The 271,735-nt window shown below is 43.5% G+C and overlaps 6 protein-coding genes and 1 long non-coding RNA gene across 10 annotated transcripts; 3 read left to right on the top strand and 4 right to left on the bottom strand.

The window, feature by feature from the left end:
• The first annotated feature begins 51,868 nt into the window (after window positions 1-51,868).
• On the top strand, window positions 51,869-124,850 carry AMMECR1 (AMMECR nuclear protein 1). Its single transcript, XM_062006998.1, has 7 exons — window positions 51,869-51,873; window positions 54,015-54,833; window positions 85,287-85,397; window positions 108,788-108,902; window positions 116,557-116,647; window positions 118,276-118,372; window positions 120,403-124,850. The coding sequence occupies exons 1-7, from the start codon at window positions 51,869-51,871 to the stop codon at window positions 120,515-120,517; spliced, it is 1,353 nt and encodes a 450-aa protein (XP_061862982.1). The 3' UTR covers window positions 120,518-124,850.
• Window positions 124,851-126,927: 2,077 nt separating this feature from the next.
• Window positions 126,928-160,881, bottom strand: TMEM164 (transmembrane protein 164). Of its 2 annotated transcripts, none has more exons than XM_062006867.1 (7): window positions 160,827-160,881; window positions 159,746-160,338; window positions 146,967-147,016; window positions 145,460-145,526; window positions 139,859-139,937; window positions 133,480-133,580; window positions 126,928-133,085 (listed from the first exon to the last, which is right to left on the bottom strand). In XM_062006867.1, the coding sequence occupies exons 2-7, from the start codon at window positions 160,205-160,207 to the stop codon at window positions 132,879-132,881; spliced, it is 966 nt and encodes a 321-aa protein (XP_061862851.1). In that variant the 5' UTR covers window positions 160,208-160,338; window positions 160,827-160,881; the 3' UTR covers window positions 126,928-132,878. The 2 variants fall into 2 exon arrangements, with proteins under 2 accessions (XP_061862851.1, XP_061862850.1); XM_062006866.1 differs by lacking the exon at window positions 160,827-160,881 and adding an exon at window positions 160,607-160,809.
• A 4,227-nt stretch (window positions 160,882-165,108) lies between these two features.
• LOC104551895 (sodium/hydrogen exchanger 2) lies at window positions 165,109-183,593 on the bottom strand. The gene is given in 12 exon segments (XM_062006997.1): window positions 165,109-165,245; window positions 167,273-167,347; window positions 168,879-169,011; window positions 170,272-170,386; window positions 171,615-171,779; window positions 172,922-172,992; window positions 174,841-174,930; window positions 178,395-178,591; window positions 180,176-180,393; window positions 181,494-181,744; window positions 182,521-182,984; window positions 183,320-183,593. Coding segments are annotated over 12 exon segments (2,190 nt in total).
• A 6,316-nt stretch (window positions 183,594-189,909) lies between these two features.
• On the bottom strand, window positions 189,910-195,900 carry LOC104550339 (TLR adapter interacting with SLC15A4 on the lysosome). 3 transcript variants are annotated; one of them, XM_062006690.1, is made up of 3 exons: window positions 192,992-193,063; window positions 192,791-192,872; window positions 189,910-191,988 (listed from the first exon to the last, which is right to left on the bottom strand). In XM_062006690.1, exon 3 carries the CDS (start codon window positions 191,939-191,941, stop codon window positions 190,991-190,993), a length of 951 nt encoding a protein of 316 aa, XP_061862674.1. In that variant the 5' UTR covers window positions 191,942-191,988; window positions 192,791-192,872; window positions 192,992-193,063; the 3' UTR covers window positions 189,910-190,990. The 3 variants fall into 3 exon arrangements, with proteins under 3 accessions (XP_061862674.1, XP_061862675.1, XP_010205634.1); XM_062006691.1 differs by lacking the exons at window positions 192,791-192,872; window positions 192,992-193,063 and adding an exon at window positions 195,840-195,900; XM_010207332.2 differs by lacking the exons at window positions 192,791-192,872; window positions 192,992-193,063 and adding an exon at window positions 194,103-194,158.
• A 2,823-nt stretch (window positions 195,901-198,723) lies between these two features.
• On the bottom strand, window positions 198,724-234,570 carry SH3BGRL (SH3 domain binding glutamate rich protein like). The gene is made up of 4 exons (XM_062006748.1): window positions 234,323-234,570; window positions 207,853-208,038; window positions 205,023-205,103; window positions 198,724-201,462 (listed from the first exon to the last, which is right to left on the bottom strand). The coding sequence occupies exons 1-4, from the start codon at window positions 234,365-234,367 to the stop codon at window positions 201,430-201,432; spliced, it is 345 nt and encodes a 114-aa protein (XP_061862732.1). The 5' UTR covers window positions 234,368-234,570; the 3' UTR covers window positions 198,724-201,429.
• Window positions 234,528-239,762, top strand: LOC133626600 (uncharacterized). The gene is made up of 3 exons (XR_009819660.1): window positions 234,528-234,667; window positions 235,132-235,232; window positions 237,830-239,762. It is a non-coding gene; the product is annotated as an uncharacterized LOC133626600 (long non-coding RNA).
• A 5,016-nt stretch (window positions 239,763-244,778) lies between these two features.
• On the top strand, window positions 244,779-253,880 carry HMGN5 (high mobility group nucleosome binding domain 5). The gene is made up of 6 exons (XM_062007058.1): window positions 244,779-245,045; window positions 246,350-246,379; window positions 246,886-246,915; window positions 247,834-247,884; window positions 251,823-251,966; window positions 253,175-253,880. Exons 1-6 carry the CDS (start codon window positions 245,031-245,033, stop codon window positions 253,220-253,222), a joined length of 318 nt encoding a protein of 105 aa, XP_061863042.1. The 5' UTR covers window positions 244,779-245,030; the 3' UTR covers window positions 253,223-253,880.
• The last annotated feature ends 17,855 nt before the right edge of the window (window positions 253,881-271,735 follow it).

The raw sequence follows: 271,735 nt of genomic DNA, 5'->3' as shown, positions 1-271,735 counted from the left end.
TTGTTTGGAGTGAGCTGTCTGTGTTATCTGTGTGATGTTCACTAGCAGGAGATGTCTATCTTAATGAGCTTTTGGCCAGGAACTGCACTAGCAGTTTCTAACTTTTGTCCAGTTCACAGGACTCCTGATGCAGGGTGCACTGGATGTGTTAGAATTGTAAATGAGCCCCAGCAACTGCACATTGCATAAGGATTCCACAATAACAATTAAGCAATGGTTTCTGCTGTTGTGGGCCTTCCCTGCCAGATAATTGACCACGACAGGAGCTATACAGAGAACCCACGCTGAAGGTGAGGACATATAACAGAAGTGAAGGTTCATTATTTTGCAATGAAAGGGAAGTTAGCACTAGTGGGAATTGGGTTTTAAAGGACCAAAGAGTTAAAGCTTCCACATTCTGGAGGCATTTACCATTAATTTCCCCTTTGCTCGACAGAAGCCAAGTGCTTTGAAATACACTTTGTTTAAGTGGGCGCTGGGAATCAGATCAGTGGTAGCCATGTAAATACTCCAAACTTACCTACATATAAAGCAGAAGAGAGTCCAAGAATGCTAGAAAGTTGTGCAGAATATGTACCTTTATTTTAAAAGCTAAACATTCTGTCACTGTAAAAGCTTTCTATGTAAAATCTAGAAGCTCAAGAAGAAAACCAACCACCAACAAATTACAAGGAAGGATCTCTCTGGTACCCTGTAAGAGCTGAAGTCCAAGGACTTCATGATGCCACTTTCCTCTGTAGCTCCCCCTCATGATATCACGTTTCCCAACACACACACTATACTCTGAGAGAGATGACACACCACAGAAGCACCTGTCCTTGCTGCCTCTTGAGAGATACAGCTCATCTGTCCTACTGGGGAGAACCGGGACTGGAGGAAGAGACCCACAGGAGTCATTCCATACCATGGTGGCCATTGATGTAATTTCTATGTTGAGTCATTTTTCAAATCTTCATTTTCTCATTGAAAAAGGAACCTTCTTAACTTATTTCTTAACAAAATATGCCAAAATGTTGCTGACAAACCCAGCAAGAAAGAACTCAGAAAGTTCTACAAACCTATTCATTATTAACCTATTATCAGGAGATGCAGATTTACTGGGACAAGTGGGGGGTGTGCATAGGGAGGTCTATTGGACTTGCAGGAAGTCCACTGGAGTACGTGTTTCATCCACGTGACTGAGCAGAAAATGTAACACTTCATAATCTCCATGTCACCACCACAGCCAATTCCATCTCACATCCAGCATACATCACTGTGATATTCCTTCTGTTTGGTACAGCCTTTACTGCTAAAGCTGCGCTCCTGTTTTGCACTCAGTTGTCTGCTTGTTTCTCTGCCCAGCTGTCTCAGCCCTGTACCATTCACCCCAGCTTTCTTCCCTGCCCCTAACACTCTTGCTAACAGGCCTTCTCATTTTGCTTATGCTTATCAGTCCTCCTTTCCTTTCCTTTCCTTTCCTTTCCTTTCCTTTCCTTTCCTTTCCTTTCCTTTCCTTTCCTTTCCTTTCCTTTCCTTTCCTTTCCTTTCCTTTCCTTTCCTTTCCTTTCCTTTCCTTTCCTTTCCTTTCCTTTCCTTTCCTTTCCTTTCCTTTCCTTTCCTCTGCCCCTCAGACTGCAAGGCACATTCCTTTTCAAACATCTGATTTATGCAGTTGATCATATCAGTGAAAAGGCAGTGGTGAGAGATGATCATTTTGAATAAACTTGTGCCAAAAAGAAAAAGCATAGCTGAAGGGAGAAAGTGCAGTGTCATAGACACAGAGGGGAAGCACTAGTCCCATTAGCCCATCCTGCTATTCAGGAAAGTGCCTCTAGGTGACAGTTACATTTTTTAACACACTACATCATTAAAAAGGCAATAATAAATATGTATTTTTCAATTCACACTCATTAATAAAGTCAAAGCCATTCTAGAACTGACTATTCCCAGGACATTACTTGCCTCATCTACATTCTCGTCCAGTCCCTGAAGCTTTTCCCTTACCTCATCTGCATTTTTCTTCATTATTTTATCTTTCCACAAGTTCAATTAGTTTTGGCTACCAACTCAAAAATGCTACAGGCTACTGAAGAACAGTGGGAGTTTTTTTCTGTCATCTTATTGGCAAGGGCTGCTGTTAAAAAGTTAGCCTGAAGAATAAAGAGAGTAATAAAATAAGGCAAAACAAAGGCTAAAAGTCCTACAATGCACCTGGGGTTTTGGAGAGCTGGACGTTTGTGACTGGTCATTCTGCTCTCCTCAGACCACAGAATCACAGAGTCTTAAGGGTTGGAAGTGACCTCAAAAGATCATCCAGTTCAACCCCCCTGCCAGAGCAGGACCACCTAGAACCTTCTGAGGCATAGACATTCAGTTCTGAGAGGAAACAGTAAGAAGGCAGGAAACAAAGGAGCAGGGAAAGAAAACTTTTACAGCTGTACAGATGGCAGTCATGGAAAAGGGTCTATAATGAAAAGAAAGGGCAAAGAAACCACTACATGAGTCTTCTCCTGTGCTGAAAAATCATGGTTGATTGACTTGGCAAATTCTTGAGGAGTTTCCTGTGCAGCACTTCATTGTTTGTTTGCATGCAAGCCTTTCTGCTGTGGTCTTGGCTCCCATGTTTGGCATATTTCCTCTGTAGGGTGAACCTTATTCCCAGACATACTTCCTCCACCACAACCATTACAGTGGACTATGAAATATTCACATCCACATGCCTGGTCACAGCACAAAAATGATTCCCTTAAATTGTTCACAAATGTCAGTATATATGGCATGGTAATGGCATGATGCTCTTGGGTGAGTGGGCAGGTACCAGATATTTTCAAGTCCTACCTATAAGACCGAGACTGGGCTAAAGCCCAGATTCTACAGCTCAAGCTTCACTGTCATTGAGCAGATCATCCTCAGCGGGTGCTGAAATCTCAAAGTTCATTGTGGTCTCACCCCAAAAATGTAAATCTCAGAATTTACCTGGATCATCAGATTTCACTTTTTAGGGGTTTGAAAATACCTACAAAGCTCTGGAAACATCAGGACCTCACCAGAAACTGCACGGAGAAAGAGCTTCTCATACTGTCTATTTCTCTGGCCTGCAAATTCCAAAAACTGTGGCTAACTGAAGAGTTTTCTCCCTGAAGTTCTTTTTATGCAATTCACATTCATTTCTCAATCCTGCCATCTGAAAATATAGATATTAGATATGTTCTGATCTTCATTTGGAACCATTTGTAGAACTAATAACCTTTGATATGGGAGAAAAATAATCCCAGTTCTCTGTAGAATGGATTTGCCTCAATATGCAGAAAAAGTCAGCAAGAGGTTCCCAGGAAAAGAGGTATGGATGTGATGTAAGTGTGCCACTATGTTAAGGTCAAAAAGTTACCACTAGGAACTAGCTACACCCTAAGATCTTAACAAATTCTTGCTTTTCTTCTTCTTTGATCTAGCAGCAAACTCAAAACTGCTTAAAAAAATATCTCTCTGCCAGCAGTCTTTGAAAACGCTGCTGCAGGAGACCACACACAGGAACCCAGAGTGTGACAAATAGATTAGAAACGTATGTGGATAAGATAATCAATAATTAAACCCCTAGTAATTTCACTTTTATAATGGGGCAGCAAGAAAGAAGCAAATCAGGACTGCTTTCTGGCAGCAGGCAGTGTTAGCATTCTGGCAACATTTTCCATACACACAGTTCTACCAAAATAGAAACAACAACCATTAAAACAGTTTAAAAAAATAAACTTGCTTTCACTAGAGATAATAACACTTCTCCCCACCCTGAAAAAACATCCTTTTATTTGTCAAGTCAGGAAAAAAGGTCATGACAGTTTTCATAAAATTTGGAGCATTTTCAGCCAGCTCTAACAACAGTGACAAACGACAGCCGAGGGACTTGAAGCCAGCGTAGGAGGGAGTGAGAGCTGTGCACTGTGTAGGATTCATGCTTTCCTGTATTTCACTTCTGTATTATTTCTGTTTTATGTGTTTAGAAAAGAAATTATACGCATAACATGTCCAGGCCTGAATTTACGTCTATTTTCAGGCAAGTTAGACCTCTGTCTCTCCTGCCTGCCTTTCCATTTCTTTCTGATTAACTCCAGTTTATCTGAGTTAATTGGTGAAAAAGCCCCAGCTATAGTTTTCTAATAAGGAACAAAAAAATGTATGTCAAATATAACATTCATCCTGCCTCTCTCCATTAAGTGTCCTTTGCTGAATGTGCTGGTTTTGGCTGGGACAGAGTTCATTTCCTTCCTAGTAGCTGGTATAGGGCTGTGGTTTGGATTTGTGCTGGAAACAGTGTTGATAACACAGGGATGTTTTTGTTACTGCTGAGCAGAGTTTGCACAGCATCAAGGCCTTTTCTGCTCCTCGCCTCACTCCGCTGTTTTTACTTCAACCTGTGAGTTTTCTCACTTTTAGACTTACAATCCTCTCCTCCACTCCACTGTCTCTATATTTTACATGAAGAATGAACAAAGGATGAATGTGAAAGCACATAAGGAGAGGAAGTAGATCTGTCTGTCTCCAGTTTCCTACTGCCAAAGCTTCTCAACCCCTTTCTAAGCTAAAGATTCAGCACCCAGACTTATCACTACTTATCTGCCAAATTTTCTTAGAGTCTCTGATAGACTATTTGTGGCATCCAACTTGAACCAGGTACAAAAGTTCTAATTTTAAAAAGTTATATATCCATACAGACTGTAAAGCTGACTGCCACAAATCCCTCCTCCTTTGATCAGGATGGCTTACTAACTCTTAGACCATAACGATTCTATTCCAGGAATATAAAAAATTGTGAATCTTTACTTACACTAGAAATCCAACAGTGAAAACTATTTTAGAGTGAAAATATCTTGCCCTGGTTTTGTTTCTTGGCATGTATATTCCAGAGCTGAGGATTTCATCATGGTTGTCTTGGGGATCTAGGAAAATCAGCTCACTGTACCCCAGGCCACATCTATCATAAGCAAACATATAAGTAAATGGATAGATTTGGTACGCAGTCACTATATGCTATTTATCACCCTTATGTCATCGTGGTCAGTTCTAAGAGCATTTTACACCCCAGGTAATCTGCCTTTAACATTTCCTAGAGCAAACTCTAGCCTTTTCTGGTGCAACACAAGAGTAGCAGAAGATAGCTGCAGCAGAAGCATTGCCTGCCATCTGTATGCTCCAAGCAGCATTCTTTCTGGTAAAATGGGTACTTAGGGCTGTAAGATGTCCCCATGGTAGCTAACCGCCTCTTAGTTCTCTTCAGAGCTGTTCAGTTAGCTGCTCCCTGCATCAGTGAGATTCTACCAACAGTTTTCTCCTAAGTGAGCAGAAGACCTTCATGAAGGATGGTGAGATCCACTCATCCAAGCATTAACAAAGCATAGAAGCAGAGTGAGCCTGGACAGTGCTTACAGGAGTTTTGACCTACATTTCCAAACTGGGTTCCGAGTTTCTGCAGATTCAGGGTCACCTGGCAGAAACCTCAGAACACCTATTCTCTGAAAAGTAATCTTTCGCCAGTGTCTCAAATTAGACACTCAAAGAACAAATGAATCTGTAGCACTAATATTCAACTTCCTATTTTCACTGGTAGCAGCTTTTGCAGGGATAATTTAATTCTTCTGTTTCATGTAGCATTGAGGCTTGTAAACTCCTTTGAGGATCCCTACCAGGAATTCATCAACATGAAGGATATATACTGGGAAGATCATAATCAAGTCAATCAAGGGGAGAAATTCAAAAGCTTTGCCACTAAAGGAATCAAACATAAAAGCCTCCCTGGGGGGCAAGAGGTTTATGTACCATGCCTGGCCTATGTTAAGAAAATTAAAACTCGTTTCACAACATAAAAGAGCCAAAGTGTCAAGTCATTAAAACCAGTTTCCAGTACAGATGCCCTTTTCCAGACTGGTTTATGAGGGAAATACAGATTTATAATGCATTTAAAGGAACACAACTGACAAAAACATAACTAAGGGATATATACAAGGAAGACAGCATAGAACATAAATTAAACAAGGACAATTTAGATGCAATTTAGCAGCCGTCCACATTGCTCTCACTAAGGATACTTCTGTTTATATACCTGCCAAACTTCTTACTTATTTCAAAGGAAATGTTTGCAGAGCAGATATCTGTAAGGAAGCTGGCCTAATGTAAGAGTTGAGGTTTGCTCATGTTATTTGCCAGGGTTTATTCAGATAGACAGGTAGCAATGCATGGGGAATCCAGACTGCTGCTGGGGTATGTGTGTCAGCCAATGGCAAATGTACTCGAGCTCACTGCCTTTTAGGTCTGTCAGAACAGGCAATTCTCCTCTTCCCTCCCCATTCTCTGGAACTTTTGTTTTCAAAGTCTGCATATTTAAGGTGAAGTGTCTTAAATACACCATTCAGAGCAGGATGGAAAGAAATCCATTTCCTGAAGCAGTCTGTCAATGTAATGCCCAGAGAAAGAGAACAGGGTACAGATGGGTAGTTATGGGCCACGTGTACAAAAACAAGGGATCAATTTCATTTCACACAAGGATGATCTACTAGTTCCTTTACCAAAACTGCTATTCCCCTTTGAAACTGTGTCTTACAGAGGATTCACCAGAAATTAAATAGAAAATTTGGCTCTATAAATTTGAGGTGAACTTTGAAGTAAGATGATCTAATATCTGTTAGCTGTGTTTGGGGAAATGCAGCTACATAACAGGGGAAACATTTTGTTGCCTCCAAGAAGAGCCATAAAGAACCTGGTGGAGATTTTTCAAAGCTGCCTTAGGGGATGGATGTCTAATCTCCATTAAAATTAACAGAAACTGGCTCCTCAAACCCAGTCAATGGCTTTGAAGAATCAACTCCATGGGGGTAATATGTGTTATCAAAGGGTAGGGATGAGTTGTAGGGTTCACTGCATCACATGGGAGTTACTTGCTTGATTTGTTTGTTTCTTTCTTTGAATGAAAAGGAAGTGAGGGGGAGGAAGAAAACAACAATAATAATATTGTTGTTGTTATTATTATTGTTATTAAGACTAAGCTAAATTCCCAGACAGATTTGTTCACAACGGGCTTTAAACACTTTCAACACTGGGGAAGGTTTTATAATGGTAACTGGAATTCTCTGATTGAAGATGTAGATCTATTCTGGCATGATGATACAATTGAGCACATCATCATTGGCTCGAATGCAGTGATTTATTATTAAGCTTGCCAGTTTTCTCATTTTACTCTCTTTAGCTTAAAGAGAAGTTTTTAGCTATACAGAAATAAATTTTTTAATTAATGAAACTGTCAGGAAGGTAAATGATGAGAACTTTCAGCTGTCCAAATGACAGCCTTCTCCAGGCTGACCCTTTTTTGGAACATGAATAATCTTGAACACTTTGACAGAATTTCCCTCAGCTGGACTTAAAAAGCATTTTTAATTTAAGATTGGTCATTTCCTTAAATTATTACAAATGTTAATCATAAACTGCTTTTCTTACTAAGAATTGGTAGTATACAACAAAGCTTAGAGGTAACAACTTAAAAATTGATAAAAGGAAAATGTTTACCTTTGAACAAGAACCACTAGAACTCACAGACACAGGAGATAGTAGAGGAGAAGTTTAATTGGATAACTGAAAAATACACTGAGCTGAAATGAGAGCTCTGACAGTATTAAGTTTCTCTTTCAATTAAACAGCTCCTGCCTTCTCAGACAACTCACATTTGGTAGGAGTATTTCACTCAGCTTTTCTCCTGACCTCTGGCTTAAGGGTTTTATTTCTGAAGAGTAAAATGAGAGTGAGTCCATACTTAGGTGCCAAATTGGAATAGAATTCACCACAACAACATGAATAATGCTCAACATTACCAGAAGTAAATTAAGTCTAACTAAACAAGCCATGGCAAAGAGGGTAAACTCACACTGTAAGGTGGACTTTCACACAGAAGGCAGCTATAAACTGAGTGTGGCCTGCAAATCAATCAGCCCCCCGCCTCTACCTAATGAGACCCTTTCCTTTATTGCATTTTTATAGACTCATAAAACCAGCATAGGATGGATTATACAGGCTGTCTGTCTACCCTGTCCATCTGTCGCTATGCTATTGGTGTTCACCCCCATAGACCAGGATAATACCTCACTGGGGCTGGAACTTAAGGGAACACAGAGGTGACTGAAAGACTTCAAAAACAAAACCCAAAGCAACAAGAGAGGTACAACCTCCTCCCTGCTAAAATGTTGAATTCCAGCAATACCACTTTGTACAAAAAAGCTGTGAAATCAAAATGAGTCAACTGGAAAACTTCTCTACAAATGCAGCCCAACGCTTCCCCAGCCGCTGTGTGAGTACACGTCTGAACGTCAGCCCTAAGTCACGTCAAAAACAATTTCTCAGAACTCTAAAAGTAACATCATTAATTCAAAAAAACCCCAACTAGACTTATTTCAAAGGTCTAGAATAATGATTTCATTTAACATGCATTACACAAAAGACCTTTTTGGAGATCTTCCCACAGAATCAAAGCTTTCTTGTTCACGTAACTCCTTTTTGTGATTCTTTATTTTGTCAGTGTTGCTGTAAACAATGGGCTGCCCATAGCAGGGAGGGGAGAGGAGAGATTGTTTAAGGAAAAATAGTCATCCCTCCACAGAATTTTGTAGATACATTTACCAGCTGCATAAGTGTTCTGATAAACTGCCAAAAAGGGTCACTATAAAGCAACACTCCTTTAAAGTTTTAATCCCTATTAAAGGAAATTATCTGGACTCTCTCCAGAAACATTTTTAGGGGGAGAAAGGGGCAAAAGCTTCTACAGAAGATCAAATGTTGTTGATTATAAATTCATTACCAGCATAGCTGCTAACTTCAGTAAATTAACAAGGCACTTTTATTACTTCCAATCAAGCTCTTGTTAAAGATAACAAGTTCTTTTCATTCCTTGTGTTTGTGTAACAGTCGCTTTTCTGGAACTCATCAAAGCCTGTTGTGAATCCATGTCAAAGTCCCACTCTCTCTTTTAACAGCTTAAAAAAGAAATTAATGAAATCTTCTGATCACAGTGAAAATGCACCAAGCATGTGAAAATATTCCAAGGTAAAATATTTGTAATTATAGAGATATCTGGCTTAGTATCAGCAAAGAGGCTGATATTCCACAGCAGAAAAGTCCTAAAACGATGAGTTTTCCACACTTGTTTATTGTTTTGTTTGCAGAGATAAAGCTTAGCTACAGAGCTTCGTTATGAAATCTGATCGTGTAACAAAGCCGTGGTATAGTTTCACTTTAGAGAAGGTTTCCACTCAAATATTAATTGCTAAAAAGCCATTTTACATAATCACTTTAATAATGTGATTATGTAAAGAATCCTTTATCAAATAATCAAAAGTGGGAGGGAAGAATGTTTTTGCTTTGAAGCTTCTCACTAATAAGATATTTTACAGCAAGTTAAGGATTTTCTTAAAAAGCAACTACTTCAAAACCAAATACCTTGGTGACAGACTGTTGCACTGAGATCCTTTTCTTACATGCCATGATCTAAACACATATCTTTCATTCATTTAATTTGTCTGCTGTCCAAGTGTATCAGCAATGCAAAAGCCTTTCTGGAAAATGTGTAAGAAACTTCCAGTGCCCACTGAAATCAATGTCTAGACTGGATTAATCAAATAGGACAAGTTGTCATATAAAACTTAACATTACCCTTACAATAAAGTATGATAAAAGCATATACAACTGATGAGATTCACCACTTAATAAAAGGCAATTCAAAACATTTTGGCTGAGGCCTACCACTCTAACAGTACTAAAAGCAACTAAAATCTAATGGATAAGTACATGTCTTCAAAAATCCTTCTATGTACAGTAAGATATTTCCACAATTTGGATTTTTTCTACAGTAAATCAGTATCTTATTGTTTATTACTGAGATTGCTTGAAGCTCTTTTATCTAACAAGGTATTTAAGGAGGAGCTTTTACTGAAAGTGCAGTTCCTTTGTTTATTTCTTTTCTATGCCTGTTGGCCAAAATGAAATACTCATGCACAGAGAAGCTGAACATGAAGATGGTCATTTCTTCTCCTCCCAGTAGGACACAAGTTGTATCTGGGCAGCCTTCCATTGTCTGTTGTCCCAGCATAGAAGTGTTTGAAAATCCTCTGTAGAGACATGGTCCAAAAGTCAAGAGGTGAAGCTGAGAGAGCGACCACCTGCAGTCTTTTTATATCTGCATAATATCAAATACGTTCAACTTACAATGTTCTTGGATAGCTCTAGCATCCTGCAATCATCATGTAATGCACCCCAGCTCCATGAAGCAGTCTAAGGTTCATTGGCTCAGGTTAGATACAAATGGTCATCATTAATAAGACTAACATTATGTAATGAACTGTTAGAAGGCCTAGGAAGCAGCACGGTGGTTCAAAGCATAAGCACTCATTTGCTATAGGAGATTCTGTGCTGCCATGGATTTTCTGTGGATCCTCAAGCAAGTCACTTCATCTTTGTGACATCTCCTTTGTGCTGTGCAGAGTGAGAGGGAGAGAGCTCTTGTGTACTGCTGCTGGCATGAGGCTGGTTTGGGCCTTGCTCTTAGCCTAGCACTCTCAAATGTCTCAGAACATGAACAAAGCAGCTTTTTCCTTGGAGTCACACTGCTAACAGTAGTTACAGCATTGGCCTTGCTCTGTTTGCTCTTCTGTCTAGGCCTGTTCTGCAGAGTCTATTAGTGCCCACTCATGCAAAAACCAAGCTGTATTCTTGGACAGCAGCAAGTACTGCGGTAGTTCACCTTTGTACATGGGGAGAGAAAAGCCCTGGATGCAATGTGAGGGTTAGAGCTGAAAACAGGTGTCCCACATGTTTCATTGGACATGAAAAGCCTAGTTAAAGTTGAACTAACCATGTTGTACTGGCATTTCTGCAAGATGAAGGGCTCATTGCAGAATGAGGACACAGCATGCCACCCCGTTGCCAAAGCACTAGTTGTTCCTACAATTTAGAGGTTCTCTGTAGAATGTAGCAAGCCAAGGAGCGAAAAAAACCCCACACAACAGATAACTCACCTCAGAAAACACAAAGGAGCTGAAAAGAAGTTATCCAGAAAAGATGAGGGATTGATTCTGGAAGAGGAATCAAAGAGAAAGAAGTGGACTATGCTCACCAAAAAAGCTTCTCTTAAAGGACCATAAGAATAGATTGGCCCCGTGTGCGAGACACTACAAATCAGCTATGATCCTCTCTTCTTCCGTCTTTAAACCAATCTGCTAGTGGATAAGTTTGATGGTACAAGATCTGTAACACCAAGAAAATCCAATCAGCTTTCCCTTCAGCAGCAGTCAATGCTGACATTGGTGGTCTTTGGGTTGGGGATGGTTTCATTTTTTAAAGCAAGCAAAATGTCAGGAAAGCAGCAGTGCCACAGTTAGCACAGAAAAAATACAGCGAAGATTTTTCCCACAGCAGCAGTCCAAAAGAAATGCTAGCAACAGCTATGCAACTCTAAACAAAATACAACAGGAAGAGAATTGTTTCTGTATTAAAGATGTCAGAGCATACAAAGAGAGAACATTAAGTAATTAGTTATACAGTAAGATAGGTAATAACACCCATACCTATATTTCCTCCTTTAAACCATAGATTATTGGCTGATGCGGGACACCCAAGTATTTTACACCCTGTACAAGTCAGAAACAACAATTCCACTGTTATTTATTGTGTGTTGAAATTGGAATTTCAACAGCTAAAACTGAAAAATTACTAGTTATGGGAAGAAGTCTCCTTCTGGTACCAAGAGCAGTTACACATCATGAAATATAAGTGTTGCTTTTATTTTCTCCTTTCTTTGTTTGCTTTGTTTCTGTACTTGCCTTTCATCCCATCAAACTCATTGGCCAAATGAACCAGTTATCTGTTTTAAGAAGCACTTCATAATTAACCAAATGGAAAAAAACCTCATGTTGTTTCCAATTCCCTAAAACCCAAACCTTATCCACCCACTCCAACATCTGCAGATGGTAAGCACTGTGTGTCTCTTCATTACTATCAGTAAATGTTGGTTGTTAATATCTACATACAACAATCTTTTGATCTATACTGAAACTATATGGCGTAGTTCTGCACTCATTGTTCAGGCAAAACCAAGTTTTGAATCAAAGAGAGCTTAACTCAGTTAAAGGCTACAGGGAAAGAGCTCTTATTTTGCTCTTGGCACTAAGTGGTCTGGAAGAATTCCCTAAGAAGTAGCAATGTAGGAGAACATATGTCTTTGTATCCAGCAGCTGCAAAAAGATGTCTCAGGTCTGTGAGTGACTCCTGTTTCAGTAAAGCAAGTGGTGGCAATATTGAAGAAATTTGTTGTGGAGCCAACAGGTTTTAGTAGGAACAGTTTATGTTCTGCTACAGTTTGAGTGCCTCATACCATTTCAGAAGGGACATAATTAAGCAGTAATAAAACGTGAGAGTTATTAAGGACTGGCCATCTTGAGCATTTAAAATATAAACCTAAGGAATAAGCCAAATCTAAATACTGTTTCTAAGTGACCTTGGGCTTTTTTTTTTTATAAACAGATTTTAAGTCTCAGAGGTTTGTGTTTCCAAGCTTGTCTCACAAGAAGGGGCTCAAGAACTTATTTTGAAAACTCAGATGCTTGCAGAATCAAATTATTCCAGCAGCTGAGGCTTTGGGGGCAAAATACAATGCTAAAATTCATGACAAAATTGTTAGCTATTTCTGCATGGAGATCTAGAATTACCTTCCATGGCAGTTCAAGGCCAGAGAAAAGAAAAGCTGCTTTCTGAAATAAAGAACTCCTTTTCATAATGCTTTTCATTCAGTTGTGTGTGTTTCATATGACTGCAGGTTTCCGTTTGTATTTACAAGTGTCCTGACTACAGAGTCACGTTAATTCATCTCCACTCAGGTTATTTGCAGAATGGATAAGAAATGTGATTGCTTCTAAGTTACCTGGTTTAGAGACCGAGCTCCCTCCAGAAATGTTCTTTTAAGGAATATGGGGAATGCTGCTGTAACCATTCCAGACAGAAGAAATACAAGGAAATTTGGTTTTCTCTGACAGAAGAGCGGTGATCACGTTCATTCACTGAATGCTGAGCACAGTGCCTTTCATCAGTTAATGGTTGTTCCCAGAGTGTGCAGTTAAAATCTATCTGTTTGTTAGGAAAATAACACCCTACTCTTGCAAAAGTAAGATGCATCATGAACAAATAGAGGGGTCACTTTTGGTCCAAAGCCAGTCTGTGAATAAATGTTGGAGAGGAAATTTCATCTACAATTTGATAATATGCAATAAAGAGGCAAAACCTGAAGCAAGAACAACAGGAAGCTTTTGAAAGCTGAAAAATTGGGGAAAGTCTTGAAAATTACTTTCAATAGTCAAAACCCCACTACTAGCAACACTTCCAACCCTTACCATTCTGTGATCCTGTGATTCTATGACTATATCAGCTCTATCAATCTCTTCTTAGACAGAATAGCCTAGAAACACTGTTCCTAAAGATATTTTTTAGTGAGTTAATCCCTCTTTTTACAAATTGTAACCCAGCAAACAGATACAAGTCTTATCTTCAAAGCAGCAAGCTTGTGTAATGCTCAATTCCTGTATGTATTTGAAGAACTGGATAGCATTCTTCAATAAATATATTGGATTCTAAGCACACACAAACATATACACAGATGCACATGAAGGCACATGGGGGATATGTGTGAGGTAAAAGCAAATAGAAATATCCTCTGGTAAAGGTATCTTCCTGCTAACAAAACAGGAACACAATACCAGTCCAAAATGACTATTCTGTCTGCCGATGTCTGTAGTCCTTAGACACTGTTACACCTCAGGAAGTTGGTGTGTGGTTGCAAAACTTGTCAATGACTCACAGGGGACTACTGACAGGATTTATTTGGTATTTATCTCAAATGTTGTGTATAATATATATTTGCCATCAAGAAGTACATGAGAAGCAGCTGCTCTGGAGCATGCTGCCGGCCAGTTTCACTGTTTCTTTCTTTCATTAAGTTTTGTCAAAGTGGTGCCCAGTTTCCCATCTGAACTTCTCCATGGGCTATGGCATAAGCAAGGGGGGATCATGTTGATGCAAATAAAAAACTTCTCCATTTAAGACATTCGAAAAAGGTCCACCTGAATGTCCACAAACATATCCATCCGTCTATCTAGCCAGCCAGCCAGCCAGCCAGCCAGCCAGCCCTCTGCTATTCTGAATCAATCCACAAGCTTTGCATCAATCACATGAGTCAAGAATCATTTTTACAGTATGAAATTCACAGCCTGAAATGCAGGATATAAATAAAATCACAAGGATAAAGTAATTATACAAATCATTGCTATGCTATACATAGGGAGACACAGTATCACAGATAAAGACTTAGAACTTGTCCATTAAACTTTGACTCTTTAACATTTTGAACCTGAGCAGTGTTTTGGGGAACAGACCATACATAGGAAGATCAAACTTTTATTTGGTTAAAAAAAAATCTCACTAGTTTCCCCTTAAAACTATCATGTTGTCATTCGTTTCTACATGGTACATTGGTCAAGTGAGGGAAGAAGCCGTCGGGGCTAATGTTCTAAACTTTGCACCAGCTGAAGCAACACTTTTAAAGTCATATATAGAGAGATGAGATTGTTCAATACCTTCTCTTATATTCTGTGATTATCACAGATTACAAAGTACAATTAAATCCATATGTAAGCACCAAAACAAAAGTGTTCTGTCTTTCGAAACTGTCAGCCACTTGCATCATACTTTGACTTCAGTTTATTTTACAGGCACTCACTGCAAATAGAGCCTTTCTTCAGGTGTACCCAACTTCAGTCAGCCAGAGTGCCTTCACTTTGGAGTGCTCTTTAAAAGACAAATGTTGAAAAGGCATGTTCCTTCTTCCTTTCCAGTGAATGGATTCTTTGAGGAAATGGGAGTATTAACTGTGATACAGCTACCCTTTTTTCAAATTCTTTCAGAAAGAGATCACTGCTTCTGGGACCCACAGGCCCAGATATTATTCACAGACCACACACTGGGAGGAGATGCATTGACCTCAGGTCTGTTACATCACCATTAGTGTTACTCCACCCAGGATCTGAATAGTTCATTTGGATGAAGTTGCAGAAGTTATCAAGAGCAGGCTGTGTAATAAGCCACAAACGGGCTGATTCTGTTTTGAAAATCTAAACAGTGCTCAGAGTCGAAGACGCCAAATTTCCCTTTGTTTTTGGTGCTGTTTCTGATTCGTGTTACAGATTCCCCATCTCCCAGTCCCAATGAAACGAGGAAAAACTTTCATCTTACTTCTTTATCTCATTTATCTTTTACAGTAATCATACTGAAATCCCTTCAGGATGACACAGCCTCCTGAATTCTGCAAGCTGGACACAGGCTCAGCCTTACTTGAGTCTCCAGAGCCAGGCTGTAGGGTTCTCCTACTTCTTTTGTACAGCTGAAGCAACACAAAGGAAGTGAGAAATTACTGATTCCTTCCCTTCACACAAGGGATCATTTGGGTGGACAAATGACAGGGTAACCTGCTCTACACAACAAATGAATGGCCTTCCCAGAAGGGGCCTGTCAGGGTCGTAAGCAGCGAAACGGATTGGGAACATACGTGATAATGCAAAAAGTCTTTGAGCAGCGGAATGAAGGACTGCAGCCCAGCTTTGAATGTGTGCTACATTAGACTAAAAGCCAGACTCTCATGAAGATTGAGGAATCAGAAAGAGATCAGGCTTCCATGTCCTTCATCTGCAGATGTGCTGAGCATAAACCCAGCAAGACTGAGAACTGTGCTTTTGGTTTCTCATTTCTCAATCCACTTCTTTGATGCGTCCATAGGACAAAGGGTGGAAGTAGCAAAGAGGGTTAATGGCTTCACTACAGCTGACTGGTGTTAAAGCCAGGGCAGATGTGGGCTTTAATTAAAAAGCAGCTGTACATATATGAACCACAGCAATCTTAATGCAAAGAGTGACAGTGTGAAGACAGACTTCTTGCAAAAGCGCATACCTTTAACTGCATCTTTCCATGTTTTTAGGGGGAAGGGAGTTTCAGCATAATCTTATCCAGGAGCTCATAGGAGATAGAAGTAAAAAGTACATATATGTCTAAAAATCAGAAAAGAGCACTAAGAATGTAAACAGAAAAGAATAAAAATAATCACATAGATCAAGTTACTCATCACCAAAACAGAACAGTAAAGTTTTCCATTACCTTTCACAGAATAGAGCTCTCCTACTCTAAGCAGGGCTCCAGCTGTTCTCTTGGCTTTCCCTTGGGCATTGATTATGCTGGACATCCTGTGAGCCCCTCTAAAAATGGCAATAATATCTAGAATATCCCAGCCCTTTAGGAATTCAGGTACCCAATTTGCTAGAAATACCGCAGAGGAGGAAATTAGGAACATCGAGTTTACTCTGTTAATTTTTACCACAGTCTGCTGGGTAGAATGTGAAGGTTCCCTTGTTGGGAAGCAGCTGAGTGTGCAGGAAGCAGTGCTGCCAGACAAACCAGGAGCTACAGACTGCCTTCTCATCTGCAGACAGCAGTAAAATCCTGCAAGTTGCTCCCTGACTATGGTATAAAAAGGAGGTCACTGTCTTAGGCCCAGAAAGTCCATAAAATCTGAACTCCTTGTTCATCTTATGTTCTGACATACAGCTCTGATGTACCTCATGCCCAGGCAAAGTATTCTTCTTGTGATGTCAGAAGGCATGGATGTCTTTAAAGATAGTGGTATTGAGTTTGCATGGCAAGGTTTTGGTAGCAGGGGGTGCTACAGAGGTGAGACGAAGCCAAAAGCTTCCTCTGTGTCCAATAGTGCCAATGCCAGCTGTTTGCAAGACAGACCTGAGCCTATCAGTGATGGCGGTAGCCTCTCTGTGATAACATATGTAAGAAAGGGAAAAAACTACTGTGCCACAGTAGCTGGGAGAGATGAGTGAGAATATGTGAGAGCAACAACTCCACAGCCATCAAGGTCAGGGAAAAAGGACGAGAAGAGGTGCTGCAGGCATCAGAGCAGCAGCTTCCCTGCAGCCCATGGTGAGGCCCTGCCCAAGCAGCCATGGTGGAGCAGAGACCCACCTGCAGCCTGGGGAGAACCCCTACACCAGAGTGGGTGGATGCACCTGAAGGAGACTGACCCCATAGAGAGCCCAGGAAGGAGCAGGATCCTGGCACGACCTAGGAACCTCATGGAGAGAGGACCTCATGGTGGAGCAGGTTTGCTGGCAGGATTTGTGACCCTGTGGGTGACCAACACTGGAGCAGTCTGTTCCTGAAGGACTGGAGCCTGTGTGAATTCAACGCTGAGAGGACAAGATGCTAGCAGAGCTGAAAAATCTCTGGTCTTCCATAGATTTCTATGGTTGAATATATGAATGTGCACAGGGTGCATGTACATAAGGACAGTCAGTCACAAAGAAGAGGTAGGGGAAAATCTTGTGTGGGATCTACACAATGTCTAGGTAAAATCATTTTATTTCTATATCAGAGTCCATCACTTGAGTAACTCTGATACACATACACAGAGACAGCATGAACAGCCCAGAGTCTTGGATTCTGTTTAATGCCACCAGTGATTCACTGTCAAAGGAGAGATCACTTCTGGCCTTGTTGAGTAGGGAAGTCACTCAGGCATTGAAGCTGGCTGGATAACACAGATGCCAAAGCAATAACATAGAATGGGAATCAGAAGGGCAAGAAGAGAAATAACTAGTAATAACTCTAATATCAGCTCTTTTTCTTTTCCATTGTTGAGCTCTAATCAAGTGCCTGTATCCATATATAGGCACACTGAGAGGCCTGATTTCCAGAACCATTGAGTCTCCAGCAGTTTCTGTGGAAACAGCTATATAAAAATCTAACCTCTTACAGGGAACAAAGTATGCATTTGAATAGCTAAAGCTAGGCCACTGTTCTTAACAAGGACATCATGATATTTTGGTTTACATGTCAGAACAGCTGGGGATGGTACAAGGCCGATCAGCAAATTGAAGTGGGATTACAACATAAAGCCAGTATTAACTGTATAAGTAAAAGCCAAGGTTGGTAACCTTTTATGTGGAGACTGTATAGATTGAATATTGAAGGAGAGAAACTCCAGACAAACCTGACAGATTTTCTTTGCTGCAGCCAGCTGGGGAGGGGGAAGCAGAAGAAAATAGACATTCAAAGAAAGGAACAAAAAGGAGAGAAGGAAAACAGAAAGTTAAACATTCCTTTGATAGATTGATGGCTGAAATAATTCAGGATGATAACATTTTTACATTCCCAACAAACACTTGGGCCTGTTAGTTTCACCATGTTGTCCCTTGTCCTCATAACTGACACAAAGCAAAGTGCCAGAGTTGCAGAGATTATTTCCCCAGAAGGCTGTGAGGTGTAAACATTACGGTTCCACATTCTGATACCTTCCTTTACTGACCAATCCAAAGGGATAAAAAACATTACAGAGATTCTTTACAATGACTGGAGTGACAGTTTGGCAAAGGAAGACAATTAGAGCCTCCCCCGGCCTTGTGTATATTGAGCCATAGAAGCATTGTGGATTTATCGTTTTATCACAACCTTCAAGGAAAATTCTACACACAATTGTAACAGAGCAATCTGGAGTATGGGTGTGGTTTTCATAGACTTGGAATTCCTGATTGCTATTGTTACTGAGATTAACATGGAGCAGAAATCAGCCTTCAGGTTGAGTAGAAACCAAACCCATATAGGCAGATGAATCTGGGAATAGTGATCACTATAATTGTTCCAGTGCTTAATGACGGTTAAGATTTAGCTTCCATTTCATTTGTGAAGGTGTACCACGTTTCCTTCACTCCCCAAATATTCCAGTGATGGCTGCTGGCATCTGTATGCACAGAAAAGTAACTAGTAAAGTATTTAATATATTGCAACTTCTCCAATTCAACGAGAATTGGAGAAGAGCAGGAAATGGACACTTTGTGGGACCAATTGCCAGCACCAGATAGGATGCTGGCAGACCTTAGAGGCAATGCAGGAGTTACTGGCATAGAGTGAATAATTTGTGAGTGAGTTGCACTAACTCCAGATAAACTTTCTACTCCTATCTTCAACTAGAAAATAATGTGCTGCAGCCATTTCCTAGCACCCATGCCATGCTGCAGCTACTTCTTCTTGTTTCTTCCTCTATATAAAGCACATAGAAGTGGGGAGTGATGGGAAGGTCAGATTTGTTTTGGAAAAGTCCAAAAGCTCTTTCTGCAGCAGTTATTAGGAGGACTGTGAGAAGGCCCAGTGGCAATGATATATAGATAAACATCTGCATTCTTCACATACCACGGGCATTTTTGCTTCAAGTAGAACTTCACACTTCCAATGCTAAGCAGATTGTGTATGTGTCAATTAGACACCCAAATTCTCTCTCCCCATTTGGTGTCAGGTATCCATTTGATAATTTGCTTGTGCATTATGAAGAGCCATGACTGACTCAGTGATTCTTTAGATTTGTCAAAGCTCTGTTGCATGCTGAGCAAACACTTAGTCCCCTTATAATACTGTATGAGCTGACTCTTTAGTCAAAAAGTATTCCACTACCTTAGTATTGCAAAGAGCCTCAGCTCTTTTATGCACTGCCTACTTAAAAAATAAATAAAGGCTGACTTACATTCCTGAGCCCAGGATCCTGTTGCACTATGCAAATGTAAGTATTTAATTTGGCTTTCCCTGTTTATGTTAGTTTGTTTTAGTTGCTCTGTGTCTTACTCAACCTCAAGAATGCAGTATAATTGGACATATTCAGTACTGTGTGTCTTTGGCTGCTTTTTGCTTCCCAGAAGTAAAAAAAAAAGGTTTTTAAAAGAAGGTCTAAAAGTGTTTTTTGTTCTTTAGTTGTGAAACTAAAAACTGGACAAACAACAAAAAGACATGTCACACCGAGAGCCGGCAAACAAAGCCATGGAGGTAAAAAATGAACTGATTGCAGCATTGGTGAGAGAAAGCAAACCTGCTGCTCACTCCTGCAGAAACATGTTGCAGATTAGAACTGTATGGTACCCCCTCCAGAACCCTCTTGCCAGTGTAAGTTGGTTTACAGCCAGTACAAGGGTAAAGAGGAAGAAATCACATCATTGTGATGAGGTGACCTTCCATGGGAAAGTTTATTCTAGCCTGCAAGAACTGGGAGGCAGCAGAAACCCTCTGCAGGCCCCACCGTAGGAAATGGAAAGGCTGCTGGAGGAGGAGCCACAGGTGACAAGCGAGGCTCAGGTGGTTTTCTCAGCACCACAGTGCCTCATGCCCAAGCAGCAGGACTGACAGTTCTGGTCCCCATGGCTCCTTCACTGCCCACAGCTGATGCCAGTAGGGTTTGTTGGTTGGTTGCAAAAGGCTAGCAAATGAAAGCCTGAGATAAAAACCTACTTACTTTACACTGGTGTCTGATAAGATTTCATATGCTCAGTAGGAAGGCCATCCTGAGAGACCAGAGCCTGGCATCAAGTCTGAAGAGTGACTCTCTGGGGTTCTTAGGGTTTATCTACATGGAGCTTCTTGCAAAGTCAGACCCCAGTGATTTAGGCAGATTGCCTATGGTGACTATACACAAAAGCAGGTCTTTCAACTTAGTAGCTCAAGCAATTAAACTGTCAAAGGGTCAATACCTACTGAACTTTTTCTGACTTTCCATCCATCCATCTCATCATTTTATTAATTACATATTAATTCCTTAATTTAGCTTTTTTAGAAGAGTAACTTTTCCATTGACAGGCTGTGTTACACATCAGGCACACTGATAGCTCTTCAGTGCAAAGTGCATGGTCAGTGTCAGGGCTGGAATGTCAAGTCCAGCCCTTCCCAGACACAGGGAATGTGCCTGAGAGAGCCTAGCTGAGGGAACTTTAGGGCAGCCTTGTAGATGTTTTTTGCCTATTTCTATGAAATTGTGTTAAAGGAACAATCACCAAAAGAAACCTGAAAGCAGCACTACCCAGAGCAACTATAGTCAAATATTCAGATGTAGCTCCCAGTTTGGAAAGGTTCTTAGTTTTTAAATGCCTTATAAAGATATCCAACCCAGAATCACTAAATCAGTTGGCACATCTTAAAAGACTGAATTACTTATGCCTACTTCTGTGCCACAAAAATCTCTATCTGGCCATAGACAGCTCAATCATTTTACTGAAACTGCAGGAAATTCAGATCTTTACATTTTATAATTGCTTATAATTGCAAATTGCATTGTACAAGTATTTGAAACGCAAATTCATTTTAAGCATTGTTCTAGTGCTTGGTTGCTTATGACTTATTCCATATTCAATTTCAAAATGCATGTACAGCAGGCATTGCATTAGCAAAACAAAGAAGAGCCAAACAGGAGCAGCACAAAGCAGAGGCACACGTCCTTCTGAGACAGAATACAGAGCAGGACCCATAAGTAAGAACTAAATAACTCACCACCAATTTTATACCTTACTGTTGTCTGTTTCAGGGGCTGAAACAGAAAAACTTTGCAGATGTTGTACACTGTGGAATCAGGAAAATTAATTAATTGTACAAGATTTTCATGTAGTAAGTAAAATAAATGGGGAATCTTTTCTTAAAACCTCTTAATTTCTTCATGTCCATTAGCAGCTGCAAGAAGTGACCAAGGCAATTCTCTTAAGCATTTGACCAGCCAACAAGAAACAGGGGAAACAGAGATACATAAACACATCACCGAGACAGAAATCAAACTAGAAATAGCTGTTTGATTTAAATTCGGATCATAAAACTGAGAAGCTACTGATACCCTTGAGAAGTACCACGTCAAAACGCAGAGGTAGTAAGAGGCTTATGGACCTGAAGGTGCCAACTCTCATTGTTTATACGATGCTGCCCTCTAGCAACCGAAAACCAGTACACAGGATCCGTGAAGGCTTGTCTGAGAGCACAAGTTGTCTTTTCCTTTCAAAAAGTGTTTGTTGTTTGCCTCATCTGTGTTTAAACTGCATTTTAAAGCTCTTATTTGGCAAATTCTCTACACTACTTGTGTTTCTCCTGTCTGAGGAGAAACAGCAAAATTGGCTACTTACTTGCAATGGAAAGTTAAACATACTTGGAGACTGCTGCTGCTTTATAAAGATTTATATATACCTGACAAATCTTTGCCCTGTTACATCACTTGACTCCCTGATGCATTATTAGGGGATCTGGCTCCAGCCCTTTGCTTAACTCCGTGCAAACTGCACTATAAGAAAAACACCCTGGTGCCAGTGAACTCCAGTGGCTCTACCTGCTGCCAGAGACCAAGGTAATTTTTTCTAAGTACTCCATGTACAAGGCACATTCCAATCCAAGGCTGGAACTATAAAACCCAACTGTACTAGACCACACTCATGGGGTTGGACACATCCTAATCCATTCTGCATCTCCCATACATTCTCCCTGTAACCTGTGATGACTCTCTACTCAATCCACCTGGGAATTAAGATGCCAATAAAATTGATTGATACTCAAATTAAATAAATAAGTTTTAAGGATGGTTATAAAACAAATAGTTACAGTTTTGTTTCTTCTTTGGTCTGGTAAAACATGTTAAAGTCTCCAAGCCCTGTGTTGATGTTCAGGCCTAGGCTAGTAAGGCACTGGAGTCCATACTCATTTCTGAAGTATCCCTAACAGTACTGATGAGGTCAGGAGGAGTTAAAGACAGATATCTAGGCTTTTCTGAAAGCCTACCCTAAACAGAAGTTAAGATTCTGATCTTTAGTTGAAAGCTTGTGAAAAAGAGCTTCATTTAGAAAATCTTGTTTGAATTAAAACAAACCCAAACTGGCTCCAGAGCTAAACTGGAGAGAAATGTAATTAAATGTTCTGATTAAATGGTTTCCCTGATTACAAAAAATAAACAAACACAAGTTTTTTGTAAAATTAAAAAAAGCCATCTCAGGGAAAGCACCAGAAATGCTGACAAAGCACTGAAGGTAACCTGTCAGTCACCTGGGTTTAGGGAGCCTCTTCTGCTACCCATAAGACCAAACTGTTCTTTGAAATGATGCAGAATTGGAAGTCTTAGCAAAGTAAAGGTCAGATAATAGAAACATACTTTAAAATGCAAATAAATGTGTATTTTACAGAGCACACACCCTAAGGCCCTGTCAAAAGATCACTGCTGTCATGTGAATTCAGTTGAGCTGAGGAAGCACTGAGAAGACATCAGTAATGTGCCTTTGACTCCCTGCTTCTCCCCTTGCTATCACCCCAAGCTGAAATGAACTGCCACAGGCTACAGCACCCATAGGCTGGGTGACTCAGGATGGCCATACTGATCTACATGTCCTTCTTCCTCCCTTTCTTTTCAATGTTTTTTGTAGACAGCTCAAGTGGAGGGGGTATGACTACAAGAAACAGCACCTCTGCAGCAGAAAATCTCAGCTGGGAGGCTTTTCTATTGCCCAAATAGGAGACCAAACCTGATTATTAAATAGAAAACATCCAATAAACATATGTGGGGTGGAAGCATGGTAATGTATCTGCCTTAGGGATACCAGGACACTCAAATTTCTTTTTACAGTAAACTGCTACTTTGCATCTGCAGAGAATTTACATATTGAACTCAAAGCATTTCCACTAACCTTTCCCCCAAAAATTTAAACCTTGGGAGGGGTTTATAAGTGATGCTACTGAAAAGCATGATGCAGTAGTGGAAAAGTGTGTTACATGGAACAAATCAGGAGATTAAAACCTCCATCTCATCTGTCCAAACAAATATTCTTTTCCATTAATCATAACACAGGAATCCTGTACTACAGTCTTTGAGGCTGATCATGTGGAACTGCTTTTAAACATTATTTTGGTGTTTCTCTTTTTAACTAACCAATGGGACATTCTCAAAATACATTCTTAAAATCAAATTCTTTCCCTCACTTAATGTTAATAACAACATTTTTTGAAGCCTCCAGCTTCTTGCCCACACCCAATTTGCTGAAAGGTTATGCCACTGGGGATTCCTCCTGGATAACTTTTCAGAGATTATAAGAATTATCTAATAGCACAGTTACATCTCCAGGAGGATTCTACAGGCCCCATGCAAAAATCCTAATACCATGGTATTTTTCCTAAGAAAAGACCAAAGGATTAAACTGTTGAAGGAAAAGAATGATTTTATGAAGCCCTGCTGGACAGCCTATAGATAAACTGGTGTTGGAACAAGCAGGCTATCTTAACAGGAATGGATCTGTCTCACCCAGTCAAATCTCTGATGATCCAACTACTGCAAAACCTGACCTCTGGAAATCAAAAGGTTGCATACGTAAGGGGTGATAAGAAAGGCCTAGTACTGAAGGTACCTCAGAATAGTACTGTAGTATCCTACATATGAAATTATACTCACTCAAAAGAATGGTTACATCTACTCTTAATACAGTCCCACTGCAATGCAAACTTATCTTCAGGTACGTGCTTCAGTGCTTTCTCGTTTCAAGACATTAAGGAGCACAATGTTTCCTACAGATAGCACTATATAAACTGAGAAATACAAAACTTCAAGGGTATATGTAGCCACAGAAGATGTTGGACATCTTCACTCATAGGAGAAACACCGTGAGCTGACAAAAATACCACTGCCATGGAGAAATAAAGATCCGTGGCACAGAAAAGGTAGCAACAAGTCTCTGAGGTGAAGGAAAATTTTGGAATGATAGTCCATACCATGAAACCCTCCTGATGTTGCACTGTGTTCTGCTCTGTTCCTCTTCGTCGACCTCTCTTTTTTTTTATTGGCTTTGGACACTTCCAAATTTCCCCCATTTCAAAACGTACCACAAATCAGCTCTAGACTGAAAAAAAGCACATGCTTGGGCTCCAGCCTGCAACCTGACATATTCATCCCGTGAAGCTCCTGACAAGACATTTAACTTATCTAGTCCATTTCTTCCTTATTATAAAATCACTACCCTATCTCAAAGGACTACTGTGATATTATCTTGCTGTGCACGTGTTCCCAGGATATTTAGATAGTCTGACTGCGAGGAGCAAAGATATAAAAAGTTTGTTTAAACAAGAGGAACCTCTAAGTCATCTTAGAACAGAATCACTGCATTGGAGACAGATGATGATGACAGAGGGAAAGGCAATGCAGCAGCTGCAATAGCAAATTTTCCCCACAGCCAACAGATCAGACAGAATGACACTGATGGGCTTCAGGCTGCAGCTGACTTTTAATAGAATCTTTCCTGATTTCTACACTTCAGACTAAAATCAAATCCAACAATATAGCCCTAACACTTTTCCACAGGAGTCCATGCATTTAGAAACTGGGCTAATCAGTTCAAAGTACAAAATAAAGTATCTTTCCTTTTTGACACTGTGAAGCTCATCTCAAGAAAGGAGATACGAATTATCTCAGTCAACTTCTACAGTGGTCTGAAATCTATCAGTATAGAAGGGATTCTGTGGATTTACAGCTGTACAATGGAGAAGAACTGAGACAGTTTTGCTCACTCTTTTCTCCAACATTCAGAATAAAACTCTTGGTAATGGAGTTGTTAGTATCCAGGAGTCAGTTGCTTTGGGGTATTCTGGTTTATACTATTGTATATAGAAAACTGAAGAAATATATCAAGGCCAAATGGAATGCTTCATGGCCTGGGAATAATTGCAGGACTGGTAGTTGCTAATAGCAATTTCTTATCATATTCTCTCACTTTGCTAAGCCAAACCTGCAATGCTCAGGCCAAGCAGATGTAGAATGGATCAAATTAGTACCTTAGGGTGAGGAACACAATAAGATGTTTCATTATAAACTTAGGGAAACAGACTATATCCTTAACATCCTCTGCTCCCAGACATTGCTGATGCAATTGATAATTCTTTATGTCTCGTGTGAGGATCACCAGACAAAATCTCTGGAACTAGTCATTAATCAAACAAAGCATAGCATAGAGTTAACATTTTTGAAATGGTGCCAAAAGCAGATGGGGAAATTTGCAATGACAACTGAGGAGAAACTCAATGCCTAGAGGGAGGGCAGTGTTGTGGCTTTAATCTGGTTTGGGGTTTTTTATTTTCTTATTCACTGACACACAATCTTTACAGGGATCTCACAAATTCTTCCAGCCACTCCTCTGGAGAGCAGAAAATCAATTTTTCCTGTGGTTACACAGGATGAGATTTATCCATCACAAATTTACAACTAAAGAAGAAAACCTGGAATAGACTAGGGTGGGATGACCTACAATCAGAACACACTTGGCAAGGGAGATGGGGATTAAAATGGGTTTTAAACACAAAGGAGAAAGTCCCAGACAGTAGGTCAGAAAGGAAAAAAATGAGACAATAGAAGAGAAAAAATGTGCAAAGAGCTTCTGGAAGATAGTAGCAAGTGTCAATGTCTAACCAGCCTCTGCTAGAAGGGGAAAATAAATTGTAGTGAGCCCATGTGAATCAGTTGTGATTCTGTGACAGCCAGTACACTCAGCCAAAACTCGAGTCATATGATATGAAAGAAATTATTGACTTGAATAAAAGAACAACAAGAGCATTCAAACATTTAGCTCTCAAGAGTTTCATCATTTAGGGGTATCATAATATAAAACATCATGCTTAGTGGAAGATGTACTTTCTACATACACCTATTTGCTAGGCACACAAGCACCGATGTTTCACTATAAGAACAACGAAGGCCTGCTCAGGGCTTTGTTTCCATGCCAAACCACCCACCTGTTCTCTGCTCAGAATTCTGTCATGCTCTTTTCTTTTCACTTTTGCCCTATTTTATATTTAAGGTTTTTTAAAAAGATATGCAGTATCTCTCAGATGTAATTTATGATGTAGACTCCCAGTACTAATGAAATTCAACGCATAAAGAATGGAACAAAGAGAATGATTCAGGATACTAAATTTCCAATTGCTGGAGATGAAGCACCACTCCTGTGTTGCATTAGCAACCTCTTCATAACAAGGAGAGGCAAAAAGAGCATTTGAATTAATGACCTCATTTGTGGAGAAAAAAAAGACTCATTTTTTAATGCACAGTTCATCTGCTAACACACAGACACGAGCTTCTAATGATAGTCTTACGCTAATGTATCACTGGCAGTGTACCATATATGATGAATTACCTACTGACTGTCATCCCAACTGGGTTTAGGTTGTATTAATTTACATTAAAAGTGTCTACAAAGTCTTTTGTAGTACTGCTTGTTGCTTCAAGGACAGGAACAGAAGTTAACATTAGGAGTTTTAGGAGGTTAGTAATCAGACTTCTCGAGCTCACTGTGAAATTTATGAGAGATTATGTACTAACACTAGACATGTACGAGCACTTACTGCCTTTTGTCTGAGAGTGAATGCTGCAAGGTGAGTCAGAATTATTTAGGCCATAATTACTAATATTCTACATTTCCTTTTGGTCAGCAGAAGTACTTCACAAAGTGCCTGCTGGGGTATAAACACAAATAAAGTGACCAACCTGCTTCAGGGATTGTCTGCTCTCCGAGCACCTAGAACAGCACTTATGATCAGAACAGTTAGAACTGTAGATAGACCAAAAGGCCTGATCACGGGCAGTTTTTACCAAAGCATCTTCAAAAAACAAAGGTCATAGCTAGGCATTCTCAGCTGCCCTTGTACAAGTGCAACTTAAATACTTGTTCATGTTTACTGGACAAATGCTTAAGTCCTCAGCCTCACAGAATGTCCCTGTGACTGTGAAGCCACAGCAGCTAGTATATATTAAATACATCTAGGTACATGCAGCATCTTCAAGATAAAACGCTCTGATACACTTAAAGAAGAATAGCTTCATCATGTAAAGAAGACAGTTCTATTAGAATGATTAAGTGAGCACACACCACTATGGCTGAAGCACATTAAACATTTTGTTCTCCCTATGATGCCATTATTGTTTGGTACATCTTAAAAAATGATGTTAAAATGACTGCATATTCTGAAGTAAAGGGCAATATTCAGTTCTTCTCCCAGATGAACAATCGCTTCCCAAAGCAGCAGCTTCTCATAATCCAGCCCCATGTGGCTTAAATCTAACCCAGTTATAACACTGAAGCTTTTTCCCTTTTCAGTGTCACTACAAAGAAAGCTGAGGACTAGCTCCTTGTCCATGTTCTGTCCTAAGTAGGTTACTGAAGATTACTTTTGGCACTCCTTGGAAAACTTAACTGATGTGAAGCCAATGTACCCAGCTTTGTGCCAACTGCTTCTTGTTCTCTTCTAAATCAGGGAAATAACATCAAAAATAAGTGCCAGGAAGCAAGCTGAGGACTGGGGCTAAAAGTATGCTACGTGTTAGTGATCTGTGTAAGCACAAGGAATCCATAGGGGACACTTACAGACCATGATGACCTAGAGCAGTCCTTAAGCTACTGTAATTTGTCCTGGGCACAGTACAGAGATACTGATGCCTCCTCCAAGGCTGTGCCAAACACTCCAGAAGTTCTTGATATTTCACCCACAAGTCAATGTTTGCAGAAAATTTCCTGAACTGTTATGTTATGTTATGTTATGTTATGTTATGTTATGTTATGTTATGTTATGTTATGTTATGTTATGTTATGTTATCCTTCCCTCTTTCCTCAAAACTACCTGAAATCTCCTTCACCCTGGGGAACACCAATGGCTTAATGGGGATATTTAACATATACCCTAGGTAAGACAGAGCCTTCCAGAAGTTCGAACTGTGCAGTTTCCAAGACCTTTGCAAAACATCAACTTGCCTGACTGCTTTGAAATGTAGGAAATAGGGCACTGCTGTAAAATCTTGTCACTAAATCACAGATATTCTATTGAAAAGAACTTTCTTTTGGTCATATTTCCTCCTTCATCTGCTATTGCAGAACTTTTTTCCATGCTGAACTATTAAGGGTTAACTGGCATTGGGTGGAGGAGGGGGAAATCAGAGGTCAGCTCATGTTCTGATACCACTGAACTCACAAGTTACTCCTTAAGCATGTGGTTTCATCCTAGGTTCTTCCTGCCAGCAATTTCTCACTTTAATCATACACCCACAGCAACCCAGATCTTTAAATTCAGCAATTCTTTCTCAGGTTTCAGCAAGTCATTGGCAGCCTGAGCTATTTTTGGGATATTTTCTCTACTGCAGATGCAGCTCAGGAAAACGCAGGGAGCATGCTAAAGACCTGCAGCTATTTGCCTTGTACAATTTGCTCATTTCTCTTTATTTCTCTGTTTTCCTGCACTGATCACTTAAAGGACAATCTCTCTTGCAAACAAAATCCCCGGAGCCTGATTAGAGGGACTGAAGGCTCCCAGACACGGATTGCCTGCCAGCCACAGCACGGTAAGGACATGGACACTTTTGGCTAGCTTTGCATTGCAGCTTTTTAAGCTTTGCTGAACGTTTATTTGTGTCCATCGCTTCCAAATCAACACTGCTGGCATGGCAGGCAGTCTTCAGCTCCTGGTCTCCATTTTCATTCCCTAAAATCCTCAGCACTTGTAAGTAACACATTTATACTCACCGTCTCTTTGTGTGTGCTAGAAATCAATGACTGCCACTAATTTTGATCCGTTCCAGGGGTTGGGGTTTTTTTGTCCTTACATTTTAGCATCGTTTGGAGGTCTGTAATGTGTAATCCTGATTGGAAATGTGAATATTTCTGATGCCTGATCTTCCCTGTTTTAGGTATATTGTTAGTCTTACTATTTAGCTCAGCAAATTATTCAAATCAGGGAATGGTTTTACGTACGGTGATGAGAACATTATAAAAAAGACCTGCTGGTATTGCTTTACAGTTATATACATAGCTTTCTTGTCTTGTGTACTGACTCTGCTAGAATGCCTTGAAGCTGCCACATAGCAGTGTGCTAACACTACAAAGACATTCAAGGCATAAAACCAATGCAGTAGACTGAGCTGTACTAAAAATGAATAGGTTTTGTCATGCAGTTCTTTATATACATGCTTAAAAAAATGCACCAATTCAGCTCTGCAAGAACTGTAAGATTCCGGTTTTGAGGGACATACTATTTTGTTGAAATACTTGTAAAAATAGCTTAACCTCCTTGGGGATGTTTTACTTGTACTACTGCAGGAAGATGGACACAGTTCATGTCTAATGAAAGCACAAACGAAATTCTACACATCTCTGATGGCAGAGATTGGGAAAGGGATTCTTTTGGTCCTTTTCCTGTGCTTCAGACTTTTATAAAGACTGGAATTGCTTTATGCTTTATCCTTTCATGTTCAGTTATATCATGACTGCAAACAGAGAATTGCCTTGAATGTACATCATCCAAATATTTGTCTGCAACTCAGTGTTTGTTATCCTATTAGGTGAGGTTTTAGAAAGCCTGACTTTGCACTGGGAGTAAGGAGGCCTTCAGATACAATAAGCAATCAAAAGCTACCTGTCTCTGCTGCCAGAATGGCCAAAAACATACTGTACAATTATAACTCCATAACATTTCTTATCAAACTGCTTAGACATTACAGTCTGCAGCAGAAACAAAAGTTAGCACAACCTTTGAAATGGTATTTTAAGAACTTTGCAAACTTTACCTTTCACCTTTTCAATATGGGAGAATTTTCTGTTCATTTTCTAGCTTGGAAATGTTTCTTAAGTGATTTATAAAACCAATTGGAGGGATGGGAGAAACGCTGTCTGTGCATATGAATAGATCGAGGTCTTTACAGCTTCATTTTCATTATGGGAAAAGTTCTGATGCTGACACAGGAAGAATTTTTAAAATAAAGAAAGCAAGAAAGAAGAAGCAGCCATGCAGGAGATAATGAAATACGACTCAGAGCACTAGAAGCTCAAAGTGAAAACTTCAACTGGTATCAATAGATTTAGGATGAGGCTCTGAAAGTGTTATTTTTGCTTCTGAAAGCTTCTCATCAATTGTGAGGCAAGTTCTACAATACTATGTTGCTTCAAACATAAGATTCATCTCTGAGCTTGGATCTCTTCTCCCACTAGTAAATCTCTGCCTCAGTTTCACTGAAGTCACTGGTACTAAATTAGCTTAATGAGAAATATGAATCAATCCTTTAGTCCTTAGTTCCACCTTATACTTAATCCCCAATGTTAGCACTCAGCTGGCTGGAAGTCTGGAGACTCAACACATTTCCCAGAGACCACAGGAAGAAGCAATTATTATAGCTGGATGTGTTCTGCTAAAAGTCAGCAAAGCATTTGATTGTTTACTGTTAAGAGGTGAAATGACATGTCCTTAGACAAGTTACAAAGTGTGCATCTAAATCTAGATCCCATACTTTTATCTCCAAAAAAAAAGCTGCACCCTGCACAAACAAAATTTGGTTGCAGGAAGTTCTACTACCAGGACAGGTCTGTGCAGAACTGAGTGTTTGGGGAATTCAGTGAGATAAAATTCAATACAGTGTTCTCTCTGTACAAGTGGGTACACTGCAGAAAATGTCACACTACATTGTGCCACTGGGAAAAATTAATATTAGAAGACAACACATGTTATTTCACACTATGTGCAGAAAGGAAATAACCTAAATAATGCAAAAGCAGATGCCATCTAGGATACGTTAACCTCTGCTTATAAAAACCAATTGTTGCACACAGGAGGTCTCTGGAAGTTGGAAACCCCATATTTGTTAGAGGAGGAATCTAGACCACGGGATTTAGCAGCTCTCCAGACATTCCCAACTGAGGATATACTCATGCTAAGTTAAAACATTTTTGTGTGCATATGTGTATATACATTAAATCAGCCAAAAACAAAATACTAAAGATTGACTATATAAATGTACTAATTCATAATTCAGCAGTATCTGTGATGCCAGGCACTCCCTAACTCATACTTGATAATTCTTGCCTAGAGACAAGTATCTATAAAGGGCTAATAGCTCTCAATAAGAGCAATGGCTAAAGTGCAACCCAACTACACTCAGAACATGAGTCAAAACCACAATTATTCCTTCATTTGAACAACCACAGAAGTAGGTCCCTCCAAGTTTAATGACATCCTCAGACACACACTAAAGTTACAATAAATAAATTACTATGGATGAGCAGAGCCATGGCAATTGGCCAGTTATGTTCTCTTCACCCAATTTTTTATTTAAGTTTTAATCTTTTGAAGCTTAGTTTAAAATTCAGTTTAAAAAAAAATCTTTAATTGGTCTTGCATTACCCTGTAAATGGCTAAACTAAAAATGCCTATAGTCTCCATGGCTCCATTGACATGCAGAAACTTACTACCCGATTCCAACAACCTGATCATATGGCTGAGGTCTTCATTAAAATTGAAGGAACAGTTTTACTTATCCTGGCTGTCACTTTGCACCAGACTAATGCTGTTGAGGGACTGGGTTGAAAGACGAGTCATCAACAAAAAGTGAACTGTACAAGAATTCTTCAAAGACTGTGTGTGAATTTTAACAGTCTCATAGAGTGGGACTCTGCAACAAACAACTGACAAATCTTGCTGGTGCTGTGTTGGGAGGCAGCATCAATTTAGAGGAGGAATATCACAGAGTAACGGAAATGAAAGGAAATTTAGTAGAAATGTAAGGTTCTTCAGAGGCAGGAATCAGCAAATGAGGGAACAGCCTAGAGTGGCAAACTGCAAACTTGTATGTGAGGAGGTAAACACTAGCTTGGCTAGTCTCTGAGTGGCTCAGCTTTGTCTTCCCTGAAGGTGCTGACCCCTGGCAGCACCAGCAGTTCCCAGCCTTCTGCCATGTAGCAGCAGAAGCATGAAGATGCTCTGCAGCCCATTTCTCTCTGATCCTCCCACCTCCGTTTCCTCCTACATCATCTCACAGCAGGAGTAGGCCTTGGCCTGCTTTTGGCTCTCACCCCGACCTCAATTCAGTCTCTGATAACAGTTAGAAAAGTGCAGGGAGGTATTAAGGGCTCCCTGGGAATGACGAGTGAGGGGCTATAGGGCCTGGACAGCAGGGTGGGAGTGACGAGGAATGGAGATGTAACAGGACATCCTGGGAGCAAAGAGACAGGTAGACAAGCAAACTGATTCCCAATGTGACAGCTGAAAGACAAATCCATTTTACAGTACACCACCAAAGCCACTGGAGACAGCCTAGCACTGATGGCATCCTACAAATGTGGGTGAGTCCCTTTTTGGAGTATTATATAGTTCTTGTCACACACAATACAGAAAGATCAATACATGTCCTAAGAACAAGCCAGGAATATGAGTGCTACTGCTAAAGATATCATCAGGGAAATGAATTATTTAAGATAGATGACAATATTGGCCCCAGAACAGACATAAATCAAACAGGGCAACTAGAATTAGGAGAACACACTGAAGCAGTGAAATGGGAGCAAAAAGCATAGCTCTTTTTTTAAGGTGGTGCATGATCAATTACCAAAAACACTGTATGTTTTTGCAAGGTCCTGCAACGCTGTAATCGCTCCAGCACTGTTTGCTAGGTCCCTGTCATGTATGCAAATACAACCAAGACAAGAATCAGTTTCTGGATGTAATGCATGGATGAATACATAGGTGACAAAATTTACCTTAGCAAATATTACTCCTTTTGACATCTCTTATGTCTCTGTACAAAGACTAAGATAACCTTGGTGCAATATCAGCCTCTTTAAGACACACAAATGAAATTATGAGTTTGGGAAGAAAGAGCTTAGTTCTTGTTGATATTCTGAAGAATCTAGGAAATCTGTTCTGAGGCTGCATGGATTAAGGTACACTCAATGTATTTTAAGTGTAAACAAGTACCAGTTATTGTCATGTTAAGATTTTTCCTCTTTTGCTTAAAATCCAAGTTGACCTGGTAACCCAACAGGCTGTTGGCAGAATGGAAGGAAGGGAAGAATCAGAGCATGAGACCTTTACATTTTTCCTTAAAAGAAAATGCAATTTAATGCCACACAGATGAGACACAGAGACCATAGTATAGGTCTGGACTTATTTGTTTCTTTGACATGAAAACAACAGACTTCAAGCACTAAGGCTAAATTTTCTGTCAAAAACACACCAGAGTAAGTCAGTTTCTATACAGACTCTACAACTGCCATACAGATGGCAGTGTGTTTGACTGTGTATTTCAGGGATCTTTTCACAGGCAGTAGTATCAGATCTCATTGATATTTACAAATATCTCAATGGTGTGTGTCAGGAGGTTGGGGCAGCATTTTTTTCTATAGTAGCTAGCAACAGGATAAGGGGTGATGGGATGCAGCTGGAGCACAAAAAGTTCCATTTAAACATAAGAAAAAACTATTTCACTGTTGGGATGAGGGAGCCCTGGAACAGGCTGCCCAGGAAGGGTGTGGAAGCACCTTCCTTGGAAGCCTTCAAGACCTGGACATGTTCCTGTGTGACCTGATCTAGGTGGGAGCTGCTTCTGCAGGGGGGTTGGACTAGTTGATCTCTATAGGTCCCTTCCAATCCCTGCCATTCTATGATTCTATGATCAGTAAAGAGAAGGCTCTAAGTAGCTTTCAACAGAAATCGGCATTTTTATTGCAATTAACCTTTAGAAATAGTTGGCTGCTCTTTTCAAATTAACTTTTGAAAGATGTCCTTGCAAAATTGATGACTGAAATTCCATCCCTAAGCCTGAAGCCAGTCACTGCAAATTCCATAATATTCAAGCATTTAAATTATCTTGAGATTATAAGGCAGTGAGATCTCACAGCAGCAACAGGAATACAATATATCAAAGAGATCTGTTTGGAGATGACGTCTTGCACTACATAAAACAGCAGCTACAAGAAACAGTTCAACTGCAGTCACTGGGTAATTTTACCTTAACTGCACTGAAAAGAAAGAAATCCATTGGATGAAAAGACTAGATTTCTGTCATTTAAAATAACTAATTTGTTGCTAAAAAATAAGTAAAATTGTTGAAACACATAAGCTGGAACATAGATTCATAGAATGGTAGGGCTTGGAGTGGGCCTTTAGACATCATCTACATTCTGCTTATTATGCACTATCATTTCCTCTGCTATGTCCTTTTAATAACTAAAGTCACTAACTTTATGTGGAGCAGAGATTATAATATATCAATATAGCCATGGTTTATTAATGTAAATATATTTTAAAAGGATAAAACCTCTCATTTACCCCTAAAACTTTTATGCTGTGACTATGTCTTTCTTGATACTAGACACGGTATTCACCTGTCACTCCTCAAAATCTGAAGGTGTAAAAGGGTTGAAATGAATCATTTTTCTCTTTGCAAAGGCCAAACAGAGGGCCTCAGCTGTGAAAGACAGAAGAGGTTACTAGCACTGACAAGGCTTTCAGATAAGACATGGATTGAGTCATATTTATGCCTGATAATTTCACCATTTTAGAGTTAGATGGAAACAAATGATATTTCAGCCTTGCAGGGCATGCTGACATCACGTAACCCCCAAATTTAGTTCTTTCATGTAGTTTGTCTGTGCTGGTGTTATTAATAGGCACACTAAAACAGGAACTTTGCCCTGGCTCAGCTTTGACTCACTGAATGGCCTTGGGCATCACATAACCTCTGTCTCCAGTTCTCTATCTGCATAATGTGTTTGTCTATCCAGTGACTTTACAGAGTCATGGGGCAAATAAATGAGTCACTTGACAGAATTTTTAGATTGCAATGCACTCGTTTCCCCTAAAATCCCTGTGAACTTTTGTAATGTTGTTCCTGAATTTTAACACAAACTTGCCTTTTTCATGAAGGCAATCAAAGTGCCTGAACAGAAGGAAGAACTATTTAAAAAGTGACAAAGTAACACTCCTAGGATTAGTACCTCTAAGGGAAGGAATGGAACCACAGCCCCATAGCAAAGCTCATAGTCTCACAGCCCAAAATACCTTGATTTGGTGATGGTTTTTTAAAAGCTTTTCTCTGTCCAGGGGAAAGAGAAGAAAGAAAGAACCTTAATTTCTCATCATGCAAAGAAATAACAGATAATGTGGTTAGTAAAATCTGTACTGCAAAGTATGGTCTGGGCATACCAGATGGAAGAATCTGTCAAACAACCTCCATTATTAAACTGACAGTGAAAAGAGCTGTATTATTTTGGAATCTGAGCTGGCTCTGACTGCAAGACAGTCACATTTGACTGCACAGAGGACATAAATCCTCAGTGCAGCTGAGATGACTTGCCCAAAGGTAATTGAGTTAGTTATGCTAAGTCAATTTTTTTTCCCCATTGTCCATTGAAACTATTCAAATTTTCTAATCTTCTCTAGATTATAACTTCTGTGTTCCAAGTCTGACCCTTTTTGTCTTAAAGACAGAAAGACCCCTTCCTGTCAAAGTAGCCCCTGAGGGCACTTTTAAGACATTGATATGCAATACTCAAATGTTCATTCATTTGTAATGGGAGCCTAAAGTAGATGCAAAAATAAATCATAGAGTCATCTGACATTAGTTTAAAATGTAAAAATGGACAAAGCAAGCACATTCATTATCAAAAGTTGAACAGTTCAACACTGATTATTGCATCAGGGACTGCCAGGAGACAGTCTCCATGCTGCAGCTTTACAAAGCCCAGACACCAGGCTAACAGCTAATGCCTCATTAGATATAAGCAATTAAATCTTTCAAGGTGGTACTCTTGGATGCTCACTCATCCATCATTCTTTTTTTCTTATGACTTGATTTACTCTTTGCTTAAATCAGGGTCTGGACACAAAGTGAACAGACACTATATAAAGAAATAGTTATAATCCTGGGAAACATGTCTTGAGCAATGTTGCCTTAACTAACTGAGCAGTGAGTTCTTCCCCAAAGTTAGGCTCTCTCAGCTGTGCTAACCCAGAGCACAGGTCTCCAGACAGCACAACTCCCAGGGAATGGTAAATGCCATTACATTTCCAACTACATCACTAGAGAATGGTGACACAAAATAATTACCCAGATAGAGCTGCATGTAGATATGTATGAATGCATAACAGATGCCTGGTGTCGGAGCTACCTTGCCCACTCCACAAGCAAAAGGAATTCAGAACTCCAATCTAACTGACAGCTTGTGTCCTCATGGAATTTGGCAACAGGACAAGGGAAAAAAAACCTTGGAAGCTGATCTAATCACTACTAATGACATAACTATTAAAAGTGTAACTTTATGATATATCTAGTCTGACAATGCTATTTTTGGGTGACAGTTTAAATGAGGATGCAAAGAACCCAAGGTCTAATTCCTTCCCAGTGTAAACTGGCAGTATTCTCGTTGGCTTCAGTGAGAGATTTATTTGTTCAACCCAGCTCAAATTTTGGGTCAGCATGTTTCCAATATTTAGGACTGAGTTGTGCCAGCCTAAAAACTATTAACTCTTAAAGCCAAAGTGAGCATCTCCAGGGAGCTGAGGGAAAGGCATATTTTCATGTAAGTATGTGCATTTACACAGAACATTTAGATTTACTGTTAATGGAGTAACTTACCCATCAAATGAGAAAAGTGGGTTTTTAAACATGTAAATATACAATTAAAAAAGCCTCAGAGGCAGAGCAAGAGCCAGTCTAAAATATCCATGTGACTCCACATAACCAGAAAGCAAGACTTCAAAGCTGCTTACTGGTTGAGTAAAACAAAACCTGACACACAACTTCATGGCAATGGCTCGGACACCCACCTTTTAGGTACTTGTCAATAAGGTCCTCCCCTTAGTCTTCTAGGTTAAACAGCCCAACGTCTTGCAGCCTTTCCTGTTGTATAAGCAACAATAATAAATTAGAACATTAAATTGGAATGAAATGTTTCTACTTTTTTGTTTTGCAGGAAACAGGATTTTGTTTTCATTGTGATGCAATTGAGGGAGAGTTTGAAACCAGCAAAATTTCCTGAGGAAGGGAAAATATTGAGTTGTGCTATGTGAAATGTTTTATTCATGTTAGTGTGTGAACTGCAGTAAAACACAAAAAGATACTCCACCCTACTGTAGCCCAAATGGGAACAGCAATGTGCCTAGAGGATCAGGAGTAGCTCTCAGCCAAATCAAAAGTATTACAACAGAAGGTTCTTGATCCTGGAGAAGACGCTTCACCATAGGCTAAGCTGTCATTATAATTGCTGTGATGATTAAGCATATATTTAGATACTTTATTATCCAAGGGATTTTGCCATAGAGTAGTTCTATGAAAGGAAAAATGAAGACAGAACTGAGGCAGCCAAGTAGTCCATTATATCTTCTCAGAGGACAAAACAGTGAATCATTTATGATTAGTTCAATAAGCAAAACTTCTGGTTTTAGAGCTTAGATATCAATTTTTTTTAACATGGTTATTGATTTACTATTTAATGATGGTTGATTAAAGATGAGGTTGCTCAAGATCTGTACCCATTATCACTAAAGTGCTGAGGACTGGCAGATAGGTGCTGCTCGCTGACTTTGACATCTTGCATAAATATTGTGGCCATACGTCAATGACTGGGTCAGGTCAGGGTGTGTTGATCAAAAAACTCTGCAAATGCCCAACAGGTGAAATCCTGAGTCAGTATTTCAGCTGCTAAAACTTAAAAAGACATACAAGTTTTATAAAAGTGCACGACTTGAACAGTAGTTTCTGAACTGTGAGGTTTCTGTCAGTAACGATCACCGAAAAGCTGCATTCACTGTAAGTGCTGCTTCGCATAAAGAAAAGAGAGAAGCAAGCGCCTGGGCTGCAGCGACGGGTGGTACTGCAAGCTTCTGCCACTAGAGTGTGTCAAGGCATAGGGAAGGACTAAACCTCTTGGTACTCCCTACCTTTGAATCTTGAAACTTACTACCACAGCGCTGGACAAAAACAAGCAGCCCGAACGCACCATTCTTCTGATTTCCTGCTTGGCTCGGCTAGAACTTCAAAGTTTTACTACAGAGAAAAGGTAGTCCGCTTAGAAAAGGTGGTCCTTGGTTTGCTTATGCAGAGCACAGGGACTGTCACGTGAATAGTGAACCACACAGGCATCCAGAAGTAACGTTACACCGTGTCTGTTTTCAGTTCAATGCCAGTGAAATATCCCTTCCAGGATAAGACTTTGATGTGATACAATAACCCTGTTACTGTGTATTGAAAAGTGAGCACATCCAGTCAGTGTATGGAACTCTGTCCCTCCCTAGTCCCCTCTCTGCTGAATGTGTGGGGCTGAATAGTTACAGTAAAATTTGAGGGGGAAAAAGCCCCCCATATAGCTATGCAAAACCTGAGAATCTGCTGTTGTGCTGAGAATGGAGATGCTTTGCTGTATTTAAGAAATGCATTTGAAGAGAAACTATAAAAGTCTCTCTGATAGTAAAAAAACCAGGAACAGTTAAAATTAGAAAAGCGTGGGCACAAAACAGTGCCAGGATGCAACAGAATATGTTAAGTGTACACATTTGGAAACGCTACAAATCAGGTTCTGCCTCCATAATTCACTGAATCAAGACTTGGCCCTTTCTCCATCTGTAAAAACTGCACTGATACCACTCCCTCCCTCTCTCTCTTTTTGCTCATTTTTGTCTCTCCAGATTGCAAACTCTTATCAGCTGTTTTCATTACAGAGGATCCTCTTGCTGAAGATTTTAGCTGCTACAGCAACCCTATGAACTTTTCTTTTAAATACATTTTAAAGAAAACCAAAAAACCAACACCCAAACAGCTACCACATGAGAGATGGGAATCCTACACACAAATTTCTAGTCACACAGATGTTGAAGTGGTGTTCTGAATGGAGAAATGTAGCACTTGATTTCATTATCTACTTTACTTCCCTTAGGAAAGGTCTGTTAAGGCTTTCTTGGAAATTGTAGTAGCTTTCTGAGCCTCTTAAGGTCTGTGGTGGTGTAGTGACAATGATGAATGATCAAAACACCTTGTGAAATCCTTAAGGATCCTTCCAAGTCAGCCACATAGGGTCAATACAAATAATGGGAGAAGAACCCCCAGATCTGAAGATTTAGCCCTTGAGTTGTCCAGCTCAGCCTGAAAAAAGCAGCCCTGGAGTTCTCATCTCCTGCTCTGTAACTTTATGTGAAAAAATTAAATGGTCTATTTATTTGAAATGAACTGATGGCAGACAAGGGAACAAGGAACATGAGAGAGAAGAACAGAAACACAAAATATAAGGGAAAGATGTGTGACTCTAAGGTCTGTCTTACTCAATGTATACTGAGCTAATGCTCCGTTAGATGAGCATCCCACAGTCACATCAGAACTGAGAGATCCATCTTCTCATGTCTTGCACGTTGACACTTTCCTCCCAAAGAACAGGAGTACAGCACAGGCAGGTTATGCAGCAATGCTCAAGGTCTAACAGTGGTACAGCAAAACGGAGAAACAATATACTTACACAATTAGAGGAGGGTGAGCAAGTGTCCTTCTGCAAGTCACCTGCAAATTATCAGGACAGCCGCTCACAAAGATCTCACAAACACAGCTGATCAGGTGAAGTTTTCTCTACTTCAACAACCAAACCAAAAAGTCAGAAAGAAACAAGTAGATGCCTCAATTCACAGAGTATTATTTTTTCTTACAAAACAAAAGTCTAATCATTTTAATTAGGAGTAAACGTGAAATGTTACATTGTATTTAAACTGACGTGTTTCATGCCATTTTAAACAAACAAAATCCAAGTTTTGCTGGTTTTAGTGAGACTAATTTTGCAGTGGAAAATGGTATTTCAGTTATGAAAGATGAACATTTGCATGTTAAGAATGTTAAAATATTTCCTTTCAAAACTGAGAACATGTCTTCATATTTTTCCTATTCTTTCACTTAAAACTATTTGTCTGGTTCAAACTAACCTCAAAAATGGCCCCAGTCCTCTCAAATCTGTTATTCTAGGAATTTTTAAATCATCCAAAATTCTTGTCCAGCTCTACTCATAAATTCAAGCAACACTTTGGTCCTACAATCCTGGGGAAGGAAATACTCAAGAGCCTTTCTGAGATCCCTTTCCTGCCACGGTGTCCCTAGTTGATAGTGCTTGTAGCCTTGTGCAGCAGTAGCTCTGCCCTCACTGTGGCAGGGTCCCTCATTAAACCGTTTCTAGAATTAGAGTGTGAAGGCTAGGAAGTGAACTTGCTGCTTTTATAAAGAAGGAAGAACACCCAGGAGAAGGTATTTAAATTATGTCCTGAGGCAGAATGAAGTTGATTTATGTCAGGGATTATTTTTATCTCTCCAGTCAACTAGAAGTTATGCACAAAGTCTGCATAGGCACAGACATGAAGCACTGTTTTGTACCAGGCTCTGAGAGTGTTTGAAAAGAAAGGAAACTTCTCAGCAGGCGGAGCTCTGCCCTTCCGCAGCCCTCCGTGCAGCTCTTGGCTGGAAAGGTGTCCCAGGCTGACAACCCAGCAGCTGGCTCTCTGCTCAAGTAGGCTCCAGTTCTGCCCAGTTTGCTTGGCTCAGGCAGTACAAGCCAGATTTCATTTGCAGATTGCCAGAGGAAGGAGACTGTTGGTTTTGGCTCCTGCATCTGTCACTGCATACCTGTCCTGGCATAATGACGATGGAAAAATGGGATGGGGTGATGGCAGAATCCCAGGCCCCACTCTTCACTCACATACTGCCACTAAATGTCTCTAATCCATGCTGAGATCAGCATTGAAACATCAATACATAGGATGTTTCTACCTAATTTCTTCCATCCCTGAGACCTCAATCCAAAGCCCATGACCTTTCCATTGATTTAAAAGATCCTTAGATAAAGTCCTAACCAATTACCTCTGCAGAATAACAACTGGAAAACAAAACCAAAACCCCACAACTTTGCAAAAAGTTGTGGAAAAGGAAATGGCTATCTCCTGAAAATATTTTTCCTTGAAAAAAGGGAGTGTATTTACTGAGATTTTAACACTTAAAGCCATGTACTCAGTGCCTGGAAGAACACAATCCTATAGCATTAAAGCTCTGCATTTCACTTTCACGAGTAGTGAAGGAAAATCAGTAAAAAGCTGCTACAATAAGAAAAAAAACGGAACAAATGGTTCCAAGCAGCCTACTAAAATAAAGATATTACTTGGAATTTAATATTCTCTTGCAATGTTTGAAATAAAAACACCACACCACATTTAAAGTGCTTGTAAGCAAGAACAAAGTCATTATAAACGAACATAAAACTGCATTTTCCTGTAGTACAGGTGAACAAGCAGTGTTGTGCAAGCTCATAAATAAGAAACTGAAGTACATTTGTATGCTAATAAATGCTATGATGTATATAGCTGAAGTCTAATCATCTAGTGAATACAGTTCCTAAATTACAGAGAGTAAGGAACTAATTGGATTTTCTTCATCTTGTCTGTTGGCAACGAGGAGCATACTGTGTGTTCCCTAGAATTCAAGAAGGACACACTGGAAAATGGAGAAGATATCCAGAGGTGATCAAGTGGCTTGAGCTTCATGATGAGGAGCTTTTTATCTTTATTTCTACTTTTAAATTTTCTAAGTAAAAATACCACTTCTTTTAAGAGCTCTGTCCCATCCTTTGAAACAAATACAACTGAGAATCAGTGAGATAATTGACAATCAATGGAATATGTTATAAAGAAAAGATAACTATCAAAATAACAGCTAAAAGGGATGGTTCTTAGGGCAATTCATGTACTTTAATCTCTCTGAAATTTCAGTCAGCATATCTTCAGAAGAGCTAAGAGATGATTTTACGTTATTTAATACAAGTGTAGAAATGCAGTGGATATAATGTTTGCCTAATTAACTTATCTCAGAGTTCTTGGCATTTTGAATCAGAACAGCAAGAAGCATTGGGACGTAAGATAGGGTAAAGGAGAAACTAGAAAAACCCACTCTGTACATGTTTTGTGCAGAATACATGGTATATACATACTAAATACACAAGGTTTATTCCTTTCTTGGCATTAATTTTTGTGGCAATGTTACTTGGAAGTAGAACTATTATGACATATATTACAGATTTAACTTATACACATAGTGTTGTATCAACTAAAACACCGAAAGTTTTTTGACTCCTAAATTACACTTGGTCATCTTTTTTCCTGTTACGAGGGGAAATGTATCATTCCTATGAGATTATGATATCTAATAAGTGTAGATGAAATTTACATGGCAGCTCACATGAAAGGGAGCTGCCAATTTTTAATCTTCATTTTACATAAACAAAGCTGATAGTAGCAAACCTTCTGGTGAATAAATTATTAGCAATTAGCCTTAATTTGGGTAGCGGATACTATGGGAGAGTTTCAGTGGTACACAAATGCAATTTGAGAGAGGTTTGTTCTCTAACAGTAAAATAACAGGCTGAGGTCATTTTAAACAAATGTTTGAAATGCAGTGTATTATTAGTATTTCAATCACTGCCAATTGCCTTTACTTACTATAATTACTGTTTCATAAGATTTAGAACAAACGTGTTTTGCTATCTGCTGCAAGACAACCTATCACAAATTGAGGTGATTCAGATGGAGACTTGTCTTACAGTAAGCACATTCTGAAGCCAAGACTTTAAGCCTAATATGAATTATTCAAATCTCCTCACAAGCGTACTCATTTCTCTTAAAAAATAACGTAAATTTGGTATGAATTTTGCCCTTCTTTCTCAAATATGGCTGCTCCTCTGATTCTCTTAGTCAGGACTTGCTCATTCCAAGTACTATTTTCTTTCTACTATTTTTCTTTTCCTAATTTTACTGTTCAGGTGAGGGAGCCCTGGCACAGGCTGCCCAGAGGGGTTGTGGAGGCTCCTTCCTTGGAGGTCTTCAAGATCCACCTGGACATGTCCCTGTGTGACCTGATCTAGGTGACCCTGTTTCTGCAGGGGGGTTGGACTAGATGATCTCTAAAGGTCCCTTCCAACCCCCACCATTCTGTGATTCTGTGAATTTTCCAAAAGGAATCTCAGTGACTGCAGTTGTCTGAGTAACTAATGCACAGCTTTGTACAATCCTTGTGGAGTGGATTTCGTTTTTCCACAGAAGGGTGATGTAACAGGCCACCCTGGTTTACCAAGCAAATTAAAAGCAGACATTGGAATTATTTACTTGTAATCTAATGCACTGGAATTAAGAGGAAACTACCTGGTAATGTTTCTCATGATAATCTTTTGCATGCTGATGCTGGATGAGGACCAGCAGTGGCCTTGCTTGGGATGCTGATGTCCAGAGATGATGTGACATTGACTTTAGAGACTTATACAACATGTTTAAAGTAGCCTGTCTTTTGATTTTGTCATTTAAGTTCTGAATGATTATTGTAAGATACTGCCATCAGATTTTTCAAAAGTACATCCACTTTCCATCATCATCAGCTGGAGAGCTGTCATGGCATTTGTCTTCTTGTGCACTTGTCTATTATAACAATTTTGTCAAATATTGACAATCATAAATACACTGTAATGTTAAATCCTGGATAAACAAATAACTGTCTTTCTGACAGAAGTTAAATGCTTTCAAATGGAAACTTTCAAAGTTTGATAAGAAATGCATTCATAATCTATCAGCTTTGCAAAAACCAAACCTGAACAAACCTCCAAACTTTTAATTTATCTTCCAGGGGAATGAAACGTATTTGTAGGTAGTCAGCACAAATGGCTGTTATTCTCTCCTTGGGCTTAGAAACTGTGAATGTATGAATACAACAGTGTATACCACTCACTTCAGACACTGCAGACAGAACAGGTTTCCTGCATTGTCCTCATGGGGCCCATAAGAACTGAAACTATGCATTAAGGCAATAATTGTAATCAAACCACATACTTCGACCAGCAATCCACAGGATTCAGAAAGGAGTTAGTTTCCCTGGTGCACCATTAGTTACTCTGATACACAGTAAGTTTTTAACTGTTGGATTTAGGTTTGAGTATTTCCCACCTACTTCTGAAGCATCAGCTCAGCCTTAGTTGTTTGGACATACATCCAAACTCTACCCATCCAGATCAAGTCAGAAAGTAAAACAAATAGTGCCAACAGGCAGAATTCTGCATCTCTTTAGGTGTTGACATCACTTAGAACAATCTTAATTTGATCTACTTCTGATCCCTTTTCTGTTTATGTCCTTAGTGCAGGCAGTTAAAATAATAGGATTTTCCTTATCCGCCTTCTCCTCTGCAAGTCCTCTCTGTTGTTCTCTGAACTTTGTTCTTGGCGTCTCTTTCTTCCTTCTCTCTCTGGCAGAAAAGGCAACCTCTGGGACCCTTGTACTGTTAGTGTCACCACAGGGCAGAGGTTATGATTCATAGAAGAGCTGTCTCCTGCCAGGCTGTGAGCAGTATGCTAATGTGACAGCCTGGCAAGTGTTTGAGAATGTCACTTCAAGTAAAGTAACTGTCCTGAATGGTATTTGCCAGATATACAATCACATATCCATCAACAAAAAAGCCATATAAAATTCAACTCTAATATATATTTCCTATGAGTTGCCCATAGGCACTTATAACATGAGTACATGTCAGTAGCCATATGTGCTGTAATCCTCCTCTTTATACATATACTCAGCATAATCCTTTCATGCACCACGTATCTCATCTGTATCCTCTCCTTTGGAAGCAAGATTAATCTAAAAATTTCAGAATTAATTCAAATCCATTAAAGAGAATATGACTCTTCATTACCTTGGCTCCCAAGCAGTTAAAGAATGTGGTAACCGACCAAATCATCAGTCTGCCATTCAGTTTCAGCTATATGCTGTGCTACCATTTCATTGCAGGTTCTTCAAAGCCCTGCAGCTGAGCTACAGCCGGGAATTTCATGCAGAATTGTATCTTTTGGGGGAATGTGTTATTTTTAAATGCTTAATAATTATGAATTCATTTGCCATTCTTTTTATAAGCAGGGGATCATAATGAACTCATCTGTTATTCATGTGAATGTCAAATGTGTTCCCACAGGAGTTTTATTCTAATTCACTATTAGTTAGTGGACTCATAAAATAAAACGCTATCCATTTTTCACTCTGAACGTGTAACGCTTGGTAATTGTTCATCAAAGGGCAGATGGAATACTTTTCTTTGATAACTTTCAGTTCTGATTTAACCAGGTAAAGAACTAGGATAAAAGTAAAGGTTCTTTTCGAAACAGTGAGAAGTAGATTGGATAAGCTGTGAATCTTCTATTTAAAATGCCAGGAATGAGATGATGATGAGCTAGTCTTTTAAAGTGTGGATGTATTATACTATAAGCATACATGCTTCAACAACAGGCATTTAATGTGACAAGACAAACTGTACCCCAGTATAACAATGCCTGAAGACAGTTCAATTAAAGACACATTTTCGGTATTCATGAGGTGATCACAGCAATTTTCATGCTGCTGTTCAATTGCAACAGAAAACTTTGAGGTGAGATACTTACAGGTCGTGGCAGGATTTGAACTGATGACACTGTGCAGTGGGACTTCGACCTGGGAAAACAAACACAAACTAAGCAACAGGAAAACAGAGAATTCAGACTTTGATTGGGGTTAAATGCATAGGGTTTTAAAGGAAATTGTTTTCAAATTTCTTTAACTCCCTCATCTAAACTGAATGCCAGCTGTAAGGACTCACTCCATGTAATGATACCCCTGAAATACTTCAGCAACAGTTCCTTAGATCTGACACACTGTGCTAGGATTGTCCTCAAGTATGTCACAGTGACTCCTTCAATCTTGGAATGCTCTTTAGAAATACTAACCAAAATTGAATGAATTATTATAAAGATGCATTTTCAAGGGAGATGGCAATAAATCCAGAACCCCATTTGCAACTGAAAGCACTAGATTAATATTTTTACAGTTTGACTTTAAAATACACAAAGGAGTTCTTTTTACAGTCGAAATAACAGAAGGATATGATTTTAGTGTTAAGATTAATCTCAATGACTTTTTTTGTGCAGGGAAATGGGCATTTCCTCAAACAAGTGTACAGAGCTTCAGTCAAAATATGTTACCTCTATGCTCTGGCAGTTAGTAGGTTATTAAAATGTTAACCATGAAGAAACCACTGAGAAAAAGAAGCATGCAAACCAAAGCTCAGATGCCCGTCTTGATGACCACAGATATTTCTGGTTATAACATCACATTTTACAATGGCTAGCAGAGAAACATATTAAGCAACAGTATTTTCTGAATGCTGTGATTGCTTTTATAGTTGAAGAAATACTATTTATTTTACTCTTTATTCATTTCAATAGTGATCATGTTAAAACCAAAAAGTTTGTCTTTAATTACTGTAATGCCAGATAGGAGAGACTGAGTTCTCTAGGTAATGTGAAGATAGGAATATCAGAAGTAGTGAATGAAAGGAAGAGTGCACAAAAGGGCTGACACTACTATGCCAAGAACTGAGTGAAACTTTGTTGAAGCTTGAATGCTTACCAGCTGCTTTTGATATAAAATGAATGTAACATATTTATTTTATACACTAAATAACTGTGACAAAAATGATCACCACCAGCAGGCTGTCACAAAGCTGTTCCCTTGAGTGAGGACACAAATGTAGGGAATAAGAAAAATGAGAAGACACACAGTTTTGTTTAATGGAATTTGTGTATGCACGGATGTGTCTCTACATGGATTGTGCTTTCCTTGAAAGCAGGGGGATCTCAGGAGACCTTAGGAACAGACAAATCATTCATCAATTTACATGGGAACCTACAGGTTTAAAAGGCCTGATTTTGAACTCATCATTCTGCAATGGTGACATCCTGTTGACTTTATTGGAGTAATTTGATTTATACATGTCTGAAAGGAGACTTCACTTTCATAATAGGAAATGTGTTAGAAAATATTATATCAAAGAGCAGAGATTCTGCAGAAAGGAAGCAATAAAAATAATAAGTAACTAGGGTGAGGTACCAAATGTTTCCAAACCCCACAGTTCAATTTTATTTGGCAGCTTGCAAGATTTGGGTTTCAGGCTTGCTAGTCTCCTCTAAAGCCTCAAGGATAAAAGAAAGAGTATGGATGTGGTGCACATGAGCTGTTTGGCTTGTGCTACACTCCCGTCCCCTCAACAAGAAAAGCAGCATCTGCAGGACTGCATATGTGTAAACAGATAGGGGTGAGGGTGAGAGGTGACTCCAAAGTGCCTTACTGGGGTTGCACTCACAAATTGCCAATGATGAAAGGAACAACTGCGATGAGAAAGGTTTTGCTGGAGCCCTGCTAGCTTTTTGTCACAAAGAGTAACAACTGCTATTAATTAACATTCTATTTATATCACCAGATTCTTTTGAAACAATGTTTTGGCAGGTTGATAGCACTGGAGCACCAGCACCTTTATGGCACAACATTGGCATTTATCAGTTTTTCCTTTGTGCAGAAAAAGAGAAAGATAAGGGCACTGAAGGGATATAAACAGTGATTTTCTAAAACCAGTCACAGAAAGGAGGATCAACATGGCATTCAGGGTGACACATACAGATCAGGAAGATATAAGGTTAAGTAATTCAGGCACTGAGTATAAAGAATGCTATTACTTCTAGGGGAAAATACGTTCAATACATCATATGTTATGATACTGAAGGAGAAATACTTACAACTGACATGCATATTTTTAAGCTGCAGCAGTCTATTGCAGCTAATGAATCTTCTTTCAAAACAATAATCACAATATTTCATGAGATGTGACTAAAAATATCCAATTTGAAGTGACTAAATGTTCTCATTTGGAACAGTGGAAGGGGTTCTTGGCCATCTTAACAGGTTCTTTAATAAAAGTGCTAAAGGGCAGACAGAAGAATCCACTGATTTTTTTTCTCCTCACAAAGATTAAAGAAAAAGTTCTCCAGTCCTTGGAGAAAAGAACAGTATATCTTATTTCTCTGAAAGGAATAGAGAGATGATAGCTTCAATGCCATCTGAGCAGTGGAAAATACCACAGCAAGGGAGCATGAACCCAAGCTAAGAACCAGCCATTAGAGGAATGGAGGTGGAATTCCTTCACACCAAAAGCTAGATAATGTGCAAAAATATAGCAAAAGCAGCAGCCAGAAGATAATGGAATCATTTCACAAGAAAATTAAACAACATCTGAAAAAGGGAACTCAATATAGCCTACTTCAAAAGCAAGATCTAAAGTTATGCCCTTTAGCTGCCTTACGTGGGAGCATTTCCATCACCCTAATCAATTAACGTCCTTAACAATCAATTAACATTGGTAACATTCCCCTAGTCTCTGAAATGTCTGCTCCTTGCATTAACTAAATTTACATGAAAGTTTCATTTTGGTGTTTTTAGACAAGATACAAATTCAAGTGCTGACCACTTGGGAAGGTTAAAGGTCTGGTGCAGTTCTTAGAAACAGGCATGTTGTGGTGTCCTGAGCAGATTCTAATTCTCAGCAGCTGCATTCTCCTAAATTACTCTTTCATTTGAACACAAATGATTACAGTTTTTCCTAATACTCCTCAATTGGTGTGTCCTATTAGATTGTTGCTAGGACTCATTAGACGTGGTTCTATGGCTGCACTGGATAAACAGATACCTATATACTGTTCTAAATTTCTTAACTTACAACACTTAAAGCCAGCACTTCAGACTCTGCAGAAATTAGAAATGCTATTAGTACATATAGTTGCTTTACAGCAGTGGAAAACATTTTGTGAAGGAGACCAACTACAAACAGCCATGTCAAAAAACATGTCCTAAGGCTTATTATTAATGTATCAGCTAACATAAATCACTGCAGCTCCACTGACCTCGATGAAACCATGGTGAATTTATGCTCAGACTATAGCTATGTAAGCTACATCTTCTTTTATCACTGTACAATGGGAAAATACAGGCCAAAAGGATAGGATATTGCATTAACATAATATCTGAGGAACATTCCAGCTCAGAGAATTAAGTCAAGAGAATTCTATTAAAAAGCTGCTACTAGTCTCACCTTTCATTTATTGCAAGTGCTTTGATCCTCAGGATTTTAATTAAATACCTTTTCTGGCTTCATTGACACTTTTAACATGTTTCTCTCTAGTTACAAAACTGTCCAGTCCTAGATACTCAGTTTGACAAATAACATTTTAGAACACATGGTGGCTTTTTTTGTTTTCTTGTTTGTTTATTTTGGGGGGTTTGTTTGGTGTGGGCTTTTTGATCTTTCTGGGTGTTTTGTGGTGTTTGCTTTGTTTTTTTTAACAAACCAATGCATAGTTTTGCAGTGCAAGCTCCACCTACAGATGAGTTAACACAACCAAACCCTAAATTTAGATAAGAGTGAAAAATATCTGTAAAATAATGTTAATTTTAAAATGACACAGGTTGGATTCTCAGTATCATGACATTAGAACATAGCTCAAAATATGAAACAGGGCCAGGACTCCAGCGACACAACTGTGAGGACCTTTTGTCTGCTGGCTGGTATCACATCCTGAGATGACTTTTTGTGCAAGATTTTTTAGAAGAGACTTCAATAGGGGCTTGATACATGGAACAATAGCAGGATATGGCCTCTAACTGGTAGGAACAACCACTGTTCTCAGATACGTGCAAGTTAACTTTCATTAACTTTATTGGATTTTGTACACACTTTCTGGCCTAGATTCAGCACTGCATCTAATTTCTCCCAGGAAAAGCTGAGACAGGGAGTGTACTGAAGGATAGCAGAATATACTGAGGAAAACTCACATGAGCCTCAAGAGTGTGATAGACCAGTTTGGAAATAATGTGAGAAAGTAATGCAAACTCGTTTTCTTCCCAGCTACATTCATAATGCCTTGTAGGCTCCAGGGCAAGGGAAGAGCTGTTTCAACTGTTTTCACAATGGGCAGAAACTCTTCAGACCAAAGGAATTCTCAGCATGTAAATCTTCCAGTTTTATGGCAGGCCCTTCCAAAATAAGATCATTATGATGGGAACATACAAAGGTAGAATTTAGCCTTTGACATCTGGGAGATGTCGAGTACAGGCTCTTCTCTAGAATAGTAACTCCCAACTTCACAGACGTGCTAGCTCTTACACTATTCAGTTTTTGGAGGTTGGGTTTGACAGAATTAACTGTGGTATAAAGTCTCATTTAGTTCTAAGGAAGTGGGAAATAATGGAAAAAAGGGGTTTTCTGTTTCACTCCCTAGCTCTGACTTTTCTACAGTCTCAAAAATAAACTACTTCCCATCACTTTCAAGGCCCTTTATCCATCCCTTATCTTGCATATATTTCCTCCATCGGCTTTCTTCACCTATTACTTAAAATTCTAACACTTTTGTGATTTCTGACAATCTCCTCACAAATATGAGCAATGGCACTTCAGGCTGCATCTTCTCACATTTGACCAGTACTGCTCAACTGCCCAAGGCTATTAATCCTCAATTTTGCAGAGCCACTCCATTATGCCAACACAGATTTTTGTGCAGCACTCTGATAAACCAGACTGTAGAAATGATTTTGCTGGAAAATAACTGAGGGAAAACAACAATTGCTTTTCAACTTGATCTTCTGCCTCACATCTGCACAAACATCTGCATGAACACAACAGAATGGGTGGAGCAGGAAAGAGAACAATTAGCTGAGGTAGAGCTGCTAAAACCAACATTACCACTACTGCAGAAATGCACATGGAACCGCAGCCTAAACGTGCTATTTTAAGCACCCTTTTAAATCCCTCACCTGTCACAGTGCCTATTAAAAGAATTGATTCTAATAAGGCAAGGATTATATCACTCCTGCTTACCCATGCAGCCCAGTTTTGGCTCACTGCTTCCTTGTTCTGAGAGTTCTTGTCTTGTAATTTGATTGTAAGATATGGAGAGCATAGATCATTTTTGGCCTACTTGACAACAATTTGACTTTTACTACAGTTAGTGCAAAATTCACCTCAGAATCAAAAGTAATTGAATCATCTCTGTTAGGGTACCATTTCTCCCAGATACTAGCCATTCTAATTTTTTTGTTTAAGAAGGGCAATCCTTCCGAGCAGCTTTGGATCACTGAGAAACATCCTTCTGCAAATGGTTCTGTTTTACTTAGCATCACTTCTCCAGCAGCTCTTTCAAGAATCACAGGTTGTGTTTTTTAATTAAAAAATCTCTTTCAATCTCTCACTTGTAACAAGTGACAATTCTAAAATCACCAAGACTTCAGAACATGAGGTGAGCAATTGTGCTAAACAGTTGGAGTCATACATGAGAGATATATCACACCTAAATTAATCTAATTCCACTACCACACCAACTCCATTTGTATTGCTAAAAGAGTTTGGTTTTTATACTGAGTTCACTCAGTACATTTGATGCATATGAGGCACAGCATAGTCATCAACCAACAGGGGAAAATCTGCTTAAAGTCCACAAAACATGGAAGTCATATGTACATGAAAGAATGGAACATGTTCAGGGCCTCTTGTAATATGAAAGGTAAAGGTCCTTAAAACTTAACTGAAGCAAAGGGCCAATGAAACAGATGTTGCAGTTAACTGAAGCTGTCTTATCCAAAGCATAAATTATTCTTCAACTCTAACTGGAAATTTTCCATTGAGATATAAAAAATGTTTCGCAAGTCTCCAGTTCTCCCTACTTCAAGATACTGACCAAAATATGTGATAATACAATTGTGTCCTCCTGATTCCAACAATAGTTGGAATCATATATTTGCTGTTGTCTCTACAAAAGGGAGATTTGCTGTACGCTGCATTGCACTGAGATAGCACAACTGTGAGAAAATACAGCAAAGAACATCTGCAGAGGTGGAAAAAGTAAGGTGTTTTAAATGAATAAGTAATATATTTAATTTGCCCTTTCAATCAGGGACCATTACAAAACAATACAGTGTTTAATCACAAAGTGGTTGCTGTGCACTATCAGTGTCCTCAGTACTCCATAAGGATATCTCCTCCAAGACTTACACTGAACCTGAGAAATATCTGTTCTAGTACAGTGAATGATTTATTGTTCTGTAGCATATGTGGCTGTATCATAAGCTTTTGAAATTACTTGATATTTTCATAAATGCTGGCATTATATAATGTAAGATATTAAAAAACCCCAGAAAATACCAGAATTCAATACCTGGAGAAACTATTTTCCCAAAAGCAACAGAAGGTGTCACTGCTAACTGATTTTAAACAAATGAATCCCCCAAGTGGAAAACTGCCTTTGTTTTGAAAGAAACTTGCAAGTTGTTTGAGAGAGGGAACTGGGTTCCCTTCTCAAGTATTCTCCAGCTCCAAACATAAACGTCACATTTAAAAATGGAAAATACAGCTTTACACCATCTAATTCTTCTTTCTGTTTGCTGCTATTCCTTGCAGCTCCTTCACCTCAGTCAGAGCAAGAGAAGTTTAGGCCAGTATTTGGACAGATATCCTCAAAGGGCTTTTTAACCCATTAGTCTCAGAGCTCTAGTAACTGGGGATTTTCTCGTCAAATACATAATTCAAAATCCAGATAAAATTCAGACCACAAGGATGCTGGCAAAATTATTTCCAACGTGAAATGTAAAACTGAGCCTCGTTTTTGCAACTAAAAACTTTCTGTAGACTGCATTTTAGTTTGGATAATGACTGTGTGTCTCTAAGCTTGTGCATTATTGCAGCTCTATGTGGCAGTCCTCAACCCTTTGTCTTCCTTGATATTGTACTGTTGCTACTCTGTGTTAAATAGCTGCTACAACCCATGCCAGAGATGGATATGTATTTTCTAAATACATATAGCTTTTAAGGACTTTATCACCATTTACAAGCCTTTCCATAAATTCAGATATATGTAAAGCTAACATCAAACAAATTTCCCCTCCCACTCCAGTAGCTTGGTAAGCTTAATTTTAGATGTCTGGAGTGCAGCAGGAACTCACATCTTTTCCTTGGAGGTCTCGCCATGATGAAGCCTGGGCTGCAAGCACTAAGGGCTGTGGCTATGGGTCACAGCTGCTTGCCCTGTAGCTGATGACCTGCACTCCAAGCTGCTGTTTATTGGATGTGAAGTAATTGCCAAAGCTGTAATATAAAAAAAAAATTAATATATCTATTACAAATAAGCCCATGGCTTTGAGCCATCACGAGTGCATGTTTAATAGGTGTATCCAAGCCCTCTCTGCAGGCTCCCAGCCTGCTGACTCCAACACAGACCCTCACTGCTTTTTTTTTTCTCGCTTTCTCTTCCCAAGAGAAAGGCATCTCAGGTCACTTGAATTATTTAGCAGCGTGCTTTTAACCATCTCGGGGGCTCTGCTTCTGCCGTGCGGCTCCTGCGGAGCTCGGGTTTGCGGGTTTATTTTTATTTATGTATTTTTTTAGCACGCGGGGTGGCGTCGCTCCACTTCCCCGGCAGGAGGAGGAGAGAAAGCAAGGGGGTAAAGCGGAGAGGGGTGGCTCGGCGTGCGGAGGGGAGGGGAAAGGGCGCCAGGCTCGGCCGCCACACCTGTGGGCCGCGCTGCCCCTCCGCCCTTCAGTGGCCCTGCGTGCCGGGGCCGCTCACCGGGTCGCTCTAACGCAGCTCTCTCTGTCTCTCCTCCCCCTCCATCTTCCTCTCCCTTCTGCTCCTCATTCATTCTTCCCCCTTTCCCGCCCCTTCCCTGTTGCAGGCGGAGCGGGCCCGGCAGGAGGCGGAGCGGGCCGCCGCACGTCCCCCGGCCGGTCGGCCGGCCCCCCCGCCATGGGTCGGAAGCGCTGCGTGGGGGGAGACGGCTCCAAGATGGCGGCGGGTTGCTGCGGGGTGAAGAAGCAGAAACTCTCCAGTTCCCCTCCGTCGGGCTCGGCCGGCCCGGGAGGCGGCGGCAGCGGCTCCCGCTGCGGCGGGGCGGCGGCGGCGGGGGGCGAGCCGGGGGCGCTGCCCCCGCCCGGGGGCCCCCGCCTGAACGGCCTCGGGGGGCTGGCGGGGGGCGCCGCCGGCTGCGCCCTTTCCCCGCCGCTGCCGCCCAGCTGCGGCGGGGGCCCCGCCGGCCTCTCCCCGCCGGCCTCCTCGCTGCTCTCCTCCCCGGGCGCCGGCTCCGGCGGGCCCGGCTGCAGGAAGATGGTGGTGTCGGCCGAGATGTGCTGCTTCTGCTTCGATGTGCTCTACTGTCACCTGTACGGCTACCAGCCCCCGCGGAGCCCCCGCTTCACCAACGACCCCTAGTGAGTATCGCCGCCGCCGTGCCCCGGCCGGCCGCCCCGAGCCCGCCCTCGTGGGCGCCTCGTGCGCGCCCGTCCCGCCCGGCTTCCCCCGGCCGGGCACCCTGCCGGCTGCCCGCCTCCTCGCCCGGCAGCGTCCCCGCCGCCGCCCGGCCCCTGTCCTCGCCTGGCCCCGCGCGGCCCGCCTGGCCCGGGGCCTGGCCCGCGGGCGCCCCCGCCCCGTGGCCGTGCGGGCGCCGGCCGGGCTCCCCGGCGTGCTCTGGGGTGGCCGCGCTGCCCTCAGGAAGCGCCCGCTGCCCGCCAGCTCCCCGCTCCCCGGCGGCGTGTGCCTGCCTTGGCCTCTCGCACTGTTAACCCCTTGCTGGGCTCCTCTCGGTCCGCGCTTTACGGGGCTCGCTGTTCCCTGATCCCTCCGGCCGGACCGGGCCGTGCATGCCCCGAACAACCCTCCTTTGTGCGGGCGCGTGGCGCCGGGCCCCGTGTCCCCGCACAGGCTCCGCGGGGCGCTGGCTTCACGCCGAGGTCTGGCTGCGGCCGCTTCACACAGCGCCCCGCGGTCAGTGGCCTCTCGTCGCTCCTGCTCTGTGTTCAGTAGTGCCGGAGTAGACTGCTCCATGCCCGTTTCACCAGTGGTCCTTACTGGGCCCCCTTCACTAGGCAGTCTGTCCATGTGTTCTGCATGAATACGGGCACCTGCTTCACCAGTGTTGGATGGTGAGTACCCAGTGTGAGACCTGTCCTGCGAACCCCAAATTTGTGAGCACTGGTGTACCAGTCCGTTCTCCTGTGCCAGCCACTCATAACACTGCTTGGTCTCAGCCTGTGCAGAGTTCTTGCTTTGTAACGACTCCTGAACATAACCCAGTGTCAGCCATCCCCAGTCCCTGAGTAATCCACTGCATCAAATTCCCCGCGTTTTGAACAGATCACATAAACACCTGTTACTCCCGTCCTCCCAGCTTCCCAAGCCTCATTGCAAGAGTGTCCACCAAGGGCCTGCTTGGTTCCCATGGCCCCTGTTTCTCAGCGTTTGTGCCCTCCCACCTTCGGAAGGGACGTGCCAGGATGGTGTTGCCTTGCATGTCAGTGCCTGCAGCCCGCCTGCGCTGGGGAACCAGCAGTGCTGCTCTGCAGAGAGAGCTCAGACACTTCAAGGAGTAACTTCTCTCTGACAGGAAGTTACTTCCCCTCAGCTGGGATGAGTTACCGAGTCGCTGCATGCTCCAAATGCGTCTGAATGCAAAGTTAACATAAAGAGTTGTTGAAATCAAGTTTCTCTTGTTTTACTTTGCGTTTAAATGGGATGGAGCTCGTGGTGAGTTTCCAAGCTGCAGCTGAGACTCAAGGATGTTGGTCCACCAGAGTGCCTGTCACTTGTTTCCTCTTGTGTATGGCATGACTGTCGAATCTGTGAGAACCTGTACTTTATCGGTACTTAATGAATAAAGATGTCTTTGGTGTTTGTCCAGGACCCTTGTGCACTGTCACTAATGCAGAGGGTTATCATACAGTTTGCATTTCATTAATGAGATGTAGTGTATACTTCTCAAGTGTTTAAAATAATGTAACATATTTAATGATCTTATTTGGAGCCCTTGCTGTTCTAACACCCAGGATCTATACATCTCTTGCATACTTTCAGCTGCTGTCATGACAACCCAGCTCTGTGGATTCCTACTTAACCTGCCACCCCAGCAAGTCTTCCCTATATGCTCTTCATAACTCCTATGTGATTACATCAGAGTACCAATAATCAAAGGAGGGCAGGGAGACTCCACTGTGAGTTTCTTTACCTAGGTCTTTTGTAAATCCATGTCTGTCCTTTTGTAGATACCAACTGTTTATGAACTGCTGCTTCAAGGTGCCGTTTTGCTTTGCATTGTCCTATATCTGTTCTCCATCCCAGGCCACTGTAGGTTACACCATCAGCTTTATGCCATTTCACTCCTTCATTGCTGTAAGAGAGTTGAATTCTATGTGTCTCTGTAACAACATTACTTTGTTGTAATTATGCTTTTTTTTTAATTAATATTGCAGAACGTTGTGTTGAACAGGTTAGTAGTGCTATGTGTGTTTTAATAGTGGTGGAAACTGAGGCAGGGGTGAAGATGTCACTGCCAAAATGTTTTCCAGTAAGCACTTTTTTTCCTCTTAGTAACCAGTAGATCACCTCAGCTGTCTTCTACTACTTGTTGCTTTAACAAGAATCCAACAGCAAATTAAGTAAAATGACTTGTGGTTTTTGAAAATTCATGTGTGCTGAAGTGTTCTTCAGATGTAGTTGCTAGACTTGGGGAAAAGTTGCTGCATCAATGGACTTCTGAAAATGGCACTGCCATTAAAATTAGTTACATCATTTCTGCTTATTTCCATGCTTGTGGCAGTGTACATGACTGTACAGATTGAGAAATGATCTCATCAGGATTTCATTTTTTTCCCACTTGGTTTTCTTAGACATTGGTTCCCTCCAGATCATTGCATTGCTTCACAAACACTTGTGCCTGCACAAGTGTGAGGTGGGAATAAGCAGACAGATGGCAGAACTGCTGCTTTCAGCAGCCTTGTGAGCTGATTATGTTTGTGCAGTTGGGGAAGCAACTTTGGAAAAGTTGTTCAGTATTACATGTATAATTCTAGGTCGGTGAATAAAATGCTCCTGCTAAGTGTTCAGAGGCAGCATGACTTCTAGCATGCAAAAGATCTGCAGGCAGTCTTATCAATAACTGGGTGGCTTGCAGAGATACAATGTCCTTGAAGCTGAGTTTCATCCTATACAGCAAAGAAATCTGAATGAGAAGTGGCCTTTTTCAGTGAATGTGTGTTGCAGCTTTCTGCCTGGAATCCTCTGGAGGTTTAGTCTGTAGACTAAAATATCAGTTGTAAGAGTAGTAGTTGGAAATAAGAGTTTGTATGGGAATTCCAGAAATGTGGTTTTTTAAATTTACATTAATTACAGGGAGGATGAAAGACCTGTGAGCAAGTATCCTCACACAAGTGTGACTCATGTTCCTTGCAAGCCTTTGAACAGTGAAGCTGGGCATGATCAAAGAAAGCAGGTGGCTGAATCACTTGGACAAGGGGTTACAGTGTGTTTTGAACAGAACCTGCTTCTGACACCTCTGGATTTTTAAAACTTTTTGATGCCAACATGAGGATCATAGCAGGGCTCAAAGGGAAGGAAATCTGGAGCACTTAGAAGGAATGAGCTGTTTTGAAAGGATGCAGATTTTGGACCCTAGCACAGCCCGTACATGGATGAAATAGTTGGTGTTTTCATACATCTGACTGTAGTTCCCAAAGCACAGGGTGTGAGGTTTTGTTCAAGGGTATTACTAGGGAATTGGATTGGAAAGAATGACTCATGGAGTCAAAAGAAGATAGCTGAAAGATACTGAGTCTGTCCGGCTGTGTCTTGGTGAGAATAAGCTCAGCAAATCCTTCCAGCCACAGGCTTCCTCTTGTAGGTTTCCACTGATCTGCCAATGCTTGATTCTATCACTGTCTTAACTGAAGAGCTTTCGTACCGTTTCACTTCGAGTTGCCCTCTAAGCCACCCTTTCCCTTCTTCACAGGCTGTGTTCTGCAGGGCACAGCCCCTTGCTTCTCCCAGTGTGATGGCTCAAACTGTAGGTGTGGCAGGAATGTAAAAATCATCCTGGAAGTGTGGAAGCTGATAGGAAATTTGAAAATTCCCACCCTAGACAAAAATTGTCACTTAAAGTGTCATTCAGACACTGTTCTTGCAACTCATTTTGATGAATAAAGTTATGGAACACTGCAGTTGACTAAAAGCATTTCTTTTTAGAAGTGGCAATAGAAATAACCTTAAGGGGATGCAGGAAGAGTTGTAAAGAAAAGCTGAGTTGTCTTTTTTCCTGTGGTTCTTACCTTTCTGACAAATAACTTGCATCTTTTTGTTTCCTTTCTGGTTTGGTCTTGTGCAACACACCCCATGCCTCTGTGATCCTTGGAAAAAATACTGTGTCCTGCCATCCATTGTGAAAGGGCTCACTATTCACTGCTATTTTTCTTCTAGTAGGAAAGTCTTTGTGTGGAAGTGCAAACACATGCAAGAAGGTTGTGACAGGATGGGAAGGGTAAGCATGCAAAGAAGGTTTTAATTGAAGCTGTGCTGTGGGGTATGAGGAGGTCTTGTTCCTTAAAGATTTTCACATCTCTGCTCACCTGTAAAGATTTCACTTGGCACACAGAAATCACCCTTCTGAGTGTCTGATCCTGCACAGTGCTTTTCTCAGGCTCTTCAGCTTGCTCACTTAATGTTGACATCTTTGTGGGGAAGGCATTGCATGGCAGTCTAGCAGGCTAACTCATTAGCCAGTTGTTTGCTTCTTACAGTCCCTTCCTAAAGGTCCCTTGCTAGCAAACAGGATTATTTTAGTGGTGGCCACTTGTATTTTATACTATTTGTAAGGAGAATCGTTTGTTCTGTCCCTGTCAGCTGGTACATGGGAACCAAGAACAAGATTTTGCAGCTGGAATGGCTAACGTGGCCCATGCCTTACTCCTGTGTCTGAGGAGCTCTTGGGAAAGATGTTTACCATGAGTGCTTGCATCAAATGATGGCTTGCTCATATCCTTCTCCTTCGGTGGCTGAGTCTGTGCCAGAGGCATGAGATGGTGTGTGGAGCTGAGCTGTGTACCTGGGGTGGATGTGGTGCTCTAAGGAGGGCTGCCAGCCTGTTTGCATGCGGAGGCTCAGGCCATCAGAAGTGTTGCTGGCGACCACGTTCTTTGCCCCAGGATTAATCTGTATGGCTTTGACCATCTTCTGTGATAGCAGCTCTCTGGATAAAAATATTCTCTCTGTGTTATCCAGGCTTGACCCACAGACTTAGCTTGGAAAACCATCAGTTCCTTTCTTCATTGATGACTTGTAGTATTTGGCAGCAAGTGTTCTGTTTGGCTACAGGACGGAGATACAGATATGCTGTGGTGTTGATGAGCCTGACCTTTGTATTTCATTGTGTTTTCAGATCTGTCAGTCTACGTATTCTAGAAAGGCATAGGGTGGCTGTACTAGCCTACCTTAATTCTTTGTTAGTGAAGTTTGGAGACATTTAAATTCAATCCAGTTAAAAAATGTGGAGCCAGCAAATCTCGTGCCCTTAGTTTTCACACTCTCAAAGAATGTTGTGGTTCTGCTCAGAGTCAGTGTAACTTGACTTTTTAGAGTTTTTCCTGGCCATCCAACTTTTTGCCTTAGTTACTGTGTCTGGATAATATGTTGGCACCATTGGTGGCAATTGAATTTAGCAATTTAGATTGAAATAGTTTGAAGTCCTCCTGTTCAGTCACTAAGCTTCCCTCCCCCCCAAAATGTTAAATTACTGCCTGATACATTCTTTTAAGGCATTACAGAAAGATTAGGCTTGTCTGTAGGTGAGTACATATGTTTACATATACATTTAAATAAGAATGTTATGGCTTGCAAGTTCATAGGATTACATTCTTTTCTCAGTTTTGTGTTTCTTGGCTGCAGCCTGACTTCCTGTTCTAGTCTCTACTACTATTGTAATGTTTAAAGTTGGAGACTTGTACTTGACTCCTTACTTGCCTTGGTGTATATTTCTTTACAAGCCTTTTTGTGAAACTTTGCCTGGAAGCTTAACAAAGTATGAATTTCATATTGTCTTAGAACCCACTGTTTTTCTCTGCACTCCCTACTGAGTTCAGCCATACCTATTGACATTGCTATTCTTGATAAAAGTTGGGAATTGTGTTGTTTCTCTGCAAGACTTAGTTATATGGCAGTGGGGACTTGCTTGTGTAGCAGACTGTGTGCAATAATTTGTATTTATTGTCACACTCAGTAACATTACACAACAGCTATAATGATTGCATGGTCGCAGCTAAAGATCAACACCAGTCAAAAAACAAAAGACACAGCAATGAAACGTGCAGACAGGGAGGTGTTGTCCCATGTCTGTGGGTCTGACTTCATTCTGGTTTTCATGTGTATGCTGTTTTGTGTATGATTCTGGGATTTTTTTTTCTGACTTGACAGAGTCTTTACTGTTGAATATTAAATGTTGGAATATGAAGTGGAGGCTCTTTGAGTGGCATTCTGTGGTAGATGTTTTTAAAACACAGTGCAGTAGAAAATGTGTATTTTGGCGGTGCTCAGCGGGGAATTCCCAGTGTGATTGAAAGGAGGGTTGGTGAATGCATCTTGGTACAGCAGTGGAGGAAAAGAGATAAAGCTGCATGACTTCGGAAATAACTTACCTTTGCCAGTAGGTTCATCTTCTGTTATGGTTGGTGAACTGAGAAAAAATTGCTACAATAAACTCCCAAATAGATTAACTAGAATTTGAGGGTGTTTTCCTTCATAAGCTCATTTTAGTGAGCTGCTCTTATGTCCAAATGAGGCGGTTTCTATTAGTATAGGAGATCATACCGTAGACACTCTTAAGGATGGACCCTGGTTTTGTTTCTTCAGCTAAAAGCAGTTAGCACAAAGTTGTAAGTGCTCTGATTCAGTGCAGTATATTTTCTTCAGAAGTTAGTTGTTCTCATGCTCCCTGTTAGGGTGAGGAGGAGCCAGCAGCCACCTCTCCCTTTGCCATCAGTCAGTTCATTCATTTCTTTTGCTTGTTTTAGTTCATTCATAGTATTTTTGTCATATTTGCTTTTACTCTACCTTGTACTGAAGATAAGTCCCTGATAAAAATTTCTGAGGCTTTTTCAAATTCAAGTTGTGACATTTCCTTTTGCCATTAAATATCCCTGTTTAACCTGCCTGCCTGTGAGAAAAATATGGTTTGAGGCTGATTTGACTGACTTCATGTGTACATATAACTAATATTTTTTGCTAGAAATTGTGGATAAGTTAATGATTTAAGAATCAAATATTCATTTGGAAGCATTAAAAGTGCAAAGCTCTTTAATGAGTTAAACATGTTGTTCCTTGTGACACCTTTATAGTGCAATATTATCTAGCATTTAATACTAAAGAGGAATCTGTCATTGGCACTTCTTTAGTCATATCTGTTAAGAAACAAGTAGATATCGTCTAGATGTATGGACAGTTTTGTTATCAGGCCTCAGACATCCTTTTAACTGCTCATCTCTATTCAGATAGGGAGTAGTTGTTGCTCCACAACTAAGAGAGAACCAGGAAATAAAAGTTGGGAAGACCAAGAAGCTAGCTCAGCTGGCCAAGTTCACAGATCCAGGTGGTGACCAGTCAATTAATTGAATGTATTTATCTAGTCCATAGATTTTTGTTCTCTCAAGACTCGTGCCAAAATTAATGGAAAAAGCTCATTATGCCAAGCATAATGTCTATAGCATCCAACTTTTGCCTTCAGAAGTGCTAGTATGCCAACACAGAAGTTGCTTGAATTATATACTGGTGGTTTGTGTGGTGAGAGTCTCTATGGAAGGCTGGAAAGATGCAAATGATTTAAAAATAACAGTAGACTTGTCAGAGTTTGGCCAATACAGAAACTGTTGCTAGGCTGGAGGCCAAAACGAGTCCAGTCAGGCCCTGACCCTCATTAGCAAAGCATTATGAAAATGCTTGCCCTTTTTTATGGTGTTTATGCTCTTATGGAGTGGGCTATTATATTAGCACTCAGTTTAGCATCGCAAAGTGTGTATTTAAATAGCAAGATGGGGCAGCTCTACTGCAGCCTATTCAAATTCTCAAAAGTAGGTCCTTAATAATAAAGCAAGTTAGAGATTGCAATGGCTAAACCAGAATGTAGCTGTTAAGTTGATCCTAGTGCTGTGTGACAGAGCACTGGAAAGGGCAGCTCAGATGGGCTGTGGAGTCTCCTTCTCTGGAGCCATTCCAGCCCACCTGGATGAGTTCCTGTGTGACCTGATCTAGGTGGCCCTGCTCTGGCAGGGGGGGGTTGGACTGGATGAGCTTTCAAAGTCCCTTCCAACCCTTAAGATTCTGTGATAGTTTGAACTCGGAATGATTGATACATTAGATTTCTCCACTGTTGGTTAGTGCTGTGGTGTGTGCTGACTGACCAAAAGCTGTGGTGTTTTTCAGTTCAGCACTGTAAAGAACAGTAGGTGTCCTGGGCTACTTGTATGGACTTTTAAGCTCTTCGTTTTCATAACTAGAGTCTTGGCAAAAGGGATCAGTGTAAAGGGCTTAATTTGTTAAGTGGGATACTCCCCTGCTCTATTAGCCATGAACATTTGTTTGTTATCTGTTGCATTTGTCACATCTCATCACTGTTGTCCCTCAAATGGGCTGCATGGATGTTTTTATGCCTTATAGGATATACCTTAAATTTTTGTGATCTGACTGGGCTTTGCTAGCTTCCTGGAAGGCAGTGCTGCTTGTGAGTACGTGTATATTGCTTTGCCACTCTAAGTACTTGCAGCCAAGGTTATTAACTTGCTAATTTCATGAGAATGACGTCTTAGGGAATGCAGAACAGCCCTGCTGAGTTGTGGCAAGGTCACTGGGACAACAGCCATATAAAGATGTGTGTGTCTTCCCAAAGCCCTCATGCCTTTCTGTGTTATAGAGGGTGAGTTCTCACAATCCTTAATGCCATAGAAGATCTCATTTTATGCCCTTCTTCCCATTATCCTGAACTTGGAGGCATTCTGGGCAAGGTCCTGCCTAGGACTGTAGCGTTTGTAGTGTATGAGCCATAGACATACTCCTATAATTTATCCTTTGCCTTTCTGCCAGCAAAGATGTCTCCTCTCAGGGCTTTGCTGGCACATGGTGGTTCCAGCATCTGTGATACTACCTGCTTCACTGGGTGGTACTTTCTCGTAGCCCATGTTTGAAACATAAAACAAAGGAAAGAAGGATCCTTGTCATAATCTTCTCCTAGTCAGTATCAGAATTACTTATGCTTCATCCTTTCCAGCTAGTTAAATCACTTTGTTTCCAATATGCCATTTTGCACAAAGATTGTATGGATGAGGCTCTAGAGTTCATGACTTAGGAGTATTAGGAAAGGTGTAAAAAAGTATATGGTCCTCCTCTGATGGGCAACAGTCTGGGCCAACTAAGTAAATCTGGTTGCCTTAAGCCCCTTTTCCAGGTGACTGTAAGAATGTGAGGACTGGGTGCCACATAATTTTCCTTATCCAGTAAATGAGTACAAGTATAAGTTCAGCTGCCAGTGAATGACAAGTTGCAAGGCATTTCTTCTCTGTATAAATAAATGTGCTAAAACCCTGACTTTTTGGGAAGATGATGTGCTAGGTAGAGGTTCCTTGTAAGCTTTATAAGGAGAAAAAACATTTTTTTCTAGTCCTCGGTACTTTAATTTGACTACCACATTAAGCAGGCAAGGAATGCCAGTCAGAAAAGTGTTGCACCAGCCTTCTCTAAGTAGTCTTTCTGCAGAAAGAGTACTGGAGGCTGGGGGAGGTGGTTGAAAAACCCATAGAAAAGGTGTAGCCTAGTGAGGAAAGAAGCCCTCTTCAAAGGCTGCTGCTGTGCCTGGAGGGAGGTGAGTAATTGCAAGTGATCTATCCTTTAAGTAGGAGAGAAACCTTCAGCAAGCCACTGGCCAGGTGAAAACTACAAGTCAAGTGATACAAAGAAGTTCTTTTGTTCTGTACAAGGAGTTATCCAAACTCTGAAGAACCAAATAGATATGTAGTATTAAAAACTAAAGCCTGTTAACATGCTGATAGAATGTGAAATTCTAGTGATTAGATTGATTCTTCCCTAAGAAACAGGAGGATAATTCTGGCTCTGCTTCAGTTCATCTGGAACTGAAAAGTAAACAGGTAGAGAAGAAGCAGGTGGCAAAAATCTCATGTGGGACACTTGCCACCATAATACCTAATTCTTGTAAAATACTGGGAATAAAAGTTGAAAGAAGGTGAAGACTGGTGCTATTCATTTGGAAGGAACACATAAAGGGTTAGAAAGAAGGATAGCTAGAATACAAGTTGCTTTTATTCCATAGAAGAAAGATTCAAGTGAGACAAGTATTCCCACATACACTGAGTATTTTGGTCTCTTTTCACCTCAAGGATGAATTATTGCAGTTTGCTCTGCTTGGGCTGTATTTTGACATAGAAATCTAAGCCACAGCAAGAAGTAGCTCCAGTAGTGCCTCTGTTAGGGAGAACACAGAGTCTGTGCTTCAGGTTATTTGGCACCAGCTGCTTTTCTTTTCTTTCTTTTTTTCTTTTTGGAGGCTTTCAAGGTGTTAAGTTTTTTTACATATGTAATGTAAATGGCTTGGAATAACCTACTCAAAGACTGCCTACTACTCCATACCATTCTGCTAACTTGTGTTTTCTTCATCTTTAAATGTGTCAGAGATCCTAAGCAGCAGAGCAATCTTATTTGATACAGAGGTGGGTTACCAAGCTAGTAAAGGATTTGGAGCACATCTCATCTGAGGAACAGCTGAGGGATCTGGGGCCGTTTAGCCTGGAGAAAAGAAGGCTCAGGGGAGACCTTATTGCTCTTTACAACTAGATAACCAAGGGAGGTTCAGACTGGATGTGAGGAGGAATTTCTTTGCTGACAGGGTTGTCAGACATTGGAAGGGGCTGCCCAGGGAGGTGCTGGAGTCACCGTCCCTGGAGGGATTTCAGAGCCGGGTGGATGTTGCACTGAGGGAAATGGTCTAGTGGTTGATAGGGCTGGGACAAAGGCTGGGCTTGATGATGTTAAAGGTGTCTTCCAACTGAAACAATTCTATGATTCTAAGATGAGGAAGAGGTAGGGTTTCTATAATATTTTGTAGCCTGTTTGAGACTGACAACATTCATAAATTGGATTATGGAGGCTGTAGGTCTGATTATTTCTGAGGCTTCCACTGAAATTTTGCCTTGATTTAAAAAAATGCTGGGGTTTTTCTTCTACAAAGAAAAGTGCTAAGCCATTGAGACACTGAGGGTGAGGGAGCCCTGGCCCAGGCTGCCCAGGGAGGGTGTGGAGGCTCCTTCTCTGCTGGCCTTCAAAACCCGCCTGCACACGTTCCTGTGTGACCTGATCTAGGTGGGACCTGCTTTGGCAGGGAAGTTGGACTGGATGATCTCTAAAGGTTCCCACCATTCTATGATTCTGTGATACAGTTTTGACATTTAAATGGATCTTACTGAAGGTGTTCTGTACACAGTTATGAGAAGCTGTATCTCCTGTGGTGGCGGAGAGAAAACGTAGAATTTAAAAAAGAAATATTTAAGCTGTTGTGGAAAGGCTGTAGTTGCTTTCCTTGAGGTTAATTCTAGGTCTTCTAGAATTTGTTTTCCTTTAGCACTGTTGGTGTTGAATAGCTGACTACCTTATGCAGTGTACGTGCATCCTGCCAGCCTCCTGAGTGACACTGTAGAACTGGACTGTAGTTTCACAGTCTGACTTCACCCACTGCTGCTTTGGTGAAGTCATGTGAGCCAAATGCAGCTTTTGGATGAGACTGTATGTCCATGGCAAACAAAACACCCTCATGTATGTGCCCCACACCCTCCCTTGTACTGCTTGCATTGATCAGTGTATGCTGCTGTGCTGGTTCTGCTTGATAAGTCAGCAGCAGATACTGCTTTTTGTTAGGTTAGTTTTTGCTGAGTTGTAAGACTGTTTTTGCTGAGTCTTTTTAACGTGCTGAATGCCAGAGCTGGCTTAAGGGATTGATTCTTCCCATACAGCCTGGGAAGAGATGGGACCCTTGCAGTCAGCCATTATTAATTTTAGGCTGACAAGAACTTAAGCTTAAATTGCTTTAACTTGGGTTTGTTTTCGGCTCAGAGGACATAACTGTTCTCCTGGTTGAAACTGTTAACCTACTGTTGTCTCCAGCAGTACTACAGTTATCAGAGAAGAAAAATAGTTCAGTGTCAACCTGATGTTTCTGGAGGTGACTCACACCTCAGTGACTTTTTCCAGCTTTTGGCTTTGTCACCAAGTAAATTGGTGCCTGTGAGTACATTGAGAAGCTATGGAAGAAAATGCTATCACCTGTGACAAACTTCCTTTCGTGTATCTGTTTGCAATGTTGCCAATTGTTTGCCCTACATCCAATTCCCCAGTCATCAGAACAAAGCTTATATGCTGCAATATAAGGCTAAACAAGGTTACAGCATTTTTTTTTTCTCCTGCTGAGTTCATCTGGGTGCATCATGGTGCTTTTAAGCACGTAGTTGCAAACGTTGCAATCTGCAGCAAACCTGTGCATCACGGTTTTAAATGGTGAAGTTTGCCAGGAGTCTGTAATATGTAGGAGAGGAATGTGTAGGCTGTCAGAGGAAGTCTTGAGAACCCTTTGGGTTGCTGAAGATTAGAGTTATGAGTTGTTTCCAAAATAATCCTGATTGGTCCTTTCTACTAGATTGTCTGTTGTTCAACCTGAGTGTTCAGTGGATCCAACAACTCGGTCCCCAAATTCAGAGGGATATATAAGCTGGCACAAGCTTGAGGGAAGAGCTATGCTCTTGGTAGGGTTTCCTTTTATGGAGGCTGTGCACACTTTTCACAACAGACTGGTTGTCTATGGTGACCTGATCTGCTATAACCTTGCAAGGTGGAAATCACATGTGCTTTTCTGTAGTGCCATTCTCCTTATGGTCTCTTGTGTGCACTGGAGTTACAGTGGCAACCTATTGCCCAGCAGTTCTTCAGTTTCAGGTTTTGAAACTGACCTGTAAATGCCTGGTGTAGGTGAACTATGTCTAACTTGCCTGTTCAGCCTAATGCCTCCTCTGTACTTAATTCAAATTGACCTAGTCCCTCTGACCTATATGTAGTAAAGATAGGTGCGAAAGCCTCCATAGTTGCTTCACCAGTACAGACTGGGAACAGAATGTTCAGTCAGCTTCTCTGCATTGGTGCTGTCATATCACAGAATTACAGAATCTCAAGGGCTGGGAGGGGCCTGGAAAGCTCATCCAGTACAACCCCCCCTGCCAGAGCAGCACCACCTAGAGTAGGGCACACAGGAACTCATCCAGCTGGGTTGAAATGTCTCCAGAGAAGGAGCCTCCACAGCCCATCTGGGCAGCCTCTTCCAATGCTCCCTCACTTCAACAGGGGAGAAGTTTTTCTTTGTGTTTCTTTGGAACCTCTTCTGTTCCAGTTTGCATCCATTGCCCCTTGTCCTGTCATTGGCCATCCCTGAGAACAGCCTGGCTCCATCCTCCTGACACCCAGCCTTTATGGATTTGTAACCATGAATGAGGTCACCCCTCAGTCTCCTCCAAGCTAAAGAGCCCCAGCTCCCTCAGCTCCACTCCCTTCCTCGTCTTTATACCTGTGTCTCTTTTCCGCCTTTGTCTGCAAGAGAACCCACTGGTTTTTCTAGTTGGTTTTCTGCTTTTGATGTAGTCAAGTAACTTTTCAAGGTGCTACCCAAACGTTTTAGGGTTTTATTTACTGTTTATAAAACACATAATAGGTCAAATGTAAATGCCTTCTGTTCTCATTAGGCAAGTTTGCTGTTTTTAAAAGCTGACCTCTCTCTAATGCCCTCCTTAACTTCCCTGTTCAGTCATGCAAGGTATGTAGGCTTTTGTTGCTTGGCTGAGATGTTCTTTTGTCTGCTTTTGTTTTCTTTTCTAACTATGATGAAAGTGTTACCTGGTCTTTTAATACAGGGATTTCTCTGCTTTGTGTTTTTTGTTGTGGGGAGTGATCGTTTTGTTTTTAACAGACTTCAAGCTGCTGCAGCCTTTTTGTTGTTTGGATTGCTCCTTTTGGGTTTGTGTGTGTCTGGGTTTCTTAGTTTGTTTCAGAGTTTTTTGAGGGGAAATGGGTTGGGAGGATTACTAATTAATTCATTTTTTTACTCTTTTCCCTTAGTTGAAATTCATTATCCACGTGCCAAATACTTTTATGACCTCCTGTATTCAACTACAGTATTGAAATAATGGCATGCAGGCGTGGTTACAGAGCAGCTTTCCTGTCGATATCCTTTAACTAGGTCTTGTGTACCAGTCAGAATCAAACAAAAATGGCATCTTTTCATGTAGATCCTAGCACTGATTTCCAGGGAAGTAGTCATTACTTGGGGAAGAACCTCAACCTCTGTACATACCTCCCCTAAACTTGCAACTTTATCATCTCTCTGAACTGGTGGTGCAGCTGATGGTACATCTTTCTTACTTGATTGTGCAACTTTTACCGTAAGAAGTTTGTTGGGTTTGTATTCTCCTGTTTTACTTTATGCTATGAAATGTTTATGTCCTTCACATCAAGTGCCATTCTCCACCTGCCTGTCATTCATTCCTGTTGAAATTACTGAGTAAGCTAGTAGCCTCTCAGCATTACACTGTATTGAATTGTCCTCCTTCCACCAAGTCTTGGACATGCTTATTACTTTGAGGATGTCACATGAGGCCAAACATTTGCACTTCCCATGTGTTACTTCTGAAATTTTTATTGGTAGTCTAAAAGTAGATTGTAAAACTCCTGTTAGCACGCCAGCCTGGCGGACTGTGGCATGACTAATGTGCATGCCTAACAAGTTCTTCCTGTTCCCATCATGCCTAAATCCTTTCCCCCTGTATCACTGTCTTCCTGTCTCAGCCTTCCTCTCAGGCTTCACATGTGGAACTGGCAGCATTTCAGAAATAACACCATGAAAATCCTGAATGTAAGTCTTCTGCCTGAGGACCTGAGCTTACTCTCTGGAGTATGTCCCACGTTTCCATATGCTACTACCATGGATCCTGTGAACTACTATTTTCTTTGCTGAATCACCAAGTAGTCACTGTAGATGCCCTGTAAGGTTGCTACCTCTGCATCTGATGGGCAGTGTGCCAAGTGGTTGTTGGATACTACAAATACAGCTAGCTATATGTCTAGTTAAGTTGTGTGATACCTTGACCTGCTTCTTTCTAGTCTTCAAGTCTGCCTGCTACAAGGAGGATCCCTAGTTAAGAGGATGCAGTGATACCACCTGGAGGGTGGATTGTTACTAAGAGATTAGCTCTGATCCAACTTATGACCACGTGAGTTCATGAGATGGCAAAAGACATGAAGCATGGAGCAGAGAACAAGGAGGCAACATGAGAGCATCTTCTTTGGTGACACTGCTAGTTATTGACTATAAAACTGCAGTGAGATTCATACAAGGCAGTGTTTTGTGGTTTGTTGTTTGTGGGGTTTTTAAAACTTTATAGATCATCTCTTGTTTTAAAGGCATAACCCTAAACTTGTCAGTCTTACAAATATAAAAAGTGCATTTTTTTAGAAGCAAAGTTACTGATTGTAGACAGTGTCTCTATCTGTGTGAACTTGTGTTTGATAAGAAGCAGTAAAAGAGCTCATGTCCCAAATGAAGACCCACTTAGCCCTGTATGTTGTCTCCCAGGGATGGCCAATGGCAGATACTGCTGGAAAAATATAACAGAGGAAACTTGTAAAGATGCTGTCATGTCCTCCAGTAAGTTCCTATACTAGAGCTAGAGTCTTTGTATTGGTTGTCTAATTGTATGGCTAGTGACAGCAGGTAATAACCACTATACTTCCTTAGAAGATGATGCTTTGTCTATTACCTGGATGTCTGAGAGTAATGAAGGTGTGTCTGCTGCGTACCAAAAGTTGGGGCCTCAATTGGTGACGCTAGTTCCATATGGTTCCATATGGTGTTATTTTATCACTAACTGCAGTTTCCCCTCTTCCAAAGGAACAGTGACTGGTCACCTGGCCTGCTGCTAACACACTTCTCTGTTGCCTAAATGCTAAGTACTTTTCTTGTTCAAGGTTAGCATGGTTGTGTTTACATTATGAGCATTTGCCTAATCTGCTAAAGGAGAGTGTGTCTGAAAGCTCCTCTGCTTTTTCCAAAAGTGTAAGTTCGTCTAACAGATGTAGTTACCTTCCTTTAAAGATCTTCCTGCTGTTCCATTTTGTTTAAGCTGTATTGCTGCATTTCTTCTTGCACAACAGTCATCATCCTTGTCCATTTTCACAGCCCCTTTTGCCTCTTCCTCTCTTTTTGAGCTGACATCCCTGCACATGCTCCTGCCTAGTAAAACAGAGCAGAGAAACAAGCTTGGTCTCAGTTAAACTCAGGAAAAGGAGAGATATTTTTAACAAGATCAGTTCCTCAGTTACACATGTTTGTTCCAGAACAAGGAGGCTATCTGGCTGGGGATGGAAAGGTTGGGCGAGGCTGGTTTTTATTTAAGCAGCAGCTCTAAACTTCACTGTTACTCAACCATCTATGTAGTCATTTGTGATTTGAGGGGTGGAAAGACATTGAGACATCATCTAGTTCATCTGAAGGCATAATATAGCTGTGCTGACTGACAGATGTCTTACTTCAAAACATCCAGTCTCTATAGCAGACATTACTTGAAACCAGTTGAGAACTCCTTGATATAAAATCATCTTTGTCAGTCTTAAAAGCTCTGTGTTTAGTATATCTTTTCTATAAATTCCACTTAGCTCTAACTCCAACACTGTATTTAGTTTGCCTTTGAACTGTTGTCTCGTTGGTTAAATTAATGGCTAAGTTCTATACAAATAGTGCAATGCAGAGTGCTTTGCTTTAATAGTAATTCCTGTGCTCCAAAAGATTAATGTATTCCAGCTGTAGAGTTAGTGAAGTCTGAATTAAAGGGCAAATTAAAATTCTGCTGAGGCTTGTTTTAAAGCTTGTCTTGCAACATTCTCATGAGCTTCTTAAAACCAGGACCAAAATAATGGGATGTTTATGACATTTTCAAAGTGATGCATTTAACAAATATTTGTAAATACTCTGAGATATCTTGTTACTGTTTAGTGCCTAGTGTTTCAGCTCTCTTGCAAGCTAATGTTGTCCAGTGGATCCTTAGTATATGTAGTTAATGTGAAGAAGGATCAATGATTTTTAAAGGAATAGGTTTGAATGTTTGCCTGAACTACAGTCTCCTGTCAGCAGACACCTTCACATACAAGTTTTATAACATATTGCTGCCCTAAAAAAAGTCTTCTGTAGTTCAATTTTTATTCTTGGGCTTCTCTAAATATTTCTCATTCCTTTGATCTAGGTTCCACTTAAGCAGAAAACTCCTGTGTGTTCATTTCTCAGAGGCTTGGGAAAAGTTACTGGCATACATTTTTTGTTCAGCTGTTTGTTGTGCCCCTAGGTGCTTATGTCTCAGCATGCAGCATGCATTTGGCAACTAACAAAGAGCATTTCAAAGGTCCAAATGGATGCCTTTGTGACTGTATGTCTAGTGTCTTGTATGAATAAAGTGTGTGAATTTAATTAAGTTATTTTCCAGAAGAAATTGCATACATTTCTGCCTACTTCTACTTTTTCATCTAACATTTTGAAAGAACTTGTCTCACACTTAGCCAAAATCCAGTAAAACACAAGTTATTATTTGTCTGCAGCAGAGGATTCTCAGTTATAGCTCTAATAAAATTTTGTGTGACTTTCAGCTGTTTTCCACCAGTCTTGACTAACTGCTTCAGATAATTTTTCATCAGAATAAACCCACCCAATTTATGGAAACCCAGCATCCCTGTTGCCAATACACTGTCACTGGCAGTTTGGCTAAAACTGTCAAGTAACCAGAAACAAAAATTCAGTATCTTCATTGGCAATGAGAACAGACTTGCTTTTAAGGTAGTATGTGTAGACTGTAAAGGCAGGAGTTGTGTGTTAAGCTGCTGTCTGAAATCTCTGCAAAACAACATTCTTTGGCTTTTGGTCTGTAGTTAATACACAACAACTGCCTGTGAGCATGGAATTGCTTGCTCCCTTAGAAGAATAAAAAAGGTGCTGTGACACTAAGGTTCCAGACATTTGGTGCCTAGGGAATGCTTTTTCTCCTATCAACTTCCACAATTAATTTTATGCCTGAATCATCCTGCTAGTGACAGAAGAGGAAACATTATATTGGCACTTCATAAGTGAACACCTCAAAAAATGTTTTCTGTGTTTTTTCTAAGTGACTTTGAAGAAAAGAAAGAATCTGGAAGCTGGAGCTCTTTTGTCTGATCCCTTCAGTGTTGTCTTCACTGTTCTTTTACAGAGTAGAAGTACCAGGGACTTATGCAGCTTCCTAAAACATTTTGGATGTCGTGTTCTTAAAACACTTGGATTTGGATATGTATTTTCCTTCATGGAATCTTAAGAAACAGTTTTGCTGAATCATTTTAAAGCAGTAGTTGCAAAAAAACCCCCAGTCCCCCAAAAAGCCCCTATTCAAAGGCAAATGCTTTCACTGAAAACATTTTGTCTCAATTCCAGTTTGTAAAAAGAATGATGATAAACTATACAAGAGATCTTTGGTATTACTGAAGTTGTTTCAACTTCGACTTGCAAGGCTTCTGGTTGTATGTTTTTAAGGTGGCTTTGTTGCATCCTTTAATTTGTTTTTCATTGACATTGATACCTTTAGTTCAAGACTTTGCTCCTCCTTGAGAGGAGACTGCATAGTGTTGCTGGGGAGCATGAGTAGTGCCAGTACTTTTAAATGCTTGTTAATTTGAACACTTGTTAATTTGTTGACATGTTTGTTAATGTGTCTACTCTTGAACATGGAGTACTTGCATTTTGAGCTCACTTCTAGAAATGGGGGCAGCATGTGGTTTGAAGTTGCTGACTTTCTTTGAAAACTGAGCAGGGAGGTGACTGGCTGAGACTGTCCACTTCAAAACACTTGATAGAGCCAAAGTTACTTGATGCAAACTATTTATTGGCTCAAATGCAGTTATTTTCCTGTTTTTCCTGTCTCCTGCTATGAAAGGGAATGTAAAATCATTTACTGCCTTCTGGGGTAGGAGAAAGGTAGGAATAGTCAGGGAGAAAATACCGCCTTTGCCTTAATAGTTGCTGTGAGTAGTTTATGTTAAGAAACCAATAGTTTCAATATATAATCTGAAGTTAGTTTATTAAAAGTAATATAATGTTTGACTAATAGTAATAAAGATGTTGGGAAACAAAGCAGTATTTCTAAGAAATATTTACATGTGCCCCATAGAAAGTCATAAGCAGGTGACTGCAGGCCTTGAAATAATAATTTGTAATGACACTAAATTGATTTATTAACTTCATAAAGTCTGATTTTTCTGCTCTGGTTCATAATTGTGCAATTGGGCAGAAACTATTTGCTTAAGTAGGTCAGAGCATAAATGTGAACAGTTTTGTAAATGTACATATTGTTGTATAATTTATTAAATGTTACAAATTATGGTGTTTTAATAACCTCGAATATGTTGACACTTGGTCTTGGTTGCTTTTGACCTTAGAGCAAAAGTTTATCTGGAGGTACAGTCCTTGACACTGGATGTGTTTAAGTGTGTGTACTGCCTTTAAAGATTAAGCATTCTTTTGATAAGAGGATAAGTTTCTGTTCCAAAATTCTAAATCCACTTTCTCATAACTCTTCACGGAGTTTCTGAGAACATGCTGAATGCTCCAGATGTTTTAGTCAAAATGAGGGTTCCAGAATTTATGAAAGCAGCTAGCAGCTCATTTAGGGAGAAGGGCCTGAACCCTCTCTGACTTGTAATGGACACGTGGAATGCAGTAACTTGGATATTACTTTATTTCTTCTCCCCTTGTTTCAAAAGCTGATCACAAAGGGAGATAGAGTAAGTATGACAAAGGTGAAGAGAGGACAGAAACAGACAAGGAGATGGAAGAGAGTGAGAAGGGAAACAAGGGATAAAAATACATGAAATACAGAAACGAGCACAATGGACAGAAAAATGCATTTTGAAATGTAATGAATTAAGGGTCTGACAGAGGCAGGAGCACACAGATAAGATGTCAATTCCCAAATAAACAATTGGGGTTTACATTTGTGTATGCCAGTGGCATTTAGCGGTGAGGATATATGAGTGCCCTACTACTTCCCATCAGGAGCTGGGCAGAGATGGGCTCTGTGGCTTCTCCATCCCTGCTATTCTGATGCTGGGCTGCTGAGAAGGCTGGAATCCCATGCATTGGAAGGCTCCCTGGCTTTGCAAGAGGTGAGAGCTGGTGAGTCCAAACTCACATCTGCTTTTCACTGCCTTTACCTTGAGCTATATCAACACCACCTTTAGCTGTGGTGTTTCTGTAGTGTTCATTGAATTAATTTGGATTCTTGGTTATTTATTCTCATTGTGTCATACCTTGTTGCATCTCAAATTGTGTGAGGCTGGTAATTGTGATGAGAGGGGTGTTAAATGGTTATGGCTTTGTTACAAAACAGTCTACAGTTCAGATGTTCCTCATCTAGTGCTTGATAAGAGCCAGAATCAACCATGCTAAGTGCAAAGCCATCCTATCTGCTTTTACAGGTGTGGCACTGTTCTGCTGAGATAAGCATACTTGCCTGGGAGTAGCTGAATGGTGTCTGTCTTCAAGCTGCATTGCTCCCTCTAGACCTCACTGAGAGACCTGAAGGCATTTTTAATGGAAAGAATATGTATAAAACAATAAGCCCTTCAAAAAAAGCAAAGCTGATTCTTTATGATCTAGTGATTTTTGTGTTGAAACAGAGACGTTTAGTTGCTTTTGAGGAGCACGTTCATATGTTTACCTTGCTGGTCAGGACTTGGAAAGAATTAGTTCACAAAATAGAAAGCTAAACTTACTAGTCAGAAGTGAAAATGGAAGAGCCAGGGGATCATGGTCACAGAAAGGGCTGTGATGATAACCTGGTGAGGAGCCTTGGCATCACAGTAGCTGTGTTTTAAAGGGGATGTAACCCCTACTCCCATTATAATAGTTCCTTTTTACATCATTAGCTTTTACTTAAGACTAGCAGGGTCATTCTATGCAGCAATTAGAGGAAGATGAAAAACGTCTGCGCTTCCCCCTGTTCCTTCACTTTCACAGTGCTCTAGAGCTACAAATTTTTAAATTTTACTTCTCTATGCTTTTTTCTTCCTCGTGTCTCCTATCAAATCATGTCTTCCCCTCCCTCTTCTGTGTGGGTGATGGCTTGATGCCACTGTTCTCCATTGCAAAGAGTATTTTATATTTGAAATGACTAATAGAATCCCTCATGTAACAGGGAAACCATCAAGAAATAGTAAACACGGAGGCTGTGTTAACACTGCTGTTGCTAAGATCATACTTGGAAAGCTGTCTCCACAGCTGTACAGGCTAGAAATATTTGAGATTTGATTTCTTTTAATCAAAAATATGTAAAAAAACCTTAATTAAAAAGTATAGCCATGCCTATACTCTTGCTGACCAAACTGCATAGGATCTGTGTTGGTTCCTCACTTGATTTTAATGTCTTGGAAATAGAAATGGCTTTCGTGGCTCAAGTACAGCCCTAGGCATTGATATTCTGAAGGTACTCAATTCTAGATGACTTAATTTAACTTAATGATTTAGCAGATGTATAAACCTGCTATCATCTGCTTGAGATAAAAAGCAGCTTGATGATCTTAGAGTTTTTGGTGAAGAACTTCAGTTGGAACACTGTCTCAAAGCATTGTAGTTAGAAACAGTGAACTGATGAACTGATACGTCCTCTTGGTTGATGTATGCATAACTCAGCTGTGTCTCAGCAGACACTGTGACGGATCAGTCCCTCATGCAAACTCTATTTATACCCAGTTGAGTTGTTGTTATGGGAATTTGGAGAGGAAACGTTACATTTTAGAAGAAAACTCGAGCTTCTCAGCCTAGAACAAGATTTATTGACTTACAGATGAGTCAGCCTGAGCAATGAAGCAAGTAATTAGATGACCAGTTTGGAAGGTGCCATCCTGAGGAATTTCCAGATGCCCTGTGAGCTGTAGAGCTGGAGCTTAAGTGTTCTGATGTTGCCACTCAGGTGCTGCCCTGAGAAGTACCTCCGTGGAGGATGTTATGATTTGAAAGTGCAGTTACGTTGTGCTGCAGGTGCTTATGTTCAGTACCAAACACACTTGTGGGCTGGCAGCATGAAAAACTGGCTTGAGCACAGAGGTGGGTCAAACTGGTTTTGTCCTGAGCTGTGATTCTCTGTTTGTGTAACTGTTATTGTTGATTTTGTTTCTCTGAGGCACTGTGAACATTCAGATCTCTTTTTTTTAGCAGTGCTAAATAAGCCCTACATCACCAACTCCTATGATTTCTGAGTGGTTCTGGATTTTGTTACATGTAAATATTTATTTTAGCAAAGCGAACAACAAACTTAGCAACATATGTCATAGAAATACAATTTGCTTCCTAAAGTTGATGGATTGTCTTGTGAGAAGGAGGTGCAAAAGGAAGGAGAAGGTGCAAAAGAACAACTTGGTAAATGAAAAGTAGTGTCTGACTGAACGTGCAGTCTGGACTTACCTAAAAGTCATTGTCTCTCCTTTATAAATGGTACCTTTTACCTTCTCTTTTCTGGAATGCTGTCCAGATTGCCTCAGCTCATCTAATATAGTATGCAAGAACAGCAGCACTGGCCCTGCAGCTGGATATACAACCACATCATTTGGTTGTATTTGTAAATTTATGCCAGTTTTAAAATGAATTTTAGTCTCTTCAATGCAATCTCAATTAAGGTGCTTCAGTTTCGTTTTAGAAAGTGACCTACCAGTAAGCAATCCTCTTTAACTCTGATCATGCTGTTGTTTAAACTAGATTTTCTTAAAATAGTACCTGCTTTCTGGCCTAATACTGCTTCTTAGAAGGAAACATACGCAAGTGGAAGATGAATTTGTTTTTATCTTAGATATTTTTTTTCCAGTCCCGGAGATCTGTCATGACAATTCTCTCCCCTAATTTCACAGTTTCATGTGTGAATTGTCTCTTTGTTCTATTGCATTGCATCAGACCAAATCAGAAAAAGAGTCTGCAGTAAACATCAGGAGGCCATTTGGTCTCTTCTCTTGTTAAAGGGAAGAATCAAACATATTTACAGTATTCCTGACAGCGGACTGTTTCTGGAGGCCTTTGTGGGTACAGTGATGACAGCAGCTGTATGTTCTCCCAAGCAGTCAGTCCCAGCATTTATGATTCTTATGATAAGTATTTTTAAAATTGAACATGCTACAGTTTGGGTTTCTCAGCATTTTCTGTTGCCAGTTCCCCTAAGTCTCTTGAGTCTCTTGAATAGATGGCCAACAATTTCCTTGGCTTTCTCTCTTTCCATAAACAATAGTTGTTTTTCTTTATTAGTATTTGTATGTCATGTTTCAAATTGTTTGTCTTCATTGTGCCACTTTCTTGTGCTTTGCTTTTTTTCTGTCTTTTCAATAACCTGATTTATTTCGAGTTTCTCCAAAGTGTATCTATTACTGTGATTATTGGTCTTTTTTTGCACTTGTGCCCATTTCCTTTGAGAAAATTTCCTTTCCTATGAGGAGCTACTGACTTTTTCTTCCTTTTCTTGCTTCTTTCATCTTCTGAAAAATCTTGTATCTGTATTGTCTACATTTAACAAATCCTTTCCTTTTATATTTGAGATGAGGTTGGGGGAGGGATGTTGCCATTCTCCCTTATTCGCCTTTGGTGGAGCTTTATTGTTGTCTGTCTTGTATTTTACCAGATATTTTTTGGAATCTGTGGTAAGATGGAATGTTGTTGTGTGTATTTGTGTGACTTGCAGAAGGCCACTCACCAGCTTATTTTGTTGTTGACCAGCTCCATAATATCATCCATCAAATTCTCCCTTTCATCACAAGGTAGATTCTTTGAACATACCTGTCCTGTGCCTCAGAGTGTATGTGCAGATGCCCTTGATAAAGCTATCAGTGTACATGTTCCCACCTCCTTCATTACTAAGCTGTATTCTCTTACTGAGTAATGTGAATTAGCTCACTGAATTGTGACATCTGGAAATGCCACAGCCTGGAGTATAACGAAGTTTGGAGTGCATCAGTTAGCAGAGAGGCTGCTTGCTGTGGTTCTGAATAAAGCTGGTGTTGCTTGTGTGAGGGATCTCAGGGTACTGTTCTAATGGCAAACTTCAATGTTTCTCCAATTGCTTTCAGTGTGAAACAGTATTATATGAGAGGGTTTAGCATTATTTGAAGGGGTGGCATGATCTCAAAGAGGACAGAGTAATCTATATGTTGAAAAACATAAATGTTAACATTTCTGGAATTTAGGAACAAAAGCTTGTTCAGTTGTGTGAAACAGAAAGGAAAATGCTGCCATTGCAACTTTGCTTGTTCAGAGTAACTTTCTGGGCATGTTGTAGCTTGGAAATCAGCAAAGCTGAAGTGGAAGCACTCTGGTCTTAGAGAGATGTGTGTGCTGACTTTTCAAAGTGATCCTACAGCCCTGGGTGTCAACATCAAGGCTATAGGGACCTACTCCTCTGGTTATAAAAGATGGGAGGTTAAATAACTATAATTAAAATGTCTGTCTAAATACCTTTTTACCTCTCAGTTAATCAAGTTTAATCCTTTTCAAAGTCCTACAAGTTATTACTTGGAAATCTTCAAGTGAAACCACTTCTCACTCCTCATATAAAAGCAGAGAGATATTCTTGATCTGTTACCTTTCCTTTCCCCTATTCTTCCCCTACATCTTACTCTGTAATGGGGAAGAGAAGTTTCACGCTGCTTCTGATGGTACCAGAAAAGGACCAATGTATTCACACTTCTTCCCTTCTACCTCCCATCCCAACTTCAAGAATCCCTTCACTTTTTATTTACCAGTAAGTTTAATAACGAGACAGCTTGTATCTAGTGCTGCTTTATATTAAAAGGCTATTTTTAACAGTTCTTTCTCCATGATGGCAGTGTTAGTGGCCTGCTGACTCTTATTGTGATAGCTGACAGTACTAAAATAGCTTGCACACTTTTGCTTTTAGTTTAAATATTTCCAGTAACATATAGCAAGCAGGTCAATAATTGGTTTAGGTGATTTAGTTATAAAACATTAGTAAGACATTTACCTAGGGCACTGGTAGTCATGACATATAAGAGACTATTTTGAGACTTTGAGTATTTATATAAGTTTATACCTTGTGACCTTCAGGTGAAGTGCTGCAGTTCTCCAGAAGCTGTAACAGATTAATGATCAAGTAAAGTACAAGGCTGTCCTAGTTTCTTCATTAATGAAAATGGTGTAATAGTAGCTGAAGTGACACATGGGGCAGAACTGTGATCGGGTGACCCATGCTCCTGTGCTTCAGCCACGCATTTTCGGGCTAGTCTGTCGGGTCAGCGTTTAGTGCATATATTTCAGTAGCCTGTCAGGTAGACAGACTAGGTATGTATGTCCCTTTTGGTGCCAGCAATTCTACATAAGGAAGCAGTATTAGTTTGAAGTCTTACTGTGTTGCAACTGTCTCTTTAATCCAGTTTTGCAGCTGAAAGTAGGAAAAAACAATATATGCTGTGAGCTGGTTTTCATGGAGTATTGCCTGACGACCTCCACAGCAAATAACTGAAACAGTTGCCTGCTATTTAGAGCTGGACAAGACTTCTTAATAACTAGTAAACTGGGTAATGGCTGGATGGAAGGTCTTCAGGCCACTTGTGACTTTGCTGTGTGTGGCACCTGTAAGTAGTTTTAGATAGAAATATTTTTTCAATGTCTGGTGCTCAAACACGCACAGAATTACAAAATACAGACTCTTATGAAAGAAGAATGATTGTGACATTTACAGATGCTTCTGAGGCTCTGGATTTGGCCTCTTTTTCCACTTCTGTACAGTTTGAAACATATTCCACCACCTTTCAGCTACAGAGTATTCGGGATGCTCTGCATCCCTACTGTTGCTAACACTTTCAGGGGGTATGTCAGAGGTTCCTGGCACCATGAGGAGAAGCTGGATAACCCATCAGACAAGTAAATTTCTGAGTGTCTTGGATCAAGAGGTCTCATTCCCAGACTTGGAGCCGTTTTGACATGTGAATATGCTTCAGGAGCCCTCCTAGGGAGTGCAGCATCTGGTTTGGTGAATGTGGGGCTTTTAAAAAACCAAACAAAAACTAAACCTCCACCCCAGCTTTCATACTAGATCAAGAGAGAGCCAGAGTCAAAAAGGTGAGTGCACTCCACCCCAACGTGCTCACCCATTCTTCTGGGACCAGTGGTTTCAGACTTCTTTAGGCAAAACGAGGGCTTGGATCTCCAGCATGTAATGGACGACCTTGCTGTACATCACTGGACGAAAGGGACTCGGCATCACATCTGCTGCTGCTTCTGCTTTTTATTGAAGATTTTCTATTTTCTTTCAAGTGCCTGGAGGTGTGAGTTTTCATTTTAGGTCTAACAACGTGTTGCTCAAAAATCCCTGCCTTTTGTTCTGAGAGAAGCAGATAACAGATGAAAATAAGGATTCTTTTCCACTTGAAAATGTACATACTTATTTAGCTGTTCTTGACATCGATATTTGTGGAGTTTGGCACTAGGCCTCAGATCTCAGATTTGCAGTTATGTTAGATGGCAAGTTTATTTGTGGGTTGTTGACTTTAAAACACTAGGAAGAGCACTACAGGCTTGGAAAAAATAAGCAGCTGAACCCGCGATGCCAATAAAAAGCACAAGAACATCACTAGAAAGAAACAAATTCTTTTCATAGCTGTCTGTGTTTTATGAGCAGGCTTTTTGTTGTCTTTAGTGCAAGATGACAAATACTCTGTGAAGTTTTGAATGGAAGTCTTGGGTTTTGTAATACCCTGTGAGAATCCTAAAGGTAGCAATAAGTATTTGTGGTTCAGGGAAAGGAGCATTCATGCAGATGCAAGACCCTCCTGTAATTCTATGTATGGATTCTGATGTTGAAGAAGGTGAATTTAAACTGATGAAAGCTGTAGAGGAGAGTCATGATGGTAGGAATGGAAAGGTGCCCTTTGAGAGGAAGCTGGAGGAACACAACCCAGTCAGCTCAGCAAAGTGAAGTCTGAAGTGGCATACAATATATAAATACTTCTATAAATACTTTGGGGAATAATAACCAGGAAGGGGAAAGAACTATTTAAACTAAAATACAATGTTGGCACAAGAATAGCTAGATACAAGCTGACTGGGAAAACATTTGGGCAGGAAATCAGAATGTTTTCTGAGGTTCTCAACTTCAGTGAAGTTTTGAAGCAACCTTCTGATTTTTCATCTTGGGGATATTGTCTCCATTATTTGTAGTAATTTTGAAGATGGAGAATGTAGCAGAATAATTTTTAAGGTGGAGGACTTATGAACAGAATGATATGCTGTAATTATTCCTTATGCTAGCAGGAGCCCTGAAGGTCCATTTCAGCCTTATTTCCTGAATCTTCAGAGTTAGAATCCTCGGGGGTCACTGGCTGCTCTGAACCTTTGGTCCACATTTGGAAGAAAGCTGTGTTGGTAATTAAGAAAAGTAATTCTGTTCAGTAGGCTTGTAACCTTCTGTGTAGACTTGGTACCTTTAGTGGCTCCTGGGGAACATGAAGGCAAGTGAAAAAACAAGTTGAAAGGCTGGAAAAACCTCTTCAGTCAGATTTTGTGATGTATGGCATTTATGGCTACCAGAGGTGGTTCATTTACCCATTGGATAGAGGTTTAAATTTAGTCCAAATGGTATGTTTGTACTTCTGCACCATTAGTATGAAAATTTATGCACGTAACCTTTACTTTCCCTGTTGATCCTCATTGACAAGGACCCTCAAAGCATATGCAAATGTTTCAGTAATCTATTTGACATTCAGAGGTGGTCTCTGGATGTTTTCTTCCATTGCCCTATGAAAGCAGCAGTAATGATGCATCCTAGAAGGAATTCAGTTTTTCCAAGAAATGAAATGTGTATTTGTTTACCTGAATTAGAGCCCCCCACTGAGTGTATCACAGCTAATAAATCTCATGATCCAAAGGTAAAGGTCAAGAGAATCACCCTAAAGTCCAATTTTAATCTTACTCAGGCTTATTTCTGTGCAAGAGAAGAGAGTATCTTCATTGCCATTGCATTCTAATAGTTTTGTTGATACTATTAAGGGGAACTGGGATACCTTTCTGGAAAATGCTGGTGCAACACCATTTGCTGATCTGAATGGAGAACAGTAAATAACCTCCTTTCTGCTACATGTAACATTTAAGGTAATAGTCCCTTCTGGCTTTGTGCTCTTAAGTTTTTATCAAACAACTTAAAAAAGCAGGGAGGGGGGATGGGCAACAAGAAAGAAAAGGAAATCCAAATCCAAGAGAAAGATATGACTTCAGCTTCCTCTTCTATTCATCATCATTGAAAGAAGGGAACTTGCCCAGTTTAATCAAGTAAGGAGGAAGTTGCTCTAACCAGCAGGCGATAACAACGCATTTTGGAACGCTCTGAGAGGACTGGATGCTGCTGCATTGCTGCTGTAGAGACTGAGGAGCATGTCTGTTTCTGCCATCACGTGACAGATATCTTGTGTCACACCAGACAAAGTGAATGGGGTGGAAAGAGAAAAGGAATATGGGCTATTCCTTGAGAGTCCAAAACCACACACGTACTTGTGTGTAACCCACAACAGTTTCATCCAACTCTGTTACACTGTGCAGTGGTTCATGTAGCTGTGCAGAGACACATTTGCTCACACAATAAATCTCTCAGCCTTAGTATATTTTAGAAATCTCAGCATAACTAGGAAGGGAAGTTCTGTTTCAGAAAACGCAGAGAAACTTGCAGGTAAGTTTCTCTGTATCCTTTACTGATCCTTCCCACAAGGAGTGAGACAAGAGACAGTTAGCAAAGGTTGTCTTGCAGTGCAGCAGTGTTAACCTTACAGTGGGCTGCTGTAAATCAGCTCATTATTTGCAGTAGTGTAATGGAAGAATCTTACTTTTTGATGTGGGCAACTTTACTTTTGAGTGATTTTTTTACTGTATCTCTGCTTCTGGATCTGTTCTTCTCCTTTAAGGCATGTTTACTGTGATCTGCTTCTCAGATGCCAACCTGAGGCAGGCTAGCTCATGTAAAACTTCTTGATCTCCATAGCAGTGGATATAGACCATAGTGTAAGGACAGTGTGTAGGAAGCAGCTGTATGGAAACTCAAGATGAATTCAGCGTGGTGGTTTGTGTGTGTGTATGATGCTGAGGAGCTGTGCCTGATCAAATAGCTTTGCAGAGCAATCAGTGGTGCATCCTTAAGTGTGAGTATGGTGGCCACAGGTGCTCTGTGTGTCAGAGCCACACTTTGCTCTGTCAGCTGCAGTGCAGTGTGGCTGGAGCCTTTGTATCAAGAGCAATATATATTTATGCCTGAATGGAGTATGACTTTCCACAGCAATGAACACCAAATTGACTTCAGGATTTAAGGGGGAGGCACTCCACAGTTGGAGGAGGGCAAGATGGGCTGGTTTCTTCTGCAGAAATGTGAACCTCTGATTGCCAACGGCATCCTGGGGTGGGTTAGCAGGGCTGTGGGCAGTAGGTTGAGAGAGGTTCTCCTGCCTTTCTACTCTGCCCTCATGAGACCACATCTGGAATGTTGTGTCCAGTTCTGGGCCCCTCAGTTGCAGAAGGACAGGGAGCTGCTGGAGAGAGTTCAGCACAGGGCCACAGAGATGATGGAGTGAAGCATCTCCCTTGTGATGAAAAGCTGAAGGTGCTGAGGCTCTTTAGTTTGGAGGAGACTGAGGGGTGACCTCATTCATGTTTACAAATCCATAAAGGGTGGATGTGAGGAGGATGGAGCCAGGCTGTTCTCAGTCATGGCAGGTGGCCCTGCTCTGGCAGGGGGTTGCACTGGATGAGCTTTTCAGGTCCCTTCCAGCCTCTAAGATTCTGTGTTCAAGGGTATGCTATATCAGGCTGGTTGCCTGAAATGCCTGTTGTTTGTGTAATCCACTTTGATTTGTGTCCTTTCTGGAAAAAAAAGTTAGTTTCATCTGCTTTTCTTCTCTATATATCCCTGTTCATCCCAATATTGAAAATCTCTGTTAGAGCTGAGAGGGCTGAGTATCCAAGAGCCACGTACACTCCCTTGAGAAGTCAAGTTTGCGTAGTTTTCTGATGCAATGCTCTAGAACTGCATGAAAAACTTTGTTGCAAAAAAGCTGAATGGCTTATCTGTTTCTTGTTGACTTCAGGTATAGCTTGGTGCAAAGTTGTTTGATAGTGGAAGTAGTTCTTTGTAATGGTCAGATGTGTTCAGCTCAGTAGAGATTTTGCTCCACTCCTGGTCACTTTTGAGTCTTCAATATGAACTTGGGATTTGTGGACAGAATGCCCTTTCTTCAGGTGATTATTTAAGTTTGGAGAGTGTTCCTAATGTTCATGCCTTACAAGGATTGCTGGTAGTTTCTTGCCAGCAGTGTTAAGGACTGCAGTGTTTGTGTTCAGGTGGAGGAGTGGTTAGTGTGATGGGTATTTTTCCCCTCGTGTGAAGGGTACACAAATCTAAGGCAAGGCTTTTCCCATTCACAGGAGAAGACTGGATGACAGTGAGGGACACTGAGCATATCACATCTGTTACCAAGCAGTTTCATTCTGTCCATAACTATCCCAGCAATCTTATTTTCTATTCTATCCCATTAGCAACGTCTAGAACAGTCAAAAGAATTGCAAATGACGTTTTGGAATCCTATGGCCTGCTCAGATACAGTTATTTTAGAGGTTTGGCCCCTCATTGCCTGAAGTGGAAGGGTACTGCTGCTGAAATGTCACAGTGACTGTCTATTGCTTCTGTGATCATGTGTCTCTCTCTTCCCCAAAACAGCCCACTGTTTGTAACGTGGAAGATCGGTCGAGATAAGCGATTGCGTGGATGCATAGGTACTTTTTCTGCCATGAACCTGCATTCAGGACTCAGGGAGTACACACTTACTAGGTAAGATTTTGTTTTCTGTAGCTTTGCCTTACGTATTTACATAGTCTACTGAGGAGGTGATAGGTGTGCTTTGGTTTGTGTTGGGTTTTTTGGCTGTGTCACTGTACTGAGCAATGAAAATGTATCTCCTTTTGATGCTAAGTGTATTGCCTGGTTATTTCACTGCTGGTTGCAGGAGGCTATGGTTTCAGTTAAAAACGATAACTTGAGCCTTTCTTTTTATTGGTCTGGAAAACTACTCTCCAGTAGCTTATTGTAACTGACTATTATAGTATTTTTCCCAGTGTTCAGACAAATTTTAACCTTAATAGTTAATGTCAGGGCAGAAGACCAGAAAGTCAGATTTGGGGATTATCCTATTCACGCTTCTAAAACAGCAGGTATTCTCACCTCTTCTCCATCAGGTGCTTCCAATCAGCTGCAGTTAATTTAATGCTACAAATTTCCATTACATGTTACTCTTCAGATACATCCCAGCCCCTGAGTGGGAAGCTTCTGGATGAGGGAGGTAAGTGATGATAATCCTTCACTCCCTGGCAGCATAATCCTTCATTTTTTGATCTACACCTAAATTCATTCACCTTAATATTGTTCCATTTCCTTTGCATAGAGTGAAAACTAATAAGTTTATCACTAGAGCTAGTAGCAAGCTTTCTACTTGTTTTTTCTAAGAGTTTCTTCAGTTTATTTTCTCAAGAATCAATGGAATGTTGTTCCACTTGGTTACAATAGACTGTTTATAGTGCTTTCAAGTAGAAACTACATTCTGACACGTGTAGACCGCTAAAACTCATTTAAAATAATTGGTGTCTCAAGATCACTTTAGATGTGAGGCTTTCCTCCGTTACAGGATCTTTCTCTTTGCTTTTAAAATGCCTTGTCAATCTCAGCATTAAGTAACATTAAAATGGGACATGTTCTTTTTTTTACGTGTCTCCCTAGTTTGTTGCAAGCTGAAGTTCATTTCATGCTTATCTGCTCAGCTTGAAGAAATCAACTGCTCATCTCCTGGGAGTCCTTACAGACTTCTGAAATACCTAGTTACCTTTATTGTGCTGGTTTTATTTATTGCGTGGTCTGGAATGTTTCTGGTTGTGTCCTTTAAAACCTCAGCAGTCAAAATGGTCAAGGAGAAGCAGCTTTTAATAAAATTCAAAGCAATTTCTCTGTTGAAGGTTAAAAGCCTTAAAATCTTAACCATTAGTGATCCAGACTGGAGAAAAAACAACCTGTCCCCTGCACAGGAGAGTGTTTCATTTAAGTGTGCATTTCATGGTGCTTGACTGAGAACAATGAGCTTGGACAGAAAATTATCCCCTAAGACTAGGAAGAAGGTGATAGCCAGAAAGGTGGTCTTCGTTGCTCATAGATTTTTCCATTCTCAGAAATCAAATAGGGCTGTACTCATGCATGTCTTTGAAAATGCTTGTAAGATTCTTGTCACTGCACTCTAGCTCTGAAAGCTGAAGTCAAAATCTATGAGAAGTGAATCCAGCTCAAGGGAACTGAAATATTTCAGTGCAGTATTTAAATGATGGCCACATGCTGTGGGAGTTTATACCAGGCTATTCAGAAACAAGCTCATTAATGTTCAAGGTAGAGAAATGAAACTATATACCATCCTGGTTTTCAGAAATCCTTGTGAGATCATCAGTTGTTTTAAGATAAATTATTACATTTAGTAGCATGTTGGGTTTTGTCACCTGTGATGGGGAACTTTTTCATGTCTATGGCACCAAAAGATGTTTCCTTCAGGTATGACTAGTTCATATCTGAATGTATGAAAAAGTTGTTCCCTTCTATCAATTATTACTTAAATGAAGAAAAGAGAGGGTTACCTGTGATCAGTTTCCTTGATGGTGTTAGTGTTTTCCAGTACAGAGCTTCCAGAGGAGAGCATTTGAGGAATAACGTGAAATGTCAGTGAACTTGAGTTTGGAGCTGCCCAGGCCTCCCTGGGAGGAATCAGAAGCTAGCACATTATAGCATGTGAGCAATGGGCTCCTGCAGAAGATGTGACAATTCCTAGAAGAGACAATGAAACAAACCAACTTTCTTTAGGGAAAGCAAACATTAATCAACAAAGTAGGTAGAAAATGGAACTTGGCCCAAATTTGCAGCTGAAGATACAGGCAGATAGTCTTCTTACTCTGCTTTACTTCTGACACTGGGAGGAACTTTCCTTACTCTGCAGACACAGCATGGATAAACAGAACTAGGTTGTCTGTCTAGTTCATTCTTTTTCAGCACCTTCTGTGGAATTGTGGCCCACCTTTCAGTGAGCAAAATGGTACAGGAGAACAGCTGCTCTTCAGTGCCCTGGTGCTTAGTGATCACAATATTCCCAGTTCCCTTCACACATGGTTTCATTACAAGTATGCTGAGTAGTGCTTGGGATCATGAGAGATCTGTTTTTCTTTAATTTGAGTAGTGATCTCTAGTTTCATATTGTATCCAATGTGTAGCATATACATTCCTATCTACACACAGTAGTGTAGTTTCTTCAAAATAGCATCATAATAGTTCATCTGGGAATCTGAAGTGTGAACAATTTCTTTCCTGGGACACCTATACCCTCCCACACTTAAAAAACCCCACTTTTTTTGGAGTCTATAAACAAAAATTATGGTGGTATGTGACCAAGCAAGTTTCTCTTCCCCATTTTGAGCTCTGTGGGCTGTAACTCTGGTATTGCCAGTATGTTCTAAACAGGAAATTTATGGAGAATGATTCATCTTTAATTGGATGCATCTGGCTAAGTCGTGAGGAGGGATGAGAATACCCATAGTTAAAAATGCTAGTACTGTATTCCTAATAAAATTTTCATGTTAGAATTCAATTTTCTCTGTAGTTACCAGTGAGACACAGGGCAAAGGAAGTGTATTATTAAAAACTTCTGCAAAACTTTATGAAAAGGTACATACAGATTGAATGACTTGTATATAATTTTACTAGAAGCTTAGTTGGATAAAAATCTAATCTTGTCCAAAGTGTTTTACAGTATTGAATGTTGTATATTAGGATGTAAGAAGCTTATTGTGGGCAAAATAGTCCTTTAGATTGAATGTGCTATTTGAATATCCTACCTGAATGCCTAGAAATAAACCAATCCAGATTATGAAAAATACCTTGTGTTTTACAGCTCCTTCAAGAAAGTACACTGAACTTGGAAGCAGGTTACCACAGAAATCATAACAGGTTGACAAATTACTTTTTCATGTATTCTGTTCAGCAGTGTGACTTAGGTTTTGGCACTGAAGTTTTAACCTGCTCTCTTACACGTGACATACCAAATGAAATGGTTTAATTCATTCTCTTCAGTTTAGCTTTTTGACCTACTGGATATGTTCAGGTATATACATTTTTAACTCTGTGTTGGTTTATCTGGTCAAGGCTGGAATATGTATCAGGGGAGGGGAGTGGCAGAGAAGAGGCAGGTAAAGGAGGACAGGATATGACAGGAAGAAAGCAGGTGAAGAAAAATTGGAAGACTGAAAGCCTTAAAGAAGATTCAGCATAATAGCTGAAAAGTGGATTTAAACTTGAAAATATGTAACCCACTCTCCTTAACTAGCATAGGCCTGTCTCTACTGACTCTATGATGTAATCAAGCTTCTTGTTGTGTGTTCTACTTACCACTCCACCTGTGAGAAAGGAGACTTCTGTCAGGCATTTAGCTTAGATGTGGTTGATCAAGAAAAGAAAACAAAGAGTGAAGCTTGGGGTGAGAAGCACAAGATGGATGGAAATGAAACCTGCAACCCAAGTTTCTCATAAGGGAATTCGGGTGTAGATTCCATATGAGGATTTGGCTACCAGTGGCATCAAGTACAGCTCTGTAAGTGGCAGCAATTTCAAGAGTCCTGGTTGCTGCCATATTGACTGCTGGCTCTCTGTGAAAAACGTTGACCCTTTCCTCCTGTTCCACACAATAAAGTTGACTGTCCAACTGCAAGACTACAGTATGGCAAACTTATTTAAAGGGTAACATGGAAAAATGCTGAATGACTGATCCATTAATATTGAAGTTGGCCTTATTTACTGCAGACTAGAGGCAAGTAAATGTGCAGACAGGGCAGCTTCCCTCATGTGTTTAGCTGAAGTTACTACTCATTAATTAAACAAATTGCTGTCTTTACTCATCATAGCCTTGTTCAGCCTTCTCTGTAATCAGCCCCTACAACTCAGTGCTAACTTCACAAAGCCATTGCTCTCAGGCAGTGTTGCAGTGGGTGTATGATCATTGCCATTGATCCAGGGTGAAGCATACTCATACATTTGACTGCTATTTTTAAACTGAAAATTTAAAATCAACTGCACAGTTGGGGGAATTATATATGGTTTTGACTTCTGTGAACAGAGAAGGTCACAACAGAAGTCCTAGTCTGAATTAATTTGTGCAAATAGCATTTCATGTAATATTTCAGAGCGTATTGCTGCCCACTGATAATGCTTTGCAGTCTGTCTTATTTTGTGGCTTTGATTTATAGTAGACCACTGCTGAAAAGTCAGCATTTTTATTCTGTTACTACACTGCATCTGGTGGCCACCAAGGAAAAATGCCTCATCACTCTGAGATGAAGCTTACACTATCCCTTTGAAAATCAGACTCTTCAGAGAGCAATGTAGACTCTTGACAGCCTGAACTCACCAGAGTTACTCTGCTCTTGGATGTTTAACATCATGGTGTTGCTCTTTTTCCAGTTGTATGTTTCTTTGGAAAGCAGATATCTGCTGGATGCCTCTGAATTTTCAAGGTTACCTTATTGAGGGGCACAGATTTTTGCCCCTTCCAAAGGCTGACTAATGCCAGAGGGAGGATCTCAGGGTGATGAGGGGGAGTGGACAGACAACCAGTGTGTCCCACTGAGCATGTGAGAAGTCAGTGGCAATAGCCATCTGGAATAGCTCCTGACCCCAGTTAGCAGTTAAGTTTTCAGTGGGGGTTCAACTTCTGAAATCCACTAAGCTTTGAGACAGTAAGAGCACAGGCAGCTGGGCCTCCTCAGGCAGCCACAGTGTGTGTCTTTCACTTATGCCAGCTTATACCCCTTTGCTGAGTTCTGGTTTTAGTCCTCAACAGTTGTCACATCTGGGCCATGTGCTGTTTCTCTGCCTCCAAAGTGCAGTGCAGGAAAGGGGTGAGGGTGGCAATCCCATTGCAAATGAATGCATTTCAATTAAAATCAGTAACAGAGGGCAGAAGTATGAAAAGCCATTTCTGTCAAGCACGGTTAAGACATCATATTTATCATAAAATGCCTTCTTTCAGTTTATCAAACTGGTGAGTAAAAGCAATTAACCAGGTTGTTCATGAGTGAGGTGGGATACACAGAGTCACAAAAAAGGAGGTAAGCTTTTAACATGCAAGCCTTTCTGTAAGTTGTTAGGAAGGCAAGTTTATCTGAAATGCAAGAGAGGCTTGCTCAAGTTCTCATCTCACAAAAAGAACATTTTTGGTTTGTCCTTTATTTTAGGTTTCTGTTCCCTTCTCCTGGTTATCTTTTGAAGTTGTACATGTGAATGTGAGGTTACAGAGTTTCCATTGCTGTTCTACACATTCAATTATAGTGTCAGTAAAGATAAGGTGCATTGTGTTAGTGTGAATGTGATATTATAATCTTCATGGAAATCACAGCAGACAAAGTCAGAACTGGGCTAAAATAGATTATGACAATTCTGTGTTTTACAAATTAGAAGATACATAGATATGTACATATTTATGGTGGTGTTGACCTCCAAAAGTGTATCAATAGATCTTAGAACCTTTTTTTTTCTCCAAAATGTTTCTGGTAAAACATAAAATCAAGGTATTAGGACCTTAAAAATTAAATGATGACTCATTACTGAGGCAGAATTATTTTAACATACAGCTATTTTGTACAAGCTCATGTGTTTTGCCTGGCATGTCGTCTGTGTAGAGATGAGACTTTACTGCAAGTTGGACCTGTTCATATTTCTAAATTCAATCTAAGATGAAAAAAACCTTGTGAGTGAATTATTGGAGACATTAATTTTACACATTATGCCACTTTGTGTAAATCCCCAGTGGGATACAATTGTTTAGTTGCAAAATGGATTGTGACGTAAACTCACAACACCAGAAACTCTAAATGAAGTATCCAAATGTGAATGTATTGAGCCAGGCTTCGTTACTCTCTGTGAGCCAGCCCAGTAAGTAGGTCTGTAATGATTTTGCACACACAGCGCCAGGTCATTATTTCAGGGAACTATTGCTTAACAGAACTGTCTACTGAGGGCAAAACGAGACCCCACACTGGCTCTAGAAGTGGAAAAAAACCCCAGAGCTTTTAGATTAATGATGAGTTAAATGCTTCTTATTGCATTATGAAATGACAATACAATCAAGAAGGAAAAAGAAAAGAAGGAAAAGGAACATACCCTGGTGATGAGTGCATGTTCTTGCACACTGTGTAGTGAGGATGTAGTAACTCTGCCTTAACCTATTTTATTTAAAAACAAAAGCAGCAAAAGATTTTTGTCATTGTTGGTCTATTTTTCCTGAGAAAATAAACCCTTGGACCTAACAGTAGGTGATAGTCTGTTTCCTTAGCAACATTTGCCCATGGAAAGCAAAAGAAAACACTACAAGTGGAGATGCAGAGATGGTTATGTCTGTGAAGGGAGGAGCACATGAGGATGCCTAACTGAAGTTTTCAAAATAGATCCAGGGCAATCAAATGTTGATACCCATTGTACAGGTTGGGTGGGAAAACCAAGTTACAGAATATGGATTCTTTGGCACAGGGGAACGCATTGGTGTGTTTGCTGGAATGAACTTGCTCTGTGAATTGACTGTTTGTGAAAAGGTAACTGGAAATGTAGAAAAAATGGAATTCCAAAATTGCTGTATCTGTAGAAGGTGCCTCAGTGAAGTCTGGAGGGGAGTTTGCTCAGTCTGTTGTAAATGTGATAGTCCCAGCAGTAGAATTTGCTGTAACAAGGGAATTCTGCAGACTGAAATGTTTATTTCATCATTGTTTTTAAAAAGCAGGCATTAAAAGGTGGGAGCTTACTTTTGTCATAGAAGACATGCTTTGGAGAAGCCATCATCAAGCAGAATAACTTGCATTAGTTGATGTAATTTGTGGCATTTTAACTAAATCACATATTCCTGAAATTTGATTGAGTGGGAGTAACTAGGGACACGCAGCAGTAACTCAGACCTCCCTGACTGATGGCAGAGAGGAGCCAGGTCATTTGCCACTCCAGTCTTTCCCACGATGCTCGTGCATTTCATGTGCTTCCCACGCAGTCTCCTTCTGTTATGCTAAGAAATGGGTGCACACCCTGTAAGTTCAAAGACAGAGTTCTGGTTGAGTTGAAATGCTGCTTTGTTTGAAAGTCAGATCTGTATTTGTCTGTGAATATTACTTGTCTTAAGTATCTGGGAGGGAGAGTGGAGTCAGCGCAACTGGCCACCCTGGTTTTCCTAGCAAAGCTCTACAGTGCCACCCCTCTCACTTTGTCAGTACCAGTATGGATAGCTGGTGGCACTCTATGGGGTTTGGCCAACTTCTTCATCTTTTTGCATGATACTCTTAAAGACAGTATCTTCAGAACATTTCCTAAAGATCCTTTGGAACGGCATTTGCTCTCATTTGAGACTTTTGGTGCCTTGTTCACTTCTTAAGTGCTACAAAGACATCCTGTGTTTATAGCTGTGTGACCCACTCTAGGTGGTCCTGCACTGGCAGGGAGGTTGAACTGGATGATCTTTTGAGGTCCCTTGCAGCCCTTAAGCTTCTCTGCTTTTGTGAATACAAGATGTGTGCTCATGCAGCACACAGGGGTGTAGGTGAAGCATCTCGGAGCACTTGCGTTTGAAGGGAAGGGTTTGCTGATTTAAAAACTTAGCTAGGGTGTGAAGAATGGAAGAAGTTGGCGTAGAAGTTACCTGCTTCTGGGCAGGTTTCTCTCTGACTGTTCTCAGCAGTGGTAAATGTTTAATAGAGAGTAAGGGACCTTCCCCAAAACTTCAATGCTGAAGTGAGAGGATGGAGAAACTTTCCCACTGCACTTACTGGCCAGTGCTTATATGTACTAAATACAAGAAGGATGTTGATGTAGTTTGTGTCTCACTTCTAAGACATTGGAAATCAAGGTGCAACAGGGGTATATTGAATACATTGCACAGTAGGAGTAAATTTATAGCTTTGTTTGGCTCAAGGAGCTAATTTTGGGGGAAATCTACTCTTTTAATACAAGCTATTGGGATTAAGTGCAGTCAGAGGAAAAAGAATTGTCTCTTATGCTTACAAACTGTTAAAATCTTTAAACTCTGCAGCTTTGTGTGGGAGGCACTGTGGGAAAGAGTCTCAATTAAAGTTTTCAGTCTGTCAGCACCTCCTCCATTTAGGTGTTTTCTGATGTTTCCTTTTAAGACTGTACAAAGAAGAAATAGCACAAACTGGGTGTGGAGGATCAGGCTCCAAAAGCCCTTGTTGTCTCTGTTTTTTAACACAAAGATGTTGAAGCTTTTGAAATTGAATTTAGCATGTTCCATAGACTAGAGTAATGAGAAGTAAAATGCTCTTGTAAACCGCAGCAAAGCTTCCTGCTATTTTTAAATAGTACCAACAGATACCTGTTCCTACAAATCATTCCTTGACATGTGAAGAGACAAGTTGCGTTCTTTAAAGAGCTGTACAGATGTGGTGGTAGAAGAGCTCTTGGAAGAAGAAACAGAGTTTCCACCTCTGGTGGGACAAAAGCAGCCACAAAAAATGCTGAAGAATGTCTGAAGACATCTAAGCCTGAACAGCCTTCAGCTTCTGAGGTAGTCCAAAAGCCTTCCAGGCCCTTGCACTCTGTACTATTTCAGCTCATACTATGTATTATTTGTGGGCATGTGGTCTTAGGGAGAGTGGGTGGAATAAAGTTGACATGTCTTGAATTTCATCATTTACAAATGCCTGCAGTGTCACTCTTCATTTGACGTGCTGTAGCTTGGGGGGTGTGTTTACCTGCAAATATGTGATTTTAAAATGCAACACTAGGGACAAAAGCACTCAAAGTTTGTCTGTTCCCTTTGGATTGGAGTTGCACTCTTCACATTCTGACACTTTGAACTGTACTCCATAAAAGTGTGTGGAGTGACACAGACACTCTGTGCAGGTGTGTATTGGTGATAACCTTTATTTTTGAAACCGAAACTGAACGCCCTTTGATTTCTTAGCCATGTAAATGACAACCTATGGATACCATTTAATAAGTATCTAATGCTGTCAAAGTCTGTAAATAAACAGTTCCTCAGGAGCTGTTGATGTAGAACCAAAAACAAGAGTTGTGTCCTCACAGATTCCTACTTTTGTGTCAATTTTCAAACCTCTGAATTAAAACTTTTCTAAATGTAGCAGCAGTTAGCACACAGAGAGCAGCTTTTTGACATTAGTGGAGAAGAATGCTTTTAAAAATGATTAAAAGCAGATGGCTTTTTTTAAGCATCAGTACCAACTTCAGTATGACTGCTAACTGCTTTGAAAGCAAGGATGTTGGAGGTGGTGACATGTGCTGGTGTTTTAGATACAGTTTGTCAGCTCACATGCTTCAGTGTAGGTTTGCTGCTCCAATACAACGGGATAACCTTTTTTGCTTACTTGTAATAAAGTAATGAGGCAAGCAGTGTCTCGGGCTGGAGAAGTGCAGTCTATGAATAACTTCCACAAGAACACAGGGAACTCATACAGGTGTTGAGGGGCGCCCCAATGAGCCTGAGCACAGCTCTTGGGAGCTGCCTCATCTGTTGTAACCCCAGCTTCCCTGAGAAGGGCCTGTCTGACAGTTTTGGCAGTCTGTGATGTCAGGTATGTCAAACTTTGACCAGCAAGAAAATGTGACTTTGTTGAAATGAAAGATGTTGCTTCTTATTTTACTGACCTTTTTTTTTTTCCAGTTGAGTAAATTTTCTTCAGCTTTTATTTGTTTTCAGAGTGAAGAAGAAGAGCTCTTGGATTTTTGAGCAGTACAGCTTTTTGATGCTTCGAGTAATTTTAAGGACTTATATAACTTTTATATCACAAACTGAAATAGGTCCCAAGCTACCTGTAACACTTGTGATTGCCAGTAACGTTTTCAGTGGTTTGCTCCTTAAAAAAAGCAAGATTAGAAATACCTTCCCACTGGTACCTTCCAACAACATTTCTCAGTTTAGAAGACCATTAATTTTCTCGATGAGAACAGTTGCTGAAGTGAATGACTGAGAACAAAAATGTATTTAGTATGTCCTCAAAAAGTTTAAGTAATTCTTTTTCTTCCAATATTGGCTTATCCCATTCAACTGAAGTGTCAATGTAAAGCCAAAAATATTTAAAGCCAAAGTATAATCTGTCTCATCTGGGTGAAGGTTGAAAGAGATTTGAATGTCTGCATTAGAACAATAATTCTCTGGGCATATGTTTAATTTTAGCAGCTTCAGTTCTTATGAAGGACACTCAAAAGAGCTTCTGTTATCTCCAGGCCAGTTAGCTTCCACATGCTATTGTTAAAGCTCCCTTTATGCCATGAAGAAAAAATGATGTTTTAGAATTATCAACACAAAGAAGGCAAAAAGGAAAGAACTGAAAGGTCATTGCAACCTCTGTCCTCTAACAGGGCATTGCTGCTTTTCACATTCTAACAGGTTCTGTCAAGAAATGATGCTTGTTTTGTTCCTGTTCCCAGAAGCTTCTGTACAATTTGCAAGCTGGTTAGATGGCCCTTTCTCATCTGTGCTGAGGATGCATTCTGCAGTTTGCTCACTTAGCTAGAGAGGCTTTTTTTTCCTTTGACCTAGACTGCTAATCCCTCACTGCAAAGAGCAGCAGCTGTGCTTTGTCTGTGGAGGTCTGGGCACTGCATGCAGCCTCATTCGTTAGAGCAACCCCCTCTTTGTGTGTGCTGCTTTGTCAACTACTGAAAGGGTGACTTTCTGTTTTGTTACTCAGAAAACCCTCTTCAGGTTTGTGGAAATCTACAATACACGACTTTTTTTTTGTTAATTACCTTTTTTTCCCTGAGAATGTAGGTTTCCAAGAGCTGTTACACACACTCTCACAAATCTGTGTTTGATCAAAGTGTTCCTGACTTCAGGAGGCGAAACGTGTTTGAGTTGCTTTTTAGAAAGGTGATGAGACCCATTTCCATTTGGATATTAAACACTTCAGATGTGTTGAATTGTAGCTCTAATGGATATAATTACAAATAAACTGATTTTATGTGTGTGTGTGTCCACATTGTATCCTCATTGAACACTGAGTAATCGGGCTGAGGGAATGTAAGATGTTAGTGGTAGCTGAGAGCCAAGTGAACAGCAGAACAGAACAGTCATGTGCTGGTTTAGGCTTTACTGCAGTGAATGGCAAAGCTCCTGCCACCTTTAAAAGGAGAATAATTTGGCCTGGAGGTTCACTAAGAAGATATGATGTATAATATTGAATTAGTAAGCACAAATTGCACATTTCAGGTAATTCCAAACATTTGTGTTTATATTTTCATATTTTTAATCACCTCTTCTGGGTAGCTGAGCAGAATTTTCAGATGTAACGCTGTTGTGAAATGCATTCCTCAATGCAGTTTTTGAGGCTCCTGAGTTTTTGAGGAGTCCTCCTGAGTTTTTGAGGCTCCAGGCAGATGTACCCTAACCTAAACCTTTTGCCTCTTCATTTCAGAACTTCCTTTTCTTCCACTTCAGCTGTTTTTATTTGCTACTCAAAACCATACACAGAGAATGAGCTGGTAAACTTGGAACTGAGCTTCTAAAGGTTTTGGTGCTTGGACATCTTCACCTTCAATATTGATTTGTGAATGCCCCATTCAGTCAGTTCTGTAAGCTGAGTTGCAGGTGGCACTGATAGTACCACGTCAAGTAAACAGAATTGTCACAGAAAACTAGGGGTAAAGACATGAAAGGGTGATCTGCTCTCCAAGAGTGGTAGAGTTGCTAAAAGGAGAATAAGAAGGTGAACACAAATTATTCCAGACAAATTATTTGTGTGTGGAAGATCAAGGGAGGGGTGTGCAGGAAGCAAAGCGTCCAGCTGGATGGAATGTGTTTATAATAATAAATATAGTCTCTTATCTAATTGGTGATTTGTAGAGATGTTGAGCAATCAGAGCTTAATCTGTTCATGAGATCCATGTACGAAGCACAAACCTACACCTACCCAGAATTAACAGGGAAAAAAGCTGGTAAGAAGCCCTGTTTGTTGGCTTAAACAAGGAATTAGGTTTTATCCTGATACAGTAATTCTCATGCCTGCCTTCTAAGGATGGCTTCAGGATAGCAGATGTAGGTGTCTGGAACCCCAGATTCCCATGAAGTAAGGCATGGCTATTTCTTTCCCTGAGGTCATGTTACATAGAACGTGCCCCAAGGGATCCATCTCGTGCCTGTCTTTTGCACTGTGTTTATAGGCTCCCTGAGCGTTAATAAGATGCCATGAGCTCATGTACCAACCTTTACACTGACAGCACTCAGATTTGCATCACTTTGCAGATGTACTGGCAGGATGTGTAAGAGATTGCACTCAGATAAAACCAGCTGGTTTAAACATCAGCCAAGCAAGTAGTGATATTGATGAAAGGCATATCTTGGGAAACAAGCCAGGGTGCTGTTCAATGCCTTGTATTACAAGTGGTCACATTCCAGTCTTTAAGACACTGTGGACCTTGGGTTATTCTCAACTTACACACTTCCTCGGGAATTTCAAGACTGGGTTCTGTCACCTTTCATTTATAAGACAATAGTCATCAATACCTTCATGTTTCAGAATATTCTATCTTACTCGTTTTCTGTCAAACACTTAATGCAACACCTTCAGTGAATATGACATTTTCCTTCTCAGTTCAGTTACTGCATAGTCTACTGTGCCTTTTGCTTGCCTTATTTTTAACCTGATTATATAGATGTAATTTCTCTCTCATTTTGGTTTCAGAGGTCTGGTCATAAAGCATTGTTTCTGTATTTGTGATAAATGGTACCAAACTGAGCTTAACTGTAAAATTCCATCCCCTGCATTTACTGTTTTGGTTGTGTCATATTGACAACTAATAATAAAGTCCAACTGCATTGTATTTTTATATGAAAATAACAGTTTATAGTATTTCTGGTGACAAAAGAAATACTGAGAAAATGAAGTACTGGCTTGGGTTTTTTTGTTCCAGACTTTCAACAGTACAATAAAAGTCACCCCTTTTTACAAGCTGCAGGATGTTGGTTTCACTTGAACGTTTACACCTTCAATGTATTTATATATCAGTGCATTGCTGAGATGTTTAGAAACATAGTTTTCCATATGTGCTTAAGATGAGGCCTTTGAAAGTTCATAAAGAATTAAAAATGTTTCAGCAGAACTTGTTCTTTTTTGAAGTTATGACTTGAGTGCATCGTTAGAGGGGAGTCACGTTTGGTGAATGGATTAAAGGAGGGTTGAACTCAGCAATGAAGTGGTGGTCTTTGTGTGGTCAAGATTTTTGTCTTCAGTATCTGTTTTGGGGTGAAATGGTGATCTTGGGTCAATATTGAGACTTGCTGGAGATGTAAAGAGTTGTAGAGATTTCTTTTATGCTCCTTGGGCTCCGAGTGGTTCGTGTTGCTCAAGCTGTACAGTTCTAAATGTAACTGAGCAGTTCGTTTTTGTTAATGATCTAAACTTTGCCATCTGCTGGAGAGCCTTTTAGTGACATTATAATTGAGTCCAGTTGGAGCTCAATTAGAGTGTTCTGACTAGCCTGTTTCCATGTGCTCACCAAACAAAAACCTCCACACTAAACCCTGGTCAGCGTTGTTACTCAATTTTTAAATCAGCGTCTGGAATGACTGTGATGAGCTTACTGAGCTTATTGTGTTGTGGTGAGATTGTTTTCAGCACTGGGGGTTTGCTTTTGATGTATCAAACCAGGGCATTTCCATGGCAATTGACACCTTTCAGCTTCCTGAGTGTTTGCAGGAGTATGACACACCAATTGTCACGCCTTTTTGAATTGCATTGTCCTCATTTATCCCAGCAGGATGATAGATGAAGGGAGGGGTGAGGGATGATACAGAAGAAGGCAGAAAAGAAGCTGCCACCTACGAAGAGACTGCTGCATGCATCTGCTTTACCTTATGTTCCCCTGTAGTGAGAAAACACTGTTCAAGGTCCATGCTGAGCAATTCAGAGTACAGACTGTTTTGCATGGATATTCTCAACTTGGTTCAGTTTTAGCAGAATGGAGTGTACGAATGTAGCTGTTCCAGCTTTTTATACTACTCTTGGGCACACACAGCAATTGCAGGCTTTGTCATACTTTGCTGTGAGAGGAACCTCTCACTTACTGCCCTGTTGGGTGAAGATTTGGGCTCAGCAGACACCTGTGCAGGTGCACCTCTCAGTTACTGCTGAAGCTCTGCTACATCTTGAAGTTGGGTTAAAATGGAGGGTTTTTTCAGTGTAACAGGGCACATTGTATAGCAATGCAAAATGATGCCCCCACACCTTGCAGGACTGAAAGAGTGTGAAACAAATGCAGTCTTCAGTCTTTAACTTGTTTGCTCTTTCCCCACATTCAAGGAAAAAAGTAAATCCTTTAGGACCACAGAAGCCATTTAGCCTAAGATTTCTGGCTTCAGGAGACAGGAGGTTGGAGCTGTAGCAACTTGACTCTTGTAGTGTCCTAATTATCTTAATAATGTTACTTCAGGGATTGTTTTTTGTTCCAACTGCGTTTTGTTCTCTGATGGGAGCAGATGCAAGAGCTACAGCTTTTGTGATCATACTCTTCCACTCAAAGGCCAGAAGAACACATAGAATTCTCCTGAACTTTTCAGGACCTCTCCATCCAAGCCTTCGCTGTTTCCTTGGTACATTATAGCAGTAAGAAAGAGAAATGCATTTCAGGTATCATGTCCACACAGTGTAACATTGTGGCATAATGATGAGCCAGCTTTACTTGGAAGAATCCAGAGTGTGATGGAATATTTCTCTGGGTAATTGGCAGAGTAGCAAAGACATTGTTATTCTTTCTTCCGCTTAAAAGCTCTGGTGAATTGTATGGAAGCCTTGGCTTTTGCCACTTCCAGCGTTATAAGCTTTCTTTTCTTATGAGAAATTTTGTAAGAGGGGGTTTGATCATTTTCATCTGGTATGTGCAGGAGACTGACAGGCCCAGAAGAAGAGCCAGCAGCAGTGAAACCGCTGGTGTTTCAGGCAGTGGTGATGGTGCAGGTGCAGGTCAGCTCCATGTCTTAACAGATGCTCACTTTGCCTGGAGATTCCCTGTGAAGCATCCCAGACCATTGGAGCTATTCCACGTGTGCTGTGGAGTTGCTCTGTGCAGATACCATGAGCCAAGAGAGACAGAGTAAGAAATCAAGGTTCACATAAGGATTTGCCTGGCGATTTTAAGTCCTCCTAGAAATATTCTGAATAATAGAACTATTCTGCAAAGGGCTCTTTTGTTGATTTCAACAACTGGTGAATTTGTCCAGGGAAATACAACAATGCCCCAGACCCTTATCAGCAATACCAGTGTGGTTTACTTAGTAACTGTGTTTGGGTGGCACAGTCCATGTGCACATGCAGTCAGTATAGCTGAAGCCATTCCATTGTTTTCCCCTTGTGACTGCAGTCAGTATCAAACTCAGGGTGCATTAAAGACATTTTGTAAGGTTTCCATAACCCTTTGCCTACAGCCTGATGCCTCAGTGACTGTTGTACTGCCTGCCATGGAGTGAAGCTGCCTCTGCACAAATGCAGCATCAATGAGCTCATGCACCACGAGGAACAGGAGGTAACAGCTGCTTCACTTCATGTACAACTCAAATAAGCAATGATGTGGAAACAGCTGGATGCAGTAAATTCCAGTTGTGTGTCTGCAGGTTTCAGGAGTGCTCCAAACAAAATCTCTGAATTACACCTCTTTCTCCCCCTGTGTATTTTACTTATATCTAAGCTATTACTTCTATAAATAGATCTTTCAGGAATTTCCAGTTCAGTGATGGATGTTGACAACAGGCTGTAGTTTACAGCTGTAGGTACAAGCCATTTTTAGTACAGATTTTGTTAACTCCTGTTACAGGTTTTTTTTCAGCAGTCTTCTTGAAAGTAGCCCCATGAAGTGGAGGCTGTAAAGACTTTGCTGGGTTCTATCATCAACAGCAACAGCCACTTCTGGGTTGTTGCAGACCATGAGCCATTTGGCCATGGCTTGCACAGTGCTGGTATGAGCACCCAGCACAGCTGGGCATCCCTCAGAGTGCTGAAGTGCTCCATCCCTCAGGGGAAGCTGGGACTTTTAATATCCCTTAGATTTAGGAGAATAATGTTCCCAACATTATTTAGATGTCTTGACTTCAGCAGACTCCTTAAAGCTCAAGTTTTTAGATCTTTTGACATCCAAACCCAGCTGGGAAATGGAGTTGTTCCTGTCCCTGCTCTCACTGTTATCTGACTGGGAGAGGAGCTCAGGAAGCGATTGCAGTCAGTGAGTAATGGTTTCTGTCTCTTTGGTAGATGGTTTTTCTTTTGCCCAGAGGTTCTTTTCTTTCTTGTCACTCAGCAATTTGAAACTGATGATACAAACTCAGGATATCGGTTTGTCCTTCAGGACATTGTGAACAAACTGTATGTTCTCTTCAGAAAGTGTTTGAAATAGATAACAGAAAGTTTACAGCATTCTCTTGCCCTTTTGGGATCTGCTCTTAACAGATATGTTAAATCAATGGATTAATGTCTCCTACATCAATGTTGTGCCATCTGCAAGAAGCCTGTCAAGGGCTGTAGTTAGTAAATCAAGAGAGGTTCTGCTCCTCCTCTACTCTGCCCTTGTGAAGCTGCACCTGGAATATTGTGTCCAGCTCTGGGCCCCTCAGTTCCAGAAGGACAGAGAACTGCTGGAGAGAGTTCAGCACAGGGCCACAGAGATGCTGGAGTGGAGCATCTCCCTTGTGAGGAAAGGCTGAGGGAGCTGGGGAGTGACCTCATTAATGTTCACAGATACTTAAAGGGTGGGTGTGAGGAGGATAGAGCCAGGTTGTTCTCAGTGATGGCCAATGACAGGACAAGGGGCAATGGGCACAAGCTGGAACAGAAGAGGCTCCAAAGAAATATAAGGAAGAATTTCTTCCCTGTTGAGGTGAGGGAGTACTGGCAGGGGCTGCCCAGATGGGCTGTGGAGGCTCCTTCTCTGGAGACATTCCAACCTAGCTGTATGAGTTCCTGTGTGCCCTAGTCTAGGTGGCCCTGCTCTGGCAGGAGGGTTGCACTGGGTGAGCTCTCCAGGTCCTTTCTAACCCTTGAGACTCTGTGATTCTGTTCATATCCAGTTAGGAATAGTTGCTTAAAAGAAAAAAAACCCAAACAACTCTTGATAAATTCAGAGCACCCAGATGTGTCAAAGTGCCGAATGTGTCACATCAGGAACTGCAGCCTGGCTGAGAGTAACCAGTTAACAGTTTCCATGACTAGAGAGTTAAGGCGTTTGGAGGACATAAGGGCAACTTATTTTAGGCACCTCTGGCTTGGAGGCTGAATTGTCTTATGTAGTCAGTGATTGGAGGTTGCCTTTTCTGATGAGCCTTTCTAAACAATTTATTGGTGTGCTCTGAGTTGTCTTTTTGAGGAATTATATTCTTTTCCAAGTTAAAATAACTGTGTAAAACAGTACCAGAATATTCCTTCTTCCTGTTGAACTACATGTCTGAATCCAGACAGAGATTGGCAGAGAGACTTTCTGGCATCCTTCAGTTAAAAAAAAGCTTGATGAAGAGCCAAGATGTCAGATGGATATTTTATTTCTCCCACCTGAAACGCTGCTGCCATCACCTGCTGCACTGTGCTAATAAAACAGGCTGAGAACTTGAGAGGAGTATTTCTGTGCCAAATGGCAACACGTGTGCATGTCTTTTTTTACCTTGTGACTGCCACTTACCAACAGAATGTGCAGGAAGGAGAAATGTTGTTCTTTCCCTTTCTGTCTCCCAAATGCAAGGGAGGGTTCAGGATAAACACGTCATTCACAGTTGTTTTGTTTCCTGGAAATTTTTCCAGTCTGACAGAGAAAAAACAAGACAATAGAAATATGTTATTTTCCCTTGCACTGAAGTGGTTTGGTGAGGCATGTAAATCACTCCTCCAAATCTCCATTTAAGTTGGCAAAACTCTGCTGGTCATAAATAAAAGCTGTTAGAAGGCTGCCATGTGGGCTGTGTGAGGCTGGCTGATCTCTTACGCTGGGAGAATGTTATTCATGATCATTTCACTTGCTGAAGAGCACACTCTGCCCTGCTTCTCTGCCTTAAAAAATTAGTTGCAGATCGTGACTTAGAAGCTGCTGTTTTTTGCTGGTCTCTGCCAAACCGAGCTGTGTGAGCTGCTTTGCATGAGGGAAATGCTGGTGAGCTGCTGAAGTGTTCCTGAATTTCTTCCGGTTGAAGTTAATGAATGAAAAAGTAGCAACCTGAACTCATTTCACTGATGGGTAACCCTGCAATGGAAAAGACAGTAAATACTGACACCTTGTTTTTTCTGAATCCCTGGCACCAAGTGTCTCTTGCTGCTGTCATCTCTTTGTCTGAAATCCAGGGAGTTTGCCACTCATTAATCTCAGGTGGTTTTGAGTGAATTGAAGAACAATATCTGGGCCCTTTGGACTCAGTTTATTGCCATGGGGCCATTTCTTCAGGTACATGTTCTAAGGTAACTATGTTTTGCTCAGGGAAGGAATGGAGAATCTCAGGGTTGAACTTACTGAGCTAAATGAAAAGGAGTTTCAGGGCAGACAGGATTGAAGTCTTTTGCTGTCTAAAAGTAGTGCCAGTGTACTGTTTATCAGAAGTGGGCAATAGTGTGTAAAATGAGAACTTTGGCCTATATTTCATAACTCTGATTATGACATTTGAAGGATTGTTTAGATGCCAAAAAACTTACAGCTTGGTTTATCTGAGTTCAGCATTGGAATCTGGTTCCGAGAACATTGGGCAGAGTCAGTTGAAAAAGTAATGGGAAAGTCGTTTCTTAAATGGGATGACTTTGATCAAGTTTATCAGTGATGAATCCTCAGAACCACCAGTTTGTACCTGGTAGCTGAGCAGACTCTGAAAGAATGGCTGTCATTAAAAAGTAGATTTTTAGGAGTCTGAGATCTTGGCTTCTGTCACTGACTCACTGTGCAATCCTCCTAAACTGCATGAGTCACTTGATGTCTCTGCCTCATTAACACTTCCTATAAAAGTATTACTTGTATCGTGCCCAGTGTTTGACAACTGCCTTTGCATCTCCTTCCCCTCTGGTAGGTGTGAGCCCCCAGAGGATTTCCAGTAACGTACACAATGAGATCCAATTGTACCTAAAGTCTGGATGCAGTTTGGGTCTGTAGATGTGACTGTCCCCAAAACAGAGGTTCAGTGAGAAATTTGACCCTTAATAATTGTAATTAAATAACAATAAAAAGAGAAATTAAAGATTTGATGAGTGTAATTACCTGTGTTCACCTCAGCCCTCCTGTACTATCTCTGATGCCCAAATGCTATTACATTTTTTAAAAGATCCTTTCAATTCAATCACAGATTTTCAGGCACTTCCAAACTGAGTAAGGTAGCTCCATTACCGTTTCTTACTTCCCCAGTTTGTGTCCTCCTGTGTGTTTCCCGTCTGCTCCATCACATTTAGGAGCCTTAAAGGTTCTTTAAGACAAAAGCTAACATTTTTTGTTTGCTAAAGCATTTTTGTAGCCTACAGAAATGACAGCTGGACAACACAAGGGTGGATTGCATTTTGGTTCATGTGCTCCTACTGTTCTTTCAGATGATTCCCAGAGCTTCTCTGGTGGAATTTTACAAAGACAAGATGTGGTCTTCAGGAATATAAACCTTAATTTGATTTTTTTGCTTAGCTTTATGCTGTTTGGCATGGTAGCTCCAAAGACTTTGAAGGTTTTCATTTTCTTTAAAGATCTTCAGTGTCTTTAAAGCATTTGTGAGCTTTTCTGTGTCCCTAATACAAGGAGGAGTGGGATGTGGAAAATGAAATTATTGAAGAATGTTTCTGGAGAGCTTATGGCCAGATACATTGATTTGAGGAGAAGCTGAGATTTGCATGGCATGGCTCAGCTGAAGCAGAACCGATGGCTGAGGAACAATTTGGGGTACTTATTTTTGACTGGCAATTACTTGATCTTAGTAGGACATCCAAGACTGCATAAATATTTCACTAGAAAGGCTCTGTGTGTGTATGTGTGTCTAAAAATTTTGTGTCTAAAAATAGTTCCCTTTGAACAGGATTCAATTTTGACTTGTCTGCTTCACTTTGAACATGGAGCAGAGCTCTGTCCTTTCTTGGCCAGCCAGAATTTCCCTTTCTTGGTACTGCTGCTCTTCCACTCTCACTACCATGTACTTGAATTTAGTCAGCAGCAATATATGTAAAGTAGTTCTGGGCATTAAGGAATAAAGAACAGATGGTTTAGAGAATGATTCTTAAATTAGGATATTTTTTTCCTTTAAAAGTAGTTTTTAAACTCTGCCAAATTTTCCCAACTTTTTTTAGTAGTTATTTGCACTTACCCTTTCTTACTTTTAACAGAAACATCATGGAGTTAGTATTTTCTAAATGTGGTATCTGGTATGTCAGGGTTTGTTCCTTTTGTCCTTCCACTGGCAGAACTGAGGGTTGAATAAGGTGGTAAAATCACTTTCAAATGCTGCAAAAATAATCCTGCCATCAAATACACAGAACAAAATCTCCTCTGCTAGCCAAGAATGCTGACAGAATTGTGGCTTTCTGTTCTCACAGTCTGACCAGGAACAGGCTTTTGAGGAAGCCAAGCACACCTTCTCCTGGCTGGGCTTGATGCTCACCTTGTGCTGGATTTCGTGTAGTGTCCAGCAGCAGAACAAGGGGTCATGGGCACAAGCTGGAAAACAAAAAATTCCAGCTAAACACCTCCTTTGGTGCTGAGGGGAGGGAGTCCTGGCCCAGGCTGCCCAGGGAGGGTGTGGAGGCTCCTTCTCAGGAGGTTTCCAAACCCACCTGCACTCTTGCTTTAGCAGAGCCCTTCCAGCCCCCACCACCATGCTGGGATTCTATGAACTACTGGATTTGCTGTACTGTCAGAGGCTGTTGTGCCTTTGTGTGCCTTTCTGCTTCCATGGTGTTCACATGAAGGTCTCATATCTCACCTTCTTACCAATGGTCAAATTTGTCATGATTCACCCATCTTACTTCAGATCATTGCCTCAGCAGTGGGGCAGGCTGGCTGAGACCTGGCTTACCTGTGTGTTGTGTGAACTTTGGTGCTGTACCACGTGAAGTATGTTAAATTAAGGATGGTTTCTCCTATCGGAATGCCAGTGCAGCAGATCTTCAGTGAGTGGGAATTTGCCTGAGACCTCTACTGCTGCTGTTTTTGGGATCAGGCTGACACCCACAGTAAACAACCTTTGCCTCAAAAGGCTGAAATTCACACTGTTTTGGCAGCTTTAGGAAGGGGAACTGAAAGCTGGAGAGGCTCCTACAATCAAGTAGGGGGGGAACTTTTTGAATGTTGTAAATGTTTCCAGTGTGGGAAATGTTTTACGTGGAAAGCTTGTTGTATAAATTAGGAAAATCAGGTTTAAACAGGTATTGGCAATATCTGTGTCTACAGTTGTTCCCTAAGGTAACTGGATACTTGGTTTGCTAGTGAAGCAAAGTTTGGTTCTGTTTGCTTTTAGTGGTGTATTCAAACAGATTGGTTATGTAATAGAGGTACAGCTTACCTCAGGGAAATGAGACATCTGCATATAAGCAAACTTGTACTAACAATGGATTTTTAAGAGGACTGGGGTTTCTGAACATCATGTTTTAGGTTTTAGTAGAAGAGGGTAAATATTAAGAGCATGTATGTATGTGCTTATTAAAGCTGAGAAGATGAAGTGCAGCAATGCCATCTCTGGCTCCAAACACCTCAGCTACAAGCAGCTGGATTCCTGGAAAGCACCCCTGGATATTTACCATGTTCTTCTATTCATTAGTTTGGCTACCTGCTGTTGGTTATTAACACTAAGGTGGACTTGTGGCTTGAGCTCTCCCTGTGTGCAGTGTCCTCCCTTTACATCTGTGGATTTGTTTTTTCCCATACATCGAGGGGTACAGGGCTGAATTCAGGATGGGAAGCTATTTCTGCTGTACATATCATGGTTTCCTTTAGCTAAGCTTTGTGGTGGTTTGCTTATGCATCCTTATTTGATTTGCTTTAATAAAGTTATCCTGCTCTATCTGGGATCTGATGCAGGGGCGGCAACTATATTCTAAACACCATGGCTGTGGCTGTAATTATATCAGCTAATGGCAACTGCTGGCTGTATGCCAAGGGAAAGGAATAAGCACAATCTAATTGTCAGGTGAAACAATGAAGTCTGTGAAGAACTTGGTAGTACTGTAGTGAGCCTCTGAAATTCTCTTCACTCATGTCAAAACTCAGATGGCTGTTGTTGGAGATGAGCATGTTTGTGTTCATACATGTCACATTGCAAATCTTAAGAGAACAAAAATTTAGGAGATCCCATCTCCCTTTAACCTTTTCTTTTCCAATTTAACTGGTTCTTGACCAAGCTTATCCAAGTAGGCTTTTAGACATCCCTACTGTGGTGCTGCTTTCACTGGCTGTGAACTTCTGTGTTTTCCAAAGCGTGCTGGAGCAGACACAGGTTGCTCCTCTCTCTGTTGAATTTCTCCCCATCAGGTCTATGTTTGCCTGTAGAATGGTACCTTAGCCTGAGGATTAGCTTAGCTGTTTGCAAGCTTCCCTGTTACTAATCATTACCTCTGCTTTGCAGAACATCTTCAAGTCCTGTCTGTAGCTTCACGGGTGTGTAGAGCCCTCAGATGTTTTGACCTTTTCACGTTGACCTTTGCAGTGAGCATGAGTTTCTCTCTTCTGGAGAATGTTACAGCTTGTTTGGATTTTTTTTTCACTGATTAATTAGGTTCTACAGTTCAACTGCTGTATTTCATGTTTGATCATTGCAGGCTGTAGAATTTCCCCTCTATGTTGTCTAGTTTAATCCTTTTTGAAAGGGATTTAGTAAATTGCAAGTAGAAGAGCTATTGCTTTTGTAACTTCTTCCAAAACCTTTTGGCTGCTTCATTAATAAGATTACCACAGTAGCAAAAAGAGCTGAGGAAGGACTGAGCCTCAGAACACTGCCTGAGTGGCCAGCCAGGAACTGCAACAACTGCCTAAGGAAAAGGTTGAGATTCTTGGTCAGTGCCCACTGCCAACTGGGTTATCAGGCTGGTCATCACTTCATCAGGATTTTTTGTCTTTTATACTTTTCAGTTGATTCATTAGATCCTTGAACTTTAAAAAGAGGAAAAAAAAACCATGAACAAACAAAAAAATCCTTTGAAATTCTGTTTTGTCTTCAACAGTGCCCTTAAAGATAGTCGTTTCCCCCCAATGACGAGGGATGAGCTGCCACGGCTTTTCTGCTCAGTGTCTCTACTCACTAACTTTGAAGATGTATGTGACTACATGGACTGGGAGGTAAGGATGGCAGGTATCTTTTAAGAAAGTCCCTTTAATACCATGAACATCTCTAGCAGAAATCACACCATGTGTCCTATTGCACGTATCTGGTGTAGCTGTCGCTGTTTTGCACTGCACACACATTGGTTTGGGCATAGATTCAAAAGCTCCTTTTGGCAGAACTGTCATCATCTTAGAACTGAGCCAGGCAAATGGGATAAAGTTGTATTCTTGCTCACTAGGGCTCTGACAGGAGGAGTGGTCTGCACAGCTGTATTTGTGGCAGAGACTCCATCAAGTGAGGTATTGTCTGAGCAATGGTGTCCTGGAACGTTTTGCACAGAGCCAGCTGCAGAAATGTGGCAGATCAGCCCATGGCTCCTGGAAAGAGGAGGTGCCAGTTAAATGTGTGACGTGTGCTTCTGGAGACAAGCACTGCAAAGAAGTGCAATCCCAAACCCAGCTGCCTTTCTCAGCTTGCAGGAGTGAGCCACAGCTCTGTCCCAAAGCTTTCCCTGCGTTCAGAGCGAGTGGCGTGCACAGACCCCACACAGCCCTTAGGAAACAAGGCCAAGGAAATCATCACCTTTGTTTCTCTTTGCTATGTGTGTGTGAAGCTGAAACTACTTTAATTGTTAGGTTCTAGGAAACCTGCATGCATTCTCTTGGAACAGCAGCATAAAAGAGATTAAGCAGCAAATTCTGCTGTTGGAATTGTTCCTGGGAAGGTGTGCTGACAAAGGGCTGCTCTGGATTCTTCTGCTTTTTCCCAAATTATTTGCTGTTGGATGGTTACAAAAAGCCAAATTCCTGGAGAACTTCTGGTGGCAGTCAGTAACTTCTGGTGGCAGTCAGTATGGCTGCTGTGATGCTTTTTGAGTCTATATTTGAGTGGACATGAAAAAAGAATTGCAGTTGCCGTATGTGACAGCAGATGTTAAAATGCCAGAGACACTACACAAGTTACAGTATTTCCCTTTAATAGTGACTCAGCCCTTAAGAGAAAAAGAGAGTTTCTGTTGTATTCACACAGAAGGAATGGACAGATCAGGTTTGCTGTTAAAGTGCTCAGAGGCCCCACTCTAAGAGGGTGGGGGTACCCAGCAGTCGCCTCAGCATTACGAATTTAATACAGCTGAAAATCTGAAGAGAAATACATTTCCCATTCCACTCCCAAGGGCAGGAGCTTCTTACCTTCTCATCTAGAATCCTGAATGAGTGCAAGTTTCCTTGGGGATTTATCTGCATTTTCACCATCATTAGAATTCCTCCTTTTTGGCTGTAATGGCAGACCATGAAGTGCCTGTGAGCTGCAGCTGTGTGTGCATTCTCAGCGAGAAGCTGTGTTCAGGGTAGTTGTTCTGGTCACTGAGCTGATGGAGCACTTCAGACAACGTTTTCAAGTCATTAAAACCGTAGTGACTTCAAGCTAGAAGTCAAAATTCAAATGGGTAGAATTTTTCTGCTTTACTGGTTACTTTTCTGGCAGTAACCATTGTGATGGCTTCAGTTTCATTTCATCTATTGTAATTAATATATTAACAATCAGACTATGAGTACACACAGAAAATGTCTCCTGAAGTGTGTTATAAAATAGCATTTAACCTGTGTGCTAGTCTATAAATATTATTAGATGCTGGTTTATTCTTTCAATAACAAACTCCTCAGATGACCAAAATATTCATCCTTAAAGAGAAGCAGAAACCAAAGCCTGAGTGCAGAAATCCCCTCTTCCTTAGAAAGGCCAGGTTAGTTAAACCCAACTCCCTGGTTCCTTATCACTCAGAACCTGAATCCTTGTACAAAACAAAGGAGGCTTGTCCTTTCTGAGTCCTTTCTGTACCTTGCTGCAGAATCCTTGAGACTCCATGATTCTTCTTACTGAAGAGCCTTGACCTAGGATGGAAGAATGGGAAGGTCAAGAATACAACATTCCTTGTGTTACTCATTTGCTGGGTTGCTCTCTCCTATTTCATTGAAGGTTTTAATGATAGCTTTTTAGAACCTCAAGCAAATTCCTTTGTACTCTAAGAAATGGTCACAAAGCAGGTTCCATGATTTGTGGTTTGGGGATTTTTCCCCGTAAGTTAAATGTGCTCCTCAAGGATTGTATCCTCTATAGTTGTGGCTGATCCATTCCAAAGGAGCAGGGAGGGGAGGGGATTGTGGATAAATATGAGAGAGAAAATGTTGTAAATGTTAGTGCTTAAAAGAATGATTCAGTGCTGTTTGTGCCCCTGTCAGTGCAGCAGCTTATGTCACCCACGTTTCTTTTAAGGGAGCTGCAGTTATGCAATGTGAATGGCCAAAAGGCATTTCAGGATGTCTGGAGTGTGACGTAGGGTGAGATTCTGATTATCATCTCAGATAATGATAAAATCATCCTGAAAAACATCAGCCTGGTTCAGAGACCTTACTTCTGTAGGCACTGATGATCTCGTGGGAGCTATTTCAGGAATCTGCTGACAGAGGTCACAGTATTTCAAAATTGCTGATTGGGACAAGTGACAGTGCTGTGGGGGCTCAGAGGAGAGATCATTTGAAGGCACAGCTCGGGGGCATCTCCAGCATCCCAGAGCAGAGGGATAGATCTTCTTTCCTCTGATGAATGAATTATCTTCCTAAATGAAATACATAACTATTTCAGTTACAACAAGCAATGTGAGCTCCTTCTGCAGCAGCAACTTCAAGTAAAGAGGAGACAGGAGTGAGCTGACTGCCATTAGCTCCCATAGGATTCTTCAAATTGCTGCCATTTTCACCTTTCACAAAGGTAACTTGGAGAAAGTACAAACCTTTAAAGGTCCACTTGAGTGCCAGAGTTCACAGGATGCTTCCTACAATGTGATTCCTGCTTACATGTGACTCTCAGCTGCAGTGCACTGTAGTAGTTGAGCAAATGTAGGGCTTTGAAATGACCAGTGGGATTGTATGAGCTGTTTCTTCATTTCTGCTGGACAGGACCCATGAAATATTGCTGTGGTCCAGTTGCAGCTGAGGTGAGTTTCTCAATCATTTTGCCTCAAAGAAATGGCTCACATGAGAAACTCTTATGATATGCTTCTTTTTTTGATAGTACTGCTCTCTTTTATTGAAGATCAGATATGAAAGGACTACCCAGGAGACAAGCCATAAAGATCAATTCTTTTTCAGCACATTTGCTATGGATAGTTGTCATTCCTTCCCATCTTTCCATTCTTCCTGAGCTCATCTTTCTGATCTGCCCTTCTATGAAGTCTTTTCTTTCCCGCACAAATTGGAATTCCTGCCTCAGGACACCTCCAGTTTTGCTGCTGATTGTTCATGCAGATAACTTGCATCTCATGTTGCACTGGGAACTGTGTGTGTAGTTAGAAGCACCCCAAAGGAAGGAAAGTAGAAGTGTTTGAATGGATTGCTGTGAAATATGATGGCTTTGGGTCCTTTAGAAAGAGCATCTTTTCAATTTGTAAAACTTTTAAGTCTGCAATTTGGGCTAGTAAGTGTACACTCAGGAGGTCCTGTGAGTTGATTCAGATCCCAGAAATGGCATGTGTGAGGTATGATCATGTTGTAGGTCTTGCAAGTCCCATCTTTGGTGCTACAGGCTCTGCCTCCTGGAAGGGGTATGGCTGCAAGGTACAAGGGCAAATGATTTCATGTATCCCCTTGCATGCTGCTTTTTTCCTAGAAATACAGAGAAGCAAAGTGCCTGTGCTCATTCCCTCTCTGGTTCATGTTAGAGCAAATTAAAGCCTTTACATTTATTTTCTCATTAATTTAATGAAGAATGTCTGAAGGTTTTTGCTAGAAGGTAAAGCTCATCTGGCTAATTCAGGCCCTCTCCCCATTCATTTTTAATTAAAACATCAAAACATATTATAGTTGGACACAGTTATCAGGAGAAACTTTAGGAAAACATTATTGTGATTCCAGCAGGGTAATAAGTAACTAGAATTGACCAGTGGCTTTTCCTTAAAATACCTTGAAAACAGATCTTTGCCCTCAAGTTGCTGTTGAAAGTGAAGTCAAACCTGCAGAATTGCACACACTTGCTATGTGGATACAAAAGGCCTTTTGCCTGTGTGCACTTGTTTAAATATTAGCTTAAATAGCTGTAGCCAATACTGTGGACTGAGAGGTGGTTTTCATTGTTGACAAAGTCAGTACATTGAAGGACTAGTGGAAATTCTTTCCTTCCTGCAAGTGCAGCAGCACCAGCAAGTCCTGCAGCTTCTGTTCCTTAGAAAAGAGAAGAAAGAGTCTTGATTTCAGTATTTTATTCCCTTTGGATGATATTCAGCGATTCCATGTATGTAAATAAGTGGTTCATTAAAAAAGAATGCTTGTCATGAAGTTTTGAGCATATCCCCTGAGGAGTCTTTTTGTTTCTATTGTTAAATCAGAATGTAATTAATATTTAAGCCCTGCTAAAGATGATCAGACAGAAGCTGGTGGTTTTGCTACAAAGTGGGGCTAAAAAGCTGTACAGTTCAGCTAATAAAAAGTGGGGTCAGCTTCTACTGACTGGTAATAGTTGCTTGACCTGAAGCGTTCCATTTCCAGACAAGTTTGTATGCAGCCATTTCCACAGCACTCAGCAGGTGACCATGGGGGAAGCTCCCTCTGTGCTATCCTCAGGAATACTGTACAAGTTCCAGGTCAGCTGCTTTGTTTGAATATCTTTATAGCTCCCTGCTGTTCAAAGCCTGAGCTGCCAGACCCAAAGTCAGTGGAAGGAGCAGCCATAACCCAGAGCAGCCCTCACGTGTAGGTGAGTGGCAGAGCCAGGAGGCAGCAGATGTCTGAGATTTCAGACAGATAAAACTGAACAGAGTGATTATTTGATGATGAGTTCCTGCATGGTGGACTAGAAGCTTAAGTTGCAACAAGGCTTGATGTCTTAGATGCTGAATAATGTTATTTCTTCCTCTTGGTGTGGCTGAAGAGTCAGTACAAAAGGAACAGATCTGTAAACTGTGTCAGAACAGTCAAATGTGAGAGATGCTTGAACTCCAATTTCAAGGTGGGTTTCGAAACAATGTTTTCTTGGCTCAACTGAGACAGATACAGAGAAGGAGGAACCCTGGGCAGTAACCTAGCAAGTGCCAGAAGCACTTGGCAAAACAATAAACAAGGTGTGTGCATGCTTCCCTTCATCCCCCAGGTGTATGTAAATAAGGGATTCGTTTAAAAAGGGATGTGTATAAATGAATCTGAAAGTGTGTAAATACACAACAAGGTCTGAACTGCTGGTGAGATCACCTCAGATGTAAAATAAAACCTGTAGTTTGATAAACTCATTAGGTTCAGTGAAAAGTCTGTGTTAATTCATGTTGTCCCTGGACCTAGTTTTCAGTAGCCTCTGGCCACTCACACAGTGGGCCCAATAGTTTAAATCCACCAGCATTGGGCACATGGGATACAGTACTTCATGCTCTAAAACCCTACAGAAATAATCTTCTTGGAGGAGTTTGGCTTGTTGCTTTTCCAAGTCTCTCTTTATCTCACTTTCCTCTCCCAGTAGCAACAGTGTAAATGGATTCCCATCAGTCTGGGAGGCTGATCCATCAGCTGTGGGGTCCTTTTGCAGCTCAGGACATCTGTGTGTAGTTGCTTCCCCAAAAAAACTTGAACTCCATTTGCTGGTTTGGTTGGTTTTTCTGAACTGACAGATGTTGCTACTCTACAATAACTTGTCTGTTGTAGCATGCCATAGGCTTTGTGTAAAGCTCTGGGCTGAGGTAAGGCAGTTAGAGCCCAGGGATGCCTTCCCTGCACACACACCCCTCACCTGCCATCTTAGAGACACCGGTCCCTTGAGGAAGTCACAGCTAATTCCCTGCTGTGCCCACACCAGGCTCAGTGTGGAACATTCTTACTTTGCATGTGTGTGGCTTCCAGCTCTGGTTTTGATTAACTGGAGCCCAGCAATGAAATGCTCTGCAGTTGGAACTTGTGCGTCACGGAACACCAGGAAATGTTCCCAGCCACAGGAGGTGTGGGTACAGTTGTGTTGCCTCACTCATTTTGCTCTAGAGACAGACATAGGCCTGGAAGTCCATTAAAAAAGTCAATGGGAAGCATCCAGTTCCATGCAGTTACCCACTGCCTGAATGTTGCATCATACCTGGTACCTCACTAGTGCTTCTGGCTAGTTCTCAGGGATGCTGCCTGACTGACGGTATGAAAAACAGTTGTGTGCAACTTAGAACATCTGAAGGTGTGCAACAGCTGAAAGTGTCTGATCTTAGTGCTGAGGCAATTGAATATTGACAGATAGAAAATCACCAGCTGCAAAAACTTCCTCAGTTCTTGGAATAAACTTGGCTCATTTCAGCTCCTAACACTGTTTCATTTTACTTTCAGGCCCTTTGGGTTCCTAGTTGCATCATCTGAGAATCCAGATCTGATCTGTGTAGTGCTAATACATCCATGTGATGAAAGTTGGGTTTAGGAGTGTTTGGTAACAAAATACCGCATGAAAATTCACAATGAATTAAATTTGTTAGTCTCAAAGTCTTTTTTTTCTCTTAAAGAAATGTTAAATTCATGGGGAAAAATGGTTGAGGCTGTGGTGAGCCACAAGAGAATCTCTTTCTCCTCCTTTCCTGTGCTTATATTGTATAGAAGTATTTTTTTAATAGTCTTAATACAATGTAAATTGAACAAGTGGTGGAGCTTTGTGAATGTTCCTCATTTGGTTTCTGGCTGCTGTGCAGTTACAGTACAATAGGTTGTCACTGGAAGCACTGTGACAGCATTTTTTTGCTTGCTTTTGTGCCCAAGGAGAAGTGCCATACCCAGTAACATGACACCCTTTGGAACAGAAACTGTTCCTTTCCACCTACAACGTTGGCAACTTTGGATTTAAAGAGAAATAACATCTTAGTTATGTGGGCATGAAAATAAAAATGTCTGTCTACTAATGCTTTGTGTTTACGCACAGAACCCAAAAGCAACTGAAAACTTACTGGCAATGGAATGTGTTTTCTGGCATGCCTGACCCGAGTGCAGGTACTCTCAAAGGAATTACTGTCCCTTGCAAACAGGGGTGCCTAAACAGTGCCCTGAAAAGTGCTTAGCCTCATTCTGTCGGGTTTTCTAATCTTTTTGGAGGTTCATCTGTAATACCAAGGAGTCAGACATCTAATTTTGGGGTTTATACTGGCCTTTTGTCACAGAGTAGGTGGAAATAGGAGTTTGTAGCTGAATGCTTTGGAATATTCTCCTTTTCCTCGTCATACATGAGCAGAAATCTTGAAGGCTCCAGACTCGAGTCCATAGTGTGCCAAACCTTTCATTGTTCAGCTGGAACAAAATGAATGCTCTTACCCAAAGCGTGATTAGATTTGCCAGCTGTTTGGTGCCTACAGACTGGATCTGGTGACTGGCTGAAGATTGCTGCCAGTGTTGGATGCAGTAAACCCCAAGGCAGAATGTCATGTAGCTCAGCTGGCTTTCCTTCCCTTCAGACCAGAAAGGAAGCTCTGTGGTGAGGAGCTGAGGAGAGCATTGGTGTTGATAAGATGAGCCCCTTCCCAAAAGATTTCCTTCACTTCAGTACCACTTATTGAAACTTTGCAAAACGGTATCGACCACTGAAAGAGTCACATTTTGGGTTCTATCATGTTAGAAATTGATCTCTTTTTTTTTCTTTTCATGTACTAATAAAGCTGCCCATTTCTTGCAGGTGGGTGTACATGGCATTAGAATAGAATTCATCAATGAAAAAGGATCAAAACGTACCGCCACCTACTTACCGGAGGTTGCAAAGGAGCAAGGTCATTGTTGCACTTTATTTCATATGGTCTGGTGAAGAATTTAAACATGCATAGAAATCTAAAATGCAATATTTGACCTTGCACTGCTGTCAGATGATGGAGCAATACCTAATTGTAAGAAGACTCTTATATAAAATGCCGATTACACGCCCGTGTCCGTCCCCTTAGGGATCCCACAACCTGTAGCTGGTTTTTGGACAAGTCACAAATCCAGTGTAGCTGCAGGAAAGTGAAATGCAGAGGGGTGCTGCAGTGCTGCCAACCAGCTTCACGCTTGGTAAAGCTGCCAACTTTCCCAGAGTTGCTGTGCTGCAATATTAGTGACGTGCAAAAGCTCTGGGAAGTGGTGGGACGTCTGGTCCATTGTCTCCACAGCCAATTCATTCCTAAACTTGCAACGATGAAGGGTTTTTCCTTTTTTCAATGAAGTACTTTCTGTTAGTACTCAATTCCTTCTCTAGCCACTGGCTCCCTGGGGCTTTGGATGACTGGAGTTACTTTCAATACCAAAGTCCAAAACAATGTTGAAGTCCCTTCAGTAGTGGCACAGACTCCAGTTTGTGAACTCAAAAACTACAGTAGATGTTATTGACTAGAACTGTTTTGGACTGAGCAGCTGACTGTGACTTACTCACTGTGGTTTTTCCTTCCAAGCTTGACAGTGTCTCAGTCTTTTCCACTTGGCATTGATGTTGATGGGTCTTCTCCCCCCCGTTTTTATATTTGAGTTGCTCTACTAACCCAGAGGATGAAACCTTTACTGAGGCTCATCTTTCATTGATCACTTTGTTTCCAAAATAGTCTTTTAGAAGTTTAGAGGCTTCCCAAGCTTTTTGGAATGCAGGAATTGGAGGGGTAAGGGGTGTGTGTTTAAATAGCTTTAGTGGGCCAGGCCTTGCAATCTGACTCTTCCCAGTTCCCCAGACTACACAGCTGTACTTTTATGTACCCAAAACTAGCTTTTTCTTTAATGTAGCAGTGTGATTAATCCAATTGCATCTTTTGGAAATAACAGGTCCAAGATGTTAGTTAAAATGTTAGGCTTTTAAAATGAATAAATAGGAGTCTGAATGGCCTGGAGATGTTCTTGAGAACAGTCACCAATCTGTATTTTTAAGCCATGTGATATAACACATCAGTTCTGAAATGCCATGTATCACTGTGAACTTGGGCTATTTATGAAGAAGTCTAAACTCTGAGGTTCTCTGCACATGGTCAACTTATAATTCCTGTAGATTGTCTTATACAGCAATTTTTTGTACTGCCACAGCCATTGCTGAGGTGTAAAGTGATTGTGGCACATGATCACACCTGAGTGCTTCAGGAAAGTTTCATTGTGTAGCTCGCCCCCAGTCAAGGGCACCTGGATCTAGTGGGTCCACTTTTAAAATATTTCAACTACAAGACAGAATTCTGTGCTGTGTGTAGAGTGGACTGTGTGTGTAAGGAAATCCTGCATGTCAGACTTTCCTCAGCTGTCCTTAAGTAGGGAAGAATGAGCGATGTTTCAGACAGACCTTCAGCAGAGCACTTTCATTATCAGTAACACTACCTACTGTACTCTTATTTTTGCAGCCTCTGTTCTTGTTGCTGTATTTCTCACTCATTTTTACTCTAAAATTTAACAGGTTGGGACCACATTCAAACCATAGATTCCTTATTGAGGAAAGGAGGCTACAAAGCTCCAATTACCAATGAATTCAGGAAAACAATAAAGCTAACCAGGTATGCAGCAGGGGATACTACAGATAAGTCCTGGTTTTGTAATACTGTGGTGTTCATCCCTGGTAAGTGCCTGTTTCAGATGTGAACAGTAAGCTTTCCTGTATATATTATTAATGATTTCTTTCTTCTCACAATAGCAGTACTGACCTTGGAGAGTATCTGTGCCTTGGGCAGGGATTAGTGGTGGCACTAAGGAAGAAAGAAAAAACTGTTGTTAAATATCAGGCTACATACATACCAGGGTACCTGCTTGCTTTGTTTCACAGCTCTGAAGAATGTTAACACTGTATTGCTCATGCTTTTTACAGTTAGTTCCTTGGCTGGTGGGGACTTTCAGGGCTGCAGTTAACAGGAATCCCTCACCACTACCAACAGATACTGAGCACTCTGGGGCTGCTGCAACGTCCTAGAGGCCCCTCTGTGCTGGCAATGTGCTCAGTTCCCAAAGAAAGCTTTGGGTCCTTTTTCTCTCCCATGGAGTATGTTTCCCTTCCCCTAACTGGTGTTAGGAGTGCAGACTGATCTGACAGGCAGTGTGGTGGGTAAGCTCTGTTAGGGCATTCGTGGGAGGGGGATTCAGTATTTGATTTCATGCTCTGTCCCTCTCACACACCAGTGGGGTTTGATTTTGCTGACTCAGTAAGATGTGTTCATGAGGGCTTCGTAGTGCCTGGGAGCCAAAAGAGTTTAGAATTAGCAAGAGATATTCCACCCATAATATTTTATCTCTGTGGGGGAGGAAGTGTCTATGAGAGCACCTCTAAAACTACAGCTAGAACTAGAGAATAGCTGCTGAACTCCGTTGTTATCTATTCCATGCTTAGAGGAATAAGAAATGTTAAACTCTTACATCATAAGGAGGTATTGGGTTCTGATCCTCTTCAGGCAGGCCACACTTGACAGACTAGTAATGCAAATAACAAAGTTAGAATCCTTAGTTCACAGCTGTTGTCCTTCCTGCCTTTTATCAACTTTTAGGGACTCGTATGTCACAACAATAGTTCTAAAACAGAGAGACTGGGGGATGAGAGGCTGGAGAGTACCCTGTGGAAAGAGATCTGAGGGGTTGGGTTTATGGCAAGTTGGGTATGAGTCAACAGCATGCCCTGGCACTCAAAAGGGCCAACCATGTCCTGAGGAGGGCAGCCAAGATGGTGAAAGGCCTCAAGGGTGAGACTTATGAGGAGCAGCTGAGGTCACTTGGCTCGTTGAGCTTGGAGAAGGGAAGGCTGAGGGGTGATCTCATCGCAGTACAGCTTCCTTGAGGGAGGCAGCAGAGGGGGAGGTGCTGATTTCTCTCTCTGGTGACCAGCAACAGGACACAAAGAAACTGAATGAAGTTGCGTCATGGGAAGCTGAGGTTGGACATTAGGAGAAGGTTCTTTGCTGAGAGGGTGGTTGGTCACCAGGACAGGCTTCTCAGGGAAATGCCGATGGCACCAAACCTGTCAGAGTTCAAGTCATCTGGATGATGCTCCTAGTCACATGGTTTAGTTTTAGGTATTCCTGTGAGGAGGATGATCCAACAGTCCTGTTGAGCCTCTTCCAACTCAAGATGCTAGTCTCAAAAGAATGTAGCTCCATTGTAGCTGGGATTACTTCAAATGCAGAATTTGGCAGGCAATTGATACTGATTGAGTTAACAGCAGACCAAAAATCTGCAGTGCTTGTGTACAGTTTTTCTCCTAAGCTTTGTGTAGAGAATTGGCTGAAGATACTGGACACTGTTGATGACTCATGATGAGTTTCTATTCCCTGTACTTCAGGCATAGTAGGCAACAATGTTTAACAGTTCTGTTTGCTTAAAATGTGTTCCATAAGCCCTTATGTTGTGATTTGTCACGTGTGCCAACAACGACCCCGACACCCGTGGCAGTTCCCTCCCTGCCCCTGTGCAACTGAAGCGAGTCTGGTTCCTGACGTCAGAAGTACAGAGCTGGTACCACTCAGCACCACCCCTGCAGTATTTTTAGTGCTGTGTACAGCTCCCTGCTAACAGCTCCTCAGTTTGCTGCTTTGCTCTTTTGTAGGTACCGTAGTGAGAAGATGACGATGAGCTACACAGAGTACCTTGCCCATCGTCAGCATCATCACTTCCAAAATGGTATTGGGCACCCCCTTCCACCATACAACCATTATTCCTGACACTGAGCCGCATGACCAGTCACTGGACCTCTCTGCAGACCTCTTCCCAGGAGACCCTGCCCCTTCCTGGTCTAGCTATCTCTATTACTGTACCATTTTATGATGATAGTTTCCGTTGCCATGTTGAAGCTCCTTGGGTGGTGAAGCTCCTCATGGCAACGGGAGGGAAAACTGCATTGCTACCAAGATCCCATCCTTTTTTATTATTGAGTCACTGCAGATTTTTTTGCAGCATCTACAGCCCTTGGGTTTTTTATGAAATTGTCAATTTCTACTTCGTTACCATTGAATTCTATCAATCAAGGCTTTCTGTGACTGTGGATGGAAGGAAGAGTGTAAGGGTTACAGTTAGGGATGCTTTGCCGAGCGAAAAGGCTTTTGCGTGGATAGGTGTGACAGGGAATGGAACATATCACATTCAGGTATTCTGTTAGACAATGAACTGCGTTTTCATAACCTTGCTGATCGTGTTGTGTACAAATATCTCACCCCCACAGTGAAGATTTCATGTAGCTACATACATGATCTTCAGATCCAGCGCGTACAGCCAAAATGTCGAAGCTGACGTACAAAATGCTTGTTTGGGATGAAGAGAAGCAATTCTGTGTACAAGAGGTGATGTTAAGGTGGCAGTGCTTTCAGAATCGAGTGCTCTGACTGACAGGGCACGACACAGCCCAGCAGGCACCCGGCTGCCTCCGTCTCCCCCTCTGCTGGGAGCACAGGGCAGCCCAGGCTGGGATGGTTACGAGCAGACGATGCCTTTCTCATGATCTCAAATTTAGGAATGACGTTTGTTTTTCAAAACAGGTTGGTGAGTAGCAGATGTCTTATTAGGAAGAAAATGGATTTAGATTTTAGTGCCTTTGCCTATGACATAACTATATACTTATATATAAAACTCATAGAAGAAATATAGCAAATATGCCAGCCATTCTGAGGCTCTGTGAGCAGAGTCTGCTCTGGCAGCAGCTGCCTGGGGATTTTTTTTAAAGTGAGATGTTGTGGGGGTTTTTTAACTAGCAAACCTGTTGTGGAAAAGAAAAACCCCTGGTTCATTCTTCTGCTTTTGAACTTGTTGAGTTTTCTCCAATCATGACTAGCTAGATAGAGTTCATTATTGTTTTTAAAACATAAACTGTTGTGAAAGAGCACAGGGCAAGAACGCCACAATTGTACACGTGTTCATCCATGGCAGGAATAGTACTTGAGAGCTCTAAGTACTGTGTAATAGTAGTGATACCCCTCCACACGGTAGAAGAAAGAAAACGGATTGGAGCTTTTTCCTGCTCTAAAACTAGGATTTAGAGAAAAGGTGTGAGTTGAGTGGATCATTTGCGAGCCCAGGATGTGGCAGGAGCGAGCTCCTCGCCCGCGTGCCTGCAGAACTCCCCCAGTACCTGTCGCAGTTCAGTGCATGTTCTAGAGGACAACACATGCCATCTGTTACAGAAAAGACCTTCCTAATACAAGTGAGTGAAAGATAAGCAGCAATTGCAGCTATTTTGAATCAGAAATGTGTGTAACGTAGAGACACGTACAAGTCAAATAGAGAAAATGAATTCAATCAGGCTAACTGGAAGAGTGTTTCAAAAGGGTTTCCAAAGCAGGAGTGGAGAAACTACGCTCATCCCTTACTTAAGGTTACCTTTGTGACTTAGTTTCTACGGAGGTTCTCGTAGAAGGTCTTTGGTGTTCCTTCATCCACAGCATTTGATGTCCAAATATTAACATTTTCAGTTGTGATGCCTTAATTTCTAAGCAGAGGGCCTGAGATTTCAGGAGCCAAGAGATGCCAGCCAAAAGCTGCAAAAATGAATAGATGTTTATACAGAGGCTATTTTGGATGATACTGTTGTCTTGTTTCTACTTGGGGAACACTTTGAAATGGAATTAGTCTTCAAGTGGAAATTATGAACGAGTGGCTACCTGATAGAGTTGTGTTTTTGGGTTGTTGGGTTTTTTTTTCCTTGCCCTTATAGGGAAACTGAGCACAAACTGAATTGTTCTGCTGCAAAAAAAGAGTCATCCCACCCCATTGTTTATCTGTCATCTCGTTACAGCACGCTCATGCCTCTGGATGAGTTCATTGTTAGAAGTTTTTTAGAAAGATCTATTATATATTAAGAATCTCTATGTATTGAAAGGTGCTAATCAACCTCAAGCAGGTCACGTGACTGGTCATGCGGATCTAGAAACCATATCAGATTTTTTAACAGATCTTCGATATATGCAGATGTTATACAGAATTTCTTACCAGTGTAATAATGATATACCGAGGAATAAACAATCCTGCAGGGTTTCAAGGACAAGGTCAGCAATACTTCCCACCATGGCTTGGGGGAGAAAAGGATCGTTTTTGTCTCCTTTTTGTATCCAGCAGAATGCACAATGCATTTTTTTTTGTCTATCTCTCAGTAGCTGTTGCTTCAAACTCTAGTGAAAAGGGTGTTATACAAACTGTAAAGGTGTGCTTTCGAAACGAGGCAATGCCAGACCCTTCTGGACCAGTTTTGTATCACCGATTAAAAAGCTGTTACAGAGGCTGTGGTCAGTCAGATTGTATGATACTGGTTTCTTGAAACGACTGGAACAAGCAGTGTATCTAGTGTTTTAGGGCACCTACCTCCTCAGCATGCAAGTGCTGAACACGCTACGGATTGTTTCTGTGTAATCGTGGGTTGCTTTGTACCAGACGTGCAGTTCACTGTGACATGCACTGGGACAGAATAGGTCTGTTGGCTTAAAGCTCATCAACAATTGCTTTTCTAACTGTCATTCCCTCATAGGTATGTTTAGTACCCTTTTAGATATATTGCTGGCTTTAGATACAGATTGTTTAACTCTGTGTTTCATTTGGGGTACTTTACCAGAAGTTAAGGTACAACCAAGTAGCTTATTTCACTGTTTTTTAAGTTGGGATGCTGGTTCTTTACGAGCACTACTCAGTTTGCCTTATTCCATTAAAGAGATTGTTGGGGTTTTCCTTTTCAATTAACGTTCCAAAAACCCCCCTGTTCTGTAAACTGAGGTGGAGACAAACAAAACCGTAGACTTGATGTGAAACTCTTAAACTTAAGTCACTCTTCAAGTGGCCTTCCTTCTGCCCGGACTGCCGTAGCACTGACTTCTCACCATCTTGCCCCCCACCACTGAGCAGAGCAGGGGGAGGACACACTGGAGTTCTGACCTCAGATGATACACTATGAACTGGAGGCAGTCGAGCCCCTTTGCACACCCTGCTGTTTGTATACGGACCTCTCTACTTGTCTTCAAACGTGCAGGTTTCTCAACTTGTTGTCTGGAGTAGGTGACATCTCTTAATGTGTTGTTAGATCGAACCAAAGAAGCCTCCAGCCATGCCCAAATGCTGCTCCTAAAGCCTGCCTTCCAGTCCTCCCAAAAGCCCTGCAGGATTAAATGTGTTAAACTTTTTTATTTTTGTACAGTTTCTAACTGATTTTTTGCTAGTGACGTTAATTACGTTTCTCTGGGGGGCCTGGGTGGCTCCTCCGTTGGAATAAACTGGTGACTTTCCTTTTATGTTTAAGAAAATAAAAAGGTTTAAAAAAAATCACAAAAAAAAAAAAAAAAGAGAAACCCAAAGTGTGCCTCTCTCAAGATTTAAGGGTTTCTGGTTACAATTATTCTTAAGACCAGCAATGATTCTTTATATACAAAGATATGTTTTCCTCGTTTTTTATTACTGTTCAAGAAGAAAAAGGAAGAACCTCTTTCTTTGCTCTGCACCCAGTAATTGTGCTGGTACATAAACGCACTGAGATAAACAAACTTTGGTTTGGAACTTTTGTAACAACTTATGACTGTTTTTGTATATCAAAGTTGATTCTTTTCAAGATATTTGGATCTAGTTTCTAAGTTATTTTAGTGTTTTATATGTTACAAGAAAAAAAAAAGATACGTTGAATTTCAATTGTTCACCAGCAGCTTGAGTTACCTTTAATGCAATGGTGACACACGGTGGGCTGAGAGCTACCTGGTGTAGCTCCTGAGGCCTCTCTTTTCCTTCCTTCCTTCCTTAGTAACTTGATTGATTACAGTAATATCACAGATTACCTGAACCCCCTTCCTTTATAACTAGATCCTCCTTCCTTCCACATTTAATTGCTATTAGTGTGAAGAAACTGTTGAAATGGGCATTTTAATATAAGTATGGCTTAAAAAGAGAAAAATGAGGAAAAAGCAACAAAAAAAAAAACCATATAGAAGGTTATCTGTGGGTCTGTGAGATATGGCTGTGGAAAGATATTGTAGTAGTTTTAACACTATTGTTATTACCTTTTAAATCATTTACCCAATAAAATACAGAAGAAGAATCACCATTTCTTTCTGTGTTTCTCTGCTTCCTTGTGTGACTCGGTCAGTTGGTTTATTGAAGCTTAATTTGCACTTAAAGGCTCGTGATGTGTTAGAAATGTTTCCCTGTGATTAACTGTCTTTTCCTTCTGGTTCCCCAAGGAACAGGTTGTGGGCAGGGACAAGCAGCCTTCCGTGGAATTCAGAGGGAGTCACTAAGACTCCAAGTTAGATCAGCATTTATCTCAGTTACACCAGTGCTATAATCATTGGTATCTGCATATTTACCAGTATTTATCAGTTATTAGTTCAGTTTTGTCCTTTTTTTTATCTTAACTTTGAGTTATGTCTAATTCTCCATGTTACTGTGACAGCAGTGGGTGTGATTTTGAGGAATACCTAGGCTTGCTTTGCCATAAGGCATTTCTTCACCTTGCATGGGGTATCTAGCCCAGCTGCAGGCCCATGTTGACTAAACTTGATAGAAAAACATTGTAGCCGAGAGTTTGCACTGAGAGGGTTCCTGCAAAGTGTGCAGGGGCAGGGCTTGGCAGCAGAGCTCCCTGCGGTGCAGGTCAGGGCGTGAAGAAGCCCTGGTGAGCCCCTACATTGGTGTGGCTGCTGTGCTGACACCAAAGAGGTGTGTTTAACATCTGGCATTCAGCTATGATTTTAGAAGTGGCTTTGTTTGCCTTTGACTAATTCAATACTAACAGATCTTGAAAAACACAAACAACTGAAAATAAAGCAATAAAGTCCACGTAAGCTTCAGCCTGGTGCAGCCATTACTCCACTTGCTTCAAAGCCTTCATTTTTAGAAGATGTTTTAAAAAACCTCTGAAGCAGAAACATGTCTGAGTAAATAGCTTCTGTTTCAGTATCTCACAGATTTGGTAGCATTAGTCTGAATTAGGTAAAAAAGCTGCCAGTCTATTGAGATGTATGGCTAGCTAAGGGTTCCTGCCAAAAATTTCCTCCTCTGTAGCCAGCTACGTGCTTATTGCTCTAAAAATCCAACTAGTAAAATAAGTCTGAGTAGCTAAGGATGTTTCAGAGGAGGAAACTTGCTTATTCTTGCATATATGTTGGTATTAAACAACGAAAGGCTGACTTACAATTAGTTACTGAGGGAGGTGGAGGAGAAGTCGCAGTGCCTGAAAAAGGAAATGGTTTTCTTAGTTCATCTCATGTTTCCATTAAAGCACTTCATACTAGATTACTACTTAAGCTGTTGCTTCAGTCTTATAGTGTTCAAGAGAAATGAATCTGGAGGAACTGGTTCTGTTCCCCAGCTGCCTGAAAACATCAAACTTTCACAATGCAAATAGAACAGAGTGGGCAGATCCAGCCTGTTCTTTTTCCAGGAACCCTACGCAGTGAAGCAGCTGCTTGTCTGGGATGAACTGGGTCATGACAGTACTGCACTCGAAATTTCTTTTTAAGTACAGCCAGAAACATTTCTGAGTGCATTAAAGCTACTTTGCTATCACCTATGGTGTGAGATTGTCTGAGTACCTTAATTACAGCAGCTTTTCCAAAGTAAGTTTTGAGCTGAAAACTCCTGCACGTGTTCCACTGTCTTCTACTGAAGTGACATAGAACAGGAAATAAGACACTGATGAAGCTGAGGCAAGAACACTGGAAGAAGTGTAGAGAAAGCATCATAATACTGTAATACTCTTTCCTGAGCTCTTTACCTGAAAGACACAGACAGGGAACACTTAAACAGCAATTAATTAAAGGATTTATGTCCTACAGTGATGTCTGACAGTAAACTTGGCCTTGGCTTGTGTTGACTGACAGGTAACTGGCATGGGTCATACTTAAATACTTACAACTTGCACAAATCTCAGTAATTACTGTTCTCACTGTCAGTGCTGTGTGCCAGGCAGCAGTACAGAGTGCTTAAGACAGGAGAATCCATATTTGTATCTGTTTTGATGATTAGCTGTCTAATACTGAAGTCCTCCTGTGACTAACTGTTAAGTGGAAAGTCAATTTTGGTTTTCTTATCTGGTATTAAAAAAGCCTTAAGCAAGACAGACTCGGTCCCTGGCATGACCAGAATGACAGAACTGGACAGTACCCATGAAAATGCATTTATTTGATTCAAAGTTTAACAATTATTTGCCCAAATCTATGAACTTGGGGCACAACAATGAAAAAAGAATCATCAAAATACAAAAACAAGTACAGAAATGACCCCTTGTTTGTAAATGTTACCTCAGAACCAAGCTGGAGCACGTTAAAAAGTTTACAAAATCTATAACACTCTTACAAAGCCTTCAGAACTATCAGCATCTGGCAGCTGAGCCTCTCCACAGCCACCCCTGCCCTTGCCCTGCTCTTCTGTGCCTGGACAATGACAACCTTGAACGGGAGGGTTGAGCAACTGGAACTGCAAGTTCCCAAACAGCTTTGTGCTCAGTGCCTGAGCAGCCCCAGCTCCCCAGCACAGCCTGGAGGGTGAGTGGGGTGGCAGCGCTCATGTATCTGCCTGCTGCATCCTCTGCAGCATGGAGATAAGGACTCAGGAGACACAGAAATCCTTTGGAAAAAGTACAAAATTGACCCTGAAGAAAAAGAAATTTGGTTTTAAAAAACCCCAGCTTGTCTTTGCCCCAGTCACACTAAAAGCTGTGAGACAGATTTACAGCACTATCACTGAGCACGAGATCACAAGAAGCAACAGATTTATGAGGCTTGTCACTGGAAAAATGAAAATGTCCACATGGACCTGTCTGCCTGTAGAAAACTCACCTCCTCCCAGGGCTGAGGAATGCCCTCTTCTGGGTTTTTGGCCTTTTCAGAGCTTTGTTAACCATTACAACGAATTTCATTCCTAAGAATCTGCCTCTAGTGAAACAATTGCACGAGTGAGGAAAACGGCACGTCTGTATTTCCCATTACCTACAGATGCACAGAAAACAAAGGCCTGTGCTCTGGAGGCAGGACTTACAAGGTACAGGAATTTAACAGTTGCAAATAGCCATTTCTGAAAGAAAAATCCAACTGGACTTTACAAAATGCTATCAAATATACAGAAATATCAAACCCCTGGTTGTGGCCAGAAATAGATGGAGAAATGCAAATGGACTGACTTCCCATCTCCCACCTTCAGTGAAGCAACATCTGCTTAAGTATGAGTAGGGTTTGCTTATAACCAGCACTTGCCAAGCCCTAAGAAGCTGAACCTAAACCCAGCATAGGTGTGTGGACATGGACTGTGGCTCTTCTTTCATTGACACAAGCCCCATGGTCACAATTTTCACCCTTCAAAAGAAATAGGATGCAAATTGTTCAGCGCTTAATAGGAGGAAATTACACAAATGGATCCAGCTCAAACACTGCCTACTGTGCCTGAGTCCTTGACAAATAGCACTGCAGCTATCCTGGACAGCAAGAGCCTTGGCACAATCACCTCACAAGTCACAGGTGGAATTACCAGATGTTACAGTGGGTACAGAAATTTTACTAGCTCACTTTCCTGCTTTGGAGGGCCACTTAACTCTAAGGCTGCACACACAAACCCATCAGTAAACAACTCCGTTTCAGTTACAAAAATGCTTCATTTATGTGTACACTTAGAAGAAAACTCAGACAACCATTCACCAGCAGAAAGTAATCACTTTTATCACTCCTTGTTTCTTGTGGTTGCAGTGCCCATCAGTACTAAACATGAGGAGAGGACAGGGCTCTGTTCAGGCACTTCAGTACACACCAGCTTCACTCTCTTCAGTCTCAGCATTAGCACTGCACAAGAATTTTTTCTGCTGTTGTGCTCAGTTTGCAAACCAGTCCCCTCAGGGTGAGATGTTACAGTCAGTGTAGGTTCCCACTGAAAGGAACTCTACCCCATAGCTATTGCTGATGTTTTCATAACTGTCAGTACTGAGACAAATGACCTGGGACCATTTGACCTGGGAGGACCAGGACGGCCCTTTCAGTTCTGCACAGCACTGCTGCGATGTAAAATCTCATCTCAGGTACCAGGCAACAGCTTCAAGTTGTCTTGATGTGGACTGTGTATATAATACCATGGAAAAGAATTCCAATTAGCTTTCAAGAACAGCAGGACAGTTTTGCTCTTTAAATTTCCAGCATAAATAAGCATAAAAGGAACCAAATAAATCATCCATATAACTGCCTATAAAATAAAGCATTCAGGAAAAGCAAATGAGCCTCTGCCAGGAAGAGAATAAACAACCCCCATGGAGATGAAGTATCCTGCTCTCCCAGTCCAACCCATCTCCTGCAAGCTCTGTCTGATGCCTATCCCAAACAGATACCAGAGATAGCTGAGGGATAAAGGAAGTGCCAAGCCATTAGCTTCAGGAGTTTGTTACCTTTCTGCTCCCATTCTGACCTGTTCTTCATCCCTGTCTGTGTCTCAGTTTTGCTGAAACAGTTTCTTGTGGCACCGTACCATAAACCAAACCAAAATGTTGAGTTTAAAGATCCTTCAAAAAGAGACATGGGGAAGGAGGGAGTAAGTTAAACTCTCAGGAACCTCAGTACAGGAAAGACACAGAGGGGCTGTAGCGTGTCCAGTGCTGGGCACCGGTGCTGGGGAAGGGGCTGGAGCACAAGTGTGGTGGGGAGCAGCTGAGGGAATAGGGGTGTTCAGCCTGGAGAACAGGTTGTAGTGAGGTGGGGATCTGTCTCTTCCCTCAAGTAATGAATGATAGGACAAGAGGAAACTGCCTCAAATTGCTCTAGGCAAGGTTTAGATCAGAAAAATTTCTCCCCCAAAAGGGCTGTTAAGCCCTGTGCCAGGCTCCCATCCCTGGAGAGATCCCAAAGCTGTGTAGCTGTGGCACTGAGGGACATGAGTTAGTGGTGGCTGTGGCAGTACTGGGTGAATACGACCTTAAGGGTCTTTTCCAACCTCAGAGGTTCCACTCTGGCTCAGGCAGCTTCACTGATGCTATACAGAAGCAAAGAAGCAGCAGTTCACCATCAAGAAGAGTGAACAGTCCTCTGCCTTCCCTCCCACCTGACTCTGGTTGCAACATTCAGCTGTCTTACAGCAGCTCCAATACTGAACTCCTGACTGAGCACAGCAGTGGGTTTGCTAGTGCTTCTTTTGCATTTAGCCATATCAGCAACTTAAATTAGCATAGCAGAGCTGGAGAAGCTGCACAGGTAAGGTTTGGAAGGGAATATGACTGTCCCATTGGCTTTCATGAGCAGTTCTGTCAGCATACTCCACGTTGTGAAACTGGGTCTGAAATTAATAGAGTGACTCAAAACAACAGAACCAGTGTTAACAGGTCTCAGCACAGTGACAGACATCCAGGATGCAGGGAAGGTGGGAGCAATCACAGACAGTGGCCTTGCTGTCAAAGACAACAGTACAAGGAATACAACTACACCAAGAACCCTTTGTCCCAGCTGCCCCAGGGATTTCCCTCCTGTTGGCTATATTTACCATTGCCCTTCCTGCTACTTGAGTCAGTCAGAAGAGCTCACATATCCTGCCTTCCAAGCAAAACACCTGCACTTAGTTAAATGCTTCTGCAGTCTTAGTTGACCAGAGGCAGCCAATGGTGGCAAAAGCAGCTGGTTTGAACTGGTTTAGAATGCCCTGAAGCATATCACTATAGATAGGAAATGTTCTGTTCCTACTTTCACATAACTCAGAAATTTTTCCAGTAGGTTCAATATTCTGAAGAAAAAATAAACAGGAAAGACTCCTCTTCAAAACCAAACCCTAAGTAAGGTTCATACTACCAAATAGCATTTGCAAAATTTGGTTCAAGTCATTCTATTGCAATACCAAACACTCCTGCTCAACAGCACTGAAACCAACAGAAGGGATTTCATGACATTCTTAAGTAAATAGATAACCCATGAGACACTTGACAGTAACTGTGGGGAGGGAAGAATCACTTACATTTCATTCAGCCATTCACAGGAGATGAAGTGTATTAATAGGGGCACTCTAACATCCAGCACCGTGCCTGGGCATCTCCCAGCAATGTCCTGCATTTCATCAGGAAATACTGAATCTGCTGCAACAAAGAGCACAACTTCCATCCCTTCAGCAGCTAATTAAGTGAGCTTCCAGAGACACAGCCAGGCCTTCAATACCAACACAGCTTCAAACACTGCAGCAAGATGCACCAGCTGTACCCAGGCACTGGTGAGACTTGATGAAATTCATTATGAACTCAGGCACGTGCAGGATCAACAACTGACAGGGAACTCAGTACACTGGTAGTTTTCACTAGCAGGTGCTCCGCTTTCTCAAGTTGAATTCCGATTAAAACCATAAGGAGCTGTGCAGTCTGTGTAACCAAGACTCCAGAGAAGTGTCTGAAGGGTAGTTTGGGTCTATGTGGCATGTTCTCAAGTTGTGAGGGTAGAGCATATTGATTATGTGCATATATACACAGCATGGCATGGAAGAAAGCCAGCAACCAGTTTGGGAATTGCAATGAGGGACAACATCTAACGTGGGGTGATATATTTCTGATGGAGATGTAGTTTCTTTTCATCATCTGGAATAAAGACATTTGAAACAGCCATTTGTTCCATTCCAGGGGAAATGTTTCTTGTTTAAGGCGAAAACCAAAATATCACTTCTTATTCTCACTTTGCCCTTTTGAGGTATCAATGACTGTACCTTAACTTCAGAATATGTCTTCAGGTGATCCAGCTGGAGGAGGTATGATGGTTTTATCTTACAAGTCACAGCTTTGACAACACAATGAATCCATAAATCACAACAAACTTTTGTACAACAGAATTCCTGCAGCCCTGCAACACAACAGTCTGTGTAACAGACACAATTAACCATCTGGAGGAACACACTCAAGACTTCCCATCTTTCTGCCCAACAGGTTTTCCTGTAGCCTTGGAAAATTTGAGCAGCTTCACGTGGTTTATTATTTACCATTCTGCCTATCTAGATCCTGTTCCCCAAGAGATGTTACCAGGAAGATTTAGTCACACTAGTAAATTAGAGCACTTTCTTGTCAGAGACCTGCACTGATTTGACCTCCCTGTCTATAGCCATATTTTAAAATCAGTGTACACAATGTATTTGAGCTGTAGAGAGGGAACACAGTTTCAATTTGTTTCTTCACTAACCACTCTGCTTAGGGAGTGTAGGAATGGAAGGGTTCATTCCCAACCTCAAACACAGAGGAGGAACCCTTTCAAAGCTTTTAAGTAACAAAAAAGTGATGGTTACATTTGACTTCCTATCTCCACTCCCTCTCCAGTCTAAGCTAAGTGAAAAAACCATGTTGTTCCAAGTCAGGCCCCAACAGTGGATGAAATAACTTGTAACAGCGTATATGTAACGGGATCTTTTGAAATTATTTCCATGTGGTGCTTTTCCACTCACTCAAATGACAGTATCTCCAAAGCATCAACATCTGATGAGACTTAGCCAGATATTCATCCACAGTAGCTCACAAATGAAGAAGTTGATTCAAAACATGAAAAAGAGAAATTTTTGAAGGAGTTCTTGATCCCCAACATTTTCAACCAGCTTAAAGAAAATACAGTAGAACCTCTCTGGTTTGCACTTAGGGCTGGGACAATAAGTGTACATCATTTCACTGGGATCCTCTGCAAGCCCCAAGCACTGAGTTAAGTCTGGATGAAGCATGTCACCATGTGTTCTGTTCACATCAGGGGACTGTTGCAATTCAGCTTCATTTCCTATCCTGTGATACAAGTGTACTTATACTGAATGGAAAACAAGTCAAAACGAGGTAGCACTGCCACTCTCTTTGCTGGAATGTGGACAGATCCTGGCCTAATTTTAAACGGTGGTTGAGCAAGATTCTACTGCAACCTACACAAAAATGTATAAAACATGAACCTTTTCCAGAATAAGGCCACTAATTTTGCCACTGGCAATAGGCAGTGAGAAACAGCAGTTAAAAAAAACCCTCACTTGATTACAGAGGTGGTTTTGAGGCAATAAACTGTGGGGAGAAATATAAACACATTGTCCTCTTGTCCCTCCTCTTTGTTTCCAGTATAAGTATCTCTGCTTCCTGTATGTACTACTCCATGGGGAGAAGTTTCAGTCTATTTTCTTAGCTGGAAGTCTAAGCAAGTCCATGCTATATTTAAAGATGGGGACAGCACTGTGAAACAGTAGGATTACAAGCTTCCCATGAGTCATGGTCATGACAGTCTGATGTCCAGATGCCCAGATTCGATACCAGGGCCCATAAAAAGGGTCTGAGACGGCTGGGCACAACATGTTGTTCAAATTCACTTCTGTAACCTGAGAAAGTGACAACAAATTTATAAATTAAAAAGATTTTTGGGTTGTGCTGATTCAGACACCTAAAATAGTAATTTTGAAATTAACTCAATCATCAAACATGTTTAGGTGACACTCCTTTGCTGAACACAGTAGGGCATCATTCAGAAGCAAAGCAGATGCAACTTCAGTTGTGCATTTAATAGATGGATTTATGCAGGTACATAACCAATTTATAAAAGATTTTACCAATGTTTATGAGATAAGAAATGCAAATGCCCTCTAGAATATGCAATTAAAAATTTGCATGCAAGTAGTCTTATCCACACACGTCTGGACACTTTGAAAAACTAGTCAGTGGGTTTGCTTTGAATGGACTTGCAAACTATCCATTTATTAACCTGGATTTACTTACCAATCCCAGAATCTGCAAGATGCTAAAATGATACACAAACATAAACCCCGTGGATAAAAGAGCCCACCAGAAATTGCAGAGATGTTCTGGAGTGTAGATACCTTGAAAAGAAAGGAATACATTAGTATTCAGCTGAATTGCTGCATCCATCAAACACTCATGAATAATCCTCTCCTCCTCTGTGGATGTTAGGGCATCTGGCTTTAGCTGATAACCTGCTCAATACCATTATAGTAATTAATATGTGAAAGCTTTATTTCTTACTTGGAGCATCCTCACCAGTTTCTTCCCTCCTTCTGGTCCAGCAGTAAAACGTACATTGTGTTACCTCATGAAACTTGCCTCATTTTCACTAACACCAGTGATTTTTGCCTCATTCTTCTTTCTGCCACTGACGTACTAATTTACTTTAAACTACAGTAACGGTATACAATGATTCTTCAAAAATCAGGGGGTTTGTACCTAAACATCTCATTCTCATGGGGGCTATAACTTCAGCATGCACAGAACTAACCTAGGCAGTGGCAGTGCTAGAGCATTGCCCAATTGCCATTTCTTAATTATAGGCTTAACAACTATTAACAGGTACCTTGTACCAATAATGCCTAGGAACAGAAAAGCTCTAGGGTCCACCCATTCATGACAGTGCTTTCAAATGAAAACTGCTGTGGAGTTATTTTCAGATGTACACTGCAATCAGCAGATCTATGACAGACACTGTAAAATCAGGGGGTTTGCCTTCAAATGAAGGAGCAGATATCACATTCTTCCTGGGGTCACCTTTCTCTCTCCCCATGAAACTCGGTTTTGTCAGTTTACTGACAAAACAAGTCAGGTGATCTAGAATGTACCAAGGAAATCAGATCTGATATAAGACAAGGCTATTTTTGGAATTAAATATTCAAACATCATACTGAGAGAACAAAAACAGTTTAGAGAGCTCCAGAGCCCCTTGCTAGCAGACACAAACACTTCACTGCAAGAGGAGGAAAAATATTATTTCCCTATGGCTTAAATAACTGAGGGACACCAAAGAAGATGCACAATGTCATGTTCCTCAGCTGCTATAAAAAGGGTAAAGTTTCTGCTGATTATAAAAATACACTGGCATTTTTTATCTGCTCTCTGATCCATTAGATAGTATTAAACATTGAAAGGTGTATCCAGTACTCAAAGGATAGCCTATAGAGTGCAATATGCACATTAGCCTTTGCTAGCTAGCACATTCAGTAATTACCAGGAAGCAATTACTTCAGCATATACTGTACAAGGCTACTGGGAACTCCACTCCACCCTAACTCCACTGCATAGCTATGACTAAAGGCAGTATGAGTATGCACATGTATGGTATCATATGCAGATAAAGACAAAAAAGTGCTGTTACTTGCTTTACCACATCACAATAAAACAGTGCATCCTGTCTTGTGTTTCAAGTCCCTACAGCATTGCTCTCTCAGTCCCTACTGCCCTTTTACAGTTCTCTTCTGCACAGTTTGTACCCACCAGGACAGTTCAGGGAGCTACTGCAAAATCAAGCTAATTTAAATATCATTTTGTGAGTGTTACAAGTTCAAAATGACCTACACTTTGCTGTCTAAAACTGTACATCTATTCATTGCTCATTCAAAACACCACAGCTGCTCTGTTGCTCGTTAGAGAGTAAGGAACTGATCAGATGTTTGAATGACATATGCACCACATCTATCACTCACAGACTTTAATGAGTAACGATAGTAACGTAATTACCCGAGGTACAACTGCACACCATGTTTTGGTAAGCAAGCTGTGACTTGGGGGAACCATGATAAATATGAGCAGAGAAGCTACTCTGAAGGCATAAGGTAGCTTGTAAGATTCCTTATCCAGTAGGTAGGGGAAGGTCAGAAGAGGAAGTGTCTCAATTATAAGCCAAACCCAGAGGTAAAAGAGAACTCTGTGTGATGAACTGGAGTGCTCTACAGGGAAAGGGAACAATTCACAACAGTCCAATTCTTCAAAGATATTTAGCAAATATGATCTAAGAGCTGGCATCCTATTTAGAAAATGGTACAGGAGACTTTAAATAGCAATAATATTCATTAAACTGCACTGCCTGAAAACATCAGCTACATGATACCACCTTGAATATGGTTTTTTGTTACAGACAGCAAGAGAAGCAGCAACTGGCCCTGTGTCAGAGTGAGGAGACCATGCCTCTGGTTTTGGCTGAAACAACTTTAAGTGACCCCTCAAGCTATACACAAACTCTTTGTGCTCCCTCCTCAGCTGTACAGAAAACACCTTTTGACTTGCAAAGGGCTCTTTTTGTATTATCTTTGCAGTTTTAGGTCCATGTTTAACCTATATGCAAAACACAGAACAAAATTTACACAAGGTATCTAAAGCAGTTACCAGGAACTGACAGAGTAGTGCTACACCAACTTCAGGTTCACCTGACCTTGCCTGTTTGGCAGCTGCCTGTGTTATTTCAGGAGTATTTGACAAAGCCTGAGAACAGTTGGTAGCTGTCTGAAGAGGTAAATACTCAGAAAAAAATAGACTCCAGAGACCTTGGGAGACTTCCAGTGCAGGTAGTATATAAACACTAAAACAGACAAGTGAACCCAGGTGTGAAAAAAGAGTGGAGGGAGAAAGGAGCTCGTAAAAGAATAAGGAAATTGCACAAGATGACAAAACAGATCAGTCACATTATTTGGCTTTGAACCCAAGCTTCTCATGTCCAGCTTCAATCTAATCAGGGAATCATGTTTCAGAAGTCACTTAGGAGAGCTGTTCAGGTTTCTCCAGCAAAGAATTTCACACTGCTACATCCTCTCTCTGTTGCACAACTTCAAAAAATACTTGAGCAACTCTCACCCTCTACAGATGTCTGATCTTGCTTTATAGCAGAAAACCCCTCCTTGCTAGGCTTTGCAATCCTGACATTAACAGTGTGATTTTTCAGCAGCACCATTTCAACATCAAGAGACAAAAGGGAAAACAGTGACCTCCACATGAAAACATTTCAGAGAGCTCTGAATTCCCAAGTGTGCTTTGGGAAACTCATTTTCAACTCATACCTGGGATATTTTCTTTACATTTCTCCTTAAGTAAATAACCACTATACATTTTATTACTCTACAGTCCTGCTATTCACCATCTGTTTAATGGAGCAGTGTGCTCTATTTTCTGTGGTACACAGTCTGTTAACAGAAACAAACAGGAAAACTGAGACCCAGCTGAGTGGCTGTTTGAATGGCCCGTGCTGGCTTTGCCACATGGTACTTGCTGCTTATATAGGAAATCAATGTCAATAGTAGTAGCAGCAAGTTTCCCTTTCTGTTCACTCAGGATCACAGGCACTTCTTATATATTAAGCACTTCCAAAACTTTAATCCAACTGCTAGTCTGGCACTAATCTCCTTCTCAAAAATGCTCACATCCCAGACAGCTGAGACCATTCCAAATCAGGGTCAACCAAGCAGGCTGTGGATTTGCTCTTGTGTTGAACAGGATTTCTTTCCTGTGTTACTACTAAGGTATACAATAGAGCCTGCTTTATGATTCCATTTCAAAGCTAAAGAAACATAGCTAAATACAAGTGAGTGTCACAAAGTGGGGAAGTGGCTGAGAAAGGGTACAACAACTAGAAATGTCTTTAAAAATGGTAATTCCTCCCTCTTGCCAGCAAGTCCTAACAGCCCATGGAAAGCACAAGTTTAGATCTCAAGCTGCTTTCGCTGCTCTTTCCTAGTTTACAGCCAAAGGAAAAATGATCCTTTCACCTGTACTAGGTATCTGTGTTCTACATCTTACAACTTAGCCCAGCTCCTCATTAGGTAGGAAACACTGCACTGCCTTTAACAGAGCTGGCTGTACAGAGCTGCTTCTGTCCATCTTCTCAAGTGTGACATGGGCACGTTCCATGGGGGGGGGGGAAGAAAATGATCAGCTTCTACTGACTTTCTGACAATGCCACTGAACTTCATCTCTTCTGATGCCACTTCTGAAGACAGATTAAAAAAGGGCTTTATGACTTGAGTCAGGGAGATAGTTTCTTTATTCCTAATAAAGATGCAGCACTTGCCTCATAATCTGAAAATTCTGACAACTCAGTTATTTAGGGTGTACGTGTCTGTTCACTTGCACACAGTTGTACAACACTGAAACAGCTCTCAAAACCCATGAGGCCAGATCACAGGACTATCCAGAAACTACAAGGCAATTACTGTTTGATCTTAAACACAGCAAAGCCCCACACTTACACGGGGAGGGACAGGAAGGTGTTGCTGCCAGTGAAATATGATCTGTCTTCACCACTGTAATTAACAGCAGGGAGAGAAAGAAAATGAATGATTGCAGCCCCTGCTTACTGTCACTCAGTTTTCTTTTGAAAAGCAAACACAGATAATTGAGTGTGTGTGCATGACTGGTGTGATACTTGATCAGCATATCAACAAACCTGGACAGGCAGTTCTGCACAGAATGAGTCTCAAAAATCAACTCTGTTTCAGGTGCTCTGCTCAATCTTCCTTTGAGAAATGTTCCTATTACAACTGAGATCCTACCAAGGCCATCACTAATACTGGTAGATTCCCAGTAAAAACTGAAGTAGTGTATTTTTCCACACTCATTTTTCCAATTTTACTAACCCTCAATTACTTCTTCCAATCATAATCCATAGATTCACGGATGGAAATTTCTATGGGAAATCCTGCCTATATCTTGGGAGAATTGCTTTTTCATCACTGTGTTGATCAGCATGCAGCTTCATTTCTGTATATTTTGCTAACAAGGTATTTCGGGTGATCAGGAGCCATCTGCCTAACAAGATGAACAGTTATGAGTTACACAGCCCAGGGTAATCACAATGGCTATATTTAGCCAACCAAATTCTTTCAGAAGTGTCACTTCTGCCATCTCAACATTAGATGGCAGCAAATACCTGGGAATTTATACAGGGCAGAAATGGAGGAAATTGCACTCAGATGACAAGAGTACAGCACAGTTCAGACTCCAGCTATGTCCCATCGGCCCCAGCAAACAGAGGCTGAAGAACCCAGAGAACCTTTACAGCTAAAAGAACAAACCCCCAAACAAACAAAACAAAGAAACCAACAAAAATCAAACAAACACATCAAGTGGCATCCAAAGCCAAACTTTAAAGTGAAAGAAATACATCTCTTAAAATGGACTTAAATATCAGAACTTAAAGGCCATCAAAAAGTCATTCAGTAACATCACAAGAGCTTCGTCTGTCATTGCCTGTGGTGCACTAGGTGGCTGTTTTCACTTTGTTCCCCCTCTCCCTGCCTCCCTTCTGCAATAATGAGGAATTTGTGAAGCCTCTACAACTGTAGTACACTATAGCATTATCTGGCAGAACTTTTAAGATACCAAAGTCAGATTATCTCTAAATGTGGCAGGTATATTTCTCTGGTAAGAGAAACAAAACAATATCTTGAGGTATGATACCAGACTTTTTGTTTCAGATCACTGTTATTTAGATTCACTCAGCGGTGAAAAACAAGAAGGTTGGAAACCTACATTGAAATAAGTGTGAAGGATTATAGGTGATTTCTGGTATAAAACACAGAAGAGTCACCAGAATGGAAGAGGCTGGCTATGCTCACTGTGAGCATTTGCTAAATCGTATCCCATGCTTGATATCGCATGTCGGGGTTTTTATTAAAGGCTACGGGATGTCTGGGCCATAAACCATCATCTTTTATTGCCTGGATGAAATAATGTAGCTTTTCTAGAAAACACAGCTGAGGGATGTCAACGCTAGAGGGGGCAAAGCATCACACCAGCTAAATGCGTACTGCAGTGCCTTCCGAGCAGTACAATCAGACAAGGCACCGGCCGGTGGAGCAGTTTGGGATTCCCACACATACTGAACTATCATGGTATAAGTGAATGTAAGATAGTAATCTTGTTAGAAGAGATAACAAGCAAGCTAGTTCATTTTGCCAACATGTGTCACTACCTTTCATTAGAGCTTCAGAATTTCAGGAATTTCTCCAACAAGCCAGCCAGTATTTACAGGGATATAGTAATCATTTCCTTCATCTCATTTTAAAGTCACAGTACTTCAAGAGACATCCAGGAAGGTAAAAGTCTTAAAAATACATCCCACCAGCAACAGTGCAAGACAGAGGAGATGCTATTCAAGAAGATAGAGCACCAATACATTCTTGAAATCCTTTTAGATAAAAGACCTAAATTTCCATTTCAGTGCCTGCCACGAGACTTTGTTACCTGGGTTACAACTCCAACACAACACCAGAAACTATCAACTAACAACAACGATAAAACTGGTAAGGAAGAGTAATCATTAAGCACAGTTTTTTCATTGCATAGGACCAATCTATACGTGCAGAGTAAACTGACAACCTACCTCCTTTCCGCAGCAGATAGATGGGCACAACATAAAGCATCACATGCTGGATATAATAAATCTCCATTTCAAATGGAAGCTGGGAAATCATAAAGAAATCATTAGGCAAAATATTTGTAAATGTTTTTCATTACTAACAACTGAGTTACAAGTAACCATTCTCCTAGTGACAGTCCGTTATTTTATCATCTATTAACAAAGAGGTGACATTAATGGCCAGCACATCAAACAGATTCAAAAAGCACAAAAGCAGCCAGAAGCACAACAAAGGAGGAATAGCAAAGCATTGCTCTTTCCCCTTTCATAGTTAGCATAAATCACCAATAACAATGCACAATCCCAAAGTAATGAGGCACACACCCCTCATGACAACAGCCTATTTAGAAGGTTTGCAAACAACTTAACAGTTAGTAGGAAAGCAGGTACTTCTCACCTGCTGACAACTTTTGGGAAAATACAATTATTCATTTGTTTGTTTAGTTGAATGCCTGTTTCTTTGGAGGAGAACTCAGACTGTGCTAAAAATAACTTGAACTACAACTCCTGAGTTCAATTTGAGCCTCCTAATCCAGACTCAACTAACTCTAGCTCTTTATCAGTTCAAAAAGGTGTTGCACTGTATTTGAAAGTTATTCCCATCAGTAAATGCCTTTGTCCATATCAGTTTGTTAAACTAAAGCAACACATTCAAGACTGAACAATACAAATTCATAAACCTGAAAAGAAATACTTTTCCATTATTTTCCAGAAGTGAAAGCTGGACATCATCACCACACAAGTATGAAACCTTCCAGGAACAATTCAAAGCCATCAGCTTTCGTTCCAGTACAAACTCATTCTATCATTCTACAGGCTTAAGTGAATCCAGACATAAGTGGCTTGTCTGTTGGCAAGAAAACAAAAACCCAAACAGCCTTCCTTTTCAATTACTGTCTTCTCTGGAGACATTCAAAACCCACCTGGAGGAGTTCCTGTGTGACCTACTCTAGGTGGCCCTGCTCTGGCAGGGGAGTTGGACCAGATGATCTTTTGAGGTCCTTTCCAACCCTTAAGAGGGCAAAGTGAGGAAATGATCACTGGGAAAGAGGCTAAAGCAGTTTTTCCAACAGACACACTGCAGAAACAATAGCCCCTGACATACACACCACAATGTGAGGCACTCACTCCTGCCAAGGGGCATTCTCTATTTAGTATCTGGGGTTTCCTAAGGGTTTCTACACTCCCTGAGTTGTGAGGGTTGCTTACACAAACACTGTGCTCAGGACACTTCTGAGAACAGAGTAACAGTTGTTTTGTTGCAGTGCTGTTGACAATATATTTTTTTAATGTAAAACAAAACATCTTTTTTTCACTATGAAAGATTGCTTGTTCTGAAGCCTGGCCACTCACACAAGTGCTTCTCCTGGTACAGAGCTGCAAAAGCAGACATTTCTGTACAGACAGGTTACAACAAACAGAAAATGAACTAACACAAAAGAAGAACTATAAAGTTGTACTGAGCACCTGACTCACCCTGCCCTAAAGGTCTTGTTTAGAAATGTTTTTCTCAGTAAAACACCCACTCACAGATGGCAGACTGGTACCTTTTACATTGCAAAGAGAAACTGCAAGTGAAGACAAGGTGGAAGGGATCAGTCTTGGATTTAAAGAACTTCTTTGTGAAAACAAGCAAACATTTCAGGAAGTGGTAAAGAGGTTGCCTTCCCCCTCTACTCTGACCTAGCAGCCCCTCTTAAAGAGCAGTATGCCCCTGGTAACAAACCAGTGATGTTCATGGTACATTTCTTCAACCACACCTGTTCCCAGAGAGACTGAGAATCACTATATATTTGTTACCAAGACAGACTCATCCAAACAACTGCTCAAGCACTGCACTGTGCACTCTGGACTGAATACATTTGGTTTGCCTTTTATCAGTGTTTTGAGTATTTGACTAGCACTATATTTGGTGTTTATTGTGTCTCATCAAAAGGCACCACTGTCTTCTGGTCACTCAAATTGAGTACACAAGGCAGCTCACGATGCAAGGGGCACAATCAGACATTTGGAAGGTCAAGTCTAAAAGCAGGAATTATATAAGGTAAATAACACCAAATTCAGAAAGAATGTTTTTCCAGTTCCTCTAGAGATAATATCAAGACTAGTTATCCCCACCAGCAGAAGGTTGGTTTACATTACCAAGAAGAAGTGTGACTGTAGCCTCCACTCCACACACATACCGTTTTAATGGACAGAGCACAGAACTGATGAGAGATGCAGAAGCCTTGGCTTTAGCATCTACCAGATACCAAAGCACAATCTCTCAACAACCCCTAATGTGTAACTGTTCTCTTAATTTTGCTTGTGCCAGTTAGACTAAGCCAGGTTAGCTATGACAGTGTCCTACTGTGACCTATTCCGTTTTGCTGTGTGGGCACAGGCATTTCAGACAATGAATAATAATTACCTTAACAGTCAACAGAAGTACAGCAGGCAGTGATGCGAGGCACTACACAGAGTAGACTGTAAATACTGCTCAGAGTATAATTCTGTTCCTAGGCTAGATTTAGAATACATACCTCTCAAGCCAAATAGTTCTAATAATAGAACATACTAGCTCCTGGAAACATTACAACTGCACCACCTCAGCTGTGTGAGCAGAGACTGCAATTCCAACACCTCTGGGACATGTCCTGTTTTTTCCTTTATCTATACCAACATTTTCAGGACATCAGCTTGCAAAAAAGCCCACCACTTTTAAACCAGTGGAAAGGTTTTCCTTAAAAATTTGATTAATGCAATATTAGAGTTCAAACAAAATCAGTTACTGACCAAACTCTTGGCAGTCTTTGTGGCAGTTAAGTGAATCTACACTATTTTGAGTAAAGAAAGTAATCTTTCTACTCCTCCATATCCTCACATACCTTTCTAGGCTCCCACTTGAGAGCCTAACAATCTAATTCACTTAGCATGTTCTTCTCCTCTGTTTAAGAGTCATAAAAATTACCCTATTTTCCACATAAATTGCTCTTCCTGACCAAGAATGAGTTGCATCATGAGAAAGGAATTAAATTATGAGAGAAAATTAAAACACCTTTTAATTCTGAAAGGGTAATAAGAGCTGACAAAAACATTAACTGAATAAGAAACAATTTGTTTTGTCTTTATCCAATTACTACTTCAATGCACCAAACTTAACTCCATCAGCACACTGTAAATTGCAAATAAGTGGAACACTTAGTTGCCAAATAAATTCAAGTGGGTACATTTGTTGCTCAAGACTGTCAGTTGCTGTCCTCTCAATATAGTGCCAAGGCAGGAAAATATTTTCTTGGAAAGAACAGAACAGACTGACCTCATCTTCCAGGCTACATTTTTTTTAACACAATCCCAGGTGCCCATTAAAGTCCAACAAGATTTTTAATGAGCATAGTGACAGTGAAAGGTTCAAACAGCAGGAAGCAGAAGCTTTCTACTGTAGTTTCAATAAATATCTTAACTCTCCATTTCCACAACTATATTCAAGAAGAGTTTTTAAATGACTGAGGTTGTAAAATAATAATAATAAATTAATAGATATATTACAAGAGAATGGGAAATGCCAAATTATGTCAGAAGCGTCCAAAAACTTACTCTCCGGATAATTCAGTACTGAATCACATATGCAAAAAGAATACTTACAATGCCTTGAGTAATGTAATTAGTAGCAAAAATACATGACCCTAACAGACTGTATAAATGTAACAGAATCAAAACCCTGACACCCACTAGTTCCCAATCAAAGATCCATCAGCTGGTGAAGTAATGATTATTGCCTCTTGCCTCTTTCAGATTATTGATATATCAAATAAAACTATACACCTAGCATTTTCTCCTGCAGCTCACTGCTTCTATCTCCACAACAATACATATGCTAACTAAATTAGCAGGCCTCTCCAAAAACAGTCTACAGCTCAATAGTCACCATCTGTTGCCTGTAAGAGAACTAACAGGCAATCCACATGGAAGAGAGGTTTAGGAGAATGTCAGCTGAAGATAAACTACTTACAACAAGACAATATCCAGCTGTATATCAAATAAATCCTAAGGATAAAACACATTTTACCCTGTGAAAGGTAACAGCAATGTGTGTTGGTGCTTATAGCAATGCACCAATTTGGTACAATGTCTCAATGACGGGAGTCACTAATCTCCTGCTTTCCAGTTCTCAGCGACCTCAGAACTTTCTCTGCCCCTAACAACATCTCCTTCCTTACTTCTGCATTAATAGTTGGGTTGGATGCCCGATTTTTCATGGTCTTTGTGCCACACACTGTATAATACAACTGCTGACAGACTTTACTGCTGCTTGTTGAACTTCTTACTAAGTTTTGACAGACATCAAAACAGGACAATGTCAGTGTAAACAACCATGACAACAGTTGCAGAGCAGAATGTGTGTCTACCAAGAGAGAATCTGGGCCAAAGCAGCAGTGCTATAAACCATCATCCACGTTATCTTGTGCCAGAAGAAACACTGAAAAGAGAACAGTCTAGCAAGCTGCTGTTAGGCCAAAAATACCCTAAGCTGTACTGGTTCAAAAATATTTGCTCTTGGACTTTAACCTTTGGCTCCTCTATTCCTAATAAAGGAGATAATTTCATACGTAGTCTTGCCTTTTTCTTGATTAATCACCACTGCCCTAATATGAATGACATCTATCATAATGTCTAAAGGTCCCTTCCAACCCTCCCATTCCATGATTCTATGATAATGGCAGAGAAAAAATCTAATGATTGAATATCAAATATTTCAGCACTTTCTTCTTAAAGGTAACTCAGAGAAATAGTTTTGTTATGCTAAAGTTTATATTTACTGAAAAATGAGACAGTTTGGAATACAAAATAAAGACAGTTGTTCTTACCAGGAAAAAACCCTCGGTTTATTCATTTGATGCCCCTTCAGCAGCATCAAGTTTTATTAAAACATAACTGCCAAGTGCACATAAGCTGTTATAATATAGGAAAGAACATATGTAGTTACAAGATTAGGAAGGGCAATGTAAATTTGTGATTCTATGAACAGCTCTTTAAATAATCCTAAGAAATAGCTCATCTGGCTCAGACTCAGGGTAACTTTTCTTACCATTAACTCTCAATAGGTTTGAGAATATTACTAGAAACACTAGAGGATAATTGTTCATCCAGAAAACAAGAGTTTTATACATTTCAAAATGTGAAGGTAAAAAAGAAACCTACTGCACCCAATCTTGGGAAAGAGAAGGTGACAGCTACCAACAACACTTGGCATTTTCCATTCCTGAGAAATTTTATATGTACATGTCTGAAAAGCCTGAAACTGAATAGTGAGCACAGACTGGGACCTATGACAGCCTCTTTCAAAGCCGTTAAGTTTTCCCTGCCATTGACACCTGGGATCCAGCAGTGTCAGCTCTCTACGGTGACTTATAAACACATTCAAATCCAAGATTAGGATTTTTGGCTCCAGTGTCGTGACCTGTATCAGGAATCTACAGCCTGGTAAAATGAAGTTTAAGGGACCAAAGAAAGCAAAAGTCTAACACCTTTCCAAAGAAACTCTTTGAGAAATGAAAAAAAGGAGGAAAAGTAGGGAACACTCACCAGGCGAGTATTAACGACAGGGAACAGCAGCGCCAGGAGGGCCCCATTCAGCATGTGCATCTGCAACCTTACAAAGAGAGATGGGATATTATTTTCATAGATGGCAATCAAAATGCAGGTTTTCACATATTTTAGATAACATCTTTTCAATAAAAAGTAGCAAGAGAGTTAAGAAAATTATTTTGGCTTCAATTTGAGTAATGTCTCTGTTAAATGCAACCACCAGAGAGTGTTAAACACAATAACCAGGACAGAAGCCTCTCTAAATACACACTGCTTTCCATAACCGGCTTTGGAGTCCTAGAAAGCCTGGAGTGCCCTTTTTTATTAATACTGTTTGTGATGCAAGCTGCTAAATAATTGGAATGCTGCTGTTCAATTTGTCTTTGGGAGCTTAAAATAACACATTTGAGAAAAGATTTTCACTCCTAATTCTATGAACGTTTGGCTTCAAAGTACAGATTCGGGAACTTGGAAAAAAATCCCTTCAATAAAAGATTTACATTTGTCAAAATGCATCAGCAAGTTCCAAGTAAAGAATAAGGCAGGAAATAGTATTATAACCCTGCATTTTGTATAGCTTTCAGCCATCTTTTTCTGAGCCACTCACTGCAGCATTACAAAAACACAAAACGAGGATCAGAACTGTTTCAACCTACATAAGACACAAAGTAAAGAATACACTGTCTACAACCACTGCCTGTCATAAACTGTTGGGAATTTAAACGTAACTGCAGGAGGAAAAAGGTATTATCATTTCAAAACAGTTTTTCAAAGGTAATTTATATGCTGTCAGGGTGGCAGAACATAGAAAGGCTCGTTCTGAAAAACAACAAATATTGTGGCCTCCACTCTGTAATGGGCCTTTTTCAAATGTATAGTAAATCCAGGATTTCAGACATAGTTTTTGCACAGTCTGAGATGGAGACACTAACACAATATCTCTGTATTCAGCCTGCAATAGGACCAGTTACACTCCTTAGATGTTTACTAGACTTTACTGCAGTGGTCTATTCCTGCTTCCTACACATTAAAAACACTTTTGGTTCCTAAAGTTAACAACAATATACAATATTTTAGGTATTTCAGCAGGAATTTGCTTTCACCATTTAACTTATATTTACAGTTTAGAAACTAAGCCTATACTGTATGCATAGCCTTTAATGAAACCCACTTAGTAATTTTTAGTGAGGATAATAAAAATTTACAAGGTCTATGACATAAATTACACAAGCCCATACAGTATCTGCAGAAAGATGCCTGTATTGTCATCTGAGCTGATTCAAGTTGCTAAGCAAGGCCAAAACCACCCACAGGAGGGAACCAATGGTATACAGCTCACCACCTACAATTTGAGCTCTGACTCTTTTCAAGGTGCCATTTCTCAGTCCAACTGATACATCTTTCCAAGTGGATATATATCTTAATATTTTATGACTTAAGCTGTGATTAACTGTTATGTTACATTATGCAAGTGGACAGAAATGCAGCAGGGAAGAGGCGTTACCTGAAGAGGATCATTGCAACCCGACACGGGGGACAGGCAAGGAGGAAAATCTGAAATGTTGGAAACACATTTAAATTAATGATAACTGAAATTCATGGTCTCTTTTAGACTCTGTTTCTAGAACTTTATTTCCTAGCTTTGTACATCACAAATCACTTCTAACCAGAACAATGGATTTAAAGCAGAGCAAGAAAAGACAAAAGACCTTGAGCAAATGTAAAGGTTTTACATTACCTACATAGAAAAGGATTTACATGGTATGAGCAGCATCTAGGGTTCAGCTTCCACCTGTGCCTAAAAAACAAGTCAAATTCCAGGCTGCTTGATACTATCATTATAAAATGTCTCTCTTAAAGCAGATTACTCTATTGCCCCTCGATCATGATGGTGTCCCTGCTGTTCTAAAGGCCACAAGGGCACAGCTCTTTAAGATCTCATGTGAGCTAGCTGTCTATAGGAACCTATTAAGACTTCCTAAAAGTACTACCACGGTATCTGCTCTGTGTATAAGCTCAGTGGTTATCTTTAACATGTTCCACAGTCAGTAAAGTATTGTAAACATTTCACCAGTTACTAGCTAGCTATTTCACAAGATCAAAAGTAATTGAGCAACAACTGGAGGAATAGTTTTCTTTAAAGGCCACACTCCTACCATAAATAGGACCCAATCTGAAATTTATGTAAACTATTGCTGATTTGTAGCAAAGCCCAATCTAAGTTTATAGAATAAGCATCATCTTTTGATACTGATGTCCAAATCCTCTCACAGCAACATAAAAATCTTCATACCAGGAAGCCTTACTCTAGACATGAAGTGATTATACCTAAGTGTTCAGTGATAGAAATCTTATTCTTTATATTGTCCCCTACTCCAAGGAAGAGACTTTGACCTACTTAAAAAACTCAGATTGACCTTTTTCTCTATACACACAAAATAGTCAAACCAGAAATATGTCTTAATCATACCAGACATTTCTTTTTCTGGCACGCTGCAGAGCGCTCTACACTTGGTAGAGCAAGAAGTACAATACCAGTCTGTATACAGTCTGAATTTCACCACTGAGAATAAAAAACCAGCTAGTAGTATAAAAGGATGTCATTGTTGCAAAACTGAGAGAGACACAATGATCTAAAATACTTCACTACCATGGAGACAGGCAAAGAAGAGAATAAGATTCACAGCTGCTTATTTTTATAATTCTTCTGCAAGAAACACAGTTTCAGGAACTCATGAGAGGAAAAAAAGGGCATTTAGTGTCTTCATGCACACAATTCCCTCTTATGAGAGGCCTTTCAGAAAATAAGCCTGACTCCCATCTTTTGTGACAGCAGAGAAATTATAACTAGAATGTATGTTAAAACTTTAGAACTAAGAATCACAGAATTCCAGAATGCTCAAAGCTGGAAGGGACCTCCAGAGCTCACCCAGACCAACCCCCTGCTAAAACAGGTTTCCTTTGAGCAGGGGCACAGGAACGTGTCCAGGTGGGTTTGAAAACCTCCCGAGAAGAAGCCTCCACACCCTCCCTGGGCAGCCTGGGCCAGGGCTCCCTCGCCTCAGCACCAAAGGAATTTCTCCTCCTTTTTTAGTGGATCTTCCTGTGCTCCAGATTGTGCCCATTACCCCTTGTCCTGTTATTGGTCACCACAGAAAAAAGACTGGCCCCATCCTCTCAACACCTGCCCTTTAGATATCCAGCCTTCCCTTCTCCAGGCTGAACAGCCCCAGGTCCCACAGCTTTTCCTAGTCAGAGAGATGTTCCAGTCCCCTCTGCAGCTTGGTAGCCCCATGCTAGACTCTCTCCAGAAGTTCTCTATCACTCTTGAACTGGGGAGCCCAAAACTGGACATTCCAGCTGTGGCCTCACCAGGATGGGGTGGGGATAACCTCCCTTCAAATGTTTCAGCTTTAGTCATTTAATATCAAGGACTTTCTCTCTAAATATGTATAAAATAAACCTCAACTTCTTCAAAGGGATGCTTTACAAGATGCCCTTATATCTGATTTTCAAAGAACACTGACTAGATTAAAACATGATAAAGTGTCATCATTCAGCTCAGAGTAATCAGCAGTCTTAAAATACCTAGTTCACAGAAGACAAGCTCACAAGCTCCAACACTTATCCCATAGTCACATTACATCTCACTGTCGTACTGGAAATAAAATCCCATGCCTTGCAGGAAGAAACAGCTGTTTTAGAAACTAAACAATGTCATACTTAATTAGTAGCACTGCTGTGAAGGGTTTGCAGCCTCTCTTTTCCTGCTGGAACTGCCAAGGTTTTATGCACTCAGGCTAGCAGAGATCCTAGCCCCCTTCGCTGGCACGCTGCAGAATCCCGATGTAAACTGGACAGCAGTTCAAGGCAGAATAACTAAACTTTCAATTTTGAAGAAATATTAAGAAACAATTTCAGTGTCCCTCCTCATTCTGTCAGATGTGTTACCTGTTACATTTTCACATTACAAACAAAAAGGACAAAATAATGAACCAGAAATCCACAACGTATGAAAGTATTTCAGGAGGGAAAAGTAAGCTATAAAATATACATTGTCTGATAGGCTGAATTCTGGGCACAGTTCTAATTATTCCCTTTCCCTTTAACCTTTCTCCCCTCAAAAAAGCAGCAGATTTAGAAAAAGGTTACAGAGTTCAATAAGAATGATCAAGAAGTAGAGAACACCTTCTGTACATGGATTGATTTAACACATTCGGAGTCCTCAATCTGTACAAAAATAATGGTTAATAAGAGTGAGAGAAAGTGAGGGTACAGAATCACGAGTGGCCTTAAAGAAATGGACAGATAACAGGTGCTAAGTGGGGACAACATTGTGAGTCTTTTTTCACCAGCACAGGACCAGAAGATTCCATAATTGTTCTCAGGCAAAGAAACGTGTAACATTGGTCAATCGACAAACCGAAATCCACGTGAACATTGAGGACCCAAATGAAAACAAAAGTCTGTCAGTATACTCCAGAATTGCTCTGCAAGACCATAAATATTATTGTCCATTCCCATGGGAAATATTTATGGCATGAAGAACTGCATGGCCAGCACTTCCCTGCATAAGTCCAAATACAAAGGTCATACTGCAACACATGATGGGTCAGCAGGGCTGTTGTAACTTGGAGACTGCAACATACAGGATTGCACTGCTTGACTACTCCTTCCCTGAGACAAGATTTTAAAGAGACTGAACTCATGGTTGCTCTGAACTAATCCAGGATTGGGCTGCAAATCAGTCTCTTCCACATTTCCTTCTAACCACACACTAAGAAGATGAAGTGCCAAGTGGTATCCAGAGGTCAGGGACAGCAGGAAGGCAGAAGGAAAAGGATGCTATTTTTCTGCCTGTGGCAATATGGTTTTTAAAACTTTCTAAGGGAAATGTGTGCAACCAAGTCATTTGGGTTTTGATGGAGTTCCCAAGAAATCCCTTCACAGCTCAGTAAACTTGAGAGATCATTATTTCCTTAACTCTGGCTGTATTACTCATTGGTGTCAGTATAGCAGGCAGAAGAGCCTGCATGTAACAGGACTGTTCTGAACATAAGCAGCAGGTAACATTGTATTAGTTTAATTGGAAAACACCAAGGACAGCAATAGTTAGGTATTACAAAGCATACAAAGCCCTCCACAGATCCCTGCTCACTCCCTTTTTAATCACTGAAAGAAAGCACAGTCAAACTGTCGCTGTTACTGTTGAAAAGCAATTGGGTAGCTGGGGAAAAAAAAAAGATCATTTTTTATCAATTCCTTTTTAGAACTTATCAAAGGATATGCACAAACTTTTCCTTGAAAAGGATGCAACTGAAGGATATGACAGCAATACTTTCTCTGAACTGAAGAAATCACAGAATATCAAGGGCTGGGAGGGAACTCAAAAGCTCATCCAGTGCAACCCCCCTGCCAGAGCAGCACCACCTAGAGTAGGTCACACAATAAAATATCTCTTCAAATATCTCAGCCTGGGTACCTCTCTGTTCATTGAATGTTACTGTCTCGCTCCATCAGCACTCCAAACAGCGAGAGCTCATTGACTTTTTTTCCTTTGGTCCTATTACTTAGCTGGATCTCCAGGGTTTTTTTAATTCCAAAACATTCCAAACCTCTACAAACTATTACACCTAAGAGATTCCTTCAAAGTATTTTAATGATGCTATTTTTCAGTTAGTACACTGGAGCAGAGAGCGCTGTCAAAACTTGCCATGAAAGGCTTTTCTTCTCCCAGTCTTAGTCCTGCTGAGACAGAAACACACGTAACACAAACATCATCTTGTTTGATCAGAAGCAAACTAGAAAGAAGACAATTCAAGACTCAGCTTGAGAAGAAAAGAGCAAGTCACAGGACTCTAACCATTACAGATTAAACATCTCATGAAGCAGTGCTTGTAAGATCAAAAGGGTTGTCAGGCCTTGGAACAGCTGCCCAGGGAGGTGCTGGAGTCACCGTCCCTGGAGGGGTTTAAGAGTCATTGCAGCTGGAAGAGACCTTTATGATTCTATGTGAAAACCATCCGTTTTTCCCACAATGGTAAAACCTAAGACAAGGAACATTCAAGTAGTTGCATAATTTAAAAGATGTGGAAGATTTTGTTAATTACCTCTAAAATTATTTTTAGGTTCGAAACAACCCCTCTGTCATTTATCAGGAAGGAGAGGTTAAACACCCATCATCCAGTTTTGGCTCAGCATCTAGGTTTGTTAGATGTCAACTGTCTCTGTGCAAACTTGCAACCCAGCACAGAACAGCTGTATTACCTAAAGAGTGTCTGTTTGCCTTCTGAAAGAGAACTTCTGGTTTTTAAAAGTGTGGTTTGACAAGCTCAGACTGACAAATCTGAAAAGAAAACAGAGATCAAAAGATGTTACATTCTCATTGCTAAATGAACACATTGCTAAGTTGAACACATTTAATATTTTAGCATAAAGATCACAGCTGCCTTCCTGCAACTGTCAGATAGGTTCAGGCATTAATTAATGTGTCCAGGGATTAATTAATGTGTCCTGGGGAACTGTTAATCTAGTGTTAAGAATATTCATAATTCAAAGGAATATTGCTGGCAGAGTATTAAGTAATATGATAGTAAAAGTAGTTTCTGTGTTATATGAACTAGACTTGGGGAACACAAGAAGCTGCCTGTTCCTCCTTCTGAACTCCCAGTTTCCCAGTTCTACCCAGGGATGAAAGAAGCGTAGCAAGTTGAACAATTTCCATCCTCTACAATGTAATGTCCTGTAAATTCTATGTGTTCCTTGGGACATTCTAGATTAGTCTCCCCTTCCACAGGCTTAGCTTGTTCACTTGACAAACCTGTACTCACCTTCTTCCCTTTTTAGTCTCGGGTAAAAGATTTCTAGGGATTGATTATTAACATATGACTCAGGTCTTTCTATGTGTGCAACAGCATTAGTTATCACATCTTAGGAAACAGCATTTCAAAGAATAAGTGTCACTGAAGTTGTTGTTCTTCCTTTTTCTCTAATCACTATCTGCACCAGCCCTTCACTAGTAGTGGGTTACTTCATTTCCCATCCCTAGCTTACTGTTTTGGTAAACCCTGACAATCAAACACCTGTCTGCTGGTAAAAACAAAAAAGCAGCTGAATTTTTTAAAACCATTCAAAAGCCCAGTTTCCTAAGAAACTTCAATTTCTACTGAGTTTAGATCAACTTTATTTCACACCTCTCAGTTGTGCTGTGCAAGCTTGAATGAGTTGCCAGCAAGATTCTCATGGGCATTTATACACATTCACTTTTGTTACTTTTTCCACAACCACGACATTCCACAGCAGTTTCCTCCAGAAGCAAAACCATCGTGGAAAAGTCCTGCTCTGCTCGGCCTCAAGCCATCAATACCTTTTTCTTGTCACACTTCACAATTCCTCAATGTGTAGAATTTCACAAGATAAATTTGTCATCTTTATAAAGAACAGGATAATAAATACCTAACCAGGATAATAAATATCTAATAAGATTTAGTATTACTAATATTCTTTGCCAAAGAAACAGAAACAGTAACATGACCATAAAAAGCTAAGATATATATAACATCATGTTCCTGATAACTGAAGTTGTCATTTCACTAACTACCAAAGTATTAAAATATAAACAATTAAATTCGATTGACATTAATCACTTGGCATCCTGACTAAATGTAAACCCTTACAATATCTATCTAAAGCCCTGTGGGATTGTCACAAGAAACATGAGTCCTATTACATCCTTCACAGGTTTCAAATTCATGGCAAAGAACTTGTTCACAGTGAACATCAGCACAGTTCACATTGCAATAGCGAATGTGGCTGATGTACTAGCACTGTAGTAAAACTCATCATCCGGGACTAGGAGTAAACACACACAGCAGTGCACGGGAAACAACAAAGAAGGGGAGTTTAGAATGAAAATCATGCCAATTCCTGGAATGTATAAGGTGTCTACTATGGTGACTGCTGCTATTTGATTTAGTTCACCACTCCACAGAAGTTCTTAAAGGCCTCAGGCAGCTATTCCTGAAAAATCAGTTTAAGCTGCTGGCAAACAACCTACAAGGAATGGTGTGTGAAACTGCTACACGGGTGAAAAACTCCATCCTAAAAACATATTGCAGCCAACAGTGACACACCACAACACTCACACTACTATCCTTAGCAAAAACAACCCAACCCCAAAACCTGAAAAAAAGAAACAAAGCAGAAGAGGAAAAAAAGAAAAAGAGAAAAAAAGAACCTAAAAGGCTGGTGTTTCCACAAGCTGTTGCTCAAACTACACATTGATATTTGCTTTACATCTGTTATGACCTCATCAAAACAAACCCCTATCTGATTGCCTGATTATTCACCTGATGGCCTTTAGATAACAACTTTCAGTGTAAATATTTGGAGTAAGAGAAAGTTAAGCTTTTTCATCCAGAATTTCCAACCATGCAGTTCCTGCTCCTTTGTAGAAAGTCAGATTACTTCTGGTCAATTCCCCATGTCTGATATCCTTTTCTCATAAGAACACACAGAATCAAGAAGAGAATTACTGAAGTTTGCATTCTACCCTCCAGTAACAGAAGCTATTTATAAATTCTAGCAACTTCAAAACAAAGGTTAACCCTACAGCTTTATCCTCCAATTCCTCAACTAGAACATTCCTGGCTAGCGTGACACTGATCCCTAACACCTCAACTGAAGCGTGCACATTCTCAGCTCAAGATAAAGCATGTACCAGCCAAATCTTGTTGAAGTGGCTGAACTGGCATCTCTTCAAAGAAATCTGTGATTCCCAGCTTTAAGACACATTTGCTGTTCTTTTTTATATTAAATTAAAATGACTATTATCTCTGAATAAGAACCCTTGCCTTGCCTCATACTATTATGGCTCAATTTTTCTACTCTATGCTAGGACTGACTAAAAATAAGCACAATGGTGAAACAAACAGGGTTGAAATTATCCCAGAAAAGCTTTCCCTCAGCTCAATAAATAATTATTACATTAATGATGGTATCAGTTAAAAGCCTCTAAACTTCAGCTGACAGTGTTCTGGTTTTTAGACACAACAAAATCATTGCTTAAAAACAAACTGTAGCAATTAAGGAAAAAATTACAGTTCTTGGAACCAAGAGCAGATTAAACTATACAAGTCATGTGGGTTTTTTAAGCCAAACTCATAGTTCTGAAGCACCACAGAGCCAGTAGAGAAGATCTGATGATCTGTTTTCATGATCTGTCACTTCATATCTATGCTACCATCTTTCTAGCACTAAAATGCAATCTTTTGCAAGAAATAAGGCTTGCCACCAAGAAACACCGGTGCTTTCAGTGCTTTAATTGTTCTTTATCCACCCTTTTTCACTGCACACTATAATGATGTTTCTCTCTAGCAATAAGCTGTAAGAGGAAGTATCACAGGACAATTTGCAGCTGTAACAAGAAAGACTATTTATCATGCAGATCTATAAATTGAGCAGCATACTTCAGAATCTGTTTGTGAGCTGTGATTACACACATCTTCCATTTAAGTGATGAATTTTATGCCTAACAGCATTTCAGGTCACTTGAAAGGGCTGTTGGCCCTGCTACAACAGTCTGACACACCAAGTGTACTGATCTGGTAATAACTCATTCCATACTCCAAGGATGCAGCCTTGCTTTTCTCTAGTATATTTTTAAAATCCTTAACACACCAAACTCGGCTAAATTGCAGTTTGAGACTATCTCCTGTAACACAGTTCTGTCTTCTGAGGGGTTTTACAAATGACAAGTTCTGCAGGTAGCAGTGCCAGGTTTTGGAACACAGGAGGTATACAGGAAAGTTTTGTAGATAAGGCCCAGATGGGCTGTGGAGTCTCCTCTGGAGACATTCAAACCCAGCTGGAGGAGTTCCTGTGACCTACTCTAGGTGGCCCTGCTCTGGCAGGGGGGTTGGGCTGGATGAGCTTTCAAGTCCCTTCCAACCCTTGAGACTCTGTGATTGTGTGATAAGGGAAATATGCACACATACAAAAAGGGAGATTTAGAAACATGAACTGTGAAAGATGGTAGGTATTCATAGGAAATTTTGCTTTTGCTGTTCTTAATACATTCAATAGTGAACAAATCTATTGCAAAACAGCTTCAGTTTGGAATATTGCCACCCTTTAAAAACTGAGTAACTCATGAAACTTTTACTTGCAGGATGTTGCTCTTACAACCCACTAACACTTCCAGTGTATCATTTCTACAAAAATTTACTGAGTTTCTGGGGTCAAAGGCTCTTAATATTCATTCCCAAATAAGAGGATTTGAATATCCCTTGAATTTTAATTCAAGCTTTTGAAGAGACAGATGGAAAACCATACACAGCTTAACTGGATTCTTCCAAATATCATAAAGCACTTATGAGCAGTGTACACAAATTAAATCCAGATTCACTCTTGGAAAACAAACAAACAAACCAACCACATTTAACCACATAATCAGGTTTTATCCAAGGTTTAAGAAAAAAAGAATTAGAAAGAAAAGAGGAGACGGGAGAAGGAGAGATCATTAATTAGTTATCTCTTGGGATACATTCCCACACGGTTCAGAATTCACTCAAGCTATGTTTATTATGTAAGTTTCCAAAACAGCCCATTGTTTCCAAAAACAGAGTAGCCTCTTTTGCAGAGGACAGAAAGGATCCAGGTCACTAAAGAAGCTAAAACTGGAAATAATGAACACAGGATTTAGCATTTACTGAACTGCAGATGCACTTGGCACTGGGTTTAGTTACGCAAACATTAGATCGGACAAAACCGGCCTCCCCTGTACTTCTTACCCTTGCTTTTTTCCCACTTATCACTTGCCCTTTACTGAACTGCTCTTTGCCTATAAAGATCACTGTCTGAAGTCACCATCCAGCACTGCATGTCTCTACAACAAAAATGTCTTTTGCAATACAGACTAATTTTAGCTCCCAGTTCTGGTTTGTATTTATCTACATTTCATCTTAGTTGCCCATTAGTTCCAGCTTGATGTCTTACAGGACATCAAAAGACATCTGTGTTGATGCATTTTCATTAAACTACATGGATTGTGAAATAACAGCTTGCAAATATGTGCATCAGAAATTCCAAACTGGAGGTACAGAACAGATATTCTAACTGCTCCTTCTCTGAACCTGAACAACTGTTATGTGAACACTGTGTTTGGATTGAAAAGTCTTAAAATGTATATTTTATAGAACAGATAAACAAATTGGGTTTGATATAATTGCTTTTGACACTGCAAGGTGGGAGATTTTCCTTTCATCTCACTAGAGCAATGCTGTAAGTATTTGGATGCTCATTCCCACTTCTGTGTGTGCTTCTCAACCACCACGTTCTGGATGCTGCTAAAAGTCTCCTCTACAAAACTTGTGAAGAAATAAATAGTGCTGTAATTGGCTGTTGGGTGAATTCTCTCTTATACTGCTGAACAAGAAACTTACTAGACTTCCTTCACATCTTCAATTCCATTTCTTTACAGACTTTCCCCACCCCATTGCATTACATGCTAACCAAACATTGCACTGCACGAAACACTCCCATTCCCACGGGGTGGCTGTCAAAGAAACCACAGAAGTTTCCAGTCACCTTTGGTTTAATATATATGTACAAAAATGTTTTCAATAGAAATACTTATCTCTCAGTGATGCTGCATTTAAGTCATCTGTGACATGGCCTTTCTTCTTCCAAAAGCTATTGAAGAAGCCAAAATCAAGACTAAGGCTGGAGATGAGTAGTACCTTTTCTCGATAACTCAACTAGATGACAGGACAGCAACAAATTCTCTGAATCTAATTAACCATGAGAACTGTTTAGGCAGCTAAATATGTTCATTTGATGGACAGCTCATCCTTGTGATTATGCAACTAGACTAGTTCTTCCCACTTATGAAAAAGATTTGATTTGAACACAGGTTGGCATGACAGGCAGAATGAAACACCTGACCAAAACAGGTAGAGCTCAGTATCCATTACAATATGGAGCTCTGTCTGCCCAGATGCACCACAGATGTAATTCCCATTTTATTTTGCAATTTCATTTCAGTCTTAGGTCTTTTTAAAAGCAGGACTTCTGCTTTTATGCAGAGAAAATTTGAAGGATAATTTCCAGTTCCAAATATTTTTGGCTGGGAGCCCAGAGCCTTTGTTGCTCTGAGGTGAAATAGTCTCAGCTGAATAAAAGGAAAACAGAAGTTGAGTGAAAGAAGAAACCTTTACCAACAGCTACTTTTGGCTTCCCTTTGAAGTGATATTGATTGTTGTAGTATGTTTCATCTCCTCACCTCCTACTTTGTTCACCCCAATGTTTAAGCACAGTAGCAGAATTACATATCAACTGCTGCAGGAACAGGAGGGAAGGAGAAATTACATCTTCGTATACTTCATCTGGACAGCCTGCTGTCCTCAGCAAATTCAGGCCAGAAAAACAATGCTTGCAAGATTCTAACTAGTATGTATTGCTTTTCTGATGTTTGACTGTCTTTGTATCTAATCTGTCTTCCCTCATGAAAGCTGTTGAGTTTTGCAGCCATTTTCATTCTCTACATTAAGAGCAGGCCCATTTCTAACACATCTGTTTGAGGATGAAGAGGCATGACTTCTGCATGCGGCTGACATGCCCACCTCCTCAGTTTCACAATGGCTACAACACCACTTCTGACAAGTAATTAGCATAGAATTATAAAAACTTCACAATTCATCAAAAAGATTAAGAACTGCCCATGCCTCCACCTTCCTGGGGAGAGCACTAACGAATGCAGTAAACAACACCAGCTCCCCAGTGGATGTGAAACCATCAGCTTTTGCTAAATACTTACCATAACATCAGACTATAATACTGCACCAAGACATTTCAAATCCTAATAGTAACATACCTTCACCTTCTTCCCAGAGAACTGATGGGAAAATTATCCAGTAAACACTGAGTGTTGCCAAGAAATGGAAAGTGGTTCTATTAATTATTTCTACAGCTCTTGCACACCTTCTACTTTGTCCTTCATTAAACATTACTGACTAATTTGATTGCGCAGCAATTGCTACCACTTCAGGGAAGCAAGTGTCCTGTGGTGTAAAATACTGAGCTAACATTGCATCACTGCTTAAGAATTTACGTAATCTACTAATTAAGTTCTTTCTGGAGCTGTAAGTTCATTGCTGGAAAGGTCCTGAATATTGCTGTAAGAACTTCTCCCTTTGCCAGCCCATCTCCCTCAAACCTCTGGTACATCCAGAAAAGATGTTTCTGTGCCTGTTAGGATATGTTCTCCAGGAGTGAAACCAGCAACTGGTTTGATTTGACACAACCCAGACCACTTAGCATTCTGCAGCAAGACACTGAGAATGGCACTGGTCTCACTGTCATCTGTTCCTGACCCTAGACAGATGTTGTTACCATGGAAGCTTTTCTGAAAGCCTTTTTGACATCCTTCCATTAATTCTTGAGCTTCAATTATGTAACTTGTCCAGCACTGAGGGTACAATATTGGTAAAATTAAACAAAACAATCGTTTTTGACATTTCCCTTAACACTCCTTACCAAGCTCAGTGAACCCAACAAATTAAGTACTCGCACAGGACTCATGACAAACACAGCTTGTAAGCTTGAGATCTTGCAGTTCAGTAACTGTTTATGAACACTTCCACTATTTTGGAAGCTGCACAAATTGCACATTACCATGCATGAACAAGCAAATACCTGTGGATAAACTGTGTTAAGACAGATGTATTAAGACATTTCACCCATGTCTGAGACACAGGTTAACATTTGTTTCCTTACTACTCAGCTTCTAAAATTAGAAAGGCTAAACCAATATTGTCTGCATAAAATAAAGAAGAATTTCTTTCTTCAACACCTTCACAAGATACATTCACACCCCTAAAAGACACTTCCTTGAAAAATCTCCATGTCAATTCCATAGTCCTTTAGCAATAATCTTGTTTTCACTAAATCTGGTGCCAATTTTACCACTGCTGTCAGTGGAAATAGCATTTTCTATTCCTGAAACAAGGATTAGGTGAAAGCAAGTGGGGGAGACAGTCTTAAATTTTTGGCATTTTCAAGCACACACTGGAACATTAGTCATCACTACAATTTCACTTTTTCATTTGACTTGGGTATTTTTTTAGTAGATTTCAAATCAGCTCATTAAAAACTAAGTCAGTTTCAAAGTCTTTCTACAGTTTTGCTATGCACTCCTGGTGCAAAAACTGACTGACTATGGGGAAAATACTGCCTTGCACCCATGAAACTAAAGCAAACTTCCTGGTGACCGTACAGGAGCCTTACCTGCATCATAGTGACCACATGACAGGGATTCAGGAGATAAATGACGGTCCTCGTGGCAAACTTGAACCCCACCTCCAGCCCAAAGATGAGACAGACCACAACCAGCAGCATGTTCTTGCCCAAGCTCTCCTGCTTAGTCTGGGGCTGCTGCAGAAGGTGACCCTCCAGCTCCCTGAAGTGCAGCTGCCGGAGCTTCCACAGGGACAGAAGGATCTCCACAAAGCCCACAGTGAGGAAAACCAAACTCTCCAGAAAGCGCTGCTGCCCAGAGAGAAAGGCCGCGCATTCTGGCCCTCCGTTGCCAGCAAAGCTGGGGTCCACACCCCCATACATCCAGTCCAGGAGGTTATGGAGGCTGTAACGAGACATGGTGGGACGGGGCCTCTTCTCCCCGTCACTGTTCAGGAACAGGTAGGAGCAAGATGGAATCAAAGCCAAAATGCTGTCAGAATGACGAAACATGAAATGCAAGGAGAGCCCCTCTGTACCCCCCTTCCTTCCGCAGCTTCGGGAGCAGCCAGCAGCTCAGCTCGGGGCAAGGCGAACTTTTGGCTTTTCCTGCCGGTGCCGGGACGAGACCCGCAAGCCGCAGCCTGCAAGAAGGGAGGAGCCACCGATGAATGAAGCCCGTGAGCCGTGGCGAGAGCCCCTCGCCTCAGGACCCCTCCTTCTTCTCCGCCTGCCCCTCTCGCCGACACTGGCCGCTCTCCCCCTCCTTGACGGTTAGAGGGCTGCCCTTCTCCCGCTGCCCCGCCGGACCCTGCCCCGCTCCCCACAGCGCGCCCAACGGCCGCCGCTCGCGCGCCCCACCGGCCGCCGCTCGCGCTCCCCAACGGCCGCCGCTCGCGCGCCCACGGGTACCTGAGGCGGCGGGGGCGGCGGCCACTCGCTCAGGCAGCGCGGCGCGGCGAGCAGCGGGCAGGCCCGCAGCCTCCCGCCATGGCGCCGGCCTCGGCGAGGGAGGGGAAGGAGGAAGCGGCGCTCCTCTGAGCGGAGAACCGGCACGCCTGAGAGTGCGAGCCCGAGCGGGCGGGCCCTTTCCCGGCTCCCTACTATCACCCCACCGACGTGACCGACTCACGCCGAAAAATGGACGAGCCCCCCGAATTGGCTGCGGCCGGCCGCCCGCTCCTCCCTCTGCATCGGCTGCTCCCGCCTCCCGCGCCTGCCTCCGCTCCCCACCGCCTGCCTTTGCCTCGGCGCCTGCTGCTCCCTCGGGGGGCTCCGCTGCGCTCGCCTCGCCCTCGCTCTCGCTCTCCCCGCGCTCGGCTTCCTCCTGCCTGTTGCCTCTGCTGTCGCGCGGCTGCTCTCCTTCCTCGCCACGCAGCCGCCCGCGGTTCGCCCAGGCGCCCGTCCCCACTCCGTGCCCCCGACAGGGAGGAAGTGAAGGGCCCGCGCTAGTCTTCCTCTCCGCGCTGCCAGGGCTGCGGCCGCCGCGCCCGTGACCGCGGTGCTGGCTGCCGACCCGACTCAACCAGCGGCGTTGACTCGATGAACCCGTTTCTCCAGTGCCCTTGCAGCAGGTATTGGCCAAGAAACGGCAGTGACACGGGTCCTTACGGCCCATCACCAACGGCCAGACTTGAGAGGAGCTTCAGGTAAGAGCCGCTCCGAACGTGGCTGGTGTCTGAGTGGGCTCTGCCCCGTGCGGGACACAGCGTGCAGCCCCCGTTTGTGTGCACGCCGGAAAGGTTTACGTACCTGTGTGCAACCCTGAGCCCTCTGCAGGGGAGGCCAGGTTTGATTCCTGGAGGCAACTGGTTTGTGAAGCAGTTGTACTGCAAGGATGTAGCTGTTTCTATGGGAAAGGCAAAGGAAGGTGAGGAGCTAGGTAGGGTAGTGTGTTAAGGGGATGGTGTCAAGGTAATAAGAACCATGAACAAGCAATCCCTGAGCCGTATCATACTATAGATTTTATTTCACCAGGCCATGGCATAACACTTTGCCCTTTCTGACTGCTATGGGGCTGCTCTTCTCTGCAGGACAGCACTGTCACCAGCTGGACTGTTGAGCCTGATTAATTGAATATGAACACCCCGTTCCACAAATAAGTTTGAGCAGACCAGGCAGATATCTGTACTGGCTGAGTCAAAGTCATTTCCACACAGCTCCATCTGTATGGCCTCTCCAGAGGCAGCAACACCTGATCTGCAGAGTTGCTTTCTGCTGTTTTCTTGGTCACTGCTGATTCATTAAAAACACCTATTGTTGATCTAACTATGCATAAACCTGCTGCAGAAAGGGAAGGTGCAGAAACCAGATGCACAACCTGAATAGGCACAAACCTCCTACAGATGATTGTCTCACTAACTGGACACGCACACACCTGCAATGCAAACCTTCTGCGTTAACCTGCTTCATAACCTGAATACCTAAAACAAGCAGCTCAGCACTAACACCAGTCTTTTGGTAGTTCTTTGCTTCCCCTTTTTATAAAAGGAAGAGTGCTCACAAAGACAAGTGGAGAGTAATTTTCTCTCTCAAGGTCTATCAATTGAATTGTCTGCTGCCATGAACAACCTGGAACACATCCATCCCTTTCCACTCCCTCAGTCGCACACAAGAGGACAGCTATTCAAGCTAAAAGCAGCTTTATACCTTGCCTCTGCATTTCATTTGGTCTCCCACCTTTTGCAGTGTCTGTGGTCTGTTTCTCCTTCCCTGAGCTGTTCTCTGGTGAAGTGAAATCACCTATAATTAGCCATACGTTGTCAGGGCTTGGCATCTCAGATGTAGAAAACCAGCCACAAGAACACATTTTTAGAGGCTGTCAGTGAAGAATAATTAGCTGAGAACATCAAAGTGGGCAGTATTTTGCCCACAAAAAAAAGAACATTTGCAAAATGACAGTTTGTTGTCGGTAGAAGAGGAAGGAAAGAAAAGAGCTATATAAAAACAGACAGTGTGAAAGCTAAAGATTTAAGCCATTACTAGATCAGAACGTACATGAAGGAAGTCTCATGAAAGGAGTCAAGAAAAGGAAAGATGCTTTAGAAAAATAATTGAAAGGACACAGTTATCCCAATTATGAGTAGAATAGCAACCATAAGTATACTTAGCTTGACCACATCATGAGGTCTCTGTTGACCTTAAGCACATGAAGATATAAAGGGAGACAGGTCAGACTACTGAGAATGGCAGACTTTACATGTATGCTGCAAAACAACTGACCTCACCAAGAGCTATCAGATAACAACTACTCTGTAATATATTCATCCTAAGAGGATGACAGACAAAAAGATTAATCCTTCCACTCAACAGAGAAGAAAATCTGTCAATAAATTATAAAGAAGGGCAAAGTGATTGGTGCCTTTGTTGTATCAGACTTCCAAAAAAGATGTTCAAGTCTCCTGATCATCTTGGTGGCCCTGCACTGGACTCTCTCCAGCAGTTCCCTGTCCCTCTTGAGCTGGGGAGCCCAGAACTGGACACAGGACTCCAGATGAGGCCTCAGCAGGGCAGAGCAGAGGGGGAGCAGAACCTCCCTGGACCTGCTGCCCACACTCTCGTTGATGCATCCCAGAGTGCCAGGAAACTTGATTTATCTTCTTTTTTTTGCTCTCCAGATATAGAATAAAAAAGAAAAACCCATCTTAGTAAATCCTTCTGTAGAGCTATTTGCTGTGCAGAATTTAAGGAGAAATTTTAAACACTGTGGACATTAAATTGCAGGTGAACAGTTCAACCACAGAGCAAGGAGGTAGTAACTCTCAGGTGATCTCATAACACAGTGCATTTAATTGAGATAGAAACATAGAAGATTACAATATAGTCAAAGATGAGCTGTTTTCACACCAAGTGTAGAGAAATCCATACAACTCCTGTGCCAGGCAGATTAAACTGAGAAACAAACCAAAGTTTACTGAGGCTGACAATGGACTTATATTAAGATCAGTAAAGACATACATAAATATATATACACACACAGAATACACATTAGGCTAAAAGGTCCCATTTTCATTTGCAATGAAGAGTGGCCTTCAAGTCAAAATGGACATCATCAGCTTGTGTCAGGACACAATTAAAGACGTTTGTGTCAATGAAAATGAGACCTCCACACCATTGCAAAGAAAATACACACAACTTTGTGTCTTTCACTTAAAATGAAAGCCTCAGTGTACCAGGCAGTGGTCTCCTAATGGAGTATTTCTGCACACAGGAGATGAGCTCTGGAAGTCCAGAAATATCACAGAGGGGACTGTGTGAATTCCTACAGTTTCTTTTATTTCAGAAAGAGCCACTTGTTCAGAATAAATACTCTTGGATCCTTCAACATAGAGGAAGAGGAAGAGAAAGAAAAATGTCAATGTTTGCAATGCTAAAACTTACCCTGTCAGGTTCAGCTAAGGACAAGAATTCAAAGCCTTGAACACTTACTGGAGTGTCAAAGAAAATTACCCACATGTGGAAATAACTGTCTTCAGGTACTGTCTCTGCATTTGCTCTGCAAAGGGAAGTGGACCTTTCCCAGAGGAAGCACTCCACAGCAGAGAGGTTTTGGGTCCCTCTCTCTGCTGCATCTTTTAAGGAGAAGCATTGAAACCTCCTCAGAACCCACAGCTCTCAGATCATCTTGGGGAGTCTTTGCAGGCTTGCTGCAAACAATCAGCCACAGCACAAGGTTTGCCCATCTATTTAAGGGCTAGCATACTCATCTCCTGGTATCACCACTGGATTTGGAGCTTCCTCACTTTAGTTTTTGAGGCAAACCATTTCTTAAATCCAACATTAAAAATCAGTAAGGACATCTTTCCCCTTTTAATGCAGCTGCAATAAATTTTCCTTGACAGAACTGTTCCTAAGTGTGGGGCTGTGCCTGCAAGAAAACACAATGCCTTATTTAACTCTATGATTTCACATGATTAATGCTTGCAGTCAGCAGCCACCAGCTCCTGACAAGCAGAAGAGGTCTGTTTCTGCTGCCTTTCCTGGTGGCATGCTCCATGGCCTAATCAACCCCTCCCTGACATTATAGATTTTCCTAACATAACATCTCAATGCTCCCTGCTGTTCAATCTGTCCCTGCTGACTAATGAGATGTGATAACTCATATTGAAAACCTCCTTTCTTTCAGCTGTAGACATTTTCAGCAATTTTCCCAGACTGTACAGACTAATTTCTCCTAGACACTTCTTAGAAATCCTCTCTCAGACATCACCTTGCCCTGCTCGTGCTCAGCTGTGAACCATTTCCCTTGGCTCCCGTTACAAACCCAGCGCTGTGCAATAAACACATGTTTCCATGCAGAACACTCTGGATACTTTTCCCTGCCCATGCTGTCCCTTTTAACATGCATCTTATTTACACTATCTACATGTACAGTAGCCCTCCAGAGTCAGATCCCTCATGGGAAGCCAGCAGCATCACTTGTGCTTTTACATCTCCAGCGTCAGCTCTGTCTCCGTGTCCTCGTTGCCACCGCTGGGCTGCAGTGGGGGGATGACACACACCGACTTGGACCGGTTCTGCTTCACTTCTCCAACCTTTTCTGCATTCCCCACTGTGAGAAGAGAAACACATCACCTCATCTGAGAAATGTTCCCCTTGTGCCCTACTCTAGGTGGCCCTGCTCTGGCAAGGGGTTGCACTGGATGAGCTTTTGAGGTCCCTTCCAACCCTTGAGACTCTGTGATTCTGTGAAAAACCAAGAGGTACTGACATAGCCCTTTGTTCCCTGGGGATGAGTGATTCCACTCCAAGAATCACTACCCAGTTGTGAAAGAGAAGACACAGATCAGTGTTTCAGTGGAGGAGAAAAAAAGATAATTTAAACCCTATTTTGTACTTTAAAATATACCTGGATCAATACCATCATTCTTTTGTCAGTTCCCACCAGCAACTTTGCAGAACAAAAACTTGCATCAGTGACCGTCTTAAAACAGGTTTTGGAGATGCAGGTGTCCTGCTGGAGCACCTACAAGATCATGTTGCCACATTAAGTGATTTTTCAGGGAGGGGGATGTATGTGCAATCATGATGTAAGGATGACAACCTCCTTAACCCCATCACCAGGGTATGTCAGAGGCCATTGTGCTCACATTTTCCCTGGGGAAAAAAAAAAGCCATCCAGAAACTCAGCTTCTTATCATTCTGCTTTGCTTATGCTCATGTTTTACTTCAGGACGAACATACTTTAAGCATTTATAATAAACTGTGGATTAAAATAGCTACATCTCCTGCAGATAGCCACATTATGAACAAACAAATGCCACACACTTGTGTTCCTTCTATCTGCTCTTACAAACCTGCAGCAAGATACCTCTGTGCAGAGAAAGTGACAGCTAGCCTGTTGCTCTGCATTTAGCAAGATTTAGTGAATTGTTTAAAGAAAACTACCTAGAAAACATTAGAAATGGGACAGAAAAAAGACTGGAAGGAAACTTTCTTGCTATGTAAATATTTTTGCAGTTCATATGTAACAGAAATATTCTGTACATTAATGTTAGACCCACCCCTGGGAGGTAACCTTACCTTTTTGTCATTTTCAACAAAACCACTGAATCTTTTCAGTCACCACTTCTACAGATATGATTGTACTAAAAGGTGACGTGCCAAGTACTGTAAAAGTTCAGTTCAGGTTTCCACTGAGCGTCTCACTCTGGTTCAGAGGCTAAAATGACAGTGCCCACAGTTTTGATCAGTTCTATCTTGTGTGAGGTTTCACTGATATTAAGCTTTTTTTAAGTGTGAAAACTAAGCTTTCGGTTATCTCCAAACTGAACTTGGGCTTAAGAAAACATGAGGCCTTGAGCTGCTGATCTTTCTGTAACAGCTACTGCTGCTAATTGGGCCCTTAGAATGCATTTTAATAAAACCTAGCAAGCAAAAGAGATACAGATCTGAACTTTTGGAAAGCATTTGGGCACAAACTTCATGTTTTGATGTATCATTCATTTCTATAAGACCTTAGTTGGTGCAGTAGCATCACCATAGGCAGAATGATCTGTGATTACTGCCAAACATCTTAGTGCTCAGTGGAGTACAAAGAACAGCACCAGTCTCAGATGCTTTCCTGGGTGGACATGGGAGACAAGAAAACTCTGTTAATTCACACCCTCCAAGCACACAGGTAGTGAGGAAGTCAAACACCTGGACTGGGACACACGTCTCCCTGCTGTGGTTCCCAGCACACTACCTGCAGCACTTTCACTGCCAGCAGTGCATCCCATGTGAACCTTGTCTCAGGTGGAGCTGAGATGGAGCACTGGGAGGGCTCTCAGCTCTGCCTGCACACTCATGATGCTCATCTAAGGAGTTGTGCTTTGTCCCCTGGGCTGGAGTGATGCCCTCACCACGCTGTCTGCTCCACATGCACAGCCTAAGTCTTCCCACTGCTGCCTGCAGCAAGGTAGGGAGGGCAAGAGGCTTTGCCTTGGCTGCCTCCCCAGTCCCAGCCCTGCAATGAACATGTCAAAGACACCACCAGCACATCCTCCCATCACCTGCTGGGCCATTCCACAGGGATGGGGCAGGGCAAGGAGGGGAGGGAGGAGATCCCCACTGGTACCCACCATCTCCCGATCTTACCGGTGAAGGAGCGGCAGAGCTTGAGCTGTGTGCTGGAGTCACTCTGCTCTGAGGAACAGTCAGCCTTCTGTGATTAAGGAAGAAAAGGACTTTAATGCATTTATGAAGATTGCTAATAAGTCTGTTAATGACACTCTTACTTCACAAATGAGCCATTTGCAGTCCCCAAGGACTCCACTTCCATTTGTTTTGACTTTTGCCAAGAGAAACAAAAAGAACTATTGCTAAAAATAAATCAAATGGGTGGCAGGGAACATTTACAGACACTGAGTTGAGTTGAGTTGAGTTGGTGGAACAGGTCTGAGCTCTCCAGGACTTATTCAGCAGATGGGAAGGAGCAGCCCTGGAGCAGGGAGGACAGGGCAGGTAAATGCAGGAGGCAAGACACAGACATTTCTCACATTGGCACTTGCCCACCTTAGCTGCAGGCCAAGGAGGCAGGTAAGGAGCTTGCACTAAGGAGCTCCCTGTCATTTCACTCCAGTGCTAATCTCCATCCTTCAGGGAAAAAAAGAATAAAACCCAAGAAAAACCAGGTAGCACAATGCTGCCTGAATTGTTCAGTGCTTCTGTAAACTGGGAGTAAATTTCTTAGGCATCTGTGATTAGGCACCTCAGTCCAGAAACCCAGACTGCCAAGCTAACTCTGGACACCTCCCAGCCTTCTTTTCTGTTTTATTTTGGTTTGTTCTCCTCCCTTCCCTAAGGAGGTGTTGGCCATGGACCAGGGCCTGTGCTGGTGAGGGCACCAGTTCATACCTTATATTTGTGGTGACCAATACAGGGGAGAAAGACCAACCAGCACCTCATAAATTCTGAGCTGAATCTAACTGACCTCCAATAGCTTCATATTTTAATAGCAAAGGACTAGCCAATGTCACTAAAAAAGAAAATCATACATGCAGGCAGCCAGCAAGCAGAAAAGGCAGAGTTTCTGCTGAACCAATGGGACTTTTGAACCATTCACTCAGCTCACAACACGGAACTGACTGAACGTATCGCCAGAGCTCTTTTCAAATCGACTGGCAGTAGAAGACGTGCGGGTGTTTCGCCAGCACCAGCGGGTTTGCAGTGGCCCTTTGCCTCAAGTGTGTTTCGCAGCTGCTCGAGTTCCAGCTGGGTTTGCAAACACAGTTGTAATGCTTCCATCTCGTGGCGAGACGCAGAATAGAAACGTGTGGCGTGAGAACATCTCGGATTTTTTCTTGCTGACTCAAAACCTGGAAGGCCAAACCCTTGCCTTTGGGACTACAAAATACGGAGTATCTGACAGTTAGAAAAAAATCTCAGGCCTGAACTAGTTACATTTTTCATCTCTTCCTTTAAAGGGAAAATGCCATTTGGTTGTCATGAAACTAAATCTGAGGGGTTTCATTTTTTCCCAAAAGTTTAAAATACTGAGCTGATTCTAATGGGCTGGGATCTACTGAAATCTACTCTGCAATCTGTCCTCCTGCAGCTGGAGGTAACAGCATTCATCCACCCTCCCACCTCATATTAATGTCCTGGGGCTCTTGTAGAGCATTATCCCATCACTTCTGGGTATCACTTTGTTTCTATTTGCATGGTCTCTGGAGGTGCAAGCCTTCCTTGCTCCCTCTTACCTCTTTCCTGGGACTGGCTGTGTCACCTCCACTCACTTCCAGACGCAGGCTCTTGTGCCTGAGGATCAGGATCTCCTTGGCATGCTCCACAGGCTCTGTCTCTCCAGGCAGGGTGTGCCTGTTGTACGCTGGACCCTGTATGTAGCACCAGAGATGGTTGTTGTTGAGGGTGGGAACATCCACCCCTTCACAGTAGCTTCTCTTCACCATTGCCTGCATCCCCCTGAAACTATCCTGCCTAGTTACAGGCATAAACTGATGCACCTGAGCAGGGATGGAGGGCAAGAGCCAGAGGAGGATGGGTCTCTGCAAACTCTCCTCCTTTCTGCAAAACTGCCTAAGGCATCACTGAATGACCAGACTGAGACACAGCTCTCAGTCCAGGTGCCACACCAACCTGATACAACTACCCTGTCCAAGGTATCCTCAGCTTCAGTGCCTCTGCTCAGCCCTCTGATATACCAACCTCACCTTCATACATGAGCCATACAATCAGCAGCCAAAGTTAAACCTCCCACTGACATCAGTGAGTTGGGGTCACTGTGTCACTGCCATGTGAGGCTGCATTTAGGTAAGTGCAAACAGGAGATACACCTTCGTCTTCAGCCCTTTCATCGCTTCTGTAGGTTTCATCCCAGCTTTATCTAGTTGCCTTTCTTGGCTCAGCAAGAGGACAGGAGGGGGTGGCTGAACCCTCTGTGCTGAGCTGCACACACCAGCTGCATCCCCAAGGACTCAGTATTTCGTGTGCAATCTATAAAACAAAGGCTTAGGTGGATTTTAAGGATAAGGCTCCGTGTATCACCATGTGAAGAGCAATTATAATGCAGCCCTGGGTGCCCCCGTTGTAGGCCTCAGATGGGTTATTGTGAGTTGTTCTGTACAGCAAATGGTTTCTGTAGTATTTACCACTTGTACCAGTTTCATGGCAAAACTGCCAAGCAGCTTTAAAACCTCTGCATATTAAATCTCACTCCCAGCTCACTGACTGGGCTGTCTTCCACGGGAAGAAATGCAACATGTGAGGATAACTCCATCTCTGCTTTGCCCTGTAGGTAACCAGGAGCTCTTGCAACTACTGGATCTGCTAACCTGATGCCTGAAGGTCCATGTGCTCCTCCTTTTTCCCTTCTGGTCCTGGTTACTGATGCCTAAAATACTTAATGAAATTGTAGGCTGACTGAGTAAACCTTTCAAAAGTTGCCATGTTGCAATCAGAAATGTGCCACTGATCTGGAAACTGGATCTGGCCTCACACAGCCAACTATGCTCACAAACAAAGAGACATCATTAGTAATTATGTAAATATCCACGACATCTGTTCAGGCTGTTAGGGTAACTGAGATAACCTTTGGTACTGGACATGTGAAATACAGACTGGGGGAAGAGTTATACCGTTCTCCTGATTCGGTACAGGTTCCTTGCCAATATTTCCTGTATGTTTTCCAGGACATCTGGATCCAGAGTATCCTCCAGTTTTTTGTCTGTTATGCCAGTCCTGATGTTGTTGCTGCAAAGGAAAGTAGAAAACCAGAGCCTCCTCTTTTGGAAGATGCACAGAGGCACAACCAGTGCATCTCCAAAGCCCAGTGTCCCCAAAGCCCTGTCGCATCCCTGCACCAGTGGATGTGACCAACAGCTAATCCTTGCTATTGCAGCCAACTGCATTTGGTGTTTGCATCAGAGCTGCATCATCCATGTGCTCCCTGGGAGTAAAAGAGCTTTGGGAGTTAAGTCAGAGCAGAACCATCCGTGGGAGATGAGATGGTCATTCTGCTGTGCAGATATTTGCTGCCTCAGCCAATGGTCACTCTCACTGTTGGTTCCTTCAGTACATACAATGGTGCAAAGCTGCCAAAAGATGGTTCAAGAGCCTCTTCCTCAGAGCATCAGTTCTGTGTAACTCCAGGGGGGAGCACAGGTGAACCTCCAGGTATAAGATCAGAAACTCTGTTCATCTGTACCAGTCAATTGGGCAGCAAGTCAAGGGAGGTTCTGCTCCCCCCCTGCTCTGCCCTGCTAGGGCCCTCATCTGGAGTCCTGTGTCCAGTTCTGGGCTTCTCAGCTCGAGAGAGACAGAGAACGGCTGGAAAGAGGCCAGGGCAGGGACACCAGGATGCTGAGGGGATGGGACATATGTGTGAGGAGGAAAGGCTGCGAGCTCTGGGGCTGTTTAGCCTGGAGAAGGCTAAGAGAGGACTCCATCAACACTTATAAGTACCTAAAGGGTGGGTATCAGGAGGATGGGGTAACACTTCTTTTTGTAGTGTCCAGTGCTAGGACAAGGGGTAACAGACACAAGCTGGAACACAAAGACTTCTATTTATAACACAAAGAGAAACTCCTTTGGTTTGAGGTGAGGGAGCCCTGGCCCAGGCTGCCCAGGGAGGGTGTGGAGGCTCCTTCTCAGGAGGTTCCCAAACCCATCTGGACACATTCCTTTGCCCCCTGAGCCAGGGGAACCTGCTTTAGCAGGGGGTTGGGGTGGAGCAGCTCTGCAGGGCCCTTCCCACCCCCACTATTCTGGGATGCTGGCATTGCTCATCCACCTGATCATTTTTAATACCTACTAACATTTAATTAGTATTTAACTCTGCCTTTGTCCCAGCTGTGTTGCCCCTTCCCTGGGGACAGCCCAGTAGGGAAGAGACAAGGAGGCAGAGAAGTTTGCAAAAGCTTTTCCTCACTTTTGCCTCTGGTGGGAGGAGTGACAGGGGAGGGCTGCAGGGGGCACTTACAGCCAGGCTGGGTGTGAGGGGCCGTGCCCCAACTGCCCTGCTGCTGCCAGCTCGATGGCGTGTTTCCGCTCCAGCTTCTCGTACAGCAGCACGATGCTGGATTTGGGCTGGTCATACTCTCGAAGTAGGATCTTCTGCAGGTATTTGCTGTTGAAGTACTCTAATCTGTTGGAGAAGAAAACAAGGTGAGTTTAGCCTCCTCCCACCAGTCCTTTCTCCCACCAGCAGGAGAAAGGACCTGAGCAAGCCAGCCAGTTCATAGTCCATGGCTGCCCACATTCCATTATCTTCCATCACCTTATTTCCAGAAACCAGTGGTCCAAGAGGTTGATCCCTCATTATTCCTGCACTACAGTATGTCAGCTAAGACACTAAAACTGCCATATACAACAAAATCTCCCCAAAGTGCCAGATTTATCAAGAACTCTTAAGTGCTACAAGTACATGCAGTAACCCCAAGAGACACAACAGATTTAAACGCTTCCAGATTCCTTCTTGAGCCGTTTCCTCTCACTTTCTGCTCAAACTCAGCACAAGGTTTGGGAAAGATGTAGCCAGTAGCAAATGCTGACGCTGGAGCCTGGCTGCCGCTAGCGGATCACAGCGCTGCTCACAAGGAGCCAGGAGACTCCTCAGCAGCAGTGACTCTCGTACCCTCTAGTGGCACTTCCAAGCACTGGCACTCCTTGTAAATCCCCTGCCAGCTGCATTCATTGCAGTCCTTACCGTGAAGACATCTGCATGTGTCTGCACCGCCAAGGAATTAAAGCAGGTAGATTGCTGGGAGTATATCCTATGCCATTTGTTCTTTTAAATTGAATGTTATTTGTATTTTTAAAAAACACTTATGAAAATGAAGCACTTTGCTACAGATAGCTGTAACTTAGCCCACAACAAGCAGTTGCCTCTCCACGTGCTGCTAAGTCATATTTTCAGTGTTAATTGTGCACACACTGGGTTGAGGTCCTCAGCTCTCCCTTGGCTGGCCAGGCTGAAGACATGTGAGCTGTGTCTTGTGCTGGCACAGCCCTTTCATTTCCAGATTTTCTTGGACAAGAAGAGACAAAACACAATAGGAGAGACAAAAGCAGCCTTTGTAGGGTGAATTACAATACATGACCTGGAAGCTGGGAAGCATCCTGAGAACTTGGTCTCACCTTGGACAAGGAAAAGCTGTCCCTCTGTCACCTGCCTTATGCCACAGGTATGAATGAGGCTCAGCTGCCCACAGTGGAAACTTAGGCAGCAGAAACCAGCCTCACTTTTTTTCTACACATGTACACAGTTGTATTTTGGCAAATCCTTACTTGTCTTTCCAGTAGTACTGTCCCCAGTGTCCAGATATATCTTCAATGCCAGCCAGCAAATGATCCAAGAACTAAACAGAAGAGAGGACTTTGCTGTACACCAGTTGCATGTATTGCATATGTGAACTCACTCAGTAAACATCAGAAGCCAATAGACAAATGAGGAGGTGCTTTCAGCTCAGTACACAGTCCTGGTAAGCAAGAAGAGGAGCTGTGGAGCTGGTTCCACCCCCAGGCATCCACACGTATGCCTCAGCTCTGGAGTACAGTAAGTGGTTTGGTTGTTTGCTTTCAGGTCTGAGCAAGCAAAGAATAATCCCTGAGGGATGAATTTATGACCGTACAGGATGGCTGATGGCTTGCACATCCTGCATATTGGGCCTTGATATGCAAGAAGTGCTCATTCTGAGGTTTTGGAGGGTAATTTGTCTCAGGAGATCAGTATCTTTAGCATATAGATGTAGATAGAAATGAGACTTCGACCTGGACAGTAAATAATGCCTTCTGCCACACACTTCCCTCTGAATGAAACCATTTGCCATATCCTGCCTTATACAACAACATTACTGTTGTTTAAAATTAAAGCTGCAGACAGACATTAAATCTCTCATTTCCCAAAGTGTTTTCCTTCCTACTGGTATGTCTCAGCTGGGAGAGGGCTCCGCACTGCTGCGTGTCAGTGCCCCTCCACACTCAGGTCCTGATGTCCCAGGAGCTTCCTCCAGCTCTAAATGTGAAAAAGATCTGTTTTTTGTAGGGTTATGGACAGGAACATTTCAGAGTGGCTCACTCAGCCCAGCAGTCTGGTACAGTCCAGAGTCCTCACCTGGCTATTAGCAGCTGAGGAACGGCAAATGACACCTTTCCCCTCACTGATGATTGCTCTTGGGACCAAGAACATCCTGACTATCTGGACAAGGGAATAAATTTGAGGAAGAAAGCTTCATCTGGCTTCTGTGTCCTTGATTTCCAACTATCTCCATTGTTACCTTTGCTACTTTAATTGGTGCATGGCTCATAGTTCCCAATAAAACCCATTTTCAGAGATGATTTGTCATTCATACAGTAACAAAAGAACAAAGTATTCTCTGTTCATGATAGGAAAAGCCTTTCCAGCCTATTGAACAGTTCTGTTAACCTCAGACAAAGCCCTGTAATATGACTTAATTGTGAAGACAGCAAACAGCTTTTACAGATGTCCTCAGAACTGATGCCTTTGTTTGTAGCTATGCAAAAAGGAGACAAAGATATTCCTGAAGGAGCCATACCCACGGACACGGGACTGGGCATAAACACCTGGACACAGAACCGTCATTTCCCATTGGATGTGGATGCAGAAGCAAAAGCAAAGCCCCAGCTGGGTGTGCAGAGAGGTCAGATTTGGACAGTGAGAGCAACATGAACTAAAGTCCACCTTTGGGTTATGGATTTAGAACCACAGAATGGTTTGGGTTGGAAGAACCTTAAACACCATCTCATTCCAACCCCCTGCCATGGGCAGAGACAAATTCCACCAGACCAGGTTGCTCCAAGCCCCATCCCACTTGCCCTTGGACACCTCCCTGGAGTGGAAGATCCCAACCCTGAAAGCAAGTCTCATTTTCTGGTTTTCACTCTATCCAGAGCAGCAGCCAAGCTGGAGCTCGCTAGGTTAGAGTGTAAACTTTGAGGCAAGTGATCACCTTTTTCTGTCATGTTTGTGTACCCCCTAATGCAGCATCAGCCTGACTGAGCCAGCAGCTGCTATTCCAATGGAAATAACGACCCACAGTTTGGAAGCTGCATCAGAACTTAAACATGGAAAGGGACTGACTCAGAGAGGATTCAGGTAAAACTGTGGGGCTGTAGAGTCCCCAGAGGCACAGCACACAGACAAAGCATCTTGGCAAGCTCTGGCTGCGTGTTGATGTGTCACTCACCCGAATGTGGATCTGCTCTCCCACTGTGGGAGCACTCTCTCTCTTCCTCTTGACAGCCAACAAGTCAACAAGAGGACGAATGGTCATTCCCTGCAGCATAACCACAAACACAAAAATCAGCCTTTCTTCCCATCCCATGTCCTTAGTGGCACCTGCACTGGAACAAAAGTCAACAGTGTGGGTATGAGCCACAGCTACCTCCTTTGGCAGAACACAACGTGCTGTTGGAGAGAGCCCCCATCTCATCTGCACTCTTCATTAGCAGAATAAAATATGTGAAGCTTTGACAGTGCTAGAAACTCTGCTCTCCCAACTGCAAGCCAAACATTTTGCTTGCTCGCAGCAGCAGCAGCCTGTCAATAGGAGCTCACGTGCCGGCCTCGGCACGGGGTAGGCAGAGAGGAGAAATGCTCCACTCTCCTCATCTGGCATCTCAAAGACCACAAAAAGTCAATAATTTGAAGGCCAAGCCTGTAGGTTGCCATTGCTGGCAGCCTACCAGATGGAAAGGCGCTTGAAACAGTCAAAGTTCAAATGCCTGAGAATGACAATCCCTGAGCCCTCACAGCACACAGCCTCTGCCAGCATTTGCCTGCTACCATGGATGAGCTATCACAGATCATTACTCCAACAATCTTTGATGAGCAGCCATTCAAAGGATCCACCTGGTGGAAAGGGTCATAGGAAGAACTGAAATGTTGCTGTGGTGTGTTTCTTAGTCTGGCTTTGGTACAAAATGACTTTTCTAGGATACGTTTACAGCACAAATGACAGTGGCTGATGTTTATGACTTCTGAACGTCACAAAGGCTGGCACAGAGGACAGCTGAACACATTCCTAATTGCAAACACAATTAATGTGCCGTTTTAATAGCTAATGGCAATAAAAAATGCATCACTATTCAGAGTAAATAACAAAACTCACAGATTCAGAAACAGATGTTACAAAAACGACACAGAGACTGTGCAATGTGGTCTCCTGCCTTCACTGGATAACCAGCTGCATTTGTTTCCAAGTGGCATTTTTGAGTTTTGTGACCAGGACTCCCAAATTTAGAAACCCCTGAATTCCTTTGGCCCCTCCTGACCTTGGGAGCATTATGAAAACCCCACGTGTCCCTTCAAGCCACACCTGCAGGTCCCCTGTGATGCTCCTCCACCCACCAGGGACCCCTCATCTGAAGCCCATCACCCAATGCTGATGGCTCTATCATTGCTCAAAGTTCTTCTCTTTCCAGTAGTCCAGTAGCTAATGGGTCAGTGCAGGCAGCAAACTAAAAAAAAAACCCTAAAAAGTAAAAAAAACACCCTCAAAAAGCCCCCCCTCAACCTCTTTGCATGACTATATTTGCTCACAATGTAACAGAAGGGGTCAGAGGCCAACAGGCTGAGAGAGTGAACTTCAAATGGCAAATGTGGCATTTCATTTCAAACACCACCACAAGGCAGAGTAATGAGAGCTTTCTGTGACATTCCACACAAGCCCACAGCTCCTTGGAGGACTTTCTGGTCTATGGGGCACGTATCCAGGCCTGCTTGGAAGCACTGAGGACTTGACAATTGCTCAGTCAGCCTTCTCAGAATTACTAACCAGGTTTGTTGTGGGAAGAGCCTTATGCAGCTGAGTTAGAAAGGTCAAAATAGATAAGTTTCCTGGGCTGTGTAATGCACTGATAGACCCATGTATGGACAAGCCCAAGTGCTGACACGTTGGTCACTGGTCTGTGAAGCACAGGGTGCTTGTGGTCCAACAAGGTGCCTTGCTGGCCTTCACCTATGTAAAAGGGCCCATATCATCTCTAATTTATGGTTAGGAATACGTTTCTGGTTTAGTTTTAAAGCACATGTACCTTTCCCCCCACCCCACTCTGTTCTCATGGTGGCCTCAGCTACACAGCACTGCAAGTATCTAGAGCCTGAGCAAAGTGTCCTTACAGATGCTCTGTTCCTGCTGAATGGCTGAAGGTCCAGGGGTCACCCTGCTGACACGTCCCCAGGGGAGACCCTGTTTAACTTTCCCCCTTTCCCATGGAGATGACATCACCAGTCAAGCTCTGAGGTTACACAAAGGCCCTTTTCCCGGTCCTGCGAAGGATTTTCCAAAGCCTCTGCAGAATGGAGCTGCTGCCTTAGAATAACCTTTGTCTGAGACTCAAGAGTGTCTCTGCATGAGCAGACGTGCCTACTGACCGTATCTTTTCACTTCCTGACCCACATTTGCATCTTAAAACTTGTCAAGCTCCACCTAAGCTCGCTCCCCTCACCCCTGGCCCCTGCTCTCTCCTTTCAGTCCATGAGCTGCACCAGTCCAGCTGCCCCAGGGTCTCAGCTCCAAGCCCATCAGCACATCACACCTGTGGTCTGTTTTTTCTACTCATGATGTGGATTAGGGGAACGTGGGGAAGAAGAAAGTCAACCCCAGTTCTCCCCATCACCCAACACTCACACCTGAGGGGTTCAGAGAGGCCAAGTGGAAGGAATTTGCTCAGCCACAGGGCACTCAGCAGCTCTCACCACGCGCCACCATCTCTCAAAGGCCCAGCAGCTGCTCTGCTCTGTCCATCTGAGGGCAGGAGGAGGGCAGCCCTGGGTCAGCAGCTCTGCATGGACCTCATGTGCTTGAGAAGAGGAGCTCCTGGGGAGCTTTTCTGCACAGCATCATTCCCAGACACCCACCCCACTCATTTCCACCCTATAGAAACCCGCTCGTCTCTCTCACTTTGGGACCAGACAACCCCTATTTTCCACCCCATCCTCCTTCAAACGTGACAGCTTTTGCCAGGTGAACTAAAAACCATATTTCAGAGAAACCTCAAAAGTAGCTGAGCCCTTACAGATTTGCTGCTGGGTAGAGAAGAGCAGGGAGACACATCCAAAACCTTCAGTCCTCAGAAGGCTGCAAGAAAGCTTCTACCACTAGATGTCAGAGCCATGCCAAGAGCTGCTGCCAGTCACAGATTCAAAGGTCCCTTTAAATTGTCTCACTTGTGAACTATCAAACTAATATAACCAAACCATAAACCTCTTAGAATTCTTACTGCCTGTGTTCAGAGGGTTTGGAGTATCACCAGGATCTCCCATCATCTCATCTTTGGGATCAGGAAAACTGACCTTCATGGCTCAGGCAGCGTTTCATTTCATGGCTCTAATAACACGTGGTTCTCACCTTCCTCAAACAGCAAACTAGTTGTAGAGCTTGATTTGTGTTGCCTTTACTCTGACACAAGACACATAAAAGCACTACTTCAGAGAGGAAACCTGCACCAGCAATTCTCCTCAGAGATTTCACCACTGCTACCCCAATACAGAGGGACCAGATCAAAGATGGGACAAGTTCTCATGGAAAATGCTACAGCACATGTAAGTCAACAACTGCTTGTCCACCTCCTGAACGTGTGACACATCCTCACACCTTCTGCCTCTTTCAGTAGTTCTATATACCTAACCACTTGCTGGAGGGAAAGCCTTAATGGCTGATAAATCCTTGCATCCATTTAATGGTCACATTAATGGTCCATTCTTCACATCTGCTGGTGACACCAAGATTGTTTTTACCTGCACAAACACTGTGAAGAGGATGACAACAGTTGTTGCTGCAATGAAGAGCTTCTTTCGGCGAAAATCAGGAAGCAAGAACACCAACGAGAAGCAGATGGCTCCTCGGAGCCCCCCGTATGCGATAATGAACTGATCTTTGCTGGTGATGGTGTTCACATGGAATCTGTTCACAAAGAAAGTCAGCACAAGCACCCCTGAAAAGCAGGAAACAGGGTGGGAGCACATCAAACCAAGAGAACAATTAGGTAAAACATACACTCTTCTGATGTACTTCACGGTAACACATCACTGAATGGGTAAACATCAACCACCAGCAGCTGGCCAGGGCCCAGGGTGCCATATTCCCATCATGCCACTGGAAAAGGGCTTTTCTTCCAGCCTGGTCCAACAGGTTTGCATTTGATTTGTCCAGATAAAATACCAACCCAGACACATTCCTGATTTGGGAGAGCACAAACACCGCTGACTGGCCACAGTTCTGGGCTCTGTATGACTATATGTTTTAGGTAGCTCACCTTGTAGCACATTGTCATGGGTTGGGGTTTCTCTCTGCTCACAAGTTAACCCTCAGTTTCCAGAAGTCTCCAAGTGGTACCTTCAGTAAGCAGCCACATTGTGCCGGTGTTAATGCTGTTCCTTCACAAATCTTTCACTCAAAGATTGATACTCTATGAATTTAAGGCTATGTGAGGTGCCAGAGCAATTGATGTCAATTATAGTATTTCTCAAACACATAAACAGATGCAGAAAGGTACAAAAAGTCAGGTCTTAAATCAGTTAGCCATGATCTTAATACCAAGGGATATGATAAACTTCTATGTCCTGAAGATTAATGGCCATTTTGAGAGGGGATGACACTGGCACAGATGTTTGCTGGATCCACATCACTGTTGCTTTTCTAAAGGGTGATTGTGAAACAACTAAACTTCAGAAAACAGTGCACTTGTGTGGGAAGTTGTTTGATGTGCACATTACACCTACAGCCAAAACCATCTCAACACTGACTGCACATCTGACTGGTCTGAGGAAAGCAAAAAGCTGGGGATGTCCAGGAACAGGGAACTGCATCACCTTCCCCATGCCCAGAACATGAAGGAGCTGATGCCCAGACCAGCAGATGTGAAATCCTTCGGTTTCAAGGTTCTTTGTAACTTAAATAAATGAAACAAAGCATACCTCAGGTCACATCTGCAGCTACTGTAAAGCTCAGGCAGTGCTGACGACTTAAAGGAACAAAATTTACTTGAGCTGGTATCCTGGCCTTTATCTTAATTTAATCTTTCCTCATAAATTATTATTAGCAATCTCTAAACTAATTCAAGGCCAGTTTGCTCCAAGATATGACATACAATTCATCACTCTAAGCAGAAGATATGTTCTTCTGGACAGATACCTTGAAAAAGAGCAGAAGGAAATCTCCCTAGTGCTTGGATAGCAGTAGAATGCTTGGATAACAGTAGAATGCTAGGGCTGTCATGAAATAAATGTGTTTTGCTTTTTAGATGATCTCTCCTGGTTCAAATTCCAGTCCCCAGGCTGCATCTAGATCATTTCTCATTCAAGACCCTGGGAGAGTGTGGTGCAGGACAAGAGCACTGCTTACACACTACTCCCAGCACTGCCAACACACAAGTCCCCAGTTCCTGAACACAGACTCCCAGGGTGCCTCTCATTTCTGGATCAGCACCTCGAGCACATCTGGAGCTGCATCTGAGCAGGTTGGGGTCTAATCTCAACCACCATCTCCAAGACAAATAAACTCTCTAATTTCACCATACCGAGTGCTCTCCAAACGAGACAGAAAATGACAGTGAAGCAAATGTATGGCCAGTTCCACTCATGATTCTCTCCAATGGTGGAAACTCCAAGAAAGATGAAGATGAGGGTATCACTAACACTGCTCCACATCTTCATGAAGTATTTGACTGTGGTGTGAGACTTCAGAGAGATGTTGGCCTCCACGTAACGTTTCATGCCCATGGCACAAGCAATGATGCTGAGAAAATGGAAACAAAACCATAAATGTTCCTATTTAAACACACACAACTGACACAGTGTCAGTTATTAAACAGAATCGGCTTCACCAAGTCTTAGATGTTTGGAGACATCTCACTGGGTTGTGATTCACTTCCTACATCAGTCCAACAGTATCAGAAGGACCACAAGGAAAGTAAGACACTGCCTTTGCAATCGTTTTGCTTTTGAAATAACGCATTAGTCAAAGGAACAGAAAATGGGGACAGCAGATTGTGATTGACAGAAGCAGACACCATTAGGATTGAGTGTTTTCTGCTCCATGATGATTATGCAGCATATTTATTCCACTGCTGTCTTACACTCCTATAAATAGGCTTTCTCTTATCTGTTCCCAGACATACAGGTGATGGATGACACCCTCACTGAGGAGACAAACTCATGAGCTGTATCTGAACTTTTGTCAGCAAGTCAGAACCTCCAGAGCAAAGGTTTCCATTAGAGCCCTCCACTCCCAAACAGGAGGAATATTGCCAAGCTTCAGCTCTGTAGGGGATACACAGCTCCCACCCCATCACTCTGTCACCATCAGATCCACCTCAGCACACCTTTGGGCCCACTATCTAAAGCCCATGGCTAGGTAGGGTGTGCAGGTCAGGAGGAGGTGATGGAACAGATGTGCTGTAAACTGAGACCAGTCTTTCTGGGGAGCTGATTAAACACTCCTTGCAGCTCTTCAAATATTGGTTTTGGCCACATTTGGCCACACATGGAAAACTACGTGCCAAGAAAGCCTCTTCTGGCTCTGCCAAACCTACCAGACATCTTGCTGCTTGAATATCCAGGATTTCCAAACAAAAGCCATGGAGCTCAAACATACATTCCTCAATACCCTACATACACCCATCAGTCATGGGAAGCTTGCCCAGCAGGAGCCACTTGGATTGCTTGTGACTTGCAGCTCTTGCCATTGATGTGTAATTGTGTAATGTGTGAAACGGGGTCAACACCTCTCTGCTCCTCCACGGCCTCCTGCACTCACTGCTGCTGCCACACAGAGCTCCAACTAAGCAAACTGAACTTTAAAGCTATTTTCTCACACTTCTGATCCAACATACTTACGCCACAATCCCTGAGAGGTGGAACATCTCAGCAGTGAGGTAGGAGAGATAGCTGTAGAGGAAGACAAAAAGCGGCTCGATGACGCGGATGTCCTTGGTGAACCGTGTGGTGAAGGCAGCAGTCATCCCAAATGTCAGGCCTACAAAAACTCCTCCCAGCCCAACCACAAAGAATTTTCCAACTCCAGCAAAAACATCCATACTTTTGATGGTTGGCATTTCACAGAAGGACCGAAATAGCTTGTAAAGCACCTGGGTGAAAAAAAGATGAGAGAGAAAAACAGCCATTAACGATGTATTCACCGGACATGGCAAAATACACTGCTGGGGCTTCTGCCAGTGCAGGCACAACATCCTTCTCTGCAGGTCAGGCTCCTACCAGGGGAGTGTGGTGGCACTCACATGCACTTCTGTCTCCAGACATACAAAGAGCTCTTCACTCAAAAGCTTCTCAGGACCTCAAGCCAGAGATGTATGCCAGGAGTCTGCTACAAGAGTCTGCTGATGTCTTTTTCTTCTAGAGATCCCACATCCCACCTCTCAGCACCAGCCCATCCTTCCTCTGAACATTAAACCATGAAGTCATAGAATCATTTTGATTGGAAAAGACCTTTAAGATCATTGAGTCCCACCACTCACTTCACACTGTCAAGTCCATCACTAACTCATGTCCCTCAGCATTTCATCTATGTGTCTTTTAAACAGTTCCAGGGCTGGGCGCTCCCCCAGCTCCCTGGGCAGCCTGGGACAGGGGCTGACAACCCTCTCAGGGAAAAAGTTCTGCCTCAGCTCCAATCTCAACCTCCCTTGGGGCAACTTGAGGCCGTTTCCTCTTACCCTGTCACTTGTTCCTTGGAAGAAGAGACCGACCCCCACCTCACTACAATCCCCTTTCAGGTAGCTGTAGAGAGTGCTCATGTCTCCCCTCAGCCTCCTCTTCTCCAGGCTGAAGACCCCCAGCTCCCTCATCAGACTCACACTCCAGACCCTTCACCCACCAGCTCCTCCGCCCCGAGGCCGCCCCTTACCACGGTCACGGCGTCGTTGAGGAGCGACTCCCCGAAGACCAGGATGTGCAGCTTCTCGTTGACGTGGATCTCCTCGAACACGGCCAGCACCGCCACGGGATCCACCGCAGCGATCAGGCTGCCGAACAGCAGGTTGTGGAGCAGAGACACGTCCTGCAGGCGAAAGGCTTTCACCTGGCAGATCCCATACAGGGAAAAACCGATCCCAAACACATTCCAGACGGTCCCCACCACGGCGTAGAGGAGGATGGTGCCGATGTTCTCAAAGAAGGGCCGGCTGGGCATGAAGTAACCAGCGTCAAGGACGATGGGGGGCAGGAGGTAGAGGAAAAAGATGTCACTGTCCATAACAGGCGGCGACTTGTCGTTTAAGCCGTAGATGATCCCTCCCATGATGAGTCCTACAAATATCAACAAGCAGCTTTCGGGAACGACAGAAGGCAGCTTGTTGTATAGATGAAACCCTGGAAGAGGATGAATAGAAAGAAACCCAACAAACATTATGGTCATATGGGGATGAATCCACACCTTGGTGTGCAGTTAATTCCTGGGAAGCCTGATAGTTCACAGTAACACCCTGCACAGGTGTGAACATCTAGGTGGAAAAACATCATTTCCAACCTAAAATGCAACTGAGTAGCCGTTCTCCAGGCGTGCAGCACACCTGGCATACAACACGTGCATCCTTAAGGCTTGGCGTGTTATCTCAGGCTCCAAGACTGGGGAAGAGCAAAGCCTACCCCTGCCCACATCCCGCCCCGAGACCCCCGCCCCTCCTCATCCTCTGCAGATGCCTTACCTATTTTGGCCAAGGATGCAAGCATGATCCAAAGCGTGATTTCAAAGGGGACCTGGACGTGTTGATAATCCAGAGAGAAAAACGTGTGCTCTGAAGACTCATTGCCCTGGGCTTCCTCAGCAGCCCAGCTGATGTTCTCACTTGGGATCACATCTTCCAGCAGCGGCAGAGAGCCCTGCAGGGCACTGACCACAGAGGCTTGGAGGATGGAGAAGAGCAATGGCCCAGCTAGGACGGCAGCTGCAGCTTTGCAGCCTGGCCTCTGCCCCTCCATCTGCCTTGGAAGTCGTCTGCCACAGGGCTTTGGCTGCTGTGGCTCCTGGTCAGTGGCTCTGGCAGCCAGAGCTCAGTGAGCAAAAGAGAGGCTGCAAAGATAGCAGCAACTGCTCCACCTCCCTCTGACTCTCCTCCCTGGGCCATTAGTTTCCAGCTGAGAGATCCTGGGGGAGAATCACACCATGTGCCCTAAGAGCAGAGGCTCCTCTTCATGATGCTTCTGTGGAGAAATGCCTCACGTGCCCTTAGACCAACAACACACCTACACAAGCTTCAGGAACAGGGTGCATTTTAGTCCTAACTCTTGACATATTTTGACTTCCAATCTCTCAGGAACCTTTCTTGAAAGGGAACAAAAAATCCTCTTCACTGCTACTAGAGCAGTCAGGCTTTGATGGAACAAGTCCCAAGGAAACCAGCCCCATCCAGAAATGGATCCCTCTTACAGTGGGGCTTCATTGGATCTCTCATCTCTAGTCCAGTGTCCACAGAGAACACACAGCAGCATGATGGCTACTCGCAGTTTCCACCCGGTAAATCAAGCAAAGCAACCAGCTCTCTCACGCTAAACCCAGAGCTGCAGCGTGGTGCTGATGGAGGTCACTTGCTCTGGAAGAACAAACTTCAGCAGCTGCTTGAAGCTTCTTCCTCTAATAAGAGCTAGCTGGGAAAGTTATCTTCCTCTCTCTTCACTACTTGAAGACAGCACTAAAAACTGAGTGAGCTTGCTTAGCAAAGTTGGACAGAGAAACATAAAAGGTTATTTGCAATAGTGTTCAATGTATTAATAATACAGAGGAGAGGAAAAAACCCTATTGGGCCAAATTCCTCCACTGTGGAGTTTCATTTAAGCTGATGATGCTTTAGCAGGGATGAACTTGGTCCAAAGAACACATGTAATTAAAATAAGGAGGCCCCAGGCTGCTGCTGGACTGATCGATGGCCTGTTTGTTTCCCTTCATCTGCCTAAACGACACCAAAATTGAGCTGCCAATGATAAGCTAGTGACCCACTTTTCTGCTGTCAGAAGCCAGCCACACATAGACACAGATCCTGGGTTCCTCCCTACCCTGTGAGCTCCCTGTTCCTGATATGAAGGAGGATGGCAAACTTCAGGAGCTAGGAGAGGTGCAGTGATATAGTCCAGGAGTGACTTCTTTCTACTGTCCCACAGGTAATTTGAATTTATAGCATGCTTTTACCACATGTGCTGACCTTAAAGCAAAGCCACACTCCTCATTAGAGCAGGCTTCCAGCAAACTATGCTGTTTAAACTTGGTGTCACTTCTCCCTTTGTCTATTTAAATAAATACACAAAACTGCAGGACACACGCTTGGAAGACAGAAAACCCACAAGGTTCTTCTCCATCTGTGTTCAGTTCCATAGGCATGGGGAGGAGAGGAAGAGGTGAGCAGGCAGGATCCCTTGTAACTCTGAAGAAGGGAGAATGCAGTGTTCCTAACAGCTACTGAGAAGCATGTAAGAAATTACTTAGCCAGAGTTAAAAGCAGTGGCAACAGTTCCGAGCCTGAGCTCACACACCATGACACCATCATTTCCTTTTCCTGCTGAAACGTTTGGGAGTTTGAAGACTTGTTCCATTTGGTGACATGGCAAGGGAGCTTTGCCAGTTCCCCTCCACCCCAAAAGGACCCATTTTGATTTTTGCTATTCTCAGGGAAAAAAAAAAGGCAAGAAAGTCAACATTTGCTTACAGTTACCTTAAGCCAAAAATGAAATGTTTGCATCTTGGAGGGGGAAAAGAAAAGATCTGCAGCAGGGAGAGCTCAATAACATCTGGAAAATGTTTTTGTGCATAGAATCAATATCTATTTGATAATGGAAGCAGAAGCAACACCACAGACAGCATTTGAGGAAGGTCAACAGAGAGGGGAGCATTAAAATCTGCTCAATTTTTCAAATGAAGTTAACTTATGAAGTCAGGACTTTAAGGACCTAAGCAACAGTCAAGAGGTCGAGCAAAGAGACACAAAGATGTACATGTACTCACCCCAACTGCCCACCAAACCTCTCTGTGTACACAGAGCGTAACCCAGATCGGTTCTTCAGATACAAAATGCTAACAGGGGACAGGAGCCTGGGACAGTCCTATGTGCAGAGCTTTCAGTGACTCTGTTGCCCTTGCTTTCTTCTCTGCTCCTTTCTGTAATAATGGTTGCAACCCTGCCACAAGCTCCACACAGGTGGATCAGCACAGCCTCTCCCTGCAGGCTGCCTCACATCCTGCAAGGCTTCCAGCATCTCCTGAGGAGCTCCATTTCCCCTGCCACTCTAATTACGGGGTCACCCTAACCTGGGCAGGGACAATGAAAGGCTCTTTGCAAATATCTTGGACATTGTACTTCACTACAGTGAGACCCTTCAAGTTTGCTTTTAGGATTTGGAAACCACTCGTTTTTCTGTTTTGCCAAGTTTTACCCTGGAGTTCTATCTCAGGAAGTGCTTAAATTCCCATGTGTAACACTGTTCTTTATATATTAAATCCAGAGAAAAGCCAAAGACAGAACATTCTTTCAAAGTTCTATGATAACAGAGCACATATTGTTCCCCTTGTAATGGCTATTGATATTATTGAACCACTTTTTAATGTGAATACCATTTGATCATGTGTTTATTGACATCCCTTCATTTCTTTTTCCCAATGTAATGTTGCTTTGCCACATTTTCCAGTTTCCAGATAGATTCTGATGCCCATGTTTGTAGCGACAGGTGCCTTGCTCCTGGAACAAACAGGACTATGAGGAGAAGAGAGAATTCTGTGATATGGTAACAGCGGCCAGAATTTAGGCTCCTGCACTGAAAATGTTGCAGTAAATTAATCATTTTAACTCCCTGTATCCCTTAATCAATAACAACAAACCATTTTTCTCTATATAGACAGCAAAAGGAAAGATGTGAAATGTCCTCTCTTACCTTCCTGATGTGTAAGCACTCCTAAGCACACTCTGATTCCTGTTTTGCACCACAAACACATCTATCATTTAACAACAAAAGTAAATCTCAATTTCCATCACCTCCTGAAATTCATGTAGCCTGAAAGTGATAAAGGAGACTTGGAATGAGCTCACACTTACATAGAGGGAAAGTGAAATCATTTGTTGTGCACCTTTTAGCTAGGATACCCCAAAGACTTTCTGTACTGTTTGAGCCCCAAATCAGGAAATCATTTAAGCACTCCCCCCCAAAGTGTTTCAGTTTGTGGTTACGAACATGTGAAAATCCTACGTGGGACTGGGGCCTCCCAAGACCATCCAGCACATCAATAAGATTAATCCTCTCCAAAAACCGGCCCAGCTCAAAACTCACCAGACATCTTCCTTTCACTGCAAAGGGACAGCAGGATTTCCCCACATTGGGACTCCCGGAACAAGTCAAGTAATCCTACCAGAATTGTTTCTTCTTTCATAGGAGAAAAGGGCAGGTCTGTGGCACCCCAGGAAAACAGGAAGCCCAGGGCCAGCTGCTGCTGGACAGGACGGGGCTCCCTTTGGCCACAACAGTTCCATCTGTGGTTCTGTGCCAAGAAGACAAGTCTAGTGCTGTAAATTGTCCACTCTTCAGAAACCCTGAGTAGATCTGAGCCCTTACCTACCCTACATGCCCTTCCAGGACTTTTTTGTCCTTGATACTATAGATGTGATACAACAATCAATTTTTCACCTCACCCAGTTCTCAGAAGACAAATGTCTTCTCCCTCTTTTCGCCTGTACCTCCTGACCACGGGCAGCCCCAGAAGCACTACAACGGATCATCCCTGAAGATTTGCTTCCTCTATAGAAACCCTTCAATGTGCCAGCTGACCTCTAGGAATTCTGTTTAGAGATCACCCAGGTGATGTTTGGGGTCAGACATATGACATTTTAGTGTGATCACTTGGTTTTTCACCCCTGTTTTGAAGTAAACCAATTTTCCAGCTTACCCTAAAAAATATGCTGAATATTACTGTTGTCATGGGGTGTGATTATGAAAGCTCTGTAATCCCAAAATAAAGCAAGAGCCAAAGAGGAAAATGACCCCTGGGAATCTGCTTGATGACAGCAGGCAAACTGCAGTGCCACTCGCCGTCAACTTAGGAGCGTAAATGTCTTGTGATAAAGCTGTGCTCATATATATTGGATCTACAATAACTCTCCTCAGGCAGAGGTGTGAGCACATCACTCCTCATCAAGATTGTATATTTACTAGTGATATCATGGATGCTTCAATTCACAGCCTTCAACTCAATGTGGAGGGTGGTTCCCATTTCCTGGGGTACTGAGCACCATCCTTCTCTCTCTGGACACCCACACACTGCCCATGAGCTGTGATTCACTCCAAGGTAGAGGCTGCTGGCTCTGAAGTCCCTTATCTGCTGAATGCAGCCTTGGGCTTCATTTTGTGGAATGAACTTTAGCAGATGGTGACTTCCTGAGGTTGTATTTGTTATATAAAAACAGTCAATAAGTCTGACCAAAAGCCATTTGGATGCAATGGCACTGTGGGTGATTACTGACCTGCACACTGTGTTTAATAGCTGGGCTCCAGCCGTGCATGGGAAGGGAGCTGTGCTGCCTCCCCTCCTGAGCACACCAACACCACCTGCACAAATACCCAGGCATGTTATTTCACACTCCAACTTCCACAATTTTTGCATATGCATCACTAATGTTTCCACTTTCTGTTCCAGGGAAGATATTTGTAATTCAACTCATAGCAAAGAAGAATAAGAATGAATAGAACTTCTCCATTTAAAACTTAAAGTCAAGATCTTTTTGGACATTAGTTTGCAGTTCCTGTTCCTTTCAGTCCACAAACGTTTCTGGGTTTCCTCTCACTCTTTGTTAACTTCTGTAGTAATTAATTATTGAAACATTGCCTTCAGCTACATAATCACAGAATGGTTTGGGTTCAAATGGCTCTTAAAGATCATCTTGTTCCAACCCCTCTGCCACGCTCAGGGATACCTTGCACTGGACCAGTTTGCTCTGAGCCTCATCCACACGGTTGAGCAATGGACAGAGCAAGCAAATGAGCAGCCAGTGTGTCTTACAGATTTGCCACTGGAAAGCAGAAGTGTGAGGTCACTGCAGATGGGAATGAGAACACAGGAACAGCAACGCAGCATCAGAAATTATAATATTGCACAAAACAAGAAAATTGGAGGAGCAGCAAGAACCCCTACACAGTGAGTCAGAGCTCACATGGCAGCAGTACTCTGGGTGCATTGCTCAAGGAAACCTGTGTGGGGCTTCTTGCAGCTGGGGACAGCAGGACCTGAGAGGCTGCAGAAAAGGGTGAGAAAAAAGCATGAGAAGTGAATTTGAACTTAGCTGAAGTTCTTCACTTTACATTTCCTTGAACAAAACTCCACATTCACGGCAAAGTCAGGGTTTCTAGTCCCATGCATACAGCAGAGGGAAATTAATGCTAATTAAAGCCTCTCTGGGGTTAATTCAGCTGCAATGACACCACCAGAATAAAACACCTAAGTCGGCATCAGCCAACTTGCCAATGCTGCTGATGGATGGAGCAAACAGTGTCACAGAGCTCAGAGCAGCATGTTTCAAAGACTAGAGCTGGATTTAGGAAAGACGCTGTTTCCACTCACCCTCAAGGAGAAAACGCTTTAAGGAGAGATGGAAATCCCCTGCCAGCCTTAGTGCTTCTTCTGCGTTGGTTTTAAAGCCAAAGCTCTTCTGGTCTCCAGTTACCCTTTGCCAGGTGAAGTTCCTCAGCTGTTTGCTCATCTGCCTGTCAGCACTTAACAGCATGAAATAAAGACACAGGACCAGTGGCAAGAGACCAGACTGCTCCTGTGAAATGTCAGTTGAACCACACTGTAACAATAGTGCCTAATTTGCTCCCTGAAAGAGAGCCCCAAGCAAAAACTTGGGCTTCAACTGTAAGTTGGCCTAACATAAAGTCCAGCAAAGACAATTTCACTCTCTTACTGACCAGGTGGATCAGTCTCAGAGCAGTTTTACCAGCACACTCTTGACCAGCTTGCAGGAGTAAATTCGATGGAACACGAGTACAGCTGCTCAGCCAGCCAGGGTTTTAGGAGGGCATACACATTAGAAGAATATGGTTGAATAGCATTTGTGGTGGTTTAGCCCTGGCTGGGTGCCAGGTGCCCACCACGTCCTTCCATCACTACCTTCCTAAACTGGGTGGGGGAGAGAGAAAGGTTTGTGAGTCAAGGTAAGAACAGAGGGATCACCCAGTAATCATCCAGCAATTAGTGTCACAGGCAGAACAGACTCAGCTTGAGGAGAAAAGGGTTTGATTTATTAATGAACCATCAGAACAGGGAGATGAGAAATAAAACCCAAAACACCACACCCAACCCCTCTCTCTTCCCAGGACTCTCCTTCCTTCCCCCCAGCAGTGCAGGGGATGGGGGATATATGGTCAGTTCATCACAGATGGAGTTTGCACTGGGGGAGGCCTCCTTACACCTCCCACTGCTACAGTGTGGGGTCCCTCCCATAGGATACAGTCCCTCACCAACTTCTCCAACATGGCTCCTTCCCATAGCCTACAGTTCTTTATGAACTGCTCCAGCCTGGGGCCTGCCACAGGGGCAGCTCCTCACACCCTGCCCCAACATGGGTCCTTCACCAAGAGAACAGTCCTTCAGGAACACACTGCTCCAGCCTCGGGCCCTCACAGGATCATAAGTCCTGACAGCAAACCTGCTCTGGCCTGGGCTCCTCTCTCCCCACAGGCTCCCAGATGCTGCCAGGAACTTGCTCCAGGGTGAGCTTCCCACGCAGTTACAGCCTCCTTCACTCGCTCCGGCGTGGGCTCCTCCACGGGCTGCCAGTGGGTCTCTGCTCCCTCATGGCCTCCACGGGCTGCAGGGGCACAGCTGCCTCACCATGGGCTGCACCACAGGCCACAGGGGAGTCTTCCTCAGGGCCTAAGCACCCTCCTCCCCTCCTTCTCCACTGACCTTGGTGTCAGGAACTGCCCAGGAACTTCTTCCCCGTCTCAAATCCATTATTCACAGAGGTGTTACCTCAGTCACTAATTGGCCAGGCCTGGGTCAGCTGTGTGTCCATCTCAGAACTGACTGGCACGAGCCCCGTCAGCTACAGGGGAAGCTTCTGGCAGACCTTTGTTTAAAGAGGCCAAACCTGTAGCTCCCCTGCTACCAAAGCCTGGCCCAGGCAAAACCACCACAGCATTGGAGAGAAATTCATTTCAAATTCTGTATTAGAAGAAAAGAAAACAGTGACCTTTAATTCCTCTACTACCAAAGCATGGTTTAAGTGTTAGAATACCTATTGGAAGCAGTCTGTAGTGTGTAAACGTTTGCATTCCTCAACCTGATGCACAGAGGGAAATATTTGTATCTGAATTGTGTCCATCTCTCCAGCTCCACAGACCAGTCACGATGTAAACTGCAGCCTGCAGCTCCTTCTCACATACTCTGGGTTTGAGATCTGCAGGTCTGGAGTACTAAATTCAGAGCTGTTCCTGTTGGTAGCGTTGCGCAAACTGAACAAACCTAAAGAGTGCAAGAGAGCTTCTCGGGCTTTTGATCTTTCTATATTCTTCTCCTGGGATATCTGAAGGCTTATCTGATTCAGGTTATTCTGTACCAAACTGCAAGTGAGGAGGTTTGTTACAGAACCACATCTGGCCAAGCTCTCTTCAAAAAACTCTTTATAGAACTCTGCCACTTTCGATTCCATGTACCTGTTGAGCGTGGAGTTTGAGAGAGGCTCCTCACAGAGCACGATACTCCTTTCTCCAGCTTCATCTCCACACAGGGACTTTGTACTCGGCTTCTCAGGACACTCACGCAGAGGAGACTGACCCAGAGGAATATCTATGGACAGTAGGACAGGGCCATGGTGAAGCTCATCACAGACATGGTCCAAAACACAGCCTGAATCACATGTATGCTCTCGCACGCGGTCTCCCCCAATGTGTAAGTCGGGATAGTTTTGATAAATGCTGTTGCAGAACCAGGATGTGTACAAATCCAGCTCCTCAGTACTTCTCTCTCCTTTGGGGATGTGTAAAGCTGGTGATCGAGTTCCTTTAACAAGCACCTGCAGGTCTCTGGCAGGAACCTCTCTAGCAGGAACCTCTCTGGCAGGAACCTCTCTGGCAGACCTCCCTTGAGGAGCGCTCCCGTGTGCCGTTGCGCTACATCTAGAAGTCTCATCCCGCTTCTCATCTCCAGCAGCAAAGCCTTTAATTTTTGGGTTGTCTACCAGTTTTTGTCTCCAGATTCCCTCTTTATCCTTGTTGGATGCATGAGATTTGCGAGGCTTATCTTGATGACAGCTTATTTTATATATGAGGCCAGTTAAGATGCCTTCTGCCAACATGACGCCAAGCGTGAGGAACAGTCTAGTCACCAGAGTGCCACGTAGTCCTGCGAGGGAAAGACAGGCAGGAAAGCCCCTCAGACTTATTTAGACCAAGAGGAATAGTCATCAAAAATGAACAATGCACTTTCCACAAAGACTGTAATTTCTCTTTTTCTCTAGAGTACTCATTTTCAGTTAAACAGTGAACTGCATGCCTTCGTACAACTTTAACCTCCACACTACGGCACCAAAACCCATTCTGGAGACAGAGAAAGGGCATTAACCAGGTTCTCCAACTGTAAATCTCACTTCTCTTCCTAAGAATCTTCTTCTGCATTGTGGCTAGTTGAGACAGGTCACACTCCTGAGCTGTAAAGATCAGCTGAATCATTTCACTTGTCTATACCACTACCAGCAGTTGCAAATCAACACTTTCAGCTGAAAGACAACAGCTTCTAAGAGCCAAAGATGTAACATGGGAAGGAAATTAAGATCAAATTCAGACTTAGAAGCTGATTCTGAATTGTCCTGAGCCCTCCTGTGAGGTGCCAAGGAGCTTCAAGTGATGCTGATACTTCCAATACAATGCAACTGCACCACAAATGCAGTTCACATATTGTGTTTTTGAAGTTCCTCTTAATGACAACTTTAAAAGACAGAGCTGTCTCCTCCAGCAGTGATGAGCAGCGTGTCTGTTTATCTGTAGGCTTCACAGTTTTACTAAATGCATGTGGATAACTAAAAGTCAGCCAATGTGTCTCAAAATAATCTACTGTGTTTAATGATTCCCTCTCATTCCCTTTCACTTCCCCTGCTCTTACAATCAATGGGAATCCTTCCCTTTAAAGCACTGTCACCCAAACTCACCTTCTTACAGAGGAATGGGAAAGATGAACGCCAGGAAATCACTCTGCTCTTTCAAATGTCATCCAAATACCTTCACACACCTCTGGTGTGCTCACAGTTTGAAACAGGAGGGAGAGGCAAAGGATGAGGGAGGCAGATTTACAGAGCAGCATGAGAACACAACATACTGCCACACTGAAACACCCCAAAACCTCAACTTACCTCAAGCACAATTAAGGCTCAAGGCTTTTGCCAGTGCTGGTGATTTGCATCAGCAGTAACTCCATGCAGGTCACCAGAGAGCTGTCACACCAACAAAACTGCTGCAAATTTACTATGATATTTGATGTGTAACAGGAAAGATTCTCCTCACTCTACTCATTGCTCCTAACCACTAGCAACCAAATGACAGACTGTCATATTTGTTCTGCAATGAAACTTGACACACTGGGTCACTCTGTTAAATCCCAGTACTCCTGCCAGAAAACTACTCTAAAACTCCAGTTACTTGAGAGATGGAAATTTTCAGCTTCCCTCCTAAGTTCACACATTGTCACAGCACAACCATTAGCTTTTGTTCTTTTGGGGAGTTCCTTTTTAGTTTGAACAGCATTGATCCCTCCCTGAAGCTGAAGGGAACACTGGCATTGTGATATCCCTGCAAGTGAGACCAAAGCAGCCAGGAAAGGCAGCACACCACACCTTCTCCTGGTTACCTGAGCAAAACTGGTTATCTACAGAATCATTTGCAGATGCAAAAAGCAGGACATTTTCTTAAGCACTTAAGAGACTTGGAAAACGAAGTGCCAGTGCCGTTTGCAAAAGAGACAGGAGTGCTCAGCAGGATAACTCTTACCATGGAATGGTGAGGGTTGGAAGAGACCCTTAGAGATCATCCAGTCCAACCACCTGCCAAAGCAGGTCCCATCTAGATCAGGTCACACAGGAATGTGTCCAGGTGGGTTTGGAAACCTCCCGAGAAGGAGCCTCCACAGCCTCCCCGGGCAGCCTGGGCCAGGGCTCCCTCACCTCAGCAGGGAAAGAGTTTTTTCTTATGTTTAAATGGAACTTTTTGTGTTCCAGCTCTTGCTGAAAGTCAGGGGAAACTGGAATGCTGCATGCCTTGTTTGCTTCTGAGAAACAGCACATATGTACCAGATCCTTACTTGATAAAGAACTTCACTGCATTGCTTTGAAAATTACTCCTAGTGCTACTGCAGAGTGAAAATAAAGTAATCTTAGCAAAACTGCTGTCCTTGAATAAAAGTCAATGGTGCCTGCACCCTGAAACAAAGCATAAAACTTTAAAAAGGCACAAAGAGCCCAGACTTACCAATCACAAAGCCCAGTATTCTCCTCCTACTGCTGCTGGGACAGAACAGATCCTTACATACTCTTTCCTCACGGTTGTCCGTGTGGAAAAAAAACCTTGACACACATGTGATTTAGTTCCTCATTTTTTTTCCCTTCTAAAACAGAAGTGATCCCATTGGAGGAGCATGTGGTTTTAAAACATAAAGTGGCAGTAGATCTAAAAGAGGATGTTTCTGACCATGGTGCAATGCTGAGGAGTTGCTAACGGCCACAATGTGCCATTTAAAAACAACAAAGACTAGTACTGGATCAGAGTGCCTGTACCTCACTAGACTGATCAAAACGGAAACTGAATTCCCCAGACACCTCCATCTGCAGAAGTTCTGTTTGTCCTGCCATCCACCTGACCTGCAGAGCCCTTGCTATTTACACCATTTTCCCCTTTTGAAACAAACAGCTCAATTTTTAGACGTGTGACCTTCTGATGGGGAAGAAGTGGATGACTTCTGTTTCATCAAAATCTTAATGAAATATCATTTTTCTATGCAACACAAAGAGAAGACTCTGCCTCTGACAGCAGCAGCCACCAGACAGCTGTGGACAACCACGTCTCTTATTGATCAAAGCTACTTTCTCTAGCTCGGAGATGACGGCACATCAGAAATGCCCTCACGGTGTTTTTAGCAATTCCTTCTCAGTCTGGCTGAAGCTGAGCTCATCCACTGAGTCCCACCACTCCCCCAGCACAAGATGCAGCCCACAGACAGTTTGAAGAGTTTTCCGATGGTGCCTTTTCTAAACTTCAGTTCTCTTAGAAGATTAAAAAAACCCCACAGCCCAGCAGCTGAATTACATCCAAGTACCAGACAAAAGACACTGTTTGGTGTACTGACAGGAGCCAGACACAAGTGTAAGATAGAACTGGAGTGTAAAGAGAACATTACAGAAACATACTGACTGCAACATATTTTGACAGTAAAATAAGGATGCACCTATGAATTAACTGAAGTAACTGTGACCATACAGTTCAATGGAGTCCCTTCAGAATGATTCCTTGTCCTTCCTGATCACCTGTATTTCACAAAATGCTTTTTGTTTTTATGAGGCAGAATGAGAGCAATTTTTATTCCCACTGAATTTATATAGAACTCACAGCTAAAAGCTGTTTGAAGATATTTTTAATCATCTTACCTGACTAATTTCTGCCTGATAACTGAGTATTCCTGCCCCAGGCTTGGGGGGCAGGAATAGGTGGTTCAAATTCCACAGTTTTAAACCTTGCTCCTTCTCTCAGCCTGTCATCAGTGCCAGCTGCAGCTCTAATTTTGTACACAAAAGTAACAGAGAGAGAGAGAGAGAGAGAGAGAGGAAGAAATTCAGGTAGTCTTGAGCAATTAAAAACAAGTCAGCTTTCATTTTAGTTGCATTCAGGCATCAAACGCATCGAAGTCCAAGGACACTAATGTATTTCTATCAGTAAGATCTTAGCAAATAAACCTCTCATGTTTACAAAAATTAAACCAGAGAACCAAAGTTATTTCAAAAGCTAACACCGAACTGCAGTTAGAACAGTCACCAGGACAAGTAACGTCTCAATCTCAAGGCTCAACTTAAAGCACCGTGCATAAAGAAACAGAAACCAGCAATGAAATAATACAGCCCTGTGTATCACCGTACACAGTTAGCACATTGCACGACTACAGGAGGGTGTAAGCAAAGCCCCTTAGCTCAGAGGGTACATTTTATGTGCACATACACATGAAATAGAAGTTGCCTTCATCATCTTTTTTTTTTTCACGCGTAGCCATCACAAGTCTCTCGTTTTCCACACCAATCAGCAGTATTTCATTTCAATAACCCCAGCTTCCCGGAGTTTTCAACTGCCTTCTTCCACAACAGCTCCCGGTTTACCCGAGCAGATGTAGCAGCTCCTTGGTGACGCCTTTTCAGGCCGATTTAATGGCAGAGGCGCTCGCGTCTCTCCGCCGCCACCTCCCGGCCCGCAGAGCGGCGCGGCTGAGGGCCTGTCCGTTCGCAGCGGGATGCACTCCCGCACCGCGGTGCCGCTGAGGGCCTGTCCGTTCGCAGCGGGATGCACTCCCGCACCGCGGCGCCGCTGAGGGCCTGTCCGTTCGCAGCGGGATGCACTCCCGCACCGCGGTGCCGCTGAGGGCCTGTCCGTTCGCAGCGGGATGCACTCCCGCACCGCGGTGCCGCTGAGGGCCTGTCCGTCCGCAGCGGGATGCACTCCCGCAGAGCGGCGCGGCTGAGGGCCTGTCCGTCCGCAGCGGGATGCACTCCCGCAGAGCGGCGCGGCTGAGGGCCTGTCCGTTCGCAGCGGGATGCACTCCCGCACCGCGGTGCCGCTGAGGGCCTGTCCGTTCGCAGCGGGATGCACTCCCGCACCGCGGCGCCGCTGAGGGCCTGTCCGTTCGCAGCGGGATGCACTCCCGCACCGCGGTGCCGCTGAGGGCCTGTCCGTTCGCAGCGGGATGCACTCCCGCACCGCGGTGCCGCTGAGGGCCTGTCCGTTCGCAGCGGGATGCACTCCCGCACCGCGGTGCCGCTGAGGGCCTGTCCGTTCGCAGCGGGATGCACTCCCGCACCGCGGTGCCACAACACTCAACTTTCACTAAACAGCGGTGGGCAGGGGGCACCAGGGCTCGGGGCGCTCAGGTGAGGGAGCTCGGCCCTCAACTCCGAACCGGCACCCGGCGCAGGCCCCAAGCCCAGAGCTGTCGGGCGGAACCACGACAGCCGGCTCAGGCGCCCAGAGACGAACCCCACCGCTGAGGGCGGCGAGGCGGCCGGGGTGTTGCCGGGAGGAGGCGGCAGAGGGGACCGGGAGGGCTCCGGTAACGACGACCCTCACCGCTCCTCAGGCACAGCAGGCCCCACGAGCCCGCCGGCACTGAGGGCTGGCGAGGGGCGGGCCCTAGCGCTGACGGACAAGAGAAACGGCCGATCAGGAGCGGGGCGGGCTCGCCTCCGCCGCCGCGCGGGGCCTGGTTACCCCAGCGACCAACATTCGCTTCACACAACGCGCAAAGCACAGGAGGCGGGCCCCGGCGCTCCCCTCACACAGGTCCCTGAGCTGTCTGCGCCTCTTACGTTCATGGACTTAACGTCCTTTGGAAAAACACAACCCCAGTGCTGTTGTTGGCAAGTGTAATGTCTTGCATTGCTCAGTCGGTGGCTACTGGCTAATCACCTTTTTCTGACGTTAAAGAACAAACCAAAGCACAGAACAGATCTTTACATGCAGTGTATTGCCTTGTCTGCCTCTGCTGACTGCAGCTGAGCCTCCAGAGAGCCCTTTCGGGGCTTCGTCTGTGGAGGGAACCCCAACTGACTGGTGGGGCCCTTGTGTGAGGCACGGGTAGGCACCCACCTCCAGCCCACACACGTCCCACCTGCACTGCCAGACGTTGCTGGTATGTGAAACAGGCATAACAGGAGCTGAACGGCATCATCAGACTTCACAGAATGTTCCGTGACCTACGAATTAAGAATATTAAATGAGAAGCGAATCAAATCCCAGGTGAATTGGTAGAAAAGTTTATTATTACAGTGCACACCACTGTAAGCTGAAACAACAAGTTAAGTAAACGTTATATGCACACATGCAGCTTGGGTTTTAAACAGAGCTTTTGAAAACTGTTTGTCTTGAGCTTTACATTAATGAGTAACAATTTTTAAAGACTTTTTATAAACAAGAAAACCAGGTCGTTTCTGGGTTTTTTTGGGTGACACAAGTGCAATGTATGTACAGGGAAAGCAAATGGGATTGTCATTTAGAAATGGCATCAAAAACTCTTTTCCCTCTTACATTATGGACCATTTTTTAAGACACTAAGGAAGGGTGAGGAAGTGTGAGAGAAAAGCAGTAAACATAATGAAAAGAGATGTGTCCCAGTTGTGCTTTAGTTGTTCAGAGAAAGGTTGATCCTCTTTGTGACAAGCAAGCAGCTTCCCACAAACATCTGCTTGAAGAGTAAAGCTACTGGTTTCCTTCAGAGGACATGAAGTAAGCCTGGGATTTGAGTGCACCGGAGGGGCTGAGAATGCACCTTTTGTAGCTCTGCAGAAGATCTCTGAGGTGGTGCAAAACGTCAGCATGTAAAGCTTAAAGGAATGTACCTGCTGGATCTACCAGGCAAATGGAGAAGGTGAAATGAACCAAGATTTATCCCACACCACCCTCTGGCAACACAAATATTAAATAACATCGTTCCCCTGTTGTGAGCAGCATCAAGCTAATTAATTACACACTGCAAATAAAACAAGCCAGACTGTCTGGCAAGCTCTGAGGCGTGGGGTGAAGCTGAGCTGCCCTCTCCACTTTCACTCTGCAGCTGCCTTGGAGAGAGAGGCAGAGCAGGTTAATTAGGAAACACATGCAGTACTCTGAACCCCCCCCAAACCTCCAGAGGCTATTTTGGGAAGGTGTGTCCTACACCGGTTAGTTGCAACCTGTGAGGGATCCAGCCGAAGGGCTTTCAGCACAGCAGCAGCGGGTGCGTTGGGGTCGCTTTGATGCAGCTCCTGCAAAGGGCAGTACTCTCAGCTGAAAGCTCCACTTCTTTCAACTTACAGGACCACTTCCAACCGTGAACAAAACATGCAACCAAGTCACGGGGTGAGAAAGCGTTCTAAAATGGTTTTTATTGGAATGATACAGGAATGGTTAATACACAGGTTAAATCCTTGATGCCTGCCTTCTACATAAGAAAACATAAAAAACAGAAGAAATGAACAAGTTCTGTTCCTGTGCCCAGCATTAACCATTAACACAGCTATGGGAAACAGAAAGCCAGCACATAGGCCACTGATTCCCAGCACTCCTAAACTCATGCACAGTATCGGCATCAAAACGACAGTGAGTTTGACACACGGTCCCACAACAGAGAGATGGTCTCAGCATTTTTCAGTCCCCCTGGCCTGTCTCACAAGTGCTTTCTGAGGAATGCTGACACAGGCTGAACATGTGGTGTGGGGACCAGGAGAGGGAAGGGACTCCACTTCCTAAACTTGGCCATTTTCTTGACGGTCAGAAACAGAGATTGACCTCATTTTGGAATGTTTTGGGTTGCTGAACTGACAGAATTTGGCAGTGACCTGCCATTACAGCTTCTCCAAAATAATGACTGTAATTCACAAAACTTACATCATCCTTTCCCTCCCCAGGAAACACAGGGAACTGGCATGAGTGTAGTGGCTTGCGTGCCACATTCCACTTCCCTTGCAAGGCTTCACTCAGGGTTCTTAACATACTTTCCCAAAAACTGGACCACTAGGGAAAGATGAACTGGAACAAGGAAAAATGATACCAACAATAAGAAAGAAAAATCACCTCAGTTCAGAAAGATGAAGTCCTAATGAACAACAAAAATCAAGACACTGGGTTTAAAACTTAACCTAAGTACCATCCCCCAAATGTTGATGAAAAAGCACAAATGCCTGTGTTCATCTTGAAGGTAAGGCAACATTCACCTATCCCTATGCCTGTTGATACTGGGCTTGCTTTTTTAAGCACAAGCTTCAAACAGACTCCCAGGCTCCCAAAAAAACCAGACAAGATAGAAATGCATGAACCAGAAAAGATAAAACATGAAATACATGTCACGGTAACAACTTTGTCTCCAGGCCAGATGCTGCTTGGCCAGGCATCCACGGGTGCTTCACTGCAAACCCTCTGGAAGCAGAGCTGCTCAGGAGGCCTCATCAGCCACCTGCCTCGCTCCTTCAGCAGATGCTGACACCACCATCCCTTGCAGTGAGCAGAACAAAAGCCCACAGACATGTCAGCGAGGGAAGCATTTCATTACTGCACTGGAGAGCATCTTTAGAATGTTAAGTTTTAACACGGCTCCTGATCCTAATTTCAGACTTCAGAACCATGAGCTGTTTCAGACAGCGTTTGAAAAGCCCTGTGTACGTTTTACAGCACCAGTATCAACTAACGGCGTGGTGATGCTGTGCCACAGCCCTTGGCTGATCTGCACCACCTCCAAAAAGCCAACAACATCAAAACAAGTGTGGGCAGAGCTATCAGAGTGATCCTCAAACTACAGCAAGGACTAACTATCCTTCTTACTGTCTTTTGATGCTTTGGGGGAAGAAGTACATTATGTGGTACATACTTTTAAAACCTGTTTCTTATCCTTCAGGGCACTTAGTATTTCTACAAAATATGGCCAAGAAATAAAGACTCTCTCAGGAGCACTGGGAGAACAGACAGCTTAATATTGCACATGGTAAATTCACCAACACAAGACACACCAATCGATCTGCAGTTCCCATGATAGCTTCACGATATGGCAACAACAATGGGGGGGAAAAGATTTCAACCTTAAAAGAACAAAAGAGTCTTTGCTTAATGACAACAGCTCTTGCTATGCAAACGTGTACTTCCTTCTGAAAAAATGCTATATGAACCTAACAGCTACTTGAACGTGCACTAAGATACCTAATGCTGTAAGCAGTGTGAACTGGTATTTTTGTAGAGAAATACATTAAAGGCTTTCACCCTTACACAGGTAAGGAAAGGCCATTTCTGGCTGGTTTGGCTTCTTTGCAACATTGCTGGGGGGCGAGCGCACAGGTCCCGGAGGCGCGAGTCGCGCTTCGGCAGCCGTGTGCTGAACTTGCCAATGCAAAGGCTGTCCATTGCCCAAATCCCTTTTTCGTTGTTGTTCTGTATCAAAAGAGCCCACACGGATCACATCCAATGAGAAATACATGGCAATTTTTTGTCATCATCTGTACAGTGTGTTACAATACAAATGTTAAATATCCATTCTACAAAAGAACAAACACAACTCTCCAAAGCTTCCACGATGACTAAGCTACACACCACCACCTACAATTTCACCCAAAACCAGGAAAGACACTGAAAAATTACTCATTCAGTAACATTTTTGAGGCAACTCAGGCACTAAAGTTAAGTATCTGACAAGGTTTTAGACGCTGTTGCTTGCTTTCCCTGTTTTAAATAGTTGGATCTCTAGGTATAACCCCCCTCTGTATTATTAGTACTAAAATAATTTATTGAAGTTTACACAAAATGGACAAATTGCCAAAAGAGTTTGAACTATGTGGAAATCTTTCATGTCTAATTGCTTCAGTTTCCTAAGACTCCAACTGTGTAATAATACCCTCTGTGCTCCCTACCTGTATGTTCACGTTTTCATCTTGTGTTCAAATCTGTATTAAGTACGGTGAACGCTGCAAGCACCAATCAAATGTTAGAAATCACATCTATATTTCTTGAAGCAGAGACAATTGTACTATTTTATAAAAAGCTGTGGAAATTCCCTTTACAGAACGTTTAAGGCAGTTGAAATTCACGCTTGCTGCTTCGCCAGTGCTTCGGCTTCCTGAAACAGCAGAAGAGAATGACACATATTAGTACTTTATGAAAGGTGACAACCTCCATGTGCACGAAACAACAAAAGCTACAGCACTACGTGGTTTAGGAAGTGTGCAGCACTGAACTCAACCCAAGAAAAAGAGTCCCTGCTGCCTGCCATGATGTTTTATAACAAGTCCCACACGGTGCTGGTTTAACTCCAGTTCTCAGCTAGCCCAAGCAGGACCTGCAGGAATATTCCAACCTGTGTCCATGGCCAGTTTTGAACATAAAACTCTAAAAGAAGATCAGCTATAACAAGTTATCCTTTAATTTCATGTTAGGACACAAGAGCTATTTAGAGATCAAAGATTATTTGGAGAACTATGGTTAAACAGAAAAGCAATTCTTAATTCATTTGGATGATGGGAGCAGCCCATGAGTCCCCAGAGGCATCTGAGCTGCTCCAGCACCAGATCCGTAGCTGTGCTCTGTCCTGGGGCTGTGCTGGCTCTGGCACTGAGTCATCTCGCGCAGGGCTCTGTGGGGGACGTGCTCCCAGGAACTGCTCCTGCCCACTGCCCTGTGCCAGGGCTCCCAGTCCACACTTCTTTGAGGGACCCTCAGCTAGATGAACACATCCCCGTGAAGCTTCTGAGAAGAAGGAACAGCTAAAGCAGTTCAGCAGACACATCAGCAAACCTCTAACAATTCTCAGCATGTTTCAGAGGGAATATTAAATACCAGTAGCCTGCATTTTTCAGTCTTCTCTCAGCCTTTGTAAGGTGGTTGCAAATGGGAACAGAATGACACGGGAAGAAAAGCAAAAGGATTTTTTTCTGAAGGTGGTTTGTACACTTGCAGATGAATTACCTGTTAGCAGCAACACAGCCTACAAGAAGATGAACAGTCATGGTGCTCTCACTGCAGCACTTCTGGTGGGCAGCATGGTTTGTTTTAAAGGAAGAAGTTTGGCATCTGCTAAACTCAACTTTTATGTAATGGAGCTGTTTGCTGTTGTGACTGCACAGAAATACTGAAGATGACACACCCAACAATATCCCTGTTACCAGGAGCCAGTATGCTGAACCAACAAGCAGGTGAAGAAGGACAGAAAGATCAAAAAGAACTACACAGCCGGGAAAAAAATTAGGATGTTTTGGAGTCTCTAAAAGAAGAGTGGTTCTGTGAGCAGTAAGAAAGAGGAGACGATTCCCTTGGCTTTGTAACAACTCCATTAAGCAGCTGTGGGCACTAAACATCTGGATTTTTTTTTTCTCCCCAGAAAAAGCAAGACAAAATCCTTATCTTCAAAACAGGCAGCAGTAGGCTGGAGAGGATTCCTGGTATTTCCCCCATACCCAGGAAAATGGGTACAAGTGACTCAGTGAACATGCTAACCTATTTGTCTTGAAGGTCAAACTCCATTTCCCTGGGCATGGCCCTGCAAGTTACCTGGGAAAGACTCAGCTTTTCAGATTTGCCACTACCCTTCCTTCATACTTTTACTTTGCTTCCCTCAAGGCCCCTCACCAAGCATGCTCTCAGCACTTAAATAATTAATCCCAGCCTTTAATTCTCAAAATATTCTCCCTTTAAAATTCATTCATATTGCCTGAAATAGGGATATTTATGATAAACTGAATGCCAATCTTCCTCAAGGTTTTTAAGTCCAATCATTTTCCCAGTGCTCAAAGTAGCAGGGCTCAGTAAATAGCTCCTTGCATTTCCCACACTCACTTCTGAGCTCTTCTTCTTTAGCATTAATATTGGACCCTTGTTTTTGGAGTCAACTTTCCAGATCTCTCATAATGCCATTTAATGGAGTTTTGCTGTCAGGGTCCCCTCCTGCAGTCATATGCAGGTTGTTCCCAAACTCCTTCCACTCTGTAGCAGCACAGATGCAATGTCATTAACTACAATATTCTATTGATGCTGCATGCAGCTACGCTGCAAATGCCAACTTCAACATCTACAAATCAGCTTCTCCCCACAAGCAGCAGGCAATCAGCTTGATTACATCATGTAATTGTGGGACTGATACCAAGTCAGACCAAGAGCAGGATACATGAGGAACAAGGTCACTTCTGCCAAGGTTATTCTCATCAGCTCAAATGCACCTCCCCAGGCTGCAGCAAGCAGTATGAAAATTCAGCAAAGTACAACTGCACTGTATTTCTCCTTCTTAAACATCACCTTTTCCTTAGGCGAGGACAGGATCAGAGCATCCCTTAGGACAGGATCAGAGCAACTAATAGCCATGCAGACTGCTGCTGCAATCTGGCAGGTTAAGTAAGCAGCGAAGTTCATAAACCTTACAGAGACAGATGACCTGATCCGTTATGGCAGCCACTGCTCTCCAGCACCACTGCGCTTCCCAGACCTCAGCCATGGGGGAAACACAGGGGCTTTCCTGTGTCCTGTGGTCTCGGGGCTGCCTTGTCCCTCCTTGGCTCCATCCTGCATACTCTCTGTGCAGAGCTGGGCAGATGTTCCAAGAAGCTTAAATAGGATTGACATAACTATGGCACTGTGTGCAGCAGCCTCCTGATGCCAGTGATGCGCAAGGCTGGGGCACAGATCACAGATCAGGTTTTGCTCTCTGCAGCTCTTTGTACAAGGCAGAGTTTTCCCTCCCTGCAACTTTCACATCAGTGGAGCTACTGCCAGAAATGAGTTTGGCTCCCAAAACTGTTTCAGTCTGACCCACAACTTGTTATGCTCACTACTGATGGATCATCATCCACCTTTAAAATTAGGTATCTTAGTGATGCACAGAGCATGACCTTCAACTCTTATGTGAATAAAGGTGAAAGGAATCAGCGTGTTTATCCACTGGAAGAAGAAAGCTGGAAGTGACCTGGAGGATCCTGCTTCTGTCAAGTGAAACGTATAAAGCAGGCTTGTCCCATCCCATCAAAATCAAATGCACAATTCCAGCCGACTGCATCCACAAAGCCACAACCCACTTTGTAATTGGCAAAGGAAAACAAGGCTTCAGATAACAAGCTGGAGGAAAAAATTACTCTGAAGCAAGACCACATTATTTCAAAAACAGTGACTCTGGTTTCAAGGTATTTTCTCGTACAAAAATCTCATCAAAACCTCACATGAATGAAGTCTTTTTCATGGAGCTGAAATAATTCTTTGGGTTTGTGACACTTGGGTTTGTGCATTCCTTAGTGCAAGAATTAACTAGTCTTTCACTCCAATGAAATAGTTTCTCCAATGACAAGAGACAATCATTATTACTAGTGAAGAACTTGACCTGGCTCTTCTTTTCAAAGCAGCAAAAGCTTTTCCATTAACTTAAAAAAGAGCAGGGCAGCTCTGCAGTGAGGATATCAAAAGAGCACTGAGTTTTTCTGGTAGGAGGAGGAGGAAGATGTCCCCAGGGAACAGAACACCCTCCAAACAAACCAGTGCCTAACAACAGTTGTGCTGCTGTGATGTTGACACTTGAATATCAGACCAGCAGGTAGATTGATTGGGGTAACCACAGAACACATAAAACATCCTATTAAGAGCAGAGAAGAACAAGGTGTAGAACACAGGTTGTGGTTTTGGGTGAGAAAGGTGCACACCTACCTTTGAACCCGGGGGTGCAGTCAAGCCTAAAAACGCGTAGACCGCGTTGTTCTCTCGTGCTTCGAAGAAAGCTTCATAGTCCTTCAGGGGAGTCAGCGAGGGAGGAACAAAAGAATGAATCATCAGAAACCACTGCAGCTCACTTCGGTGTGTTACCCACTCAGCTGGCACTGGTCATTGTACTCCCACTGCACCACAGTTGCTCTAAACATGCACACAGTCCCTTTCCAGGAAAAGTAAGGTAAAAACAAGGAAACAATAAAAGAAATACCAATGCTTCCTTCTCTGCCCTTTGTGGTATTTGAGGCAGAAGGTAGTACAATGTACAAGCACCATGGATAAGTTAGGAAGAAGCAAGCAAAAAGCCCAGTGTGACTCAGCAACAGCAGTTGCCAAACACTGACCAAACCAAGCCAGAAAGGTTTGTGCATGTCCACTGTTGTCCAAGTTACCACACACTTCCCTCACCTCGACTTCCACACTCAGCACATATCTGTCCTATGACTTTCCTCCACTCTCTTTTTAACTGAAGCAACAGTACCAGCTTCCTGCAGCTTAACTGGGGAATGCTGGGATGCAGGGCTGGGAAACCTGAGGCAGCTCAGAAGCTCAGTCACAGGCTGAAGGCAGGGACCATTCAGGGCATGCTGCTTTGCACATCTGTCCTTCTGGTAGGCAAAAGCCTAAGAAATAACAAATGCTGTTTGAAAACAGCCATGTGTGCAGAGCAGGGGCAGCTCTAAGAAGAGGTTGTTGAAGCTCAAGCAGAAGAAAATATGGAGAACAGAGGACCCAAACTGCCTAGAGATCAGGGATGTCAAATTATTGTACAAGTAGCATTTGGGTGCTAGTTTGATAAAAATGTGTATGATTCTGTTAAATCCTCCCTGAAGGCCTTCTGTTGACAGCACTGGGGCTGCTTGATAACAAAGGAAGTGTTTATCTCTCTAGTGCATAGTCCAGCAGCCTGCTCCATGGCACCCACCAGGAGAGGAATGTGGGGACTAAGGAGCAAGGCTCATGCCAACTTGCACAGCATCTACATTTAACATCTACACTTACTGCCCATAGGCCACTGAAAGTCAAGTTTGCTCATTAATCTTCCAGTTATGCAGCATCAGATGAAACAAGCAGGGAAGTTCATGCTCGAGAGGAATCAAATAAAGACATTAAGAGGTTTGAGTGTGTGGGCATAGAACTGATTTTTACCTTCCTGAGGGCTAAACTGTAGTAACTTGAATCCAGGTCCACAAATGGACTGAACTGCAAAGGGTCAAAGTGACATCAACCAAGATTTTGAGGATGAAATAAAACCATAGCAACAACTGATCTGAAGCATCTACACCCCTCTCCCCAAAATTACTGTGTTCAGAACTGTTGGGGATACATTAGCAGCATCCCTGACAAGCAAGCATCCAGGTCTAGGTGCACACAGCTTTTTCTCCTTCTGCCTCCCACCACTGCAGAGTATGGCCCTGTTCTGCTGCACAGCTGCAGCAATGCAGCAGAAACTTGGCAGCATTTGACTGATAAAGGACAACTGCATGGTGATCCACTTGCACCCTACAGCTCTGGTACACCAAGGGAGAAAAGTGGCAGACACTGGTGCAACTAGACCTCCTGCTGCTACAGAAATATTTGCCTCTTTTTGTTTGTTGGTTTGTTTGTAAAGAGAGGTAACTGAACAGAGATTTTCAATTCTTTGTCACTAGCCCCTTCTCAGCTTTCATCTGCAGACAACTACTGATCCTTACATGTGTTGCTCCAAACCAACCTTTTTCCATGTCACCACCACAGTGAATAACATTTTGAGAGCCAAGCAGTACACCGGCTCACTGAGGATTTTGTTTCAAGTTCTGCTTTTATTACAAGCAAGAAAAAAAAATAGATCCTGGCACATTGAGAATAATTTCTTTCAGTAGCCCCAGAATCACCTTGCAAAGGTCCAGAACTGGCAGGGTCTGACTTACAGACTTTGCAGATGGGGACTAGAACTGCAAAACAACTTAGAAAGCAACACACAGCACCAGAGGAACACGTACTGTGGGCTCTTTTCAGAAGATATTCCATTTTAAAAATAAAATGAACAGTTAATCTAATAATCATTCAAGTAGGGCTTGCTGAGCAGAAGTGCTGCAGGGCAACGCACTTTGGATCAAGCATTAAAATAATTACAAGTAGGAATTGTGTTTGCAACAGAAGTTTTAATCTGTTCCAGGAGTTAGTGGACCACAACAGTCTTTGTTTTGGAAGCAGTACACAAAAACTTGTCCCAGGAAGGACCAGGAAACTGACTGATGGTCAGGGCAGACATCACTTCATATGAGCCCTTACTTTGGAAGATAACAGACTGCACTGGCAAAGAACATGTAGACAGAACAGATCTCTCAACTTGCTACAGAACATGAGGTTGGTGCAAGAGTACCAGGTTTGTGTCAAGTGTTAGTTCACCATCATGGTCAACATGAGCATCGAGAAAGGAAAACAAACTTTCAGAGCTGTAAAGGGGAAAAAAAACACCACAGGGGAGAAAACCATCTGCACTGCAAGGTGGTGGTAGGCTCATTCCAGTAAGTAGCACAGTGATCTGAGAATGAGGAGGTTCAAAGTTTCATCTCTCCTTGTTGGCAGTGGAATACTCAAAAATTGTCTCTTTAAAAGCCCAAGAGGAGGGATCAATATGTGACACCTTCCACACCTCTCACAGTTCACACATGAAGGCAGAGCTGGCCGAGCCCTTCCGTGCTGATGGCAATGGCAAAGCACTGAGCAGGGCAGCGAGTGGGAGGGCTGGGCTGAGGGCACACGGGGACCTGAGGCGCTTCCTTACCCCGAGGTAGCGGCTGTCGTTGAAGAGCCGGGGGGGCAGGGGGTTGCCGCTGGCCGGCCGGCTGTCCTCAGGCACGTTCTCACGCATCCATTTCCGATTCTCCTCATTGGCAGCGATGTCCTTCTCCTCAAACTCGATTTTGTTGGCTTCCAAGAAACCTAACACATCTTGTTGCTGCTTTTTAATCTGTCACAAGAGTTGGAGGGGGGAGAGAAAGCAAAGAAAATCAGTCAAACCATTTTTACTGCTGCCAGTTGTGCAATCCACAGAATCACAGAGTGGTGGGGGTTGGAAGGGACCTTTAGAGCAGGTTCCCCTTGATCAGGGGGCACAGGAACATGTTCAGGTGAGTTCTGAAACCTTCGGAGAAAGAGCCTCCACACTCTCCCTGGGCAGCCTGGGCCAGGGCTCCCTCACCTCAACAGTGAAATACTTCAAGTGGAACTTTCTGTGTCCAGCTTTTGTCCATTACTCCTTGTCCTGTCACTTGAGACAACAAATAAAGGTGCTGCCCTACCCTCTTGACATCCACCTTTTGAACACTTTTAAGTCTTAATGAGGTCACCCCTCAGTCCCCTCTTCTCCAGGCTGAACAATCCCAGTCCTGGCAGCCTTTCCTCATTAAGAAAGATGCTCCAGTCCCCTGATCATCTTGGTGGCCCTGCACTGGAGTCCCTCCAAGGTTCAATGCAGACACAAGGGAGTGCAAAACAGACTGAAAATGGAAGCAGTAAATCTAAGCCTTGACTTGGCTCCTCTGTAACTGAAAAGGCTAAACTGTAGAGATTCCTTATACACATATGAGTGTTGTGAACCTGTGCTCTGGCAGAGCAGTGGCAGGTAGAGAGCCACAGCCCCATATCCCTCAACTTTGCTCATCTCAAGGAGAAGCCTTGGGGAGCTGACTGTGCAGGCCAGATGAGCCCCCACACCTGACACAGCCCATCCTCCACATGCTCATATGGCACCCAAGCAAAAGCAAGATCTGTGTGCCAAGGCTGTGCTGGGTTTTTACAGGAAAGGTAGATCTTACTATAATCACATATGAACGACTGACTTCCTGATACTGAGACATTCTGCTCATGCTCTGTTCTTCTTCCGCATGACTTTACCAGCAAGGAAATTATAACCATGCTCATCCTGGCAAACAATAAAAGATATGATTTAATGGGAAATTTGGTTATTCCCTTCACTACAAAACCAGTCCAAGGCCTGGCTTTAACCTAATTAGCTCAGTACAAGACGAGCAGCGCTTCATGCAGATGTTGCACTGCTTCTGATCCAGGTCAGGCTCCAGCTTCCCCAAGCACCTCTCCATATACGGCGAAGGGAAATCAGGCAGCTGCAGCGAGCAGCCGAGGTCAGGGCACAGCCAGCACAGAGCCAAATATGGTGCCTGCACCTCTGGCTCGCACCCTCCCACACTCACGGGGCACCATGCTGCACCAAGGCAGAGAGGTTCTGGTCTAGGAGCAGAGCCTGGAGTCCCTGCAGAGGAGACAGACATGCCTTGGCAGTCTTTAAACACCCATTGACTCGTTCCTTGGCAGCCCCTTTGGAGCTGTCACTGCGTGACGATCCACAACAGGGAAGCAGTCCAGGTTAAACTACATCCTGAGTGCAGTGGTTTGTTCTTAAAAAACCTGGATGGATAAATCTCCCTGTTGTCTAGCTGAGTGCAGTGCAAAGGGACCGACCCTGCTCTCCTGACAGAGGGAAAACACACTCCCAGCCTCAACAGGGCAGCCATCTGCCCAGGGCTGCAAGAGCCCAGGCAACTCCTCCTCACGTGTCAGAAGAGGAGCAGCTCAACTCCATTAGCAAGCACCCCAGTACTCTGAAACAGAACAATATTGCTGGGAATTAGCTATTTTTCATCATGACTAAAAATAAATAAGAATGGACAAGTTAATACCACTCTGAGGAAATCACTCAAGTTATAGGCTGTATAGAAAAACACTTCTCAGGAGACTCAAATCTACCAGTAACAGATTTCTCTGCTTGCCTTTAATAACAGGGATCACAGCAGGAGAGAGCTGTGGGAGGGAGCCTGGGGAAGTTTTCTCCATTGTGGTATACAGTTCAGAGGTTAAAAAAATCCCAAAAGTGAGCATTTCCTTCATGAACTGTGCTGTAAGACTGGAACAAGGGAAAGGTCTTTGTAACTGTAAGCTGTGCTGTCAGTGGTCAGTATCTAACATAATGAGCTGGGAATAAACGGATTTCCCTTCCCCCCAAACCCATTATATTTTATTTAAGCATTTCCCAGCCTTTGCAAATTACAGACACAGAGAGTTTTCATTAGTCCCAGGTCCTTAACTTGTCCAAAATCTGCTGCTTGGTGACAACACACTTTCAGATGTCCCAGAATTTTTGACACCAAAAAAAACCCCACAAAGAAAACCAAGTTTTTACCCAATCTACTCTTAAAGTGTACACTCTGACATGTAGAACAAAAGCTCCAAGTTTGACAGGAATTAGTATTTTGATCTCCTGAGAACTCTCTTTATTTTTAAAAATCAGTTTTGCTATTAGATTGCCTCCTAGACATACACACCCCCTCACATTCCTCACAGCACCTCAGGCAGGCACCACGTACTCAGTCCCTTCATGTAGCACTCATGGACTGGACTATCTCTGCCATTAAGATACTCCTTCAAGATGAAGAAAATGCCTCTGGCTCCCCTATGACGCCATTATTTCATATGGTGAACATAAATACAGTTTTCCTCTCAGACATATGTTTGCAAAGCACCTCGTTCTACACTGCCACATGGCTTTGCTCTATTTTCTATCATTTTCCCAGCTTACTGGGTTGTTTTTTCAGCTACAGGTTGCATGATCAGATCTCAGGTTCATGACTGCAGCTCTGAAGGGCTCTCAGAGCTGACAGCCCTTTCTGCTTGCTTGTGAACAGCTGGCAAAGCTGGAAATGTCTTTTTTCTGCTAGAAAAGGCACTATGCAGAAGGCAAGCATGGCAGCTTGGTCTCTGTACAGTTCTCTCTCTGTGGTCAAAGGAAGTAACTCTCTAAACAACTGCAAAGAAAAACAAGGAGCTGATGCTGATGGAATTAGTTTGAAATCCTAGTTTTCTGGCAAAAGAAAATTAAATGTGAGTTGAGTGATTAAGAGACAACATATCCCCTCAGCTCCTCAGACAAGCCTTCTGATCATGGTGACAAGGACTTACACAAGAGCATTAAATGCTCCACGGAAACATGGCCCCAACTGCTGGGCAGAGCAGCCACCGAGCAGCATCTCGGGGGATTTTATTTAGAAAACTTGTGTTAATCTCAGGCACTGGAACACCACTGGGAGGGAAGTACCTAAAATAGAGCAAGAGATGTCTGCTGCTGCTTCAGGGTATTCTGTCTTACTGGAAAGGGCAGATGCTTTCTTCAGGACAAGGATCTAGGAGATGGTTCCTGCTGCCCATGTTTGGGATGGAGCAAAGCGTCTTTCTTCAGGATGTGTCTGTCAGTGCACAGCACTCACTTCCCAAAAAAAGCTCTCCCAGTTGCCTAACTGGGCATGGACACTGGCCAGTGCCTTTCCAGATACCACACCTCATCCCACACAAACAACTGTCATGTCTAAAGCTCTTCTGGCCCGTTAGCTGCAGCTAACTGCAGTTTGCAAACACGAGAATCCTTGTTTATACTGAGTGCTCCTGACACATCTCACAGGGCACAGAGCGCCAGCGCAGAGCCAGGAACACGCGTGCAGTCAGTGCAGGAGCTGGGCAGTCCAGAGCAATGCCACTGAGGCAGGGTCCTGAGGCTGAGGGACCAGCACTGGAGGGGCATGAGGACGCGTGCACAGACACCAAAGCACAAGAACACCACAGAAATCACAGACGGGAATGGGTAGACAATTGCAAGGAAGGAAAGAGGTTGCAGGCAGGGATGGATGGGAATGAGCAAAACCCCAGGGGTGGAGGTGGGATGGAGACAGAGGGATAGAAGGAGAAGGGATGGGGAGCAGCAGCAGTACTGCTGAGAGAGGGAGCCAGATCCTGCTAGAGCTCATCACTGCCCTGCTTGGGGAAGTAACGTCCTCGGGAAAGGCAGTTTTGTCCAAAGGTGCCTTTAGCCCCAGTCTCCAGAAAATCCCACCTGGCTGCTCAGCCTGAACACACTGGCTCGCACCTCTCGGGCCATTCTTGCGGGAAAAACAGTTAAAATTACTCAGGTGCTTGGAAACATTATGCTTTTTGATGATTCCTAAGATAATGTTGAAAGGAAGCATGTAACCAAATGAACCTATTTTCACTTCATTTTGGCTTTCGGTATCTGTTCCAGAGACAGAAATAGCTTTATGGCAAGTTATTGGCAGTTAAGCAAAGACTCAGCACCAACGTGTATAATCTTCTGCATACAAAATCCTCACAAGCAACAGCAGAAGCTGATACTTCCAGAACACTTCTTTTTTCTAAGATATCCGTGTATATCAAGATTCTCATTCTTTCCAGTTACCAACCAACCATGAAATATTAAGCTTTGAACCGAGCATGTGCAGAGTAACATTAAGAAAATGAGTAGTTTAGGATTATGAACAAATACTGTCTCTCACTTGCCTACACATGTGAAGCCAACTTCCCTGTTTGAAGATCTACCTCACCTCAGCGGATGACGCCAGTAACGCAGGAGAAACCACGTCAAAGCTGCCAAGAGCAGAGATGGGGGATGTCTTCTGACTAACTGCAGTTCATTGAAAATGGAGCTCTAACTCCAAAGCAGGCAGAAAATTTTCCAGAAAATGCTGCAGCATTTCAGACTTAGTAAAAAAACCTAACTCAACTGAAAGGTAAACTACAAGGAGGCAGGGGCGATGCTGCAGGACCTCGGTCAATCCCCAGCTCTGACAAGGACAGTAAGCTGGCTGGCCATCAGTCAGTCCTTCCTTAGCACTACCCTGCTGCAAGGAAGCAGTTGTAAAAACATGAACTTCATGAACTTCATGACATGAACTTCAAAGAAGTGTCTATCTTTTGGAACAGACAGACTTTCACATACAAACGAACAGCCTAGTTTGTGCTGCTGGCAAAGAAGGGGTTTGGAGGTTTTTTAAAGTCTTGTTATTTTTTCAGTTTATAAATAAATTCCTTGTTGGACAATAGACATGTTTTGGGAATCTATTTATGGACCACTGGAACCCAAAGTAAGTTTACAGTTTGAGTGCTGCTGTCTTGATCACACAACAAACTTCCACCTGCGAGTAACGTGGTCGCAGCTCTGCCGTTCTGGCACTGAGCTTGGGGTGTTCTCCACTGTTTCAGGGGGTCATGTGTCCTGACTTCCATGCAGGGAAAACATCGAGGTTTTAACCTTTTTTTATTCCTCCCAAAGATGTGATTAAATGGCTCATGCATTGTTGTGAAGATTTGAAAGAACTTTGAAGAGATTTCCTATGAAGTTCCCAGCCATCGTTGTATCACCACTTGGAGTGTCCAGCTCCTGCTGAACAAGTGGCCCCTGCGTCTACCCACCTCGCAGCTGAGAGCCAGCACCAGCACAGCAGAGAGGCAACACCTTACAGCAGGTCTGGATCTCACACTCTTCCCAATTTAGCTTCAAGATAAAACCAACCCTAAAAGGGTTTTTGTTTTTTACCATCTCCAAGTCCAGCCTTCTGGGTTCTAGATAAGGAAAAGTACCTCCATCTTTAAAGCACTGGATTTTAAGCAATGGTTTTAAACAAGCTGTTCCATTGCCAGAGGGGCAAGTCTTTAAATCACAGGGGTTATCTGCTTTTTGCAGAAAGGTAAAAAAGTTCAAATCCACAGATGATGCCACCAGCCTGGTCACCATCAGTCCTTCAAATGGTTCAGAACCTTTGGAAGATTAACAAGCAAATGTAAACAGGAAAAGCGCAGCAGAAGGAATCTTCAGCAAAGTCTGGTGGCAGCCAGCACCTTTTGCTGCTGCAGCTGAGGGGAAAAGCCACAGAAAGTGGTTTTCTGTGGAGGGAGTGGGGCGGCAGGAGGAACGCTGGGCTGCTGCCATGGACTGTCGGCAGGGCGTCCCGCGGGCTGGGCTGCGCACGGTGGTGGCAGGAGCTGCCTGCCCCTGCTGCTGTGGCTGCCCAACACTGCAGCAACTCACAGCTACTTCTTGGAATTAAAAATAATGCTGGTTTGGAGTTGGGTTGCGTTTCCTCCCCCCCCCTACATTTTTCATCTGATTTCTAAAATGATAATGAGTTCCTCATGGGAGTTGCTAATGTAGAAGCTAGCAAACTAGCTGCAAAATGCCTATAATTTTGCCTCCCAGTGCAACATAATTTTGTAGGAGTTAAGCAGCCCGGCAGCTCAGCTATGCATTTAAATGCCATGGATTCCTGACGGCTCCCCTAAGCTTGTTCTCCACCCCCAGGGCCCTTCAGAGACAAAACACCTCTGAGCAGCCTTGGTCCTGGCCCCTGTCAAAATTTTCCTGGTTTTACTGTAATATTCAAGGAGACAGGGTTGTTTTTGTATGAAGTGTTTTTCCTTTTTATTCATATGAACAGGCTGGACTTTCTTCCTCTCCCTTATTAGCTTAAAATTCAGAGGTGACAGTTCTGGTGGTGCTGGTGGCCACCATCTGCTCTAAATGGTGGTCAAAGGGTGGGGAACTTGTAGGCACCTACAGCAGTGACTTGTTCCCTCAGAGCTTTGCAGGCTGTCTCTGAGGTATCTCCCAGCGATTTCTTTCTCTTACTTCTCTCTGCCTGGTAGAACAGCTACCTATTTTTAGGTCTGGGCAATTATCATTACAGAACTCAAACCACTTCTTTGTTCTGGCTATTTTAAGCTGAGTATTACATGTAGTAATGTCATCATTCTCTCTCTCAGTGCTTGGTTTCTGGTCAGTAAGGAATGAGGTTGAGGACAGACACAGCAAAACCACCACAAAGTTATGCTAAATCAAACACAGGAGGCTGGAAAAGCTCATGCTGGACTTGTGCTGCTGCTTTTTTTCTGCCAGAAATTAGGCAATGTCCAGATGGGCTCCATATGTACTTACTGTCTTCCTTCAGGAAAGCCCATGGCATATAGACATGCATCCTACAGCAGCCTTATCTTCATGTGGTTTACCCCCAACAGCTTAGAAGTTATTTGGACATGGTTCTCATCACTGGGCACCCACCAACCTGCTGCTGCAGAAGCACGATGTGCCAGCCTGAGACCCAGGCCAGGAGGGAATGGGCTCCAGCTCACCATGAGAGCAACAACCACTTTCCCATTTCTCTTGTGGGTTCTGGAATAAACTTTCTAAGAGAAGGAAAAAGTCCTGGAGTAAAAGGACACAAAAAGATCATCACTAAATGGCAAGGTTGGGGGAAAAATCCAGGCTACTGAAAGGTTTTTGCAACCCAACTTGGAGGCTGCATCATGCCTGGAAACACGTGGTCTGCCTACAGTGGGGTATTAACCAGGCATTAAGGTACCACACCACAGGTCAGACTTTGCAGCACAAGCCAAGAACATACAACAACAAAGGACAAAGCCTGTACCTTCCAAAACGAGATCACAACTTTCTCTTGAAACTCTAGAACGTTACATAAATGGAAAAGCTGATTCATGAGAACAAAAGCTTCCCTTATGGATTATAATGCTGTTGTAAATGCAATAGTTTGATAATCCAATTTGTTAAATCCCACACCAATGAAACTCAAGTCAAAAGATTCTAGTGCACTCAAGCTTTTCCCTACAGAAGAACCAAGCACAAAAGTTAATGTCACCTCCATGTACTAAAGTCCTGGGGATCAGAATTCTCAGTGGATTCCAAGGCCTTTATGGACCCAACTTCCACTCACTTTTAGTTACTCTTTGACATAGACTGCAAAGACAATAAAATCCCCAGTGGGAGTTTGGCTTTTAGTCTCCTTAGCCTGCTTTGGAAAGCTCAGCCAGTAACACAGGCCTGGCTCCTCGGTTTGGTACAGCCCAGTACAGCAGCCTGCTGAGCAGGTTCCTAATTATCATGTCATTGGCTACTGAAGTTCAAGCACTTGGTTAAGAAAAAAAACCAAACTTTTTCTCTATTGCTCCAAAGAAAAGAATAAAGTAATATAACTGTCATTTGAAACACACTAATTTATAGAACTAATCTCAGGCTAATTTGTTTCAGAAGCACAGGAGAACGCTAAATACAGGATCCCATGCATTCACTGTGAGAAAGCAGCGAGAGTAGAAGTAATTCTGCAGGCTCACAGCCCCTGAAAGGCTCCTGAGCTGCCTGTTTACCTGGGTCACTGCTCAGCACCGACCTGGATGGTGCCTGTGCACTATGGACAGGCTCCTGAACAGGGGAACAGCATACACTGCGCTCAAGCCAAGGAATTCTGCACCTTGTAAAGTATGAAACACACTTAGGAAAGGTAACGGTGTCAATGGCTCTGATGCCTGATTTCCACCTTCACTGGATGCAGACAGGACAGTGTTACCTCCCACTCAGAAGAGATCCAGGTGGCACTCGAGGTCACAGCCCTTCAGGGGCAGCGTGGAGGCAGTGCTGTGAACAGCAAGCACGAGGGCTGCAATGGTCATCAAAAGCAGCTGCTCCAAAACGGGTTCCAAAGGCTCTTTACAGTTACCCTGTGTGGTGATTTGGGATAGTTGTCCCTTGGCACCTACAAAAGCACACATCTGCTAGCAAAACTCGAGACAGCAACACATTAAGCAACTCTAATCATCTTGTGAGCATAATCACATAAATAGTTGACAGAAACAAATCTATACATTCAACTTTGTTAGTGTTGCTTGATATGAACTGTCAAAAATATCAGGATTCAAATGGTATTGGTTCTTTCATTTCAAGGTACACAGGATTCGAGGTTCAGGTCACAGCAGGATTTCTTGGTGTTACTAGTTTTGTGTCAGCCATGCAATACAGCCAATTCTACCAAAGCTCTATTACAGTCAAATTCTAATCCAAAGATACTAAAAAGCCATAAATAGGTCAGAACTGACCTGCTGCACTGCACAGAATGTCTGTTTAGCTACTTTCCTCCAGCAGTGGCCAAAAGCAGATTCCTTTATCCATTAGTTGAGGACAAGTAACATTTCCTTATTTATATCTTAGCTCCTGGCAAACAGCAGTAGCAGCACTGCCTAATGAAGCCTTGATTACTTTTTAATATGTTTTATGTTTATTTTCTATGAAGGCATCTTAAGGCTCAACATATCATCACAGCTGAAGTAAAATTCTGCTCTTAACAAATAAAATCCAAGCGCTGAGGACTGGGGGGATGAATCCATTCATCCTGCTGTAATTGCTTGTCAAAGCACCATTGTGGTACTACCCAGTTTCTAACATGCAGCACACCTTATCATCAGGAACATATGAGGAGAATGTATGAAAACACCATTTAATGTACTTCAGATTTTATTCTATTAAGTGAAAATGGTTCTCTGTCAGTTGAAAACCCTTCTATTTCCTTACTGAAGCCACCAAATTCAAGGAGGGTGACACTGTGCATTCCCCTTTGTCCTGGTTTAGCCAGGAGCAGCTTTTGGCTTGGTAACAGGGGGAGCGGGTTGCAGTGAAGACCCTCCCCCGGCTCCTAGGTTCAGACCCACCTCCGGCCCGGCTGGGCCAATCTGGCGCCTCTGCGATCACTATTTAGGGGACGGGAGTTTGAAATGCGAGTCGGGAGGTGGAGAGTGATACAAGATGGAGGCCACCACGCGGACCCTTCAGCCAGAGAAGGAGGAAGGAACGAGAAGCAGTAGACCGGAGACCCCTCTGCAAGCCGTGGCGAGAATACAAGCTGTGCCCCTGAAACCTATGGAGATTCGTGGCAAGACTGAGAGCCACCAACAGCTCCGTGTGGGTGAGCCCGGACGGGCGGGGGACTGTGTGGGGAGATGGCCATGGCCCAGGCCGTGCTGGAGAGCCTGTGTGCCACAGAGCAGCCCCACACGAGAGGCAGAGAGGAGCTGCAGCCTTTGGAATAAGTGGGCATCGGAGCAGCCCGTGCAAGTCTGCCATGCGTGTGAGTTACCCCACGGACTCGCAGGGAGGACTGGTGTGGAGTTCACCCGTCCTGAGGAGGGACAAACGGCAGAAGCTCTCGGAAACCGACTGACTGAACCCCCCACTGCCTGCCCCCCCGAACCGTTCAGGGGGGGGCAAGGTAAAAACACCGGGATCAGGGCTCTGAACCCGGGAAGAGGGGAGGGGTGGCAAGAAGGTGTTCTTAAAAAGGCTGGTTGGACTCTCCATTGATGTATTACTCTGGGTTGTTTCATTTTGGTTATGTTTTGGTTGATTTTGCATTAAATTATTTTCTGTTTTCTTCCCCAAAACCGAGTAGCCTGGTCTGTTTTGTCCTGAACCTTAAGCGGCAATTAAGCCCTCCCTGCCCTCGAGCAATCCTCAGCCTCTTCGGTACTCGAGGCTAATCGTGGCCTTTGTTCCCTGATGGGCCTAAACCACGACACCCTTTGACACTCCTCCCTATTGGCCACTCCTCAGTGTTTTTTCCAGTCACTCATTTAGCACTTCCTGGCCTGCCAAGGCTCAGGTATCACAGCAGCACCCTCCTAGCTGTTTTACCCAAGAGTCCAGCTCAGCCACAAGCCTACCAGCCAGATGCACAACACTCACAAGATTGTTCTGGATGGCTGTGCAGATGAGGTGCAACATGTCTTTAGCCAGGATATCTGTGTCCCCACCAAAAAAAGAGACAATACTGTCTGCTTTACATGTTTTTACTGATTCTGGAAAGTGCTTAAAAAGAGTCACTATTGCCAAATCAAAGTTACAAGGAAATGAGGATGCCAGCTCTCTTTTCCATAGCAGCCATTACTTGTTAAAAGACTAAAGCACGAGAGTAATAAAAAACTTTAGTGCAAGGTTTTATCACAGATAAGGATTAACCCATTGTGCTATGTGTTTCTCATGCATTTCTCTTTATTGATGGAAAGGCTTTCCCTAGTTACCTCCTCAGCTGTAAACACATTCAGAGTTCAGCCTGAAGGAAGGAGGTACATGGTTAAAACTAAGAACTCCTATACAAAGGAATTCATTTACTGTTCTGATCTGGTTGAGATAACCAAAGATACTCATTTCATATGTGCTCATCCTTGCTCTGTGCTCATAAGGATTGTGCCCAACACATTGACTTATGCCAACAATCAGGTTATAAATGGTTGTGGGCAAAAGAACTACTACAAATTACATGACTCAAAAGTGATCTGCTTCTAAATCCAAGATAAAAAAACATTCAGGATCTCCATGCAGTCCACACCACAGCTCTCGGTAACCTGGATTTACCAAACCCTGCATGACACTGCCTTTGGATGTGCAGGTAAGTGTCATTCCCACAGAAGGCTTTCCCTCTGGCCAAGGACTGATGCTGGTGACTAAAAAAGCCTTGGCTGCAGCACATGTCTGAACAACTCCCCTCTCCACCATGCAATTCAGAAAAAGATGTATCTACATATGAAGTTACCATCTATTATCTGGATTGTTAAACTGCAGTGCTCTTGGCGTGCCAATAACCCTGAGCACAGTACTGCACTGGCTGATGCACAGGGCCTGTGGGAACCATCAGTCACCTCTCCAAACATAGACTCCTTCTGTACATCAAGAGATTAGCAAAAGAGATTTGCAATTGGGTTTTTCGCCTCTTTAAAAACAAAAAAAGTGGTGTGAAATGTGACAGCAATGGCCAACAGGATTTCAAAACCAAACAGCAGCCCCACAGTCCAACTTTCCATTTCTCAGTGATTTTAATGCAAGATTTTAAAACCTCTTTCCATCATCAGCCAAAAAGTAAGAGATGTTTGCTCATGGGCTGGCAGCAAACCCTTTCACACTCTGTACTTCTGTCCATGTGAAGCACAAAGTCCCCAGCAGCTGGGCAAGAGAGGAGTCAAAATCCAGGAAGTGGCAAGAAGGAGCTGGCAATACCAGAGCTGCCACTAGAAGAGGCACCAAACCTCATTATGTGAATGCTTTTTGCAGACAACCTAACAGCCTGAACACGAAAGAACGAGGAATGTAAATGAAGCTTCCAACTGCTTAACGCTACATGAGGGGTTTCAGTGATTCAGTTCTGGAGAGGTGTCACACTAGTCCTCTTTCAAAAGGAAGGATCTGCTCTTGCTTTCAAACAGGAGGGATGCCTGACTGCTGCTTAACTCTCTGCTCACGCTGGGCTTTCTGCCCCCGTGGCCCTGGGAGGAGCGACAGCAGCCTGATTCTCTCTACCCTTCACATAATTTCTGCAAACAGCCCCACCAAGAGCCCTGTTTGATTAAGGATGAACTTTGCACTTGAAGCAGCCTGGTGTCTGGGCCCTGGCTGGTAGCAGCCTGAAACTCATACACCCAGACCCCTCCAGTCCTCACATAGGGGCTCTGCCCAGGCTGCTCCCAGACCTAACTTCTTCCAGAGCAGGGTTATCCAGGAAAGACTGACAAAGCAGCCCAGCCCATCACTGTGACTGTATACATTCAACCTGCAGAATTCAGGGTTATGGAAAGACACTGTCTCCTTGAACTCCAACAGCTTTGTCTCTCAGCATGTTTTTGCCCCGCATTGCACAAGGCTTGGCATGGCTATGTGGAACACTGAGACAGAGAAACTCTTCCAGTCACACAACAGTATTGTATTTGGAGGACCTCAACCCAGCTCATCGCGCTGACATGTCGATACTTGTGCCATGGCGAGGGAAGAGCACCAGCCAGGGGATGCAGGACTGCCTCTCCCAGCAGCAGTACCCACTGAAAGTGTGTATCAAACCACAGCCTTACGCCATCCCTGTCTCAGACTTTTGCTTCATTCAGTAACAGGAAGGATTTGAAAGCACAAGTATTCACATATCAGGATTTTTTCTAGCTTCTTTTGTGATTATACTGAAGTACACGGCCCTCACAAAAACGAGCTTTCAAACCTAAGCCTCCCCTTATCTTGCTTTAGATGAGAACCTACAGAAACGCTGATGTATTGCAAAGCTGTAGCTTTAGCCACATGCACAAACCATCACACCCGGAATTGTCAGAATCAAAAGGAAAACACTAACCACTACAATACAAAACAAATTGACCCTTGGCAATTTTCTAAGTCAATTTTGTGGCATTTGACTTTCATAAGCCTGAAAACTGCTCATCTGGTCCAAAACCAACAGAGAGACAGCTTCCTACAGCAGGAATACAGGCTCCATTATCTCGCTTATCCGTTAACAAAGCATAAGCAGCAGCAGAATACGAAGTCCTCATTTATTACACACAGTTGTTTTCTACAGCAGACTTGGAGCTTGGCAGGCTGTACTTCCCTGAATGTCTAACATGCACCTAATACCAGAATCCAAACTCTGCACAAGGTTAAATAAAAACAAACAGATCCATGCTTCCCAAAAACCAGCATAAACCAAACATACCTCCTGAGCATCACAAACACGAGAGCAGCAGAAAAAGCAGACAAAGGAACCAAACACACAATGCACTATCCTGCAGCAACCCCCAGGCCTGCACGGCTATCTGGGAGAGGGAAGGGCAAACCCCAGCACCTGCTTAACAAAACCTGACCCAAGGTCTGGAATTAACTCATGATGCATTAACCAGAACATCTCCAGCAACTCCACTTATCTGAGCAAGGTTTATGGTTAGCAGGAAAGCAGAAATCTAACAACAAACCTGTTGTGACAGCTTCTGAGTTTTCCCTCATTAATTACTCCTGACGTTCCCAGCATTGGCTGGCTGGCACAACGAAGGCAGAGTCATGTTGTGTAATGTTCCCACTTGTACAGCAATGGAGGCCTCGGGGTCAGGGGTAGCAGGGAGTGCTTGTACCTGCTCCATCCCTGTGGAGTGCCCGCACCAGAACATGGGCTCTCTGTCACCACTTCATGTCCCCTTTTCCAGGCAGTACCAGATGGGTTGGCCATGACGGAAGGTTTGGCCCTGGTGTGCTCAGTGGGCAACTCGGAGAGGACCTGAGCAGAGGGACCTGAGCCTCCAGTAACAGCTTCTCCTGGCACAACTGTTTAGTGTCTCTACAGCCTCAGCATCTCGCTGTACTCTTATCTGTGGCATAAAACAGTGCCGGGAAACTGGAGCCTTCGCTATCTGTAGGGAAAAGTTCTAAAGTCTCTGTGACAGACTCCTTGAACAACTTTGAATGCACCCTTCGTCTCTCAGAGCTTCCTTCCCTAAGCTGTTAGTCAGCAGGATTAATTATTGTTCCAAATCACTGCTTATTTACTTTGTTATTTGGGTTAGGGATCATTTCTGGCTGTTTCTACAAACAGGATCAAACACATTGCAGCCTGGCCTCATATGCAAGCTTTACGCACTGACTGTAATGCAATTGAACACATGGAAGACTAATCTCCAACAAGATAATCAGGCTCAGTATCACATGAGACACAGAAAACTCTCTGGAACATTACATATTCCAAGACATTCAGAAGTTCTCAATGCAGTTGGGAAAAACAGGAGAAAGGGTGCTGAGGGTGCTGCTGAAAACGTGACAACTTGCTCTAGAAGCTTTAAATGGGGCTTTATTCCTGAAAGTCTGGACCTCGCCACCACTGTCAGACTCTGTTTCCTCCTTTATCTTCCTGTTCATAGAGGATTCCAGGACAGGTCTTAGTACTCCATGCAATGTTGGCAGCAGTTACACCCTATGAAATGTGGTGGTTGTCATGTTACGTCAGCTAAAACTGCGCCAGTCCCACCTGGTTCCACCCTGAAACTCCCATGGTCACAGTCTGGGCAGCACTTGGCTAATATTTACCAGGGAGGTGTCCTGAGAAGACAGCCTGAGATCACAACATACCATCAACAGCAGAGCACTACAATTTGGGGGGGTTATTGAAACAGCTGCTCATGTAATTACTTTTCAGAATCTGAGGGTTTATGCTGGCAGTGAGGAGCCCTGCATGGCAAAGGAAGCGGAAAGGAAAACCATTTTTTGCTTTGTTTGTTTGACAAGAGATGAACTCTGCTTAGGAAAGGAGTTGAAAGCACAGACACGTATTGCACGAGGCTCCCGTGGCTTGTAATAAAAAGAAGGTTTATTTCCTGTGTGGTTTAGCACACAGACTAAATTAACTGAGAAGAATAAAAGTTCCCAGCATTAATTGTTGTTTCGCTGCCTTTATACTGCCAGGCAATTGTTATCTTTAAATAAAAAAATACTTTAAGAAGAAATATAATAATACCTCAGGGATTCTCCCCCAAATCCAGGTGCTTCTGATCTGTATTGCTTTCTGTCTTCAAAGAACTCACACACCACAGACATTACTTAGCAAAAGAGTCTTTTTGATGATGGCTGTTCTAAAGCTAAACAAACCAAAGTTTTCAAAGGAAGGAAACCTTTTTTCCTGCACTTTTTTTTTCCTGTGTTTTTAAGGAGGAGAGACAGGGAGGTAAACAGACAGGTCACAAGAATTTACCACACTGCAGCTTCTAACATTTGTTGTAGCTGAAGCAATACAGGAGTTGGCCAACTTCTGCTTGCAGTGGCCAGGATGGGCCAATACTGGGGATTTGCTCTGACAAGGACTTCTCAAGAGACATCCTGAAATCATTCCTTACAGGAATTAAAACCACTTGAGCATTTTCCAGCACAGTAAGGTCCTTCCCAACAACAAGCTATTCTCACCCCCTGCATCACTGCAGCCTGAAGGACAGTGCCTCCTTCCACCCCAGGCATATGACCTGGTGGCCACTTGGCAACCCCTCACTGTCTTTAAGGTTTTTAGATCACTCTTCTTACCATGGTACCTGCTCCTGCTTTTTGGTTTTTAACCCACAAGCTTCTTCCTGGCTGTGTGCAAGCCAGCATCTGCTTACTGCAATCAGAAACCAAGACAAATACACACTGAGTTTTATTTTTTAAAAGTTTAAGTCTCCCAGCTGTTTATTTGCTGTAGAGTTTGAGTTCCTCAGGCCTGGGCAAGCAGCCAAAATAGCTTCATTCCCCTGATGTTCTTCAGTCCCAGACTAATGCCGGACTGCTGGCAGTAGGTGGTGACGGCTATCCTAACGCCTTCCAAGCTGCTAATTTTGGTCCCAAATCATTACATGGATGACATAGCTGTCTGTCCAGCTGCTCCTCAGTTTATACAGGTGTAAATTCCTGGAAGCAACATTCCCCGACACAGCTTACAGACCTACTTTGTTTTTTCACAGCATGCACAACTCAAACCTCGGTCCTCCATGGGTGCAACGCAGGCTCTTATAGCTGCCTCCTAGTACATTTTAGTGAAAGGAAAAAGAAATTCAGAGAAAATCTGCTCCAGTACAAAGGTTCCACAGACATAGCCACCAGAAGAATGAGACTTGCTTATCTGCATTACAGGGTGGAAAGGAATTTCCAGTTCTTACTCAGGACTATCAGGTGATTTATAACTAAGTTTGTAAAACTGCCCTTTTCTATCTTTATTTCTACTCACATATATTGTATTTCCAGCTTAGGGGAAAAAAAATCCTACCTCTGTTATCTGTAAATCAGATAAACTTAAACTGCATTTCTATCCATTTCCAGTGAAAATGTCTTGGGATATATTTTTAATTCATTCACAGACTTGTTCTGCTCTTCTCCTTTTCTGCCAGTTGCTCTGCAGCTGCTGCTGTGGCCAAGTATATTTGCAACATGTGCACAGGAATGATCTTGGATAATCAGCATTAAGTATTTCCTAAGGAGTAAAATCTTGTCCTGCTGTAGTCTGTGGCAAACCTCCCAGTGACATTAGCAGAGCCAAAGGTTGATCCCATGAGGTGAATACAGATGTGCTGTTTAAACCTGCCTGGAAACCACTGCTCTCATAAAAATGTCGGTTTATGTGAAAACTATTATTATGTTCCTCAGAGGCTGCCTGTTCTCTGTTTACATTGGACTTTGCTAGTTTATTTGACCTATGCCTAAAGCAGGAGGGGTTTCTGATACACCTACCTTATTACCTAGGTCTAAACATGGTGTATTTCAGTATCTGCTCCTCATGCTGCAAAATCGTGTTGGTTTTGGAATCACCTGCTGTCTGCATCTCCAAACATGGGTTTTGTATGTAAGAAATGTTGAGACAGTGACCAGCGACATGCTACATGAAGAACAGCCACGTTCACTCCTGTAAGCTCATTCACATCTCCCTGTCCACCCAAGAACTAGGTAAGCAGTGATGTTTAGGCTTTGATTAATGGCTCTCCCAGTCACACCCGAGCACAAGGTCCAGCTCTAACCTCCAATGGAGAGGCTGTGTGTCACCCAGCAGTGCTTGCCTCATGCTGGCTCCCCCAGGCACCAACATCCCAGCCACCATCTGGATCCATCCATTCGAGGCACAACAGAAAATCCAATAGCAACCCTTCCCTGTGTAAAGTCTTACTCCAGGTCCAAACCTTCAGATTTCAGCGTTTGAACCTGACAGCAGCTATTGCATAACAAATAGCTTCATACAACATTTCTTGCAGCCTTATCCTCAGCTCCTGAACTCCTGAGCCAAGCTGCAGTTGTTCAGAAGGAAACCAAGAGGTGAATTATTATAACTTCCGCTTTCCTCCTCCTCTGGTTTCTAAGATACAGGGGGAAAATAGAGTTAAAAGTTCCTTTCATATCTACAGCCTTTCACAGCATCTGAGAGTTTACAAAGCAGAGAGGCAAGATTTCAGTCGCGTCGGTATTTCTGAATATAAAACAGATACAGAATGTGTTTACATTTCAGAGGAATTTTTAGTTACACCTAAATGTCCAGAGCCTTCTAATACTTTTAACAATAGCAGGAAATAAAAAAAGTAAAATTACTTTTTAGGATTCAGTCAAACTGAAAAAAAATCAACCCATCCCAAACACACACACATATTCTTTGCCATCAAACATTCTTTTTGGACAACGTTATAAAGTTTTTAAATGCAAACTGTTTGCATAATTTTGGAAGCACAGCCGATTTCACCCAAGAGCAGAATAACAGCTTTACTGGGTTGCATCCAACACTTGTCTACCCCTAACCCTTGTGCCCTGTCTCTACTGGCCACAGATCCCAGGGAAGATCACACCAACAGATTGAGCACAGAGGGCTACACCATTAAATACTTTCCCAGACCATAGCTTGAGCCAGAGGTGGAATAATTATGCTTAATAGCCCTTAACAGATTCCCCCCCTTAACTTCTCTCACTGATTCCCAAGTCATGCAATTTTTGCCATACACAACATTCTCTGGCAGTGAGTTTCTCTGTTAAACTACATGTTGTCAAACAAAGTACTTCACTTACTCTGGACCTGCCACCTGCTAGGCTTACTTGCTCTCCCTCAGTTGTTGCATCAGAAAAAGTTATGAATAACCACTTCCTATTTGTTCTTCCATGCCTGACATGGTTTTATTACTTCTCATACTTTTCCAGTTCCTTCCTTCTCAACTGCAGAATTCTACCTTACTTGGTTGTTCCTTCTACAGAGATCACATCACCCTACTTAACTATTTTTTCTCACTTTCTCATATCCTTAATACACTGGAATTGTTGTCTTTAAAAGATACAGACTCACTATACATTTATACAGTGGTATTGTGTTTTGTTTCTTTTTTCCTTTGCCTTCTCCCATCCTAAAAAATTACTGACATTATGTTTACTTTTTAGGACCATTAATATGATATTTTTGTAGAATTACCTAGTATGGCTCCAGGACTTCTCTGCTAAGCAGTATCAAGTAGTTTAAATCTCAGTCTTTCCCAGGACAGTGATAATTTTTCCCCAGTTTCCCACCCAGGTCAGCTACAGCAAGCTGCTCTAGAACCATGCAGCTTCACCAACAGTCTCGTCACTTCGCTCTCTTGATTGGTGAGGCTGCAGCACATATCTCTGTAGGAACTGTATATAACTTCTGCCTATTGCAAAAGCTGCTTATATAGTTCAAAGTCTTGATTGTTATCTGATTAATATAACTGATGCGTAATCAATTATGTAAGTAAACAAAAAACCCCACCTTCTCCTATTATAGCAGCCTAGTTTCTAGTTTCTTAAGTTTCTTTTTGGCCAAAGCTTGTACAAAATTCTCTGGAAGTCCAGGGATTCAACATTAAAGGATGGCCCTTATTCATATGCTAGGTGGCTGCTCCAGGTAACTCAGCTGTGGGGCACAGCTTTCCTCTCAGACAACGTATTGATTCTGACCTCTGCTCTGGCTCCGTCCACATGTCCACTAGGAAAGAGTCTAACAAAGAGTAACAGCAATTTGTCCAGCACAGGAAGATAGCCTGCAGATTCCAGATTTCCAGATCCATTTTTAGATCCCTGCTGCCTTTGGCTCCTCTCTTCACTCTGACAGCACAGCAATTAAAACAATAGGTCTCTCAAGGTAATAGTTAAAATTTTATGCTCGAGCACCTTTAGAATGTAAAGCAAGGCAGTATTCATGCACAGAAAAAGAGCCCAAATAAAACAAAGCTTCAGATAGCTAATTAAAGAAATCAAATCACCACATCCACTTCTCACAGGAGAAACTTAAGCCCAACAGGAAGAAGTTCTAAGTCAGGATGTGAAGACTACTTCAGCTGTATCCAGATAGCATTAACTTTTGTCAGCCCACGGTTTTATGTTAACCCTTCACATTTGCTTCTGGTGACTTAAACCTCAGTCTCACTTTACTATCTCACAACTTTCAGACCTCAACAGTCAGCTGGAGGTGCTGTAAAAATATGGTCCTGGACAGAGGGGTTTTTTCTGGGACAAGTAACAGTAGATAGGTGTTACAATTCAAACTCTTTCAGGCATGATTAAATGTCTGACCAACAAAAGTACTTTAAATTTAATAAAAAACCGAAGGTCTCCCCAGAATATCACTGGGGTTAAGCAAATGCCATTAGTAGTGTATTTGCATGTTTGAGTAGAAACATTCTTGAATACCATAATACTAATAGAAGTTGTGGGTTTGGTTCAGGTTCCCAGATCCCTGACGAGTGCCAGGAACCAAAATCAGCAGTTCCAGGGCAGCAGCTCAAGGGTGGGGGAGCACAAAGGACAGCTACATAAGGCAAAGCTCATCTCTCTCTGGCTGTGACAATGATGCAGACTTCACTCTTTTTTTTTTTTAATAACATAGGGGAATATTTTAGTTCAGTTTTGAGCTTGAGCAGCTGAAGCCAATCAATGTTTGCTTAGTTTCATTTGTCTCCTCTCTCCCTAATTTCTCCTCTTCTGGGAAGAGTGAGGATAACCCTGCAGAGACTTTTGGATTTGGCATCCTCTGCTTGTTACACACATGCCAATTTCCTGGCTTCTACAGGAATTTTCTGAGTGTAGCTTTAATGCCTCAGGACAAGAGAAGTTCCTTGCTCAACTTCACATATCTTTGTTAAAAAAGCACAAGTGCTGAGCACTGACATGGCACTGTACGGACCAGATCTTGGGAAGTGCTACAGTTAAGGGCTCAAGCAAAGCCAGTGCAAGCTGATGGCATTCGGCTTCTGCCCCACGTCAGCCTTTACTGAGCAGTGAATGAGAAAGACATAATCCTTCTGCACCACCTCAAAATAAACATTGTCATACCTGTATATACTATCCACAGATAATTCTTAGCAAAAAGCCCTTCCCAGCATTAACTGAGGAGTATCATTTCCCATCTTTCTCATACTGTCAGAAAACTGGTTTTATTTAAGCACAGTAGAATGTTTTTATAGTTTGATATATTAAAGCTATTGCAACAACTGCAGCTGATTTAATCCCTGACTCTATTAAAAAATTGAATTTAATATTTTAAGAAAAACATTTGACTTATCTCGAGTTTGGAACAATGACTTCTAAAATAAACCAGCCCACAAGGCAGATGGAACGCATCCTAGCTAACTGCCTTGCTAGACTTGCGTTATGTATTTTGTCTTCCACCCTGAGAGCTCTAATTCAGAACAATTCATACCATTTTATTGAGAGAAATTGTTTGGTTAACGCTGAGTATCCAAAAATGTACTTCATGCATATTATGTTTATACAAGAGATGGGTTTAAAACTCCATAGCAAGCCTAACAAGTCAGTTTTCACCCACGGTACAGAAACTGCATGAGCTAAGTATCACAAAAATATAGATGTCTTTTGAGATTGTTTTTAAAACTACAACTGCTGTTTATTTACCCCATAATATGCAGCTTCATTTAAACTTGCATCATATTACAAGACTATTTCTAAAACATTCATATTGGTATTTTTTTCCTGTATCAATTGCACTGATAAGGCAACAAAGCTGGTGAAGGGTCTGGAGAACAAGTCTTAGGAAGAGCAGCTGAAGGAGCTGGGATGTCTAGCCTAGAGAAGAGGAGGCTGAGGGGAGATATGAGCATTCTCTACAACTGCCTCAAAGTTCCATCTTCTCTCCAGCAATGAATGTCAGGACAAACGGAAATGAGCTCAAGTTGTGCAAGGGAAGGTTTAGACTGGAGATAAGGAAGAACTTTTTTACCAAGAGAGTTATTAAGCATTGGAAGGGGCTGCCAAGGAAGGGGGGGGGAGTCCCCATCCCTGGAGATAGTCAAAACACACGTAGCTGAGGTGCTGAGGGTTATGAGTTAGTTTAGTGATGGGCCTGGCAGTGTGAGGTTAGTGGTTGGAGTCAATCATCTTAAAGGTCTTTTTCAACTGTAATGATTCTTGATTTGGCCAGCAGGAAGTTCAGCAGCAGCTCTAGAACGTCTGCTGCCGCTGTTCGGGGCTTCCGTGATGACAAACGTGCCCACACACATCCGGGCTTTGACAACACATTTGCAACTTTCAATGCCAATGCAAAACAAGGCAGATGACTTACACACACTGATAAAAGCGCTGGAGGCAAAGATCCACTCTACTGTAGCTGCATTTGCCCCAGCAAGGCCCGGCACAGAGCCACCTCCTCCTGCAGCCCTGCACCCCTCTGGTGTCACTGCAGCAAAGCGCCCATCAGGCACTCAGAAATCACCACACAAACAGAAAGCATGCAGGCTTCACTCACTCCATCTCAGGATGGCAATGCTTGCATTTACTGCAAACAGCAAAGGAAAAAGGCCCTGGAGGTGTTTCAATGCAAAAGCTGGGTGGTTTTTTGGTCCAGTTTCCACCTCTCCATGTATTACCTCACTGGCATTGCTTCAGAAAGATGAAACGGGTTCACCAGCCCTCCCACAGCCCTGTGTTGTAACAAGGACAAGGGCTCGTGGCTGCACACAACTCTGCTCATTTCCAGTCACTCTTCTCTGAAGCTGTTTTGCCTCAGATGCAACCCTAACACTCTAGAAAGCACTTGCCACTGGCAACATGTCCCCAGCAGCACTAGAAAGTGCTCCTGTGCCTTACTGGGTTATGAGGAAGAAAAGAAAAAAGTAATTGTGAAAAAATGTTTGCTCTCCAGACCACATGCCACATGTTCTTTGGTTCATGATGGGTGGGGAGGAGAAGACCTAGATCCTTTCCCAAGCAAGAAGACAATACAAGAAAAACATTAAACCCCCCACATCCCTAACTTTGTGAATGAAAAAATAAACTAAAACTTCCTTTCCTCTCTAAAACTGACTCTAGACAGTGGTGACTCTGAGGCCAGTTCTGGAGACCATCTCTTATTTTTGCCATGTCTGCAGTCACAGTAGGAGGCGAGCAACAGAAACCACCCACACAGCCATCAAAACTGGCTGGGGAGGAGAGCCTGGAGAGCTGAAGCACGGGCTGTAGACCACAAATATGAAGTGTCTGGCTCCAAAGAGTGGGTCAATACAGCAGTTTCCAGTCCACAGCACTGGCAGTGCCATGTGGGAGAGCTCAGAGCACCATATCCAGCACTGGCACTTCCATTGACACAGCCTCCAGGTGCCATCTATATCCCTGGAGCTTGCAACAGGATGTCAAATGAACAAACACAATTATTTTGGACAAAGCCTGTAGTCAAGGGCAGTGCAGTTGTTGGCAACAAATGCACACTTGTAAGACTGAGAAGAATTTAAACAGCTGGCTCCTTTCCACACGAGATCAATAAAACCGGTAGTTTGACTGCCTTCAGGAAGACACACACAAGTGCTCTGGTGCTACATAAAAGCCAGAGCAATCTTCCATCCAGAAAACAACAAAACACCTAATGGAGAAAAGCACAGACTGGACTTGTATCATTTTTCTTCCAGAAGCAAGAGTAATTACTCCTTTCGTCTCTTAAAGGATCTGAATAGAAGTCTACAGTGAAATCACTCTCACAGCCTGCACAGTCCCTGCTCATGTCAACGCTTGGGTGCTTCTGAATGCAGCATTTGCGTCTATCATTTGACGTTCATAGCCTCCAACACCATCTCACTCTAAACAACGCTGTTCATTTCAACTGTATGTCACACAAAAGCTCCTGGACAGAAGCTACACATGCATATTCCCACATTTGGTGTCTACAGCTCATCTTCATAATTACAATCCCCCGTGCATCCTTGCCTCAGCCCATGACTCATCAGCACAACATTCACGCTGAGAAAGATTAAAGAGTAACTTTCTGTATTAGACTTCTACATACAGCAGGAAACTGGTGCTGGAAGTATTACTTTATGATTTCACAGAAAATTTCTGGAGTAAAATTCAAATTGGAGGCCAGACCAAGACTGTAATCCTCATATTTTGGCAGAGTCTTTAATTATAAACATGCAGGACGTTCAGTTATCTCTGCTTACAAGACCCATGGCAGTGAACCACCCCAAAGTCACCTTTACCTACACCAGAGTATAAAGCAAACGCCATGACCGACTACAAACACAGCACCAGCAAAAACACACCAAAGATAACACTGAGCACTCACTCCTTGTGCTGCAAAACCCATCAAGGGGCAGCTTGGCAGTCACACTTCCCGCTGCCCAGACACTGAATGGCACATGGATACAGGAATTAAGCAAAGTTCCCCAGAAATCCCTTGGAATATAGTTGTAAAATGCCTTTGCTTAGACATGAGCTTCGTAAAAGATTTCTTTACTCACAGATATATACTCTACATATAAACTTTATGGAGAACAGTGCCTTGGGGAAACATTTTATATACTCTGATGTGGCAAATTATACTGCATAACAAAGTAAGGCTTTGCCAATAAAAGACCACAAAATTTGGGCACCCTCCAAGACCCAAGACTTAGAGCCCCAGGCTGTGAGGTATGAAGCAATCACAACCCTTTTTCCCTCCAGTGGGAGACAATGCTTTCCAGAGTCTCACAAAAGCTTCATCAACTTACAGAAACGAGGCAGTCATGTCCTAGGAAGGAGAAGATTTTATACTTATTTCTGCTTTGCTTCTACTCAAGAAAATCAGCCTTTTAAGAACCAAAATAACACAGTGCTGGGTGTCACGAGCAGTACAAAGCCAACTTAGCAGGAGTGAGGGCCCCAACAGGGCTAACGTTAGCCAGTTCACTTACTTTGTTAGAAACAGCTTTGACTGTGTTCCATTTCTCTGCAGCAACCTCCTCTGATGTGGATTTTCCATTCCTGGAGTGGGTTATTTCAAATTCAGCACCCAAAAAGGCTCCTCTGGTCCTCCAAAGTCTGTCTCACCAACAGCTTAAGATCCACAAAAACAACTTATTGCCATCGAGCACATTTTCCTCCAGGGAGGTGCCCTTCTGTCTTACTTTAGGTTGAAACATTGATTAAAATTCCTATACTAGAAAGAAAACAGCCACCCAGTGAGGTACTCAGCTGATCCTTGCCAACAGAAACACCCTTGGTGTACTCAGTAAATGGAGAACGTGCAAGTCATTACCACAAGATTACTTGAGCTGCGTTAGCTTTAGACACAGGCATGAGTGTGTGCATGTGTATATATATCTATATATACACACACATATACATCATGAAACTGGCAATTATGTGCATATTACACTCAAATTCCACAAAAACAGACCACACCAATAAATCCTACAGTCAAGGGTACAGAGGAGCCTAAAAGGCAGCAGTTAAGTCAGATTTGAGCCATGTAGAATCCACACAAGGACGAGACAGCATCGGGGAAAGCACTAAGCTAATAATTAAAAATCTAATTTATGAAACAGGAAAACATAGCCAGGATTGACACCAGCGGTTGCACCCCTGGAGCTCAGTATCACCACACAGGCAGAAATCAATAACTGCAGTTAAGAGGTCACAGATAAAAATCTATAGCAACTGAATCAGTCAACTTGAAACCTATTAACAGCTGTACTAGAAATGAAGAATTACTTTTTCAATTTGCTAATGACTGCTTCTTTCCTTCTCAGATGATCATTTTGTATAAACGCATCAGAAATCCCTTCTGACCCCCGTTACGAAGGGACTATTCAGGACTTCAAGACGCTCTCCAGATGAACATCAGATAATCATCTGTTTCTCGCAATCAGCATCAGCACAGCATTGTCAGCACCGATACCAAGGTTAACAAAAATGACATGGGAAGAGAGCGATGGCAGGGATACCCATGGCCCACGCTCCTGTGATGTCCACACTCTGCCACTGCTGGGCTCAGCCTCGATCATTAGAGCTAAACAAGGGGTTACGGCATCACAGCCACCAACAGCTAAGCTTACCAATGTGGTATTTTATCTGCTGAAGGCTGTAGATCAGTGATTGTGCTCAAACAGAGGAGAATTCAGTGAAGGCTTTATTTATCTTCTGTACATCACTGTCCTCTGAAAGTTTGGGAATCTGCACCTGAAGTACACAGCCTAATAGCAATAGGAAAGGTCATCACAGGGCCACAGCTTAGTCTCTTCATCTACTTGCAGTAAGTCACTGATCATTAACTGCAATAGCTGGCATTTTTGTAAGTCTCTGGCATTTTGTAGGTTGCCAGCACGTTCATACTTAGTGCAACGAAATCCCCTGGACTTTAGACACAGAGCATCTTTCACACTGATCAAACAGAAATCAGACGATCTTGAGGACACTACTGCTCTGAGCTACATCTCAGCCCAGGCACAAATCTCCCAAGATTTTGGGGGTTTTAAAAAAACAGTTTTCCGACTGAGCTCTGCCTGCAACACGCTGGGGCCATGAGAAGGGAAATCCAGTATTCCCACAGGGTGAGAAACTGCAGCTACTCAGCCAGTAGCCACACACGCCTGCCACTGCTAATGACCCGATGTCAGAGGAACAAACTCATCAAACCCAAACACTGACGTGCGATGGGTGTCACCATTTAGAAATAAACTTCAAGAACAACAACAAAAAACCCCATAAGTCGTGGGCTTTGCCTTCCCAGCACAGCACATGGGGTGCAGAAGCGTGTCCCCTGCGGACGGCAGCGTGGCGGCGGGTGTAGGAGCGCAGGTACACAACACCCTGAGAAACCGCTGAGGAAATGACATTTTATTCTCACAGCTCCCGACAAGCGCTGGATGCTTCTCTGGGTCCGCCGAGGTGGATGGAGGCCGGCTGCTCCCGTCGCTCCTGCGGCTGCCCGGCCGGAGCCCGCCGCGCCCGCGCTGAGGGGAGCCCGCGCTGAGGGGAGCCCGCAGGAGCCCTCCGCGCCCCCAGCCCCGCGCCGCCGCTCTCCCGCCCACTGTAACTTTCCCGGGGTGCCGCTTACCGCCGTGGAGCCGGAGGAGGAGGCGATGTAGACCTTGATGACCATGCTGGGAGACGAGGCGGCGGCTGGATGCGGAGCCCGGGCGGGTGGGTGGGTGTGTGCGGGCTGCACGGCGAGGCGAGACGCGGGCTGGGGCTGGGGCTGAGGCGGCGGCGGGAGGGCGGGAAGGAGGGAGGCGGCGGGAGACCTCGCCCCGCCTCGCCGCGCTCACTGGGCTGGCGGCCGAGCCGTCACCGCCGGCCGAGCCGTCACCGCCGCCCGCCCGGAAGGGGGAAAAATGGTTTAAAAAAAAAAAGAAGAAAGAAAGAAAGGGGCGAAGCGAGTTCTCGACGAACCACGCGAGAGGTGCGGGGGAGGGGGCGGCCGCGCCATGGCGGCGGGAAGCCACGCTGAGGCGAGGTGGGGGCCCACGCGGGGCCGCCGGCTGAGGGAAGGGGCCGCGAGGCGAATTCCCCCCGTCCGTGCGGGGAGGCCCGCGGCCTGGCCCAGGGCGGGCGGGAGCCGCGCGGGACCGCCATGGCAGCGGCCTCCTCACGTCTCCGGGCACCGCCGTTACCGCTCCTCCGCAGCCTCCCCTCGCCCTGCAAGCGCCATCTCCTTCACTCCTGCGGGGGTGCCCTGTTCCGCACCTCGCCGAGGCCCGAGAGCACCAGGCGGCACCTCGCTTCCCCAGGGAGGCTGGAGCCAGCCTGAGGCATCCCACCGCGGGCTCCCCTTCCCTTGGATGGATGACAGATGGTGTGGGATGTGTAGATGTTACTGGACAATGACATTTAGAATTAAAAGCTTCCCTTTAAAATTTATTCCAGCGTGAAAGTTAGTGCCCGAGTGGCGTGTCATCCCGTGACAAACTACAGATGGGGCATCCAGTCGAGTTCTTCACCTTCCACACAAAGCATCGAAGAAACAGGTACCAGCACGACTACCATAGGCCTGCCCACCCCAGAACTGGCCCCTCATTTCCCTTCCCTCGCTTACTCTTGCCCACACTGTGGCCACAAACTTCTTGTTTTGCCTGGTTAGTGCAGGATACTGTGCAAAAGGCCCAGAGGGACACTGCCAGCAATTCCACACCATGTTGTGTAATAGTTTGTATTAATTAGGACTACCAGATGAGACCTGGAAGAGTTCTTAATTGTTATGGTGGTACTCTAACAAAATTTATATTCAGCACCTGTTTTCCACTTGCCTCTGGTACCCTAAATATTACTGTATATATGTTTTGTTTTACATTCTGATAGCAACTTCACGGGAAATGGAAAATAATTATTGTGATCAACATAGATAGAATTTTAACACCTACCAGTTAAGATGAAAGAAAAGTGTTGGTTCTGTTCTTTGCAAAAAGAGGGGAAGTGTTTCCGAAATTATTTTTTCCAAAGTAAGCCTTCCTCCTTCAGATTATTGGGTGTTTTTTCTAACCACTGATGTGATTTTTTAAAAAGCCTGTTGAATTTAAAAGTATTGAATTAAATCACCTATATTCATTTTATTAATTTGCCAATAATAGAATTTTGAGGATGACAAGCCTAATTTTGATATTGCAATACTTGACTCTTTGAGACTGTCACAAGATTGCTCTGTGTTTTGAGAAGGCAATAAACAGACATTGGTTTAGGATGATGGTATGTAAACAAAAATTCCCCTGCTTTGGGGAACTCCAAAATGCAACAAAAATAAATTGTGGACTTTTAAATTTCTTTAAAACAAACCGAGTTAATTCCAGGAGATCAAAATTCTTCAGGGAATGTTTCTGAACATGTTTTTGTACAGCCCCTTGACAGCTCCTGGAGAAATGCACCGACAATTCCCGTTTCCTCTGAAGCAGGAGGCTATGCCCCACTCTGTAATCTGATTTATAGCAAAGAACACCAGAGGTAGAAACCCCAGGTTATCAGAAAGAATGAAAAAATGCAGATGAAAAATAGGGTGAATGGGTTCGTTGGAATTTTGGGCTCACTTGTTCTGCTGGCTGCCTCCTCTCCTCCTCGTAACGCGCTTCAGCTCCTCAGAGTTGGAATGCTTCCTGAGTAAGCTGCACCTTGTCTTTCTGCCTACTAAAAACTGGCATAATCATTACTCTCAAAAGTGCACTTTAGGAGGCATTTTATCTTCATGAAAGAAGATTTATGAAGTTAAGAGCAATACAGGAATTGGGTATTATTGAAACAACTGAGTTTTCTTGACTCATAACAGTACATTTTCCACTCTATTGGCAGAAAAGCACCATGTTTTCCGTTCCCAGGCTACTTGTGTAAAATCCATGGTATTTATTTTTGTTTTCACTGTTAAACAATTATGAAGTGTTTAATTACCCTTCTCAAAACCTCAAACAAAGTGAAGAAATTGGTATTATGCCTCTAAGAGGAAAAGCTCCTGTTCTCATGCACCCAACAAAACAGCGTGTTTATAATAGTGAGGATTGTTGTCCCCTCAGTTTCACTGTGCACTTGCTGTAGCGTGTATTTGTACAGGGCCATCTTGTCAGGCTGCATCTTTTCTTACTAGAAGGAAAGGTAAATTGTTGAGGTTTGGTTTATATTACTTTATGTATTATGAAGCAGCAATGTTTAGCAACTGGCAGCACTGGCACTGACTTGGGTGGCAGCAGGGAGTATAAGTGCTCCCCAGTGTGCAGCCCGATGGATTGGCCACCCTAGAGCTATCCAGGGATCTCAGATAGAAATGTTGCCAGTAACAGCAAATACACACTTGGGTGTTTTTTTTCTAAACCACGGGCAGGTATGGAGGCTTCTGAGTACTGGTAAATTAGGCTGGTTTTTAGAAACAAATGCTGTAGAATCTCACAAGGAACGACACTAATCAAGTGCAAAATCCCTCCTGCACAAAAGGTCAGGAAGCACGTGTGCCCCAAATGCTCCAAAGCTTCTTTGTAACCACAGAGACAATTACATCCAGAATTCAAAGGCAAATATTTGGCTCGTAACATGAGCCCCTGCCAGGTTTCAGTCTCTGATTGCTAGAGAAGATGATCTGGGTCTGCCTGAACTCCCAAAATGGTGGCACATGTGGTCGCTAAGAGATGTCAGCTCAGTGCTCTCAATAGGAAATAAGAAATCTACTCTACATTTGCAATCCCAGCCTGCCCAGCTTCCCAGTGACTGGGGCCAGAAGGCAGGGGGTGACTCAGAGCACATCTGCAGATGCACCACACTCTGAGAGCCGTGTCCTGCTCCTGCCTCTGCCAGTGCACCGCAGATGGACGGGATGTGGGAACTCTGCTCCCCTGCTCCAGCATGTTCATGGAAGCAGGTGGGAGAGTCAAGGAGATCTGCTTCTGCTCATCCTCCTCCTCATCTGGAGGGAGAGCACGGATGGGTTTCCTCATTTTCGTGTATCATCATGCAAGACACATGGCAGTTGGTTGCACAAGGAAGTAAACCCCAGTCAGTGCCCAGGACACAGCACCCTGTGTTAGTGCTTTTCATCTGCTGGTTACCTCCATCATGGAACTGACAGTGCTCTGCTGTATTTCTCCCAACACAGACGTTTGTACCTTTACAGCACTAAACACAACACGGACCAACACCTTTGCACCGCTGCTGCTTTGTGTTCACCGTCCCGAACACAGCCCTCGCAGTCACCTCCAAGAGTACAGAAAGCGAGAGGAAGGCGCCAAAGCAAGGCCAGAAGCACCTCTCTGTGAGGAGGACGGCTCTCTGTAGCCCCGCTGGCCACCGCGGCCTCCCCCGCGCTGCCGGCTGCGGCGCGCCCCCTGCTGGCGGCGGCGGGGACCGGCGCGGGGCTGGCAAATGGACGAGGTGAAAGAGAAGGAGCAGCGACTGCCGGTTAACCGGGCAGCATGCGGTGAAATGCAGGTTACAGCAGCATCGAAGAGTTCCCCTTGCTTTTGCAGAGCCCTTCGCCAAGGCTGATTTTGCTAGGGGTGAAAGAGAGCGCGGCTGATGCTGGAGGAATGGCCTGTGCACAGGGGATGCTGACACAACCTTCAGTCTGAGTCTCAGCTTGTGAATAAAGGCAGAACGGGTAACTTCAGTATTCTGAATGAAATGATATAGTTCTGACAGGGCAGCAGTGGTTGGGACCCACAGTGTGTGCTGCCAAAGGAGAGTCTCCGAGCAGCAGCACTGTGCTGCAAGCACTGGCATTGTAGAGCTCCTTGGATGGCATGAGGGTGAAACAGAGGTGAAGGAGGATTCCAGGTACACATATTGTACTGTTTTGTATGATTTCTCACTAGCTATTTTGTGTTACATATTTATTCCTGTTGCACTCTACTACCTGCTAGAATTGTGCTCTGGACTGGCCATTCATCTGACCAGCTCTGAGTCACCAACTAGACCTGGCTCTGACAAGCCCTGTGCATGCTCCTGAAGTGCATTTACTCACTCTGAAGTGCTCAAGGGAAGTACATGCAAAGGAATACTACAGTTACCTGGATTTCCACCAGAATAACAGGAATAAACACTTTTTAATTGGCTGGTTTAGGCCAGTTTCTTCAGGGCAGTCACAGAGGGTTGCTGTCCAGAAAACCAGAAGGCTGCCAACACCCTTGCCTGGTCCCTGGCTCCCTCTGACTCAGGATCCAGGCTGGACAGAACACATTTCTGTGCTCTGAACGCTAAATCCTGTCCTCTCTGAGCCCGTGCAACAAGAAACCAGCAGTTCCTGCTTGCTGTGAGCTGAAGGCAAGCTGAAAGAAGGGGAAGTGGAGCTGCAAATCAGTACATGATGCCTGCCATGCCATTGTTTGAAAAGATTTTTATATATGTGGAGATAATCAGTTAATCAGTACATTCAAGGTTGAAGAGGGCTTGTGGCTTCCCAGGACCAAGCCAGTTTGGTCAAAGGGTTCGCTCAGGGGCTTTCCCTCCCTTTTCCCTCTCCTTGCATTCTGGATGCCTTGGAATGGCTGTTGGAAATCCTTGTTTGGAAAAAGCACTGAAAGTAGCCTCCTCTATAAAACTTCTCTGTGCTTCCTTGGTCACAACCCACTTGGTCACAACCCTCTCAGGTGCTGAGTCTGCTCAGGAATGGATGTTTAAAGCTGATGGCATCAGCCATCTCTGAAGGCCGCGAGTGAGAGCAGCTTTCAAGGCAGTCTTGCACACTTGTGTGGGTGCAGTGGGGACCATCTGGCAATGGTTAGCCTGTTGTTATTTGCTTTGTCGATTTATTCTAACCCTTACTGATGCTGCAGCGCGAGACAGATCCTCAGGCGAGCTTGTGAGTTCCTGTCTGGGAACTTCCCCAGCCTCCTCCTCAACAAACACAGATGCAAACAATTCAGTGGGGTTTTCTGCTCCAATATTGTCTTTTCTGCATGTTCCTTTTCTATCTCAATAGCTGATTCATTCTAGAAAATGTCTCTCAGGCTTCCCGCTCCTGACAAGACTGAAAAAGATACTTATGTTTTTTTAAGCCTTTCTGTAGTTTTGTGCCAAACTTGTTTTTAACACAACCATTTATACATTTCACTTGTTTATAGGTTTTTTTGTTTTCCTCATTAAAACACAAATCCAACTTTTTGAAGGATGCCTCTTGTTTCTGATAGCCTCTCACCTCCCACCCTTTAGTCATGTGTCATTTTTTAGCCATTTTTTCAGCCACAATTGATCCTCTTACATGCTTTTTTTGACAGGTGATATGTGTTTGGTCAGAGCTTCTAGTGGTATGCTTGTCAGTTGTCTCCATGGTGCATAAAAAGCCCTTTATCCTTTTAGCCACCCCTTTCAGGTTTTTTCTCGCTGTTACAGAGTTCCCCTTACCAAAATTAAGGGGGATTTCTTTGGGTTTTGTTGCTCTGATCAGCATGGTGACTCTCAAGTATGGAATGGTTGTTGATTCAAAGCCTGGTTAGGTCCTTTTATCTGCCATGAACCAAAACAAGAAGTGCTTCTCCTGTCATGGCTTCCTTGACCAGCTGCTCCAGGAAAAGCCCTTAACAGTGTCTAAGTTTAACCCTTCACCCTCAGACATAACACCTATGTGTTTTCTGCCCTTGCTGCCTCCCTTGTCTTCGTCTCTCTTAAATTGGCTGATGGAGTTAAATGGTGTTGTAGGGGTGGTAGACATTTCCACTTATTTCTATGCAGAGAAGTCACCAAACCTGTTATTAATCTCTCTTGTGTTAGGTGAGGAAATGTATTTACTGGTTTATGATGCCAGGCTGCACATCTGTGCTGGAATAGAGTGCACCAGACCCCAAAGGCAACTGCTTTCCTCTGGTGACTGTAGAAGGAGTCCAAACAAGAGCCTCAAAAGTAAGCATCTGCTTTTGGACAGATGAATCCTGCCTGTAGCTCCCTGGAAGATGTTCTCATGCTGCAGATCATATTATTTACACATCCCAGTATGGCATTTGCATTTTTTTTGCCTACTGTGCAGTAAAGGGGTATCCCAGTTTTAGGGCAGGACTCCTTGCAGGGCTTCATGCAAGGCCAGGAACTGGCAACACTTCACACACACACGTGACTCTTGCCACTCTTCAGACTTGCCTTGTTCTCAGAGGCATGATCAGAACCTTGTATTTTTGAAGAGAGACAACCATTACCATCATGGCACTCACGGCACATCTGACACCAGTACAGCAGCGCACACCGTGTGTGTGACACTTGTGGAGGAGAAGGCAAATAAAAGACACTGCTGGCAACTGATCAATTAATGAAACTACTCATTTTTCTTTTTATGTTTTTTTCTGGCTTCATTTTAGCAGTAGTTTTATTTTTGACTGTTTTTTCCAAATTACATCTTTTTTTTTAAAGCACCAAAACTAGGAGAAATAAATAACTAGAAGACAAACTTGCTACTGACAGTCAGCTCATCTGACTGCAATGGATTCAAAGTGCTTCTTATGTGTATTTCATGATTAATGAAAGTCTGTGTTTGCTTTGGTGCTTGCAGTCATCCTCTTTACTGTCAGGGACTAGGTAGGAAGCTGTGGCTAAGCCAAAGGTTTTACTGAAGATGAATAAACAGGCCCAATGAGAATCCTAAACCAACCAACCCAGTTACACTCTCATGTTCCCAGCTTAATAAGCACTAAAGCCAGTCCTGAATTTGACACATAAATCAATATTTACTCAGGACAAACCACAAAATTACCTAGGACAAACTATAAAATTAACCAAGAACAAACATCTTCCATAGATGGATAACGTGCTCATCCCAACAGTCACACAAAACAAGGCCAACAGACACTTCAAACGCCAGGATCATATCACAGAAACCTGATTTGTGATTAAGGGGCAAAACCTGAAGTGAGTTGTGATAGTTTCAACCTGAAACTGTTTTCTTGCACTTAGGTTGTCTGCAATTCCCCAGTTTTCCAAAAATTTCTCTTTGAGCATTGCTGTGTAACTTGAGCAAGGGCCGTTGAGACTGACCTGTCAGAGTGCTGTGTTGTTTTGTTTTGACATCATCACGTGTTTCTGTTTGTAGACTGGTTGTTTTTCCCTGGGGAATCAATAACCTGGTTCCAATACCTACATTTAGAGAAGTTTTCCCACGGAAACAGCAGCACAAAAAAAAGAAGATTAATTTCTGGTTTGTTGCTTTGGTTTACTCTTGACACAGTCCAGTGATATGATGTCATAAATTCAGGTGTAGGTCTTTTTCTACTGAATAAGGAGTGCTTGGCTGTGGTCACAGATAAACACACAGCCACTTTGGGGATTTAGAAGAAAATTCAAGCAGGTGTGGCCACCTCCCTGGTGATTTCAGAGGTAATTTCCTATTCTTTCCAGTTCTTATTGCATAAAGGAATATGTAATTGCTCTTTCCACTTGGCCTGAAGGAAGGGCGTTCAGCATAACCACGGGCTCAGTCAGGCCTGTAATTTTCTATAGGTCTGCACAGTAACAGCCACGGTTACATTCAGCGGTGTCTCGCAGCAGTTCATCCTGTCCATTCACAGGGAGGTGAATGTTTAGATCGGTTTGTGGTTTAATGAACATTTTTGGAACAGTCCAAACGAGTGAGAAAATACGAAGGTGAAAAAGAAGGCACAGCAAAAAATTAGCAGTGAATTTTAAAGCTGTGCTTCATTTGCAGTGCATGTTCTGACCCAAGCTCTCAACCAAATTGCTTGTGTCACAAGTTGTTCGGGAGAAGACGTGGACAAACTCTTCAACAAGTTCCCATTCCTCTTCCAGAAACATGCAGCGACTTCTTAGAGGGTACAGAAAGAATGAAACAACTGCAGGGAGACAGGCAAAATCTGTCAAGGCAACTGAAGCACAAACCTTCTTGGCAATGGAAAACTTTTGCTATCAGACTCTCGCAAGAAGACCAAGAGCTCCTAAAATGTGCTTCAGACAATTTTTAGTTCAGAAGATGGAGAAAACTATTGGAAACACTATTTCAAATCTTGATTAATACAGGAGAACTTGAAGGTGGCATGATTAACAGGTAATGAAAGAGAAATTCATTTATACAGAAACATGTTCTATTTAGACACATTGACAGCAGGAGAAAACTGAAAGGAAATGTTGTTACCAACAGAAAAGGAGAACAAATAAAGGCCCAAATAAAACGCCCCTGTGCCTTCAAATGAAATGAATTGTCACCAGTTCCTAAACACAACCCTTTTAGGAAGATGACAGCAACAGATAGCACCAGGAAAGAAGAGACTAAATTGTATTTTGGTGATGTGATGACTGAGGTTGACAGTGGAGATGCCCTCCCCACTGCTCAGGAGGCAGTCATAGACATTTGGGAATAACTGGTGTCCATCAACAAGAAAAACCCCAGCATTTGATAGTTCAACATTGGCTGGAGCGAGGGGAAGAAAGGTGCATCTGCGGAGGGAAAACTGCTCAGCGTACCTCCGCAGTCTGGGAAGGTAATAAACTATTGACAGATAATCACTTTGAGAATAAGGTCAAATAAACCACAACTTTGTCAAGAACAGGGGGAACAGCTGTTCAGAGAGAGCAGCACCGAAAGGGGATTACAGGGGATCAGAAAAAGAATCTGAACCAACATGGTGATGCTATTGCAAAGTCAGCAAATGCCTCGATGAGATAGGGGCTCTGATTAACCTGATTATTGGGTATAGGGGAAAGGAAGAATGCCAAGTTCAAAAGTCTGGAGCATCTCAAGAATGAGACAGGCTTTGCAAAAAAGGTTTATAGGAGATTGTGAGACCTAAGAGAGTTTGTTTACTCTAGAAAAATAAGTTTAAGGGAGACTATTATAGTATCATGTGAAATTATACAATATCTAACATGTTAAATTGATGCTTATTAATTGTTCTTTAGATCTGCTGGGTGCTGGGCAAAAAAAGTCACAACTGAAGTGTGGTTTAGTCACTGGGGAAAATGTTGTGGGTTTAAGGACAGTTGAGTGCAGAAACCATCAGTCTAGGAACATTGCAGAATCTCCTTTATTGGAGGTTTTTAGAAAGAGATCAGAGTAGCCTTAGGCACATAGTCACACCCCAGAGCAGCAGCTCCTGCTCTTCAGTCTTAGTTACCAAATGCCCTGGTCCTAAAGGTGCTACGTGCCCGGTGCTTTCTCCAAAGGAAGTACACAGGACAGATGGGGAAGCCCAGGCAGAAATTGCAGTTAGTTACAATGGAAACAAGGAATTTGCCTTCATCCACGCACAAGTCTGAGACTTCACCTTAGGGCCTATCTCACACACTAGGCCCTATTCTGGGAAAGATCTCACAGGCTTCAGCTGAGGTGTAACTGACCAAAAGGCAACTTAAGAGCCAAAACTGGTCCCGAATATCCCAGCCCTACAGCTGCCCACCCGCCGGGGCACTTCCACCCCACGGTCACTCCACAAGGCCGGGGCGGACAAAGGCCGCGGCCCCCGGTAGCCCGGGAAGGGAGGAGGGGGCGGCTGGCGGCCCTTTCCAACAGGTACCGCGAAAGCGAGATGCCGCGGCCGCTCCGGCCCAGCCCCCAACGCGGCCCCCGGCCTCCGCCACCGCCCGCCCTCGGCTGCCGGGCCGCTGCGCCCCGCGCCATGGCGGCCCCCCGCAGCCCCGCGCGGCGGGAGGCGCGGAGCCGCCGCCGAGGCCGCCATGTTGTCATCCTGCGGCCTGTGGTAACTTTCGGGGAAGTTTCTTTAGCGGCCTCTGGGGGGAATGCGGAGAAGGAGGCGGGGGAGGGGAACGGCGCGCTGAGATCTGCGGCCGCCGGGGCAAGGAGGCGGCCGTGCGCGGAGGCACCGGCAAAGTCGGCGGGGCCCGGGGGGGAGGTAGGGCCGCTCCCGGGCTGCCTCCGGCGCCCTCCCCGCAGCGGCCGCGGCGGCGGCAGCGCCGTATTCAGCGCGGGCTTTAGGCCGGCGCCGCTGCGCAGACGGCGTAAGGAGCCGCCGTCCCTCCGCCCGCCCGCGTCTCTCGCGCTGCGGCCGCCGCGCCGCGCCCCGCCCGCGCCCCGCCCCCCGCGCCGCTGCCCGCGCTCCCATTGGCCGGCGCGGCCGTCACTCGGCGGCTGGGCCCATCTCGCGCTCCCCATTCATGCAGTTTGGTTGCGTGTTGGTGTATTTTACTGTTTGCAATAAAGAGGGGGGGATTTTTTTTTGTTCAGTTTCTGCTGCAATTAACTCTTGGTCTCTTTATACGTATTTCTTTTTTTTTTTTTTCCCTCGCCTTTTTTTTTTTTTTGGCAATTTTCGCAGAACGGTTGAAACAGTTTTTTTTGGTGGTTACATTTATTTTTTCACATCTAGCTCTATCTGTATATTTTGCAATCAACTATTTAAGGTGCAACTATGCCCAAAAGAAAGGTAAGTAGGAAAAAAAAAAACCAACCCAAGGGGGAGACAGGTGGGGAAAGACGGGGAGAGATCAAAGCGGCGTTTGCAGGATTGTCTGTGAATGTTTGCGCGCGCGCGTGTGTGTGGATGTGGAGTTTTTTTGGGGTGGTTTGGGGTTTTTTTTTTTTTTTTTTTTGCATTTTTAATTTTTCGTGTATGTCCTAAAGCGGAGCTGGGACCGGAGGGAAAGGGCTTAGGGCGTGTGTCGGGGGCTGCTCGGCGCGGGCAGGGGAGCCTGTGAGTTCACTTTGGGCTGTTTTGTTTGCAAGGAGAAGGCTGAGCAGTGTCTCCATGCTGGATTACAAACAGCCATAGTGCTGCTGCTGCCCCTATGGAGAACACAGCCAGGCAGCGCTGGGCACGGAGGGCTCTGCCGCTCCCAAAACCCCGCGCCCGAGCGGCCCCAGCCCTCCCGGCCACCTCCGGGAGCATTTTAAGGCGGATCAGGCCCTTCCCCGGCAGGATTTGGGTCCGAACGGTGCCTCTTTCTCCTGCGTTTGCCTTTGTTCTCCTTTTTTTTTTTTTTTTTTCCTCCTCTCCCACTTCTTGTCATACCAGATGGTTGTGCAATGGTAATTTGGAGCCATTAGGCGGCGCAGAATTTGAAACTGTCCTTGAAGGAAAGCGGGGAAGGGATTCACCACCATAATTAGTAACTTTAGCTCGGCGGGCCCCACCGGCTTCCATCCCCCACCCCACCACCACCCTCCCCCTTCCCCCTCTCCTCAGCCTCCCACAGCCCCGACCCACCGTTCGCCCGCGGCCACCGAGTCCCGTGGGGGGCGCCTCCCCGTTTCCCACGAGGCTCTCGAGGCCCGGCGAGGCCGCGCTCACGGCGCCTCGAGGAGAAGGGGGAGGCGGCGACGCGGTCGCCCCCTACTCGGTTTGGCGACCCTCACTCGTCGGGACCCACGGGCCCACCCGCGAGGCTTCGACTCGGCCCCGCCGCCCCCAGCCCCGCGGTCCCCGGAGCCGGGAGCGGCGGGGCCGAGCGGAAGCCCCGCGGGCGAGCAGGGGCGCGGCGGGAGCGGGTGTCCGGCATTGTCCTTGCGCGGGGCCAGCGACGACCTTGTTGTGGCAAGTACTTTGGCGGGAACTTTTTAAACGCGAGGACGCCTCGGCGCGGTGACGTCGCTCGGCGGCCGCGAGGCACTGTGGGAGTTATAGTCCGTGAGGCGCCAGCGGTTTTCCCGCCTCCCCGGGCTCCCCTCAGGGCTCGGGATGGTGTCGGGGAACCGCCGCTTTCTCACCTCGGTCTCTCGCTTTCCTTGTAGGCTCCAGCTGAAGGCGAGGCAAAGGAGGAGGTAGGAGCTGCTTCTTTGGTGCCTGTCCCTGATCCTCTAAGAACTTCTGTGTTGCTCTGTGTGCATTACAAGGCCCCCACAGCTCACACAGGGTCTGTGGGGCTGGGTGTGGGCTCAGGCTTACCCGAGGCCCATCCCATTTCCCCTCACCTGAGGTGGGCTCTGGTTGCCCTGATTACAAACCCCAGGTTTGAGGACAGAGGCCGTCAGTTCCAATGGGAACGTGTCCCCTTTTTCCTTACGGTGGCAGAGCCTTACTAGCAACAGTTCCTGGAAGAAGCTTTTATCACTCACCACCTCAATGAGTGGCATGGAGTGAGAACTGTTGGAACAAAGCTACACTTTTAGAAGCTTGTCACTATCATGCCTATAAATTCCATAAACCTTCAAATTTGTGAGGGTCTTCCTGATGTAGTGGATGTGCCCTGTTATTCTGGGTTGTAGTTCTGAGCAAGCGCTGCTGTATACGCCCTCTGAATTTTAGTGACACGTCTTTCTTTACACAGCCAAAGAGAAGGTCAGCTAGACTATCCGCTGTAAGTATCTTGATTTACTCTTTTCATACTATATCATATGGGATGCTAAGGGCTAGGGGACAGTTACAGAGAAACTAATTGACTGTTTTCCACCGGTATTGTGAAAGGCACAGTTAGAGAATTGTATTACTTTAAAGGCAAACCCTATTCTATGTTTCCAGTCTGTACAGCCTATTACAGGCAGGCTTTTAGGCATTTCACATGAGATACAATATCTGTGCTAGTTAGCATTCAGTCTGGACACGAGTATCCAGGGTCAAGGAGGACTGATTTCAAGACACTGATTCTCTGTAGGTCTTCTCCATACAAATACCTGCTCATAGCTCTGTAAATTACCTGCTCTCTCTTTACACTTGTAATTTGCCTATTGATTTTGTGGACCCAGCTGTTGGGTAAACTGAGACCTAGAGGGTGTAAACATGTACCATGCCGTAGGGTCCAGCCCAAAGTCACAGCCTTAGGCAGGCTCTTGACTTCCTGTCCCGCAGACACCTGGTGCACCCAACCCTTTTATAAGGCGTCTTGGAAATGCCAAGTGGATAACAGTTGACCTCTAAAAAAGTACTTCATTTTATTGAAAGCTAAGATGTGTGTTGGTAAACAGAGTCATGTCCAAGTGGCCAACCTTTCATTTTTGCCCCACACTTGCCTTCACAGCGGTTGGTAACATCCAGACACAGTAATGATCCACTTATTACATCTGCATCTGTGCCATAACCACCGTACCATACAGGACGAAATGTGGGTTTGGGTAATAAAACGTACTGATCAGTCTCTGCCATTTATTCCTTTATGCTACAGAATTAATCAAACAGCTCTAAGCTGGGGTTTTTTTGTTTGCATAGTTTCCAAAAGTTACCAACAAGTTGCTAAAGCATTGGTAGCACTCACTCTGCTTCTTATGTGTGTTTTGTACAGAAACCTGCTCCGCCTAAACCGGAGCCAAAGCCCAAAAAGGCAGCACCTAAGGTAAGTGTTTGAGATCTGTCAAACCAAAGTTACACCTTTTCTTTTTCTCAAGGTATTGATGGGAGGGGCAAACCATATCCATAACCAAACATTGTGGCTTTTTGTAATTTTCTGTATGAAGATTTAAGATTGAATTACATGAGTTAAAAGAATGTGAAAGATGCAAAGATAATTTTACTCAGTTCCTGGTGAAGGAATGTGGTAAACTGAGCAGATGAAGAATCAGTTGTGGTGAGGCTTTACTGCTTGCCTTGCAAAGTCATTCTGAAGTTTCATATCATGCATTGTTGGAAAAACGATGCTTTGAATAGAGATCAGAGACTCAATTAGAGAAGGCATTGAAAATCATGCTTTTAATTATGGCTTCTTACTGTGTTTTCATTCAAAGGCACTCTTTTCAGTTAGTTATCACTTGATCACATTTTAATCATTGCAGATAAAATCCTACATACCCGTTTCCTTAAGCTGGATATTTTGGGGAATATAAAAAATATCAGCATATCTGACAGCATAGTTTAAAAATAAACTATTGAAAGCTCCTTTTTCCATTGGAGCAACAGTTTGAAATTTAAAAGGGGACAGTTCTACAGTCCTTGAGGTATTTCTTTACATCCTGTTCCTGTCACAAACTTCCCCAGTGGTCACAGTTTGCAATGCTGGTTTTGGATCTATCTGTAAAAATATTCAGATTGTGTTAGGATTTTGCAGCTGGAAAACAACCCAAACCAAACCAAACAAAACCCAAACTCCTCAAACTTTACTGTTCTTTTTAACCTGTTTCCATGATACTTTTTGGTTTTTGGATAGTCATACAGGTAAAGTGCAGATGTGACAGATTATTTAGTCACAGAAGGGGATGCTGAGCTGAGAACCAGCTCTTTTCTGTGCGTGTCAGAGGCCTTGCAGTGGTATGTGCCACAGCAGACTTCAAGATGATGCAAGCTATTCTGACTGCAAGTCCTGCTGTATGGAGCAGCAGAGATGTCATGAGGAATGGAGAAGAAGGAGAACCCCTCGTGTCGTTTTGGGGACCCCAGGGCAGCTCTGTAGTTGCAGTGGGGTGCAGTGCAGGTTTCTCTCGTCTGCATCTTGGTCGTGCAGACAGATTCCTAGAGGCCACTGTGGAGCATCTGGGCAGCCTCAGAGCCCTGCTGCTCTGCAATCCTGTGGCAAGCTCTGCCTTGACTCTCACTTTAGTGGCTGCTCCCCTGGGAAGAGGGGAGCCTACTGCTGGTGGTTGCTTTTCCAGGCAAAGTGTCAGAGAGCTGTCCCGGAGCTCTGAAGCCCTGGGTGCAGCCTCTGGTGATGCCCTATGCAGCAGCCAGTGCAGTTGCATGAGATGCACATTGTTGGGATTTTCTTCTTTTCAAATTTACTTTTCTAAGTTTATAGAAATATCTCAGGTTTATATTAAAAAAAAAAAACCACAAACCTGTGTTAACTGAATCTTAAAAGTTGTGAAAAGAATCATTCAAAAGTTAAGGACTGTAAGTAACTGTCAAAACTTGTCTGGTCCCTTGCTGTGCAAGCCGTGTGGTGCGGTCTCCCTCTGGGGTCAGGTGCAGTTCAGTTCTGCTGGGAGTAGTCTTGTGGTCGTTGCCCCACATGTTGACCCCCAGTTGGACTTGGAAAGTATTGATCCTCTTGTTTCTAAGGTGCTGGTCTGAAGCCAGGATATTTGAGCTGCATTTTTAGCTGTGCAAAGTAGGACATCGTAAGAATGTCCAGGCACATTGAATTCTCGTTTCCCCCAAATACTAAACTTTACAACCTTCAGGTTCCTTGAATGAGGGGTTTTTTTTTGTGACTGTGTGTCAGAACAGATTTCACCTTTTTAACTTAGCTATACTGAAAACCATAGAATTGGGAAAAGAGTTTTCCCACTTTCTAAAAGATACGATCGTATAACTGAATTGGTGTTGCCATCTATACATAAAAATTATTCAGGAAAATTAGTATAATGGTATTACAGAACTAGCTGAGAGCACAGAAGAAGCAGCATGGAAATTGAAAAATACATTGTCTCCTTGGGGATTTTTTTCCCTGGACTCACTCAGTTGTGGAAGTGGGGTGTGATCCATTATGGAACAACCACTAGCTTGTCCCCAGAAGCCATGGATCTTGCAGAACAGAGCAGAGATCCTGGATCCTCACTCATATCTGTGTGCTGTGAGACACTTTCTTTTTAGTTAGTCTAGCCACGGAAGCTAGTTTCCTTGGATTCTCTCTGAAGAGGTGCCTTGCCAGCAAAGAGTGGGAATGACAGTTTTAGCTCCGTTAATGCTTTGTTGTCTTTTTTAATGGGGTAAGGGAAAAGCTATCCTTCTTCAAACAACTCCAAGTCTTTAAAAATTCTTTATGGCTGACATTGGGAGAGCAAGTGACTAACAAGCCTGTGCTGGTGAGTCTGGAGCACACTGATGCTGCTGCAGGAACCCCTCACAGGGGACTGCTTAGGTGTACTCCAAAGGTCTGATGTGGTCTGTTCAAAGGACAGAGAGCAAACCAGTACTGTAACAGTATTGCATTTGGAAATCTTAGTGCCAAACTACCAGAATACCTGGGTGCTGATGTTACTGTGGTATTTATCTTTATTCTGCCTCTCTTGACAGTCAGAGGACTGTTCATCCAATGGAGGGGAAAAAGAGTGAGCAGAGGTATACTCTTCTCTTTCCTCCTCTTCCTGACTACATATTGCTAATAAGTCAAGCCTCAGAGAGGAATCTTGTAAGAGCAGGCACAGACCAGGAGAAGGGGGCTCCTACCACCATACTGTAGTTGTTCCCCAGGTGGGCTGAAATCCCTCAGCAAGGTCAGTCTGGGAGGAGGAAGACAGAAAGAGACCCTCTCCCATTTGAGTGCTGCTACTAACCTCCTGTCTTGAGCTCACTGCATTATTATGTGAGTTGGTGTTAATTTAGGTAAACTTTTAGTGATTGAAGAATCACGTGTCTTTGCCCCTTATACTCTGTGCCTGAGCTTACCCGTAGCAAGCAGCTCATTTTAATGTGAATTGATTTTGTAGACTGAAAGTGAGATGCTGAGGTCAGAAAACACACTTTTTGTAACTTTCTGGTCACTGAGACAACTGTGTCTTCTGGGGTAGATAGATATATTTAAAAATTACCTGTTTATCTTACCTATGGGTAGTAATTTTGCAGATATTTATGATTCCTGTGTTGGAACTCAGTTAATCAAACGAGAACCTGAGCTAGTTTGCTTAGTGCAGTTTCTCACTAGCAGCAAGAGGCAAGTCCTGGGAAGTGAAACTAATGCTTGTTACTGAGTTGGGGTCAGGATCCATATACAGCCATATAAAACTGTCATTACCAGTAGTTGTAGGATCAAGTTTTGTTTTAATATAACCTGATCCACATGTAAGAAACTGTGCTTAAATAATACATACAAAGTTCTTGTCGTTGTTGAAGTGATGCTGTTGAGCCCCCAACTTGTCTATCACACAAATGGTTTATTATAGTAAGGAATATTTCTGGCAGGCAAGGGGGGAAAGTCCTTTAACTACAGCTTTGTTACAGTTTTCTAAATAGGCATTAATGGCACATCTGAAGTATTCTGGTATTTCCACTAGTGGTACATGTTCTTTTTGTTCTGTGGTATGCCTTTCAGCAGCCCAGCAGAAATACAGGCCAGTTCAACTCCAACATTTTTTAGCTAATTTAATTGAATGCCTATTTAAAATAGGAATTCTTTTAACCTCAGCCATGGCTGCTTTTATATTATGCACTTCCCAGTAGTGCATTCAGGACAGAACAGAAGGAAAGCACTTCTCCTTAGAAACTTTCATCTCATCTTTGTCAGTAGGAAGTTTGGTGTGTAGAAGCAGGCCACACAGAGGGTTTTAGAGTTGAGAATATGAATATGCAGATGGACGAGGTGGAAATCAGCATTTACTGTATCACCTTCTCCTTTTTTAACAGAAAGAAAAGGCAGCAAATGATAAAAAGGAGGACAAAAAGGCAGCAACAAAAGGGAAGAAAGGAGCCAAAGGAAAAGATGAAACTAAACAAGAGGATGCTAAAGAAGAAAACCACTCTGAAAACGGAGATACCAAAACTAATGAGGTACTTTAGCTACAGTAAACATGGGAATAAACAGAGGTGTATTGGTAATGGGTCTGCAGGAGGTAACGGTTGGGCCTCCTTGTCCGAAGGTGATGTGGTTCACTGCCATCCATAGGGCCCGAGCTGCTGCGGTGTCTGCAGAGGGCAGCTCCCAGGTAGAGCCTGAAGGAATGGCAGTCACATTCAGCCTCATCCCTGCCTTGTGTTAAAGCCCTTCCATAGGTGGTCTGTGCCTTCTTGGTGTCCTCAGGGCTGGCACAAGAGCAGCACAGAATATTTGGGGAACAGCAAAGCTCAGTAAGATGTCTGTGCAGTCCTGAGCTGACTTTGCATATCCTCGCCGGATGCTGGATTGCCTCTGGTGCTCAGCACGGGTTGGTGCTGTGCCAGAAATCTGGTTTTGAGTTTTACACAATTCTTTAAGACAATTCATTGCCTCAGAAGAATTCTACAAGAGATCTGCAAAATAAACTTGGGTCTTGTCTCTTGATCTGCAAGCCTCTCTCTCCCAGGTTCTTACTGAGTCAGCTCCTTTCCTAAGAGCTGCCATTGCTAGAGGTAGCTACAAGCTTCAGCCAGGTTGTGTTCTCCTTGCTTTTGATTTACAGTGATCTCTTTTCATGTGTTGGGTGTCCTTATCCAGTTAATGGGTCGTTCATTCTTTCATCTTTAAAGCTAATTCAGGAGCTTCTTTGTGAAAAACTAGTATGGGGCTCAGGTAGTTGACAGGATCTTTCACAGGAGCTTTGCAATTTCAATGTGTTGACTTCAAATAGCAGGCACTGTTTGAGGAAAGGGGTGGGCACCAGTGTCCCTGGAGTCTGGACATAGACAACAATCAGGGTTTTACGTGTAATTGTGACACTTCCCTGTGTCTTACAGAGATGAGGACTTGAACTTTCCCTAGCATACAACAGAACCTGGTCTAAAATTGGTTCTACACACTGAGCCTCTTTGGGGGCACTTCACATTCCCAAATGGGCCCCATCACCAGTTCATACCCGTCTGTGGTTCCTGTTTTTGAAGGACCACCCGCCGTCATGTTGTGTTGGTGTTTTCTGTGGTAGCTGAGCCTTCGTGTCTGTCTGCACAAAGCGTTGTCCGTGGCTGTGCTAAACCAACCAGTCAGTCTCTCTTTGGTGCTTGTTCAAGTGGAACCCAATTGCCATCCCAAATAATATTTCTGTTCTTCCCAAACACTTTTATAGGCACCAGCTGCGGAAGCATCTGATGATAAGGAAGCCAAGTCCGAGTAATGTTAACCCTGCCCTATATCTCCATCATTTGGTATCCGTACCTCCATGCTGTATTGTTAACAGAGAGGAATATTTTTATCAACTATTTTATAAATGCAGGTTTTTTTAGCATGAATTTAATTATGGAACATCTTCATCTCGGTTACTTGGGAATTACAAATCCCTGACAAAACAAAACAAAACAGGAAAAAGGAAAAAAAAAATCATTGTTTTTAAATTTTGTGATTGTAATAGTTTGTATGGTACATGGAAAGAATAAGTGGTGGTAGCTTTCGACTTCTGTCAGTGTGTCCCTCTTTGTGTAAGTCATGCTTACAGACTTCAGATTTTAATTTTACCCTTGTATGTGTTGTATGGTTTCTTAAAGTGGGGAGGTCTCAAAACAAATAACCGTGTTAAAACATTCCAGTGGTTCTGTGGGTTGCTTTTATAAAGAAGGTGAGCTATTTTCATGAAAAACCTAAGAGCTGGAAATCTGTTGTTTTCCCAAATGTAATTTTATTTTGTCAGTTTTGAAAAAAAAGAAAATGAAAAAATAAAAGTGTGATCCTGTTTTTAAATGAAATGCAAACATTTCTTTTCAAAGGGCAGGTCGGTTGTATGTACCCACTGTTAGGAATTTTGCTGGATTTATCTTAATAAAAAAGACTCCTCAAAAGCTGATTGTGGTTTGTTGCTTCTGCTGCTGGAAGGCCACCAAATTCCAGAAGAGCTGCACAGTGCAGGGCGTCAGGCTGCATGAGGGCCGGGCCACAATGAGGGCCTCAGCTCCTGTCTTCTTCGCCTGTGTGAGCGAAACTGACTTCCTGGGCCAGGCTGTGGCAGCTGAAAGGGGAGCAGGCGGTAGCAGGGGTGTGTGAGGAGCCCGCGGGGAGCTCCAGCCCCACTCCAGGGCAGCCGGGCTCCTGAGGGCCAGAGCTTCCCCAGCTGAGGTGGGATGCTCGTGTTGTCCAACACGCCGTAAGCGTGGGGGCTGCTGTTGTGAAGCCCGAAGGGTTGTGTCTGCTCCTCTTTGCCTATTAACTGATGATGCTTTAGAGGCGAGTTCTTTCCTGTTAGAAGCGTAGCAGAAGCTGTGCAGGTGAGGGAGCACTGGCAGGGGCTGCCCAGATGGGCTGTGGAGTCTGCTTCTCGAGACCTTCAAACCCAGCTGGACAGTTCCTGTGTGCCCTACTCTAGGTGGTGCTGCTCTGGCAGGGGGGTTGCACTGGATGAGCTTTCCAGGTCCCTTCCAGCCTTTGAGATTCTGTGAGTCTGTAATTAGAGACGGCTGTGTTTGCATCAGACCCTTGGTAGTCTAAGGGAGTTGTTTGTTCATAGTCTCAGACAAAGTGTGTGGTGCCATAGCTGCTGTTTAGTTTTCTTCTTTAAACAGGTGTTACATCAGGTTTTTGTGGGCTCACTGAGCTTGAGACTGCATGTGCACAGAAGTGCTTTCTGTTAGTGGCAGCCTTGTGCAGCTGGGTTAGGCCCTGGGCAATGGGGCTTCTGTCCTGGTTGTGCCCCACCACACTTTTGTCACTGTAGCTCTTTATGCAGCTTTTCCAAGGACACTTCAATTTTTCCCCTTAAAGCTGCCTTTTATATAAAGTCTTCATCCACATTGATGACCAAATAAATTATATATTTAAGAAGAAGGAAATAGTCTGCAGTGCAGAAACCTTATCTTTTGCATTAAATTGTTTCACAGCCCAGAAATGTGACATTCCAAGAGCTTGCATATTTTATCTCCTATCCAAAACCTAACTCAGCCTCTCAGGGCAGAGTCCCTTCTATTAAATGTGTGTTTCAAGGTACCCCAAGGCACTGGCTACTAGATGACGTTTAATGTGGATTTAACTTCCAAGGCCCAAAGCACCATGTTTTTTTGTTCCTGCTGCACCACCTTCCATGCCCTATAAAATCTTTGGGGTCACCTGAGCAAAGTCTTCCTCGGCAGTAAAGGTGGGAGAGTGTTTAGGGGCCTTTTCCTTCACAGTGTATTCTGTTAATCAAGTCAAGACTGTTGGATGTGCTTTGTAGTGTCTCCTGCAGTGAAACCCGATGGAGATAATTAGCTGGAATCCTTTGCCTGGGGAAGCCAGGGAGATTCTGAATGTCTCAGCTCAACAATGATCCAACAATAGTTCAGATGTTATCCTGACACTTATAGACATTAAAATTGCTTACTGAATTTAGCGTGTTTTTGAGTAATGAGACAAGAGGGACATTGAGAGGCTGGAGCGTGGCCAGAGCCAGGCACTGGAGCTGGGGAAGGGGCTGGAGCACATGTGATGTGGTGCAGCTGAGGCAATGGGGGTGTTTGGCCTGGAGAAGAGGAGGCTGAGGGGAGATAGGAGCACTCTCTGACACTCCCTGACAGGAGGCTGCAGTGAGGTGAGGGTCGGTCTCCTAAGTAATAAGAGGAAACAGCCTCAAGTTGTGCCAGGGGAGGTTTAGATTGGAGATAAGGATCAATTTCTTCACCCCAAGGATTGTCAAGCCCCAGCACAGACTGCCCAGGGCTGTGGTGGAGTCCCCATCCCTGGAGGGATTCCAAAGCTGTGGAGTGAGGGCTGTGGGTTAGTGGTGGCCGTGGCGGTGCTGGGGGAATGGTTGGACTTGATGAGCTTAAAAATGTTTTCCAAGCCAAATGATTCTGTGATTCAGTCATTCTATGAGTGAAGGGTCACTAACAAGCACAGCCAGCAGTGTGCCTTGGACACGTGGTACAATCATCTTTAGGGTCTAACTGAATGCTGCTTGGAGTTGATGAAAAATACCAATGGGCCTGTACCACTTGAGGGAGAAAATCCTTTTTGGAAGGGAATGTTTTCCACTTGCATATTCCCCCCACCCCCAGTGCTTTCTCTGAAAGGGCTTCAAATAGGAAATCTGGTTCTGCAAGGTGAGCTGCTTCTCCCCATCTTGGTGCCATCCAACCGCTTCTCTGTGGCTGTAGCCTCTAGGCCCTGGGACTCGCAGGCATTGTTATTTAAATCACAGCAGACGCCCTGAATATGGTTGATGTTTCCTTCTTGGCAAAGGCCTCTTCCATATGCCAAGGTATAGTCAGCCCTTCATAAACTAATTGAGGTTATTTTGGATGTCAAGCAATGTTTCTCCATTTTAATGTGGAGGTTGTTATACAGAAACATACAATTGAGGGTTTGGTTTTGTTTATTTCTTCCTCTTCAAGTGCCAGGCCGAGAGTTGTTCTTAATTCTATAACTATTGTTATAATCAGATTCCTGTTTCAAATGAGTACAAAAAACTGCTTAAGAACTTTTCAGACAAACCTCCTTTTGCTCAAATTAATAACTTTTCAGAGCAACGGGGGTACTGAGTGAGTTGCACAACGGAATTACCCGCCTGCTGCCAAGTCCTCTTCTGCCGCTCCTAATGTCTAGATGCTGGATCAAAGGCCAACTCCACATCAGCTCACAAGCTTTGCTTGGCTTACGGTAGTGTGTAAAGTGGAGCTTTTGGAGGGAGAGCACTTCTGCCACTGAGCAGTCAGTCGGGTGTACTAGTCATTCGGGTGTAGCTGCTCCCAGGTTTAGTTGGAATATGTAGAGAAACTACCTTCACCGAGATCCTGGGTGCAACCTGCCGCAGTGGTGGTTATGGTTCATGGAATTGCTGAGCAGGCAAAGTTGGCTCCAGGAGTTGGATTATCATTATTAATCACAACAGTTACAGACCTTAGAAGATGTGAGGTGGAGAACAGACTCAGGAGTCTAGAGACATTGATGGTTCTGAGGTGGCATAATGATATTTTTAGCTGAGGGAAGAGGTTGGCAACAACTTGGGCTGGTGAGATACCTATATAGCTCATCAACTATTGGACAAGATATATCTGTAGGTTGGATTTGGCAGTAGAAGCTGGTGGAGGGAGGCGATGCTGCTGAGTGTCATGTTTATATTCATGGCTGTTCAACGTAGTTTGGCAAACCTAGTATTGTGTTTAACAGGCAGACAGTGTTCACTGCCAATGCTCTTACCTGGCTTAGTGGTGGACATGGCAGCACTGGCTTAACAGTTGGACTTGATGATCCTAAAGGTCTTTTCCAGCCTCACTGGCTCTGTGATTCTAAGCAGGAACCCTACAAGTGGTTAAATCTTACAGGCAGAGGAGACCTGTGTGTCAGGGTGAATGCAGCCTGTGGGTACATCCTACGGACTGCTGGGCATTTGAGGGACAAGTGCCAGGCACAGAAGGAGTCGTGGTGTCCAGAGGATACCAGGGCCCTTCAGGTGGGAATCAGCATGTCCTGTGCAGAACAAACCACCGATTGTGTACAGCTGTGGACCCAGGGTTCACCTAATGAGATGACACTGAGCAACGACCCAGTTGTAGTGCAAAGGTGAAGGGATTGTGTTTGTGCTTCAGGCCCGTCTTAGAGCTAAGGAGGCTGATCACAGTGGTTCCATTTAGTGGCAATCTTTGGGCAAAGCAAGGCTCTGCACTAGGGTTTTTGGTTTGTCATTTGTCATTAATACAGCTCACAATGTAATTTTTGGTGCAGGCTCCCAGCACAGCATGGGCCTGAGCTGTACTCCAGGAAGCCTTTAAGAGCAAGTACTGAGACTTCCCATTCCTCCCAATACTGCATGTGCTTTCAGGACCTTCCACAGAACTTGGGCAAGCATTTCTTACTGCTTTGTCAGAACAGTAAAGGCTTAGAAAAACACTGTTCACCATCCTGGGAAGTGAGGTTTGAAATAAGAGGAAGTAATAATGGGGAGAGGAATGGGAGAGACGAAGCAGGGCTGCTGTCAGCAAGCAGAGCATGAAAATCACAGCGAGGTCCTTGGGATCTGAAAAAAGGGTAAATGCAGGAAAGAAAAAAAACCCCACCCCGAGCCCCTCCCAAACCACACAGAAAGAAGGCTTTTGTGGGTACATCCTACATCCACCTTTGCTCCTGGAAATTAAGTGGCTGCACACAAAAGCCAACACTCCGACGGGTCTGATTTGCAGATCGAGAAAGAACTTCCCTGGTAGTTAATGGAGTTACATTGGTGTTAATCTGATGAAGGAGAAAGAAAATTGAATCCTCTGACTAGAAACGGATGGCTCTTCTTTCTGATTGTCCCAGTGGTGATGTTCCTTCCCCATGCAGCTGGCACGGGAGCCCCTGCTCTGAAACCTGATGCCGTGGACGGGCTCCAGAGAGCCGAGAACACCCCTCGGGCCCCGGCGCTGTGCGGCTCGCGAGGAGCCTGTCTCATTCCGAGAGAACAATGTCAACGTGGCTTCTGGCCAGAGACTGTCCCGGTGCCCAGAGAAGAGGGGAGCGGGACACAGGCGAGTGTGGAGGTGGGTGGCAGAATTGCTGCTGTCTCATTTGGCCACTGTGCCCTGCTTTCGGAGGAGTGTGATCAGGATTGGGCAGGGAGTGACTCGAGGGGATGGGGAGTGTGGGTAGTTGCTTCTGCCAGAGGCAGAACAAGTCTGGTAGGGAGGGGGCTAAGGGATCTGAGAGTGTTCAGCCTGGAGAAGAGGAGGCTGAGGGGAACACTCTGCAACTCCCTGACAGGAGGCTGCAGTGAGGTGTGGGTCAAGCTCTGCTCCCCAGTAACAAATGACAGAACAGGAGGAAATGGCCTCAGGTTGCCCCAGAGGAGATTTCGATTGCAGATTAAGAACTGCTTCCCTGAGAGGGCTGTCAGCCCCTGTACCAGGCTGCCCAGGGAGCTGGGGGAGTGCCCAGCCCTGGAGGGATCCCAAAGCTGAGGTGCTGAGGGCTGTGGGTTAGTGCTGGGCTTGGCTTTCACTCCAGGAGTTTGAAGGGCTTTTCCAACTGAAACAATTTGATGATTCTGAGAGGACAGCGAGGGCCTGGCAGGAGAGGACCTCAGGGGAAGGACACACTGCCTTCCTTCCTCCTGTGGCACCAGCGGGGGAACTGCTCAAAACGTGTCAAATGGAAATGGAAGGCATCAGCATGAACTTCAGGCTGACATGAAACTCAAAAGCAGCAAAACGAAGTAGGTGCTTATGTGATACAAAAGGAATAATCCCACAAATGAGAGAGCTGCGTTTCTAAAGGAGGGGAAATCAGACTGCTGCCATGAGGCTCTAAAGGCACGTTAATACAATCGGACACATCCTGAACGTTTCCAGACATTCTTAAGGGAGGGAAGCAAAAATAACACAGGCAAAAATGCTGCATTGAACCCTAGAGTGGCCCAGAGGGCTGCTGCCTGGAAGCTAGTGCCTCCCCTCCTGCCAAGCGAGGTGAGTCCCGTGCCCTGGGCATGAAGGGCAACACAAGCCTGGGATTCACGGGCAGAGCTGCTTGGGGCTTACCCGAGAGCCACAGTCCAGGCAAACCACCAGGGCTTTGTTTGTTTAACATTAATGGTTTGGGGAGGGGCTGCAAGTACATTTCTTGGAGCTCAAACCAGATGTGAGACATCTTAGCCACAGAGCTTTCTGGTTCTCTTCTGTTTGTTTTCCCTCTGGTAAGATAAAAGAAGCTGCAGAGGAGGTTTAGATTGTGGCAGCTCTCAGGTTTCATCCTGGCTACACGGGTGCTGGCAGATGCTGCTCTCAGAGACCACAAATGATCTTGTTTTACTGCTTTGGGGGCCGCTGCTCCCCCGGGCACACGTCCTGTGCTTCGAGGTCCTGCTGCTGGGCCTCAGACTGAGCCTCAGCTTTAGCCAGGCTGAAAGTTTGCTTGGTTTGATGCCTTCTGTTATAGCAGGATATTTTCCCTCTCTGCTCTGCCCTGCTGGGGCCTCATCTGGAGTCCTGTGTCCAGTTCTGGGCTCCCCAGCTCAAGAGAGACAGGGAGCTGCTGGAGAGAGGCCAGAGCAGGGCTACCAAGATGCTGAGGGGATGGAACATGGTGTGTGAGGAGGAAAGGCTGAGAGACCTGGGGCTGTTCAGCCTAGAGAAGAGAAGCCTGAGAGGGGACCTCATCAATGCTGATAAAATACCTAAAGGGTGGGTGTGGGGAGGATGGGGCCAGTCTTGTTTCTGTTGTGCCCAGTGCCAGGACAAGGGGTAACAGGCACAAGCTGGAACACAAAAAGTTCCACTTAAACTCAAGGTGAAAGGCCTTTGGTGCTGAGCTGAGGGAGCCCTGGCCCAGGCTGCCCAGGGAGGGTGTGGAGGCTCCTGCTCAGGTTTCCAACCCCAGCTGGACATGTTCCTGTGCCCCCTGAGCCAGGGGAACCTGCTGGAGCAGGGGCTGGGGCTGCAGCAGCTCTGCAGGGCCCTTCCAACCCCCATTGTTCTGGGATTCTGTGATTCAAATCACAGCCACAACCACATCGACAAGTTGCAGTTCCAAGTTGCAGGGAGGGCATCCTCCCTGCACCGAGGGAAAGGCTGGAGTCGCCTCCCCAAACCTCAGCAGTGCAAGGGAAATCCTGGCAGATCTGCCTTCCCCTGAGGCTGAGCCTTCCCATGCTGCCAGCGGGAATGTGCAAATCTGGGCCGAGCTTCCCCTGCTCGGGTTTCACCTCCCGTGCTGTTACAGACCCACGGTATCCACGGAGCTCTCTGCAGTAAACACCGACTTTCCTGCTCTGTGTTTACGCCCGTGTAGCACAGTGGTGTTCCCCTCCATACCTGGAGCCTTACCCTGGGAGTAATTAAAATAATTAACAAGTGTAATTAACTGTTGGAGGCTAAAGGAGAGGTTTAGCACATTATATCAGCAACAATTAAATAAATTACCCTTTTTGTCTTGCAAAGAACTGACAGACAGGGGGGAAAAAAAGGAGGAGGGAGATGTATAGACTCATGCAGTGGCACAGAGAAAGTGAATAGGGGTCGATGGCTCTTGTGTTGGAAGACAAAGCAAACAAAGAGGCACCAAATGAAATTACCAAGTGGCAGATGCAAAACGAACATATTTCACACAATGTGCAATTAAGCCGTGGGACTGGCTGCCCAAATGGATCCCAGAAATCACCCTGCTTTACTCAGTGATTAGGCAAACTCTTGGAAGACAACCCAGTGGGGCTGCTGAGCACAAAGACACAGCCTGAGGCTGAGAGAGGAGCTGGGGGCATCCCGGGGCAACAGCATTCCCGTCAGCTCCGTCTGGAGCTGGAGGCTGAGGCACCTCAAAAGGAGAAGAACTGGGCAAAGTGAGGATGTGTCTGGCTGTTGGTGGCCTGTTGTTGTCAGTGTGGCCTCACCAGCCCAGAGCCGCTGCCCCTCAGCTCTCTGCAGCTGACAAGTGAGAGCTGCTGCCTACATCCCTCTGTGGGCCCAGGAATCCTCTTGTGTTGGAGCTGAGTCACAGGCTCCTCCTTAACCCCCCCAGGGCAGGATGCAGGGGAGGAAGGGGCACCACATCCAGCTAGCTGCTCTGCACAGCTTCCTCCCCACGTGTGTGCCTGCGGGGCTGCGGCTTCAGCCGCTGCTGCCATCGGCTGCTGCTCTGTAGGCTGGCCTCGGGGTGAGGGCTGCTGCTGGGCTCAAGGAAGGGGCTCCACATATCCATCTCTCCTTGTTCCTCCATTTGGACTCGTCAGATATTTCCAACCCCTTTTTTGGTCCAGCTTGACTATAAACCTTCCCAGCTTCACTTAGTGCTGTAGCCTCTAGGTGGTGGTCATGTCTGAATATTCTCCTACAACTGCCTGCAGACAGCTTGGCCACCAGGGAGGACCCTGAGAGCTTGAGGTTAATCAGCTGGGTAGGGAGTGGTGGCACTGCAAGCTCCCCAGGGTAACAGGCACTCCTGCCTGCCTGTCCTGCAGCTTCCACAGCCCCAAAATCGGGCTCTGTGTGTCCCCATCACCAGCCAGGCCCAGAGGCTGTCTCGGGCAGCCAGCCTGCTTTCCCTTACAGAGCCAGTGGGTGCCTCCTGGGATGCCCACACTCCCTGCTCTACCAGGGCTTTTCGATTTCTCCTCCCATAGAATCACAGAATGGTTTTGGTTGGCAAAGCCCTTGAAGCTGCTGCAGTCCCAGCCCTCCCCTCACCCTGCCCAGCCCAGCACTGACCCACAGCCCTCAGCACCTCAGCTCCATGGCTTTGGGATCCCTCCAGGGCTGGGCACTCCCCCAGCTCCCAGGACAGTGTCTCACAGCCCTGATCTCCTCTCCCTCAGCAAGGCTTTTGGGTGCAGAACACAGGAGCTGTGCTTATTGCCTAGTTGGAGCCTTCCACTCTGCAGCTCACTTCAATCAAGATCTGCATGACAAAACCACCGCTGCAGCTCATTTTGGTGGTCGCTTGCACCAGGAACCTTCCGAGTTTCATCAAAAGCTTGGGTGATTTTAGGGTCTACATTTCCATTCATTACAGCATTGGCTGACAAAGCCCATTACATCACCCATTTGGAAGAGAAATTCTCTGCAGCTGCTTGTGTGGTGCAGAGGGGTGTTTGAAAAATAAGATAGATTTTTGTCTCTTTCTTTCAGGGCAATTTTCCTCCCAATTGCTGGAAAACCACATGCTAAAAGGTTTCAAGAGTGGGAAGGAAAAGGGCAGCACACGGCAGTTTGAACCATTCTCTTGTTTTTAACTATTATTTCCTTTCCAAAGGCCTGAAGGGGGACAAACCAGCCCCATTCCCCCCGCACCCAGCGCGCCCAGCCAGGCGTGAACAGCAGAGGCAGTGTCACGGCAGTGGCAGATGGCACGAAGCAGGAGGGAGGGCTCCGTCCCTGACCTCCGCACGGACCACGCTCCTAATTAGCTCTGGGAGCAGAGAGTCATTAAATCTGGAAGTGAGGCAAGTGGTTCCTTTTCCTCGACAGGCACAGAGATGAGCAGGGATGGGATGTGGGAGCGGGGCTGCCCCAGGGATGGACAGAGCCGGAGCTGGAACTGGAGCTGGCCCCACGTCAATGCAGGGAAATCCTCCGCTCACTCAGCCTCCCTGTGCTGCTGGGGAGCAGGGGAGTCACACAGATACTCCTTCCCCAAATGACCATAGGCTGCAGAGGTGAAAGAAAGTGTGGTGTTGCAAGGAAATACTGATGGAAAGGAGAGAGGCAGCGCCTGGACTCTGTCCCGATGGCATCAAAACGTGACATGCTCAGTTATTTACCACTGCTGCAGCACCTAAGTATGCAAAGCACCTACTTGAACTCATCCAGCATCAGAGCTGTACCTTTTCTGTCCTCTTCCTCGGTTGTTTTGGAGTATTTTGTTATTCTGGATAACCTCATTTCTTTTAACCCACTTCCCTTGGTTGGATGGAAAGAGGCACTTGGGAGTAAACTCTCTTTGTTGCTGTGGAAATGGGTGCAAAGCTCTCACAAAGCGGGATTTAGAGAGTGAAGTGCACCCAGAGTACAATGGAAAAGTTATTCAAGTCCTTCATTCACTGTAATCAAAAGAGTACTCAGGGAGAAATCCATAAGCACGTTGCTGTGTGTCACTCCCCTCCTAAACTGGGCAGGGGAGAGAGAGGTACAACGAAAGGCTCACAAGTCGCACCATCGCAGTCCCACCTTGGGAGATGCTCCTGGATCTACCTTGGGAAAGCAGGAAAGAGTGATGGCTCTTTTCAGAGGGAGAGATGACAGTAGGAGTCTCCTCGTTCTCCCCTGGGAGGAGCTGAGTGAAGCAGCAGAGGAAGTGCTGTATTATTTTAGAGGTATTTGTTTTTGTGGCAGCTCATCACTGCAAGAACTAGAAGCCCAGACTTGCTTGTGCAGCTGCACCTGCCGGCAGTTCCTGCTGGGCTGTGCTGGGGTGTGCTCAGCTCTTATGAACTGCCTGAACTTTGCCAAAGAAAGGGGGGAAATCGTGGCTCTGTGGAGCCTTCAGCACGTATTTACACAGTGACAGTCAGCTGCTCTGTCCTCAGCACACACAGGATGGTTGGGCTTTGAGCAAAGACTTTTTGCTTGGCTTAAAATCACTCCAGCCCTGCATCTGGCACCTGCCAGCACCCCAGGGCCAGCTCTCCATCTGAGCCATCACCCAAGTCCCTGGGGAGAGGTGTGATCTTCAGAATAACATTCACCTCTTGCAGTGTGTCTTCCGATGATCTCAAAATGAAATGTCACCAGGAAACCCCAGACACTGTTTCTCTTTCTTGTACTGGATTAGTCAAGGCTTGCTGCAGGGGTGCTGTGAAAGAGGGGTGCTGTGCTTTCCTGTGGCCTTGTGTTTCACCCCATAGATGCTCTTTGCCTCTGACAAGCAGGAGAGAAGCCCAACAGGACAACAAACTGCTGCCAGCTGCACCAAGGAGCTGCCGGTGCTGCTCCAGCTTGGCACGGTGCACAGCCTTGTCTGCACAAAGGTGTGTTTCCCATCAGGGCTTCCGTGACACAAAGACAGTGAAAAGTTATTCACTCCAGTTTAAACAGCATCCAGGATTATCAGAAGACTTGGGAACGTTTCACCAGCAACACTGTGCCTGATGCACCCTGGTCCCAGCCTGGCTGGGATGCTGGTGGGATGAACTGAACCCAGGTGAGTCTGGCATTCACCGATAAGCCACAGAATATCCCCCCATTGCTCCTATCTAATGCAGAAATGATAGCAAAACAAACCTGGCTGGTGGAAACAAAGATGGAAACAGTGTTTGGGACTGGCTGAGGGAGAATAACACTGCGGCCATGAAAAGTATTTAGCAATAATTACTCTCTGCTCGTTGCCTGCAGCTTCATGCATTAACGCTCTGCAGCTCGTGTCTGTCATCACAACTTGCAATTCTCAGCAGCTCTAAGGTTTCCCTGCTCTGCAGCAAATGCATATTAACTTCTGTCTTTAATGGTGTTTGTGATTTTTCAGTGCAGGAGAATAAAGACAGGGGTGATGGGCAGTGAGGGCCGGGGCTGAGCAGCACCTGGCTGAGCTCCTGGTGATGGCTGCAACAGCCAGATTAATGTCAGTTACTAGAGAAGGAACCTTAGTGAATGATGTCAGATGAGTGGGCTCTTTCTTTTCCTGAAAAATACCCTCCCTCCTCCCCAGAAAAGGAGAGGGTCAGGCAGGCTGATTGGCACCACTGCACTAAGCCTATTTACTGTACAATGGGGATTTAACTGAAGTTCAAGCACAGTTTCAGGCTAAACCAAAGATGAGAGTGGTGGTACCATCACACTGCCCAGAAATGGGCATGAAACACGTTGGAAGTCACTGGTTTCCCTCCTCAGGCTGGAAAAGCTGCCCTGCAATTGACATCTGTGCCAGGTGACTTCCCAAAAACCCAAAGAAAAGATCCAGAAAGCTGAGGCAGAGCTCAGCTGCCAGCCTTGCCCTTGGAGGCAGATGAGGTGTGTGCCCCATGCACAGGCAGTGCCGGCTGCAGGAATGCCCACTGGGCAGAAGAAACCTTCCATGGGGGCAGCCGGGGCTGCTGCTGGCCAGCGAGGGCCCATGGTCCTGGCTCTCGTCTGCCTGCAGTTGCATCAGCAAAGTCAGGAAAGCAATTAGCTTACTCATCCCCTCTTTGGTTTAGAGATCAAAGGGAATTCCACACTAAGGTTTCAACAATTGTATCCGTTTTTTGTTGAACATGGTGCTTCTGCCACTCACCTTTCCTGTGGTAGCATCGAGTTTCTCTACAGCACTGGCTCACATGGAGATCAGGCTTGGCTCAGCTCGAGCTGACGGTGGCCAGGACGTCCCATGAGGGAGATTAAAACCTCAGCTGGAGTAGAAGCTGTAAAAGATGAGGGGAAATTAGGAGATGCAGCTGCAACATCTCTGACTGGGACCAGAGGGATGAGGAGTGTGAGTTGTGGAGGGCACGTGGGACATGGGCATCACTATGGGTGATCATTCAGAGTGACCCAACGTGACAGAGAGGTCTCAGGGGCTCTGACACAGCAGCTCTCCTCAAAACACAGGGACTTACAGAGCACTCAGCCTGGCTCCAATACCTGGGAAGGCAGTGGGGAAAAAAATACTGAAGAGTCAACTTGCAGAGATCCTGGAGATGAATGAAATGATAAAAAAGCAGCCAGAACAAATAACGTCAAAGCAAACTGATTCCGTTTCTGACAGGATAGTTGGCCCAGTGGTGAAGGGAGAAGCAGAGAGTGTATTGTGTCTTTTGAATGGTTTCTGATAGCATCTTCTGCAGCATTTAGATAAGCAAAGTAAAGACAGAGCATGTATTTCTATATAAATGTACAGGACGTGTCTTATAAAGGCCTAGAGAATGTATTTATAAAGAGGTGATGAGCCCAGAAGCCCCGTCCAGCCTGGCCTTGAACAATCCAAGGATGAGGCAGCCACAGCCTCTCTGTGCCAGAGCCTGACCACCCTCACAGGGAAGAACTTCTTCCTGATACCCAGCCATCCACATCAGGATGTGAGGGGATCTTCTACCCCAGACTGGGAGGACAAGGCAGGTGAACAGCCCTGCACAGACCAGTAGTGGGTTTGCCTTCCTCCTGGTTTTATTTCAGTCCAGAGCAACTGGCTCTTCCTGCTAATTGTACAGTAATGACCTCAGGCCATTAACCATCGCCCTCATATGTGCTGTAGAAGAGCCCACCAAGGCAATAGTTTGTTCCTTCAAGATGTTCTGGAAAGGAGACAGATCAAGGTGGGACCTCACTCGCCCCTTCAGCACAAAGCTGAAGGGCAGTTCAGGCCTCAGGGGTCATAAATCAACCCAGTTTGTAACACCCATGGCATCTCTTGGGGAGTTTCTCATAGTGCTGGAGTTGTTCAGTGCTGGCTGTGTTCAGTTTCATTTTGCTGCTGATAGAAATGAAAAGCTTTGTTTGTATCTGCATCAGTGGCTGGTGATAGGTCAAGAGTTTGGGAAGCTGAAACAAATGTGGAACGATTTATCTGTTCCCTGAGCATGTGAAGTCGCTTTGCAATGCCCATATTTTAGGGGACTTATTTCGCTGCCACAGAAATCTCTCTCGTGTTTCAAAGCATCACCCTTTGGGTTTTCTTCCTGGATGGACTCACCACAAACTGTCAGCCTCCTGAGTCCCTTGCTGACAGTGGCTTCCCAGCGTGGTGCAAAATAGCTGGAAGTTTCAGCTGTGACGTGCCCCAGGGAGCATCACTGCTGCCTGCTCCAGCCCCAGGGCAGCCCAGGCCAGGGCAAAACTCACCCCAAAATCCATTCCCCTCCTCATTCCACATCCCCACTCCCCAGCCTTGCAAAAAGGCTTTGAGAAGGTCAAAGATAACCCGGTGGTTTTACTAATTAACACTGATTAACACCTCTCTGGCTGCAGTGCAGTTGTGGACCTCCTCCAGGCTCCAACACGGGTGAGAACAAACCCGTGTTTGCTCCAAAGAGCTTAAACCCTCTGTAAATCCTATTTGCTGCTACACAGGTGTCTCATTTCTTTACCTCAAGTCTAAGGGATTTATTTGATTACTAAGAGAACTGTAGTAAAACAAAGACTTTAAATACAAGGGTCTGGAATGACGTGAAGAAAGCTGCAGAGAAAAGGGATTCCCAGGGGAGGAAATATCTCTTGGGTGAGGCTGGGCTGGAAATGCATTGGGAATTAGGAGTTAATGTTATATATTTACATATTAAACATTTAAATCATTACGACATTAAAATATTTAAAGGGCAAGTGCTCCCCCCCTCCCCAGTAATTGATCTCATTAAAGCAGGCACAGGACCACACGTGAGCCTAAAACCTGTGACGGGGTGCCTGACCATAGCCATGGCTGAGTGCACGGGGCAAGCAAAGCACTTGCAGAGCGTTTATTTTCCCTAGTTTTGGTGGAGTTTGGTGGGTTTTTTTCAATCCTGAATGAGCCAAACCCATTTCCAGGTGACCCAGTCAAAGCTGCGGGCGCGTACAAGACCCGAGAGCCGCGTAAGCCTTCCCCAGGCTGATGCATCTGGATAAATCCAGCCCAGATTCAAGCAAAGCTTTAAACTCTTTCCCGAAACGAGCTGGTGATGCTGCTGTCCCTGGGAAAAGGACGGAGCGGGAGGAGCGGGCGGCAAACCCCGAGTGCCAAAAGCAGGAGCGGGATGTGGCGGCGGGGGACGGACGGGGCCGTGCGCTCCGGCGGGGGATGACGAGGCAGAGCCGGCACGGAACGGCAGAGCCGGAGCCGGGAGCGGCAGAGCCGGCACGGAACGGCAGAGCCGGCACGGAACGGCAGAGCCGGAGCCGGGAGCGGCAGAGCCGGAGCTGTGCCGGGAGAGCCGGAGCCAGAGCCGGAGCCGTGCCGGGAGAGCCGCGGCTGCTGCTGCGGTTCCCGAGATGCCCCGTCCCCGGCTCTGCCGCTCCCCGATAGACACCCCTCTGAAACAGCCCTGTGCCGAAACACGACAGCAGTCCAGAATAACGCAACGGCCTTCACAATGAGTTGCTTTGCTTTTACAGCTTTTAGCGAAGCCCGTTGCGTTGTCGGAACCACCTTCCCCGCCGTATTGAGGTTTCTGATGTGTCTCACTGGGGGAAGGGGCACCCGGTTTACTTCGATAATGCCCCTAAGCCTGGCTTGATGCAGCCGCCCTGGCTCGCGTCTGTCTGCTGTAGCGGTACTTTGGGCGGCTGCAGCGTTGCACTGGAAAACGTCCCATCATTTATTTCGCAGCTATTGGAGGGAAACGGTTCCCAGCGCCGGGCAGCCTGTCCTTACACACACACTGTCGAAGGAAACCAGCTCTCGCCGCAGATGGACCTCAGGGCTGCCGGACTCACCTCTGGATACGGCAGCGCTGAGCCTGGCTGCAAACTGCCGAAATCAACATGAAATCACAAGCAGGAGGCTTTCGCTGCTGCTGAACAATCTCGGTTTTGGCTGAGGAGGCGGGTGGGGCTGCAGGGAACAAAGCGAAGTCCCCGGCTGGGGGCTGCCGCGTCCCCCGGGACCTGCGGCTGCCGCAGGACGGGTCCCCGCGCCCGGCCCCGCATCACCCCCTTGCCCGCAGGGAACGGGATGAAACTGCTGCGGGAGGAAAGTTCCAGCAAGTTTTTGTCCCGTTGCTTTAGTCTCCCGGCAGGGAGGGAGTGCTCCGGTGTGGGGTGCTTTTTTCCACATGCTTGTCAGAAAGACGAGGCTCTTAAAGAGTATCAAAGCATCTCATGAGCCTCTGTTCTAAAATTCCTCTGCTGGTGCTCAGCTGCTGACATTTCATAGAATCACAGAATGGTTTTGGTTGGCAAAGCCCTTGAAGCTGCTGCAGTCCCAGCCCTCCCCTCACCCTGCCCAGCCCAGCACTGACCCACGGCCCTCAGCACCTCAGCTCCATGGCTTTGGGATCCCTGCAGGGCTGGGCACCCCCCCAGCTCCCTGGGCAGCCTGGCACAGGGGCTGACACCCCTCTCAGGGAAACAATTCTGCTTCAGCTCCAGCCTCAACCTCTTCTGGGACAACTTGAGGCTGTTTCCTCTTGTCACTCGTTACTTGAGAGACTGAACTGCAGCTCACTACAGCCTCCTGTCAGGGAGTTGCAGAGTGTGATCATGTCTCCCTTCAGCTTCCTCTTCTCCAGATTTAACGACTCCATTTCTCTGATGTTTGCTCAAACCTGATGCATAACCTCCCGTGCCAGGAGGTTCACCTGGCTCTTGGTGGGATTTTTCGATGCCCCTTTTCCAGATGCACTATGCTGCCCACAGAAACGATCCCCAGCCGTTCCAGAAGCTTCTCAGTCATAGCAAAGACAAATGCACAAGGGCATGGGGGGCTGGCATAGTGAGGATAGAGCAAAGAAAGGAAAGGATTTAGAGACAAGAGATGTACAAGACTGCCACAGAAACATAAGAGAGAAAAGTACCCTGAGAGGCATCTGAAACACGTGGAGAGAAGCGGATCCCCCACAGCAAAAGGAGAGGATCCTTTAGACTTACTGAACATCCCATCAATGTGGCAAATGAACAAACAAACAGAAGATGCTTTATTTTTCACCTCTCCAGTCTGTGCAATTGCCTTCCACACTTTTACCTCATTATAATCCAGCAATAACAATGAAACACCTCAGGAAAATAAAGGCCAAGGATGGAATTGTGTCTTTTGGGCCACCATTTGCCGTTACATCATCACATCTCCTGACCTTGCCTGTTATTTTCCATCAGATACCAGCCCAGCACTCAGCCACACAGAACTCACAAACTCCAAAGAAAAGCTCTTTTTATTGGTGTAAAAGAAATGACAGGGAGCAGCCAAAGGGCAAGCATTTGCAGGTGTTGAAAACCACTTTACCATACATTAAATTCAATTAGTCCATCAAGAAAAGGGACCTTCCAAGAATGTGAGTCACCTCCAAATGGAGATGGCTGAGAAAACACACATTCTGTGTCTCAAGGGGTAACAGGCACAAGCTGGAACACAAAAAGTTCCACTTAAGGAGAAAGTCCTTTGGTGCTGAGGTGAGGGAGCCCTGGCCCAGGCTGCCCAGGGAGGGTGTGGAGGCTCCTTCTCGGGAGGTTTCCAACCCCACCTGGACATATTCCTGTGCCCTCTGAGCGAGGGGAACCTGCTGTAGCAGGGGCTGGGGCTGGAGCAGCTCTGCGGGGCCCTTCCAGCCCCCATTGTTCTGGGATTTAAAAGAAATTTAGCAAGTTGTAGTTGCTGAATTTGCTTCTCCAGGAGACACTTTGGGGGAAGAGTCCCCTGGGCTGGCAGTGTGGCCGTCCTGCAAGTGGGGCTGCATTAGGCTGCTGGAAAGGGTTGGGGAGAGGGGGCTGGATCCCAACCAGGGGCTCCCAAAGACCAGGGTTCCAATCAGGTCCTTGGATCGGGATGCAGCTGACCCCAGCTGTCATACCACCACCAACAGAATCCACCTTGTACACTCATAACTAAGAGCAATTTCCCTGCTTGTGAAACCTGGGGGTTACCAGGGAAATCCAGTGATGCTGAACAGTAAATCTGACACGATTTACTGGGTCCTTCTGCATACAGAGCCATGAGCACAGCTACACAAATCGCTGCTGCCCAGAGCACAGAGATCGCTGCTGCCCAGAGCACACACAGATCACTGCTGCCCAGAGCACACAGATCGCTTCTGCCCAGAGCACACACAGATCACTGCTGCCCAGAGCACACAGATCACTGCTGCCCAGAGCACACACAGATCACTGCTGCCCATTTGCATGTGCATTTCATCCATCTTGGAAATTTGTGCATTGCTACATAAACCAGAGACACAGAGAAACGTTTACAGAATATCCAGAGAGAAGGCACCGATTTGCAGGCGAGGCAAGGAGTGCTTCCCTAGGGCTGCAGCAGGGCTGTACACACAGCTAATGGCTGCCAGCAGCAACGGGAGACACGGCGTCGGTCCGGGGAGGATCCTGCTCCAGGCAGCTGGCATTGAGGCTCTAGGGAAGGGGCTGGAAGATTCTCTACAGGAGGGAAGTCCGTATTTACATCATTCAGAACAAGTAACTCTCGACTTGGATGAACTGTGGGAAGACAGAATTAGGAAACAAAGGCGAGCGGCGTCCGGAGCGTTCCCCGGTCGCCTTTCCTACGGGATAGCGTTACACTCAGCTCCTGGCTGTCGGGCACCATCTAGAGGGAGGATGGGCACGATGCAGCAGCGAAATCAAATGAAATGCCATTTTGGAAACGGCAAAGAACCTACATCAGGTCTTGTATAATGTCCAACGGGTACTGAATTATTACTGTGTCTTAGCAAGGG

Source organism: Colius striatus, chromosome 13 (assembly GCF_028858725.1).
Source record: "Colius striatus isolate bColStr4 chromosome 13, bColStr4.1.hap1, whole genome shotgun sequence".
Taxonomy (NCBI): domain Eukaryota; kingdom Metazoa; phylum Chordata; class Aves; order Coliiformes; family Coliidae; genus Colius; species Colius striatus.
This window is presented reverse-complemented; position numbering and strand designations above follow the sequence as displayed.

What these genes read in the sequence shown, in the direction of transcription:
- HMGN5 (XM_062007058.1), top strand. An exon ending in CCAAAAAGGCAGCACCTAAG is followed by an intron (nt 247,885 to 251,822) that starts GTAAGTGTTTGA and finishes CTTTTTTAACAG; the next exon opens with AAAGAAAAGGCAGCAAATGA. An exon ending in GAGATACCAAAACTAATGAG is followed by an intron (nt 251,967 to 253,174) that starts GTACTTTAGCTA and finishes ACACTTTTATAG; the next exon opens with GCACCAGCTGCGGAAGCATC.
- LOC104550339 (XM_062006691.1), bottom strand. Translation starts at nt 191,941, where the DNA reads ATGTTGGCAGAAGGCATCTTAACTGGCCTCATATATAAAATAAGCTGT.
- SH3BGRL (XM_062006748.1), bottom strand. Translation starts at nt 234,367, where the DNA reads ATGGTCATCAAGGTCTACATCGCCTCCTCCTCCGGCTCCACGGCG. An exon ending in CCTCCTCCGGCTCCACGGCG is followed by an intron (nt 208,039 to 234,322) that starts GTAAGCGGCACC and finishes CTCTTGTGACAG; the next exon opens with ATTAAAAAGCAGCAACAAGA. An exon ending in ACGACAGCCGCTACCTCGGG is followed by an intron (nt 205,104 to 207,852) that starts GTAAGGAAGCGC and finishes ACTCCCCTGAAG; the next exon opens with GACTATGAAGCTTTCTTCGA.
- TMEM164 (XM_062006867.1), bottom strand. Translation starts at nt 160,207, where the DNA reads ATGTTTCGTCATTCTGACAGCATTTTGGCTTTGATTCCATCTTGCTCC. An exon ending in ATGTGGTCACTATGATGCAG is followed by an intron (nt 147,017 to 159,745) that starts GTAAGGCTCCTG and finishes CCAACATTTCAG; the next exon opens with ATTTTCCTCCTTGCCTGTCC. An exon ending in TCTTGCAGATTCTGGGATTG is followed by an intron (nt 133,086 to 133,479) that starts GTAAGTAAATCC and finishes TCACTTTCTCAG; the next exon opens with GTTACAGAAGTGAATTTGAA.
- AMMECR1 (XM_062006998.1), top strand. An exon ending in GGAGGTTGCAAAGGAGCAAG is followed by an intron (nt 116,648 to 118,275) that starts GTCATTGTTGCA and finishes AAAATTTAACAG; the next exon opens with GTTGGGACCACATTCAAACC. An exon ending in AAAACAATAAAGCTAACCAG is followed by an intron (nt 118,373 to 120,402) that starts GTATGCAGCAGG and finishes GCTCTTTTGTAG; the next exon opens with GTACCGTAGTGAGAAGATGA.